This window comes from Micromys minutus (genome assembly GCF_963924665.1).
Source record: "Micromys minutus genome assembly, chromosome: 15".
Lineage (NCBI taxonomy): Eukaryota > Metazoa > Chordata > Mammalia > Rodentia > Muridae > Micromys > Micromys minutus.
Genome location: NC_137984.1, coordinates 32096415 through 32384772, shown reverse-complemented (window position 1 = coordinate 32384772; position 288358 = coordinate 32096415). Strand labels below are relative to the sequence as shown.

At 40.9% G+C, this 288358-nt stretch overlaps 1 protein-coding gene and 1 pseudogene across 4 annotated transcripts; one reads left to right on the top strand and one right to left on the bottom strand.

Annotated features, from left to right (window-relative positions):
* Positions 1-17880: 17880 nt before the first annotated feature.
* Positions 17881-21691, bottom strand: LOC308430437 (ATP-binding cassette sub-family F member 2-like; annotated as a pseudogene). The gene is made up of 2 exons: positions 21586-21691; positions 17881-19703 (listed from the first exon to the last, which is right to left on the bottom strand). The product of its transcript is annotated as an ATP-binding cassette sub-family F member 2-like (transcript).
* Positions 21692-129232: 107541 nt separating this feature from the next.
* On the top strand, positions 129233-277435 carry PEX5L (peroxisomal biogenesis factor 5 like). 3 transcript variants are annotated; one of them, XM_080929312.1, is made up of 17 exons: positions 129233-129406; positions 130219-130246; positions 131683-131754; positions 194508-194573; positions 196780-196884; positions 206487-206598; positions 214102-214296; positions 215561-215684; positions 216843-216939; positions 227830-227925; positions 268605-268721; positions 270701-270844; positions 271695-271765; positions 273041-273238; positions 274316-274481; positions 274864-275021; positions 277099-277435. In XM_080929312.1, the coding sequence occupies exons 2-17, from the start codon at positions 130229-130231 to the stop codon at positions 277301-277303; spliced, it is 1944 nt and encodes a 647-aa protein (XP_080785438.1). In that variant the 5' UTR covers positions 129233-129406; positions 130219-130228; the 3' UTR covers positions 277304-277435. The 3 variants fall into 3 exon arrangements, with proteins under 3 accessions (XP_080785438.1, XP_080785437.1, XP_080785439.1); XM_080929311.1 differs by having other exon boundaries at positions 130087-130246; XM_080929313.1 differs by lacking the exon at positions 130219-130246.
* Positions 277436-288358: the final 10923 nt, after the last annotated feature.

The window sequence follows — 288358 nt, the reverse complement described above, 5'->3', positions numbered from 1 at the left end:
CAAAGAATATCAACTAAGAGGCACAGTAAATATCTTCAACAAAATCGTAGAAGACAACTTCCCTACCCTTAAGCATGAGAAGACCATGAGCATAAAAGAAGCCTACAGAATTCCAAATAAAGAGGACCAGAAAAGAAATTCCTTCCAACACATAATAGTCAAAACACCAAGTGCCCAAAGCAAAGAAAGAATACTAAAAGCAGTAAGGGATAAAGGTCAAGTAACATATAAATTCAGACCAATCAGAAATATACTTGATTTCTCAACAGAGACTATGAAAGCTAGAATATCCTGGACTGACATCATGCAGACCCTAAGAGAACACAAGTGTCAGCCCAAGCTGCTATACCCAGCAAAATTCTCAATCACTAATGATGGAGAGACCAAGATATTCTAGGACAAAACTAAATTTACACAATATCAGACCACAAACCCAGCACTACAACAAATTATAGGTGGAAAACACAATACAAGGAGGGAAACTACATCCTAGTAAAAACAAGAAAATACATGAGCAAGAAAACCAAAAGAAGAAAGACAAACAGGCACAATTCTACTTCTAAAAGCAAAAATAGCAGGAAAGAGCAACAATTATTCCTTAATAAATGTTAACATAAATGGACTCAATTCCCCAATAAAAAGGCATAGGCTATCAGACTGGATACATAAACAGAATCCAGCATTTTGCTGTATTCAGGAAACTCATCTCAGAAACAAAGACAGACACTATCTCAGAGTAAAAGGTTGGGAAAAAACCTTCCAAGCAAACGGCCCCAAGAAGTAAGCTGGAGTGGCCATTCTAATATCGAATAAACTAGATTTTCAACCAAAAGTTATTTTAAAAAGTTAAGGAAGAACACTTTTTACTCATTAAAGGAAAAATTTGTCAGAAGGATCTCTCAATCCTTAACATATATGCTCCAAATACAAGAGCACCCATATTCATAAAAGAAACCCTACCAAAGATCAAAAAATATATTGCACCCTGAACAATAATAGTGGGAGACCATAACACCAAAATCTCATCAATGAACAGATCATGGAAACAGAAACTGAACAAGGACACAGTGAAACTAGCAAAGGTTATGAACCAATTGGTATTAATAGACATGTATAGAACATTTCATCATAAATCAAAAGAATACACCTTCTCAGCACTTCACAGCACCTTCTCAAAATTGACCATATAATCAGTCACAAAACAAGCCTCAATAGATATAAGAAGATTGAAATTCTCCCATGCATCCCATCAGATCACCACGGTCTAAGGCTGCTCATTAATAACAACAAAGACATCAAAAAGCCCATATAGACATGGAAACTAAACATTGCTCTATTAAATGATAGCATGGTCAAAGAAGAAATTAAGAAAGGAATTAAGAATTTTTTTAGAGTTTAATGAGAATGAAAGCACAACATACCCAAACCTATGGGATGCAATGAAAGCAGCTATGAGGAAAACTCATAGCTCTGAGTGCTTACAAAAAGAAACTGGAGAGAGCATACACTAGCAACTTGACAGAACAACTGAAAGCTCTAGAACGCAGGAAGCAAATATGCCTAGAAGGAGTAGATGGCAAGAAATAATCAAACTCAGAGCAGAAATTGACCAAATAGAACAAAAGAATCATTTAAAGAATCAACAAAACCAAGAGCTGATTCTTTGAGAAAATTAACAAGATTGACAAACCCTTAGCAAGACTAACTAGAGGGCAACCAGAGAGCACCAAATTAACAAACTCAGAAAGGAAAGTGGGTACATAACAACTGAAACTGAGGAAATTCAAGAAATCATCAGATCTTACTACTAAAGCCTATACAAAACAAAGCTGGAAAATCTGAATGAAATGGGTGAATTCCTAGACAGATACCAGGTACTAAAGTTAATCCAGCACCAGGTAAACCATCTAAAAATCCAGTAACACCTAAAGAAATAGAAGCAGTCACAAAAGGCTCCCAAACAAAAAAACCCAGGTCCAGATGGATTCAGTGCAGAATTCTATCAGACATTCATTGATGACCTAATACCAATACTCTCCAAGCTATTCCACAAAATAGAGTCAGATAGAAAACTATCTAACTCATTTTTTAAGCACACAATGACCCTTGTTCCTAAACCACACAAAGACCCTACAAGGAAAGAGAACTTCAGACCAATATCACTTATGACCATTGATGCAAAAAAACTCAACAAAATACTTGCAAAGCAAAATCCAAGAACACATCAAAACGATCATTCAACATGATCAAGTATGCTTCACGCCTGGGATGCAGAGATGGTTTAGTATGTGGAATTCCATCAACGTAATCCACCATATAAACAAACTCAAAGAAAAAATCTACATGGTCATCTCACTAGATGCTGAGAAAGCACTTATCAAAATTCAACACCCGTTCATGTTAAAAGTCTTGGAAAGAACAGAAATCTAAGGCCCATACCTAAGCATAATAAAAGCAATATCCAGCAAACCAATAGCCAACATCAAAGATAACTATGAGAAATTTGAAACAATCCCAGTAAAATCAGGGACTAGACAAGTCTGCCCTCTGTCCCTATACCTATTCAACATAGTACTGGAAGTCCTGGCTGGAACAATTAGACAGCAAAAGGAAATCAAAGGGATACCAATTGGAAAGGAAGAAATAAAAACACCACTGTTTGCAGATGACATGATAGTGTACTTAAGTGACCTCAAAACTTTCACCACAAAACTTGTACAGCTGATAAACAAGTTCAGCAAAGTGGCTGGATATAAAATTAACTCAAACAAATCAGTAGCCTTTCTCTACTCAAAGGACAAACAGGCAGAGAAAGAAATTAGGGAAAAATACCCTTCACAATAGTCACAAAAAATATGAAATATCTTGGTGTGACTCTTTTTTTTAAACTTTATTTTAAAAAACAAAGATAAAAGAAAAAAATTTTAAACATGTTTGCAAAAATGTATACAAATACATTTTTGTCAGTGCTTGCCTTTTTTTTTTCTTCTTTTTTAAGATTTGATGCTCTGCATTAAGGTCTTACTAGTTACAAATGAGCAAAAAGTACATGTAAAACAGGATGTAACCCGGAATTAGTCAACATCTTCTTGGTGTGTAAGGATTGAGCATAATTTTTTTTGTTTGGTTGATTTGATTTCTTTTCTTTTTTTCTTAAGCTTCTCTGTGAGTTGTTTCTCTGGCAGTCTGAGCCTCTGGGGTTAGCATCCCACTATCAGTGACTGCATATTACGTCTGTACTTTTGTGACTGGGTTATCTCACTCAGGATGATACTCTCTAGATGCAACCATTTTCTTAAGAATTTGGTTAATTCATTGTTTCTGATAGCTCCATTGTGTAAATGTACCACAATTTTTTGTATCCATTCATCTACTGAAGGACATCTGGCTTCTTTCCAGCTTCTGGCTATTATATTATATTATATATCTATATTATAAATAGAGCTGCTGTGAACATTTTGGTGCATGTACCTTTCTTGTATACTGGAGTGTCTCTGGGGTACATGCCCAAAAGTGGAATAATTGGTTCTTCAGGTAGTACTATGTCCAATTTTCTGAGGAATCACCAGACTGATTTCCAGAGTGGTTGTATCAGTTTACAACCCCACCAACAGTGGAGAAGTGTTCTTCTTTCTCCGCAACCTGGCCAGCATCTGCTGTCATCTGAGTTTTGGATCTTGGCCAATCTGACTGGTGTGAGGTGGAATTTCAGGGTTGTTTTGATTTGCATTTCCCTGATGGCTAAGGATGTCGAGCACTTCCTTAGATGCTTCTCCTCCACCCGATATTCCTCAATTGATAACTTTTTGTTTAGCTCTGTAACCCATTTTTTAATAAGGTTGTTTGATTCTCTGGTGTCTAGCTTTTTGAGTTCTTTGTATACCTTGGATATTAGGCCTCTATCTGATGTGAAGTTGGTAAAGATCTTTTCCCAATCTGTTGGCTGCTGTTTTGTTTTCTTGACAATGTCTTTAGCCTTACAGAAACTTTGCAATCTCATTAAGTACCATTGTTAATCTTTGACCTTAGAGCTTGAGCCATTGGTGTTTTGTTCAGAAAATTTTCTTCTGTGCCTATGTGTTCTAATATTTTCCCTACTTTCCCTTCTAATAGTTTCAGTGTACCTAGTTAAATGTGTAGATCTTTGATCCACTTACACTTGAGCTTTGTACAAGGAGATAAGAAAGGATCTATTTTCATTCCTCTGCATGCTGAGTGCCAGTTGGACCAACACCATTTGTTGAATAGGCTGTCCTTTTTCCATTGAATGTTTACAGCACCTCTGTCAAAAATCAGGTGACCATATACATGAGGGCTCATTTCTGGATCTTCTATTCTATTCCATTGATCCACATGCCTATTTCTGTACCAGTACCATGCAGTTTTCAGCACAATTGCACAATAGCTTGAGGTCAGGGATGGAGATTCCTGCAGATGTTTTCTTGTTGTTGAGGATGGACTTCACTATTCTAGGTCTTTTGTTATTCCAGATGAAATTGCACATTGATATTTCCAACTCAATGAAGTACTGGGTTGGAATTTTGATGGGGATTGCATTGAATCTGTAGATTGCTTTTGGTAAGATGGCAATTTTTAAAATGTTGATCCTTTCAATCCATGAGCATGGGAGATCTTTCAATTTTCTGAGATCTTCCTCGATGTCCTTCTTTAGAGGTTTGAAGTTCTTGTCATATAGGTCCTTCACTTGCTTAGTTAGAGTTACACCAAGGTATTTCATAGTTTTTGTGACTATTGTGAAAGGTATCTTTTCCCTAATTTCTTTCTCTACATTTGTCCTTTGAATATAGGAAGGCTACTGATTTGTTTGAGCTAATTTTATATCCAGCCACTTTGCTGAACTTGTTTATCAGCTGTAGGATTTCTCTGGTGGAATTTGTGCGGTCATTTAAGTACACTATCATGTCTTCTGCAAAGAGTGATGTTTTTACTTCTTCCTTTCTGATTTGCATCCCTTTGATTTCCTTTTGCTGTCTAATTGCTCCAACCAGGACTTCCAGTACTGTGTTGAATAGGTAAGGTAAGAGTAGGCAACCTTGTTGTGTCCCTGATTTTAGTAAGATTGCATCAAGTTTCCTACTGTTAAGTTTGATGTGGCTGTTGGTTTGCTTTATATTGATTTTATTATGTTTAGGTATTGTCCTTGGATTCCTGTTCTTTCCAAGACTTTTAACATGAAGGGGTGTTGAATTTTGTCAAATGCTTTCTCAGCATCTAGTGAGATGACCATGTGACTCTAACTAAGCAAGTGTATTATGACAAGAACTTCAAAACTCTGAAGAAGGAAATCGAGGAAGTTCTCAGAAAATGGAAAGATCTCCCATGCTCATGGATTGGAAGGATCAACATTGTAAATATCGCCATCTTACCAAAAGAAATCTACAATGCAATCCCCATGAAAATTCAAACTTAACTCTTCATGGAGCTATAAAGAGCAATGTGAAATTTCAACTTGAATAACAAAAGACCTAGAATAGCGAAATCCATCCTCAACAACAAGAAAACATTTGCAGGAATCACCATCCCTGTCCTCAAGATATATTACAAGGCAATTGTGTTAAAAACTGCATGGTACTGGTACAAAGATAGGCACAGGGATCAATGGAATAGACTAGAAGATCCAGAAATGAGCCCTCACATATATGTTCACTTGATTTTTGACAAAGGAGCTGTAAAATTCAATGGAAAAAGACAGCCTATTCAACAAATGGTGTTGGTCCAACTGGCACTCAGCATGCAGAAGAATGAAAATTGACCCTTACTTATTCCCTGATACAAAGCTCAAGTGCAAGTGGATCAAAAATCTCCACATTTAACTAGGTACACTGAAACTATTAGAAGAGAAATTAGGGAAAACCTTTGAACACATAGGGACAGGAGAATGTTTCCTGAATAGAACAAAATGGCTTGTGCTCTAAGCTCAAATATCAACAAGTGGAACTTAATGAGATTGCAAAGTTGCTGTAAGGCTAAGGACACTGTCAAGAAAATGAAACGGCAGCCAACAGATTGGGAAAAGAAATTTACCAACCCCACATCTGATAGAGGCCTAATATCCAAGATATACAATGAACTCAAGTAGTTAGACACCAGAAAATACAACAACCCTATTTAAAAATGGGGTACAGAGCTAAACAAAAAGTTCTCAACTGAGGAATATTGGGTGGAGGAAAAGCATCTTAGGAAGTGCTAGACATCCTTAGCCATCAGGGAAATACAAATCAAAACAACCCTGAGATTCCACCTCACACCAGTCAGAATGGCTAAGATCAAAAATTCAGATGACAGCAGATGCTGGAGAGGATGCAGAGAAAGAGAAACACTTCTCCACTGTTGGTGGGGTTGTAAACTGGTACAACCACTTTGGAAATCAGTCTGGCAGTTCCTCATAAAATTGGACATAGTACTACCTGAAGACCTAGTTATTCCACTTCTGGGCATATACCCCAGAAAAGCTCCAATATACAACAAAGACACTTGCACCACAATGTTCTTAGCAGCCCTATTTATTATAGCCAGAAGCTGGAAAGAGCCCAGATGTTCTTCAGCAGATGAATGGATACAAAAACTGTGGTATATTTACACCATGGAGTACTACTCAGCTATAAAACGACTTTATGAATTTCTTAAGAAAATGGCTGCATCTAGAGAATATCACCCTGAGTGAGATAACCAGTCACAAAAGAACAGACATAATATGTAGTCACTGATAATTAGATACTAACCTCAGAAAGCTCTGAATACTCCAGAAACAACTCACAGACCATATGAAGTTCAAGAAAAACAAAAGCTAAAGAAAGAAAGAAAGAAAGAAAGAAAGAAAGAAAGAAAGAAAGAAAGAAAGAAAGAAAGAAAGAAAGAGAAAGAAGGAAAGAAAGAAAGAAAAATAATTATGCTTATTCTTTACACACTAAGAAAACTTTGACTAATTCCAGGTTACATCTTTTTTTATGTGTACTTTATGCTCACTGTAACTAGTAAGATTTTAATGCATACTATCAAACCTATAAAAAAGTCAAGTACTGACAAAAATGTATTCATATATTTTCATGCAAAAATGCTTTTAACATATGTACATTTATCTCTGTTTTTTAAAATAAAATTGTTCAATTTTAAAAAAATGAAAACAATGACTTTATGAACCTCTTAGGCAAATGAATGGAACTAGTAAATATCATCCTGATTGTGGTAACCCAGTCACAAAGGACACACATGGTATGCACTCAATGATTAGTGGATATTAGCCACAAATCTCAGAATACCCAAGAAATAGTTCACAAATCGTGAAGCTCAAAAAGAAAAAAAAAACAAAATGTAGATTTTTCATCTTAGAATAGGGAACAAAATACTCATGGGAAGAAATACAGGGATAAAGAGTGGAACAGGGACTGAAGGAAATGTCATCCAGAGACTGTCCCACCTGAGGATCCATCCCATATGAAACCACCAAACTCTTCTACTTCTTAAAAACTGTACCATATCTGTAGCTGCCGAATTTTAAAATGAATGCTGGGGATTTGGTGTTTGCCAGGCCATAGGTAGGAAGTGCTGTGTGTGCCTAGTCTAAACATACATAAATCCTGGCATCCTGTCGTCTGTTCAGTTTGGTAAACAAGCTTTATAGGCACCAAAGGAAACTGGAGAATGTCAACTACATTGCAGTTTATCTGGATCCAGGCTGATATCTTCCCAGGCACTCAGTGCATTGTCATCATAGTCAGTCTACATCCACAAGATAGCCCTCAGGAGCCCTTCAGATTATCTTTGCTGCTCAACTGGACGCCAGAAGTCTATGCATCTAAGACACACCAGAGTGGCTCCTCTTTATTCAACCTGGAGCAAGACAAAGAGTCCTCCCTCTTTTTCCCCAGTCAATCCAAAAATTTACCATTACTGGTTTTCCAAATGCCTCTGAAATAGACAATGCAGTGCCTAAAGTTGTCATTTGTAATTCTTTCTATAAAACCTAATTTAATTTTTATCCAAAATGTCATATTTGTGCATGCTTAATGAGAGACAGATTGAAAATTCACTAAATGGGGATTGTTTTTAAAATACAAGTTTAACTTTGCTACAGATCTTCCGATTCTATAGTTATTATTTCAACCCTTTAACATGATTAGCTGTGAAATCTATTGTTTTCAGTATTGCCACATATGTAGAGTATTAGTGGCTATACTTCCAAGTGGTCAAAACTACGCATGGTCAATGCTGATGGAGAAATGTCTCCCTGCCTCTGGACACTCTCCTTCATTCTCTCCACTATAGTCAGCTCTGTGAAACTATAAAAACATATTTTATTTCTATTTCTTTTGGTTTGCACCTAGCTTTTGTGGCTTAAAAACTGCCTTCCTTAATTTTCAATTATAATAAAACACCATGATGAAGGCAAGTTATGAAAAAAAGCATTTATTTGGGGCTGACAGTTCCAGATGATTACAGTCTGTGGCTACCACAGTGAGGAGTATGGCAGCGGGCAGGCAGGAATGGCACTGAAGTGATGGTTGAGAGCTCACATCCTGAGACACAATCAGGAGGCAGGAGGCTGTGAATGGTGTGATATTTTGAATACTTGGAACCCTCCTCTAGTGACACCTTCCCCAACAAGGTCACACTGTTGAGATTTGGTCTTGCTGTCCACAGGGAGGAGGAAATCTTCATATATACCAAGGAATGCTATGTAACCTTGCTCCTTAATTTAAAAGTATTTGTTTAATAAAGATACCTACAGCCTATAGCTTGGCAGAAGAAAAATAGATGGTTCTTTGGTTCCTGGCTTTGGGGTCTGAAACAGGACCACAGAGGGATGAAGGGAAGAGAAGGTGGAGAGAGAAGAAGATGCCATAAGGTAGGTAAATTATGAAAACAAGGCCATGAGCCCTGGCCAGTTAGAGTAAGAGTGGCCTAGGAGGAAGATAGCAAGTTGTATCTTGGGTTATTGACAGGGAAGTAGACATAATAGCTTATAGAACTGATATCTGCCCAGCTCTGGTGATATTAAGGCTTACTATAAATATCAAGGTTTTATGTCATTTATTTAGAAACTGAATAATCTAACGTACAGAAATCCAAATTAGTATTCATAACAGCACCCTACCTCCTAATCCTTCCCAAATACTCCTGCTAACTGTTGATCAAGTTTTCAAGCATAAGTCTGTAAGACTTAGGTTGAGGGTGTAGAGACTCTCTCAATAAGTTGGTGATCACAAATCACACTGGAAACGAAAGGGGGAGTACTGAGCAAACACTTGGCATGAGTTTACCCACAACTCTGTTTCAAAGTGAGAGACACAAATGGGTTTCCAAGTCAGAGAGTTGCAGAAAGAATTGAGTGTAGATAAGAAAATGGATCTAGCTCTAAATCTAGACTGGAGCTGGGGATGTGAGTCTTAAATCACATTGCACTTGTGAAAACACTCCCAGGATGAGTTGCCCCTACAGTATTACGTTCTCATTTAGAAGATCTCTACTCATCTTCTCTAGCTGTCATGTGTAGGCAATTTAGTTTGATCTTTCTATATTGAATTTTACTACCTCTGTTAGAAGAAAAGCAATACAAATGAATTAAAAAAAAAAAACTTTGTTGAATTCTGGATTCAATTACCTTATCAACAAGTCTGTTCTGTTGTTTCCTGGGTAGACACCTTCATCCAAAACCACAAATATATATATATATATATATGGTATCTTCCCTCCAAACCCAACCCAATTCTCTTAGTCTGTACAGTGTGAGTAATATAAGCTATCGCTTTATTAGGTCATAGAGAGGAACACATGACATCATACTGATGATCAGTTAGCCCAGTGCTCAGGCTACAGTGGGTCCTCAGTGAAGGTGCTTCTTTCTCTGAGCATGTTCCTGTCATTTGCTACTGTAATAATGAAACTACTGCTGTGAAATATCAATGGCATTGCCATCTGAATTTTACAGAAACAAAGACTTGAGCCATTTCCTTTCTCCATAGCTAGGCTGTTACAAGGAGAAATGTGGAATCCGAGTGCTGTTTTGCATGAATCTTCATAAAGCCCCGTATTTGTAGGTCTGCATCAAAAAGTGTTGTGTATTTTCCAAATGGAATAATGACCAATCTGGAGCTTTCAGGGCAGCCCTCTTTCTCTTCATCCTGTTGCTTAAAATGTATTTTAAGATATTTTACATAAAAGTCAGCTGCATTAAACAAAAGACCAATGAAGTGAGCCTCCCAAGTTCCCTGTACTTCTTATATTGATTTTATTTCTGTGGGCAACTTTGACTGGGTCCCCTGATCCCAATTCCCTTTCACAGTCAAAGCAGATTTCAATGCTTTTTTCCTCAGCATTGATTCATGTCTCCTCAGTTAGTCCCTTCCAACTGTGAGAAAATAAAAGTCAGTTGTAATCACATCTCATAATAGACAATCAACTTTGAGGTCAAGCCCTAAAACTCTTTACTGAGGTCTCAGTTTTTTTGTCCTGTGTTTGGTTTCCTCACAAAATGATAAAAATGACACCATCCCTGGTATTTTAACTTGATAAAATGGCTATTTTATCAAGCCTTCTGTTGTTTGGTTATACCTTGGTGTAACAAAGTCTGCCTTCAGTTTCCAGCAGTAGAATGTATAACTGGCCTGTTGGACTGGATATGTCTACGTATGCAGAGCTCTGAGTCAGTGCAAGCATCTGAAGGCAGGGGAGTGCCATTCTATACTAAAAACAATCTAGCCTCTAAGAGCCACATGTAGAATGAGGAGTGTGAGGGCTCTATTGTTTATCTACCAGTTATTATCTGTCAGCTCTCCACCTCTGTCTCTCATTTATCTGTCATCTCTCTGTTCAAACCAACCTTCCTAATCAGAGCATGCTCCCTTCTCCATTCACTTCCTCCTCCTTGCCTATCTGTACCCTAGGAATTGTGTTATTTCTGCTGGAAATTCCCATTTAACTTTTCATCATACCAAATTCGAAAATCTTGATTTTTTTTAGTGGGCCCAGCAAAATCTCAAAGATTCAGTCTATCTGAATGTATCTTGCTTTATATACCTATCTGTGAATCATGGCCAAAGGAAGGAACTAGACGATTTTGCTAGAACTTGAGGTTAGAGTCAAAGTACCAAACCACATGAGCTGAGCCTGGAGATGGGGCGGTTCCCTGTAGAGTAATGGAAATAGCAGTTCCAGAGGGGGAAGAAATGGGTGCCAGGCTGGCAAAGCAAATGTTCACGTGATCAAAGCATGAGGATACATTTATTTGTACATTCAAACCTTAAAAAATAAAATAAAACTACATATGGGGGCAGATACCTGTAGTACCAACCACTTGGGAAGCAGAGGCAGGAGGATCGCTAGAGCTCACAAGTTGAACACCAACTTGACTAATACCATTAAGACCCTAAACAGAAAAACAAAACCAGAAAATGGCAAAGCATGGTTGTGACACTGTTCTCAGTCATACAAAGGTCCTGGCTCATAGTGAGTGCGTAGCCTCCCAAGGAAACCACACATTGTACTGCTGTGATGTAATCACTGGCAGACTCAAGATAACCTCTGGAAACACCAACTAATGGCAATGGTTTTGTTGACAGTGACTTTGACTATGATTTGTTGTTAAGTTTCACATTTGAACCTCCCGAATCACATAACAATACACATAAATACAGAGGAAGCTGGGACAAAGACCCAGGCTATTGCTCTGGATGAGAGGCTTGCCTGTTTTAGATGCCTCCTTAATCTGCAGTGGAACCAGCAGTCAGCCAGAGACTCCCTGCTTCTCTTACAATCTGTCACTGCTTGACGCTTTCAGAAAATAAGAAAAAAAGGAAACTGGCAGCATCCACACCAAGAATTTGTTAACTTCCCACCCTGCAATTTACTTTTTGATGTGCAGTGACAGAAATACTATTAAATTTCATAGGCTGGCAGGTAGTTATTCATTAGATAAGAAACTGCTCCCTTAAAAAAAAAAGTCTTTCATTCACCCACCACTCCAAAATCACAGCAATTTAATTGAAAGCTGGTCTAGTCAACCTACAGTGGGGCTCCTGAGAAATAATTTGTGTAAGTAACTACCACCAAGAGATTCCCCAAGGAAAAGCTTTCATTAGGGCTGAGAACACGTTCTGATGATTCTAATAATTACCTTGCTGTGAGTGACTAGCTCACTAGCATGTCTGCCAAGAAGACCTTTGCTGATTTTTTCTCCTTGCTGTTGCCTTTGTAGACCATGTTCCCTCTACAGAAAGGGAAGATTAGTCAGGACAATACAGTGAGAACTCTTCCTCCTCAGATGTCTATTTCAATGCCCATAAACCCCCAAAATACTCTTGTAGGATGGAATAGGCATGGTCCTAAATTATGCTTCCGTGTCCCTAAAAAGCTTCTCTCCTGGAGCTTTTCATTAGCAAGATGAGGCTGAGAAATGGGAAAGAAGAATCTTCAGGATCCAAACAGATCCAGGTTTGAATTCTGCCCTAAACTGTAAGGTTTAGTGGGGATAATGCGAACTGACGTTCTGTGGGTTGTTATGAAGACTTAGTAAGGCAGTAGAAGGGGGACACTAACCATCATACCCCACACTCGGAAAATGTGCAGCGCTGTTGCCTATATTCCAATAAACGTTAAGCAGTTGACTTGGGGCTATTTTGATGACAAAAGTTAGTAAGTGCTATATTCCCTCATTCAGCCATGGTGGTCTCCAAAGGAGCACTTCCATATACGGGTACCAAGGTGGCACTTGCATGGTGCGAAGGAGAAAAGACACTTCAGGCCCTGTGCTGGCAAATGTACAGATAGGATCATCCAGTTTACAACAGCAAGCACAGAGGATGTGAGAGAAAGGAGCAAGCGCTTGCATATGGAAGACAGCAAAGATGCCAAGGGATGAATAGTGCTTGAGCTGGGGAATAAATAAGAAAAGAAGAGTTACCGCAGGGATGACATTGAAACATGGGACACAGGTCAGAGCATGTGCTGCTGTCAGAAAACAGTAGAAAACATGCCAAGCAGGTCAGGAAGTTCCCCCCTCCTGAGACAGAAAGATAAGAGATGAGCTGGGAAGTGGGTCATGAAGAAGCCAGAGCCCTAGTGGCCTGATTGCATCTTCTCAGCTAGTGAGTTTCAGGCTTCCTAGATAGAAAGATCACTTTTACATCGTTTACACATTATGGCTACATTTAACTACTCTGAATAAAAGTTTGAAATTAATACAGGTAAATGTGTTGTGCATATGAGCATTTGTGTGTGTGTGTATCTCGAGATGAGTGTGTAGAAATGCATATGTATGTGTAGAATATATGAATATTATATGTGTTAAGTATAAATGTGTATCTGAGTGTGCATTTGTGAGTTGTGAATGTGTAAATGTATGTATGTGTATGTGTATATATGAAGTTGTGGTAAAGTGTATGTGTTATGTGTGTATATGCATGCTGTTTATTCATGTGTGCATGTATTGTTATATGTATGTGAATGTATATACTCATATGTATGTATGCAACTTGATTTGCTTTCTTTTGCTATGATAAAGACACCATAACAAAAAGAACCCTGAGGAAGAGAGTTTATTTAACTTACACATCTGCATCATAGTCCACCATTGACAGGAACCAAGGCAGAAACTCAAGCTGGGAAGGGACTGAAGCAGAACCATGGACAAGTGACCTATAACCCAGGGCCACTTTCCCAAGAGTGACACCATGTACTATGGACTGGTCCCTCCTGCATTAAGCATTAATCAAGACAATTACCTACACACTTACCAACAGGCAATCTGAGGAAAGCATTTTCTCACTTAAGGTTCCCTCTTCCCAAGTGACTCTATCTTGTATTTATCAACTCTACCAAGCTGACAAGAGGTAACAAGCACAGTTTGCATGTGTATGTGTGTGCATGTGTCTGTGTGTGTATGCAGACATAAATGTATATATGCATGTGTATATGTGTATATAAATTGTGTACATATGTGTGTACATAAATGTGTATGCATGTGTGTGCATGTATGTAAAATATGTGTACATGTATGTTCATGTGTGTATGTGAATGTAAGTGTGTGTTTGTGTGTGTATTTGTGTATGTGTGTGTATGTGTGTATGTTCACACAGATCTATGTGTAATGAGTTGTTTTAATAACGATTTGGTCTTGGGTGTTCTTATGTTGGCAAGAGCATGAAGATACTTCACAGAGTAAACAAAAAGAATGTACTGGATTTTTTTTCCTTTTTCCAGTTTGTTTGTCTGTTTGTGTGTGTGTGTGAGAGGCAAGATTATTCAGGCTTTCTAATGAAAATTTAATGAGAAATGAAGTGGAACAGACACTGATGACCCAATCAAGGTAGTGACAACAAAAAGAGAAATAGGTGGGTACCTTGCCACATGATTGTAACCAGACCCTCAGGAGGCTGAAGCAAGTGACTTGTGAGTAAAGATCCAGTCTGGGCTACAGAGCAAGTCTCTAAGTCAGGAAATCAAAATTAGAAAGAAGATAACTGAGGATAAGACAGGAAGTAAAACACATGATTTAGATTAAATTTGGTTGATTATTTCCTTTCTTGTTTTGTGTACAGAGCAGCAATTTTTCTTGCTTGTTTGTTTGCTTGGGAGGAATAAGTTTTAAAGTTTTCATATGCAAAATCTAATTGGGTCTAATTGAATATTGAATTACTATTGAATATTCAATAACAGAAAATGTCATGTTACATATGCAAATGAAGTCTATGAACTTAGACTGTTTCTTGTTGCTAATTCTAGGATCATCCAAAATGATCACAGAGATCATAGGAGCAGTAAAGAATGTATCTCAGTATTCATGGAGTATGAATCTTGAGCAAATACACTTCTAAAAACCTATCTACAGAAATACAAAAAAATTTAACTTACATTACATTTTTACCTGAAATGAAATGTATTTCCTCATAGAGTTAACATGGTTTTAATTGTTGTAACTATGCTGATTTATAGTAGATTTTATATAGTTTTTTTAAGTTTATCTGTTACAGAATATTGAATAACTTAGTTAAATAAAATTTATTTACCAATGACAAAATCATTCTCACCTATATGGATCTGAAACGAAAGAAAAAACTACTAAGACTCTAGGCAATTAGTTTTTAAATTATTTTAAAATGCCTTACAGTTTACATAGTTATATTCATTGAGTTGTATAAAATTTTATTGTTTTAGATCAAATAAATTCTTAATAGTTTTATATACTTTAATCTACTGAACACTGTACACAGTTAAAGATTTTATAATGAATATAAAATTATATTGTTTTTGTATGTGTGTTTGAGAAGCTGTCTTTTATTCTGAGATTATGAACTCATATGATAAAATTAAAGGTTGACCAAGAATTTTTAAAATATTTGATTATTTATGATCCCTTAAATGGACTAAACTTCTCATATGTGTAAAAGACATAAAATAAAATTACAAAACAATAGATAAATTTTCTTTTTCAAAATGTTCTCATGAAATCTCTAAGCCATAAAACTTTCAGAAGAAAATGTAAGAATGTGTCTCTATGTCCTTGGACTTTAAAATATATTATTCAATATGGAACCAACATAAGCAACAAAAGAGAAAGGGACCAATTGAACAAAATCAAACTTTACAGCTTTGTGCTTTATAAATCTGAGTCAAAAGTTAAATGGAGCTGACCTACATGGAAACAAGACCCAGGTTGGCTACCTGAGCTCCTTCCACATATACCAGTCACTTCAAAGCTCTTTTGGTTGCCTGCCATGGACTATCGCCTCCTCCCATCCCCCTTTCTCCCTTTGGGATGGGTCAATTTTCATCTTGTTCCCCACAAGGGACTCCACAGCCACCACATGTGTCTCAGAGTTATAGACCATTCCATCCCTTTGGGGTTGACTAGTCCTGACGGTTGCTTAATTGAAACCACCCACTTGCCCCATCTGGGTGACTTAAAACCTGTGACTAGTGCACTCTGCCAGGGAAACCTATTCTAAGCTCCTTGACCAAATGGCTGAAGGCACAATACTGTAGCTGAGGAACAGAAGACTTGGGGTAGCAGCTGTAACCCCAAGTGTCAGACAGCATCCCAATTCTGCTATGAATTAGCCCCTCCTAACACTGTAAACACCCTTGCTGAAAGAAGAGACTTGATTTAAATGAAAAAGGAAAACTCAGCATCTTGGAGGGAGTGGGGACAGTACCAGGAAGGGAAACTTGCCACCTACAATTTGTCCTGCCTACATGCTGTTCCTCATCTGTGAGTGTCTGGTAGAGTTCTGTAAATCTCTGAGAACCTCACCCACTTCTTTTGTTTTTAATCTGGGGACTCAGTTATTATAGATTTATTCATGACATTCCCTTTATCCTAGTTTGCATCTTCTGCTTCTGCTTTCTTTTGTTTTTAGACTGTTCTGCTTGGGGGAGAAAGCCCATGTAGTCCAGGCTGGCCTCAGACTTCCTATGTTGCCAAGGATGACCTTGCAATTCTAGTCCTCTTTTCTCCACATTTTAAATGCAGGGCTTTCAGGTGATGTCACTACATCCTACTAGAAAACCCAACAAACTCCAACCATTTTTGAAGACACTCCATTTTGTGCAAGACCGGGGCCTAAACTCTAATTCCAGGCTTCATGAGCCACAAATTCCACTAGAATAAACATCCCAATAGCAGGGTCAAGTACATAGAGATAACCTAAGACATCCTGTAAAGAACAGATAACTTAGTATACTGTTGGACAGGTGGTTTTGCCCCCATATTCAGTTCCTGCAGATTACTCCAGAAATGCAGTTTTTAAAATATGAACTTAAGTATTGATATGAAAATCCCCCAAGCTTGCTGCATTGAAATCAGCTCCTTGGTGGCCATTGGGGGTCCCTGTGTCTTGGGCATAACACTACACCTTTTTGAAAAGATCTTTTACTTAGCATTTAAGTTTTATGCCTTAGCTGATCACTTTTCATCAATGAGCAATATTCTACCTTTTGAGAACATCCTAATGTGCTTGCGACTTTATCAATTGAAGAGCATCTTGAGTATTTCTAGTCAAGAACAGTTGTGGATAAAGCTTCTATGAACATTTGAACACATGTTTCTGAATGGACGTTTGGGTGCATACTCAGTTGAAGAGTGAGCCTGTGGTTAGCTCCAAGAAACTGCCAAGCTCTTGTCCCCAAGCGGCTGTGTCACTCTGCATGCTACCAAGAAGGAATGAGATTCCTGAGGCTCCACATGCTTGGGAATTTATCTCTTCTACTAGTGTGGCGTGGTATTTCATTCCTGTTTTATATTCTGAAAGATATAACAAGTGTCCATGTGCAAGAGTAAATTCTCTGCTTTTCTTCATAAATGTAACAATTTTTGCCTCCCTTATTTTGAAAATATGAACGTTTTTGTAAGGTCTGTAGGCTCCTCTCTATTGGCCACTTGGTAGATGACTCACTCATAGATCTACACTATTAAATAATTATTAAAATACCTACCAAGACTAGGCCCTGCCCCAGAGTTCCAAACCAGAAGCAATAAGCAATGGGGTGATGGGCTGGCGGTATTTTTCCAACATCATCAAAACCCATAAAATGAGGCTCTTGAATTCTTCCAGGGCCAGATCAGGGCTTGGACCCTTGGATTAACCCAGGTACTCCTAGCTGCATCTTTCGGGGCAAGGTAACTAGCAAGGGTCTGGAGAGAACAGCCAGCGGAGTCCAAACAGAAGACCTAAAGAAGGAGGGTGGGACATGGACAGGTGCCGTCCAGTTGGAGATATGATGTAGCGAAGGCAGGCTGAGGGGAGAGACCAAGGGCAGCGTTGCAGCAATATGGGAGTGCATCCCCAGGGTCCTGTCCTGAGTGACTGGTCAGGTGTCAGCTGGCAGTCTCCAGGTGGCATTCCTGACCCAAGCCTGGCTGAAGGCTCACACATTGTGGGTCCTCTTAGTGAGCAGGGGCTCCTCATCTACCAGCTTAGACTTGAGGTTCTCCTTGTAGGCTAGAATGTCTCCAGGACACTTGACTGTCTGCTTCTCACAGACCCAAATCTCCTGTACAACCTGCTGGATGAGTCTTAAATCACGGCTAAGACAGGGCATGACATCATGCCATCCTCACCTCATTGATGGCATCTGCCAGAGCATCAATGGTCTCAATGTCCAGGTGATTGGTAGGCACAGAAAGAGCATGTGAGGGTTCTGACAGGCCAGCCAGGCCAGATACACTCAGCACTCCTGCCCATCAGAAAGGTTCTGGATTAGGCTCACCTGCTGTTTACCAGTGAGGCCATATCACCCAATGATCTTCCTCATCTCCTCCTTCTCCTTGATCTCTGTGTAGCACTTTACCGTGTACTCCAACAGTGAAAGGTCCAGGTATAGCTGTCCCTGTTAAGTGCTGATGGTAATGCCCTATCTTGACATGAGAATGCTTCCAGATCATTCCATCTGTAGGCAGAAGCTCTCCAGTTAGCAGCTTTAACAGAGTGGACTTCCTTGCTCCATTGGGCCTACCAGAGCCACTCATGTGTCAAGTTCAATGCCAAATTCTAGATTATTATAGATGCAAGGCCCATCTTTTGTATACTTGAAGCTCACATTCTAGACCACAATGACAGGTGGTGGGATCTTACCACACAGTGAAAAATAAAATGACAGTGTCTTGTCACTCACAGCCCTCTCTGTCAGTCCAGATGCCACCATTTTTCTGTAGTGTTTTCTCTCTGCTTTGAGCCTGCCAGGCCAACTTGTTACTGCGATGGCCAAACCCGGCAATGTTCTTCATGTGTCCTCTCTGGTCCTGTTCCCAGTGAAACCTCTTCATCTGGGTCTCCTTCAACTCCAGCCGTGTCTTCACATACTGATCATAATCACTCATGCAATACCTCAGTTTCTTGTGGATGATTTGGTACAGACCAAAGTGCCAGGAATGGGACGCAGGACCAAAACGCTCTTGAAAGTCTTAAGTCCCTCTTCCAGCCACACATCCAGGTCCAGGTGGTTGGTAGGCTCGTCCAGAAGCAGCATGAAGGGCCAAATAAACAGGGCTCTAGCAAGAGCAACTCTCATCCGCCAGCCGCCATTGAAACCTTTCAGCTTCTTGCGATGCATGGCAGGTGTGAGACCCAATCCGTGGAAGATCTGTGAGACCCTCACCTCAGCTTTGTCAGCATCCAGCTCTTCCAGCCGTTCACAGAGCTCCATGAGCTTCTCACACTCCACGTTCTCATGAGCTAAGCGCTCAGCCTCCCTCTCCAGCATGGCCCGCTCTGTGTCCACCTCCATCACGCACTGCAAGGGTGCTTTTTTCACTAGGAGGCATCCCACAAGTCAGATGGTAGATGTCACTGTGTTCTGGGATGGGCACTTCACGTTTCCCAATAGCAGAGAGCAGCATGGACTTTCCAATTCCATCTAAGCCAACGAGGCCATAGCGCCGGCCTGAGTTTAATTCCTGTTTGGTGTCACTGAGCAGTTCTTGACCATGAAAGGGGAGTGAGAGGTTGATGATGTGGACATCAGTGTGTTGGGGTGAGAAGCCAGGACACCAGTGACAGCCCAAGCAACAGCTTTCTTCATCTCAAAGTCCTTCAGTTCCTTGGTCAGCAAATCCACTTCTGTGGTCTCTCTGCCATTGTCCTTCTCATTTTTCTCTTCTGCCACCTGAGGTTCTGTGACAGCATTTCCCTTTTCATGTCCCTTTCTGGGATGCTGTCGAGCTTGGGCAGCTTCCTCTTGGCTGCCTTCATCTAAGCCAGATCGAAAGGCATGGTGATGAGCCACAGGGGTAGTTACTGTCCTTCCAGGACTGGGGCCTCACCACTTGGCCTCTGTCACAACAGAGCTGCTCCTTGAGCTCCTCCCTGAAATTCTGATCTTAAGTACCTACCCAATACAAATTGTTAGACTTTGAAAAATCTAAAGCCCTACTTCCATTATTTGGCAATGCCTCTCCTTACACCTAACAATCTTCTCTTTCAGACTGTATTGTCTGCAGTCACATCCGACTTTGATTTGTGCTGACATGTTACAATATTTTTGTCTCCTTCACTTTTAAACTGCCTGTGCAGTTCCACCTGGCCTTCTGTGACCACCGCTCATATACTTTCGTCTGTGACACTGCAACTTCCCTTGCTTCTTATATTTCCGTCTTGTTCTGCCTCCCACAGTTTTAACAGAGGATCACATCTTGACCCACCGTTTCATCTCTTTAGTCTGTCAGTAGCATTCATTTTGTTCCTTGAGTTTCCGGTGTGTAGTGATGGATAAGACGTGAACCCACTGTGCCAATCTACAGGAAGGCACGGGTCCTCGCAGAGAACATTCTGTCTCTCCCTCTCATCATTTGTAACACTGCTGTTGTTTGCTTTACTAACCCATGTCTTACAGTGGCCTAAGCCAGTGTTACTGTTACTGTGTTGAATTAAAAATCCTATTGCAGCAAAACTTTGAATATACTTTATCTTAAAGCAATATTAAGACATATTTGGCAAAATTGAGAGAACAATGCATGGACTTTTCATATTCCCGGTGTACACACACATCCATCAATGCCTCCTCTGTAACCAATACATCCAACCCTGAGTGACATGTTTATTATGATGAATAGTGCTATACTGACCCATCATTATCAGAGAAATGTTTATAATTTACATCAAGGCTCATTCTTTGTGCTGTGCATTCTGTAAACCAGGCTGGCCATGATTTGCAGCGATCTGGCCTTGGTCTCTGGAGAGATGGATTTCATGCACCACTTGACAGCAAAATGTCCAGTTTAAAGTTGGTCTGAGTTCCTGACATCCCATTAGTGTTGGTTCTCAGTCTTGTTCTATATCCCCTGTTCCTGTGTTTATAGATGAAAGGGATCTCATCAGTTCCTCATCAATCCCCCTGGGCAGAGATGATGCTGGTGAGTCACTTCCTTAGGAAGTCAGGTTCTAGACACAGAAAGAAATTTTCCTCTAATCTTTAATGTGAGAACCTGGTGAGGCTTCTCCAGGAAAATCCACTAAATGATTACAGGAGTGCTTCAGACAAAGGCATCTAGAAGTTTTAATTCCCACACAGGTCCATCCCCAGTCTCTAGAAGGTTCTTCAAAATGGTGCCAAGTGTTTTCTCTCACTCCAGCACAAGTGGTTTCCACTTCAAGGAAGTTGCTCTGGGCTGTGACTGAATATGTTTGTAAGTATCTCCCGATTTTAGGGTAGTAATTGGCCCTATACCTCCAGTTCTTTGGTGTATTTAAAGGAAATCATTGAGTTTTCATTGCTTCAATGATTTTCTTCTTGTATGTGTGGGAGTGAAACTTTCTCAGTTCCAAGCTTTGCATAGCAGAGAATTTTTTAAAGTGTTGTTAACGTGTGCGTTTATGTGATTATCATTAAATTATTTTCAGAAACTTAACTGATGAGTCTATATAATTAGTTCTACAGCGTTTTTATCCCGGAAGTATAGGCACGTACTTCAGTTATTTCCAGTTCTTTTAGAAACTCTCCCCCCTGTGCAGGGCCTGAGCATTGCCTTTGTTGATAATTCTAACAAAGCTTCCTTTTGCCTCTTAAGCGTGATCTGCAAAAGCCAAAGAGCAGAATTATAGGTTTGTGCATACACGTTTGAGATTTAAGGAATACCCTGTTCCTGTGTGACATTTTTGATAATATCACCCCCATCAAGTTTTTCATGAGCTTCATATTCAAAGGATTTAAGAATGATGGAATAGATGATACTTGAGGTCATCTTCAACACAAACATCCCATTAACCCAGCCACACCATTTGCTCTCTTAATCCAGCTTTTGTATTCTAAATGTTGTGATGCTTGGCCTTTCTTAATGATCCTCTCTTTTATAAATAGAGACTTGCATTGTATTTCAGGCTACATTGAATTCACCATATACACCAGTCTCATCTCTTTCTGTTCCATCCATCCACATTCTGGGATTACAAATCAAACCATGACCAACTCTAGGAGTTTGGAATACTTGCAGTTCTTTCTCTGGTCATAGTTCCGTCAGCTGTTCTGAATTTACATTCACCTTTAAACTCCAGTGTGAGCATTCTATATCTTTGGTGTGATAATATCTTAGAATCGATTGAAGGTTTGGAATCATAAATGTTCAACATGCCTATATAAACTAAAAAGGTGAGAGGGGGAGGGAAGTAGGGAGAGAGAGAGAGAGAGAGAGAGAGAGAGAGAGAGAGAGAGAGAGAGAGATTAATTTGAACATCTGCATTTCACCATGAATCTCAAAATTCTTTTGTTGGTTAGTTTTTTAGTATCTTACTTTCAGATTTAGCTGCAGTAATTAGTAATGTTTTTGTTATATTTCAGACTTAGGTCTGCACAAGCACTCATAAGAGTTTAATTTCACATTACCTAGATTCGAAGACTAGACAAGTACTGGTTTCCTGAAGCTAAAGCTTGAGATATTGCACATCTAGCTAACTGTGAAAGGTAAATCTTGTAGCTCTGTGGTCTTCGACCTTCCCAATACTACAACACTTTAATATAGTTCCTATGCTGTGGTGACCCCAACCATAAGATTGTTATTGTTACTTCATAACTGTAATTTGCTACTGTTATAAATTGTAATGTAAATATCTGATATGAAGAATATCTGATATGTGATCCCCAAAAGGGTTGTGACACTGGTTGAGAACCCCAGAAGGAGCAGAAGATGGGGTTGTGCTTAACATATTAGAATGTATGTACATGTAGAATAAATGTGACAACATTCTTTTTGCCTAAACTGATCCCAAAGAGCTAGACTCAATTTAGATGCTCTTAACATTTCAAAGTAGGATTTAAGAAAAAGAAATAGACTCATCAATTCAAAGACCATCTTGAATCAAATTACAGCTTTTCATCTTTTGGAAAGCAAGCAGGTGGATTGACAAACAGAATGACAGTGGAGGCAAATCTGATATGGACCAAGAGGCTAAAAATTCTCTCCTGTCCTGGATCTTGGAACATATTTATTTGGTAGGTTATTATGCACCAGATCAGCATAATTTCGAACTGGCTGTGACTTCAATGTGATTAAAATCCTGTTGTCTTGCTAGTCTTTCTATATATGACCTTTCCTGAAGCCAACTTCACAGCATGGTCCTCACTTGCCCACACACTCACTACTGAGCTGGGTTCTTAGCACATTAGATTAATATTTCATTCTTTTTTCACTCACACATATTAAATATCAATGCATATATTTCCACTACTAGGTAGCTCAGAAAAACTTAACAACTGGAAGAATAAATGAATAAGGGGGGTCTTTAGCTGCAACACTGAAGAGGAACCATTCATTTCTCTGTCTAACAGTGTCTCCACAATTTACTCCCATGCTTCTGTGTGATGTGGCTGGATTCTTCTTCAGCATCTACCACATGCTGGTCCCTGAGTCTCATCCATCTTTCCTATCAAGCCCAGTGAAGGAGACAAACACAGATCTGTATAACTAGACAACACAGACTAAACTGTAAGTGCTAAAGGCTAAGTGACAAGAGATTAAAAACTTGTCATCCGTAGGCATTACAATTGTTCAACTACCTCCTTCAGTCTATTACAGAGACTATCTTCCCAAATGAAGAAATGTATGCCAGCCCTGTCTCCATATTCATAACCCACATGATACATAAAGGTTGAGTGGATAGAAATAATTGACAGTCTACATAGCTCATCATAAATCGTTTTTGGTTATGGTTTTCTATTTTTATTTGCAGGGCATTTTTGAGACATCACAAGAAACTTGCACCTTACCCAGCATAAACACACACACACACACACACACACACACACACACACACACACACACATGCAGGCTTACACATTCTCTATATATGGCTCATGAAGACTTCCTCTGGAACTTTCTGGAGAAAATCTGAACACTCATGATCAGGAATGAAGTTAGAAGAGCTAGCAAAATGGCTTAAGGATTAAGAGCATTTGTTACTCTTTTGGAAGAGCAGGACTTAAAGTTGTCTGTAACTCCAGATCCAGGGGAATCAGATGTTCTACTCTCCATGGGAAACCTAAACACACACACACACATATCATTAATATGGTATACATATAGTATACATAATGGCAGGCAAACCATTATGCACATAAAATAAAAGCAAATGCATCTTAAAGAAAGCTGATAAAGAATAAGACATGTAAAGCACAGAAGACATTATTAGAAATACATGCAAAGTTTTTTTTTTTGTTGTTGTTACAATGGTTATAAGTAGATTCACTTCTGCTTCCAGTGAATGTTATAGTAATTGGCTTCAGGAAAGTTTCCCAAGGTTGTACATCTGGACCTTAAATAACTAGACATTCAGAAAAAAAATTATGAAATCATAGTTTTTAGACCTAGAACAAGAGAGGTGTTATCCAGAGAGGAGAAAAAAAAATCCTGTATAAATTTGGTTTTAGATTTGGTCATTGGAGATGGGCCCAAAACAGAGCCATTTAATTCTGATGGTTGAAGAAACAGATGGTAGAGTGCAAAGAAGTTGTGGTGGCTATAAATGAGGAAAGTCTGTGGTGGATTAAAGGGCTCCATGAAAAGGGGCAGATTCAGGCACATAAAAAGGCTCCCTCTTGAGTCTTTGTCTGAGTAACAACATAAACATGTGTAAGAAGAAAGAGAATGGAGATAGTGGAGGTAGCAGGACCTATGTGAAACATTTCCAAATAAGGAGAAAAGGAAAAAAGTCCAAATTATCCTTCTAAGTACACACACACACACACACACACACACACACACACACGAACATAAATACACACAGAGACACATACACAGACATTCGCACAGGAGTAGGGGTGAGATGCACACATCATCTCAACATAGATGCAATTTGATCGCCATTTCTCAGAATATGAAAAATGTATTATTCCTATGTTTCCTTTCTATGTTTATTTTTGATTGAAAAAAAAAACATACTGCTTTATACAATACATTCTGATCACAGTTTTCCTCCACACAAACCCCAGGCCCTGTCTTTTTCTGTGTCTTTGCAAAGCAAGCAAATAGGTGACAAAGAAAACCCTTAAATAAGTCGAAAAAAAGAAACATAAGAAACATATATACCATAAAAACACAAAATTAGAGACTGACATAAACACAAAACACCAATAAGATTTTTTAAATGCCTTACTTTAAACAAAACAATGTGCAATAAAAAAACTACCAAAAATACCATCAAGTTGGTTTTATGTTGGCCATCCACAGCTGAACATGAGACATGCTGTTTAAATATGGTTAGTACACTCAGTGTGACCCTTTTGGAGAGATTTTTCTTTGAAAATTGGTATCAAATTGTAGATGGCTTTCTAGTTAGGCATGTGAGCCCATGTTCCTTCTCAGCACTGGAAACCCATCTGCCTTTAACCCACACAGGTCCTGTGCATGCTACCTCACTCTGTGGATTTACATATGCACCAGTCCTATTGTATCTGGAAGACACACTTTCCTGTAAGTTAACTATCTGGCTCTTACACTGTTTCTGCCTCCTCTTCTGCAGGGTTCTCTAAGCTCCAGAGGAATTTGATGAAGAGATCCCATTTAAGAATGAGTGTTACAAAAGCTCTTTCTATACATTGTGGTGAGTTACTATCTACTACAAGAGGTAATTTCATTGATGTTGGCTAAGTAAATCCCTGAGCTATAGAGATAATGTGTCATTAGAAGTCAATTTATTGCTATATTCCTTTAGCAAACCAATAACATTTGCTTTTTGCCCCATGCTTGTCTAATGTAAGTTTCACAGTCACGCAAGTAGTGTTAGGTATAGGTTCCATCTTGTAGAGTGGGCCTTAAATCCAGAGAGTGTTTAGTTGCCCCCACAACAGTTGTGCCAGCATCTCTCAGGCAGGTCACTATTGTAGACTGTACAGTCTGTAGCTGGATTGTGTGTTATCCTTCTCCAGTTTTTTGCACAGTACCTTCTAGTACCATGAACACTAGTCAGTAGGGGTAAAGGCTCTACCTAGGCACCAGCTCAACTTCATATTCAGGGAGATAGCTAAATGTTGCCTTCATCAATAGGGCTTTAGCATGTGGTCTTGGAAATAGTCAGAAATGTTTAGAGGTCCCTATATAGTGCCATCGGACAACGACTCAACTATATGTAACTCATTCCTGACACTGGGGGTTTTACTTGGTGAGAAAAGGTGTCTAGTTGAAGCATTATCTGCCCCACATTATTTTGTGATTCCAGTTAGATTTGTTTCATATATGTATGTATTTTGGAATCTTTCTACAACAGTATATTTCCACAGACTCCTCAAATGCTCCATAGAGATGGCTGTCCCTTCCCATATTCCTTTTCATACAATTCTTTATCCACTTAATTCTCCTGTTACAGTCTCTCTCTGCCTCTCCATAACTATATATTCTCTATTCAATTCCCTGAGGAATCTTCTTTCTCACCAGTCCCTCACTTAATACCTAATGTCTGTTTTATATGGGTTGTAGCGTGTCTATTAAAGGCTTAAAAGCTAACAACCACATGTAAGAAAAAACATAAAATATTTATATCTTAGGGTATGGGTTACTTCATTCAGAATGAGTTTTTTACTTTCATCTATTTACCTGAAATTTTTATAATTTAATTTTTTAAGAGCAGAGTAGCATTTTATTGCATAAATGTAACTACATTTCTATTATCCATTCATCAATTAATAGCCTTCTAGGCTGTTTCCAATTGCTGGCTATTATAAACAGAGCAGAAAAAACAAGAGTAAGAAAGTATCTCTGTAGTAGAATATAGTGTCCCTTGGGTATATGCCCCTAGATCTTGGGGTAAATATTTCCCCACTTCCTCAGGAATTGCCACACTATTTTTTTAGTGACCATGTAAGTTTCCATTCTTACCAGCAATGATTAAGTGTTCCTCATTTTTTTTTGCATCCTCACCAGCATGAACTTGCCTTTGTTCTGTTGATATTTGGCCATTCTTATTGGCTCCATTAAAATTCATGGTATTGGTCTTTACTTCTTTTCTTTGTACAGGAACAAAGAGACACATTTGCTACTTTAACAGTCCTAAAGCAGATTCTGAGAATACCTTCAACAGCATGCCCATTTGACCAAGCCAAGCAACCAGAACTTCATTGTTCTTTTTGGTGTAGTTTAGGCAACTATCATTGGGCATTAACGCCGTTATTTTCTTGCTGTCCTTGATAAGCTAGACCCAGACATATTTAGTGATAGTAGAAATGTTTTAATGAGAAACATTGAAAGAAATATGTTTGTCAAAAAAATAGGCAACAATATTAACTGTGTAATTTAAGTTGGATAAGAATTGAAAACTTTGGCTCATAAGGTTCATGAACTTCACCACTATCCATCTAGCTTTATGGGCGTATGCATTTTGTGGGCACATCATTGGTTCTTGGGCATGATTTCTCCTTTTTAAAGGCTGGTGCTGGGCTCCTACTTCTGAGTACCCATATCTGAATTTTAAAGAAAGGGTCATGAACAGTGAATCACACAAACAGGAGGTTTGACACATCTGTTCATGTCTCAGAGTATTTTTTTCTAAAGTTAAAAAAAATACTTTTTAAAGTGTTCTATACAATCCAGATAATGGTCTACAATAACTATACTTCTGGCTTCAAATGAATGAACTTATTAATAATGTATAAAGCAAGAGTAAAAGAACAAATGGTGGATATCAGATAGAAGCATATAACAGATATCAAATATGAGCAAATCAGACATGTATAACATTTGGTCCAGACAACTGGAGTAGTCGTATTGAAAGAACCAACAAGAGTAACACTCTCAAGTTAAAACAAACAAGCACCCACCAGAAATTGACTGGAGAGGTTGAGGCTGTCAGCTGTGATCCTCTGGCCTACCATCCCTAAACAGGTATGGGGTCTATAGCCGTCCTTCCTTCCATTGTTGTCACAGATAGAAAGGTAGGTAAAACAAGGTGAGGGAGGGAGAAAAGGAGGGAGGAATGGATGGATGGTAAATGGATGGATGGATAGAGAGATGGGTGAATGGATGGAAGGATGGATGAGCGGGAAGATAGATATTCTAAATACATAAATAAATCTGCTCAATCCATACAATGTTATTTATGTATACATTATTTTAGGGTTAAACATTTGGTATCCGATAACTTGCTCTTTCTGAGGGAAGGCTATTTTATACTGTGGAATAATTAAGTGTCTATTAGAGATGATTCATCTTTTATCTGGACATTGTATAAAGGCACAATGTTTTTAACACTCTTGGATAATTACTGTTTTCTGTTCTCCTTCTTATAGGAGCAAGGAGCCAGCCTATCCCCAGACAATGTCCTTGGGAATCACTTTGAGACAGGTTTGCATCTGAAATGGAGAGAAGACTACCCAATTCCAGAACCAGCTTCTCACTAAGCTTAGACAGCACATTAAATCAGCATTATATTGTATATTAGTAAGTAAAGTGATGTCTTTAGTTATTAAAATGCTTATTACAAAGACAATGTAAATGAAGAATTTTTAAATTAGATGAATAAAGTCCAATGCTACATTGTACATAGTGGCTTGAATTTGAGACATCCTCACAGACTCATATTCTGAGCATTTGGTCCCCAGAGGGTGCTGCTGCTTGAGAAGTGGGGCCTGGCTTGGTCACTAAGGCTAGGCCTGTGATGGTTGCTAGCCAGGTCTCTACTTCTGGAGGCATCCTGTTGGGCCAAGATGCAAGGAGGCTCTGTCATGCAGTCATGCATCAAATGCTCCACTATATCTTCTATACTCAATGACAGAACACAGTGCCTCTGAAACCATGAGTCTAAACAAGTACTTTCTCCCTTAAGTTGGATGAGATTCTGTCACGTGATGAGAAAAGTAGCCAAGACATGTATATAACAGAGGTCACAGTAACATAAAGAAATGGTGTCTGCGGTAATTCTAGAAGGAAAAGTAAGAGTGCTGTTGAAAGGGTTATGGTAACTTAGAGTTTCTTATTCTCCAAATTCTCTGATTCATAGTTTGAGCTCTTCCTCTCCCTTTTCCTCCCCTCCCCCTCTCTCTGTGTGATCTGCATGTGTGTATGTATGTATGTATGTATGTATGTATGTGTGATATATCTGTGTATGTGTAATGTGTGTATGTGTGACACACAGCAAGCAGTGGGCAGAGTCCAATGTGTTGCTCCCATGTGGACCCCTCCAGTATCCTTTTGTCCTCTTTTCCCTTTCATACCGCATCAGTGTGGGTGCTATCTTGTTAAAACTAAAGGATGGTAAAGGATGGGGTTGCCTAAGTTTATCCTTTCTCTAACCAATGTCATAACAGCATGGCTTAATCTTAACTTTTCAGACCTCTCAAATTGCAGGTTTCTATCTTTCTTTCTTTCATGTCAATCTTACAGAATAGCTCTTTCTTTCCCAATAGATATTAATTAAAAATAAAGCATTATATTTAATCCTTTGCCAAAGGATGTGGAAAGTCTCCTTGTGAGGCTGATGCTAACCCTCAGCTGAAACAAAGTAGGCATAGTTTAAGTACTGCAAGACTGATAAGCTGGCTAACACCCCATTCCTTTCAGGTTCCCAAACCTGTACTCATTCTTACTCAGGGGTGGAATAATAGTTTCTGCTCTTCCTTCTTTTAATTCCATAGAATCACAAACCCTGTGCTGTTCGGTGATTTAGCAAAGTAAGCAATTGCACAAGATACTTCCTGTTTTCCCCTCAGTAGATATGTGGATGAATGGCCTTAGTTTTTTATGCTTTCAAAAAGTTGATTAAACTCCCACTGCTTTGTAGGGTAACTGGCTATTTCCTGCAGCCTCCCTCCGGAACTCTAGCTGGGCAGCAATGTTCCTCGGCTGCCTTTGCTTCCACATAGCCGAAGTGTCTAAGACACATTCCTGCAAACATAAATTTAAAAATAGATGGAAGGGATGCACGGAGGTTTTGTTAAGCATCTATGCAATAGTAACCAGAACACTCCCATGACTCCAGAAAGTGCCCACTCTCAGTCAGTCCCCTCTCAGTGACAGTCTACTCTTGTTCCTATTTCTGAAAATTAGCTCCAACTTTCCTAAATTGTATATGATAGGAATTACTCAGGATTTCCAGCGTTTCCAGTATTCGGCCTTTCAGCTATATGTTTTATAAATGGATTTGTATTTTTGCATGCACACACACTCCATTCTCCATACACCCAAAAGTTTCCATTGATGAGCAGGAAGGTTATGGCCAATGCAGTGATGGGCAGGGATTCGGGAAGTACTCTGGAACAGTTTTCTCACCATTTCTCTTCATTTCTATTACCTGAATACTTAGGAGTGAGCGTTACAGGAACCTAGCATGCCTATCCTGTGAAAGACTCTATCAGCCGCTGACAGAGACAGATGCAGATACCCATAGACAAACATTGGACAGAGGTCAGGGACCCCTAAGGAAGAGTTAGGAGAAGGATTGAAGGAGCTGAAGGGGTTGGCAACTGCATAGGAAAACCAACAGTTTCAAATAATCTGAACCCCTGGGAGCTCCCAGAGACTGAGCCACCAACCAAAGAGCACACATGGGCTGATACGAGGCCCCAGCACATATGTAGCAGAGGTCTGCCTTGTCTGACCTCAGTGGCTGAGGATTGACTAGTCAATGGAGACATGATACCCGAGGGTAGGGGGATACTTCTGGTGGGGAGAACTCCCTCTCAGAAACAAAGGGGAGAGAGGATTGAAGGAAGAACTCTTCAAAGGAGAACCAAGAGAGGGGCAACATTTGATATGTAAATAATTTTTTAATTAAATTTAAAAAATACTTAGGAGTGAAGTTTCTGGGTATTTTTTGTTTAAAAAGATTGTCCACGGAGAACTTCCAATGTGGTTGTCTCATTTTGTGCTGATTTTTATTATTGATTAAGTCTTGCACAACACAAGCTGGCCATTAACTCAAAATTGATCCCTTGGTGCCAGCTTCATGCTGCCATACCCCGCTCCGATTTTTCTCTTTCCTGACAGCATCAGGGGCTCTCTCTTTGCTACCTGCCTTCACCAAGGTGCTGCCTGAATCTTCGTTTTAGCTATTCGGTGGATCTCTAGCGATAAGTCATAGTGGCTTCAATTTGCATTCTCTTTGTGACAGTTACACTGAGCCCACTTTAATATACCTTCCAGTATCTTTCCCTGTAAAATGTTGAAGATTGCTTCCAATTTTATTGGCTTATCTTCACACTTGTGGGGAGGGTTGTTATGCATATGCTGCAATATTTTTCTCAACCTGTATTGTTTCTTGGTCCCCTTACCGGTATCTTCTGATATTCAGCATTTTCTATTTGTTTTGAGTTTTATCATCATCATCCATCTTTCCTCGAAGTCCAGTTGCTATCCCCTGCCCATTCCTCCCTCTAATAGTTTCCCACACCATTTCTCCTCCCCTGTCTCCAAAAGAATGTTCATACACCCCCGTACACTCACACACCCCACAAGACCTCTCAACTTTCACTGGGGCCAGTCCAGGCAGGCCTATGCAGTGTCTGTGTCAGGGGCCTTGGACCAGCCAGTGTATGCTGCCTGGCTGGTGGTTCAGTGTCCGAGAGATCATGAGGGTCCAGGTTTATTAAGACTGCTGATCTTTCCATGGGGTCCCCCTCCTCCTTAAACTCTTCCAGCCTTTCCCCAGTTCAACCACAGAGGTCTCTGACTTTAGACCATTGGCTGGTTGCAAGTATCTGTCTTTGTCTCAGTCAGCTGATTATTGGGCCTCTTGGAGAGCAGCCATGCTAGGCTCCCATCTGTAAGCACACCACAACATCAGTAATAGTGTCAGGCCCTGGAGCTGACCCCTGAGATAGGTCCATATTAGGGCCAGTCAATGGACCTTGTTCCCTCTGTCTCCTCTCCATTTTTGACCCTACAATTCTTCCAGACAGGAACAATCCCAGGACAGAGTGGCTCACTGTGGGATGGCAACTCCATCTTTCTACCTGATGTCCTGTCTTTCTACTGGAGGTAGACTCCTCTTCTCCCTAATGTTGAGCATTTCATACAAGATCCCTCCCTTTTGAGTCTTGAGAGTCTTTCACCTCCTAGGTCTCTGGTACATTCTAGAAGGTCTGGTCTAACTGGCAGTTGGTATGAAGAAAAATGAAAATAGATCTATAGTTGTCACCTTGCACAAAACTCAAGTCCAAGTGGATGAAGAACCTCAACATAAAACCAAATGCACTAAATCTAATAGAAAAGAAATTGGGAAAGAGCCTTGAACTCATGGGCATGGGTGGAAATTTCCTAAATATAACTCTAATGGATCAGGCTCTAAGATCAAGAATTGATAAATGAGGCCTCATGAAACTGAAAAGCTCTGTAAGGCAAAGAACATAGCCAATAGGACAAATCATCAACCCACAGATTAGGAAAAAAACTTTCCTAACTCCATATCTGATAGAGGGTTAATATTCAAATATTCAAAATATAGAACTCAAGAAGCTAACCTCCAAAAAAAAAACCCACCCAATCTAAAAATGGGGTATAAAACTAAACAGAGAATCCATAACAGAAGAATCTCAAATAGCTGAGAAGCACTTAAAGAAATCTTCAAAGTCCTTAGTCATCAGGGAAATGAAAATGAAAATGACCCTGAGATTGATTCTACGTTATACCAATCAGAATGGTTTAGACCAAAAACTCGGGTGACAGCACATGGTGGTGACTTTGTGGAAAAAGTGGAACTCTCTCCCATTGCCACTGGGATAGCAAACTGGTAAAAACCACTCTGAAAACCAATCTGGAGCTTCTTCACATAATTGGAAATAGATGTACCTGAAGACCCAACGATACCACTCCTGGGCATATATCCAAAAGATGCCCTCCTATGCCACAAGGGCAAATGCTCCACTATGTTCATAGAGACTTTATTTGTGATAGTCAGAAGCTGGAAACAACCCATATGCCCTACATGGAAGAATGGATACAAAAAAATGTTGTTCATTTACACAATGCAAACTCCTGGGTTATTAAGAACAAAGTCATTCTGAGTTTTGCAAGCAAATGGATGAAACTAGAAAATATCCTCAGCGAGGTATCTCAGATCCAAAAGGACATGCATGGTATGTACTCACTAATAAGTGGACAGGAGCCAAAAAAAAAAAGCATAGAATACCCAGAACCTAATCCATGGAACTCAAGATTAACAAGCATTTTCCATATTTTTTTTTTTTTGAAAACCAGTTTTTCTAGTTTCTTCTGTTGCTATGGAAATAAAACCATCCTGACCAAAAAAAAAAAAAAAAAACAACTTAAGAGAGAAAAGATTTATTTCATCAAAAAGGTTGCGAAGAACTTAGGGTAGAAACACAAAGCAGGAACCTAAAGTCGTGTTTTTTTGCTATTTCTCTGGTCATGCAACTCACTTCACAGCCAAGCAGTAGAGCAGAATGTATAAAAGATTGTGCCTTGCTGTCTCCTTTGAGGCTCAGCTTACCTAGCTGCCTTATACACTCCAGGACCACTGTCCAGGGGATGGTGCTGCCCACAGTGGGTTGGACCCTTCTGTATCAATTAGCAATCAAGACAATTCTTCACAGTCTGAGGGACCAATCTGATCTTGGCATTCCCTCAGTTGAAACTCCCTTTTCAGGTAATTCTGGGCTGTGTCAAGGTGGTAATTAATGCAAACTAGGGCACCAGAATGTCAGTTTTGACTAAAATTCTTATGTATTACCTAAGAATGTGCCTGCTGAGATACCACGAAGATATTTTCCTTCTTTTTCCTCAAGCTTTACAAGTTCATGTGCAAGATCAAGGCCCAGAGCCTCTCTAGATTTGTTGCACATAGAGTTTGAGAGGTGACTGGAGGATTCTCTTCCCTCTTCTATACTTTTATCCTAGAAAGTAATAAAAAGGTAATCACTGACACTTGGAACCAAGTGATGCCTTGTTGTTGGTAAGTTTGTGGGCTATTCAATTCCATCCCAGGCCTTTCCTTGATGAACCAGTTATGGCACTCACAAATATCCCAGACATTGCCAACTGCCTTCTGAGGTCAAAGTTGCCCCTCATGACAACCAGCTTTCTTCAAATTACAGTTCCAAGAGCATGCTGCCACTGTGGGATTATGGAAAATGCTTTCTATCACTCACTCTTGTGTGTCTCCATCTCTCCTCTGAATTTTCGATACTATTCACATGCCCCATGAAGATTATTTGTATAAATATCATAGTATGCTAGCTTTATAGCAACACAGGTAGTTAAGTATTTGACATTTACAACAATGAAGATCTAATTCTAAAAGCTTTTTTAATGTTAATTTATTGTAGCTATAGATTTCTTGGTATTTCCTATAAACTAAATAATGTTCTTTATAACCAGTGATAAAATTATTTCTTCCCTTCCAACCCACATGCCTTTTCGTCTTGCCTTATTTCATTGAGTAGGAACTGTGGTCAAATACTATGAAGTAAACACCGTTGTTCTGGTTCTTCCCCAGCCCCAGAGAGGAGACACTCAGTATATCAGCAGTATGTATATTTTCTATGGAATTTTTAAAAATGCTTATTATGAAAGAGAATAATTCTTTTTTATTCCCAGACTCCTGGGAAACGGGAATTGGGAATGACAGTGCTTACATGACATTTTCCATCTATTATTCTCCGCACACCTGTTCTAGACAGTGTGTGCTTAAACCTTGCCTTTTTATATATAATCTGATCATTCCTTTCTTTAGAGAATGTGGTCCATTTAAATTTTGCATAACTGTTGACACGGTGGGTCTAAACTGAATCTGATTTCCACTTGTCCACTCTGATCTTTGTGTACTTTCTGTCAGTTAATTTAACTTTGGCATTCCATTTTGTTTTGACAATCATCTTTCCATTTTACGCTCTTAGTATGCACTTCAGGAATGATTATGACATACCATTTAATTATTATGTGTTGTCACACACATTTAAATCTTTATTTCAAATCAGTTACACAGATCCCATGTCTGTAGTCTGCTCCAGTGAGGCAGACGTCTGGCTTCTCCCTGGCTTCAGCCTGCATTCACCACAGTCTAGAACACAGATTAAGGCTCACGGATGGAGTCAGTATGGGCCTCATACTCCAGCCTCCCTTATCACAGGTCACAGTTCTCTCTGCCTCGTCCCTAGAATCTCTCATTTGCATTGTATCCATAGTCTAGTTGCCTGTGTTGCTGGGGTAAATCTAGAACCAGTGCCCCAGTGATGACTAAACACAAAATTCTCCATAGTTTTTCTGTTTTGTTTTGAAGATTATAGCATAATTACATCACTTCTCTCCCTTCCCTCGTTCCAAACTCTCCTATACACCCATAAACTCTCATCATTGCTTTTTAAATTAACAAATCTTGCTAGAATTTGAGCTATTTGAAGAGCCAACCTTTCTAATCATCTCTATCCACACAACCTCTTACATGAGCTTGTGCTCATTATGTGACCCATTTCTTAGGAGAAAAAAAAACAAGATTTTTAGCCCCAAACTTTCATCAAACTCATTAGAAAATTTACATTTTCTCTTACTTTCAGAGTAAAAAAAGGGAGGGGTAAAAAAAATCAAAAGAATGCAGGCACTTTTCTGATTAGAAAAAAAAAATAGACACTGAAGGATCCTGTCTGACCTCCAACTGTCCCCTCTGAGCTGTGCTTGCACTGGGCTTTTCTCTGCTGTCCAGTACACGCTCGTCCCTAAGCACTGCGCTCGAGCACAGAAGAACCAGTTAGCACAGTAAGTGCATCGCTTTTTTTCTTTGAATGATAGCATCTTTTTCTTACATAATTCATTGTTCCCCTCCCTGCTGTTAATAAGAAAAAAAGAAGAAAGGAAGAGTAAAGGGAGGTGAAAAGCTTATGTTTAAAAGAAAACGGCCTCTATGCCATGATAAATTAGCCTTTGGAAGCTCGAGGCCCTCTGAGGTTATTTCATATATTATGTTCCCAGACAACTTTGCTAGGTTCACCTGAAGGGCACAGGGGAGATAATTAGCATGTCTTGGTTCTAGCTCTAGTTTCACCAGCTGGCTGTGAGAACAGTGGAGATTTCATCTAACATCTTCAGTGTCCTGATTGCATCATCTACTAATGATGTGGTTAGATAAATACAGTATTTAACATTTGTTAAATTTTTCCTATGTGTCAGATAACCCACAAAGAACATACATAATGCTGATTAATCATCCCAAGTTTATGATAAAGGTTTTGGTATTAGTCATTATCACATGACATGCTTAAAAAACAGCAGCCTACCATTGTTTTGTGATTCTTAAATTATATTTGTGGGGTGGTGTGTGTGTGTGTGTGTCTCTCTCTGTGTGTGTGTGTGTGTGTGTGTGTGTGTGTGTGTGTGTGTGTGTGTATGTGTGTTATATAACTGTTTCCTCCAAGACTAAAACATTCCATGCTAAAACTGAAGTTCTTTAAGCATGGATGAAAACAACTCAGAATACATGTAGGAAGTTCCTAAAACTGAGCAGATTTACATCTGTGCCAAAGTCGGCAAAAAAAAAAAAAAAAAAAAAAAAAAAAAAAGTGAGAGTCATTCTTAGATAAGCCAAGCTGCCAAGAAGACTCAGAAAGTACCAGCTGCCTGGAAGAAACAGAGACCAGCCAGATGCCTGGAAGAGGTTTAGAACATCTGAGTCACTTGGAAGGAATATTCTCCAACCTGCTGAGCTGCCAAGGGGGCTGTGCAGTGTGCTCCAGGTTTCAGATTTTGTTACCCATGCTGATGTGAGCTTTGATGCTGCTGCTGTCTTTGAAACATTTCTGTTCTGTAAGTGATCCCTCACTTATATTCCTGTAAACTCAGTAAAACTCATTGGTTTTCCAAGTTGGATCTTACTGGTAGCTGTCCTTTGTCTCTTATGAGTGACGTATCTGGGGTAAGTAGATGTGTGTTACATCTTCCCAGAAAAAGTTTTGTCATAAAACAGTGTGTGTGTGTGTGTGTGTGTGTGTGTGTGTGTGTGTGTGTGTGTGTGTAAGATCATGCTACATGCATGCTGCTATTCCTGGAAGCCAGAAAGGGGGATTACATCCTGTGAAACTAGAGTTACAGATAGTTGGGAACTGCCTAATACCAGTGCGGGTTACTGAACCCAGATCCTTTGGAAGAGAAGCAAGTGTTCTTAAGCTACTGAGAAATCTCTATAGCCTCATTGGTTTTGGTTTGTTTGTTTGGTTGGTTGGTTGGTTGGTTGGTTGGTTGGTTGGTTGTTTGGTTGGTTGGTTGGTTGGCTGGTTGGTTTTTTGTGATTACAGCCAAGGCTGTCCTGACTTACTATTTAACCCAAGTTGAACTCAAAATCGTGGCAATTTTTCTGCCTCCGTCTTCTAGGTATAGGAGTTACAGATATGAGATAAAATCTATTGCTTAGTTTGCAAACTGTAATAATCTCTTCAAAATTGTATGTGGAAGACACAGCATTGGGTTTGTACCTGTCTGATTTTATGGGCTATTCTAATAAGCTGCACAACTGCAGGTAAGAATATGACTGGTAGTTTAGATGATAGTGTCCACATAAGTCTTGGGCATTTGAATACATAACTTCCAATTGGTGACTGTTTGGAGGAAATTAGGAGGTATGACCTTGCTAGAGGAAGTTGTCACTGGGGTAAAGGCTGAGGATCCAAGACTCCCCATTTTGAGAATGCTTTTTCTGCTTCTTGTTTGTGAATTGAGATGTCATCTGTCAATTGTTGTTCCAGCAAACTGCTACCTGGTGCCTCTACTCCACCATAATGGTCTCTTAACCCTCTGGAACCATAAGCCCAAATAAACTGCTACTTCAATTTACCTTTGTCTTAGGTGTTTATCACAGCAATAGAAAAGTAACTAAGACAGAGGTTGGTACTAGGAAGTAGGCTATTGCTGTGCCAGGCCTTCCTATGTGGTTTATTGGAGGAATGCAGACTTTGGGACTTTGAATAAGAAAAGTAGGTGAATGATGTATGTAGAGCTTAGTGAGCCTCCTAGTAGCATCTTTGAAGATAGTAGTGCTGCGAACAATGTGCACTGTGGAAACTTAGCTCAAGCGGTTCTAAAAAGGAATAATATTAGCATTTTGGATAGAGACAATTCTTTGAGGTGTTAGTAAAGAATGTGACTACCTTCTGACCTTGTCCTAAGAATGTACCTGGAGCTAAACTGAAGAGTGATGAGCTAATTTCTTTATCAGAGATGTCAAGACAGCCTACTATTGACTCTGTCAGGTAGTTATTAGTAATCATTCTTCAGTGAAAAAATAGAAGAAAGAAATACAAAATGTACAGTTTGGAAAGGAAAAAGACACTGGCAAGATTAATATTAGAGCCTAGTATATAGGGAATCTTTTATAATCAACACTTGTCAATAAAAAAATCTTATGGCCAATGATATGAGGGTGAAACTAGAAGGTGGGACATCCAACAGGAAGAGAGAGAATTATGGGACATAGTCAGGATAGACTAAAGGAAGATTCACCCAGGAATGTTAAGAAGACAGATATATACCAGATAGTAGTTGAACTCAGGTTAGAATAAATGAACAACTCACCCTCAGAAACTTTGCGGAAAGGACATAAGAAGACTAAAAGAGAAAAGAAGTCACATAGCTGAACTCAAGTTAGAATAAAAGAGATAGTAAGTTACGAGCAAGTCAGAGAACAAGCCAAAGCTTATGCATTTATCAATAAATAATTAATCTCAGAATCGTTATGGTTGGAAAATAAGTGGCCAGGAGGAAAAACTTGATTATTTTTTACAGCCTAGGTTAGTGCTGGAAGAGAGGTTGAGGTTGTTAAGGAGAATAGTACTATTAGAAAAGAGCCAAATTAGAATAAAGGTGTTGGACTAAAGGGAAAGATGTCCTCAGGGCAAGATCACAGGAAGATAAGGAATTAACACAAGTAACTGCAGATTTAATGCCCATCCCAGGCTGGCAGCTAACCTGAAGTATCCTCCTGATGGTTCTGGCTTTAGAGTCATTAAAGACATGTTAGCAAAGATAGAGGGATCTTCCTCTGTGATTAGGGACAGCCACTAGGGCCAGGCAGTGGGTGGCAAGGAAGTACCTATATCTATGTCCTGGGAGATCAAGAGGCCATGAAAGGCCGTTTTTTAAACTGTTAACATAAAACTTCAACTGCATTGGAGACCTTAAGATGTTGGGCATGCCAGCGCCCTGTACTATCAACCAAGGAGAGCTGCACACAGCGGTGGAACAAGCCCAGGAGAAAGAAGTATGTTGATTCTGCAAAGCTGGGAGGGTAGGACACTGGGCCTGGGGCTCCAGGACTGAACTTCGCTCCGTGAGTTTCAGTCTTGCTTTGGTCTAGTATTTCCTCACTATGTAGCCGTTGCTTCCTTTTGAAGTAATACTATATATTCTGTGCCATTGTATGTTGGTAGTATGTAATGTTGCAGGTTACAATAAACAGATTGTCTTGGATATCAGAAAAAAAACTTTTAATTGTGGATATTTAAATAATGTTGAGACTGCAAAACTATGAGAACTGTTGAAGTTAGAATCAATGCATTTTGCATTTTTATTGGATAGTTTTTTATATTTCAAATGTTATCCCCTTTCCTGGTTCCCCTCTCTCCCATTCCCCTTGTCCCTGCTTCTATGAGGATACTCCCTCTCCCACCTCAAAACTTGTATTCCGTACACTGGGGAAAGGAGCTTTCACAGGACCAAGGGCTTCTCCTCCTATAGATGCCAGAAAATGGCATCCTCTGCTACCTCTGTGGCTGGAGCCATGGGTTCCCCGTGTGTACTCTTTGGTTTGTGGTTTAGTCCCTGGGAGCTCTGGAGGGATCTGGTTGATTGATATTGTTGTTCTTCCTATGAGGTTGCAAACCCCTTCAGCTCCTTTAGTCCTTTCTCTAATGCCTCCATTTGGGGACCCCGTGTTCAGTCTGGTGGTTACTGCAACCATCTTAATCTATATCAGTAAGGCTCTGGCAGATCCTCTCAGGAGACATCCATATCAGGCTCCTGTCAGCAAGCACTTCTTGGCATCATCAATAGTGACTGAGTTTCGTGGTTGCATATGGGATGGATCCCCAGGTGAGGCAGTCTCTGGGTGGTCTTTCCTAGGTATCTTCTCTACTTTTTGTCCCTGTATTTCTTCCAGTGAGTATTTTGTTTTTCATTCTAAGAAGGATATGGCCTCAAGTCAAGTCTACAGAGGATAAAACAGGTTTGAGTGAAATGTCCCCTATAAATCTTGGAAATTGAATATTTAGTCCTCAGCTGGTAACTCTTTTGGGAGATGCAGCATTTCTGGAGGAAGTGTGTTACTGGTGTCACACTAACACACTCTGTCTCTCTGTGTCTCACTGTGTGTTTGTCTGTGTGTGTGTGTGTGTGTGTGTGTGTGTGAGAGAGAGAGAGAGAGAGAGAGAGAGAGAGAGAGAGAGAGAGAGAGAGAGAGAGAGGGGTGGTGGAGGGAGGGAGAGAGAGAGACATTCATTCACTGTAGCTCTCTGCTTTCTGTTTTTAAATTTGAGATGTAAGATGTTAGCTGTTCTTGCTGCCTCCGCTCTTCTATCATGACTTCTTATCCTTTGGTACTGTAAGCCCCAGAAAAACCCAGACTTCGATAGGTTGCCTTTGTTATAATTTTTAATCACAGAAATAAAATATAATGAAGATATGTACTCTAAAAATTCTTCTCTACACTATTAAGTGTGGCATCTCTGGAAGAAAAGCAAGCTTCCATGCAACCTGGCATGACTTATAGATCCTGCTTCTGCAGATTATAACAGAAGTGTCAGTATGCCAAATTTAGTTCCCAAGCATACAAGTCATCTAACATGACATCCTGCCTCCAAGTTCACACATAGGTGAAGGGTAGTGAATGTTCATAACAGCTTGAATGACATCTGTTTAGTTAAAAAAAAGTTATCATCAATATTTCTTTGTATTCATTTGATGTATTTAAATGCTAAAATACTGTATTATAATCAATACAGTCATTTAAAATTGTGTATGTATGTATCAGCCCATAATAGCCCCAATTTTTGCACAGTCCAGATAGATTTTATTTCCAGTAAAAATTTTAACTAAAGATTGATCCTCATTCATCCATTGGCTAGTGAGTGCCCAGAACTTAGTGAATATTTAGGCATCTTGTTTGTTTAACATTGTGAAAAGATTAGACAAATATAGCAAATATCTATTCTCTTTGATATTCTGGGCAAATGAAACAAATATCCCACCCCAATAGAGTAAATGCATCAAAGATGGCATCTTAAGAAAGGATTGAGGACCACAGAAGTCACCCCACATAAGTTACATTTCAATAAGAGCTGAAGTGTGTTCAGACACTAGCCAGCAAAGAACAGAAAGCAAAGGGTTTCAGAATGAAAACGTTGTTTAAAGTCCCGAATACTATGAAAAAGAATGCAATGCTCACAATGATGAATATAGATATTCAGAAAAGCCACATTATTAGAGTAGTGAGAAATGGGTTGGGAGGTGACAGCAGGTGTCATTCTAAGTGACCTTTTGAATGTATATTTCCAGAAGGAGGATAGTGATCTGGGTAAAACAGCTGGTTCGGTATGAAATGTGATGATGTAGCGAAGTTCTTATAAAGAATGCTTATTTGATTATCAACATCAAGACCTGCAGAAGATTTTTCTCCACACTCTCATCGGGGATAGATTTTCGTTCGTGAGATAAGCTATACTCACTCAAAAGCTAAAAGTGTGTTTTATTATGTAGTCATTCTTAGCTGAGTATTAATATAGATTTATTTTACATATTTGCTAACCATTTGTATTTCTTTTATATTAATCACCTCCATTTTCAATGGGGCAATTAATTTTTTTTCTTGCCAGGTGGGTCATATGTTCTCCTGATTTGTAAACTGAGAGTATTGTTAACATTTATATTTTGTCACTCTGGTTAATGAGGAATCAACCCTGCTTGTTTATTTGATACTAATATAGCTACTTACTTCTTTTTACTGTATTTGCTGATACATATTTATCATATATATTTGTTTCACAAAATTCTTTACCAAATCATAAATTACAGAGCTTCAGCGGAGGAACAGAGAAAGCCTTTACATCACATAGTCAGCATCCTTCAGTACCATGTCTTTTGCCATCCCTACTTTACCTAAGTCTGATCTCAGAGTCCAGCAGGCCACTCAGGACTACATAGGTGGACCCTTAAGACTCTGTCTCAAAAAATAAAAGGCTCAAAATTGCTATTTGTAGATTTTTCTCTCACATTTTCATGTTCATAAATAAAACCTTAAATTACTTTTCTTTTTTTTTTTTCCTCTTAGGGTTTATCATTTCTGTTTGTTTAGAAGGGCTAAGAACTTCAAAATAGCACCGTGTCTTCATCTTGAATGAAAACTGTGGATATTTTCTAACTCAAAGCCTTTGCGAGTCACCCCTAGTAGCCTCTATTAACAAGACTTCCAAAACATAAACTTCTGCCACCGTGGAATGATTCAGGGAACCTGGTCCTGAGCTATAAGAATAGTAGTTCTTATAGCCTTGAATGCCGCAGATTAGTGTGGGCTGTGCTTCTTGCTTCCATGTAAATAAGACACCCATGACCACACCAAGAACAACATAAACAACCTAAACAAACATAGACAACATGTGAGTGATGGATGTACTGAGCCTTGAATCACATGACCCTTCCCACTGTTGTCAAGTAAGACGGTGAACTTCTTGCTCCAGAGTCACCTTGTGATGCATTTATTTATGTGCCAATGATAAAACTATAACTACTCTTTTACAGGTAAAGATACATGGCAACAGAAGAGATTTTTTTTGATTGTGGACAATTAAATTTCTTCAGAATTTTGCTATCCATGATTTCACAACATACTATCATTAAAATGAGCAGAAAACTAATTATTGGACATATTCAAGGCTCTTTGAGCAGAACTCAGAAGAAAATATTTTGACCTTTTCTTCAGATAAAATGTTCATCTCATCCGAAAGTTCTACTTAACTAGGTTTTGAGGCAGAAGCATAGTACTCAACAGCAAAGTGGAGGTGGCCATAATTTCTATCATTTATAGAAATTTATAGAACAACACAGCATAGCATAGTCAGTTCATAAAATACCTTTAGGAGACTCTGACAGACACAACAGTTCCACCTGCCTCCAAAGGGAGGGCCATTTTACACAGGCACAAAGTGGGGAATCGCAGACAGGTCTATTAATAGCCATGCAGGTGGCGCTGATTAAAGGGAAACAGTGGAAGATCATCATTTGGAAGTAATTTCACAAGTACGTGCGTGGGGTTAATCTAGTCTGGAAAGCGCTCTCCAAGAGCAATGCAAACTTTTATAATTAGGAAGTGTTTAAGATAAAAACTTAGAGCCTAATCACATTATCCTATACACAAAGCACACGGTTGTATTTTTGCATCTTAACTCCTCTCGGACTGTAGGGCATTTTTATGCATCATCCTCCAAGCATCACAGTTCATGGGAGGGGATTGCTCTTGCTTAACAAGCTGTTGTATTTTTATATGACCAATGGAAATGGTTAATCAATAAGTACTGATCAGTAATGCCTTTAATGAGAATTCATAGAAAATGAATATTTGATTATGATAGTCTTTCTCTGAGCACAGTGCACTTATTAGGATCATATTGACATAAATTCAGAGAAATCACCAGTTGGGCATGTTTGGGAAGCTGTGTCACATTGCCGCTTATTTTCAGTGTTATGTGGTCTACTTAGGTAAGAAAAGAGCAGACACTGGGTACAATGAAGTAGTCTGTGACATCTTACAATTCACTATATATATTAGCATATCTTCAAGAGTTTATAAAGCAGGGATGAGCAGGGAAGTGACTTTAAAGAGAGACAGAAAAAAAAAAACCTTCTTCATTTTGCTCTCCCATTATGAGACATTCCTGTGGAAAGTAATGTGCTCTGGCTTGGAACCAACTACCAGTAGTCACAACCTAGGGCTGTTAAAAAACTGAGACACTTAAACCTGGCCCAAAAAAGATTTGAATTGAGTAAGAAATAATGCTAGCCCACCACCTTGCAGACTGCACTGCTGACTTAAAAAGCCTCTTTTTATCTGAAAACTTTGCATGAAGCTTAAAATGTCATCATCATCATCATCATCATCATCATCATCATCATCATCATCATCATCATCATCATCATCATCATCATCTGTGTGTTTAAAGAAGTCATAGAGGAAAGATTCTCTTTAATTATTTAATGCAGTTCTAATCCACTGCATTAAAGCTGTCAATCGTTATATGGACAATTATAAGCATGTTTTGTGGTGAACCTGTGTACATATTTATGTTGGAATATACTAGAAGTAGAGATGTAGAGTTATAGGATATGTGCACATTCAATTTAGTAGATACTGCATGGGGCTGGGGAGATTGCTCAATGGGTAAAGTACTTATCACACAAGGGTGAGGAACTAAACTTTGGATCCATGAGTTCACAAAAAAAGCCAAACACTCTAGTGCAGCTAATATTATTCATGGAAACGTGACATACTCTGACTCTTTCACAGCAGACACTGATGTATTGTCATACTGTCGTCATAACTTATACTTTACTAATGGCTACTTAAGCTCTCAACCATGATTGTCATTTTGCTTAAATGAGCTTCCGGGTCATTCTCTCCTTTTTCTCTCTCCCATAAAAATGAAACTTTTCATGACAATTTCCCATATCCATAATATTCTTCAGAAATATGATTTTTAGGACATCTGTCTGACTCATTTCACTAAAGGTAACTAATTGTGTTCTAAAGTCTGTTTAAACGCATGCTGGAAGAAACAATATTGGAATTGAGATGAAACTCCTAATTTCACTAGTTTAGGTTTCTTATTAACTTGTTAAAGTTTGATGATTAATTATGTGAATATGTGTATGTGAGTTTGATCACATAAGTGCAGTGGCTACAGAAACCAGAATGTGGCAGCAGATACTCTGGAGCTGGAGGTATAGGTGGTTGTGAGCTTCCCAACATTGGTGCCAGGAACTGAACTCTAGTCCTCTGCAAAAGCAATGTGTGCTCTTTACTTCTGAATTATCTCTTCAGATCACTACATTAGTTTTGATTCATTCTTTTCCTTTTCTTTGTCTAAGTCCTGGACTTTAGATTGATTAAATTGTAGTGACTTTATCATAAGATAAATAGAAATACTATGGACCTACAGTGGTCACTACAGGAAAATGAAGGCACACACCTTGGGAGGGTTTGAGCCAGATGGGGTGAGGATCATATGATCTAGGAACAGTTTGTTTTATGTAAGACATGGAGTAATTTAGACATAAATGCTTTGATACTAGCACAGCATCTTAGAACATGAGTCTCTTGACAAATGTTTTCTCAAATCCAGAAGTACAGTTGGCCACTTGGCAAATAAATTCTTTGCAAATGGCACTATCAAAAATGCCAGACTCTGCAGACTCCACAAGGATTAATTCTGTCAGCTAATCATTGTAGGTAATTTTAATAGTGAACATAAAACTTCCCATTAGAATAGGCATAAAAGATTGCAATATTCTTAGTAAGAATATTAACTAGAGTTTAATTGTGACTTCTAAATATCTACCTAATAAAGATAATTTGTTGCCGCTATATGCCTTCTTCTTCGGACATGAGTATTACTATAATTAAATACTAGAAGTAGGCTACTATATAAAAAATAGGTTTTAGTTTGGCTTAAGGTGATGAAGTGTTCTTTCATTAAGACCATGTTCATCAAGACCATGGGCTTTGTCTTATGCCTGGTCCATGCAGCAAGACAACCTAGAGTACCACATGGTAAGGGATAAGGATCATGTGACAAGGATGAAGTGTTTACACATGCACTTGTGTCTGTCCTCACTCTGTATCTTGATAAAGCATAAAGAATTAGTCAAAAGACTTCATTCTCAGAATTTTATCTTGTTCTACAAAGTTCTCAAAGATCCTACATCTGGTTTTGATTATCTCTAGTCTATTAACACCTCAAATTAGGGTCAGTTACAAAACAGGGACCCTCATGGCATTTCACAACCATAGCTGGCCACATGTAAACAATTTAATAAATTTATTTTTTTCTGAACTAACTCTCAGTATTAAATGACCAAATATATTTTGTGCTTTTTAGGATATACATACATACATATATACATATGTACATAGATATTCATACATACATACACACATATATACACACACATAAACATATTATGCATACACACATACATATACTCAAACATGTATGCACACATGCACACAGACATACATACATATACACAAAGAGACATGCATATATGCACATACATACACACAGGTATTCTGAAACAGTTCTGGAAATTGCTACATAGACTATGGTGGCCTTGAACTCACAGAAATCCAACAAACTTTGCCTCCTAATTGCTGGACTAAATAAATTTGCCATCATGTTTGGCAGGACTTATCTTCATGTACTTATCATACAATTGCAGTGGCAGGGACAATAACTACTTATATGCCTAATATGTTAGAAAAGCTTGGAGGAGTTCTTCTTCTGGGGTTGTAGTGGAAAGAGAACATGTGACTATGCACCAGGTATAAGTCATAATTTACAAGCCGTACAAGTTAATATATGTAATCACATAACCGAAAAATAAATTAGTTCTGTGATGAAACAGGCTTTAAAATGCAAGTATTAAATTTGAGGCAAATCAGATATAAGTGTGCTTGAGTTGCTTCCTGTATGTCACAGCCTCGCTGGCTTATCTTCCCTATCCCTGTTTAAGTGGTTATGATGTTGCACCTAGCATCTGCATTTTGTTCTGTATGTTGAGGTCAGTTCAGTAACAACCTATAATCTCCAAACAGTAACAGCGGCTGCCTTCCTTCTTGTGTCCGCTTGTAGAGCTTTATGAAATTTTGGTTCACATTACTTATGGATTTATTGCACACGTGTAGGTTATTGTGGGCAAGATGTTGGAGCACCAAAGTCCATAACAACATCTCAATAGGTGATGGCTGGTCACCTGTCACCGCACCAGAAGAGGAAGATGAGGAGGAGAAGGAGGAAGAGGAGGAAGAAAGTGAAAGAGAAAGTAGCATTCAGAGCAAAGTCCCAAGTACAAACACAGCCCCTGAAAATCCCAGCCTTTCTGTGGGTTATTTTGATGATAGAGCAAAGAAAATTTCATAGTGAGTACATCTCAATATTTAATTCTAAGAGATCCCCATGGAAGAGGCATCTGGAATACTCACTAAGAAATATCTCACAAATTACAAAGGACAACACAACATGTGTCCAGATAACTTCAGGCTCTTTCCTCAGCTCACTAGCCCACCTCCTTATCTGGAGTGTTTTATCTTTCTTAGAAACAGACACATCTCTGTTTCTAATTGTTTTCTCTGACATAAATCCCATTCTCGCTGTTGCTCTGACTTCTCATTACCCCCATTCTCACTGCTGCCCCAACTAAACCAAAAGGCATGGCTTCTTCTCTGCCTCCCCTCCTGAAGCTCACTGGGGCGGGGGGAGTGTTTTTCCTGTACTCTTGTTTTTCTCTCAAACTCTAGCAAAATTGTCTTCCAGATTGTAAAAGAGAGAGGGGGGCGAGGGAGGGAGGGAAGAAAAAAAGAAAAGAGAAAGAAAGAAAGAAAGAAAGAAAGGAAAGAAAGAAAGAAAAGAAAGAAAGAAAAAGAAATAATCAACAAGACCCTTAGAGCAAAGCATCTGAGGGCTGTGACAGCCAGTGTAGATTTCTGCTGTTCCCCAGATGGTTGCTTTGCATGATACAGTTGAGCATCTGCATAGCAGTGTTTACCAGAGTCAACCCTGTGAAACTCGGCTGCGGACAACACCTGGCCATCCCACATGAACACAAGGCATCATGAGCATAGGTCAGGGTGTTGTGTGCATGCCTTTAGCCAGGAACTTTATCAACGCCCCTGTACCAGATGTTCTATAGAGATAAGGTCTTTAACATCAGGTCCTGGTGCTGATTACAATGAATTCATAATGAACAGGCCACAGGCTTCTAAATGTTGTAGACAGTGTGCAAGAAAGAAGATGGCGTGTGCTTATTAGACATAGTTTCAATGCAGTCTCCAGAACTGATTGTTGGTTTGCTGATTTCTCTCTGGGGAAATTATTAAGATTCACAAGTCTGTTTTCACATCAGAAAAAAACAGATTTATGATTATCTCAAATATTTGAGAGCTTACTAACCAACATAACTCTTGAAATAAAGTAGGAGCTATTGTATATAGCAACTGCCTCTGGGGAGGGGACATCCTTTTAAACTGAAGCAAATTAAGATACAGGGTGTTCTAAGAGGATTCAAGAATTAAAGAACTCAGAGGCTTTAGAAATCTCCTGAAACTGAACAGATTCACTAGGCTCCTCCCCATCATAGATTATGAGAATCACTCTTTTCTCTCTCTCTCTCTCTCTCTCTCTCTCTCTCTCTCTCTCTCTCTCTCTCTCTCTCTCTCTCTCTCTCTCTCTCTCTTCCAAAACTTTTTCTTTAATTGGCTATTTTATATACATTTTGAATGTTATCCCCTTTCCTGGTTGCCCTCTGCAAATCCCCTACCCATCCCCCCGGTACCCTGCTTCTATGAGGATGATGAAAATGTTCCCCACTCACCAACCCACTACCCCTCACCACCCTAGAATTCCTCTACACTGCAGAATCAAAACTTCACAGGACCAAGGGCCTCTTCTCCCACTGATGCCAGATATGGCCCCTTCAGCTTCTTCAGTCCTTCACCTAACAGCTCCATTGGTGTCCCTGTTATCAGTCCAATGGTTGGCTTTGAGCATCCCCATCTGTATTGGTCAGGACCTGACACAGCCTCTCAGGAGACATCAGTATCAGGCACCTGTCAGCAAGCACTTCTTACATCAGCATTAGTGTCTGAGTTTGGTGTCTGCATATGAAACGGATCCCCAGGTAGGGTAGTCTCTGGATAGCCTTCCCTTTAGTCTCTGTTCCACTCTTTGTTCCAGTATTTCCTTTAGACAGGAGTAATTCTGGGTTAAAATTTTGGAGATAGGTGGGTGACCCCATTCCTCAACCAGGAGCCATGCCTAACCTCTAAATATGGGCTCCACTGGTTCTCCCTTTGTTGGGCATTTCAGCTAATCTCATCTCCACTGGGTCCTGGGAGGCTCTTGCTTTACTAGCATCTGGGACTTTCTAGTTCCCCAGTCCCATATTCCCCATTGCTACACACTTCTGTTCAATTTTCCGACCCTCTGTGTATCTCCTCCAATACCCAATTCTTCCCCTCTCCCTACACATCCTCCTCTCTTCTTCCCAAGTTCCTCCTGCCCTCTACTTCCCTTGAATATTTTGTTCCCCATTCTAAGTAGGACTGAAGCATCCACTCTTTGGTCTTCCTTCTTCTTAAGCTTCATATGTTCCATGAGTTGTATCATGGGTGTTCCAAGCTCTTTGCCTGATATCCACTTATCAGTGAGTCCATACCATGTGTGTTCTTTTGTTACCTCACTCAGGATGATATTTTCGAGATCCATTCATTGGCCTGCGAATTTCATGAAGTCGCTGTTTTTAATAGCTGAGTAGCACTTCACTGTGTAAATGTACCACAAATTTCTGTATCTATTCCTCTGTTGAAGGACATCTGGCTTTTGGCTATTATAAATAAGGCTGCTATAAACATAGAGGAGCATGTGCCCTTGTTATATGTCAGAGCATATTTGGGGTATATGCCCAACAATAGTATAACTGGGTCCTCAAGTAGTACTATGTCCAATTTTTTTGAGGAACCACCAGGGTGAGCTGTCACCCATGCTAGGGTAGGCTTTGGTGATGTAACTGTCCTTAAATGATTTCTGCACCCTCGGTAACACTTCACCCACATCCCTGTAAGTAAACCCAATTAACTCAAAGGTTCTCCAATTGGGCTTTTGTGCATTTTTTAACTTTGGTCTGTCAATGGTGCCATCTCTATTTGAGTAGAAGTTTGTTCACAGATACTCACAAATAGCTTCACATGACAGGGACCCACTAAGTTTTCAAGAAGTCCTTATGCCAGCTGTAAAAATTAGGACATGGTGAAAGGCGCACCGCACTCTGCATGCTTAGAATGAGCATAGATTGATGACAAACGTGCAATTGAATCCAGTTTCATCTCATGTTTTCCAAGTGATGTTAGGAAAATTTGCTAGTCTTGCTATGCCTCAGTCTCCGTGTGTCAGAGAAGGATCAGAATAAGAGCCATCTCATTAGGCAGTTGCTACAATCTGGACAGACAATCCTTGGAAGCCCCTTTGTTCTATCAAGCACATCATATGCACTCAGCAAATATTCAGTTTCAATATGTAAATATTGTCAGACACTGTAGTGACCCTGTAATTTGTAATCATTAGTATAATTAATCTAGATAAGTGTCCAGCCCGCCAGGGCAATCTGTTTCCATATCTTATAGATAAAAACACTGGGCTTCACGCGTTCTGCATCAATGGTCATCACCACACAACTGATATATGATAATCAAAGCATGAAACATGACCTTCTGCTTCCAAATTAGTTGTATGTGCTTCCTTGTTCTTTCTCCTCTAATAACAGGAAAATTGGCCAAAATATAAAGTATTTATACCATACATCCTCTTTCCTTTGGCTGTGTTGGTTACTTCTGTACTGCTGATCAAGATGCCAGAGAGAAACATTTTCCTTCGTGACTTCAGAGGGTTGAGCTTACAACTGCTTGGCCCCATTGATTCTGAGCCTGTGCTGAGGATGATCTCATCATAGCATGTCAGAGGCTACTCCTTTTTCAGGGTTGACAGAGTGTGAGCAGGTAATTGGGGACAAGCCATGGCTTTGATAGCATAGTCCTGTGACTTACCTTCCTCAGATCAGCTTCCCATACTTCCCAGAAATGTGCCACTGGCTCTGGCCCAGTCATTCAACATACAAGGCTGTGGGACATAGCTCATATTTGACCTTTAAAGCTGACTAAAGAAAATTTAGACCCAATAAAAGAGAAGAGAAGTAGTCTGGGGAGATCTGAGTCAAGTGCTTGCCAAATAAGTGTGAGGCCCTGAGTTCAGTCCCTCAGCTCTTCATTCCACTGGACTGTTCTGCATCAACGCATCACCATCCTTAGAGCCAGTGCTCATGGCTCTTATTTTGTGTCTTTGTCCCACTTAATCCTCCATACAAGTCCTAGACATTTTGTAAAAATTATATTTTATTGAGTAATACCTGGACTTAAGAGTCTTCATTGGTTGGACTTGGCGAGATGACTCAGAGGTTCAGAGCACTGACTAAACTTCCAGAGGACCTCAATTCCCAGCACCCACATGGCAGCTCACAACTGTAATTCCAGTTCTATAGAAATCAATGCCTGGTTGTGCTCCACAGGATTCTACATGTACACATATACACAAAAACAAAAAAAAAATCAAATAACAAAAAACGTGAAACCATTTTTTAAAGGAACCTTTGTTGGTTATATAGTATCTACTTTAAAACTGACTCTGTATCCTTAGCTAACCCTCAAAGCCCCACAGCCCAGCTTCTTGTTGAACTTCATGCTACCCTCCCACACTACAACCACATTTAGCATACCAAAATTTATAAGCTTTCTCCTAACAAAAATGCCCTCCCCCAACATATCCCTTTACCTGGAAAACAACTTACCTCTTAACTCAGGTCAAATAGAATCTTCTTTATGTGGCCTTACCCAGGACTTCAGACCACGTATAGATGTTACACCAGGAAGTGGACAGGAGCAAGTCTGAGACACACCTTTTGAAGAAATAGCAAGGTAGTGATGATTCAGACAGGAAGCAGGAGCTCAGACTTGATGGAGTAGTGAAGACACATTCTCAGACTACAGAGAAGTCCTTTTAAACTCAGGCAACCCTTAAATGTACCTTAATGTTGCTAGAGTTATAAATGCCTGTTGAGATTTTTATGTCTTCAACCAGATCAGACAAATATCTATTGAAATCCCCCACTTAGAAGAGCACCAAGAATAATAGATAAATAACATTATTATTGTTATTATTGTTGTTGTTGTTTGAGCTACCCTAGTATTCTCCTGATTAGTTATTCAGTTAATATGCATTTTAAACAAATAGTGAATAAATGTAGTGCATGTTCATCATTTAAAAGCTGCCTTTTATTTGCTGAGTCTAATATTCTCTTTTTATCTTAATCTGACATGGATTGATACAGACAAAATGGGTATTTAATTTAATAATTTAGCTTAACTTAATTAATATCCTGTTTTCTTAAAAGAATATGTATTTAAGCAAAACAACGTAGGTTAGTAAACCAGAAATAGAAACTCAGGTACAAGTAAAATCTATACATGATATAATTGAAGTTTAAATTTTGCCCTCGGCATTGTTGAGCAACACAAGTCATAATAAAATTGTGCATCTTGGGATTTAAGGGACAGTTCCTTATGGTAAAAATAGGGTTAGCTAGCATGAAGAAGAAATCTAGTATGATAGATTATATAGATAGAAAGTAAACTCAGCTTCAAGTTCACAATAGTAGTTTGTGAACATCAGCACAGAATAGATCTATATGATATCTACAGAATTAGTCTTAAGTTAATACTCATTTTAATACAGCCCAAGATTCTTGGTCAGGGAGATAGATAAGTCAGTGAAGTGATTGCTAGGGACCATGAGGACTTGTGTTTGGTTACCAGAACTCATATCAAAAAGCCACTAGGATAGTACACACTTGCAATCCCAGACCTGAGGGAGCAGGAACAGAAAAAAGTCTGGGTCTCACTGGTTAGCAAGTCTAGCCTATCAGTGAGTTCCAGGATAATAAGAACCCAGCCTCATAAAAATTAAATTGGCCATCACTCAAGTAATGATTGACCCTCCTACACACACACATACACACAGACACACAGACACACACACACACACACACACACACACACAGAGGATGGAGGGAGGGAGGGGTAGAGAGAGGAGGGGATTAGGAAATTAGGTAGGTTTGATCTGGATACATGTTCATGTGCACTAATTGTCCATTTTGTGGTTTTCAAATAGATAATAAGCTTATCTCTAGGTTAAAGGTTCCTTTCACTGGCCTCGGTGTTGCTGTTGTTCCATCCGGCAGGTACCTCTTCTAACCACTACACTGGTGTCAATATGATAAAAATACTTGGAATAAACAATACAAGAAATGAAAGATTTAGTTTGGTCCATGACTTCAAGACTATCAATCCATGGTTTTTTGACTGATTGTTCTTGGCTGATGGAATATCATGGTGGCAGGAGTATTTACCAAATGAGAGTTGTTTACCCTGTAGTAGACAGAATAAAGAACAATGAAGGAGAGAGAAAGTGAGGCAGGAAAGTAGATGAGAGAAAGGGGAGAGAGGCCAGAGACAAGATGCCCTAAAGGATCCTCTCCCAATGACCTACTTCCTCTCATGACACAGCTTCCATCTCCTTGTCCTTAGCTGTGCCTCAGGAACACATTAGTCCTGGAAATGACCTGTGTAAGATTATAGTTGGGGTGGTCTGGGCAGAATATGATCATAACAACATCTCATCTCTACCATATTTACTAGACCTTAAAGTTTGTTGTTCAACTTAGACCATTGTATCCTCTCTTAAGAGAACTCTGGCAGCCAGAGATTCCAAAAACAGCCAAGACTTCTTCCACTGCACAGGTATCGATACTTGATCCCAGTGAAAATGCAACAAGGAACAGGGACAAAGATGGAGTGCAGTATAACCAAGGACGACTGGTTCAGACTGAATACATGCTAGGGTAAGGATGGAGAGGGCCGTGAAGCCTGAAGAGCAAGACTCCAGAAGAAGCATTCATCCCACATGTTCTCAAGGATTATTCCAAGGAGCTTCCCTCCTTTTCCATAGATTCTTTAATAGCCTGGAAACACACCTGGCCCCAAACAAACATTCCCTCAGAAGGATTTAGCAAATGCATACTGTTTAGCATTTTCTCTTTTTCTTTAACTACTTTCCCTAAACTGTCAGTATCTCCTAATCTTCAGCATCAGCAGAGATGGGGATTTCCATTTATGCTTCTCTCAGCAGACAAGAAGTCAATCTCTTTCCAAGACAAAGCACTTGGTTAGGAAATATCGAGAAGCATCAGAATCTCCATTTTCCTGATCCTTTTTATTATTAACAACACACACACACACACACACACACACACAAACTACACACACATATACATCACACACACATATACATCACAAATAGACCTACTACACATTCACATACATGTGAACAACACATATACACACATACCACACATAGACACATCACACAGAGATAAAAAATGTGAGAGAGACAGAGACAGAGAAGAATTTGCTTACAATCTACTGTTGGTATTTTCAGAATTCCTGTGAATTCTGATGGGTACTTGACAGCACTGAGATGTCTTTGGCTGCACAGAAAGAAATGTCAGTGTAGCTATAAAGATTAAACCAGTGTCCAGTAACCATGTAGGGTTAGTAGGACTCTTTAGAATCAAATTTAATAGTTTCTAAATTAATGGGTTTTATGATACTTTGCCGTACCTAAATTAACATATATTAAATAAATTATACAAATAATAGATAAATAAAAGATAGATGAACATAGATAGATAGATGATAATACAGATAATAGATTTACTGAATTTGCTGAACTATATTAAGTGATTTATTAAAGCTCTAATTATAATACAGCCAACTCCATAACTATTTTTGAATTAATGTGTTCACATGTCCCACAGTGTGATTTTAAATCATTAGCATATACACTTTAATACAAAATACAAATATCCAAATAATTTGTAATGATGGTCTACAAATTCATTTTCCAAAGTCTTTTGCCTAAAATCCTGGTAATTTTATAGGATTTCCAAATGTTTTTCATTTCAAAAGTTGTCCTTGAGTTTACATCACAATGAATATGTCCTTAAAAGTATGGGTTTTTGCAACAAAATTTGGGTCTAAAACAAGGACATTTCATAATGGAGCATACTATCCTGCCTCCTAAAAGATCTAGATACTGAGGGTTCCTACTGACAACTATCAACAGTTCTGGGAAGATTCTGTTGCTCTCAATAACTGCTTCTTAGAAACAAAAACATTATAATTGCCAATCAGTGGCTGATGAGAAGTCAAAGAACCAATGAACAAAATACCACAAGACCAAAAGATGATCCAAAACCTACCAATGAGTGGACAATATTCTTCCAATCTGGTGCATGCCAGGCATTTCACTGTTTGAAAATGTGTACTCCTCTTCAGTGAAAGCTGTACACTTGCCAATAACTGGTAGATGCATGTGGGTTGGTTCCTCTTTCTGTGCGGAAGGCGTCTGTAACAACATGAAGTGATGCCATTTGTAGGATGGTGTGGACCATGAATCAGTTGCTCACCAAGTGGCAGCCGAAGTACAAAGTGGGTAAAATAACATGTCAAGGAAAATCATAGGTCAGGCTCAGCATCAGCACAAGAATTAAAGTCATAAGATTTGTGACTACTAGCTTTGATTACGTGTGGCAAGAGTGTCAGACTGTAGCAATAGAAGTCAAAATTGGGTAAGAAAGTTGTCAGAATACAGTTCAAAACAAGCAGAGGTAGAATTTATGCTTATGGAAGAAGCTTCACAGAGAAGTACGAGATACCTCCCTAGATGAGATTGGATGTTCTGTGACTGTAAAATATCCAAACCAGATGTATGTGCATGCATACCATAGACAGGCAGACAGATGATAAATAGACAGACAGACAGACAGACAGACAGATAGATGGATGGATGGATAGATAGAAAGATAGATGATAGATAGATAGATAGATAGATAGATAGATAGATAGATAGATAATAGATAGACAGACAGACAGACAGACAGATAGATATGTACATAAAAATACACTTGTGTATATGTGTGTTTACAGACATAACATTAGTAAGATAAGTCTGTTTTATGGAACAGATAGAAGACACGAAACAACACACTGAAGATGCATTCAAGACAATCAATATTTTTTAAAAAGGCAATATTGAGAACCCTGAGGAATTTGACGTTATTTCCTAGAAGATTACAGAGCTCTTTGACAATGACTTTTGATCAAATGAGAAAGAAAACTTTAAAAGACAAAAGATTAAAAAGATAAAGAAAAATAGAGCCATAGAGATATCTGCAAGAATATCCATGTAGTAACACATGGCTCAGAGTATCACGAAAGTGGAGGCCAGGATGCTCAGCCAGCTGAGCAAAACAGAAAGCAGGATGTAAGAGGGGATGATGTCAGAGAATAGTGTACGTGCTGGTTCTGATTTCCCTGTCATGAGAAAAGAATTATTCTGGCTTCTGGGGAGAAGTCTGCAGAGAGAGAAACTGGAAACAGGAAGGCATGAGCATAGGTTATTTCATAGCCAGGCAGTGAGATGAGAGAACATATTGAAAGATAGGAACTCCTGTACACTACAGCAAGGTTTACCGAATCTGCAGAATATAAGAAAGAGAGGAGCCAAGGATGATCAAGTGCTTCATGCCTTACCCAGAAGAATGGGGTGGCCATTTAACTTTAGGGAAAGTAGAAACAAGAGTCTAGTTTGGGGATCTGAGTTAGGGTCTGAGCTGGGTGTCAACCATCTGAGAGGAAACGTCAAGTCAGTATGCATGTTAGCCTGAAATTCAGAAGCAAGAAAAATGTTCAAGACAAAAATGTCCTCAACAGGAGAACTTATGGAAGCAGGAAGAGTGCTGAGGGGAGGCAGGGACACCATGGAGCCTGAAGGTCAACCTCAAGCTGTGCCATTAGGAGGCCAAAACAGAGCCTATCCCAGGCACAGATTAAGGGGATATTTGAAGAAAGCAGTAATATCTATCTGTATCTGCCCAGAGGTTGAGTATGATGGGGACTGAGAACTTATTGCATCTAGTGACATAATGGATAACTACAATCTTGATTAAAGCAGCTTTGATATTGCGGGATGGACAGAAGCCAAATAAATTAGATGAGCCAGGAAAGTATGGTGGTATTAGAAGGCGAGGGATACTGCATATGGTTTAGAACAACGAAAACAAGCCATTGGAGAAAGAATAAGTTATCACTCAAATAAAATGGAACAGTCCAGGTACAGAGTTTGTGTGAAGAGAATGAGAGCTTTCCAGGCACAAATGCAAACTAAAGAATATATATGAGAATAGGAACATATAGGGGGGTCTTTTCAGGTTTCCTGTTAGCCTACAGAATTCAAAAGTAACATGATCAGTTGAGTGTAAGGAGAAAGAATGAGATTTTGTGGTTTAGTAGAGCAAGATGGTGGTTTGATAAAGGGAAAGGAGCAGGATTTACTGAGTAACTCCAGCAAATGTTCTAGTTAAAAGATGTGGTCCAGAGTTTAAGATAATACAATCAATGTCTCCCAGGCGTGATAATACTAGAAAGCTGGATCTAATCTGCATTATGGAGAATGACAGGATTCAAAATGGATGGTATCCATTCATATGGAATCACCATCACCATAATCATCTTTATCATAAACTATTCTTTATCTGTGATGTATACAATGCCAGGTTTAGCACTTAAAAAGGAATTATCTGCAGCCTTTTTAACATTATTATTATTTACTTATGTGAATGGATGCTTTACCTGGATGTATATGACACCTTGGAGGCTCTGGAACTAAAGTAATAGACAGATGTGAGCTGTCATGTGAGTGCTGAGAATTAAACACTGGTCCTACGGAAAAGTAGCCAGTGCTCTTAACCACCATCTTTTTAGCCCCACAATGGACTCTTAATGAAAAGCATTGTTATCTCCATTTCACAGGCAAGGGAATGGAGAAAGGTCTTCATTCAGTGTAGTTCAGTGACTTACAATAGCTGCATCTGTCTAGTATGCATAATAGCTGCAAAATATCAGTGAGACATTTTGAACATCTTAAATTGCTAATAATGACAGCAGTATTATTCATTTTGTCTTCTCATCCATGGACATTAGAAATAGAACAGGAGAAAAAGGACACATGACTGCCAGGGTCTGCTTTGAAAATACCTTCCCATAGACACACACACACACACACACACACAGAGAGAGAGAGAGAGAAAGAGAGAGAGAGAGAGAGAGAGAGAGAGAGAGAGAGAGAGAGAGAGAGAGAGAGAGAGAGAGAGAGAGAGAAGAGAGGGAGAGAAAGGAATATTAAGGCAGCCACGAGTTGCTAATCAAATACCTAAGGAAAAAAATTCTGTTGATATAAACTCATGAGAAAATGCAGGGCCAGTAACATGCTTTTTGTTCGTTTGCTTGTTTGTTTGATCCAAGCACAAAGAACAGCTTTAGATTTGCGAAATGTTGGTGCCTTCTCTAACCTCAAAGACTGTGCAGCTATTTCTCTTACTGACTGTAGGGATGATTTTGCCTTTGGGGTTCAAGATTCTCTGCTCTGAGTAAAAGAAAAGAAAAAAACAATTCAGAAAGACTTTGGCAGGGCAACTGTAAGAGCAAAGTCCCCTGATATCACATGGACCACAGGACCTATATTGTTCTTCATAGCACACCAAAAAGGCTTGTTCATTATTTGACACTGCCAGAAACCATGCTGTGTCCTCGACTTGATTCAAGAAAATGAAGTACTTAGATATCCATGACTGATGGGAAGGAGGAGCCCTGACTAGCATGGCTTTAGATGGAGAACAGAACAGAATAACCATTGGAGCAGCATCATTTAACCTGCAGCTCTTCTTCCTCCTGCGCCATAGATCCCAATCGGTCAAGTCCAAGCCATCAGCATTTTCACTGCCAAGCATGACCTGTTTTTACAGTTTGGAAAGCTTGCGGGTGGAACCTATGAGCAGGATAAAGTGTTTTTAATTACTCAAGAAGCCTGGAAAATCACAAAAAAAGGGATAGGAGGATAAAGACAAGGAAGAGAAAGAAAAAGTCATCCAGGTGAAAAGGAAGTATGTCAAGATTTCTTGCCATTTCAGACCAAAAAAGAAGTGGCAGTGCACCATGCTATGCAGGCCAGATAGTAAGACCACCCCTGTGTGGCATCTAGCGAAGGAAGGGCAGGGGTGGTGACAGGGCTCTAGAGTCTGACTCTTTCTAGTGCTTAGTCATGCTATATTTGAGATATTCAGGTTTGTTCCTTTCAGATAATGTCAACATGAGTCATTGTCCTTATGATTGATAAACTAGAGTCATTGAGTCCTGTCTCTGCCTCACCATACTACCTAGATGCAAAATGAAATGAATGTTTGACATGCACAAGGAAAGGGAACTATTACCAGGTACTCACTCAGGCCCCATGTCACATACTCTTATATTTTAACCATAGTAATTCTTCTCAGATCTATTATACAAATATTCCTACTTTCCTCCCTAACCCACAAAAGTCACTGAAATGAAATTCAAGGCCCCCAGCAATCTCTCATTTTTTATGTCCCTGATAATAAAACTTAATGACAAACTTCATTTCACAAAATTTGAAAAGACAATGTAATAGCTGATATAAACCCACAATATCAAAGAGATAGAACTCGGTGCTGATGCCAAAAAGTGCTTACTGGCAGGAGCCAGATATGGATGCCTCCTCAGAGGCTCTGCCAGAGTTATAGAGATACAGTTGCAGAAGCTTGCAGTGAACCATCAGACTGAACACAGGGACCCCAATGAAAGAGTGAGAGAAAGGACTGAAGGAGCTGAAAGGGTTTGCAACCCCATGGGAAGAACATTATCAACCAACCAAACCCTCCAGAACTCCCAGGGACTAAAACACCAATGAATGAGCACACATGGGACCTATGGTCCCAGATGCATATGCAACAGAGGATGGCATTGTCTGCTGTCAATGGGAGAAGAGGCCTTTGGTCCAATGAAGGCATGTTTTCACAGTGTAGGGGAATACCAAGGCGCTGAGGTGGAGAGGGTGGTTGGGAGAGGAAGCACCTTCATGGAAGTATGTTGAGGAGGGAATGGAGTTAGGAAAAGGGGGGTTACATTTGAAATGTAACTACAGAGAATATCCAATAAAAATTAATTTAAAAAGTGATAGAACTTGGAATACTAAAATTCTAAAATAAGTTTTTAATTCTCCCCCCTCTCTGTCTGTCTGTCTGTCTGTCTGTCTGTCTCTCTCTCTCTCTCTCTCTCTCTCTATCTATCTATCTATCTATCTATCTCTATCTCTCTCTCTCTCTCTCTCTCTCTCTCTCTCTCTCTCACACACACACACACACACACACACACACACATCAAAACAATATCTAATAATTTTCATTACCTGCAAAAATAGCAAATTTTCAGTTAGCAAGAGTCTATATTTTCTTGCTCAAAATAAACTATATTATCAGCCCATCAAACCCTTCAAACAATTTCATCAAATGCCATCAAAATACTCTTCAACAGCTTTGTAACAAGCGCAAAGAATTTTGGCATGACACGAAGCTTGTAAAATAACAATTACTTAATTATTAAGGTCTTAATGACCTCATTAGCATGCATGCTTGTATGGCGTACAAAGGGAAACTGAACACTAACAAATGCAAAACACATTTTCTACTTACGCTAGAAAAAATAGGTGCTATCATGCAAATATGAACTAAAGAGCCAGAAGATAAATCTGAATGGAACCTGAATGGGTAGATCACTTGGGGTTCAATCTGAATGTGTGGACACCCCAGAAGGGGTGGGGAAATGACAGCAAAGATGCAAGATGTGTCAGGATGCCCAGGGGCTGTCTGGGGCAGGTATGGTGACCCTGCTAGGCTCTGCCCAGCCTCTTGCCAGGTGTCAGCCTGTTCCTGGCATTTGTTTGGAATTTTCACATATTTAAAATTATTTTTTCATAATGAATTTTGATAGTGAGTGAGTTTTTTCATATTGTAAGTAATGATAGTGAATATTTATGTTAAGAGGGTTAGAGACAAGATTGCACATGTTTACATGTGTATATATAGAGAGTGATATAGATGTGCACACATGTACATACACATATACTCATTTACGTACACATATACACTGTTATAGTATATACATTCATACACACACATACACTGCTAGGTACACATACACTGATATATACATGGATTCCTGGATATATTACAAGAGAAATTATTTTCAGGGATTAGTACATGGGATTAAACATGGGACCTTGTGCATGCTAGTCAAACACTCCACCACTGACATACATTCTCAACCAAAATCACTTTTCTCTTTTCTATTTACTGACAGAAGTTTCTATTTTAAAAGATGAAGAGTCCCATAAGAAAATTAATAAATTATCATGATGCTATCATTATTCACTTAAGTTGTTCAAATTTGTCCATTATTAAATATTTCATGTAAATATTACAAAAAATTTGTAATTATTTTAAAAGTTTTGAGGACCTGAAGATATGTCTCCACTATTAAGAGCATAAACTGCTCTTGCAGAAGACCCAGGATCAATCCCCATCACCCACCTTGGGCTGTCCATCATTGCCTGTAACTCTACACCTGTAACTCCAATGACAGGGCATCCAACACCCTCATCTGGTAGCCATGGGCTCTTGCACACACATATCGACACACACATAAATAAAACCAGTATTTTTAAGTTTGGAACTAGAAATGGAAGGTTCCTGAGTTTAATCATGTCAAAACACTTTATTTATTTTTGACACTCTCTTGAAAAAATAGTCTGATAAAAAAAATGTAGTCTCTGCAATGTCAGAAAAAGATTCATCTCAAAACCTTCTCCAAAATGAACATTATCTTCAAGTAAATAGTTAATACAATTTCTCCAATTTGGTGACAGTGTTACTTACATTTAAGTAAACATTTCATGCCTTTCATTACTATTTTTTCCTGCCTCCTACTCTCTGAGACAGACTCATGTTTCCCAGGCTGACCACTCACTCACTGTGCAGCAGAAAATGACCCAAAGTTCCCAATCTTGCTTCCCTCTTCTCCCAAATGTTGGGATTATGGGTATATACCACCACACTCAGTTCATGAAGTCCTGGTGATGGAACCCAGTATTTCCAGTACACAAGCAGGCAGTATACCAACTGATCTATATCTCCACCCATTTTTAATAACTTACTTACTGATTACTTCTGAATGTTATGAATTTCCTGATCATGTATTTATCATGTTCCAATTAGGATTTTAGAGCTCTTGTTCATAGAAAGTATTTGCATTAATTATAACTATTCATCATTATTTATATCATGAGTTGCTTTTCCTTTGCAGTTTGGGGTCTTCCCAAGGTTGAACTATATCCCCATTTGCTCAACTGAACTTATTCCATTAGGAGTATTAGATGGTATCAAGTGAAGCCAATCCATCTACAGTAGAGACTATCGGACATATACTAACCACCTACCAGTTTATAAAAATTATAAACATTTTACTGCACATCTTCAACTCCTCCAGACCAGCCTCACTATACATGGAGTATAAGAGACTGGCCAGCTGGTCACTTCCACTCAGAAGCAGTCAGACATTGCAGGTCATACGAGTTGAGCAAAGAGTGTGGTGGGGCTGGTCACATCAGTCTCCTCCCTTGTTCAGGCATGAAGTGCATGATGGGTGATTCCCAGCGTCTCCTTGGCTCTCTTCACTGTCACTTTATAGAACTGGCATTGCAGGTACCTAGAAGTAAATTTTCGTTAGGCAGACTAAAAGGTTTTTCGCTTTTTCTGAGTACTGGGTTCCTTATTTTGTGAAATGGATGCACGTAAGATTGTCTTAATTACTTACTCTTGGAAAGGACATTGGTGCTCCATACACAGCTGTGGAGGCGGATGCTTCAGCCAACATTTACTAGGTTGAAATGTGCTCAGCCCGTTGTTCCGCTCAGTCTGTCGTACAGCATTGAGGAAACAGCAGTGATGAGGGAATTCTCTGTTTGCTAGGCTCTCACAGCCTTTGTGGAGGACGGAGATCTGTAGAGAAGCAATTATAAATTCCTTCCAGGTGATGCTGACACTCCAGAAAATCACTGTGGGATCACCATCACACCAAGGTAACAAGAGCTTCATTTGTAGCTGACATATCAGAGGCCAGAAGCAAAAGCACAGATTCCCTAGCCTTGGAACGCCTCTTGGTGTTGCAAGAGCAAGCCACAGAGCTGGAAGGTGAGAAGCAGCCAGGTAGCTTCAAGCACAGGAAGTAGCCAAGCAACTCCAGAATTGACTTCTTAAATCCCTTAAAATTGCAAGGTATAGTGGCTCACTTCTTTACGATATTCTGGTTTTGTTTTTTACACGTATGGGTATCTTGTCTGCATGTATGTCTGTGAACTACAGGCATGCCTGGTGTCCAAGGAGGCTGGAAAACATTGGATTCCCTGAAGTTGTAGATAGTCTTGAGCTGCCCATATGGTTGCTTGAGATGGAACCCGAGTCCTCTGGACAAACAGTCAGTGCTCTTAACTTCCGGTTCATTATTCCAGCCCCATCATTATTTTTTTAATAATTGTAATTGAATTTTTGTCTTCACATTTATTCTTAAAGTATCTTGTCATCAAATTATGCTTAGCGACCATCATACAGAATTTCTACAAAGGTGGGAGCTGTGTAAGAAAATTAAAATAGGTAAAACTAGTCTCTTGTGTTCTTCTGCCTCTACTTAACAGGAAATAAAAGCATAAAAATTGTTGACCAAAGGGGAATCGAGAGAATGTCTGTGTGCCAGTGGGAAGGGTAGACGTGTTGTTCCTCAGGTATCTCCCACCATTATTTTGAGACAGGATTTCTCACTGGCCTGGAATTCACCAGGTAAGCTGGCTTACTGGCTAGAACATTCCAGAGTTCTTCCTGTCTTTAACTACTTACTCCGTACTGAGATTATAAATGCCCAAAAATTCATCCCATAAAGGAATCCCTCTGATGGGAGGTGCTTGGCCCTGAGTAAATGTGCGTTATTGATTGGAACTCCGGTCATCTGAGACCCGTGAGTATTGACAGGCCCTTCCTTGGGTCAGGCTCAGGGAGGTGACAGCTTTCCTTTGGTCCCAGCATAAATGTTGGCCATAGATGCAAAGCCCAGCTTCTTCCTCCTCATAATGGCAACCAGAGACTGTTCCTGTGCAGAAGCTGACTCGCTCCTCCCCCCATCCTACACTTAATAAACATGCTAAGGTTTCAGATTGCTGTGTAGTAGGTATGGATCCCAGCTTTTCTGTATGTGTGTCTGTGTGTCTGTCCTTTGTTCATTCCCCTCTTTTCCCAGTCAGGTTTCCGGGATCAATTTGTGCAGATTTCAGGATAAATATTTATTTGAAGGTTCAAGATGGCCTTTCTGTGGTGCAGGGATGGTCAGTAGCTAGAGTGCTTGTCGTTTAAGAGTTTGGATTCCTGGGTCCCACATAAAGTGACGAGATGACCATGGGTGAGGCAGTACCAGCAGGACTGCAGGGAGCAGAGCCAGAGTGCACCAGGACTTACATGTCCCACCCCAAGAGCCTGCTCTCTCCTCTCTTATTATTTTGTGTCTCAGGCAGAGAGCCTGAGGAAAGGAGCTCTGTGGCTCTGAGTAGCAGATGGATCCTAGGCTGTGAATAGGAAGCTGATGGCTTGGCTTGTCAGACACTCCAAAGCCAGTGACAGCTTCTGCACTGGAGGATGGGGTTGGGCTGCATAGATGCTCCCGCTTGATTTAAGTGGTGGGACCTGCCTCCATGGAACCAGTCTGACTGCAGGGAAGGCGGGAGCAGAAGCCCAGCAAACTCACAGCAGCTTTGAAACCATCCACTGTGACAGTGGCATAGAAGAAAGGAGGGTAAAGTGAACATTGCTAGAAACATTCTCTCTCTGGATTAAGATTCCGAAAGGTGTGTTTAATAGTTAGTACAATGTAGGCATGTGAAGGAACACCAGCATAAAAATGTAGAAAATGCTGACTGCTTTCTATAACTTCTTAACCCGACCAAACAGGAGCTCTGTTTATTTCTTCATTGAAGAAACACTGCCACCATCTTCAGGGCCCAGCATTGCTGATTGCTGACCTTTCCTCCATCTGACTCCCAGGAAGCCTCTTGGCTGTGGATGCTTCTCCAGTCCTCTCAGATCAAAAGCCCAGAAGAGCAGTTAATCCCGCCATTGTGTCAGAGACAAAAGAGGGCACAGGGACAAACTTTAACAAAATGTTCCTCCTTCAACACAATAAAAACCAATTAGTCATCATAATTTGGGTCTGGCTATTTTGACTTTTGTTCTCTCCTACACCATCTTTCAACAGCAGAGTTTTAACTGCACAGATTATAAAGAGGGGCCGAACCACCAAAAAGCTATTATCCCTAATTTTTTTCCCATTTATTCTACAAGAACAGCTTTCCCAAAGATATAACATTCTGGATATGCAATATCCACTTAACAACATACAGGAGAGCTCACTCACTGATAAGCAAAATTATTTTGATCAATACAAAGGAGATTGAGCTCTTCCCAACCCTTGGGGACTTCTCATGGTTTGAGTTGCACTGACAGCAGCCAATCTGCAGGAAAGGTGGTGGGCTCAGAATGTATGGCAAGCCCATAGGCTCAAAATACAGCCGGAGTGGATCACATGGAGAGGAACATGGGCTGTACTTCTCTCTCAGTACTGATACCTTGTGCTGCCACAGGCAGGTTGAAGGCTAACTTTGCACACTTTTCCACAAATGAACTAGACTCTCCTGATAGTTATGTCTCTCAAACTTTAAGGTACATACCAAGCAAACTGGGACCTGAACTCCAGTGAACATTTCTTGCAAGCTTCCAGCACACATAGTCCACGCAGCACACATAGACCTCGGAGTAGCAAGGCTTCTCGGGGTTTAGTGAGAAAGTGAGCAATGTTTTCTGGAGCTTACATCTGATGCTCAATCATATCCACTCTCAGTCACAAGCAATGTTCAAAGAAAAAACTTTTAGCTCTTTTCCTCAGAAACACAGCATGTCTTAATGGATTTTTGCCACACTGCCCAACCACCTCTAGGTCAGCCTGCAGCTTGGGGTGACATTACTGCCCTTGATCCGCTAGGTCTGTGTGTAAGGATGGCTAATGGTCCAGACTGACCTTTCCTCTTGCAGGATGTGTGCAGACAGTTTTACAATACAGGGTGAGTTGTTGGAGTTTGGACAAACTGCACATTCACCTTCAAAGTTGTCTTAGTACAAATGTATCATCAACATAAAAACTGTAAATCCTACAGAAAACAAAGTAAGACAAATGTTTCACAGACATGTCCCTTTTTATTTGAACCTTCCTAGTATCAAACAGATGCACAGCTGTGAGCACTTGCCTTTCTTTTAAATCCTACCATAATTTCCTAGCCCACTGTCTGGTTAAGTTTGAGGGGAGTCACATTAACCATGATTCCTTGGGAAGGGAGCAGAGATTATACAAAAAGAGTTTCTATTGCTGCAATCATAGAATAAAGAAGTTATGCACAGCTATTCCTTACAAGGTTCCTTGAAAACAATCTCATTTAAAAAAAAAAGAATTTCTACAAATATATTACAAGTCAACTTTTTTTTTTTGCATTTTAACTGAAATGCTAGATTTGGATGAACATTTAAGAGATGCCTAAATTGTTAAATGATTGTGTTGTTCTCTCAAGATACAGGCTCTTTAACAGATATTCAGCCAACTAGCCTTACCCAGAGACCTTGGGATTGGGTATAGGTTGGGAAGGACATATTTGTATCAAAACAGAGGCTTAAAGTTAAAACAGAAAGACCTTTAGATGCAAAATCATAAATAGGAGGAGAGGCGAAATTTCAGTGATGTTTATTCTTAGGTCTTTCAAAGAGTCTAGGCTGATTTAACTTTCTGCTGTGGTAGAAAGTTCTGTCAGGAAGTTGAACTTAGTGCATTCACATACCGGGGTTGCAGCAAATATGAACATAGGGATATATGAATTTTTAATCACTTAGACTGTGAGATTGGAACAGCCCAAACATCCTGCATCCCCTCTTAAGCAAATCCTATTCATCAGTTATAGGCACCAAAAACTGACTCTTAGACAACCGGATTTGGCTGAGGAGCCTCCAGTTCCAGACTTCCTTGAGGAGAAAAAATGGCATCCCTGCTCTGCGTTCACAACCACCCTGTGCAAGCTTTCCTTTGGCGTCTTCCAGCAAAGCTTCAGTGTCCAGCCCACAAATAGCTGCTTTGCTCAAACGCGTTCTTCATAGATGTTCATGTCACTCAGCTATCTTCTAACTATTGCCTAAGAGAGGAATACCTTCTCAGGGGGGTGTGCCGCTCCCAAGGATTTATGAATGAATTACCTAGGTTTAAACAGAAGACGAGAATTCTTTCTTGAACTCTAGTTGCTAGCCACACTAATTTTGCAGCTATTGGTTTCTTGTATCTGCTATGAGATAATCTAATCATATCACAGATTCAATCCTTCGTTCCTTCACAGATTTCCAAACCTTTCCATTCAAAATATGAGGGTTTTCCCTGCATTCTTTGGATCATATAAACAACTCTCTTTTAAACGTTGTAGTGGTTGTGGTCCCAGGAAATCAGCACTCCTTGGTGTCTGAACTAGAAGACACCTGTTTGCATATTCATGTGCACAGTCATTTCCTTCCATCTCTTTCCTTGCACTTGGTCACCAGCAGACTCACAGACAGGATTCTGTAGTGCCTCGTGTTTGCATGCTCATTGTCTTATCCAAAAAAAAAAAAAAAAAAAAAAAAAAAAAAAAAAAAAAACCTGTTTTGCAGTGTCCCCCGTGTGGGCTAAAGAAAGCCTGCCCCCAGTTGACTCTGAGTAGGATATAAAGTTGGCAAAGGCTAATGCTGGGTAGGGGTGCAGAGGCTGGGGTTTTAAGATTCTGGGCAAGAAACGCAGGGGAGGAGAAATTTTGCTATGAGAAGGTTGTAGGATGAACCACTCTGAGAAGGAGTAAGATGGTGAACTGGTCAAAATGTAGGTGCAAAGGGAGAGCAGTCCCATGGGAGGGCTGCCCAGAAGGAACCAGGGCAGCAGAGATAAATATAGATTTAGACAATGTTAACTCAGGAATACAGGAGAGGAGTGTGAGCCAGCCTCGAGGAGGTTTGGAAATGCCCAGTCATTGAGCTAGTGAAGCCATATTAGAAACCATGCTGTACGTGTGTGTGTCTTGCACTCATGAATCTAGAACTCTTGGCAGGTGCAGAGCCATGCGCACCCACCAGGATCATAGAGCGGCTTTTAAATATTTACTGAAACAGGGTATCTACATTTGCCTTCGGTTCCAGTTTGCTTTTCTAGCACTGTGACAAACGCCAAGACCAAAGCAACTCGGGGAGAAAGGGGTTGATTGGTTTACATTTTCCAGTCCAAGTTTGACATTGAGGAGACTGAGGCAGGTACTTAGGCAGGAACCTGGAGGCAGGAGCAGACAGAGAAGCCATTGAAGAGACAGACTCCCCACAGGACAATCTGATAAAGGCAATACCACAGTTGAGGGTCCCTCTTCCCAAATATATGTGCAGGTTTGCAAGACAACCATCATTTTAATAAAGAAAAGGGTGGTGTCTTTGCTCTAAAGGATGACTCTTGGCTTTGGCCCACACCAATAAAGAAAAAGAAAACCAGATATCCCAGTATCTAAGAAACAAGACATTGATGACATTTTACCTAAGCACATACTTGATTTTCTGTGTAGAACAAGTTTGATCACACAGGATTGAGACAGAAACATAAAGAGAATTGTTCTTGGTTATCTACAGCTGGGAATCTAATACCAGTCCAGCTGTGGCCAGCAGATATTGGGCCCTTTCTGTTTATTTTCTTGCTTCCCTGCCTGCTTGTTCTGGGACTTATACATATTAAATTGGATTAATCGTTTCTCAAGTTCATGTCCCCTCCGGGGTCTGTGCATTGTTCTGCTGAGTATTTGTTTACACATTTATTCTCACATGGCAATGAGTGTCCCATGAGTCACCAGCCAATATGAACGCAAAGGCTGAGTAGTGACCTTCCTATGAACAGACCCCGTGCCCCGCACCCCCACTTGCCCACACTCTGAACCCTGTGAAGTTGTCCTGATCACAGAGTCATAGGAACACAGATGTTAGGGAGTTTCCATGTTTATACTTCTAACGTTATGAAGAACATATTAAAACATACTAATACACTGGGGCCCATATCTTACTGAGAAATTGGGGCTCTGCCCTGCTGCTGGTATGTGCATGCAGAAAGGTACACATACTGCACAGTCTTTTCAACTCGGGACCTATTTAAACACTCTGCCTACATATTTCAGTATATGGAACAAGTCACTCCTTCAGCAAATATTTGTTGGGGACCTGCCAGGATCGACTGTGCTGTGCTGGGATATGCTAGTGCACCAGTGCACCAAGATTCCTGGTGTCATGGAAGTAAGGGAGATAGATAACAACTACACAGGATTCGGAGTGTTTTTCGTTCTGGGGAGAACGTGTATGATTTTTAATTAGTATGATCAGAAGTAACTGGTTGTGGGATGTGTAGATAACTCATTGGCACTCAATCAGCCTTCAGAACTCTTCCAAGCCCCTAGACGTGGCCTGGTGTCTGCAGGACACGCGCTCTGTCAGGATTCACCTCTAGGGAAAGACTACCTTTTCTCTCCCCACTTTTCTTCCCACTGGTGGTCTGTCAGCTGCCTTGGAGTCCCCAACATTGCAACATTGCATCGGAAAGTCCATGGTTCCAGGCCCTCCCTCCCTCCCTCCCTCCTTCCCTCCCTCCCTCCCTCCCTCCCTCCCTCCCTCCCTCCCTCCCTCCCTCCCTCTCTCTCTCTCTCTCTCTCTCTCTCTCTCTCTCTCTCTCTCTCTCTCTCTCTCTCTCTCTCTCTCTCTAAGATCTACTCCTCCTTCTCTAAGCCACCAGGGAGAGCAAGCTGAGCACCGTCCGGGAGCGCGCTCGCTGGAGCCGCCCTCCCGCCCCCGGCTCCGCGAGAGCGCGCGCGCCGGGCCAGCGGCTCTCGGCGGCTACGCGGCCCGGAGGGCGGCGCGCGCCCTGCGCTCAGCAGCTACGGCGGCGGCTGGCGCGGGCTGGCGTCCGGACGGAGGCGGGAGGGGACGCTACAGCCTCGTGAGCGGCGAGGAGAGTGGGGCATAGGACCGGCGAGTTGGAGAGGCGCGGCGAGCGGCACACTGCGCCCGCGGAGAGCCCGGCCCCGCGTCCCCGTGCCCGCGCGCGCTCAGCACCCGCGTGGAGGACAGCTCCGCAGCGCGCCGCTCGCCCCGCCGCCCTCTCGCCTGCCGGCGTCCTGTAGCCCGTAGCTCCGGCGCCCCACGGAGAGCCCACGCCACGCTGCCGGACCTGCAACTCCCTTAGAGCCAGCTCGGGAGAGCAGCCATCGGCCTCGGGAGCCCTGACGACGCCAGGAGCAGAATGTACCAGGGACACATGCAGGTAAGAGACATCCCTCAGCAGGTCGATTGAACAGACAGTGCTTCCCAAGTTTCTGGTCCAGAGATGCCCTCGCCCAACTCAACAAGTGACTGGGGCACCATGACCCAGGAGTTTACGTCCCCCGGTAACACTGGACAGTGTCCCAGGGTAGGATGCGGAGGAAAGATAGGGAACTTGTGCGGGGAAGTTTGCTTTCTGGGAAGTCCTGAGCCTGTGCCTTTAAGCTGGCTCTGGGATCCTAGCAGAGGAACCCTGAGGAGGTGACCATGTTTCCTAGCAATCCTACCGCTGCACCTCGCACATATGTCAGCTGAAGGGCAAACATCAGCCAGACAAGCCGCCTCTCCCGCCTGCCCAGGGCGCTCCACAGTCCCAGCACTTATCCGTTGTCGCGGTGTTCTGTAAAGCATTAATGTTTAAATGTTCCCTAATGTATTTTCCCCTTCAGGTGACGGGACATTGTCACCTGTCCCAGTAGTTACAGCGGAGCGGGTTCTCAGGAGGGGCTTCTTCAGATGTTAGCTGGAAGATTACTTTAACCTTGACTTTAGTTTTCATGCACGAGGTGGAGTCTTCCTCAGAAGACTATGCACCGGAATAGTGGAGAGATTACCCAAACAGTAACTCCGCGTTCTGAAGTGTGAGGGGAGCTCCTTCCCAGTCCCTTGGCATGTTTCTCCCTGGGGCTTCCTTTCCCAAGATTCTCAGCTAGTGGTCCCCAGAGGCGGTGTCCCCACACCTAACATCCATTCGGTGTGTCTGCTCCGCTATCTTTAAGACTCCTTGGGACATAACGAATACGCTGCTGCATAGATGACTTATATTTAATTTCCAGGTCTTGGGAAAATTCCTTTGCACCATCACTTACTGTTATCAAAAGCACGGCACTAATTGTATCTCATCTAAAGCACACTGCTGATTGTATCTTAAGTTTGTTAAGAATTCAGAATCAGTAGAATTCCTACAGCATTGTCCTGTCACTGACATCATCCTGTTTTGAAAGTCATTAATGGGATTATGTCACATTTGAGGGACGGATAATGATTAGTATCATTTTTAAATATGTATCAAATACAGTCTGCCTGCCTTGGAAGTTTAAAATCAAAGTTTAAAAATTTAAACTCTCCCACTACTGAAAAACAAAATCAGCAAAGAACTGATTTAATCGTGTGCTTCGTTTTCAGCCAAGAATGATATTTAAACTTTCACTGGTCACATGTCATTATTTAAAAAGTCTCTTCACCGTGATAAAAGAGAAGCATCTGAGCAAACAGACTCAGCTCTCACAAACTTTCTCCTATACACAGAATTCATAGCTGATGACCTAATGCAATTTATTGAAAACTTTCCATGACGTTTTTGTTTTGGGGATTTTTGTGTTTTTCCCCCAAAATATGTTCCTGGAAATGCAAAATTGAAGAAACAATCTGGTGAACTGACACACCCTCCAAAGAAATTTTAACTCGATTTTCAAAACATTGTAAGAATGAGTGCTGTTAAAACTTAGATGGTCCAGAATAATTTCTGAAGGCTTGACTTCACGTTGGAATAAGGCTGTCCATTTGTTCCCATTGTGACATGTGCTCCCATAACAGCACACCAGAGCTTGCAGCGAAGCTCACACATCTCCTTTGCCAAGCCTAACTTGAAAATGATACAAAACAAAAGCTACAATCGGCATTCTTGCCAAAATTCCAGAGCTCGGTGCCTTCTTCCCCACCCTTGACCATTATGTTGACCATAAAAAGTTCAGACACCATCTGAGTAGAAATCCTGTTTGTCCCCAAATCACCTCTGACAACCTGATTCTTGATATATCTCTTTGGTTACATTTTTGAACACCCACTTTCTTCCCCCAACACTGTCATTTAGTCTGTAGACAGACTGTCCGTACTGTTGTTATATTTAAAGAATGGCTTCTTAACAGGCTTAGCTCCATACTGTGTGTACCTGACTCTGTAGTCACACACATGCACAAACACAGTCCAGACAATAGCGAATATTTTCAGTTAGAATCCCAACACATCCTTTATAGCACAGACCAGGAGCATGCATATTGACTGAGGCTGCTTCCAGCTTTGGGCTCATTGGAAGGGTGATATTATTCGACTGTATTAAGGCAGGTATAAAACAGAAAACCTTTGTAATCATGTCCCATGCCTTCTACATCTTCTCTTTTCTGTGATCAAGATATTTTTTTTAAAAAGTGCTTTGTAAATAACAATCTGGAATGGATGGGGACTGTTCACATGAAGCCTTAAAAATAGTCCAATTAAAACTCCTGCGGAGCCTTTGTGTTTGCAAGTGGATTCCCTTCTGACACAGAAGGCTAACCTTCACTCACTGACTTTTAACAACACTCATTGGTTCATTCTGATCTTTCACTACAAGGTGAAAAGTGATATCTCTTTCAGACAGACAGGCTGCAGGCAGAAAACAGTCTTGGTTTCACAGCCATTGTCCTGTGCACGTTCCTCAGGTGAAGGAGTCGCCTTGTTCCCGGGAGTACCATTGTTTTCCACCGGCTAACCAGTTATTTCCAGAGGGAATTGATTAACCCAGTAACTTAAGCAAAGATGGCTCTTGTTAGTGATAGGTTTCTGCTCACTTCCTTCTCAGTTTTCACAAAGGGATCGATGGTGATTAAACAGACTTCCCCATCAGTTGTGACAAAGCTGTCTACTGCTGATAATCATCCTATAGGTCTTAATCCCACCAATGTCTCTGTGCCCAGGGTTAAGCTGCCTGTTTGCTTATGTGGGTGTGAGTTAAAACTACCAGCAACTCACTTCCTGCTGGGATATAAATGTAGAGTGATGTAACTTATATTTTCAACTGAGATGCTTTCTCTTGGGGATAAAGAATGAGTGATAGTTTCTTCTTTTGTTATAAAAAAATCAACAACATTTTTCTTCAGAAGGAAATCAGACTAAAAACAACCTATTTGTGTTGGGAACTAACCTTCATTACAGACTTTCACTACAGATTTTGCGTTTATTTAAGCTTCAGAGCACACAAACTAGAGAATATGTCTAGCATAAAAATTATAAAATTGTTAGCCACTCTCGAATCCAGCGTCTTGCTGTTCCAACAAAACAATGGGTGTGAGTTTTGTCTTTAATTTACAATTTGACCTGAGCTTCTCCTTAAAATTTCCACTAAGTGGACCTATTTAGGTAAATAAATTGTGTTAATATATTAGATACAAACACTGAAGGTCCACTTAGATTTTCTCCATACTATGCACAAAGAAGTCACCAACGTGGGCTGTGGAAGCTTTCGGCATCCCTGGCTCAGCTTGCCGCAGCGGAGACAGCACAGCAAGCTGCTGATGTTGTGCTGGGTAACTCCAGTTTTCCAGCAGATGCCCATTCTACACTTCCCATGGCACCTCTTCACCCTGTATCATTTTTTAAACAACCCTTTGCTAAGTCATCTGCTGCTAACCCTCCACACACCCTTCATAGTAGTATTTGAACAAAACAGAGTATAATATTTTAGGCAGGGTGAACTAGACCAGGCTGGGTTGGTTTTGTTGTCTTGATCAAGGGTGGCTATATCCCTTGCTTCTGCTTCTTGTACCTAGATTAAGTGCCTGGTGCTTCTCCTCACAGTAGCACCTTCCTGTGAGGATTAGCCAGCAATTTTACAATGAGTTTATTGTCCTCACTATTAACTACAACTCCACTAAAGAAAATGCATATTCAATTTTGACAACATGCTCAAAATTGCAAGGAAAGCATCAAGATTCAAAAGTGCCTTTCTGTATATTGGCAAGCAGTTCCACTTGGTATGGGCCCAACACTGAGCACTCAGCACCGTTTATAATTGTTGTGGTTTAGTACTATGGGATATCTGAGTAAGCTGAAAGTTTTCATTTCTCGGGCAACAGTTAACAATAGACAGTCTGAAAACCATACCCTGTGGGCTTTGTTCATAGTTTATAAAATTCTTCCTAAAAGCATGTGTTTGGAACTACAAATTCTAGCACGGATGTGGTTTGACTCTAAGACATTTTGAATGTACTGCTGAAGACAATGTTTAAATGGAGCTTGCTGATTTTAAAATCCAGAATTTCTACACCACCACTGCCAACGTTGGAAGCATTAAGATGCGGTGTGCCATGCAGAGAGAGCATCTGGCAGGCTGTTTGGTTTGTTTGGCTGGTTTGGTTTGGGTTTTCTCTCTTTTTGTTGAGATCACGCTTTTAGAGCAGCTGCGTAGCTAGAGATATCTTAAGGGCTTATAGCTCAGAGTTGACTTGTGATGCAATTATTAATGGAATTCCTCTCTTGCAGTGAGTGTGCAGGTAGACCTCTGTCTCATGTCCTCTCACTGAGCCACCTAAGTCCAGTGGAAATTTGGCAAAAATAATGATGTAATTTCAAGTGTATTTTCGAGTGTGCTGGAACATGCCTGTAATTCCATCAATAGGTCAGGGCTGGGAAGAGGATTGCAAGTTCAAGATCAGCCTGAGATACACACACACACACACACAACTGTTTCCAAATAAATAAATACATCAGATAGACTGATAGAGAACAAAGGTCATTGTGTTTCTGAAGCCTCAACATGTTGAGTTTTCTTTGGTTTTGATTTAGGTTTGATTTAGGTTTTTGGGGTTTTTTTTTTTTTTTTTTTTTTGAGTCAGAATTTATAAATGACAAAGTTATTTTGATAAGACTAGAACAAGAGGAAACACTTTCAATGGTGCCTATTTTCATTCTGCCTCTTCCTACCCATGCCCTATCCCTCCATAAGAGTACCAAATGGAAATAATTATGCCTTCTCAACTACATTACAGTATGATGCCAAATATAAGCAGAAAAACACTTAATACCTTGTTGGTTCATTCCCAAAACAATTACCGAACTTTCAGAACTTGAGGGTATAATAAAACGTACTGCCAATGTTGTCCTGTAGAGCCTAAAGGTAACATGCTGACATATTATTGTTAGGAGCCAACATACTCTTATTTAAATTTCATTAGATAGATGACCAGTGTCACACTTCATGTGACATTTCAGTAAACAGGTCATCTTTATGTTTTTTCTTTTAGGCGATCACTGTTCTATGACCACACGGATGATAGTGGGGACACACTGAGCTAGGAAGAGCTTGGTTACCTACTGTCTTGTCAAGAGAGATATGCAGAAGTCTGTCAGCAATACTGCACTTGAACAGATGAGAGACAGATTGGATAGCTAGCATTGGAGTAGATACGTGCTCAAATCTCCAAGCTCCTGCCCATGGGAATGAACCTCTGCAAACCCAGGCAAACCCAGGGACTGAGGCTTGGTGTAACAGCACTTTTCCTCCCTCAAAGAATACCATCTGGTGATCTGTGAATCATAGGTACCAAGAGAGGATTAGTGCTGTTTTGATGGCAGCAATCTACCTAGGGCGATAGATGTGTAACTTCCAGTCCTGTGAACCTTTCAAAGCCTTGTGGCTCTTAGAGCAACTAGTATAGTATACAAGTTCAAAAACTTGCTGTTCAAGGAATGATTAAAGGATATGCGATGTTTTGTTTGCAATGTAAAATCTCAGGAGGCCACAATGGCTGTGTAATTATTTGCAGGCTGCTGTTTAGGAAAGGAACAAAACCATCCTCTATTGTGTTGGTTAAATGCACTAAAGGTAACATCAGAGGCATCAAACCACACAGGGATCACATTTAGCAATGACGTCACAGACTTGTTCTTGGATTAGTTTCATGGCAAGTGAGCCCAAGTTTGAATTCTCTACTTCTCTCCCTGTGTCTTTTGTCTAGAGTTCATGATTATTGGTCTGTCTCTATCCCTTTTGTGCTGTCCATAACAAACAGCTCTGCTCTGCATTTATTTGAACAGTACAGAAAGCATTATATGGAAAAGAAATGGGCATTCTTTACAGAAATTATTAATGGTGTTTTACAAAAGATTAAATCACTGACTCTAACTGACCACAGCGGAACCCAGCCGACCTCGTAGCAGTCGCTCAATACAGCAAAAAAACATTTATGGTGGTTTTTTATTGTTTAAGATTTCTCCCAATTTGTTAGCTGCTTTGAACGAGTGATTACCACAACACACACATACACATGTGTATCGCTGTGGGTCAAGGGCATGGAAGGTACATCACTTAAGATTAAAGCTAAGCATTAGCTTAGGTTGTAAAAGCTGATTACATGGGAGATCCAAGGCAAGTAGGGTTGGGTGTAACATAGTTCTCTTAAAAGAAGGTTAAACCAGCAGGCTGAGTGTGCACAGTAGGACAGCAGGTCAAGTAGTATCTAGGCATTTTTATTAGTTTGGCTGTGAGGCCCAGCATAGGTTTACTCTCTTTAAATGTAAGAGATATTTTCATAAAGTTGTATCACTACACTCTACAAGGTTCTGAGTGCAAAACTGGCAGTACTGGAGGATGAGGTGAAGTTTCCTTGAGGAATAAAGAGTAAGTAGAAAGGCACCACACAGGACACCCTGGTTGGCAAGACGATTGCTTGAGATTTATGAAGCCAAATGCAGAGAAAGCACGTGGCCAAGCAAAGGCAGCATCTGTGCACACATGAACCCCTTACTATTAAACCAGGATGGCTTGTAGAAAAAAATGCATCCAGAGAAAGTCTACACAACCCTGGGTGTAAGCCTCTGTGTGTGTGTGTGTGTGTGTGTGTGTGTGTGTGTGTGTGTGTGTGTGTGTGTGTCAAAAAACAAAACAGTGCAGTCAACTGATGTAACAATCTATGATAAGCAAACCCAACACTTGCCAGGAAAATACTGTCCTACCATGGGGTAATTGGTAGGTGGCCATCAGTCCAAGACCCACAAGATCAACACAGAGTGTGAATAAAGTCTTGGTAATTGGAAAATATGAATCTCCGTAAAATAATGAGAAGGAAAAAAGAGGCTGCCGGAGCTTTCCGGCACTTCCTTTCTCCTTGTACCTGGGTGTTAATGGCGCTAGGGAGGCGGGTTCTAAGAAACCATGCTCAGATAACGTAGCCATGGATACGTGAGCCAGCGGACAAGTGCATCAAACCACAGAATCTCAGATGCCTCTGCAGAGCCGGGCATTGAGACCGTATATACACATCAACGACTGAGAAGCACCGGCACACAGAATGCATGTGTAGAGAGCAGAGCCCTTCCCTGTCATTGCACCTCTACAAACACTTAATTCTCCAGTAGCTTTCTACGGCCTAGAAGCATAGTGAGGTCCCCGAAAAAGCAGCAGGCAAGAGTAGTGACCACAACTGCATGAGCACAGAATGCCTAGTGATGTGGGCACCTCCACAGCCTCGGCAGTGGAACTGACGCCAAGTGAGCCGGAGTCTCCCTCCGGGAGAGGTGAGTCAACAGGATGTTCCACCTAAACAAAATGACCTTTCTGCCTTTGAAAGACTACTGTGTCTTCGTCCGCTGAAACCTTTTCTTTCGCAAGATAAACAGCCCATTACACTCGCCTGTGTTTCGTAAAGATGTCTCTGGTGTTTTAATGGCTCCCTGATAGTCTGACTGTCCAAATGAGGCACATTGCTCTGGGGCTGGCCACACCAAGCCATGCAAGATTGCCTCTCTCTCGGGAGAGACGGTCATTCCGATATCCTGAAACCACTCAGGCAGCTATACGCTAAATCGAACTGATGTTTCTATTCTCTGAAGGCTCGGGGCCATTTTACTGGTGTTTGCTCTATTCCAAAATAATCTTGGATCCAAATGTGCTGAATAGAACATTCTAGGTGAACAGTTTTTGTGTTTCAAAAAAAAAAAAAAATGCTGATTACTTTCAGGTCATGGGATCCTTAGTTTTAAAAACCTGTCTGCAAGTTCACCTTGACCATCTCATTTCACAAATGGGAAACTTGGGACTAGAAAAAAATTTTTTTATTTAATTTTCCCTAAAGTCCCATATTGTTTGGTTGCCAGAGCCAATATTGGGATGGAGTCTGCCTCTCTTTCATATTTTATTTCCATTGCACCTTTATTCTTATTTTGACATTTTCGACATCAAACAAGCTAAATGAAAAGTAAACATTGCAATAAAGCAGGAGATGTTTCCAAAGAGCCAGGTGTTTGGCACTCCGTCACCGAAGCTGACATTTCCCCGATTTTCAGCTGTGCTATAACTATTTGATATTTACATGAGCCCGTTTAGCAGTCGTCTGGCTGGCGGCAGCAGAAGGGCTGGCCTGGAATGTGTTGTAAGAGTGGAGGGAACTAACCTGAGAAGTTATGTTACTTCCTGTCCTGATGATGGTTGGCCCTGTGTTCTGTGAGCTGAGTACATGGAATATTGGAGTGAAAGAGTCTGAGGGGTTCTCAGCAGTATTCTCTATTCCCCAGATATACTCAAGCAGGTTCTTAAATGTAAACAACTGAAATAAAGTCTATTCCATACAGCAGGTGAGAACACACTTTTAAAGTATATTGAAGCAATTAACAACGGGGGGGGGGGGGGATCTGATATACTTGAAAAGTAACCAAGCTTTGCCGGCACCTGACTCACAATATACTCCATGGAAGTCAGGGGTAGTGGTCTAAGCACTCAGAAAGTGGAACCAGGGGAATCAGGAGTTCAAGGTCATCTTTGTCCATGTCTCAAGTTCAAGAGTAGCCTGACCCGACCCCCCCCCACCAAATCCCTAATGATATTTAATGAGAAAGAAGACAGGCATGCAATACCTGCAAGTTAAGAATGGAAAATGCTAACTTTTGGATGACGAACTGAAGAAACACCATGACTAAGCAATGAACTCAGTGTCAGAAGGAATAGCATAGGCATCTGAGCCCCTGGGTGTGCTTCTCCAGTAAGATTTGAAATCACTTCACTGTACAGTTTAATCACAAGAAACTCAGTCAAATTAAAACAAATGAAGTTCTACAAAACAATGAGATGTTGTGTTTCTACAATACCAATATCATGAAAGAAAAAAAAGAAGAGAAGTCAATACAAACTACAAGGAGACTGAAGAAATACAGCAAATAAATGCAATGCGGAGTCGTAAAATAGATCTTTGATGGATAAAGACCATTGCTAGAAACACTGCTAGGTTCCTCTCTGTCCTGCTCCCATGCAGTGAGAGACAGTGGGATTTTCAAACTCCAAAGTTATTTCTTTGGGGTATTTTACTACATCATTAAAAAAAAAAAAAAAAACAGATCATTTGCAATTTAGTGGAAAGAATTAAAAATATGCATAAAATATTTACTTATAAAAAAGTATGAAAGCTGAACGGAGACACTTGACAGGGACCAAGGTAATACTCAGTGGGGGATGGGCAAGAAAGAACTAAATGTAAACAAATATGCTATAGGCATACATAAAATGTGATATGCAACCTATTGTTTTCTATAATTAATTGGCTGATAAAAGTGAAAAATATCACTTTGCAGATGCAACTATAAAGCCTATACATTTTTGCTTTCAAAAATAAAACTATATATAATGCCAATTTAAAAATAATACTATATATAATGCCAATTTAAAAATAATACTATATATAATGCCAATTTAAAAATAATACTATATATAATGCCAATTTAAAAATAATACTATATATAATGCCAATTTAAAAATAATACTATATATAATGCCAATTTAAAAATAAGGTTTAAATTTTTTTCTTTTTTTGGCTTTCAATTTTATTTTATTTTATTTTTTTACAACTTTATTTTAAAAAACAAAGATAAATGTACAGATTTTAAGCATTTTTTGCATAAAAGTATACAATACATTTTTGTCAGTACTTGGTTTTTTTTTTTTTTTAAAGGTTTGATAGTGTGATTACAATCTTACTAGTTACAATGAGCATAAAGTACATTGAAAACAAGATGTAACCTGGAAATAGTCAAAGTTTTCTTGGTATGTAAAGATTTTTTTTTTTTTTTTTTTACAATGAGCAAACAGTACATGTAATACAGGGTGTAACCCGGAATTTGTCAATGTGTTCTTGGTGGGTAAGGATTGAGCATGACTTTTTTTGTTTTGTTTTGTTTTGTTATCTTTTCTTTTTGGCTCCAGTGGCTTCTGGAGTCACAGAAGAGAATATGTATATGTATATGTTGATCTTTTATTCACTCCCTCAGAGAGACTTAGTCCACAGGTTGATGTCAGGCATGTTTAGGGTGTGTCTACTTTCCTCCACTGAACCCCTCAGAAAACACCTTCATCGACTCACACTACAGTATGCTTGCTAGGTGATGCAAAGGCCTGCCAAGTTGACAATGAAGCTTAACCATGGCTAAGTAGCACAGCAGAACTATATAACAGAATAATATTACATTGACAGAGGTTTTATTTTTCATATAGCTAGAAACACACATAAACACACATCACATTTTAAAAATGTCTTCTGTTGATAGGTATCCAGGTTGAGGTTGTAACAGTACCTCTATGAACAGTGGGATGCAGATCTGACTTGTGTTTTCAAGGCACTGTCTCCTAACTGCATTGTTCCTGGTACTCACTGTCACTCCATGGAAAGAGATACTTAGACTAAAAGTCTTTTTTAATCAAACGATTGCCTTTATTATTTTCCACATCAGTCTTAGTACATTCAGTTGTCACTTGTGTAAATTGATATATAAATGCTTTCATGTTTCTAATCCATCATCTTAGCTTCTCTTAAAGATCTGGCAGTAAAGCAATGAAAAAGCTAGAAAAATTTTATACAAAATTTTAAAAAAAGAAAAAAAGAAAAGAAACCCTGCTAGGGAATGTGACTAGGAATATTTGAATACAGACTGGAAGTCAAGGTAAATTTCTCAAGCTGGAGACCGATGTGGGAGTCTCAAAGGATCTCCTTGTTCACAAGTGACCCTAAATAAACTCATTGGGTCACACAGCAAGAAAATAAATACATGAATTAATAAATAATAAGACATGAGATTCGGTTGGGAAGGAGAAAAGGGAACTATAGGAATGACAAGAGGAGTAGAAAAATAATAAGGTGAATATGATAAAAACACATGTCTGAAAATGTCATGGGAAACTCATGTATGACATGTGATTAAAAATACTTCAAAAAAAGTTTTATTCTTCATACAGTATGCTTGCTGCCGCAGGGACTGTAAGCAAGGGTGTGGCATCTGTAACCTCTGGTGGTTTGCATTGAAAATGATAATAAGATGTTTGTGTGGAGAGATGGCTTGTGGCAGAAGAGGAAAAGAGATCACAATTAAGCAAATACAACAGAAGTGATATTAACAAGCAGTGAGTGTGAGAAAGAGACATTGGGAGATCCAATGTGCTACCTTCTGGATGCTTCTGTAGGCTTGAAGAAAAGTTATGAAATGAAGAAGTTTGTGGGGTTTTTTAATGCAAGAAGAAATACATCGGGGGTACTAACAGGCTACTGGAACTAAGCTAAGAATGGAGGGGGCCAGAAAAAAGGGAGACACACCAGGCACAATTAGGCTCCTGAGCTCCCATGTGGTGTCCACCCCAGAGCTTCCTCTGCTGCCCGGAATGCTGCATTTGGCCTTCCAATTACTGCTGCACACAGCTTCACTGTAAAGCTCAACACTACCTTACCACCTGCATGGACCCCATACTGTGTGGCAGCTTCTGGGTAACCAAATCTTGGGGAGATAGTGGGAGAGAGGTACGGCACAGAGGCAGCTCCACACCTGGCTTCCAGGCAGACCATGAACACACCACCTTATCCGGTTTCTGCCGAAACTCAGTAAGCCAACAGTCTCCAAATATAAAAGACAGTTTGGAGTCAGGAAAGTATTTTGAAATTAATGTCTCCTATCACATGTTATAGATACTACTGGAAAAACAACCAGACAAAGGGCAATCTTGAAAAGAAGGTGAGTAGCTCGCTCTCTGCTGACGTAACTGCAGACCAGCTGGCCTTGTGTTGTAAGAGTTCAAAACAAGCAGTTTTCCTTCAGGCTCTTCTTACTTGATCGCTCTTCCCTTAGGTGTATACCTCTTAGAAGGTGTGGCACAACTGGAGTGTATTGGCATATTAAATCACGTAGCTAAGAAGAGGAAAACGACCCTGCTGTCATTCATCAACATCTGTCTCCTACCCATTTCTACTCCTTTCAAGAAATTGAAGTGAGCCCTGTGAATAACTCAGTAATTAATCGGAATCAAAAATGCTTGTCAAGTATTTTAAGATAAGAACATGCTTGCCCTCCGTGTGCAGGAATTTAATGTGGAAATGTGGGCAGATTAAAGTGGCATGTTTACCCAGAAGACCATGGCTGTCAGTCTGCCCTGTGCACTTGAATCCTTAACACTGATACAAAGTGTCTTATGGGAGTTGTTAGGGAGATTTATTTAAGACCCAAAAAAAAGTGTTTTTATGCCTGGGGACAGATTTAATTAAAATGGAATCTCAAAGTATCAGTGTCCTCAGAGTACAAGTTCACAACCTCATCAGTTCATGAATGAGGACACAGAAGATCTCAATGGCTCAGACAAACTCACCATATAACCACAGATGATCCTGAACTCCTGATCCTCCGCTTCCCAAGAGCCTGGATTATAGACTTGCACCACCAATTGGTTTTGTCTATGCTGGGATTCTGGATGGAACCCAGGACCTCATCCTCACTAGGGAAGCTCTCTACCAACTGGGCTACACTTCCAGAAACCCCAGTGAATTTAGAGACGTGCTTTATACATCTGCTTTATATTTGAAAAATGTCTTAGGAATTATTAATGCTATTAAGAAGCACCATAGCCAAAAGCTAGTTAGCTTACAAATCCAATCACAGTCCATCACTGAAAAATGTCAGGACAGAAACTCAAATTTGGCAGGAACCTGAAAGTAGAAAATGATACAGATGCCATAGAAGGGAACTGCTTACTGGCTTGCTCCTCACAGCTTGCTAAGCCTGCTTTCTTATAAAACCATAACTGCCAGCCCCAAGGTGGCCCCTCCACAATGAGCTGTACCCCCCACAGTAACTAATTGGTCACTAATTTAAAAATGCCCTGCAGGCTTGCCTACAGCCCAGTCTTACGAAAGAATTTTCTTCATTGTGGTTTCCTCTGATGATTCTAGCTTGTGTCAAGATGACTTAAAACTACTCCGTACAGAGGTAATAATATGACTATTTTAATACACACACACACACACACACACACAGAGAGAGAGAGAGAGAGAGAGAGAGAGAGAGAGAGAGAGAGAGAGAGAGGCACACACCCATACTCACACATGAACACATTTGCACACATACACAAGCTCATGCTCCTATCTTGACCACTTGAGTAGATGGGATCTTGCTGTAGCAAAGGCTTAGCATATAGTAATAGCTCAGTGCATGTTATCGCCAGAGTCTTTAGAGAGTTTGCAAAGCGTTCCTGTCCATCATGTGTGGAAGCAGCGCAGTAACGGTACCCAGTACTCTAGGTTGTTCACTATGGCAACTATTGTTGCTCCTCTTGCACAGTTCTGGAGTTTTTGCTCCCTCCATCCCCACACTGTTCATTTTCCCATCTTTACTGTTTCTCTTGTTTTGTCTCCCAGCCAGTGTCACTCTCTCATGTCTTAATATCCCTACCTACTAATCAAACTCAAGGCTGCCCTCATCCATGTTCCCTCCCCATTGTATATGCCTCACTAACAATAATTGGCATAGAAAATTTTAAGCATTTGTTTACTCTATCCAACTACTATATGCTCACCTGTGGCATTGACTATATTCAATACATCTTTGCATCCTGAGAGGCTAGTGGTGCACGTGTGTATCGCTACTATAGAGTGTTGAATAGATGGGTAAACAAAGAAATAAAAGGAAGGAAGGAAGGCAAGAAGACAAGAAGCCCGACTCAGAAGAATCCCCTAATAAGAATATATTCCAGAATATAGTCAGAATGGCCACCTGAATTCCAAGATGCACACAGCCCCAAGGATCTAATCTATCCCCAAGAGTTCCAGGAGCAAATGCATATCAAGTGAAGTTTCCACACACTTGAAAGGGAATCAATTACGGAGGAACCTTGTAATTAGATTGCCCCTGTAATTAACCAACACTCACTGTCAAAGCAGTCTGCAGTTTAATGGTTGAATCTCTTTCAAACCTCAGGACAGTCTGCTGTTCCAGATTTAGAAGTGCAATATATCCTTCTAATGGGTCCTGGTGATATCTCTAAGCAGCCATAGTTTTGTGGGATTAGACCCCATCCCTCTGCGCTTCTAGACACCTTCCTCCTGACTCAGCTAGTGGTTAGTAATTATTTGGATGGAATATTTTCTGTCATACAGACAGTATATCTATGCATGGCCAGGAAAGATTATCTTCATTTACTACTAATCATGTTCTGAAAAATAAATTCTAAATATATGCTAACATCAAGATATTTGATAAATTCTATAAACATCAAGGATTATACCCTCCTTGTCCCTTGGAGAATGAGCTATGGGATAAGATCCTGCCAGACTTCTCTTTATCAGCCTGAGAATACCAGAGACATTTTCCACAAGGCTGTCTATCCCCAGTGTAGATTCTCAGCTGTGACAAATTCTGATATAGTCACTTTTTAGAAGAGTCTCACAAAATGTCACCATTAAAGAGTGGCATGGGGGAGAAGTATTTAACTGCTGCAGTGCTGAAGAGAACCCAGTGCCAGGCTCTGACTACTTAACTAGAAGCCAAGTACCTAAAACTAAGGCTTCCTGAGTTTCATTCTGTATCCATAAATTTTGTGACAAATATGAGTCCCTTCTCCACTTTGATACTTCAGCCATGACTAAGTGACTCAAAAGTATTCTGCAAATTTTCTGCAACGCTATAATAGCAGTGGACAGCAGAAACCCAAGATACATTTTTCCTACCATTTATTCAAAGGTAGATGCCAATCCATTAAGCTTTTTAGTTTTTTGACTTCCAGAATATCTAGTTCTTTCCTTTTGATGGTGGCTTCATTTTGCTTCTCTTTTATTCCTTATTTTATCATAAGGGGTTGGGTGCATACTTGCATGTATTGCTACACATAAGTACCTTTGTGCACATAAACTTCTTTGTTTACCTATTTCTGTTGATGGAGAGACACTGATGTGCACACAGCCCTTTGCTGCCTTCCCCTGGAGTCTAGGGTGGGAAGACTGACCTGCTATGTGACCAAGCTCTACCACTCCTGGGTGTATCTGGCACTTGAACACAACAGTGTACCTGCTAAGGAACAGACAGCTACTTGCAAAACTTCCCTCATTTTCTGCAGATATTCTTCTGTGTTGCTTTTTTTTTATTTTGCTTTTGTTTTCTCTTTATTGCTGATAAAATACTCTGACCAAAAGCAATTTAAGAGAGGGTGGATTTATTTCAACCCACAGTTCAAGGTTACACCAAGGGAGTCATGAAAACAGAGGCTTGAAACAAATGTTCACATGACATCCACAGTTAAAAAGCAGGGAGCAGTGAATGCTTGCTATCTAATCATCCACTCCATTTCTCCATTTTATATACATTGGACTCTCCATGGAGGAAATGGCCCCGCCCACACCCAGATACATTAAATCAAGATGATCTCTTCCTGACATTCTCAGGTGCAAACCTTAACCTAAATGATCTCTCAAAGGTATGCAGGGAGGCTTGCCTTCTAGATAATTCCAAATGCTGTCAATTGACAACACTTACTATGGAATCAACCCCCATAGAAGGTCTGGGTAACCAGTATAATACTAATGCTTTGGTTTAACCAAAGCTCTGAGACTGTGATTCTGTTGCTCTGTATTAATTATGTGGAAGAGTCTGGGGTTGTATGCATCAGCTAAACCAAAATATCCCTCATCTCTAATTATAATATAAGCATAAATTCATTTTGATTTTTATATAAAATATTTTATAATAATGTACTGTTAGCTTTCTGCTGTTGTGGTCAAATACCTGAGATAATCAACCTATAAAGATACAAGGTTTTTTAGGCTCTTAATCATGGAAGTTTCAATTTATGGTTTGACACCCATGGCTTTGGGTTCTGTAAGAGCCATCACCCCTGATGGAGGTGTGGAGGAGAACGGAGCCTCTCTGCTGACAACAGGAAGGAATCCTGGGTTCCACAGCCCCCTCTTATCAGGCCCCAACCCCCTTTTAAAAGTTTATCTTATTTTTATCTATGTGTAGGGATGTAATGTCTGTCTGTCTGTCATCTATGCACATAATCGCTTAGTCTAGAAAAGGCTGTCAGATCTCCTGGAAATAGAGTTACAGGTGGTTGGGTGGGAGCCCCTGAGATGAAACTCAGATCATCTCCAATGCTCTTAACTGTCTCATCATCTTTCCAGTCCCTGAAGCCCCATTTCTCAGTCTCCATGAATCACCAGAACCACCAAGACGTTACCAAATACCTTAGCATTTCATCCTCTGTCAAACTCGTCTGAAACGCCTGACTTCACTGTGGAAAATTAACCACTACTGTTCGAAGAGGCTCCCTTCATGTCTTATGCTCTTAGTCATGGAGATACTGAAAGCCCCTGGGCTATTGGACGTGGTCACTTCCAGTGGGCAGGTACGAGATTTCTGTGGAGGAAACCTAAGAGCTCACACCTCAGCTGTCTCAGTTCAAGTTCCGTTTTACTTAAAAAAGAAACCACTGTTGCCTAGGTTATTAACATTAATTAAAAATTTCCAATCAATTTAGATATGGAATGACTGATATCTCACATTATAAGAGTAGATGTAACATTGTTAATACTAGCCCAATGTAAAGTCAAAAAGTCACCAAAATGAGGAGTATGGTTTTCTCATAGCCAATTTTATTAAAATTAATACTTATAAATCAATATCTAGCTCCCTGGTCTAATTATGCCCTGGTTTCAAAATCAATATGGGATTAAATGTACATGTTTTATGTTACAGAATGCTTTCTCTGGTTTTTCTACATAAAAACGCAAATATGAGTACTTTGCACTGTGCAGAATCTGACAAAATTTACTATTTTTACGCTGTGCATAGTTGTTGTTTTAATGCATATTTAAATAGATAAGCTCTTTGTAGATAAAATTAAATAGTTAGCCCAGCATTCATATTCAACCTAAATATTTATCTAAAGACAGAAATTCCCTAGCTAGCTCCCAGCATCTATCTCAACCACTTCCACGTGCTTCAAGTTCAACTACACACAAGGCCAAGGCCACAGAGCCGGCAGCTCCTATAGTCCTGGACGGTGTTGTAGCACCAACGCCTGCTCTGGAACCCTGCTTTCTGCTCCAATGTCTGATTTACTCCCAGCCATACTTTCAGTCCATCCACTTCTGCCCTAGTTTCTCTCCCACCTTACCACCACCATTTAGAATAATAGTCAAGACTTATCAGCTTTACCTAGGAAGTCTAAAAGTGGGCTCTGAATCGTCCTTTTGCAACCGGGGTTGAATATATATACATCCCAGGTGTGCTCTTCAGTACTGTCTGAGGATCCTGGTTCAAAGTACAGATTCCAGACCCCATCACACTCTTATTGAATCAGGCTATAAAGACAGGGCTGGAAAGCCTACAGTAACTCTGCTAGTAGACTTAGTGTAGCACAGAGATGATAGGACTGTAAGGCTTCCCATCCCAGCATCTGGATGTTCCCAAACTCATCATGTGCACGACTAAATTTTACAGACACCTCTATGCTAGACCCGGGCTTCCATGCCTCTGGCCTTTCCTAATGGTGTTCTCTCTGACTGGAACATCCCTTGTCTCGTCCTCACTCATCCATTAACATCTAAACATGTTTCTCCTAGCATGAGTCATCGGAGCCTCCAGGTGTGGTTGCACACCATCATTCACACTCACACACTCCAAACTTGGGTGGAGCTCTGCCACAGTTCCTTTACCCTGCTGTCTCACGAAGTGTTCTCCCTTGGCTGTGTGCTTTAGCTCCAGTGCCTTGCACAGAGTCTACCCATGGTCTGTGAGCAATGTGCTGTGCCTCTCCTATCTTCTGGGGACTCATTTCACAGACCTTCCAAGTATTCTTGAAACCAGAAATAGTGACAAGATATCTCCCCGCTCCAAATATGTGTGTGTAATGTACTTCCCCGTATCCCTTTAATAGAGTTTAATTTAAAAATCAGCCACATCATCAAGAGGTGAGTAAGAACTAATAATAAAACAGCAATAAAACTATAATAAAAATAAAAACAAAACTATAATGAAAACTGTAATAAGTAAAAAACTATAATATAATAAACTATAATAAATAAAAAACTATAATGCAATATAGAAAACTATAATAAAAAGTCAACACAGTTACTGTGTCCTATTCTGCTTCCTGTGATGAACTCAGATGGTGTAGTGCCTCCATGGGAACCTGTACTGGTATTTGTGACATGCCAACCCCGTGACACTACACTGAGAGGCTGAGTAAGATATCACATAACCAGCATGGCTGTGCTGGATGGGTGAGTGGCTGGCTCACGTGTTGAGTGGACAAAGGCAGATAGTATCAAATCTCATTATGCCACTCAGAATGGGTGGCCTTGAGAATAAGTACATTGTCTCTTGCTGGAATTTTCCATTTAGGCCATTGTTGACAATGGGTAGCTGAATCTGAGGAAAGCAAATTTGCAGATAAGGAAAGCTATTGTACATGCTGGATGAAATAATTAACTGTGAAGCTAATTCATCTCATTATTACCCTTTATTAATCTTCTCACTTTGATTCAAATGTCTAAAGATTCCCATAGACAAATACAAATTAAGCATTTTATCAGGAATCTTTGAAGACATCATTAAACCATTATAAAAATGTGCTACACCCTTTAAAACTAAGTATTCCTTATAAGTCTATTCAGATTCCTTTTTGATTTAAAGAAATAGCAGATGCCAAAAAAAAAAACACAAACAAACAAACAAAAAACCTCCAAACATTTCTGTTTGGCAGTAGGCAGAAGAACTGGTTCTCTGGGACTGGTGAGGGTACACTCTTGTTCACTGACTGGTGGTCTCTCTCAGTGGTAGTGACTCTTACAAAGATGGTGGGAAATCACTCTTTGCTGCGAGTCTTTGTTTTACCATCCACAAATAATTTTAAGAGTAAAAAGTAAACATAATGTCACTCTCTCAGCACTGTGATTTATGTATTCCAAACTAAATGTGTTAAATTAGCATTTAAGATATTACTTAATATAGAAGAAGGCCTATTTCATTATATGATGCCTAGAGTTTATCATTGGCTTGTAACAAAGAGGGTTGGATTTCTCTAGTGGGAAACCATTGATCCCTTTTACCATAGCATTAAACCAACAGTGCATCTGTTCTACTATTCTTTGTTCTGTTTTCACGTTTGGATTTTTTTTCTATCAGTAAATTGCCAGGTTTTATTATTAAGAATACTCTGAGAGTCTTGGCATTCTTTGATGCAAAGACAATCTTTAATTCTTCTCCCCCTGTCTTTGGGACATATGGAGAAGGTTGGGGTGAGGTTGTAGCCTGCTCCACTGTTGTGACTTTGCGTAGGCTTCTTACCTCCGCTAGCATTTCATGCTGGAGAGCAGAAGTGTGTGAGCATGCAGTCCAAACCCTTTCAGGGGTCTCCCACCGCTGACAATAGAAACATGGATTTGCTGAGGTATTTGCTACTGTGCTTCCTGTATAAGAAACCCCCATCCTCCCCTCACAGTAAGGACTAGTCCACAAACAGCACTCTCATGAAAACAGCACCACTTCCACTGTTTAACACCCAGAATGAAACGATAATGCAGATTATACCCTCACACAGGCCAAATAAGTGAGGTGTCTTGGGACCTACTAAAATTTCCTTCACCTCTGATGTCCCCAATAGCTAAAAAACCAAAGTTAGCACAAACAGCTGTGTCAGAGCCTTTCTTTAGAAAATATGATGAAGGAAACCAAGAATGGAAAACTAGAACTTCAAGTTATACTTTTAACCTAAGCCATTGATGTTGCCTGATTAAAAATTTAAAGCAAGCAACACCCTCAGACATAGAGACCAGATGAGGTAGGAATCTAGCAAGAGCCAGGACACTTTGTTGAAAGCCAGAGAGTTGTATCTCCTGACTATGAGGGTCTTTAGATAACTTTGACTTATGCGCAAACAGGGAACAATTTGCACAATTCAGGCAGTGTTGACATAGCATGGCTAGGGCTATGCAAATACTGAGAGACAGACTTCAGGTCCAAATTATTACCAACTATAACCTTCCAGAGCCTGAGGGACCTCCGAGATCCAGGCCCAGCCCCATCCACATAGCCTCCAATGCTTGCCCACAAGGTGTGGAACCCGCCCCTTCCACATCTTCCTGCTCTCTTCCCATTGTTGTACTGGAGAGCAAGTCCAGTGGCTTGTACTGACCTCTGTGTCTGCAAGGATGCCTTTAACATAGTGCGCCTAAACTCTAGCCCTATTGTTCCTGATTCACAAGAGCCAAAAACAAACAAACAAACAAAAAACAGATTAGACTCAATCTGCAACAGCTCCAGAGACCACTCAAGAGGCAGGGGGATGGGGGACCGTTGAGCAGATAGATAGAAATTGGATGTCCCCAGACATGGTAGACAGGCCTGGGTGGCAGCTTCTAGGGAGCTGTCCGGATGCTGTATCTCATGCCATCTGGGAATCTGTGTGTCACTGCACAGCAACCACCGCTCCTGTGGGAGAGAGAGAGCAAGACCCCAGCCAGGAGAAACACACCTCTGACAACAGACCACACAAAAAGGAAGCTTTAGAGGTAAGCACACAACCACAATTGTAGGCATTGCCTTTAAGTGAACTTGGGTCTATATCAGTTTTATTAGTCATAGGATGCCAAATAAAGACAAGCCATATACACCGGGTCCATCCTTGGTAATAATCAGATGCAGTGGAACCGGCCTAGCTTTGCTGTGCCACCTTTCAAAAATAATCTTACGTGAGCTACTCAGTAGTGAGAATGGTTCCAATCCATCCAGTGTAAAAGAAACATACCAAGTCAAAGGAATTTGCAGCGGTGAGAGGAACTAGCATAGCACATTCCTGTAGTCACACGTGGTCTGTTCTGTTTTACTTGTGTAAAATTACAGTTCGGACTCGAGGGCTTGTGAGCCCACCTTCACAGGGGAGCGGCATCCTGGAGTAATATATATGTCCCATACAGAGCCTCTCACAAGATATAGCCATAATAAATATGAATCACCGAAATCCAATTTACTTCCTGGCCACACTCCCAGGAAGGCTTGTCTGATTCGCAAACTCTGGGTGCTGAAATGAAACCCTGAGTAATGCAGGCAGAGAGGGGTAGATCTTCTAGACACCGTTCTCACGCTCCATCTGCACTGCTCAAAATATTGAACCCTGACCCTTCATGCTTGTGGTATAAAAGTAAACATTCATTCATTCATTCGCTGACATGCCTTCAAGCATCTTTTTTCTTGTAGGGAAACAAGGGTCAGAGTAATCCTTCTCATTGGGGAGTTAAAATCTTATAATTCACAGAGAAAAGAGTTGATAATAGAGAAGCAAGCTTATTCAAGGGGACCAGATTTAAGTAAAATAGGGCCGCAGCTCAGGAGTGTTTTGGAGAACATAATTGAGTGGAGGTTGATGACAGCTATCTCTCCATCACCGTGACTTATGGAGAGACAGCACCCAGTCTGAGGGTACATTAATATGCCATATCCGCTGTTTTAAATTAAGCATTGGAAAATCATGCCAGCTGAAGAAAGCACTTTGAAAGTTTCCCTCTATTGGAAACAGCAGCTTGCCTGTCACTGAAACTTGGCAGCTTCTGGCCAAGTTTGAGGGTCAAGTACAAGATTAGGAACTTCCACAGTGAATCTGAGCTTGACCCAGTAATCCAAGTTCTCACCCTTTCTCAGCCTTCTTTTATGGTCCAGATGCCAGGTGAGGAAGGCAGCAAGCAAACAGTGCAGAGGCATTCTCTGCTGGGGACTGGTACGCAGGCATCTCAACCCACTCATCAGTCAGAAACTGCAGTGGGGAGAGCATCTTCCAATTGCCTTCAGGCAAAAACCAAAAAGAAAGAAAAAGGAAAAAAAAAGACTCATGCATAAACAGGTCTTTGTCTTGTACCATGACACAGCAATTTACCCAGGAGAGGAATTCTGAATAGATGTTAATTAGTATAAAAGTTAACTGTGAACTGTAACAGCACGTGCTAACGAGACCCCGTAAAGAAGCTTTTCTCTTTGAAAAGGCTAGAACTCAAGTCTCCTGTTGAGTACTTGGTGACATGACTCAGCAACTTTCAGGTCTCCAGAGCCTCTCTGGAATTAAGTGATATTATTAATAAAGCAGATGATCCATATCATAAATGGAAAAATACTCCTATTTATAAAAATAATTCAAACTTTGGCACAAATTAACTAAATTAATAAACAGCAATATTAACAGACACGACCTTACGGCCAGTAAAAGAGATAAGAATCGCCTAGCAATCCTCTGAGCCCCTGGAAGCCCACTACAGTCCCTGGGAAGATGAAGGTCAAGATTGGGGATTTTACTGAGAACATCTTTATCTCTGGAGTTAACCCTTACTGTGTCTGCTCTGTTGATGTCACCGTGTGATGGTGCAGCCAGGCACAGTCAAAACTAGGGATAGGACCCTGTGAATCCTGTCTGCTGCCCAAAGACAGGAAGAGAACATAAAATATTCACATCTAGAAGTAAAGGCTGGGGAGGGCAGGGAAGAGCAGAGTAAAGGAGGGGAGGGCAGAGTAGAGGAAGGGAGAGCAGGGAAGAGGAAGGGAGGGCAGAGTAGAGGAGGGGAGGGCAGGGCAGAGTAGAGGAGGGGAGGGCAGGGTAGAGGAGGAGAGGGCAAGGTAGAGGAGGGGAGGGCAGAGTAGAGGAGGGGAGGGCAGGGTAGAGGAGGAGAGGGCAGGGAAGAAGAGGGGAGGGCAGAGTAAAGGAGGGGAGGGCAGAGTAGAGGAAGGGAGGGCAGGGAAGAGGAGGGGAGGGCAGAGCAGAGGAGGGGAGGGCAGGGTAGAGGAGGGGAGGGCAGAGTAGAGGAGGGGAGGGCAGGGCAGAGGAGGGGAGGGCAGGGTAGAGGAGGGAAGGGCAGGGTAGAGGAGGGGAGGGCAGGGTAGAGGAGGGGAGGGCAGAGTAGAGGAGGGGAGGGCAGGGAAGAGGAGGGGAGGGCAGAGTAGAGGAAGGGAGGGCAGGGTAGAGGAGGGGAGGGCAGAGTAGAGGAGGGGAGGGCAGAGTAGAGGAGGGGAGGGCAGGGTAGAGGAGGGGGGGGCAGAGTAGAGGAGGGGAGGGCAGAGTAAAGAAGGGGAGGGCATGGAAGAGGCAGGCAGGGAAGGGAGGGAAGCTGAGAGGAGGAAGATTAGGTAAATGTGTTTATAGTGCTAAGCTGGTGCCAGCTTCAAAGGAAATTAAACAATAAAAATTGCTGTCAGTATTCATATAAAAGTTTAAATGCTTTGTTAGAAACATAGATCAAAGTCAGTCTTCTCTGATGAGACCCTGCCATTACTGGGACAGTCCTGAAACAATAGAATACAATTAAGAAGTTCAGATCCAAAGCAAAAAGGTGGGACTAGCTGGGGCTGGTGGGTGCTGCTAGCACTCTCCTCTGTCATCCCTGTGGAATTTTCCTCAGAGTAGTTGTTATGTGTTTTGGCCTAAACCCCTTTTAATCAGAATTTTTTCTCTGTCTGTAAATTTGAGCCCAAATACTCTGCTATACCTTTTCTGTAATTTTCATGTTCATCTTTCATTTGGTCCTGTTTTGTTTTTAATACTTTGGGTACCAATGTTTACAAAAGTCCAGAAACACAGTTTCAACATCTTCCATCCTTGCCCCCCATCTTCTGATATGGGTCCTCCCTGTAGCCTAGTTTCCTCCCAAGTACTGAGGAGACTGACCTACCGAGTGATCTAAAGGCTTCTACAAGGATGAAATTCTAGCTCGGAAATAACCACAATCAGCCCTTTTTTATTTTGTGAATTTGCAGAAATCCACAGGCACATTCAGAGACAGGTCCTCAGGTCTTTACATCAAAGGGGCCTTTTATTCTGTTTATTTATAGTTGTATGTGTGTGCGAGTGTGTGTGTGTGTGTGTGTGTGTGTGTGTGTGTGTTACTCAAGTGGCTAGAAGTATGGGATCCCCCAGAACTAGAGTTTTCGGCCTTTGTAAGCCCTCTAACATGGTGCTAGGAATTACATTTGTGTCCTCTGCATAAAGCACTCTTAAGCACTGAGCCATTTCTTTAGCTCCAATGGTTTGGGTTTTTCACAATATAAGATGTTATCACTTATAGAACATACCTTATGTGAGACAAGACCACAGTGAGGGTTCCTCTGCTGTGTGTGCAGTCCTCGGCCAGAAACTGTTTTTCCTTCTGTTAAACTGAAAACATGACACTAAAATCAATACACACAGGCACACGCACATGTACACACACACTGTTTGGGAAGTCAGGTGTTCTATCTGTTATTTTAAGATGCAGTAGCCTTCCTCCTGACTTGCCGATGTAGGATTTGAACTCGGGGAAAGCCAGACTGGGTCCACTGGTTGTTTACATCATTAAATGAGCACATTTAAGGCTTTCACTTACTGTCAGAGGAAAGATAAGTAAACTCCAGAGGTCACAGCCTCCAGGGGTTGATGGAGGCAGCTCAGCTCTTACTGAGCATTGCTCTAGGACTCTGCTTAGGAAGGAAACAGGATCCTTACAGGCCCTCATCTTGCCTCTTCTCCCTGTACTTTTTATAAGTGGTTTTAGTGCCAGGTTGCCTCTCTGAGTCCTTGCTTGAAAGGGACGTAGCATATTTGTATTTATTTTATGTATTGGTGTTCACTAAAACAGTTTGAAAATGGTGTCAGTAAAGGCTGAATGTTTACATGTCACAGCTGATGGGGAACGCAAGACCTGGATAAACTAGGACTCTAGCAAAGTCCCTGTAATTGCAGTGTGTGTGTGTGTGTGTGTGTGTGTGTGTGTGTGTGTCCGAGAGTGAGCACCTGCACGTTTCCATGTGTTCACGTATGAGAGCTTTACTCACTAACAGAAGAAAGAAGAATTTGGTGGACATTGACTTGGCCGCTCTTTTCAGTAACTGTTGATGAAACCGAGCACATGTTTATTCTAGATTTTAAGTTTTCACCTGACAAAATTTCAGCCTTTGATTCTGACTGCTTCATGTTCTGTTTTGTTTCATTTTGTTTGTTTAAAAACAGATTTTCTGATTTAAGTTCTAAGTTCCTATAAACTGTAACCCTGAAGCTTATTTGTAAAGTTTGAGTTGGGACCATAGCTCCCTGGCCTACCGCATTTTTTTTTTTTAATGGTGCCACAGATCTGAGCCCTGAGCAGGGCTCCTTAACTGAAGCTCTGAACCACGGGTGCTGGTTTCTTGTTCAAACATGGTCTCCTCAGATGTGGCAGATGCGTCATAGGAAGGATAGGAAACATAAAACAAATTCTGTTTGCTTTTCCCCTGCCCTCAGATCTCCCCAAGCCCCAAGCTCACACACATTGCTGTGCCTCCCTGGCAGGCCCCCCACTCTCTCAGCAGTCCACATAAGCAGCTCTGCACACCTGCTGAATAGGCTCTACACTACTTATGAAGCATTTGTATTGCATTAAAATGTACTTTCTCCTAATCACATGAGTATTCTGTGGTTCTGGATCATTTTTCTTTTTTGGACCAATAAAGTCAGAAAGCACAGTACAGTTGTTGATTGTTTCTTCGAGTTGTTTTGCCCCGGACAACTCTTTCTATAGGGAGGTGAACACCCTCGGGGAACCATGAAATACAAATAGTGTGTTATTTCCTCTAACAAATAATAGCTACCATTCTATTGGCTGCTTTCTCTTAGCCAGTGCATCATACACTTCACTGACCACAGGTTCTCTCTGCAGATGGCATCCACTCCAGAGGTTGTTTGGTGCCTAAAGCAATCTCTTCCTGAAGATACCACAATGGGTCAAGATTAATGGAGCCTTTAGTCTAAGTATTCCAAATATTATGAAGAAGAAGTATTCTAATGAAAATTTAAATGTTGAGGTGTTGATTTAAGGAATTTGATTTTTAGAAAAGTTTATGTATGTTAAGCATGGTTTATGTATGTATTCTTGCATATATGTAATCCTATGAAGAATTTAAACACACACCCAAGGACACAGTGTGACATTTAATGCCCTCATACACACACACACACACACACACACACACACACACACACACACATACAGGATGTAGGTGTGTCATATAAGGACTTAGCGTCACTAAATGTAGCACGGGAAAGTATCAAGGCATATTCTTTATTTAAAACATCCTTCATCGTTTTATACATAAATAAAGCAATTTGTATGTATTTGATTTATAAAAAACAAACACCAATTTGCTTAAGAGAACAAAACTCTTAATATTTTTCTAAAATAAAAAAAATTCGTGTGAAAGTGTGCCAGGGAAACTTCGGGGACTTGATTGAGAACTGTTAGCAGTTTGTTTGTTTGTTTGTTTCTGCTGGAGATTGGAGAATACTTCAAAGGAAACATCCCTCTAGTACAACTGTGCACAGCACTCTCTACACTCTAGGGAGGTTATGCTTGGCTCATCGGTGGGTCCAGCGAGTCTGTTTTACAACTAACTGCATCTTGAAAGAATTATTTTCATCATATGAACTCAGGAAAGATGCGCTAAAATAGAAGCGCTTCTGGGATGCAACTGGTGATTGAATTTAAAACTTGAATGTACGGATAGGAGTGGGGTGGGGTAAAGGGATAACATCTCAAATGTAAATACAGAGTATGTAATAAAAAATAAATAAAACTTGGATGTACATTAGGGATTCATCATGCTCTTGAATGATGTTTGTTCTAGGAAGTAAGAAGTGTGACTGTTTTTATTTCCCCTTCATTCCATTCCTTTCCCAAGTGTGTTATATCAATGCATTATTAAAAGAAGCATGCTCATATATGAAACGAGCAGTTGGCCATGTTTGCGGTGCTTACGCTGGAGCCAGTGGGCCCCACCTCGTTGCTCCCTGGTGAGAGAGCTTCAGCCACATAAAGACGGAATCAACCTTGAAATTGCATTGACTTCAAGACAAAGCTCGACAGCGTGCATTCTCCTTTGTATTTCTACCGAACGTCTTCAGTATTAGTTTATTGTGATGAGAAACTAAGGAAATAATACTCTAGGTAATTGAATTTTGTTTTATGTTAGTGTCCTGTAACATTAAGTAGATCATTAACACATAGATAAAGCCAAATTCTCTAATCATAGAATTTACAGATGGACCATATGGACTTTTCCTTCTTGCTTGTCTCAGACAAGTTTGTAAAGTCTAATTAGAGATTGTATCACTCCTCTGTAAGGACTACTCATAAGACTGGGTCAGATGGGATTATAATGATAAAGCCTTTTAAGGATTAAGTTGTGGCTCCATGATTCCCTGTGCCCAGACAAATTGCCAGGAGATGATAAGAGGAGGAAATAAAATTAAGGGCAGGATTGTTTTCTTTCTGGAAGGATATAGCTGCCAAGTCAGAAATTGAATTTCATGGCTTCTTCTGAGACTGATGAAGCCAGCTTCTTGCTACTCTTGCCATCCTAAGTTCAGTCCGGTTGCTTTCCGAATCAGAAAATCTCTTCTTTCTAGTCTTCTAGAAATTGTCTTCTAAATGTTATCTTTAAACAGGAGAACAAGACTAGGGAAGGAAAGAAGAATGAAGAAAGGAAGAGATAGGGCATGAAGTGGGTGAATCTTAGTCACGGTGCAGAACACTCCCATTAGTCAGCGACATCTTGCATGTTTCCAAGATCAAATACTCTGTTTCCTTTGGATGAAGTAAAGAAAGCCATCACGATAACCTACTCAGCAACAATCTTCATCATTTTCTATGGAGAAAAATGACAGAGAAGGGAAAGGTCACATGATCAAAGTGCCTAGCAACTTCTGCATGATGGAGTCTCTTGGCAACTAGAAGAAAGTCTTTTCAGGAGGAAGGTTTCTCGCTCTTGTGCAATGTAGCTTACACTGCCCTTTCTGGTAATTAGTGTAATTTGACACATTTTAAGATAATGATACCACCTGCACTGAATAGCAAAATCATCATTAATGCTTAAAAGCTTCTCTCCTCCCCCCACCCCCGCCCATGGCCACAAACCATGCTAACTCCTAACCCAATTTCACTCTACAAGTTGCATTTCCCAGATGAATTTTAGAATCATCATAATCTTGATTTCAGGGATGCACTGCAATTGGCAGCTAGCCTTCCGTTAGGAAAAATGATGGGGGAAATTTCCCAAGAAATAATAGTTTTGAAAGTCGACTGGGTAGAGATGGAAGTGAGGAGGTGGTACTGATGCTGCAGGTCAACCAGTGCCTTGCCGAGCTTGCTGTGAGATGCTGCCGTACTTACATCTCCTTTAAATGAGAACGCCGATTGAAACGTAGGATATAGCAGGAATCCAGCGTTGCAGTTAATGTGGAAGAGGCATGAATGGCAGCCTGTGGGGAGACAGACATGCAGCTCACCAAGATGGGCTGGGCAGAGCAGCAGGTGTGGAACTGAGAAGCAAGCACCAAGCACCAGCTGAGTGAACTAGGTGAGGAGGGGAAAGTGCGTGAGGCCGAGGCTGGGGGCATGCAGCAACTCTTGGGTCAACATTCTCCTGTTTCCTGCCACTGTAAAAAAATGTCTCATCCTCTGTATCATCTCACTGTACCATCGTGAGGCACTGAGCACTTGAAAGACAGCTAAAGTGATGGAGGAATCGAAGCCCTACAAATATGTCTTAGTTGAACGATTGCAGGCTAGTCGTGTATACTTGTGGGGTGTGGTGTGGCACTTCAGCACATGTGTGCAGTATGTAGCCATCATGTCAGGGTGACTGGAGCATCATTTACCATTTCATGCCAAGGAAGAAAAGTGAAGTTTTAGTATTAGAGTTGACTGGAATGAAGACAGGGATATGGTAACCACAGTGTTGAACACTGCATTGGTCATAAGACTTAGTCGTAAGAATGTGGTCCTATCAAAATATGATAGCAAACCACCGAAGAGTTCTAAGCAGGGAAAGTCATAATTTTTAGGGTTCACAAATGATAAATCTGCTGTTTCTCTTTACTTTAGAATACATGATGTAAGCCCAGCATGAGAACCCAGCAAAGCAGCCCCTCTGCTGAGATTCTCCAGTCATGGTCACTGCCATTTCTGACTTCCTTAATTTTGATTCTCACTCGTGAGCCTGTACCGAATCCTTTCCAAAAGAATGCTGAATAAAAATCTTACAAGTGGGAAGAGAGGACATAGGCACAGTCTCCATTACTTAATGAACTGGAGAAAACAAGGAAGCCGTGTGTCTCGTGTGGACACACAAGAAGACAGAACCAAACACCGAAGAGTTCAAACTCATAAATGTGACCAGAGAACCCACTCTGTCTAGCAGTCTAGTAAACTAATCCGTAAAGAAATTCATGCTAACCCCATTCCTGTGGTCAACAATAAACTTAAGAAGTAGATATAATATAAAAAGGTCAGACAGCGAATGACCAGGAATAATTACTTTAAAACTGTTCCTTGACTAACTGCAGATAACAATGACGGAGGAGACCATTTGCCTTTTAGGGATATGTTAGCATGTGATACAAGAAGATTAAACTGTGCTCATTGTCTGATGAGTCTGAGGCAAGTAAACAAACCAACCAAAACCTCTCACTGTGAAAATTAACTGTTTCAGTTCATTGAAAAAAAAAGAGAGAATGGAAAGAAAAGCACCACTTCTACCTCTATGTGTGGTTTGAGCACTTGTTTTCTCCTTTATAGTAAAGGTTACACTTCTACGTGCAATTTACACAGTGCTGGGTATCCAGCAAACCATCCAACCCAGCACTCCTTCAATCCAGCACTCCTCTAGACCAGCATTCCTCCAACCCAGCACTCAGACAACCCAGCACTCACCTAACCAGCACTCCTCCAACCCAGCACTCAGACAACCCAGCACTCACCTAACCAGCACTCCTCCAACCCAGCACTCAGACAACCCAGCATTCACCTAACCAGCACTCCTCCAACCCAGCACTCACCTAACCAGCACTCCTCCAACCCAGCACTCACCCAACCCAGCACTCAGACAACCCAGCACTCACCTAACCAGCACTCCTCCAACCCAGCACTCACCCAACAAGCACTCAGACAACCCAGCACTCACCTAACCCAGCACTCACCCAACAAGCACTCAGACAACCCAGCACTCACCTAACCCAGCACTCATCCAACAAGCACTCAGACAACCCAGCACTCACCTAACCCAGCACTCATCCAACAAGCACTCACCCAACCCAGCACTCACTGAACTGAGCTACATCCCCAGCACCTATTTCTACTTTCCCAAAAAACCCCATATTTTTCTTAATTTTCCTTCAAAATGTGTGTGTGTGTGTGTGTGTGTGTGTGTATACACGCACATGCGTGCAAGCAAAAGTATGTGCCCAAAAGCCAGAAGAAGAAGTCAGTTCCCCTGAAAAGGGAGTAACAGGTAAATTTCAGACACCTGACAGGTGTACCTGGAACTGGACCTCAGTCCTCTGCAAGGACAGCAGATGCTCTTAACCACTGAGCCATCTCAAAATCTCATCTTTTCTTTTTATATTCTCCTTTCTGGCAGTCCCATGCACACTGACACGTTTTAAAGAAAGAGGTTGTTTACTTTGTGAAGATTAAAGGTATGCCTTTGAATTCATTCAGTATCTCTTCACTACTTGAAGGGATTAGGTTTATGTACAATTGTAACAGAATAGTTAATAAATCGAAAAGAAAGTAGTGAAGGGAATGTAAGACCTCTGTGTGGATGGAAATGAGGCTGCTGAAGCAATTAATTAAAAGTGTCACAGACAGCCATCAAGGGAAGGATCAGCAATTAAAGCGAAGAGGTTTTGTTAATTACTCAAGGTTGGAGCACAGAACAACCTGAAAGTAATGAATTCTTCTAGGAGTGTTACTTCTGCAGACAATGGGTGACTTTTGTCACTTGATTGAGGCTGCACTCAGAAGATTTGAAGCAGTAACGATAGCAGGAGCTTCTAAAGGATAGATGTGGTGAGACATCTGTACACAGAGAGATGCTTCACATCTAGTGATAGTGTAGCAGGTTTATAAATTTTTAAAGCAAATAAGAACAGATAAGAAAGGAATTTATACCAATTATCAAAGTAAATTAAGACATGTGGGGTTAGCAAGTTGGCCCAGTGTTGTGTGACACTATTCTTGGGAAAACTTGAACAAATAATTACTCACCCCAGAGTGGGAACTGACAACAGAGCAGAGGTCAGAGTCCAACTTGATGAAGTAATGAGTTTTATTGCTGTTAGTTATAAGAATATGGGGTCCTTACAGAAGCAGAAATGACTGAAAGACAGCTGCATCAACAAAATCCACCCCAGTATGGGTGACAGCTCATGAAATCTTGGAACCTAGAGCTCAACAGATTATAGAATGTCTCTTCCAAGTAAATTGACAGGTCTCTCAGACAGTTCAGTCTAAGAGTGTCTCTTAGCTGTCCTAAACTGTTACATATGCTTGGAGGGAAGGAGCCTAGTAATTCTGGTAAGTTTTAGGAACTTCCTAAAACTTCTGAGTTGTTTACTTCTTGTGATTCAATAGCTTCACCACAGGGTGGACCATTTCACCCCAGTTTATATTTAGTCTCTTCATGAACTTCCAAGCAGAATAGACTGTTTTACCTTCCCTTAGCAGAGTAGTTCTCAACTTATGTGTCTTTGAATGACCCTTCACATGAGTAACCTAAGACCATCAGAAAACACAAATATTTACATTATTACATTATATACATATTCATAATAGTAGCAAATTATAGTTATGAGACAGCAATGAAAATAATTTTATGATTGTGGATCACCACAACATGAGGAATTATATTAAAGGGTTATAGTATTAGGAAGGTTAAGAACCACTGGCTTAGCTCATCTTGTGTTTAAGGAACCTCTGTCTAAGATGGAATGTCCAAGAAAATTGTTACACAACCCTCAGTGAGTAGAAGCACTTGATGCCAAGCTTAATCACATGAGATCTATCTCCAAACCCTCAGCATAGAAAGAGAAACCTAACTCCTACGTTGACTGCTGATCTCCACATGAATATGCTTTAGCACATTTATACTCTCTCATACAAAATAAAAGATGAAAAATTTAAAGACTCATTAATTCATTTATGCATTTAATTTAAGGTTTCTGTTCTAAAAAGTTATGATTTAAATCATTCATTATATAACTTGTTTCTTATACAATTTAACACATAATTTTTCTTCTGATTAGAAACATTGCATACTTCCATGTATTATGTTAAAAATATTATCTTGTGTTTGAGTATTAGTAAAATAATGTAAAAAGTATCCACTAAATGTACACTTTCAAGCATTTTTAAAGTATGATATGATTGTTTTAAAGTAATGTAAACCAGCTGCTGTACTTTTAAGAAAATATAAGCAAAACCTAAATTGGGTTCATAAGAAATGTCTAATATTTTACTAATAACAATCTATATTCCACATTTCTTTTATTCAAATCCTTATAGCATGATTCAGGTCAAACAGTGACTAGGTTTCTTTAGTTTCACTGATGGTGAAATCTAACAATGCACAAAGCCCACACTTATTGAAAATGTAGCCACATTTCACAGGTCTGACCTCAGTTCTATAATCTAGCCCAGAAAGTGTCCTTTTGTGACCAAAGTTCAAGTAGTTCTACACTAAGACCTTGAACCTTCCAGAAAAACAACAGATTACAGAATTCAGTTTCCGTCTATTTTGTGTGCCATAGACTAGATGCTAGCATAGATCATACACCCTTTCACTCAGGTTAAGATTCCCATTTGTCTGACATTATCTCAACATCTTATGAAACAGAGACAGTTCCGCTGGCTTGTCCAGAAAGCTTTATCTGAAGCTTAAAACGGCAGTCTGTCTATTTCCTAAGTTTACCAAATGAAGAACATAATAGTCAAGATTCCTCACCAGTAACAGAGTTTGGCTCACTCATCACAGAAAGCAACCTCTCTGAAAATACCATCTTAAACCTGGCCATCACTGAAGCCAGCAGTAGGGATCCCTCAACTCACACTCAGTATGATGGGCATAGAACCTGATGGCAGGTAGAATCCAATGGGGCTCAATTGTCCAGATAAAGTGTTTTCAAATCAAGTAAGAATAAAATTAACTAGCCTCTTGATTAATAAGATAATCTTTCTGAACTTGTCTGTCCCAATAGTATTGTTCCAAACTTGGAAGATTGTAAAGCTGGAGGAAGCCATTAGCAATAGTGGCCACTAAGCTCTTCCTTACACACCTTGATCCAAATCTAAACCACAGTCATGTGACAGAATTCTATTCAATCTGCAGACATTTAAATATGTACTCTTTTAATATCATTTACCAGTTAAGGAAGTGGAAAAAGCCTTTTATAGAATAACAGGTAAGAAGTTACCACCAATTAGTTTCATTTAGTTTTTCTTGGGAAACTTTTGGGCCAAATTTGAGTTTCCATTTTCCAAGTTGAAAAAAGCTGTATCATAATTAACTCTGAATCAAACCTTTGAGAACTCAGATGGTTTCTTTTCTTCTCTCAATTACATCCTGACCTCAGTTTTCCCTCCCTCCTCTTCCCCCAGTCGCCTCCCCCAGAACCTCCCTTTCTTCATTTCCCTTCAGAAAACAATGGCCCTTCCCAGGATATCAACGAAACATGGCATAACAAGTTACAGTAAGACGAGGTGTATACCTTCACATCAGGGCTGGACAAGGCAACCCAGTAGGAGCAAAAAAAAAAAAAGTCAAAGACAGACCCTGCTCCCACTGTTAGGAGTTCTCCAAAAACACCAAGCTACACAACCATGTCATAAATGCAGAGGACCTAGCTCAGACTCATACAGGCTCTCTGATTGTCAGTTCAGTCTCTGTGAGTCCCTGTGAGCCCTGGTTAGTTGATTTTGTGATACATTTTCTTGTGGTATCCTTGATGCCTCTGGCTCCTAGTATCCTTCCTTTCATTCCACAGGATTCCCTGAGCTCTGCCTAATGTCTGTCTATGGCTCACTGCATCTGTCCCAATGAGTTGGAGGATGCAGCCTCTTCAATTACAGTTATGCTAGGCTCCTGTTTATGTGCATACCAAAGTATCACTAGGAATAATTTTATTGAATTTTTCTTTTCTGTTTTGTTCTTTGCTCTCTCTCTCTCTCTCTCTCTCTCTCTCTCTCTCTCTCTCTCCTCTTTTCTTCCTTCCTTCCTTCTTTCCTTTCTTTCAGCCCTTCTTTCCTTCTTTCTTTTCTTTTCTTTTCTTTTTATTTCCAGTCATGTTGGGTTCTATCCTAGGTTTCCAGGCAATTGAGCCTCTGGTTAATGGCCCTCCAGGTAATATCAGGGGTGGCTTTCCACTTGTGGCATGGGTATCAATTTGAATCAATCATTGCTTGGCCACTGAAGATTCAAAAGCTTTTACAATCATGAATAAAATCCATCTTTATTTTTAGCCATTGTGAAAGCATGTATGAATTTCTAGTTATACAGTTTTCTGGAACATTTTATAAAAATCATGATATCAATAATAAAAATTTGGTAGGATAATTATATTTTGTCCTTCTGAAGTTTGGTACTCAAACTATGTAGACATTTTTACTTTTTACATTTTTCCTGTTTTGCTTTAGTCCTTAGCCTGGGGCCACATAAAGTTGTTAAAATCCAAATATGTTCCCATTCAGATGTATATAAAGGCAACACAGATTCTTCTAATAATGGATTAAACCTCAGATGTTTTCTGTGTTTGGAATGACAGAACTGAGTGCTAAGCTCTCCTTTTAGTTCTGTGAGCTATATTGTTTGCCGAATTGCTATGACTCTGCTGTTGTTCAGAGAAAGTCTCAGAGCAGGACTGGGAGCCAGCCAGGATCCCTCTCTGGAAATGGACCAGTTTACATCTCCACTCAACCCAAAATGGATTTGAGTTATATTGTTCTCTTCTACTTGTAACGAGAAGTTCTTTGATCTGGTCCGAGTCCCCTTGTGCAATAAGGATTGAGGAGATTTCAGATCCCCACACGTAGAGGCTCGGAGAACTTGACTGCTACAAGTGTTGCTGATTTAGCACTGCAGTGTTTTCCTTTTCTAAACAGACAAGTTTTGTTGCCATTTCTCAGTTTGCTTCTATAAAATACAGTTTGTTACATTGTCTCTCTGTAATTCTCAGGCTGCTCACTTTCTTGCAGTATTTGAAACTGAAGAAAGCGCATTCCTCTGTGCATGCACGCATGCATTCCTGTGGGACTGTATGTAGGCCAGATGACAACCTCGGTGTCATTCCTCAGGAGCTACCCACCGTGTTCTTTGTGAGAGCCAGGGTCTCTCATGGCTGTAACCTCACCAAGTAGGTTAGGCTGAGTGACCTGAGAATCCCAGAGATCCCGTTGTCTGAGCCTGAGCACCCCTGAGCAGGCGGGAATCTATTCAGTTTTTAAGCATAGGCTCCCGATGGAACTCAACTCACAGTAACCAACAGCCATTTCCCTAGCCAAGGAAACAGATTTCTTGATGGAAAAATTTAAGGATATTTGTACTAAGGACGAAGTTGTCAGACAATCAATAGCTTAGCAATATTGCAGACAGAGGGATGATAGACTTACTATGCAGAGAATTCTCATGATCTACTAAGGAACAGGCCAACAACATAAAACTGGGAAGAGGAGACAAAAAGGTTCTGGGGAAAGTGGAATTTCTGGGAAGAGTTGATTACCTAGTAGTAAAAAACCCAAGTAACATGCAATTGTGTAAAAAAGACACTCAGGTTAACTGATGTCAGGAGAATGCAGTGAAACCCACCCCTTTATGCCGATCAGACCCCAGCTGGTTTTAAAGGTGACATCATTGCTGTCGAAGACAGAGGGAGTGTGTGTCTAGACAGTGCAGTGGGACCTGGGGACGTGAGGAATAATTCTGTGCTGGCATGAAAGATAATGGTGTCCATGGGCTCCCATGTTTGAACACTCAGCTGGAGGAACTGAAAAGAATTAGAGGTGTGGCCTTGTTAGAGGAGCTGAGTCACTGGGGCGGGTTTTGTGGTTAAAAAAAAATGCTATTCCCAGCTAACACTCTCAGCCTTGTGTTTGTAGATCAGATATTATCTCTTGGCCACTGCTCCTGTGCCATGCCTGCCTGCCTGCTGCCATGCTTCCCAACATGATGATCATGGATTCTACCTCTCTGAAACCATGAGCCTCCAATTAAATGCTTGCTTTTATGAGTTGCCTGGGTCATTGTGTTTTGTCACAGCAAACTAACAGTGACTGAGACAGACTGTAAAATAAAAATATGCAGCTATGCACCTTCTCTACTTGGCAGTCACACGTGGGTTTTCCCAGCCTGAAGACACTCCACAGTGGGAGCGATCAGAACTGACTTGAGAACCAGGATCCACATTAATGAATTTTAGTGGCATAATAACCCATCCTCAAATGTACTGACTTAAACTTTCCAATATATCTTATTTCCCACGTGTCTTTGGTTTTCTTTACTTCTAGTATGAATTGGTTGAACTTGTAGCTAGATGGTCTTACTTGTGAAACGGCTAAACAAGCAACAAAACTCTCTGATCAATACGGGAATATATATACTCCTGCGTAGATATTGAAAATTATGCCATGGAAGGTCACATGTTTACAGTAAGGGAGAACATAAAGAATTAAAATTTTCTAAAATTAAATATACACTCTGATTTCCATTAAAATCATGATGTAACATAAAAAAACTTCAACAATAAACTAGAGGAAATGTATGAAAGGAACTTATGAAATTGATAACAGGCATGATTAGTGAGCTCAAACTTACTAAAAGTTATGAAAATGTACATTCAGAAGCATATACCATGGCTGGGTGTGGTGGCACACCCCAGTAATCCCAGCACCGAGGAGGCAGAGCAGAAAGATGGTGAGTTAAAAGCCAGCTTCCAACACAGCAAGATCCTTCCTGTCTCAAAACCAAAACACAAAGAAGAAATAAAGGAGAAAAAAGGAGGAAGAGAAAGAAACAAACACTCAAAGTCAGAGGAAACATGTATCAAAATGTGGGGGCTGGAGAGATCGCTCAGCAGTTAAGAGTGTGTTGCTATTGTAGAGGAGCCGAGTTGGGTTCCCAGAACCCTCATTAGACAGCAGGCAACCCCTCTAACTTCAGCTCCAGGAAATTAAGTGCCCTCTTCTGGCCTCCTTGGGCACTGCACTTAAGTGTATACCCCCTTCCCTCCTGCCACCACATATACTCATAATTAAAAATAAAAAATACAATATTTTTAAAATGTAAATAGTGAACTCTGGTTGGTGATTTTCATTGTTTTGCCTATACTTTATAAAGTTAATATGTATCATTGTTAAAATATTAAGAGGCAATCATTTATTTTGCAGTGTTTTCCAAGGACAATAGATAAGATCAGCCAATGCTTTGAGTAAATCTTTCTTCATATCACTTAAGAACTAGGTCAAAAATCATAGAAAAATATTTTATGGTCTAATTTCCCAAATGTGCCACTTCTGCTGTGACATCTTTCGCTGTCTGTACATTACCACACAAGTAGAGCACATACAGTCCTCCTAGGCCTACTGCTCTCTATGTTCCCAACTCTGTTTGAATTTTAAAACCTAGACCACTTACCCCAAGGGAATACTCTCCATGTGCATTGCTTACAAAATGACATCATTAACAAATTAAATGTCTAATACACTACTTACAGGTAAGAAAAAAATAGTTATTAATTAACTAGGAACCAAATCAGAGCGTAGATTTGATTTGTTGTATTAAATAAATAACAAACAAAATGTTCTCTGAAGCATCCATGTTAGGTATTATTTATCTTTATCAAAGTTGGGAGGAAATACTTTGTTTTAGAAGGAAGAATGAGAGAGGGGAGGGAAGAAAGAGAGTCTTTGAGATGAAGACAGAAGGTGAAGACCATTATACACAGAGTGGAGGAGCTGAGGAGCTTATACACTGGACGATGAAGGGCACAGAGCTGAGGAGTCTTAAAATCACTAAAGGCAAGGAGTTCCAGACCCCATGCAGAGCCTCACTCTGCCAATTCTTTCTCCTGTGTAGGAGAGGAGAGAGAAAGAGCCAGAGGAGATGAGCCAGAGATGAGTCGAGGCAGATAAGAGGAAGCAGAGACCTTGTGGTTTTATTATCAAACAGCCAGGCCCTATTGGTCAAAGGGTTCAATAGTTGTGTGATGATCTTAATTGCCCAGCAGATGCTAGGACACAGGTATCTTGAAACTGAGGAAGTCTACAATAGGTACAGTCACCATGCCTTGTGAATTCGCACATCTGAAACTTGATGATCTGGAGATGGTGATACTTAACATGTTTAGGAAGTGTACCAGTGAATGGCAGATGGGTGACCCCAGTGTTTCCCTGTCTGAAGCTACAAAAGATCAAATTAAGAGACATGAGAGCTGTGCATCTTGTTAAAGATGCGGAATCTATTGGTACTAGTAGAGCATACGTGACCACAGAGCCTGGTGAAGGAGAACTATAACAGACTAAAGCATTTGGAAACAAACTCAGGAACATGTGCAGCATTCAGGAGAACAGGCAAGCCCCTAAGTCTAAGGCAGATCCCTGGTTTTCAAGGGTTGTGAACTACTGGCAGGTGGGATGTGGTCCTTGATCCTTTGATGATATTTTGGATTGTTAGGATGGGGACATCATAATTACTAGATGTGTTTGAATTTTTCTTCAAGACTAACTGGCTAAGTACGTTCATGACAGTTTCCCCATCAATAAAAATAGAAGTCATAGAGTACTTATATGAAATTTTAATGGATAAATGTATGAAGAGATTGAGCAGTGGTTTTTGCACAGGTTACTACTCAATAAATTAATAGCCCTAGCAATCATCAGTAAAAATAGCAAAAGGACAGAACATGATGAGAAAAAAAGCTAGGGTTGTTTGAAAATATTGGAACGAGCAAAGATGCTTTCTCTATTGACGCGATGGATGGCAGCACCATTCCAGTGCTGGGAAGCACTAGAAGTAACCTCTGAGCCATTCGCCTTACACAGAAGGGAACCCAGGTGCAAGCACTTCATAATTACTACAAAGCCATGTAGTGTTGGCTTGGCAGAGCCCAGACAGCACAGAAAAGCACATGTTTGGAGGGAAGCTCTGGGAACTGTAACTACAGGCAACTTTTATAAAGCTCGCGTTATACAATATGTAATACTGTAGTTTAATAAGTACTATCTTTGGGAAATATATGGTAAGGAGATGGTCAGAAAGAGCTAAAATCAGAATATGATATTATGAGGTCTGACATATTCTTAGCTGCAGGGTGATTTAATATGCAAATCAGTCTTCCATTATTTCAGTGGAAATGTACATAAGTTTACTGTGTGAAAATCGAGGGTTGAGATTAGATTTCATTTTTTTTGGAGGACTATTCCTTTTATAAATAATATTCATGAGATAATTGCGCCAAAGTTGAATGGAAGAGTCGCCATTTCTGGCAACTTGCTTCCGTGATCTAAAAGTGTAAAGCCAAGTTATGGAGAGATAAAAATCATATAGTTAGTAATGCTAGATCTAAAGATATATGCTTTGTGATAAGGGATATACACCCTTTTGTTCCATGACTCTGAACAACAATGGTGTTTGTGATTCCACTGGGCTCTGAAGCCATGACTCAATTAGAAGTCACATCCACCTGATGTGGACCCTAAGCTGGGGCATCAAGGCTGTGTTGCTTTAATGTGGCTGAAATTTCATCTACCTGGTCCAAAAGAAAGAATTTTAAACTAGTGTTTAGCCTTCAGTGGATTAACTAAGCTGGTATCTGGTATACAGCCCTAGTTAGGCATGCTACTGTAACACAAAATCCAGGTAAGTATCACTACGGATAAGTAAGGAAGTGGACCTGTAGCCCGAGGCTCTGCTTAAAATTCAAAATAGTCCCCGCAGGCTCTTAGGTTCAACATTGTTTCCCAGCTGCCAGGACTCTGTTGAGGTTGGGTAACTTCTAGAAGTGGGGCCCAGCTGAAGCAAATGGGTTACTGGGTGCCTTTTGAAGGCTACTCGTGGTCACTTCTCTGTGTGTCCTGTCTCCTGTAACGTGCGCTGCTCCACACTTCCTCCCCACCAAGACTGACAAGATATGAACTAAATTAATCGTTCCACTTTTCAGGTTGCTCATGTCAGACATTCTGTCATAGCGATGAGAAAGCTGACACATCCTAAAGTAAGAACGTTGAGCTTCAAGGCGCATGAGGACAAGAGCTTAAATGCTGGCCACAGGCTTTCAAATAATAAATAGATCATCTTAGTCCAGGAAATGCTGGCTGCACATGAAGATGAATCCCGAGTCTCTTTTCCCTCGTAGTCTCGCTCCCTCTCTCTATATTCACCCCATTGGGTTTTCTATAATTATGTCTATCTCTCTGTGGCAGATTCTTGACAGACATCCCAGCATCAGCATCCGCTCAAACATATTCCTTCCTGATACTCCCTGTGCAACTCTAAGCTCCTACATTTTTGCTTCTGTGATCCATCTGAATGTCACTAACTCTATGTCCCATTTGCTTAAATGCAATCAGCCTTGAAGGTTCTGTTCAAATGTTGCTTTTTCAGGGAGTCTTTCCTAACTCCCTGCCCTGGTTCCTCAATCTGGGGAAATTACCAAGACACTATGAGTTGATCCATCAGAAAACTCACCACCCTCAGCTGACACTCATTTTCATATCTTTCTTCTTATTTAACAGGGACTGTGTCCCCAACATAAGAGGTTTTAACACTCATTATACATGTGTGGACCTAACCTCTTAATCAGGGACCTCATTCTTCCAAATTTTATTAACATTCATCCATTTATCCATTAATTCTATATCTATTTATATCCATTAATTCTATAGCTTTTTCTCCACTTTGACCTTCCTGGATTATTTGCCTTCAAGATGCTAATCTGAGTAAATGTTCACTTGCCCTATCCCCATGGAACAAAGAAATGAGCCCTCCAAGGGTGCATTAAAGATTAATGAATTTCATTATATCATCTACACTTACTGCGATGCTGATGTATAAGAAGCACCTGAGACAGACTCTGTGTGGTGCTTACAGGACCCAAGCACTAGGAAGTCTTCACTTTTACCAGACATAGTAAGGTTGCCCTGTATAAATCAACCATTTTTCTGATACAGTGGTCCCTGGTTTTCATGGAGATCTCTCTGGATTTAACCGTTTTCTTCCTTAGCTAGAAGTAAAACTGGCCAATTGTAAACCCAGCTCAGTCAGGGCTGTTTTGTTATTTTAGTCAGGGTCTCACTATGTAGCCCCAGCTGGCTTAGAAATCACAGAGAGATCTGCCTACCGCTGCTTCTCTGGTGCTGGAACTTAAGGCATAGGCCATCACACCTGACTGGGATGTTTCCATGCTCAAACCTTCCCTAAACCAACTGTATGGGAGTCTCAGCAAGTGTGAGCAGAGCATTCGTGCACATTCAAACTCTTCCTCAGGAAGCTACCTTGCTTTCAGTCTCTGTTTCTTCACCTGTACTGGGACAAAGTTCTCATGTGATTATAGTAGAAACATGGATAAATACATATAGTATACGTTAAGTGTTCCTTATTGTCTTGAGATCATGGACTTATCAAGAGACTAAAATGGGTATAAGAGTTCAGTGAGTACTAAGCAGACCAACAGAGGAGCTTTGCAAACACTCATGTGCTAGTCAAACACAACATATCTGTAATATTTCAGATTCTAGCATAGGAGTCTTAGCAGTATGGAAATTGAATGTTTACATAGGCTAAGATGGCCACTTTGCCAAACACAGAAACACCTGCTGATGAACAGATTTTTAACTTCCTGAATTATATGTTTGTAATAAATATATTATATTATATTATAAAAAAAAAGATCACCAGTAATAAATCCCGAAATGACTGTGGACACTTTCTTGAATTGTAAAGGAACGGGAAAGTTTGAAGATTGCTTTATTACACACTAGTATCAAAGTCCTGGCCTGATTCCTAGCTGTAACTTATGAGTGCTTGTTTATGAACACAGAAGCCAGTAAATGACGAGGAAGAGCTGAGTAATGACCTGAATGGGGCTACATGTAAACACAAAGGACAATACTACAAGATGCATTCTAAAAAAACACATTATCAATTTTAATAACTTTGAGCAAGTAATTTAACCTTGCTCTATAGCTTGATTGTCTCATCTCTAATAAATTAGAAGCTCCAGGAGTAGACTGGTTCAGACTAATTCACTTGGTCTCATTAATTCAACAGAGTTATTTAAGCTGGCATGAGGGTGTGGGTCCTTATAAGTCAGATGATTGACTTTAAATACTTCTCCCATGAGACTATGTTCTAGGGCTACTGTTTGGGCAAATATGTACGGGTTTAACAAACAAGTCAAGTGGGAGCTACGGTCCCTGACTGCAAAAGCTGATACAGTTGGGCACAGTTTTTTCATGACTTTGATCAAAGATTTGTAGTAGAAGGCGTGCCTCAAATGTCAAGACTTCAGGTTAAACCAACAAGGAAGGGAGGAAGGAAGAAAAGAAGGAAGGAAGGAAGGAAGGAAGGAAAATTAAGGAAGGAGGTATGTAGAGATAGATAGATGATTGATAGATAGATGATAGATAGATGCATAGATACATAGATAGATACATAGATACATAGATAGATAGATAGATAATTATCAGAACCTCAAAATTCTCCCTACCATGGAGCTATGCTGGTTTCCTTAAGTGTTTATACAAGGAACTTTTCCTGCATCTAGTTAATTTAGGAAGAAATGGTAGAGAAAACACTCTTAGTGTCACCTGAAAATATGCACATGTGCTCACGAATGCACACATACTTGCACACACCACAGCAGTGCACACACACAAGCACAGTTTTAAAAGTTTGTTTTGATAATTGCATTTTAATTATTTTTTAGCCGAATATCTTCCAAACTAGCACAAGAATTATATTCACTTTTACTTCTGTGTAACCACCCATTTACCAAGTGGCCATTGTGTGCTTCCTGCAGACTGCTTCTGTTGGTCTCTTCGCTGGTGATGGGGCCCCTATACCTTGCAGCTTCATTTGTTTCCTGAAGTGGCTGGTAACACAGTAACCCAGTAACCGCTGAGCACGTTCCTTCTAGTGGTGCATTGTACATCCACTACTAACTGTTTATCTTCGCTACCTGTGAATAGAGTCTTGGGTTTAATGACTTTTTCAGAAGTGCACCTATTAGGAAAATCTGATTTTAACAGATTCAGAGAATGGTGTTCACATCAACTTAAAGACATTTGAATTCATGATAGTGTATATATCAAAATTGCTTTTTTTTTTTTTTGAAAAAAAAAATGGCCTTAAACTCATGGTCCTCTGGCCTCCTCCTCCCAAGTGCAGAGATTACAGTCATGAGCCTTCACACCTGGCTTGTTGAATATGTTTTGTTGCATTTGGCTCTTTGCTTTAGTTGACATGGCATTTTTTTTCTTTAGCCACTACAAAATTACTAGCTAGTTGACTTTCTGAGAATTAAAAAACTAAATAAATTATGGTACTGTCTGTGTTAGAAACTCAGCTAGCCCTAACCCTTGCCAATAGGAACACTGCATTGAGAGGATCTGGACCAAACAAAGATTAAAAACAAGGCTAAGAGCCAGACGGTGACGTAGACCAAAGTTCTCCTCTTGATGTGCTCCAATGCTGCAGCTCTGACTTTGTCCCTGATATTTTGAGCCATCCCTGAAGCACACTGCTTTAAAAATACAGTTGTGTTAGAAGACTTAACAAAGAGGTGAACTTTAAGCCAGGTAGCAAGGGAGCTCCCTGCAGGGGCTTCCTCTGCAGCTCCTTGACCAAAACATCTGAGTCTGCTTCAGGCAGCTCTTTTGTGAGGCTGAAGGTGGGAGGTTGGTGGAGCTGGAATGCTTCATGTTATTTGGTTCAGACTCACAAGAAAGCAGGGCATCAATAAAAATTCTGATGTGTCTATGGACGGCAGCTCAGCCATCCAGGGCCGTCTTAAAATAAGATTCTGCTGGGTTCCCTCAGGACAGCTCTCTGAGTTGACACAGCAAGGCTGCTTCTCACCAGGTTCTATTTTTAAATCTCAGTTTAAAAAAAAAAAAAAGTCTTTTAACTTCAAGATTGAGTTTCTAAGCCATCTTTCATGAGTCTTGCCATCTTGCCAGAAAGCTCGTTTGGTGGTTATATACTGCGAGTACAACCTGTTAAAATGGAAAGATAAAAGAAGGGAACGTCAGTAGATGAAGGTAAAAGCCAGGAAAGGCGGGCTGAGGGGGAGGAAGAGATGGCAGGAAATATTTACAGAATGGAATTACACCTGTCAAGAAATGTTCTTGGCTGGGGAGATGGCTTAGTCAGTGAGGGTTCCCTGGAGCACATGAGGACCTGAGTTTTGTCCTCGGAACCCATTTGGAGGTGAGACAGAGGATTCTCAGGGTTTGATGGTCACCCAGTATAGCCTAATTGGCAAGTTCCAAACCAATATGAAACCTTGTCTCAAAAAAAAAGAAAGAAAGGAAAAACAGTGGATAATGCCTGCAAAAATGACACCTATGATTTTTTACTACAGGCAGCCTAGAAACCTGCATACAAACCCACACACACACACTCATGAACAGGCACACACACACATGCATGTAGTACACAATCAGGACCTATTCGGAACACTTTATATGGGTCTGCTTCCTCCGCAACTCAAGAAGACAAAGTCTATTAGTGTTTCCGAATGAAGAAACCTGGAGCTGAAGGGTAAATCATTCAGGCAAAGTAATGAAGCCAGTACAAGGCTGATCCCAGAAATAGCCCTCTTACCAGCTTCGGTGTTTCCAAGTCAAGTGTTTAATCTAAAAGATGTCTAAAAGTGACTGTTTTACACTTTCTTCTTCCTTCTTTCCTTTCTTTCTTTTTAATTTCCACAGGAAGCTCTAATTTTTGCTTGATGGAATCAGGCTGGAGGTGTCAGTAAGCTGAAATGTATCTCATTTTCAAAGTTAGGAAGCCGTAGATCCTGGTCCTCTCTCTTTTTCCACACATAGGCCATGTGACCTTGGATATTTTCCTGGAAAACTTACTACATTTTAGAATGTTTTATTTTCTCGTTTTAATGCCAGAGAAATTACAAATAAAATAATAGTATCACAAAAAATTAAATATGATAAAATATACGGTAGCATGTAGCAAAACATCCTTCCCAAAGGAACATTGTTGCTAAAACAGATATGTTTGACAGTCATTCGTGTTTCATCATCTTTGCATAAAATTATATATAACTATATGGAGAGCATTCTTGAGAGTGCCCCCCCCCCCCCGTGCCTACTGTCTCCACTATCTGTGGTATTATTTTTACTGTCAACTTGTCCCAATGTACGATACCCAGGAAGTATCTCAGTGACCAGTTATCTAGGTCAGGTTGGTCTGTGGGGGATAATCTCGATTGCATCAATTGAGGTGAGAAGACCTGTCATTTTGGGTGGCACCATCTCTTAGGCAGGAAGTGCTGCAGCAAGCTAGCTGAGAGTTACCTGCATTCGCTCATCACTCCCTGCTCTGACTGTACCACTTCAAATCCCTGCTGCCTTGGCTTCCACAAAGCAATGGTTTGCAACACAGAACTGTGCAGCAAACGAACCTTTCTCCTTTAAGTTGCTTTTGACAGGGTATGTCTCTTAAAGTTTTTGCCATTTTATGTCACTTTATATATATATAGTTTTGTGTGGCTCCCAGAGTCCAGACTTTGGCACTGTATCCCCTGAACCTAGAGTTATAGAAGATGTGAGCTGACTTGTGGGTTCTAGGAATCAAACCTGGATCCTCTTGAATAGGAGCCTGCACTCTAACCACGGAGCAACCTTTCCAGCCATTGTCAGGGTATTTTATCAAAGCAAAAAAGTCCTGAAACCAGGACACTGTCTATTGATATATCAATGTTGGGACCAATGTACAATGAGAGCATTCAAATTCATGACTACTTCTGCTCAGCCACTGCCTCCTTCATAATTAGACCCACCTTGATGGTCACAACATGTCCATCCTCTCCTTCAACCCAACAGATAGTCCCAGGATAGTTGCTAAACCCTAATTATTGAAGAGCCATGGGCAGGTCCCACAAAGCCTAGATTTCCACTTTCACACTGCAGGCTTCCTTCCTTCCTTCCTTTCTTTCCTTTCTTCCTTCCTTTCCTTCCTTCCTTCCCTTTCTCCTTCCTTCCTTCCTTCCTTTTTTTTTCTTTCTTCCTTAACCTAAAACTGATTCCTTTTTCCTTCCCAGAACCAGCCACAGGTAAATGCAGATAAGTATATTTATGGTGAAGCAGAGAGTCTAAGAAAGGCACCTTTGAAGTCCAGCTGAATCATCAGAGTTCCATATCTGTGCAGGAATGGGCAGAGAACAGCTACAGGAGAAGTTCTCTGGACCAGGGGATCCGACATTAGGAGAAAATGGAGCAAAGACTGGGTACCCTTGGTTAGGTTCCCTGTGCCTTCTAAAAGATTGGCTTGTGTGGGGACAAAAGTCATTAAATGTAGGAGTGTCCACAGCTACTCAAATTTCTCCCATGCCAGTCTCAGCAAGCAGAAGAGTGGTGTGTTTGACCTACCTGGTCACCTCCAAAAGTGACTGCAGGGTTGAGGTCAACAGTATATATAGAATCCTTTGGCTTGTAGCCTAGAAAACTTGCATTTCTGCTGTGCCCCACCCTGTGGTTCCTCTGAAGCATCTTGGGATGTCATTCATCTATTTCTGTCTTATTGACAGCACATTTGACCTAGGAGTTCCTGGAGACCAAAGCTGCCTGTGCTATGCATGGGTTACATTGCTAAGAAAGATGAACGCAAGAGTGTTCTACTCTAGCTTACCTCATTTCCCACCGCACTATGGGACAAAGGAAATGACTTGGGAGGATCTGGAACTATTTTCAACGTTAAAAGGATCTCAGAACCCAGCCTGCCTGGGTTTCACTCTCTACACTGTTGATAAACAGAAGGCTCATTTTTTTCCCCACCCAGATGACTAAGCAGTTAGGAACAGAAAATCAAGACCCAGTTTGGTTGTGTGTTCTACCACTTTCCAGATAGACAAATTACTTTCTTCTCTTAAAATCCTTTTCCTCAGACAGAAATAAAGGGGCCTGCATCTTCCTTTGTGAAAGTGCCTATGTGCTGCATAGACTGCAGACCAAATACAATGTTTATGAACTCTGCGGTGTTATAATTCAGACACAAGCTAAATAGTACTGCACAGTTACTCAAAAATTAATTGGATAACTTTTTTATACGGCTTATCATGAAACTTCCCAACAATATCCAAATGAGATAAGTTGACTTTGTTTACCATTATTAGAAAGGAGGAAAATAAAGTGTTTTGACTCTGAGATGCTTGTTCACATAAGTATGATTAAAACTATGCACTGTTAGTAATCGTGGTCACACACTGGCCTGCCTGTCGGTCTCCATTTCCTGTCTCAGTTCTCCTCTCTAGTAAATTGATTAACAGGCTGTTGAATAAATATGTAGGATTTGCATTTTAGGCCAGCCAATAAAATTTCAAAGCTTCTAGTAAAAGAAAGAGGGGGAGTAGGGGGAAAGGAGAAAAGGAAAACAAAAGGGAAAACGAAAAGCTGGCTTTTGCTAGATGATTGCTCTATCAGACCTCAGGGAAAGGCTGCCTCTTCCTATCATGTTGGGGGCTTCAAACATTTTCTTTAGTGCTCTGTAGACTCAGAGCCAACTGCAGACCCCACAACAGCTTGTATATATGTTATACACATTGTCATTTACCATATTAGAAAAAAACAGAATAGAACTTAATCATTAATTAAAACTTGCTAAAAAACAATGACAATAATACATTTATTGTTTTGAGGGAAAAGCACTCAGCTGGCAAAGAAGTTTCAGCAAGAGACACAGTCTTGCTTTATGCTGTTGCAAATGCCTTTAAAAACAGAGCTTCAGAGAGAGATGGATCCTCCTGTCTGGTCCTGCATCTAAACTCTAACTATATGACTTTCTCCTTTGAAATATAAGAAATTTCATCTTTACTCGGTGTACTGTTGAGAGAGGCATGAGTTCTGATGGCTTTCAAAATAATTATGTATGTTCTCTGCTGCCTTCATAAAATATGACAAATATGACTTAATATGAAGTCAGACAGTGACATCTGAACCTGTACCAGTGAACAAGTGCTTAGTTTAAAAATGGTGCCTTGCATTTCGAATGGCTCTTATTTGTCGTTTTGAAGACGTGTGGGGTATTGGTCACTTGGAACTATTAGTTCGTTGGTTCATATCATCAACTTTGTTCTGCTTGATCCTACAACATCAAAACACACTCATGAAGATTGCCGCTGGGCTCATGGGAAACCTCCTCCACTGTTGCAAAGGTGCGGCGAGTATAGAAGTGGAAAGACTCTGGACAGTATTGAAATCTCAAACGTTGGCTTTGAAACAAGTGGCTCTTTTCACCTGTTTTCAAGGGGGAAGGTCAGAATCCGGAGTCTGAATCGCCAGAGTTCAGATGTCAGCCATCACTTCAAGTATGGCTCAGGGGCACTTGCACGCTCTGCTCCAGGGTCTTTGCTTCGTGTCTAGGAGCCAGCAGATCCACCCAGCACTGTTACAGGCCAGGGCCCCGGCAAACGTCAGCACAGAGGAGAATAAATTTTCTCTTAGGGCTGCTTGTGAAAATGCTTCCCACCCCCCACAGACCTCCAGAGAGTTTCTTAGGGAGCACAAGGGCTTTGGAGATAGTCCTCGGGTACACCACCCACTCCAGTGTTCAAAGGGCTCTTATTCTAACGGTTGAGTGTTTTAAACTTTCTCAACAGAAGCCAGGAATGCCAGGTAAATTTAGAAAGGCACGGTGGGGGACAGGTGAGGATTAATAAGGTGTTCACAGCTTCTTGCTGACCACTGGGTGGTGAATATTTGTGTTACCTTTCTGTTGCTGCGATAAAACCATGACCAAGGCAACTTAGAGAAGAAACATTTATTCTGACATGTGGTTTCAGAGGGCTAAAGTCCATGGTGGCAGGAAGAGCAGGGGAGCAGGCAGTAGGCATCAAAGCTGTAGCCCCTAAACCTCCCCAAACAGTGCTGTCAGCTGTAGATCAGATCAAGTGGTCAAATCCCCGAGACAACAGGAAGCACTTCTGGCACAAACAACCACAGTTTTTGTAGTATAATATCATTTATGTTATAGAATAAATAGGTATGCACATATTATCTTCAAATACATATATCTACATATTCATTATATATGTATATATGTATGTGGTGAATATATATATATACACATACATACATATATACATACATACAGCACCTTACCTGTATATAAATATTATAATTTGAAAGCATTTCTATACAACTTTTCTTTAATGGTATTGAGAAACAAGAGGCATGGTTGGTGAGATGCTCGACACAGTAAAAGTCACTTGCCATGCAAGTCTGGCAACTCTGGAATCTACAGTGCAAGAGAGAACTGAATGCCAAAATCTGTCTTCAGAGCCAGACACATGCACATCAGTGCAAACATACCTGTGCACGCATGCACACACACAATGAATAAATAAATTTTAATTAAAAAAAAAAGAACAAGAAACAGTTATGAAAAGTTGAGAGTGATGGGTAATACTGTCCTTTTGTTGTTTAGTAATTTGTTTAATGAATGTATTTATTAAGGATCTACATGCAAACCAGGCATTGTGGGGCACACCTGTAGATATAGCACTTTGTGGGGGCTGAAGGAGAAGGGTCACAAGTTGCTGCCCAGCCTGAGGTGCTTAGATAAGACCCTAGCTCCAAACAAAACAAACTTTCAAAACCCAAGAAAACAAAGGAAGCCCTAGGGTGGCAGAGGCACACCCTGCAGTTTATTCCTGTTTCCCATCAGAAGTTATCGGGACATGGTGTAGCTGTGTGTTTCCTACTAAAGCCTTTCTTAGTTTGCTCTGAAGACCCGTCATTCACTACGGAAGAGCACTTTACAAGCTGTCAGGACTGTGCACACACTGTGACAACCGGTATCAGCCTCCAGATTGGCATCCACACTGTCCATGGGGCAGTGATTCGGTCTCAGTACTAAAATCTGTATGCCGCTCACTTAAGGGAGTTCATCAGAGATTGAAGGGAGTATCTTCCAGGTAGCACTTAGTGTCCTCTGGTGAGTCTCAGCCTCAAGTCTTCTGCTCTATATTGCTCAAGGGTTTCTCACAGTCTCTCTAGAATTTAAAAAATATTTTATTTAATACTTATACATACATGTAATATATTTGGATGGAATCCCAATATATCTCATCCCTTCCACTGCCTCCTCTATTCTCTTACACACACACACACACACACACACACACACACACACACACACCGATTTGGTGTCCTCCCCCTACCACAACCATCAATTAATATTGAGTCCATTTAGTGCCGATTGTATGTGTACAGTTGTAAGACTGTCCACACAATTAACTACCCTGTCAGGGTCTGAATCTCTCCTCTAGCTTTGGGCTGCAAGTAGGGGCAGGGCTTCCAGAGCCCCTCCCCCATTCATGTAAGTATCTGGCTTGCTTGGTCTTGTATGTGTCTTGTGGATACCGGCAGAGCCTCTGTGAGTTCGTGTGTGCAACTGTGCCATCGGGTCCAGTGAGTACAGTTTACTACAGACATCCCCTTCCCTGGCTTTTAACCCCCTTCCGCCCATCTTCCGTAAGGTGTCTCTTGAATTTTGTGGCAGCCTCTCTGAGGTAAAGACCTAAGATTTGGAATTAGACTTCCTGAAGCATAACTGAGAAAGAAAAATATAAAGACTGAACTTGTGGATCGAGGAATCGTAGAGACACCAGGAACCGTTGACCCTTGCTGTTGGTCTTCATCGTCATAGAGACACTCCTTCTAAAGCTCTGAGCATGCGTCTTTCGAGCTGAGTACCTTTCAGTGTTTTGATGGCAACATGGAATTGTGTTAAATGATTTGTACCAAAAGTGTCCTCCAAAGAGCAGGAACCGCCCAATCGGTGTCATAAAGAAGACAAAAGACACCGCCAACGCAAGAGGTCCCAATCAATGCCATAAGATGAATGGCATGGGGTCAAACAGGATCATACTCAAGCTTTTCCTCATTAAACAGTTTTGTCCTCTGGCAAGTTAAGTGCAAGTCAAACGCCACGGGAACAGCTGGCTCTAACTAGAGCTAAGCTCTGCAGTGAGGCCTCAGTTCCCTTGAAACATGTTCGCAGATAAACCAAAGTAAATATACTGCCATTTGGTATTCCTCAGTTGGTTTTTCTCCCTACACACCACCAGCAGCACAGTCCCCCTAACCCCGCCCCCAGGCAGCAGCTCCGCCCCCAGCAGCCACTCAGTGCTGGTCCCCCACCCCCACATTCCAGAATAAAGAACTTGTTGCTCACCCTCCCCTCCACCCCAGTTACTTCACAATCCATCCTTTCTGATACTCTACGGTACAGTTTCCCATTGTGTTTCTGCAAACAGGCTCACTCTGTCCCAACACACAGAAACAACAAGCTCATGGCTTTACAGAATGCAAACACGTTTGTCCCTCCTCAGGAACATCCCTGTTTGTCAAAACTCTCTCCCTCCAGTTCTTTAGCTCATTACTTTTCCCTAAAATAATTATATATTGCTACATCAAGAGAATTTCCAGGCTGAAATTTTGAACCTGACTTGCGGAAATGGAGACATTATAACGTCTTATAAAGCCGCTCTTTAAAAACTATGCTTGAGGTGATGAATTAAGTATGTGCTTGTGAAATTGGTGTGAGAGCCACTACCTCTGACGAGCTGTGTGTGTTCACAGGTTCCTAGCAGTCACATGCTGATCCTCTCAGTGCCCACGACCCTTTCTCCAGTCCGTTCCCCACTCTTAGCAAGAAGAGACAGCATACAGCACCAATCTGCCGCTGTTGCTCTCTGCTTGATTGAATCGAGCATCCCTAGTTATCAAAGTGTCTGCAGGAGGCAAAAGCTGTGCCTTTCTAACCCAGCCTTGCCTTCGTAAACTCATCAGAAACCTGGCAGTCTGACAGTGTGATGTGTTCTGTCCTGCGCCCGCTCACGATGATCTTTGCTACTCAAGTACACCATTCTTTAATATAAATCTCTTTGTCCTAGAGCCATGGATTCGCAGAATACTTGAGGTCATTTGCCAGCAATCTTTCCTTCAGTTACCTACTTCACCTTTCAGTAGAAGCTGCCATGCTTCCACTCGCTGGCTAATGCTAATATTTTCTACCTTCTGTAATAAAATACATAATTTGGATTTAGCTAAGTGTCCTCAAGGCTCTGAAGCTTTAATTTCTTAACTGATTTTTTTCACCTGTCCTGTGGATAAGCAAGTTATCTGTGGCTTCAGATCGTTTTGATTTTGCACACCTAGTGGCTTGGAAGAGCTCACCAATAGTTACCTAGAAGTGTCCATTCGTAAAGATGAACAGGAAGTCTAGACAACCCCAACCTTTACGAATGACTGTGACTTGTGTGTAACAAGGACATTGTGAGCTTCTAAGCATTGTAGAAAAGGAATAAGGAAAAGCCACCACTGGCAAACTGATAAAAACTGCAGAGAACCACAGCACTGAGCAGGATGCCTGGGTATCATAGTCAGTGAGAGCTTAGGGGGAGGAGACGGGCTGAGCCTCACGGACATGGGAGCTGAGATTATTCTGAACTGTCACGCTGAGTACCAAGTATTTGAAAAATGCGACTCCTTGAAGCCCATTTGGGCCATAATAGAAGTGCTGATCGTAAGTCCAGCGGTCACACAGCTTCCACAGGAAGATGCACAGTGAACTTGGAGTTGGCCCTTGATGGACCCAAAATTTCATAATGTTTTTATCAAGCTTGCATCAGCATGTCGGAAAAAAAAACTGGTACAGGATTTGGGAAGGTATGAAGATAGAGAAATAGCCTAGCTGGGATAAAGAACATTCTTTGCTTTTTATTAAAACACTTCAGTTCTGTTTCACAGTCCTAAATGAACAATGTACCGAGCACTTGTTATAAAGAGACAGCAGCAGCAGGCGTGGGAGGGAGAAAAGAACGGATGGGGAGAGGCCCAGGGCCAGCGCACCTGTGTCACATGATTCATGCTCTCCAAGCAGAAATGGGTATGGTCAGCGGGGCTGCTGTTGCAGGACATCACCACTGTGTCTTCATTGTGACTGGTTTCTCTGCTCATGTTTCAAAACAAAAAACCAGAGAGAGAGCTTTCTCTTTTCTTAATTGGGAGGACTTTGGGGCTGAACGGGGAAGGAAGAGGAGAGGCTAGAACAGTAACTTTCACTTACCTTTGGGGATCCAAAGTGCTAGGTCCACTTTCCAGGCCTCCCGAGCGTCTTACACAAAGGACCACTGTGTTAGGTGGGAGATGTGAAAATGGAGAGCTTTATTCCTTCTTCACCTGGGAATAGCTTCAAGGCCACATCACACCAGACACACAGATGATAATGTACAACTTTTCTATCAACGTGTCTTTAGAAGGCCAAACTGTTTTTATTTATACCAATTGTGTTTATAGTGTCTAAGGAACCTAGATTTTTGTGGAGAAGAAATCCTTTTATATGAAAGAAAATTGGACTCAGAATTTTCTATAAAAGCACACTCGATTTGCTTACCACTTCTTTGAGTGCCCTTTGGTTTGATTTGGGGGATAAGGGGGAGTTAAGAAATGCTTTCCTTATTGTCTTTAAAACCATGTAGCACATGGCTGACTCTTGCAGAATTGAAATTTGAAGCTTAAGTTTTGTTTGCTGCCTTCTTGACACCCATGTGTTGTTCCTTAAAGTCAGTGTCCCCCCCACCCTCCTGCCTCCAGAGGCCACCAGCTATTCTAGCTTTGTCTAGGAAGTGATCTTAGCTGAGTAGTTCCATGGACCCCAGAGCATGAGATGAAGCCATTCGCTGGTTGTCATCTGTGGAGACACTGAGATCAAAGGCTCTCGGTTGGTAATTAGCATCCACTTGCACTGCCTAGAACAACACAGATTTGTCTCAAAGACTAGTGGTGTTTGATCACTTGCTCTTGACTGAGATCTATAAAAACCCTAGCCCTTTGATCAGAAATCCTCCTCTCTAATCCTAGGGATGAGACTGGATCTCCAGCTTCTCAGCTCTAGGGTGCAGCAGGCTATCTGATTTCCAAACCAAAGCAATGACTTGCTAGAGAGAAGAAAAGCCTGAGGTTTTAGTGCACCCACTTTGGAAGTTTACTGAGTTGCAGGATTTTAAAAATAAACCATAAAAGAAAATGTAGAGATGTGATAGCATTTATTGTTCTTCAGAATAAGCGCCGCAGCCAGTGAGCTGACAGCGGAGTAAGCAAGGAGCAGAAAAGGCTAGTGTAGAGCCTAGATCATTTACTGTCATACTTTCTGAGAGCCACTTTAAAGAGAAAAGCCTGAGCTAGCTGTGGTGGTACATGTCTTTATTCCCAGTACCTTGGACAAGGAAGCAGGCTGCTCTTCAAGACTCTGAGGCCAACCTGTTCTACATATTGAGTTCCAGACTATCAAGGGTTACACGGTGCAACAGTAGAAAGAAAAAAGATGATCAGGAAAACCCAGCATCAAGGGTTAGCTGCAACACTAGGGTAAAACCCATGTCACTTAATGGCCATGCCCTCACCCAGCTATGACTGTTTCCCTGTTAGAGTTAGCTTTAACATAGAAAAGACTACTACATTTGGAGGGTTATGCATGATTTTAGATGCAGTTTTAAAAGTCACACCATATTTGGTGTCTTTGTCTTCTCTTCTTGCTTGATAGTATAGCTTCAGAAGGGAGTTTGTTGGCCAACTGTTTTCCCATAGCATGAGTGAAGGGGGGGGGGAGGAAGGGAGGGAGGTAGGGAGGAAAAGAGGGAAAAAGAGAGAGAGGGAGAGAGACAGACAGACAGACTTTAGCCCACATATAAACACACACACACACACACACACACTTCAGTCTCACATTTAACCCTCGACTATAAGCCTATATAACAATGACATTTTCTCTTCCAAAATTTGAATGAAGACTCAGAAGTTTAACAGCTATCATCCCGTGTCCATTTAAGAAGCCCACGCAGACTTGGAACTGGGAGTAGGGTTGATAGATGTCAACCTTTCCGCTTGGCCGAGACTGTCCTCCTCTTTTCCTGTTTGCTCTTCCCACCACTTCTTTGGCTGTCTCAGCAGTGTCCTCTGTGGCTATGCTGACACCAGGGACCTTAAAAAGGACAAAGGACATAGGACCAGAATCCTGTCAGACGGTGGAAGGCACGCTCAATGCAATAAGCAAACACCACATTTATGCCACTACCTCCCACTGCTCACCACAAGACCCAGAGACAAGATCTAGGGCCTAATGTTGTGTGCTTGAGAAAAAAATTATAACTTCATCCTAGCTAACGACAACTTTGAGACATAGCAGAGCCTGCCCGGGCACTTTCCTGTGATGCCTTCAACAATGGCGTGGATCTTTTAAGCAAAAACCTTTCATTCCCTTTTTTGATTCATGAAATTTAGTTTTGCCTCAGAAAACACTAAAGTTTAAAGAAAGAAAGCATGGCTCGTTCTTAATTATTATTCTTGAAAACATAACTTTTAGCTTTTGATAGAGAATCATCCAGATTGTTTGTTTGTGCAAACAGTTGTAGCAGAGAATGGCTTTGTGAGAAAGGTCTTTGCTCCTGTTTTTAGGCTCCTCCCCGATTCTCTCTGGTGACTGCAATTTCACCTTTGCAGTGTCTTGTCTATTTTTCTTGAATTGTAAACATGCTTGACTTTTTTTATATAAAAAAATGTATTTACTTAGAAGTATTCAAAATATTAACAAAACGCCCCCCTCTTTAATGTTTTTTGCAAATACAGAGTGGTATTCAGTTAACAGAACAACAATTGTCTTTGTATAAGCTGCATTAGGGACAACTGAAGATGAAAAAAAAAGACAAAATAAAACCAAAAGAAAAAAAAAAACAACCAAACTACTGTCCCCTCATATAACTAATTTGTGCTGTGCACCAACAACAAGAACCTGCTTTAAATTTCCATGCCAGTTTACAACCCCCAGTCTATACCACGAAAGGTTAGTGTCTATTGAAAATACCACCAGGATGGGGCTATCTAAAGACACATTCGGTAGTGTGTTAACTATACAAAAAAAGACACTGTACAGTTTAAAAACAAATTTTACACAGCCTTACATTTCAATTTTTTTCTTTAAAAGAAGTGACTTTTGTACAGGGGGGTTAAATGCTTTATACACAAGAAAAAAAAACTGTGCTAGAACCAACTTATTTATCATCTCTTCATCTTCATCTTCCTATTCTTCCTCCTCTTCCTCATCCTCTTCAACATCTTCATTATCTTCCTCTTACTTCCTTTTCTTGCTTTTTTTAGCCTTGACTGCTCCCTTTTTCACTACATCAGGTTTTCCTTTAGCTCTGTAGGAAGCAATATCCTTCTCAGTGCTTCTTCTTCAGCTTGGCGGCCTTCTTCTCATAGGGCTGCTTGTCATCCATGACAGTGTTGTTACACTTCTCTCCTAGTTTTTTTACGACACCATCAATGGATAAGCCAGGATGCTTGCCTTTGATTTTGGGGTATTTCTCAGAACAGAACAAGAAGAAGACTGAAGGAGATCACTTGTATGCATTGGGGTCCTTGAACTTCCTTTCAGTCTCCCCTTTGGGGGATGTAGGTTTTCATTTCTCTTTCATAACGAGCCTTGTCAGCCTTTGCCATATCTTCAAGTTTCCCCTTTTCTTTAGCAGACACAATCTTCCACTTCTTTGAGCACTTCTTGACAGAAGTATCCGGGTGCTTCTTCTTGGGCTCCTCCCAGCAGGTTTGCACAAAGAATGCATATGAGGACATTTTGCCTCTCAGCCTCTTAGGATCTCCTTTGCCCATGTTTAGTTGATTTTTTTATGTGAGGCACAGTGTCGTCTAGTACCTGTTGGGCTGTCACCTGCCCCAGCGCTGTCTCTGTGAAGCTCAATGTTCTAAGGATTTTTATATAAAGGCCATCTGGGAGCACTGTGATTGTCCTGATAATCTTTCATTGAATCCTTTGTCTTTCAGTTATCCCCTTGTATACTAGCTTTCCTAAGGTGTGATATATCTTCTCCCCATCTTCGCACCCAGGACCAGTGTGCCCCATCACTGCATCTGACTTTCATCTAAGCTTCTCTTCCTACTCATGGATGACTTCTGACACCTCTTTCAGGGAAAGGTCACATATCCTCTCCACAAGTTAAGGATCAGCGCTCTCTCCTGATTCTCTCTCACACCCTTCAATGTGCTCTTTTCTCTTGTTTCATTTTCAAGTATAGCTCTCCTCTGTGCTTCTGAATTGAGTCTTTATCTCTTCTGTCTTTCTGCCATTCTCTGAGCCCTCCATCTGTAAGTGTAGTTCCCTTCCTCCTCTTAGGTATGGACACATGGCTAAATGGTCAACGAGATGTTTCTACTTGGCTGAATTTTCCAAAAGCACACCAGTGGAGATCTTGTGTATACACTGTCTTCCCTATCGTTTCTGGTTGATATTCAATGCAACCTCCTCTAGGGGTGCTCATCAATTCAGTAATCACCCTGCTTGTGTTGGCTTTAGAAGATCAAAGAACTTTGAAGGAGTATAGACCGTTCTTTCAAGTTTAACCATGAAGAAGGAAAGCAAGAAAATCACCTTTAAAGTGAGGCGAAATCTAAGTAATTTGTAGGCAGAAAGAAGAATGTTGGTAGAAAAGAGATTAAAAATGGGGACATAAGAGGATAGAACTTGAACCCAGATATCTCTGAGGCTGAGAGCTAAGATGGCAATGGTAAAGTCTTATCTTTCTGCCACTATATTGTTAATTCTATATGTGACTTCTGCTTTAATAAATTTATGCCTTTATGTATCATGAAGCAGTAACTAAATAATGATAAATCATTTCTGAAGTTCTTATATGTAAATCCATTTTGACATCTATAGCTAGGCAAAAACCTACACTTGGGACCAATTTATCCTGTTAGATAGACCAAGTATTCCTTTTCCTTTTAAAAACCTTTTGTGTAAATCTGTTCCTCATGAAAATGAAGAATACCTTTAATTCAGTATACAAACAGGTACTATTTTATCATTTAAACTAGTTTTGAAGTTGTTTTGCTATTACTGGGGGGAGTTGAACCCGTAGCCTCATGCATGCTCCCTAAGTGGTCTACCACCAAGCTACATACATGCTGGTCCCAAACTCTGAGCTTTTTATAACTTATAGTCTAAAATAAGCAAGTTACCTCATTTGTGGACTCTCTGTAGCACTGCTTTCTGTTACTATTGTTAGCTTTGTCCAGTCCTTTCCTTTGGAATAATTTCCCTGTCCATGGTCACGATAACATTGTCATACAATTTCCCAAGTGTCATGATTTATTTAATTCAAGGGAACAGATCCATTTTTCAATTCTACTGTGGAAGAAGGGGTGAAGGGACAGAGAGGCAGTGCATAGGGTGAAAAAAGACAGGGTGGAAATCTGTGTAGGGCAGAGCTGAGTTCCCAGATAGGCTTCTCAATCTTAAAGAAACCATGGATGAAATTTGATTGGATAGCATTTCAAAAGGTGTCAGCCTGAACAAAGAACTAGGCAATCTTGATCCAAGCTAGATCAAATCCAGATAGAATCCAGAATGACATCACTGGGGATGGTGGGGGAAGATAAGAGACACTGTGTTTGGAGTTTCAGACATGACAGCCAGCCTGGGCTGAAAGCTTTTTACAGGCAAAGAGGCAATGTCAGCAAACGGTGACTCTCATTTCTTCTTTCATTTCTACACTTTGAGTCCTCTCACCCTTTTGTCTCCCTCACACTAATGCTTTCTCCTCAGATGCACCTAGTAAAGTGTGCACAGAAGTGACCACAAGTAGTCAGCCTGAGAAGGCTGGGATGTGAGGGGCTTCACCTCCTTGCCTCAATTGAAACTCTCAGCTTCAGCATCTTGCCAGAGCTGTGGGCGGAGCTCAGGATGTGCTTACACTGTGGCTTCTCCTCCCACAGAAGCCCTGCCCCCTCACACTTGGACAGTGGGAAGATTAGCTTTCTTCCTCCTCCTAGTTCACTCCTCTGGCTGATGTGCAAGGTCTTGCAGAAGCCAGGGACTTGCGTTCTGGGCTTGGCAAAGTGCATAGGAAGAAGACAGGGCTTCCAGGCTGGGAGGAGGGAGGAGAACTGAAGATCCCCGCCTGAGCTGGCTCAGCTAAGCAAAGTGGGCAGCTCAGTACTTGAAAGTGGACTGTTCTCGCACTAGATATCAGTAAGTGGGTGACTGTATGGATTAAGGAAGGATGAGTGTCCCTGGGTCATGGGGTAGACTTGAAAATGTTGCTTGATTTTAAGGGAAACTCGCAAGGCTGCTGCTTCTGTGTGCTTTCTGTGTCTTGTGGAGACTAGAGGCTTAAGCACAGAAGTCAGAACTCCAAATGTTTCCTCCCAATCCTGGAAAATGGCAACTTCTACAGAGTTGTGGACATAGTCTTCTTTCTTTGCCCCCCTTCCCTGGGAGCGTGCTACTAAATCAGACAGTCCGGATTAAGTGGGGAAAGTGAAATGGAATATTAACAGAAATTGCAACTTCTTACAATGTTCTGTATGTGCTGACATTGTTTATCTCTTAGCAGTGAATGTCAGGGAGGTCTGAGGCAGGGGCTTAAATGGGGAAGTTAAGCTTTTATGTATGACCAGGAGACATAGTCTATATGTAAGGGATTAAATACAAGATTTATGTTATAAATAATAGATGGGCTTCTAAAAAAAATCATTAAAGAGAGCAGCAGCAGGAAGCATTAAAGTGCATGATACAAATTAGAAAAAGAAAATTTCAGATCCATGGCTTTTTACAGTAGCCAAAATTTTCAGGATGTTTACAAAGTCAGAACAGTGATTCAGGAATACTTCAATTATTGTTGTACATTATTAATACTGTTGTCGGGCAAGATCTGTGGTTCTCTGGTCAGCAAGTTCTGGCAATGAAGCCACTGGCGCTGGTGCAAAGAATTCTGGGATGTCTGACAGTGAAATGGATGGAAGGACTCACATTCCATCTCTACTTAATGCCCTTTTGTCCAGAAATCGGGTCATGCAGATGAGCTACTTGGTACGTATACAGATCAATATTGGGAAAGGCATTTCTGAGGGTTGTGTAGCAGAGGGACTCCAACAGTGGGAGGAGAGGACCCAGTAGCCAAAAAACAGGAAGTCAGCTTGGCTCAAGCCAGACATGTTCATTTTCTTTTCCATCCATTTTGAAATGGAACCTCAGATGAGGACAAGAGTAACAACCGGGAGGAACACTGTGACCATTTGTTCTGTCCTGAGTTTTGGAATTTATTAGTCTGTAGATGAAGTTGGCGGTTTTCTCTTTTAATTTATGCATTTCAATACTTGAAGTCTCTGATCTCTGCGTTATAGTAAATGACACAAAATAAGAGGTATATTTATAGGGAGGGAGAAGTATCAGAATTCATATTTTGAAATGCTATAAAAAGGAGAAAAAGACGACATTGTTCGGTGTAAAGACGCCTTGTGTCATGACCACTGATATGTGAGACCCCGGGTCAGCATGAGAACTCCTCTGACGCCATAGACAGAAATTTCAGGAATCTCCTTCTCTTAATTCTAGTGATGTGGATACCGGGGGGTCTTTTTGTTTTGTGTTTGGTTGGTTTTGGCTTTTACTTTGGACAACAGAAAGCTGCACAGTGACTTTTGTCTCTACTTGTCGTTGGTATGGAGGAGTTCCATTATACTTCTCACTATACTTCTGGTATTCCCACTGAGGAGAAAAAAAATGTAACCACTAAATATGTTACCATTATTCTGTAACACAACTGTAAGATGATTGTTATGGTTAGACTCATTTTTCAGCCTTAGAATTTGTATTTAAAATTTTTGCGGTGGGGAAGATGGGTAGGGAGCACTCACCAGGACCAGCCACAACAATCAAACAATAAATTGGCAATAAAGTGTGACTGTAAATATGGCCTATACCTTTCCAACACCATAAACTACCTAATTTTGAAACTTCATTATGTTAAAAACTGCCTTTTATTTCTAGTGTTATTACTTATGGGATTTATTGAAAGTTTGAGAGTTCATTATCCTGAGTTATGTAATAGTTCTCTTAAAAAAACATAAAGCATTAAAATATAATGTGTTACAGTTGACATTTTGAGAGTAGTATAATTCTAAATGAAGTTTCTGTACTTGAGAAAAATGTGCTAAGTGTCTTCAAAGAACTGCTTGTTTATCTCACAGTGGTAGAGAATTTTTTTGCTGAAACTATGAAATAAAACAGAATATTGAGAAAGGACCAAATTCATACTTTGGCCACAAGAGGATAAGCAGACAGAATGGATGCATAGGTAGAAAATGCTAATATGCTCTACGTGAGACACCTATATCATGAATGATGCATTGTGGCTGGTGAAGAGTTAAATGAAAAGTTTTATCTTTAGGAATTATTAAGTAGGAATTAAGTTTTTTTTTTAAGGAAAAGAAACTAAATGATATTTAAAATTGTTCTTTCACAAGAAAAGTAAAGAACAAGGCTATGGAAAGCTAAGCAGTGATGAAGACCTCGAAATAATTGTTGATCAGAAGCAGGTAAGTGAGCCCTCCCTCTGTTTCCTGTTGCCTGTAGACCTTGACCTGGTAGCCCTCTGGGTTCAGAGCCTATTCCTGACAGCTGGTTTATCCTGTCTGACTAGAAATGTTATTAATACTGATTTGGGGAGCATCAAAGTTTCCCTCATCTCTGCCTCACTGACTTGTGCATGATACCAACATATGTGTACTATACATGAAAATAAATACAGCAAAAAAAAAAAAAAAAACAAGGGGAGAGGAGAGAATGCTGAGAACTCAATACAATGAGTCAAAATAGCATAGTTTGATTGAGGAAAAATAGATTTAAGTAGATCTTGGAGGCGTATTATCTTAAAAGCGAGAAACACTACTGTTAATGTGTATTCTGAAGCAAAGTATAATGGGGGAGCAGGTAAAAGGTGTAAAATTTTGAGAGATTTAGATCTGGATCTTGCCTAGTTTAGTTTCTTGGCTTGTTCACAGCAAGTGTCAAGATGATGCTCTGGAATCAAAATAGATTGTTTCATCATCAGTAATGCTGCCCATAATTTGAGAAACCTCTAGGTTGGATGTTATATTGGCTCATAAGGTTCAATGAAAATGGCTTAACAGAGCATAAACAATGATTTAGCAGGGAGTGGACAGTCTCCAGCCAGGACACTGACTTGGCGTTGGTCCTTAACATCTCTGTTAATTATCAAGAAGACAAGATAACTGCCCATCTAATTAACATACATGTGGCACTGCATCTGAGGTCAGCATAAACTCATGTGTCAACAGAGTGGAAATTAAAATGTCTGAGCTGAGAGGGACAATAGAAAGTAGCCAGTGACCTAAAGAAAGGCTGATGAATTTGGACAAGTTCTTCCCTGTGTTCTGCATCATGGTGATGACACTAAGGGAGTGTGCATGCATGTGTGCCTGTGTTTGACAAAACTGGGAATGGCTACCAAAAGACAGCCATGAGAAATCAATGACTTAAGTCATGCTTATTAGAATGGCTGGAAGAGCCAACAGAGCAAAGCATTTCCATGGAAGTTCATGGTGTATGGGCAGGCACAGGACGGCTTGACACGCCGCCCATGTTTTCTCCCCATTGCCCTGTGCTGCTGCTGAGGACAGCAAGATGGGGTGTGAGGGTATGACCTGCATTCTGCGACTCACTGCCAGGTTTCCAGTTTAAGAAACAAGGTATGTGGAGTGCCAGTTTGCAATGCTAATTTCTTAATGATGCCAGATTAATTACTTGAGACATGCACTCTAGACCCCATAGACTGTGATTCCGATTAAAAAGTAGATCTATTGACAGATGAACTAGTAAAGAATGAGTGAAAACACCATGAGAAACACACATATATATGCACACATACACACACACACACACACACGCATGCATAAACATATGGGCAAACACATACACATATGTATATAGGCACATGAATGCACATATATACATGTACACACGCACATACACATTCACACACATGCACTGCACACATACACACACACACACACACACACACACACAAATACACACACATACACACTCATGCCTCTACCAAAAGGAAGTTAATTTTTATTTCTTGTTTTTATCATATAGGAATAAACTCTTACTTTTTTTTTTTACTTTTTTAGTTTCTTTTCTTTTAGTTTCTTCCTGTTTAATCTTTGTGTTTTAAGTAACTGTTATTCATGTAACTACAGAATTGCTTATTTTTATATCTTTGATGAAGAGCCCAAGGGAGCTTTTCTTCGGTTTCCCATGCTGACTTTCCACACGTTGAAATTATTGGGAGCACAGACTTCCAGTGCTGTCCCACAAGCTGGTGCCACTCAGAGGCCCAGCACTACTAAGTCATTCGTCTTAAACCTTGTTTCAAAATGTGACAGATTGAAATATGTCACTTTAGGAGCTGGCTGCTGGCCATGAAGAGGCTCTCTTGTTTGGTAGGTTTGGGGGTTTGAGTTTTGAACGAATCCCCGGTTGATGTATGTCAAGTTTACACCCTTAACTAAAATATCAAGAAAAACACTACTTATTCTTTATAAAAGTTATTCCTAAGATTAAGAGACCACCAATTAAGCATGTATGTGTGTCAAATGCATTTTCTCCAGAAACCCAATGTTGTCCATTCCATATATATAGAGATTATGAATATATAATAAAATTTAAACTATGCTCCTGAATACTATTGTTTATGTTCAGTCTGTGTCTTTAAAAAGCACAGAGGAAGTGTGTCAATCTTCACTGGAGTCCAAGTAGCTTTGCTAGGGACTGATGTCAAAGGCAAACGGCAGGAAGATCAGTGAAATAATTGAGCTTTCGGGATGGGCAGAAGCTGACGGCCTCATTAGACCTGCCGCTCGGCTGCTGGCACTCCATGGGTGCTGTACCAGCCGTGTGCCAGTTCATCAGTCAGGTGAGTCACACGCCTGGTGTTTCCACAGAGCCCATGGTCTTGCTTATATAAGCACATTAATAGCAGAAGCAGTGTGCAGGATGTGGGCTCACAGAAGATGACACTGTGTTGTTCTGATGTGGAGAAACAGAGTAAAATTTATGAATGTGTAAGGTTTTTCTCTTTGAAGGGAAATATTGCACTTCTCCCATTGGGAAAGTTTTTTAGCAACTTTGATTCAGAATGCATATTATAAAAATCACAGAGGATTCTTAAGCTAGTACCCTAAACTAATGGGTAATATAGTAATGTTTTTATTTATACATATATACATACATACATGTTCACACAATCGATTTAAATATGACTGTATTGCATGGGGATCTGAGTCTATTTTCCATGTGATATCCCCAATGGTTTTAAGCTTCAAACTGAAAAATAATGAAAACAAATGTATTGCAATAAAATCTTAATGACCTTAAATTCTAAACATTTTCCATAAACACAGTATATCTGTACTTAGTGAATGCTATATAAAAATACTGAAATAGAAATCACATATATATGTATGTATATCAGTTATAAATTTTATATTATGTGTGTATGGGTTTCAGTTTTATCATCAAAGTATTCTTCCTTCATTGGAGAAGACAAGAGTCTTGATTGGAAATTAGTCTCAAGTAAACACAAATTATTTCCTGAAATTACTGGTATTTCAGTAGTGAAACTGGATAAAATATATGGTGAAGAACCTTTGCTAAGAAATTTATGGTCTTAACTATTTGAATAAATAGTGAATCTGCTTTATTTTAAGTAGCTGTTAACTCAAGATTTGCTGTATGTTGGGCTGTATATGTGTTTACAGAGTTTGTGTCTAGGCTGTTTTCAGATTCCAAGTAGACTTGAAGAAGTAACAAAGACAAACATCAGAATATGCTATTTTATGAAGGATTAGGAGCTACAGCTTTGTGAATTGCACAAAGGCATGGACAGAATGCTTTAATCTAGTTGGTTCTGGAACTCAAAGGCAGTTGGCATTGTGTGTTTCTTGTGGCACTGGATGAGGAAATGCAAGTACCAGAGAGTTGCTAGGGAATGAACACATCGGGTCAGGACAGCAATCCTCCAGCCTCAGAAGCCTCAGATGTACCTGAGAATCTTGCTAGGTTACTGCTGCTGGTTTCAGACAACACTCTAAGACTCAGAATCAAAGAATATAGCAATTGTGATTCTGAAAAAAGAAAAATATATGGGACCAGTAATAAATATGATATTCAAGTAGTCATTAACTGGAAATTTAAAATCTATAACCTATAGATGCTCAATGTATGTACCTAAAAATCAGATCACCATAGACATTCGCAACAATGGTGCCTCAAAAATCCTAGCTTTCAGTTGGGTTGGATTCCCTTTGGTGGCTCTTTTTGGTCTTGAGCCACAAGAACTCGGGTTTCTTGTTTATAAACTGGTATCTTGTTCCATCTAAGGTTTGTTTGAGGCAAAATCTGTTAAGGGCTCAGTAAGACATACTCTTTGTGAGTTGTTTGGTTTAGCTAGTGAGGCCCATGTACTCTCAGGCCCTCTAATTTAGTAAGCCAGAATTTTGAAGCCTAGAATAATGGATGAACTTTCCCAGAATCTAATGGTTTTGTACCAAGAACCATTGAAAGCCATAGCTTCCTGATGTCGTGGTCCAAATTCTATACCCTCTTTATAGGTTATTATTGGTTGACCTATAAATTGGCTAAGAAATGATTTTTGAATTCCTGGTCTACTTACAGAAAATTGCAACCCAGAAACTATTGTAGTTGGTCTATTGCTAAGCCCTCATGGGGATACATTTCCTACAAACACTTAACTGCCTAGCTCCCACATGGCCTTTAGGGCATTTCAGAAAAGAAAGGTTCTTTCAAACAAACAAATAAGCAAACTGAATGACATGGACAGAATTCAAACTGTAAGGTGACTGTAACGCTTGCCTTTTCTCCTGAACCAAGAGAGGACTTCTAGCAGATGAGAAATAAGATAACGCACATTTCAGTCTGAAATCTTTTCAAATCTCTTTTAAAACCAGTGAGAGAATCCTGAACAGGAAGCAAGGCATATCAGAACTATTTTTCTAAAGAAAAAAAAAAAAAGAAAGAAAGTAGAATTGCCCCTTGCATCTCCAACGGCTGCAAGCCTTTCAGTAGGATTGCAACCCTGTCCTGTCCCAGTGGCTCTGTGAAAATGGGTTGTGTCAGAGAGATCAAGGCCAGCATCAAATAAAAATGAAAGAGCAAGGCCCAGCTTCCTTGTGGTGCTAACAGATAGCCCGTCCTACCACCAGCTGACTCAAGTTTTGGACTCATAAATAGTAAAACGATGAGGGAATGTGTGTCACTGTCTTTTGTACTCAACACCATCTGGGCAGTGCTTTCTTGGCCATGTCAGTATGGTAGCTTAATTTATATATAATTCATACCCCATTTGCTTCTGAGGGTTCCAAAATACCAGAACGTGTCTCTCAGGATCACAAGCTACAGTTTCTCTGGTGCCTTCTTGGACTTTTGTACATGGTCATGAAGAACAGAGGACCCCCCTCCTTCTCCACCTGCTCTGTCTGGAGAGCCTGAAGCAGGGGACTCTGTCACTCTTGAAGAACTCAGCACTCTGAGCAGCTGTGATGCCCTGATTAAGCTGGAAGTAGGCATAAGCTCATTAGCAATTTCCTCACCAAAGATTGATCAATGAGAAGTGGTTTCATTAAAAAGAAGGCAGGTTATTTACCATGTGTATGCATCATCATAAACAAAGAGTCATTTCTATACACCAATCAATCCCATCTTTTCTGCAAAGTTATTTATCATCAACAAATATTGTAAAGTAGGGGCCACATTTCCCATTAGGTTAAACATAAAATTTCTGAAATGAAGACGGGATGACCCTTTACTTCCCAAATATCTTCCCAAATAGTCTCACATGTATCGGGGACTCAAAAGTTAACTCTAAAGATTTGATAACGCAAGTGGAAGAGCCACAGTGATGCATGGTGTCTTCCTCTGTGTTTTCCTTACAAACTCACATCATAAGCTGTTTCTTAATGTCCCAAATTTCAACCCCATCTATTGATTCTGCTCAGAGCACACGACTCTAGGGTTAACTCTGGAGGGAGAAACTGAAAACCTTCATTTTAGAGTCTACTGCAATGTGAGATATCAAGCCATGAAAAAGCTAGCGGGCCATTCTTCCTAAAGCATCTTCAAGGCAGGTTAAGTACTGAGCCTGACTCCCTCACCCTACTTCCTGCTTTGGCTCTGCTCTCCTGAGCAGAGGCATTTGGAGTAAGCAGTTAGGTTCTCTGCATCTTCAGGTTGTCATCTGTGCAGCGCAGTCACACCATCTGCATTGGCATCTGTTCCCCAGCTCACAGGGGACACTTCCTTGGAAAGCCATGTGTCCTCTGGTCAGAGCCAGGCCTAGAATCTGGGGCCCCTGATGTCAGGTCTGATGCGTTCTGCAAAGCTTGGCTTCCTAAAGTGATAGCTGTTACTGGGTGTTGTGTCATGATTTCGTCACTTTCTTTCTATTGGTGTGTTCCTGGGTGTTCTTCACACCTTCTGTGGACAGGTTCTCAGGTCAGTGTCTGCCATGAGCCAGACGGTCTGCCACACCACATGCACACATTGACCGTAGCACAGACACGCCAGCCACTCTCCCAGAGCATTAGGATGGTTCTAGTCTGAATTCTGACTGAGAACAGGTAACGGCGACATGGAAACAGCATTGCTTTGGAAAGATCAAGCAGTTTCTCTGGGTCACAGGCTGCTCTGCTATGTATGCGGGAAATGTCTATTTTATGGTATATTTTTAAAAGGTTGCACAAGCCCCTCAGTTCAGAGACTTAGCCACAGGCATGGCAGGTGATGCGTGCTTCATTCAAGAGTGACAGGCACTGGGCCAAGTGGTGGGAGGAGCTAGTAGCAACATTCACCGGCCTATTAGCCAAAGGATTCCTTAGATTTGGGAGGGGTAGACTAAACTGTAATGATTCTAAGCAATATCCTTTCTACTGGGATCAGAGAAGTGAATACCTCACAGGCTGTGGCAGAGTGAACGGGGAGAACAGAGGGTAGTGGTCACTTGGCACAAGCTTGTCACTCTAGAGGAGGGCAGTGCATAATACGATATCCAGGGATTGTCATGCTGTAAATGAGTCTTAGCCATCACACAGCAACTGGTCAAGAGGAGTAATTATACTGCTGCTATCAAAATGTCTATAATCAACTTTAAGATCTTAAATATATTAATCAAAACAGAAAAAAGAAAAAGAAAAAGAAAAGAAAGGGAAACCGGTTCTGTGCATAGCCCTAAAGGACTCAGCTTGTGACTTAGTGCGTGTTCAGGAGACTCTGAGATCAAGGCAGGCAAAATCTAAACATAGGACTGGAACTCTCATTACTCATCCCCTGATTGACATTTCCCTGAGAGCTCTCCAGATTAGCTGCTGATCTGATTAACAGAAGGATATTAAGGTATAGTTTACAGGTCATCTCAAGTCCTCCTGGGAGCTCAAGTTCCTGAGGAGAGAGCTTGGCAACAAAACTCCCCTCTTGATAAAGTGGGCAGCGAGCATTTTCACTAGCAGAAGCTGTTGCTCATGACAGAACAGAGAAAATCCCGGCAGGACTGTCTGGGGCTAGCTCTGACTTCAGTGAGCAAGGCCCTAGCAACGGTCCGCACCCAGCTCCCAGTTCCTCTCGCCCAATGTCCAGATGATAATGTAGCCCCCAAGACAGCCGCAGTCAACAAGGCAGAGAGAACCTGAGTTTCTGCTCTTGGCTCAACATCACATATTAATACATAGTTACAAACTTGTTACTTGCAGTTAAAACTAAAAGGAGGGGAAAAAATGGATATTCATGGTGGCAATGTCAAGGTGTTAAATCGTTTTCTAAGAATCCATGTTTCTTCCTTCCTTCTTCTTTTTAACGTACTGGGGCAAAGTGGTGCTGACATGTACAGAGAAAACGGGTAGAACTGAAGCAGTGTGACCTGATGCAACAAATGCAAATTATATGACCTCTGAAAATAGCAGGCAGAGGCAGCAGCAGAAAACAAGCAGCACCCAGGCCACTTAGAGCACGCCCTGAGGAGCACCCCACTGAGCTCCCCTATGAATTCAAATTCTAAAATTGCTTCTGATTTTCTTTTTTTTTTTTTGATTATATATATTTACATTTCAAATGTTATCTCCTTTTCCAGTTTCTCTCTGCAACACCCCCTATCCCATCCTCCCTCTCCCTGCTTATATGAGGGTGCTTCCCTGCCTCACCACCCTGACATTTAAGAACACTGGGGCATTGAGCCTTCACAGGACCAAAGATCTCTCCTCCCACTGATGCCAAATAAGGCCATCCTCTGCTGCATATGCAGCTGGAGCCATGGGTCTCTCCATGTTTAGTCTTTGGTTGGTGGTTTAGTCCCTGGGAGCTCTGGAGGGTCTGGTTGGTTGATGTTGATGTTCTTTCTATGAGGTTGCAAACCCCTTCAGCTTCTTCAGTTTTTTCTCTAACCCCTCCATTGGGGTCCCCATGCTCAGTCCAATGGTGGGCTATGAGCATCTGCCTCTGTATTTGTCAGGCTTTGGCAAAGACTCTCATGGGACAGCTATAACAGACTCCTGTCAGAAAGCACTTCTTGGCGTCCACAATAGTGTCTGGGATTAATGTCTGTTTATGGGATGAATACCCAGGTGGTGCAGTCCCTGGATAGCCTTTCCTTCAGTCTATGCTCCACACTTTGTCCCCATATATCCTGTAGAGAAGAGCCATTCTCTATTAAAAATTTGGAGATGAGCGGGTGCCCCCACCGGGAACCTTGCCTATCCTCTGGATATGGTCTCTACAGGTTCTCCCTCCCCTTTGTTGGACATTTTAGCTAATCTCAACCCCTTGGGTTATGGGAGCCTCTTGTTTTCCTGGCATCTGGGACTTGCTGGTTACTACTCCCAGTTCCTCATGCCACATTGCTACACAACTCTGCTCAAATTCCTGACCCTCTGAATAACAACCCATCTCCTCCCATTCTTAATTTTGCTTCCTTTCCCCTCTCCCCATCCTCTCTTTCTCCAAAGTCTCTCCCACATTCTAACTCCCGAGAGTATTTTGTTCCCCCTTCTAAGAAAGACTGAAGCATCCACATTTCGGTCTTCCTTCTTCTTGAGCTTCATGTCATCTGTGAATTGTATCTTGGGTATTCCGAGCATTTGGGCTCATATCCACTTATCAGTGAATGCATACCATGTGTGTTCTTTTGTGACTGGGTTACCTCGCTCAGGAAGATAGCTTCTAGTTCCATCCATTTGCCTAAGAAATTTCATAAGTCTTTGTTTTTAATAACTGAGTAGTATTCCACTATGTAAATGCACCACATTTTCTGTATCCATTCCACTGTTGAAAGATATCTGGGTTCTTTCCAGCTTCTGGCTATTATAAATAAGACTGACATGAACATAGTGGAGCATGTGTCCTTGTTATATTTTGAAACTTGTTTTGGTTATATGCCCAGGAGTGGTATAGCTGGGTCCTCAGGTAAAAATATGTCCAATTTTCTGAAGAACTGCCAAAAGTAGTTTTCAGAGTGGTTGTGCAAGCTTGCAATCCCACCAACAATAGAGGGGTGTTTTTTTTTTTTTCACCACATACTCACCAACATCTGCTATCACCTGAGTTTTTATCTTAGCCATTCTGACTGATGTGAGGTGGAGTCCCAGGGTTGTCTTGATTTGAATTTTCCTGATGACTAAGGATGTTGAACATTACTTTAGGTACTTCTTGGCCATTCGATATTCCTCACTTGAGAATTCTTTGGTTACCTCTGTACCAACTTCTTGAGTTCCTTACATATATCACATATTAGCCATCTATTGGTTGTAGGATTTTTAAAGATCTTTTCCCAATTTGTTGGTGACCATTTTGTCTTGTTGACAGTTTCCTCTGACTTACAGAAGCTTTGCAACTTTATGAGATTCTATTTGTCTATTTTTGATCTTAGAGTATAAGCCATTGGTGTTCTGTTAAGAAAATTTTAGCCTGTTTCTATGTGTTCAAGGGTCTTTCCCACTTTCTCTTCTATTGGTTTCCAATGTCTCTGGTTTTAGATGGAGGTCCTTGATCCACTTGAACTTGAGCTTTGTACAAAGAGATAAGAACAGATGGATTTGTATTCTTCTACATGCTGACTACTAGTTGGACCAGCACCATTTTTTGAAATGCTATCTTAAAAAAAAAAGAAAGAAAGAAAGAAAAAGAAAAGGCTATCTTTTTGTCCACTGGATGGTTTTAGCTTCTTTGTCAAAGATAAAGTAGCCATAGGTGTGAGTTCGTTTCTGGTCTTCAATTCTATTCCATTGATCCATTCTTGTCTCTGTACCAGTACCATGCAGTTTTTATCACTATTGCTCTGTAATACAGCTTGAGGTCAGAAATGGTGATTACCCCAGAAGTTTTTTTATTGTTGAGAATAATTTTTGCTAGCCTGTGTTTTTGTTATTCCAAATGAATTTGCAAATTGTTTTTGCTCTTTATAACTCTATGAAAAATTGAATTAGAATTTGATAGGGATTGCATTTATCTGTAGATTGCTTTTGGCAAGATTGTCATTTTTACAATATTCATTCTGCCAATCTATAAGCTGGGAGATCTTTCTATTTTCTGAGATATTTTTCTGTTTCTTCAGGGACTTAAAGTTCTTGTCATACAGATTTTTCACTTGCTTGGTTAGCATCACACCAAGGAATTTTATATTATTTGTGACTATTGTGAGGGTGTTGTTTTCCTAATTTTTTTCTCGGCCTGTTTATTCTTTTAGTAGAATAGGTAGGGAGAGAGTGGGCAGCCTTGTCTAGTTCCTGATTTTAGTGGGCTTGTATCAAATTTCTCTGCAATTGGTTTGACATTGGCTACTGGTTTGCTGTATATTGCTTTTTACTATGTTTAGGTATAAGCCTTGAATTCCTGATCTTTCCAAGACTTTTACAATGAAAGCATGTTGGATTTTTATCAGATGCTTTCTCAACATCTAATAAGATGATCATGTGGTTCCTTTTCTTTGAATTAGTTTATATAACAAATTAAGCTGTTGGATTTCCATATATTGAATCATCCCTGCATCCCTGGGATGAAGACTACTTGATCATGGTGAATGATCATTTTGATGTGTTCTTAGATTCAGTTTTCGAGAATTTTATAGAGTATTTTTGCATTGGTATTCGTAAGAGAAATTGGTTTGAAGTTCTCTTTATTTGTTGGGTCACTGTGTGGTTTAGGTATAAGTGTAATTGTGTCTTTATAGAACAAATTACTTCTGTTTCAATTTTGTGGAATGGTTTGAAGGGTATTGGCATTAAGTCTTCTTTGTAGATCTGATAGAATTCTTCACTAAACCAATTTACTCATGGATATTTTTGGTTGTGAGTCTTTTAATGACTGCTTCTATTTATTTGGGGGTTGTAGAACTGTTTAAATATTTTATCTGATCCTGATTTAATTTTGGTACCTGGAATCTGTCTAGAAAATTGTCCATTTCAACCAGATTTTCCAGTTTTGTTAAGTATAGGCTTTTGTAGTAGAATTTGATGATTTTTCAAATTTGCTTTGTTTCTGTTGTTATAGTTATTTTATTTATTATTTTGTTAATTTGGATACTCTTCCTATTCCCTCTTGTTAGTCTGGCTAAGGGTTTATCTATCTCGATGATTTTCTCAAAGAACCAGCTTCTGGTTTTGTTGATTCTTTGTTTAGTTCTTTTTGTTTCTTCTTGGTTGTTTTCAGCCCTGGTTATTTAATGTCATCTACTTCTCTTGTGTATTTTTGCTTTTACTTTTTTGTTATTGTTCTAGAGCTTTCAGATGTGCTGTCAAGCTGCTAGTGTATGCTCTCTTTAGTTTCTTTTTGGAGGCACTCAGAGCTATAAATTTTCCCCTTAGCACTGCTTTCATTGTGTCCTATAAGTTTGGGTATGTTGTACCTTCATTTTCATTAAATTCTAAAAATTCTTTAATTTCTTTCTTTATTTCTTACTTTGACCAACTTATCATTGAGTGGAGCTTTGTTCAGCTTCCATGTGTATGTGGGCTTTCTTTTGTTTTTGTTTATATTCAAGACCATCCTTAGTTCATGGTGATATCATAGGATACGTGTAATTATTTCAATCTTCTTTTATCCATTGAGGCCTGTTTTGGTCAATTTTGGAGAAGGTACCATGAGTTACTGAGAAGAATGTATATTTATTTTTGGATGAAATGCTCTATAGATATTTGTTAAATCCATTTGGTTCATAACTTCTCTTAGTTTCACTGTGTCTTTGTTTGGTTTTTGTTTCCATGATCTGTCCATAAATGAGAGTGTGGTTGAAGTCTCACACTATTATTGTGTTAGGTGCAATGTGTGCTTTGTTTGAGCTTTAGTAAAGTTTCTTTTATAAATTCAGGTGCCCTTGCATTTGGAGCATAGATGTTCAGAACTGAGAGTTCATCTTGGTAGATTTTTCCTTTAATGGGTATGAAGTGTTCTTTCTTATCTTTTTTTTAATAACTTTTGGTTGAAAGTTGATTTTATTCAATATTAGAATGGCTATTCCAACTTGTTTTTTGGTACTATTTGTTTGGATTTTTTTTTACCCTTTTACTATGAGTTACTATCTGTCTTTGTTACTGAGGGGCATTTCCTGTATGCAGCAAAATTTTGGGTATTGTTTACATATTCATTCTGTTAGTCTATGTGTTTTCATTGGGGAATTGAATCCATTGATGTTAAGAGATAATAAGGTAAAGTGATAGTTGCTTCCTGTTATTTTTGTTGTTAGAGGTTGAATTACATTTGTGTGGCTATCTTCTTTTTGGTTTGTGGAAAAAAGGTTACTTTCTAGCTTTTTCTAGGGTGAAGTTTCCCTCCATATGTTGGAGTTTTGCATCTATTACCCTTTGCTGGATTTGTGTAACAATATTATCTAAATTTTGTTTTGTCATGGAATATTTTGGTGTCTTCATCTATGTTAACTGAGAGTTTTGTTGGGTATACTAGCTTGGGCTTGTACTTGTGTTTTCTTAGGGTCTTTATGACATCTGCCCAGGATCTTTTAGCTTTCATAGTCACTTTTGAGATGTCTAGGGTAATTCTGATAGGTCTCCCTTTATGTGTTACTTCACCTTTTTCTCTTACTGCTTTTAATAATTTTTGTTTTGTGCATTTTGATGTTTTGACTTTTATATGATGGGAAAAATTTTTCTGATCCAATCTATCTGGAGTTTTGTAGGCTTCTTGTAAGTTCATTGGCATCTCTTTCTTTAAGTTAGGGAAGTTTTCTTCTATGATTTTGTTGAAGATATCTACTGGCTGGTTAAGTTGGGAATCTTCACTCTTTTCTATACCTATTATCCTAAGGTTTCATCTTCTTAAAGTGTCCTGGATTTCCTTGATGTTTTGGGTTAGGAACTTTTTGCATTTTACATTTTCTTTCATTGTTGTTTCAATGTTTTGTTTTGTTTTTTTTTTTTTTTTTTTTTTTTTATGGTATCATCTGCACTATGGATTCTCTTTTCTATTTTTTGTATTCTGTTGGTGATGCTTGCATCTTTGACTCCTGATCTTTTTTCTACATTTTCTATCTCCAGGATTGTCTCCCTTTGTGATTTCTTTATTGTTTCTATTTCCATTTTTTTAGATCCTGATGATACTGTTCAATTTATTCACCTGTTTGGTTGTATACCCCTGTAATTCGTTAAGGAATTTTTGTGTTTCCTCTCTACAGATTTCTACCCCTGTTCTCTTGTATTTCTTTAGGAAAGTTATTTACGTCCTTCTTACAGTCTTCTATCATTATCATGAAATGTGATTTGAAATCCAAATCTTGCTTTACCAGTGTGTTGGGGTAACCAAAACTTTCTTTGTTGGAAAAACTGGGTTCTGATAATGCCAAGTCATCTTTGTTTCTGTTGCTTAGGTTCTTGATCTCTTTCCTCTTGCCATCTGTTTATTTCTGGTGGTTTTCTTTTTTTGTTGTTGTTGTTGTTGTTGTTGTTTTTTTCTTTAGTCTTTCTGTCTCTAACTGAAGCTTGTCTCTCATGTGGGCCTCCTGTTAGCACTCCCTGGAGACCAGTTCTCTCTAGGCGGGATTTGGGTGAGGAGAGCTGTGTCACAGGGGTAAAAATGGAGACCAGAAGAATTCTGTCCCCAGCTGCTTCACAGTTCCTGTACCCTGTGCACTCCTGGTGGGTCAATTACTGGAGCAAAAGTGGTGGTCTCACCTGTGAGCTTAGGAGTAACAGCACTCCTGGAAGATCAGCTCTCTCCAGATAGGATTTGGGTACTGAGGGCTGTAGAACAGCCTTAACTCAGGGCACTGATGAAGACCAGAAGGCTTCTAATTTTCATTAGTAGCTTTATCTAATCTCTGTAATAATTCTAGTCATCCTGGTTAGATAGAATGTCAGGGCATGATCTAATCTGAACTTACATTATGTTCTACGGAAGCCATTTTCACCCACTCCTAATGCTGGGAGGTGGGAGTCTATTTACGTGGAACACTCATGCCAGGTCAGGTGGGAAAAGATGTTTTGCATAAAGAATGGCTGGGAAGTTCCATTGTTGATTTTAATTTCACCTAAATAGGTGAGTCCCACAACAAGGAAGGAAGTAGTTAGATGGGGCTCACCAATTATCTCTCATCACAGGAAGTGCTAGAACTCTAGTTTTCCAGTCCCAGTTAGGTCATTTATCTATCCCTGTAACCGCCTTACTAAAATTACAATGCTGTTCTCGTGTGTGTGTGTGTGTGTGTGTGTGTGTGTGTGTGTGTGTGTGTGGCAGTAGTTTGTCCTCTCCTTCCTTTTGTTCCTGCAGATTAAAGCCCAGTCATCAGTCCTGGCAGTAACTGCTGTTATCTGCTGAGCTATCTCTCTGAACCAAAAATGCTTCTCAGCCTTTCTTCCAGTGTCTTATGTGTAAGCTAAATGCTGATGAAGTCAGGATATCCCTTTGGGAAAATGGACACAGCTATAGGACTCTCTGAGAGACAGCTGTAACTTTCTGTCACATGCTTACTGCTCTTCAAAAGAGAATCTCACCAACCTTGGAAAATTTCCCAGAATTCATTGGATATTAAAATTTTATAATTTCAATTCAAACAGCTTTCCTTCCCCTCAGCTCATGGGGCCTATCTCCCTGGCTCAATCTGTCCTCTTCCCAGATGGATGTGGGGAATAGAATGCCAAGCCCAGACTTGGGCCCCTCACTTCCCAGATATTCAACCTGAACCCAGCTGCAGATTTAGTCTAGTGAATCCACAGATGAACTCACCTAACACCGATGTGTCTTTGCTCTTTGAAAAACAATAATGACTGCAAATATCTGTACTAGTATTACTTTGAAATTCAAAACATTGTAAAAATGGCAAAAGACTAAGTAGATTACATTAATTTTTGACATTTTTCTTTACTTTTGAAATTTTTACACATTACAGTGAAATACAATCACATCTACCCAAGATTTTCCTCCTCTAAACTCACCAACATGTTCATGATTTTTCTTAAATAACTTGCTAAGTCCAATTAGTTTGTCCTACATATTCATTGATGTAGGGGCTTCTGGAAAGGGGATCATGGGAAACCCACCAGAAGCAACAGGCTCAAAAAGAGAATGAGTTTTTCTCCTCTAGGAAGTGTCCACTGCCAATAAATAATGTCTCAGTAGGGGCAGAATGTGGGTACCCTTTTTGTACCAGGATTTTGGCTGGCTTGATCTTGTGCTGGTAGCCACAGATAGTATGACTTTCCACCCGCAATAACCACATCATGTTTGTAGGATAGAATCTCACAGCACCTCTCCCCATTCTCCAGCATTTACATTCTTGGCCCTGGGAGATTTGGAAGCCATTCTTTTCTCCCTGTTCTTCCTTCTTCTTCCTCTTTGAACCAGGATGCCTGTGCTCTCTCCTGCCCTGACCATGTCCTGTCTCCTTTGGTTTCTCACCAATTAGACTTAACTGTCACATCCCGTTCTGTGCTCTTAGCACTGGCCTCCAACTCTGACCACTGGGATGTGTCTCTCATTCTGACACCGTGTAGACCAGCTCTGACACAAATGCAGTTCTTGCAAACCTACTTTTTAGAATGCTTCATCGCTTCCTTCACTTTCCTCAAAACAATTCAATGGTTCTGTCATCTCCATTTTCAGTCATTTATTTGGCACATGGCCTACGGCTAACTGTGCTTGCACTTCTGTGAAGTCTTATGATTAGGACATGCACACCCAACATACAAATGACCATTCAATACAATTGTTACGTATTCCTCATTAAAGAATTTGACTGAATGATCTCATTCTTGAAGTACATGAATAAGTGGCTTAGTAGAGAAATGGTGGGAGGGGGTCCCATCTCAGCTTTGTGCCGCCTGATCTCGACAGAAGAAAACAACCAGTCATTTTGTCCAACAAAATTATCTAATTTGTATAGAGAGTCATTCATGAATTTTTTGTCCTACAACAACAATAGTCACATAAGCCTTTATTATTTCAGTCAAGGGTGTGCTTTGCCCCTTCCCAGCACCTGAATCAGTGAGTCACAGTGCACCCATGACGAATTCCATTCGTCCAGTGTTCAATTAACTCAGGATAAAAGAAACTGATCCCTGTACAGAGTGAGGCAGTTGGAAACTGTTAAGGTACAGGTTTTACATCTTAGAAATTTTACAAAATAACAACCCCTATTCCTTATTCAATAAAAGTTTCAATCCCCCATTTCGGGGAGTTTGATTTAACAACCTTGGTGTCAGAACACTTCTGAGCGACAGAAACTTTTTCCTGTGGGCCCCAGCATGGTTTGGCTTGTACAGAATCGATGTTTCCACCATCTCAAGAAGAATACAAACTGCAGGCAGTGTGGTGGCTCAGCAATTAACAGTGCCTATCACCAACCCTGACCACCCGAGCTAGATTCTCTAATTCCCATCATAGAAGGAGAGGCCTAACTCCCACACAATGTCCTCTGACCCATACACATATGCCAAGCAGCGGCATGCATGTACCTGCACATGTGCACGCATGCACACACAGACACATACATAAACACACACACTTTTTTTTAATTAAAAAGAAATACTAGCTTCTCATCGGGTCCTGCAGAACATGGCTGCCATCCAGACCATAATCTCCCAGAATGTTCCTGTCTGGTGCCACCTCAGTGCCACACCCCACTTGCTGAACAAGTCAAAGTACCAAAGGGAAGCAGTCTTCCCACTGCCATACCTCTACTTGTCCTTATTCCCAGGTGTATGGTTTTGATGGATGGGACTGAAACAGTTTACTTCATTTTTCATGAAAACAACATCGAGAGACCCCTGTTTCTTCCACTGACTGTGTACTGGGTGCTCAACAACAGTAAAGATGACCTAGTCACTTGTGTCACAAAGCCAACAGAGCTGCCTGTGGTCTGTCATGGTGCAGGCAGCATAGACTGCTAAAGAGAATAACCAAGGAGCACCAAAACCTTGAGCTGAGCACTCAGAATTGGGGGTATCTCCTTTTCCTAGCCTGAGACTTGAGTTTGCCTTCCTAGTGTGCTCAGTGTGTTATAAGAAGAGGACCTGGGGTTTAAAGACATTTTCTGACAGTATTTCTGATTATTTGTCTCCACAAAGGTGGTCCACAGGCCCTAAAACAGCTACATTGCTGGAAGTCTACTGGGAATCAGTGCTCCAAGCCTTGGCATTAAGGGTGGGCTCTGGAGGCAGGTTAGAAAGTCTTCAGTGGAAATTCTCAGTATGCCTGGCTCCTGAGAACTGCTGTAAATTGTTCTAATCTTGGTGTCAGGAAAGAATACATATTATTTTGGCAAGCAAGTGAAACCTTCATTGTAGGGTTATAATGGGGAGTTGAGACCAGATAAGTATCTCAAATCCTTTAGTGGAGTGACCTAACTTTCCACATTTCCTCATTTTTTAAAGTGGAACCATGCAGTGATGATCCCTGAGACTCTGAGGCATGGTGACATCCACAGCAGAGCTAACTTAATGTTTGCCTTACATGTTCCTGATATCAGAGCACTTGTAATAAAAGGAAAACATATACATTTATATAACCATTTACTGTATATTATTTCCAGTCCTGAGGGTATTTAAACATTATTTAATCTTTCCACACAATACAGGATGTCCCTACTTTTCCCAATGTAAAGTGCACGAAAAGGTAAGAATTGGGGAGGATGTCACTACGGCAGGTGCTCAGAATGCACAGCGGGACATGACGGACCAGCTAAGGGAGTCAGGAAATGTCCTTCCATTCTGCTTCCCTGGTGTATCAAGGAGGCCAGCTACAAACATGATTATATTAAATAATTTATGGTGGTATAATCCAAGAAAGACTTCCTGTTTGTAAAGAAGTTTAAGTGAGACTGGAAATTTGAGCTGTTGTATTCTTGCTATTGAAGAAAGGGAATGAATTCATAGTCATAGCACGCACACTCAAAAGCTAACATGCTTAAAAGAGCACCTGTTCAGTACATGCATCGGTGACCATTACTGCAGCTCTGGGAGAACAGACAGTATTGAGAGGACCGGTGTCGCCACTACCTGCCATTCAGTAAATCAAATCCCTGCCCTACTCTAGAATTACCTCTGTGCCCACCACATCTGAAAATTTCCAGAACTGAAACTACCCATCACCTCAGCATCTGCTGAGCCACCTTCTTTAATGGATGACAATGGCTGTGTGCTGAAAATGTCACTCCATTCATTCAGTATCCTCCCAGAGCTGACCTTTCTTCTCAGGCTGAGATCCCCGCTGACCTGTTCAGTCAAGCATTCCCTAAGCACTTAGCTGATCTCCAGAATCCCTGAACACCCACCAATAAAGGAGTTCTGAGGACTAATGGTCTAACTCCTCCAGACATTGTCTGCTCCTTCTAGCCCCTTGTGCTTGCTCTTGGGATCTTCCCCAGAGCAGACCTTCTCTAGGCTGAGTTGTAACCATCAGCTCAAGAGGGCTGGTGGTGGCCACTGCATTCCTTCCTCTCTGATAGCATTGTGCTTATCATTTAGAAATGCTACCAGTCTGGGGAGAATGCCTCCCAAAAAGATGGGCCTGAATTCAATACCCAGAACTAATGTAAAAATGCTAGTGAGCCAAGCCTGTAATCCCAGGCTGGAGATGAAAGGACAGGAAGATCCTTAGGGCTCACTGATGAACCGGTATAGCCTGCTTCTGAACTGGCAAAATCTAGGCCAGTGAGGCACACACACACACAGGAACATGCATGCACAAGACAAAGCATTGCCTTGGTCATGAGGGTGCATTGATCTCTCATTCTTGAACAGTCGTGAATATTTTGTATTTTTACACTTAGCAAATGTTCTATTCTTTATCTTCTCATTTTTTACTTTGTGTGTGTGTGTGTGTGTGTGTGTGTGTGTGTGTGTTTGTAGGTGCATTTTAATGGCCACCTTAGAATCAAGAGTCCTACGCATTTCAACCATGCTTTCCCTAAGCTTATGAATTGGTTATACAAATAATCTCTCTTTTCCGTTAGGATGCAACTCATTAAAGAAAGTAACAAAAAGAATTGCAGCAGAGTTGATCATGGCCCATGGGTAGACACAAGCTAGTCTTTTTTTTTTAATTGCATCTTTTTTATTTTACATATATTTAATTTCAGAACAAAATAAAACAAACAGAAAAAAAAAGCTGCAATACACAGCGCCCAACCCTGCTCTTCTGTGGGAGGGGATTTTTCTGCCTTAAGGCACGAGGACAGGATAGAAGAGATTCTTGTAGACATGAGCAGACCCAGGTGGGTCAGGGCCAGTCAAGGCTGTTGGCAGAGCCACAGGGGCACTATACAGAGGGCACAGGCTTCCCAGGAGCCTTTAATCCACTTCTTCCATGCAAGACGCATCTTCATCACCCTCCAGTGGGGGGATCTCATCAGGAAGAGCAGCACTGGGCTCTTCTGCAGACACATGCCATTCTTTCATGAATTCTATAAGATGTTTGTTTGTAGGGTCTGTGCCAGGTAATCTCTGCTACCCTGTTGGAAATTGTCACACATGTCATGTTGCTCCCTAAGACTTCAAGTTTAACTGAAATTATATGTGGCAGTTACCAGAATCCGACTTCCTAAGGGTGACCAAAGCGAAATTTGCATAAAGTGAGTTTGCACGAATATTTATAGAAATGTATTAATTTCACTAAGAAAGTAAATGGATTCAGTCTTGTTAGAGCCACAGATTCCTCATACTCATTGAGGAGACAGATATATAGATTTGCTAAATTAGTCTCAGGCCAAAAAATAAATGCATAGAGACATTCAAATACTTATATTGGGGTCTAAGCAGCATATGTAAAGTGAGTAAAATACAAAGACTTGAAGAATCAGACCCTATGGCTGAAAGGTAGAAACAAAGAAATAATGAGGATGTGTTTAAAATATATTTGTAGCTTTATCAGCTTTTCAAATTAAAGACCATTTCTTGTAACCCAAACTCATAGACTAATACAGAACCCTAAAATGTATTAGAATTCACTAGTAAAACATAAGAAACAAGTGAGGATTCTAGAAGCCCCATCAGCCAGTGGCTTCTCTCTTGTTCGTTGATCTCTAAGCCATGACCTGCCCATAAGCAGAGAGATAAAGGTTTGTCTACTTCTATTCTACAAGCATTCCTAAAGAATTTATTAATGAAAAGGAAAAAACAATCATTTGGGCTACTGCAGGAGATTACTTCTTGTGACTCAATCAGACAGTATATTCTACCACCAGTGACCCAAGGTTGGGGGTAACTTTCTTGTGCTAAAGATGGCCTTTAAAAGTAATTCAATAGAAAATGCATAGCACCACAGTGATTGCTTTTATGTCAGTAGCACTAGCAGTGGGGGTGGGAAGTCTTCTTTCTTAAGTTTGTGATAAAATAACACAGAATGTCTTTCATTGTTCCCGGAAAAACCAAGTTTATGGTAGTTATTTGGCGACAGAAAAATTTTATGTCCAAGTAAAAACAATATATAGCATGTATCCCCCTCTAAGTCTATACAAACAGCTTTCTGTTTAAGTTCCCTAATGGAACTACATTTAATTCAAGTGCATGTTTATACACACACACACACACACACACACACACACACACACACACACACACAAAGTAGGCCTAACTCATAATGAGTCACTAGCAAAAAAAATCACATGACCCTTCTGAAAACATGAATCCAAGTAGCTTCAACAAGATGTCACAGGAGAGAAGCTTGCTTACAAAGGAAGTGACACTTAGCATCATTCTGTGGGGTTGGCAGAGAACCTGTGCTCCATCAATGGTGCAATTGTATCAGGCCACATTCAGCTGTAACCATGGGTGGTTCTTATGACCCTTCCTTATTGTAAAGTCTGCTTCGGCTCAGGAACTGGAGAGGTGTCTCAGCATTTGTCTCAGAAATATCTCCTGAGTTCAGTTCTTAGTGCCCACATTGGGCAGCTCACAACTACTTGTGACTCCAGCTCCAGAGATTCCAGCACACTCTTCTGGGATTCTGTGAGTACTTGCACTCACAGACACACAGACATACACACAAAATTAAAAATAAAATAATTTTTTAAAAATTTGCCTCTGAGATAGTGCAAAGTAGTTTTGAATTTTCTTCTAATCAATCATAAGAAATCCAATAACTTTAACTTTTTTCTTTTCTTCTCCTCTTCCTCCTTCATTTTCTTCTTTTTGATAAAGGTTTAGAAATTTGTGAGAGGCTAGGTGCTAGGAAAGAAGTAAAGGAAGGAAGAGCAGGGCATTTAGGAAGAGCAGGGCACTCTGTATAGGTCACTTCAAAGCACTGTCAGTAAGATTATGAAGTTAAGTGAGGCAAACTTTAAGCCCCACCTATACCCCATGTCCAGTGGAGTCACTTTCCGGTGGGCTTGGGAAGGAGAGGAAAGCCATAGACATTGTTCTAATTTATCTCCTGTGTCTATACTAGTTGAGCTCCTGTGTGTTCATCCAGAAGTGAGATGTCACTGCTATTGTCATTATCATGATTTTTCAAAAGGTGAAATCATTCTCAGAAGGGTTGAGTGAGCATCTATAGAAGAGTCCCACAAGAATCTGAGGACTGTGGTATAGCTCAGTGCATAGAGTGCTTGCCTAGAAGCATGAAGTTCTGAGTTCCACCCCCTGCATCATAAAAATTATGTGTTCTAATTTCACTTCTTTTTCTGGTGAAAAGCAATATCAGAGAGGAAATGTTTATTTGGTCCCCAATTCCAAGTTATAATCTGTCATTTTTGGAACTCAAGACAGGACTTGAAACAGTCACAGTACATCCAGTTGAAAGAAGATAAAAATAAATGATTCTTCTGCTATACTGGCCTGATTGCTTGCTTGCTTGCTTGCTTGCTTGCTTGCTTGCTTGCTTTCTTGCTTGCTTGCTTGCTTGCTTGCTAACTTTCTTTACTATTACATAGTTTACAGCCTACCCTAGGGAATGATGCCACCGGCAGCAGGGTAGGTGTTCCTACATCAACTAGCAATGGAGACAGCGTCACACATATATGCTCGTAGATCTCCTTGATCTAGACAACTGCTCCTTATTCTAGGTGATTCTAGGATGATTCTAAGTGATTCTAAGGTGTGTCAAGTCAATAGCTAAAACTGACCAGCTAGCATGATTTGTGGTAGTAAACACCTATGATCCCAGAACTCTGGGGCTGAGGCAAGAGAATAGGGAGTTTATGGGCATCTTTGACTACATACCAAGTTTGAGGCCAGCTTTGGCTACATGAGACCCTGTCCTCCCCTCTCCCAAAAAAGTATGGACCATGCCTGCCTACAAAACCAGCTTCCTGCTCTGCCAAACCCTCCCCATAAGCCACCAATAAAACTGAACAGCATTGCAACCTGCTTCCTTTGAATACCACTAGTAGTTACTTCACTGGTGTCCTCGGGGATTTTTAAAAAGCTTTCTTGAAGTTAAAACAGAAGTCAATGAAAGCAAGGGAGGAGATCCGGCTTAAACAAAGAAAATTACTGTGTCACCTTCTGTTCGTTTCCTGTTCCTTCCAACCCCGGTGACTCAGAAGAAGCTGAGTTCTGAATTATGGAATAGAGCAGGTGCCGGGTTCCCTTGAAATACAAAATTCACATAAAAATGAAGAATGTGTTGTCTTCTTTCCTAGTCCGTACACAAATGTGCCTATATTTTACTCATAATTGGCCTAAAGATAAATTGGGACTAGAAAAATAAAATGGCTCCTTTTCCCAGGCGTAGTTCTCATTTTAAAAGGCCTGCAGCTCCTTTATTCATGGCGGGGGTTCATTTTCACCAGCAGTTAATTTCTGGGCTTACCCTCCTATGCCTTAAATAGTGAAGGTTCACACTGTCCTGAGACTTAACAGGGTCTCTATCTGGAGACCTGATGACATCTGTCTTCCCACCCGTGCTGAGATTTATAGACTCAATAGTGGGCAGAGACATAAGAGTAAAGTCACCATTGTAGGCAGCATGGGATTAGAAGACTGACAGGAACCTAGGGCCAGCCAACAGGAACACAGGAAGAGAGACATGCTTGATCGTGGACTAAAGAAGGTAAATGTCATCCAAGTGTTCAGAACACACCCAGCGGGGCAGGTCTTGTGCTTAATCACACCCCTTTATCTCTAATACGTTGCTTTGGGAAAGTCATATCATGTCTCTCTTTCTGTGTTCCTGCTGGCTGGCCCTGGGTTCCTATCAGCCTCTGTTCCTATGCTACCTGCCTGGTGGCTTCCAGAGTGCATGCTCTATCTATCAGCGATGCTGTTTGCATGTTCTCTTTTTTGTGGAAAGCTTTCCTCAGACCATTCTTTCATTTTCATCCTGAACTGCAGGGCACCCTTTCTCCTAGAGCATAACTGTGCCTCCTTTGTTCAGAGTTCCTGAGAAGAGATGCTATTCGCAGCACCAAGGAAGCTAGGAAGCCTCAGGAACGATACAGCTGTCTTGCTTCTGAAAACAAAACAAAATGGGATCTTTTCATGTTAGATTGATCACGAATTTTTCTGAGCAGTGAAAACCTCTCTGGTTACATCTGCATATGAAAAGATGGAAGGGCTTTGGCAGTGGAATCTTAAATAAAAGAAGCTCTGCACAGAAACTGAAGCCACTTTGTTTTCTCTCAATTTGTTTGGTACAGCAGTGTGAAACACATGTCGTAAACACCATTCCTGCTCTTAGCACACATATGCTCACATGTGTAATTAGTTCCTCAGAGGGGCTTAAGTTGAGTCCATTTTCATCTTTGTCTCATTTGAGTCTAGTGTTATCTCCTGCAGGCTGATTGGGGGGCACAACAGAAATCAGGGGTGCAGTCCTTCCCATCTCTCTTCCTGTCTGAACCTCTGAAGAACCCCTGGTTCCTCTTTTCCACAATATCTGAATCGCAGAGGGTCAGAAAGAAGGCAGGGAGGACCGGCAGCTTGTGCTCTGGGAAGCCCATGGAGCCCTTTTGCTCCTATTCCACGGCCCAGAATCTAGTCAAATGGCAAATACTGGATAATGGATGGAGTTGTTCTTGAGAAACAGAGCCACTGATTCTGCTACCTTCAAAGCTGTTACTAAGGAAAAAAAAAAGTCTTGTCAAAACTGAGCAAAACTCAGAAAGCCTAGCCCTGGCTGTCAATCTCATACTGTTAATTTCCTAATGAAATCCATGACTTTGTACAGTTCATAAGCACTAATACAAATATTTCTTCTGAGTCGGTAGCAAAGGAAAATAAGCATCAAGTACATGCGTTTCAGGTTGTCCTTAATAATCTGATCATACAGAGGCCAAGATAAGGACAGGAAAAGACTCTTCGGGGAGTGTCAAACGTGTGTTCTGCTGCTTTGGCATTTAGCTGAGATGAGGAAACACACTCACCGTGCATTTTCTTAAGTAAGAAGAGGCCAGCAGGACTCTGATGCCCCCTGGCATTGGCCATGCACAGATCCCTCACCATCTCTGTGAAGCCTTTTCTTGCTTGTTCAGAGTCAGAGAACTAGCTAAACCTCAAACCTCCCTCACACCCTCCTCTCAGCCAGGAGTCCTTTAAGTGGTCCCTGCACAGCAGGTCTCCTGCCTCTGACCACTTGGTACTTACACAGCCTGCCAGGGCATCTTATCAAGCTCTTTTGTCTGTTGGGTAATTTCAGCTAGGTTGAAAGAGCCACAACTCAGCTCACTCCCTGTTTCTGCCTCTGCCCCATGGTGCTTGCTGGGCTACGATATGCATCAGTCCTTCAACTGTATTTTATCCAATGTCTAGAAATGAAAAGGAAAATGTATTTCCAATTCAGCTGCACTAATTGTCTAGCACATTTAACTGAGATCCATCACCCACAGTGCAAAGGAAATTGGCTCAAAGGCAGCCTGATAATCAAGAAGTCAGGCCTTCAATACCATGCCAATGGTACCAATTACAGCAGACACTGCAAAGTCTGGGGAGGTAATGGAAAAGGGACTGACCTTTTCCATTAGGTGGATTGTAGGAGTTTCCAGTTTAAAACAGCTAGAGAGCCAAGCTGGGCAGGCTGATCCAACATCACCATCACGTCTGAGCAGAAACTGCTTATCTGTTCCCTCACCAACACTTCTCCAGCTCCTAGCAGAGTTGATATTCTGCTTCTCCATGATGACAAGATGAGCAAGGACGTGACCTGCTTGACGGAGAGGTCTTCTGATCCTTCCAGCTTAGCCCAGGATCAGGTGATCTGATGCACAAGTCTACTACATTGTGCTCCACGAACGGAACGTTTGGGGCTAGAATTTAACACAGTGGCTGAGTACTTTCCTAGCGTGCTGGAAGCCCCCCTTGAACCACAGCTCTGCAACTTTAAAAAGGGAATACTTTTTAAATACTTTACTGGGTTATATCTTTAAATGTAGCAACTGGTTTGTCTTTTGTTTAAATTTTTTACAAAGGAAATAACTTCTAGTGTGCAGTTTTTATGGAATACTATATTTTGCATAAGCCCATGCTGATAGTCTACAGCAACATAAAAATGTGCTCACAACATGCTAAGCAAAAAAAAAAAAAAAAACAAAGTCATGGGAAAAATTTGGAGGGAGCCAACTGTTTTTAAAACATGCAGAGTGAGAGAGACAGAGAGACACAGAGAGAGATAAAGACAGAGACAGGGAGAGAGGGAGTTCCGTGTGTGGTTCCTAGATCTTGTATAGAAACGTTAAATCATGACGTGACAATTAGAGTGAAACTGTCTAGGAACACAAATACTGTTGGGAAGGGGGATTCGGGAACCCAGAGGGTAAGGAGGGAGTGCATTCAACTACAATGTATCCTTGGGCTAAAATTCTTACTTAACATACTAGCAAGTATTAAAAAAGAAAGTGCTAAAGAATCACTTGCTAAGCAAGTGATTATAAAATCCCACCAGAACAACAGCAACTGAGTCTGGGAAAACATTATGAAATATTAACCGCATCTATTTCTGGGTGCCAGAATAGGGAGGCATTTTTAAAATCACTTCTCTGTTCTTGGCATTTCTGTTCTTTGCCATTCATTAAATCTCCCCAGACCAGTTGTTAAACATAAAATATTGCAACACTCTGTTGGGGGAGGAGAGGATGCTTTCCTTGGTGATATTGCCATTGGCTGGTAAGCAGCTATAAATAACCTCTCATCCACTCTCCCTTAGTAACCCTGGGAAACTTACCAGGTCACAAACAACAGCAAAACATGAAAGTAAAAGGTAGAAGCATAGTAGGAAGGGCAAGGGATTCAGCAAGAATGGGAGGGGGACAGAGGCTGTAGTCGGGTGGATATGACCAAAATACATCATATACCTGTATGGGAGGGCTACAATGAAACCTATTATGCATAATTGGTATAAACTAATAAAATAATATTACATTAAAAGGTTATTTTATATTTAAAAAAAACTAAAACTCAATGAGAAAAGTATACAGTCTGGCTAAAAAGGACGCAGCTCCAAACCTCCGAACAAAAAGAGCCATGGGACTCATCTAAACAGAAAGTCTCAGTGGAATTATGGCCAGAAAAGCCAGGCACAAGATTTCTTTGCTACTGCGGTGGCTTTAATTAATACTATTATAGTTTCTTCCCCAGCATGGCATGGAAATGTTCCGATTGCTTGAGTTTAAATGCAATATCAGCGATATTGCCTCAAGAAACTTATGTAATCATGTTAGGATTGCATTTTAACAATGCGCACTAATAGCTCTAGAGGCTCCAGATTAATAAGCAAGTGTGGGGCCTCCATGGAGAGAAAAATCTGAGGTCGGCATTCTTTTTGTTTACTGCTACTTGGTTGATTTCTGTTGCCAGTGAGGATTACAGGCGGGGCAAAGGGAAGAAATATACAGTGTACCTACTGGTCCTAGAAGCAATAGTGTCATTTATAATTTTGCAGAAGACAGGCAGCTTCTATAGGGAGGAAATAATCCGAGCTCCGCTCTCACCTCTGCTCCCCACCTCCCATAGTGCTTCTCCGCTCTGCCTTCAGACTTGTCTGCTCATTCTTCTTCTCTGGTCGGATGACAACCAACAGTACTCACTCCCAAATCCCCACTTCCTGCCTTAGACTCCTTCACTTTCCTAACCACAATTGAAGAGAAGACAAGCCTGGGGGCAGATGCTTTAGACAGAACCCATACAGAGGCTCACATCCTACAGGAAGGGGGGCATTGAGCTCTGTTGCCTGTTCCTTTGTGACAGTTGACCACTTTATAAGTTCAGGGTGTTTTCTGTCCCAGATGCAAAGAGCACCAGAACTAGTTCTGAAGAGAGAGGGAGCGAGAGACAGAGACAGAGAGATAGAGACAGAGAGAGACATATACATACTATATACCAATGTGCTTTGGTTTTTCTGGGTATTAGTGCATTAAGCTAACAGCACAGATCATCTGATTAATAGCAGCTCCTAAGAACAGATCCTGTCTCAGTACTCACCCAATTTGCAAGCAATGTTTGATTATAACCTTTAAAATACAACTGTTGTTTTAAATTAAAGAATGCTGTTTACCTTGAGTCTGGAATGACTTGGTGTTATTCTGTTGGTTTTGCAAAGTCTACCCACTGGGGACAGCCAGTCAGTCATTCTGTTGCTGGGCTCTGTTACCAACTCTGCACTTGTGATTAGAAACAAGTTCCTTAATCTTTCTGAAACTCTTTGCTTAGCTGAAAAGAATCAAACAAAGACTTATAGCCATATTTCTATAGTTAATATAGGAACTTTATATAATACAGTATAAGAACATAATATCTAATGCAATTAATGATAACTATAAGAATATTATAAAATAAATACAGTTACTGTTCAGTTAATAGAAACTATAATCTTCAAGATCACCATTATTGCCATCGTCGCCATCACCATCATCAGTGTCACCATCACAGTCATCATCACTGTTGTCATTATCATGTTTTTGCCTTTTGAAGGCTGATTTGTCTACAGCATTGTTTAATGCTCAGAAATTTTAATCTGACTTCTAATACATGAATGTTGAGCCCATGGAACTAAAAGGCCATCTGTAGATGCTCAGGTAAGTACACTTTCTCAATTCTTAAGAGATTTGTCACATCCACCCTGTTGGGTCATGTGTGAGATCCTCTGTTGAAGTAAAAAATCGCCTAAGTATATGTCTGAGGGGAGGGATTTCTGTGTCTCATATGTGGAAAAGCCCCATGCACTCAGACTGCTCACCACAGACCTACCTATCACCATTGGCATCCACACACACAGTTAATAAAGTGTATCAAATATCATTTGTTGATTATTTTCTTTCTGCCCATGCCAAAAAAATGTGTTTATTGATGCTGTCTTAATGCTGTGAGAGGTGTCTCTTGATGTCTGGGAGAGCCTGGGCCAGGAATCCCTCCAGGACAGATGGAAGGCTTTTCTGGATGCAAGTATGTGCTGCACCAGTTCCAAGTACCCCTTCAGATGCACTACCAGGTTATTCTGTATGTTCAGAAGTTCAGACTTATCTTTCTGAAGTTAAGACCAACCATGTCCTGCCTCTCCCTGAGCTTCTGACCTTTAAGTAGTCTCAGAAGTCTTTGCTCAATAATTCAATTACTTTTACCCTCTTCTTTTGCTCTTGTTCCCATCCTACCCTCTTCTGTCAGAACTTTCCATAGTATAACTTGTCCAACTCTTTGGGTTTTCCTCAGTATTCACTCTTAACCTTTAAGAAACAAAGAATTTCAGTTGAGATCAAAGGAGGCTAGCTATAGTCCAGTGAGCTCAGATTCCTCAAATCCATGACCTGTTCCTTTTATGGACTCTTCTTTTCATTTCCTCAACTTGGCAGTTTTGGTTGTAGGTGGGTATAACTGGTCTACCTCGGAGGAAGCTGTGGCTCATGACAGCTCCTTCTTTACTCTGCAGCACCAGCCAGTGCAGTCTGGACTCTCAATCCCATCATTTTCATCTCAAACACCTGGTGCTCCAATCATAACAGATCTCAAGATTAGAGCTTTGCCCAAGGCTGGGGACAGCAGAGGGGTCCAAATGGCAAAGTGAGGCAGGTGAAGTATCACATGAGGAGACAGTGGGGACACCACATTTGGCTTAAGAGACAAAAAGCTTTTAGCTTTGATTTCAGTTGTTTTTATTTCTGTTTGTTTCACCAACAATGGAGAACATGTGTGTTTATTTTATCCTGGAAAGCATAAGGAAGCAGAAAATGCAGTGTGTGACTTTAGGTGGCATGGCGAGACTAAAGGGTGAGAGAAAGTGGTGGCATGTGTCAGAGATTTTCTGTCAGAGCTGACTGGCTGAGTGACCAGCTGTCATGATGTAGTGATGACAGGAAGCAAGGCATGGGGCTGAATAAAAAGCCTGCAGCATGCAGGAGGCAGGGCTTCCTCCAGAGACTGAGGTAAGATATGTCAGGCATTGGTTGAGTCTCCCCATGTGTCGTGCCCTCTGCTGGGCACAGTTGGAGCTGTCCAGATGCAGACTCCCCTAGAAACTGTTATCTCATTATGGAGGCTGACATACTAGGACATTCGTTCCTAACATTTCTTTAGCCCTTGAGAAGCAGGCACCATTAACTGAAACTAAAAAAAATAAAAAAATAAAAAATAAAATAAAATAAAATAAAATGGAAATTTAGAGGAAGAAAGTGGTTGAGTGTTTTTTTCCCCAGCATGAGATTTGAAATGACAAGAATTACAACCCATGTTGTTAATAACTGTTCCTAATACAGTTTCCCTCATACAGCCCAATACAGCCTCAGTAGGGGCACCAACTCAGAAACCTGAGTCAGGAAACTTGACCCAGGCCCCCAGGTTCTAATGCCAAAGCTTTTGTCTTTAATGGGATGTTAAAAGAAGCAACCTAGCAATCTTCATCCTACTAGCCCTTCCTGTAATCTAGAGACCTGATACGCAAAGCAAAGGTGGGCCATACGAGAACAATAGCAAACTGGTTTTCAGTTGCTGTGTTCCATGTCCACAGCAGAGTAAACCTGGAGGGGCAAGCGTTCCATGGATTTTCTGACTTCAAATATGGTGAGGACGTCCGCAGTGCAATAGGATACAAAAAACAAACAAACAAATACAACAAAAGGCATAGACAAAGGCAGTCTTGTACTTTGAGAGGATGTGGAAACAAACTAAAAATCCTTATTCTGCATCCAGAGAGATATCTCTGTCAGTAAAGTGTCTGCCAGGCATGCATGAAGATCCACCTTTGATCCCTAGCTCCCACATAGCATGGGTACAACAGCAGGCACCAGTAGTCCTGGCAACAAGGAACTAGAGACTGGAGGATCCCTGGGGCTTGCCAGCTACCAACCTAGCCCAAATTGTGAACTCCAAATATAGTAAAAGGCTCTGTCCCAAATATTAAAAACTGATCGAGGAAGACCATAATGTGGCAAAAGGTCCTAATGTGAACCTCTGGCTCCACATACATGGGCATGCTTGGGAGCAGGCATACACACGCACACAAACACAGAAACACACACAGATACATACACACATATAAACACATATACATATACACATACACATAAGCATGCAGACACATATACACACACATGTACACATATATACAAACATGCACATAAACATACATACATACATACCATATACATGAATATACACACACACATAACACATACATTCACAAACATACACAAGGATTCTGGCTGGGACACACTTGGGTATATGAAGCTTTCTGTTTTTTTGTTTTGTTTTTTTTTTTTTTTTAAGAAACTGTTCAGAGTAGCTGAGAGTGGGCATACATTAAACTCTCACGGATTTATAAGAATTGCCTTAAAAACTTAGCAGCAAGGAGCTGTGACAGTCATTTAGAAAGCACAGGTGGTCTACAAAATAACTGGATAGAAATGAACCGAAATGGGGCTGGGATTCCTTAAGGCCTGGATCCTATGCCATGCTAGACTTTCCCACACTTCCCATTTACTTCTTATAACATCTGGGTCAGAGACTATACTCCACCCCCATTTTCACAAATGATGAGCTGTTTGAATGTAGAAGGAAAATGCTAAATGCTCAAGACTCGATCCAGAACCAAACCTCATTGCATTGCTGGACTTCCACTGAGGTTTTGTATTTTCTGAAGTTTGATGGAGTTTGATTGATTGGCTTTTGTATGTTTTGTTACTGATGATTTTTGTCTTTATTTCATTGTGTTTGAGATAATACAAGAAGCTATTTAAATTTTTCTATTTTTGAGGCTTGCTCTGTGCCTTAATAGAAGGTTTCTTTAAAAGGAAACTTGAAAAACTGCTAAGAATCAGGTATCTGTTAGGTCCGTTTGGTATGTAATGTTATTAGACTCAGATGTTTCCTGATTTGCTGAGATGGTCTATTGATGAAACTGGAGTATTAAAATTACTCATTAATAATACGCTTAGACGAATCTCTGATTTTACATCTAAGGATGTCTATTTCTAGAAATTAGGTGCTTCCATAGTCCGTGTGTATGTACCTAAATTATACTGTCCTCCTGATATTCTCTTAGTATGATTTGATCTTTATCTCTTCTAGCAAGGGCTGGGTTGCTCTGTTACTGGATATTTGAACAGTAGCACCTGCATATTTCTAGGCCCAATGGCCTTGAATATGCATTTAGCCTGAGTAGCATCTGTCATAGATGGCAAGGTCCATTTCTTGGATGTGACAAATAGATGTATCCTGGTTTCTAATCCATTCTGCTAATCTGCCCTTTGATTAGCTAGCTGAAACCACCTAACCTCCAGAGTAATTTCTTTAGTGGTGTTTATTGATTCCTGAATACCTGGACCTCTATAGTGAGGGCCACAGGGCCTCATGATTTTTCTCGAACAAACTCTGCTCCATTAGACAGGGCTGAATTCATGCTTCCCCAATGTCGCAAAGCTCTGAGGACAGCCAACTCTGTTCATGTGAGAGGATAACTCTTTCTCTGATAGATTTGCCTGTTGACGCAATTCTAAAAGTTCTGATACGCTCTTGCTGGCCTTGCAGTTTGGAGTGGCTCTTGACAAAAGCACACCGTGCTCACCTCAGCAGCACATTTCCTCCAAGCACATGAATGTTGTAATTCTCTACCTGCATCATCCATGGTGGCTCAGACGGCTCCTTACACAGAGCGAGTCCACGGATGTCTGCAGTGATGACGTTTTCCTTTGGCTGGATATTTCTCCTGGCAATTTTGTTGATGTATCCCAGCTGAAAGTAAATGTCTCTTGACCTATAAACATTTGACATAGCTAAATTTGTCAGAAAGGTTTACCTGGTCCTCTTTAGGGAAAGACTACCTAAGCTTTGCTGTGTTGTTGGCATAAAAGGGGGAAAGGGAGATGGTGCAGGGTTGTTAGAAATAAGTGTTTTCCACATCTAAATACTACAGCAGGCATCAAGCTAACTGAACAAAAGGTTTCTTTCCCCTCACAATAATGTATTGCAGACTAATTATTACACAATGTGGTACTCTGAATAAATGAATTAAAAGCCAGTTTTTATCTTCATGCATCCAGTTCATTAGATAATTTCATTTTAGAAAATAGAAATGTTGATGTGACTCGTTGTGTAACATTTGAACAGTTTGCCAATTAATGCAAGGTATGAGTGTTTTCTTAGCTATTGATGTCCTGGAAACATTTGTTTTCCCAAACCAAAAATGATAGCTGGGCACTTCAGGAGAGCTCACCTGGGTTCGCTAGCCTAGTCCCCTCACCTAAAGCCCATAACAACCTTCATACTCTGTAAGTAGAAAATCAAGCATGGTTCTGAAAGGCCAGTAAAAAGTAATCAGCTCTCATATGGTACTGAGAATGTTTGGTGTAAAACAGCGATTGTCATATAGTCACCCTACAGGTCAGTTATTCTGCTATAAATACTGCCCAGATGAGAACATTGAGATTCAGAGCACAGTCAGGAATTTCCGAAAGACCCATAGTTCACAGGTAGCAGAATCAGAAACCATGTCTCCTGGTGCCTCAATATTCTGCTTTTTTATCAAATCAGCTGTAATTAACACAAAAAAAGTCAGGGATATGGAGGAAGCATCAACTGAAAGATAACTCTTTGAGGGGTTCAAACTCATGTCACTGCAGATACTGCATACTGTGTCCTTTGCCCCTATGAAGGGTCAGCTGACCTCCATGGGTTAGACAATGGTGTGGGAATGGGGAGACCTAGCAAATGGGAAAGCCTACTGCTCTGTCACTGTCTTCTCTTATGTGTGCCCAAAGTCCTTTGTGCCAAGTTCCTAGGCAGTGAAAGATTCTGAAATCAATGTGTGAAGGAGGTAAAACCTCAAAGATTGGAAAGATGAGACTGTCATTCAGAGCAAGACCCCTGCCCAGGTGCTGGGGGATTGAACAAGTACAAAATGGGGCTTTGCAAATGCTACTTGGAGGTTATTGCTCAGGCAATTTGCATGGTTTCCCTCTTCACAGGCACTGGGATGGAAATGGCAAAATTCAGCCTGAAGGTACATGGTGTTTCCAAACAATTTGAAACAGATAGAGATTCAGCCACAGAAAGAAGCTGTCACTGAAAGAAAGGCCCTGCTTGTTTGGGGATGTAGAAATGGCTGTTATGACTGTTGGGTGGCCACTTTCTGGGAGGCTCTATACACAAGTAGGAGTTAAGATAGCAACAGCATACATCTCTGTATGCCTAGGGTTTATACCTTCCCTGTTCTGCTAACAAACAGGAGGATAAGAAAATGGGAGGAGGAAAAGGAGCTTTTTACCTCAAGCTGTATTGTCCCCTACCACAATAATTGTTGTTACTGTTAAAAGCCTATGCTTAACAGTTATTGATGAGTTTACATCCAGACCACACTACTTTATAATGGTGACTTTCACACAAACAACTTCTCAAGCTTTTACTTACTTCAGTAGAATAAGAGACATGGAGTTTCATAGGTGTGAGTCCTTTATCATATCTAGAAGGCACTATCCACCCTGATCTTAGCATCTTTCAGCCTCCTTCTCTTTACACTTACCTGGTTCTTAGGTAAAGAGGTTATGATGTAGATGTTCAAAGTGGATCTGGACACCATGTGATCAATTGTTCTCTGCCGTTCGACAAGTTGTGGGTCTCCCAAATAACCACTGTCTGCTAAAAAGGAAGGAATGAATGAAGGAAGGAAGGAAGGAAGGAAGGAAGGAAGGAAGGAAGGAAGGAAGGAAGGAGAAGGAAGGAGAAGGAAGAGGAGAAGAAGGAGGAGGAGGAGACGGAAACAGAAAAGAAGGAGGAGGAGGAGAAGGAGAAGGAGGAGAAGAAAGAGAAGAAGAAGAAGAAGAAGAAGAAGAAGGAGAAGGAAAAGGAGAAGGAGAAAAAGAAGGAGAAGGAGAACGAGAACAAACAAGAAAAACAAGAACAAGATGATGATTCTCTGATGAAAGGTGAGAGATCCACCTATCCAAGGGTTTACAGATAAATATTTAGAAGACAAAATTTCTGTTGGCTTACAAAACCGATAGGAGTAGATTCTCTTCTTGTTCCCTGGTCTCTCAAGACACGGACAGTTTAGACTACAATGTACAAACAAGATATGTATAATGGCAAACACTGGGTGATATGCCAACGTGGATAGAGGGACTTCCACAAGGCTCTACTCCTAGATGAAGTACTGTGGGTAATCAATGGCTGAGAGAGAATCATCCAGGGTGGTTTTGTTTTGTTTTGGAATGAGCCCTTGAAAGGTTTTCCAAGTAGTCAGCCCTAAACAAATGTACATATGAACAACTCTAAATGGCCTCAGTGTGTGGGGAAGGTGTGTGTGTGTGTGTGTGTGTGTGTGTGTGTGTGTGTGTCTGTGTGTGTGTCTGTGTGTGCTTGTGTGTGTTTGTGTGTGTGCGCGCGCACGCACGCGCGCACATGTGAAGCAATAATTATAAAAGGTTATAAATTTGTGAGGGAATGGGGGAACATGGAAGAAAGGGAGAAAAACTATAAATATAGTATTTATGATTTAAGTTCTCAAAAAAGTAATTTTTAAATAAAAAACTGTATCAATATGGGAGGGTATGAGCCTTTTGTGAGGTAGTGTGTGTGTTGGAGGCTTACCACACATTGTGTTGAAATAAACCATACAAAAGAGCATCCATCATAGGAGATATTCAAGTCTATCAAATTCATAGAGAAGTTGGAGCTGTATTTGGTGGCAATAGGAAGGTCTTCTTTAAGGGGAATAACATTCCAATGTGGGAGGGTAAAATAGTGGTAGACATTGAACCACAATGAAACTAACACAGCAAATGACTATGTTTAATACCGTTGAGTAGTCATGTGCCTTGGCTATGAAGGATATACATTCTGTATACTTACAGTAAAGAAACGTGTATTTATCACAATAGTTGGCATTAGTAAGTAGCAAATGTCATAACTCTGTGCCCTACCCTTTTCATGATTATATCATGTGCCATGTTTTACTTTGCTTCATCTTCTCTGTTGGCCACTATCAGAATGTGCCAATATTTCTGAATGTGCCAGCCTTCTTCCCTCCATCCAACATCATTGCTGCTGTTGCTGAATCAACTTTCCTTTTGCTTTCTGGAAGCAGAAAGCTGTGCATGTGCGATCAGAAGTATGTTTCCTTTTGGATGCAGGAGGCCATATTTAGGGCCTGAATCATGAACCCACACAAACGCATCGCAAGGCACTTTAATCTTCCCTTAATGAAGAGGAAACCTCTCTAAAGACAGTCTCTGAGGACTGAACCCTCACAGTCCTCCAGGAGTCCTAGCTTGCTCTAAATATGAAAAATGAAAATGGAGCACAGACTGCTATTCTCATACAGGGAACTGGATACCACCTAGAGAATTGTGTCTAGCATGTAACCAGAATTCCATATGGTCCAGCCCATGCGCAGTATCATTTCACAGAAACAGCAGCTGGGTGTCAGAGCTCTAAAGAAAGCTGTTGATGCCATTGAAGCTGCTGACAGTAGTGACTGAGGGACCTGGTGCCTCGGCTCTCACACAGAAAGTTTTCCATGTGTCTTGTCCTTCCAGGGAAAGCCTCCCACTTGCACGATCTGCTCAAATCCACCTTCCCACCGGTGTTCTGCTCACCCACGCCTCACTGTTTAGCAAACTGCCTCGTTTACCAACTCCTAAACATTTGTGTATAGCTGGTCCCTCTCTACACAGTCCCAGAGAAATAAAGCCAGGCCCCCTGCACCAACTGGTGCTCAATGAACAATGAATTCCTTCCTTTCCTCAGAGATCCTTATAGAAACAACTTCAGTCCTGAACCTTGCAGGATTCTGTGAGGCCCCAGGACTGTCTTGTGCTCATGAAGCAATGTTTGGCAACTTCATTTGGTTTTACATCTGTCCTCACAGAACAGTAAACAACAGCAAAAATAGCTCGTTCTTTCATGAACTGGGGCTTATTAAGTCAGGTCATGAGACATACACCACAAGGTGTTGCTATGCTTTTCCTAACCAGATGTGTCGGGTCACTCAGCATGGATCAAGGGTGACTTATGGTGCACCTGTTACCTCCCCATGGCTGGTGAGCATGTGAGCTGAGATCCTGGGCTATAAGTAATGGAGGATTGTGAATTTCTAATTATTTTGACCTTTGTGTTCTTGCATAAGTCAGTGAACACTGAAGTTGAGGGTCTTCTCTGATCTTACCTCTCTGTGCAGCTGAGGTTTGCACAGAGAGATGCCCACATCAGAACTCAAAGCCCCAGCTTCACTTCCTTCAGGCATCCTTTGAAGCTTTAGTTCCTTAACCAAATTCCACTGCTTCTCCTACAAACACTCTGGGCATCTGGCTCTTGCTCTAGCTCAAGACACTGAGGATACTCATGAACACTGATCACTGTATTTCTGACCAGGTATGGAATCTGCAGTCTAGTCAAGTACTTAGCAGACATGGGTATTTCTGGTCTGGTGAGTACCACTAGGGTATATGAATTCTTTAACATTATCTGAGAGAAGCTTTCATCTTGTATTTCAGGGTTGTGCACTCTTGGTTTCTTCTAAAACATCTTCTTTCAAAAAGATACCTCATCAGTGAAAAATTTTGTCTTGCAATTTTCTTTTTGGACCCCTATGATAAAAAGGTTGTGCCTGTGGAAAGCCAGATAATTTTACTTCCTTTTTGGGCATGGAACTTACCAAAGGAACAGAAATGCACCAAGTCAAATGAGGTTAATTTCGGCAGCACAGAACTGCTTTCTCCCTGTCCTTGATGATTTCAAGCTGACCTATCAGGGCTCTGGATTTATGGTCCCATGAAGAAGACACTTATAATTTAAAGATAAGTACATCTCCCAACCTTTATTGGAGAGGCTTCTTTTTGAGGAGGTTAGTGATAAACACAGAGACCCACACTGGTCAAAGAACAGAGAATGAGAGACTACAGAGCTCTCAACCCTCACTATGAACTTGTCATCACACCCTTCTTTCTATGTGTCATTATGAAGGAGGGGAACAAAGGAGTTGACCTAAACACATTATGTACATGTGTGAAATTCTCAGACAATATAAAAGAAAACACTTCTAACAATTGCTGCTTCAGAATGTAACCTCTAATGTGGAAACAGGTGACTGTATTGTGAGCAGCAAAAGAGAATAAGACTGAAACCTAGGTGCTTAAGACAGACAAGCCCAGGTCCTTTTGGAAGTAGCCATTGTAGATATGACAATATTTATACACTGGAGAATGTCTCAAATCAGCTCCTAAGATGCAGGTGGTCACATCACTCAAGAATCCCTACTCATGAGTGACCAGCCCTTCAAAGAGCACCTCGTTTCTTGGGAGCTTAGCTTCCCTTGCAAACTGAAATGCTCTAAAAGAGTAATTCCCTTCTTGAAGTAGTAGTGAAAATATTCTCCTGTCTTCATTTGTTTCTCTGTGATAGTGTCCCCATAGGATATTATTTTTTGAGATATATTCTTGATTTGATCATGCCATCTCCAATCCTTGCAGATAGTTTTGTTACAAATTATCTCTCTCTTGTTACAAGTTATCTCTCATCTCTTTAGGGATGGTTTGGGAGATTGTAGTCATTGGGGTGATCTGCCTGTATGACAGGGCACTTGGTAAGTCTCCAGACTCATGGGATCCTTTAAAAATCCTTTGTACAAATGCTGGCTGTGAGAGATTAGTAGGTTGAATAACATCCGGACTCTCTTGTACCTCCAAATTAGGAATGGCCAGCACACCTGATTTGGGATCTGATTTTGGAATAGCAGAGGTGCCTGAGGATGCACAGGGGATGGGTTGGTGGAGGAGCAGATGCACAGGTGGGGTACAGAGCAGATGCACAAGCTCTTTTTTCCCTCTCTCCTCTCTTTCCCTTCCCATGATGATTTCTCTGGCCTCTGGCCTTGGGGCCAGTGAACTCACCTGTCCAAGAGTAGCTTCTCAATAAACCTGCATTTAATAAAATCTAATCTGGCTTGAACTGGCTCATTTCATCAATGGAGAAATAACTTATCAAAGATCTTTTTAAACATTAAAAGGTATTGTTTGATTATTTAAAGAGGAGGGGGCTGTCAGATTCAAAGCTTAAATTAAAAACCATGAGATTTTAATTCAGTGAAATAACAGCATTACCTAAATGCTGGGGACTAATTTTTTTATTAACTTTTCAGAATACAAGACGTAGTAGTTTCCCTTTTACAAAGACAAAAATGTCTTCCTCACCATCCCTTTTTATATGCTGAATGCATTATGTAGACAAATCTCATCCAAATAACATTATCCTTTTTTTATATTAAGAGATGTCAAAGTAGGACTAGAGACATGGCTCAGCAGCATAGCTCTTACAGAGAGCCTGAGTTTGATTCCCAGTAGCTACACATAAAAACTCACAGCTACTTACAACCTCAGCTCTAGCAAGTCAGGGTTCTCTTCTGGCCTCCACAGGCAGCTGCACACACACACACACACACACACACACACACACACACACACACACACACTTGGATACTTTCTTCATATACTTTTAAACATTGTCACCTTTTCATGTTAATATAAATTCCTCAAACTGTCACCTCCAGGACAGTCATATATTTTACATTACAAGTTAGGGCTGGGATGAAGCTTCTCAACTTGGTCGCTCCCTAATCATCTCCATTTCATAGGACTTTGTACGCATGCTGATGCTACAACTTAGCCTTCTGCTACCCAAAATACTTTAAAATTGACATTTGACCATTTATAATGAAAAGGCACATAAACACAGTGACTCCAATTTATGAGGTTTCACTGGTAGAAGGAAAATAAACCATGTTAGCAAATAGTGCATTTATTTAATCAATTGCTACTGTAGAGGGCAATCAATTTCAGAGGCGGTGGCTGATGGATAATTAGAGTATTAGCATTGAGCTTTTTGTGTACTCATCAAAACTCCACAAAATGATAGCAGTATGTGGCAGATACTACACTGATAATGATTTCTGTTCGAATGCTTTGTCTTTGTGCTGTAGCAATGCTGTGTACTTGAAATTTTATGGTGCATCGGTGGAGAGAATATAAACTTTGAAGAAGGCATAGCTAAATGCAAATTCCATTCAGTAATTTTACATTTACCACAGAAGCCTCATTCACTGAACAAAACTGATTAGGTTCATTTTTATCATGTCCTTTGTATTAGGATTGATTGAGAAAGTATGGGGAAGAGTCTTTACTCTTCAGGGTGCAGACCACAAGCCTCCTGGATGCCAATTCTTTCTACTGTTTCTTTTCACAGCAGACATTTGATGTAACCCTTGGTTAAGCCTAGGCAGCCTTTCCAGTACCTTCCCTCACTCCCTCCTTCCCTCCCTTCCTCCTTCCATCCAGTACCTCCCTTTTCTTCTCCCTCAATTATGTGTGGGTATATGTGTGTGTGTGTGTGTGTGTGTAATCTTGTAGGTCCACACGTACAGAAATGTACTATATATCAATGAAAACTGTGCCTGCAGCAAATCCGTGCAGAGAATCCTGAAGAGTTGCAGCTGTATGTGTGTGTGTGAGTCCACATCTGTGTGTATGTGGTGTGTGTGTCTGTGTGTCTGTATCTCTCTCTCTCTCTCTCTCTCTCTCTGTGTGTGTGTGTGTGTGTGTGTGTGTGTGTGCCTTGCTCAATATAGAGATGATACATCTGCCTCTGAAAGCAAACTGGTTGTGCTTTCTGCTCTGCTCTGCTCCTTGGGAGCCAGGCCAGATTGAGCAACTCCATCTGGCTGGCCCCAGAAGGATAGCCCCTTTGTCTTTTAGGCCCCATTGGGTCCTTCTGTGTCGTCAGACAACTTTCCCAGATAGAGATGAGTTCTTTTCCCATCAGCATGTAAAAGTGAGGTACAGTTCCAGTGCTCAGATGTTAGGAGGTAGAAGCAGACTGCAAGGTCACTGAAGGTGGCTTGCTAAACTGTAAGTAGATCAGCACCATCTAGCAACAAAACAAGAGATTCAGCAAAGCCCTATTCAGTTTGATTCTGTGGGATGTGGCTCCCCAGGTGCTTCTGAAGCATTTTCATCAGTGAAAGGTCCCCAGCCCCTACCACTTCCCGCTCAGCTGGTGCCATGAGCCTCCTTCCTTGCTTTCTCAATACATCTGAAAATATGTGAGGGGACAAGGCTGATCTCCAACAAAATTCAACAGAATTTTGGGGACGGGGGTTGGCTCAATTGTTACAGTGCCTCCCTGACTTGTATTCAGCCTTGGGTCCCATTGACAGCACTATACCAACACAGTGTGGTGATTACAGACACGAATACATGTCTGTAATTCCAGCACCCAGGGAGGCAGGCAGGAGAGTCAGACATTAAAGGTCAATTTTGGGGCAACCTGAGCTATATGAGACCCAGCCACAAGTAGTTAATTAATTCGTTTATTGCTTCTATTACTGTTTTACTGATGTTTCTAGTTTCAAACACCAGTGTAGTTTCCTCTTTCAGTTAAAAACTTATTTGAAGTGCTTGCTTTCTTAGTAATGGGTCTTTAACTGGCATTGGAGTTAGAGATCTCAATAAAAGAAGAATTGCGCCTGGCTGCCTGACCTCTAGTCACTTAATCTGGGAAATGCTTTCTGAAGAGCCGGCATCAGCAGCATCAGCTATGCGATGAGTGACAGCACATGTGCACACAGGTTACCCAGCAGGAGATCACAGTCATCTCTGTGAGTTGCGTTAGATATCCTGAAACAAGAGACTCTGGGTGCGCTGACAGGAAGAATACTCAATGGGCCTGTATTACTGTCACCTTAGAAACAACGCACTGTAAGTAATAAATGCCTACCTCCTGGAAACATTATATACCATGAGCACAAATAAACAATGTTTCATGATGTCACTTGTATGTGGAGCCTTTAAAACTTAGTCTTACCAGGTGTGGTAGCACATACCTTTAATCCAAGCACCTGTGAGCCAAAGCCAAACTAGCATAACTAGCAAGTCCCAGGCCAGCAAGGGCTGCATAATGAAACCCTGTCTCTAAAAGAATTTGGTCTAATGTAATACAACAGAATGATGCTTAGCAAGACCTACAGAGAATAAGAAATATTAGCCAAATGTCACCTAGATAAAGGCTTTGGCTTAAGAGGGCTATTGTGTACCTTCGTGACTCTAGTCACCAGCACGCGCTATGCTCTTCAAGTGGCTGAGAATAGATTTGAAGAATTCTTTCCCAAATAAGAATCTGAAATGACACACTGGTATGATAAACTTTTTAAAAGTCTGTGCTTATGAATTTCATCAAACACATAGTTTTTAAAGGTTATGACTTCAAGGGATATTTATCCTTCAATTTTTCAAATCCAAATAAAAGAATCGAATCAAATTATATTGAGAACTATCCCTGTGGCTTTTCTAATGTCTTAACTGCATGTGCTTGACCCACTCGCATCCCTCAAGATCATAAAGTAGAATCTGGCAGCATCAAACATTATTCAACATCCTCGTGTTTAAAATATTAAAGCAGACTTTTATGCCAATGTCTTCCTAGTCAAGAAGCTTATAGGGTTCTGTATAAAATTTATGTACCCACACAATCCAAACCAAAACGCAGCTCAATGTCACCACCATAGACAATCACTATCTGCATGTCAATCCTCAGAGACCACATAACAAAGCCGGTGCAGTAGTGTGTGATTGTTACCCCATTGCTGGAGAAGTAGAAGCAGACAACACACACACACACACACACACACACACACACACTGAAAATACTGAAAGTCAGGAAATATGAGCTGTCTGCTGTAGATCAGCCACCAATCAACTCAATGACTGTTATTATTGACTGCATATATACCGGTCTGTTTCCACCTCCAGAACATTAAGGGAGCTGGAGAAATGGCCTGGTGAGTAAAGTATTTGCCATGCTTATTTGAGGACCTGTGTTCAAATCTCTAGAGGAAAAAGCAAACATGGGGGCATAGGCAGTCACAATCCCAGCTCTTCTAGGGTGCAATGGGAACCAGGAACAGGAGAGTCCTCAAAAGCTTGGAAGCCACCTGTCCTGATGTCCTGTCTGCAGCAGTGAACAAGAGACACCTACCACCCAGCGCATGCTCAAACAAGATGGAAGTGGGGCCAATACCCCAAGGCATGCACGCACCTACACTAGCACTCACACATGAATGCACACACTCCCAATTCCCAAGGGGTGTTCTTCATTCCTGAGCACACCTCATACACACTACAATTTAAATGAAATGATTACCTAGAGAAAAGAGAAAAGTGTTAAACAAATATTCTCTGAGATGCCTGAAACCCTGTCTAAATGACAGTGGCCTTGTCACCTCTTATGGACAGATAGATATTAAGTTACATCTTTCTCATATTTAGGGACATCTTACAATCTAGACAGGCTAGAGAAAAGTAACCTTTGTGTCTCTCTGTACGTGTTTTTCCACCCATTTCTTTCTCAAGTATTATTAAAGGCTGTTCCTGGAACTAAAGGCAAGACAGAGCTCCCTTCCTGGAGGAGAATAGCAAGCAGCAAGAGGGCAGGCAGATCTATAGAGATTTCAAGAAATTCTGTTTGCTCTTCAAAATTCTCATGCCTGCAAGACGACATGTCATCTCTCCCCGTTTGTTAACACAGACGAGACTCTGAAAGGTTTAGCTTGTTTATCCAAAAATAAGCCAAAGAAATAGGACAGGAAAGGCCCTAGACATCGAGAGAGTCAGCAAGTCACTGGCCACCACCAACTGCAGCACAGTTGACACCGGTGCAGCCTCAGAATTCCAATAGGTGGGCAGGAGCTGGCATCTCCAAGTCAGGTGCGTGGTAGCACCATTGGCAAGCTATCCTATGCATAAGAAGAGCCCTACTACAGGGCTGGGGCTGTGCTGAACTTGAAGCCGCCAGATGGAAGTTAGAAACTGTGGACAAAGAAGCTTGCCCAGACAGCTGGCATCACACAGCAGAGATTGCAGAGCCCACTGCGATGATCTGATAGGCCAGAGATTCTTGGTCTTGAATGAGCTCAAAGATCACCCAAATATTTAAAGTCTCTGGTTCCCAGGCTCATCCGTGTCTTCAGATTCAACTGCCAACCAGTAGTTCCACAAAGGTCCCCCCAAAAGCCAATGTTCCCTGTCCTGGGACCTTGATTTGAAAACTAGAGACAGAGCAGATGGGCTCCCTTAGCTAAGCATATGGAGTACGAAACCTGACTTTCAAAACGGGGACTCCTGGAGAAGATGACAACTTCATACCTGCATTTCAGCCCCCAGGGTTGTTCTGACATGAGGAGCAGGAAGACTGGTAGGGACTGCAAGATGGTTCTGTACAGGGTACCAGGACAGAATGTAGAGGAAGGAGGGACAGGTGGAGATGACAGTCAGCTTGGGAACAGATGTCACACAGGCTCAGGGTCATCTGCAGGCTCAGTTGTGAAACATAAAGAAAGAAAGCAGGGATAGAAACTAGTCCTAATACCCATACATGAGCATCATCCTTTCTTCAAACCAATGGCTGTTTTTAGCCAAGCATATGTCTGCCATTCGGGTTTGTTAAAAAGGGGTGTCCTACATCTAAAATATGCTCTGCATCATGAGATTTAACACCATTAGAGTCCCAACTTTAAACTCTTGATGGCAACCTCACCAGGCACAACCTAATTGAACAGGAATTATAGAGTGTGTATAATCCAGAGCATGACCTACGTAAATGCAGAACCCATTACACCTTTGAAGGCCTTCTTCTTCTAACAGGGAAGCATCGGAATCAGCGCTCGGCTTTTTCAAGTTTCACTCTAAGGAGTTTTCCATCTGGAATGTTCCACCCTTGAAACTGGCCCAGAACTGACTTTCATCTGCTGCCCCCTGCTGCCAGCGAGAAGAGCAACCTGATTTTAGGATTTGGAAAGCTAAGCTATTCCTTAAAAAAAAAAAAAAAAATCAGGGTTTCTAATCATGTCATTTAGGATTATCCCTTGTTTCAAGTAATCCTTGACATTACCTTCTCCATTAAAAGATTAGGAAGGCTTACTGGGATAAGTGGGTTACGGCCATCTCGGCGTGAGCCCAGTTAGTGTAGCCTGCTTCCCTCTTGCATGGGAACTTAACAGACTCAGACAAGTGGGCTGTCTTCACAGCTGGAGTCTTGTTTGCACACACTAATGGCATGGACAACTGCTGGCTGAGCCCAGTCATAAGATTAAGGAGAATCAGTGGAAGGAACAGAACCAGGAACCTTGGAGTCGGCTGGGTTATTTTACCCAAGTGAGTTTGCTTTTAACTACCTTAGATGGAAACTGGGTTTTATGCTCTGGTGTGGCTGTTTTCTCCACATGATAAGATGGGACAAGTATAAGCTGCCTTCAGTTTGTTTCTGTTACGTCAAAAGGGACAGGTGGACCCTTTGGAGAACCACTGAATTTTAGAACTGCCATGGGATGTTTGGGAATGAAGAAATATTCTTTAAATCCTATCTAGAGCCTGCTGGAGAATTGAGTATGTGACTCAAACGCACCCATTTAAATGCCAGGTCTTTCTCTTGTCCTAGTGATCTTGACACGTTTGAAGGACAGCTCCTGGATGTTAAAGGCTCTGGATTCCCAGTGTGTGTCGGGTGTCACTGTGGGACCTGGTCTCAGCCACTCCCACCTTCAACGTTTATAGATAGACCTTCCTCTTGCTTGACCAAGAAGTTTCAGACAGATGGTCAAAAAGGGAGTAGTGTGGCGAGAGAGATGGCTTAGTGTGTGAGGGCATTTCAAAAGCCAGGCATGTCTGCACACGGCTGTAGTCCCAACATTGGGGATCAGAAACAGGGGCTAGGAACTGGATATGGATACCCAGTGAGAGTCCCTATCTCAAGGCAGTAAGGCACAGGGTAATGAAGGAAGACACCCAGATCTTGTCCTCACCTTTACATGAACATCCATGTGCATACACTGCAGACAACATACAATACACACAAAAGTGCTGCTAGCACAGTCTGAAACCTTTGCAAATGGCTTTTCTTGTTATGCCTTTAATTTAATTAAGCAAATATTATTGAGTATCATGCTCTGTGATAAAGTAGGCTTTGGAGACATGGGAACATGTAAGTGCATGGAAGCCCAGGTTCCTCCAAGTACTCCTAGTTTGACTTTACTGAATTACTACCATAGTAGATAAAATTGTTACCTAAGAGGATACTCAAGCCATCTACATGCAAATGAACACCTGTAGATGAACACCTGCAGATGAACACCTGCAGATGAACACCTGTAGATGAACACCTGGACAGAAAAGAAAACTCAAGGAGTCAGGTGCTCCTGAGCCACATGCTATGACAAAGAGATGGCAGTAAAGATGTGGCCACAATTTCTTTCTTTCTTTAAATTAATGTCTTTACTTGACGTACAAAATAATGGACCAAGAGACAAAACAGCCTTCAACATAATCCCTAACACCATCATGCTGGTGACCTTTTCTTTAATAACTTTATCTATCTTCATGTTGTACAATTATTCATTACATAAATTATAAGAGGTTTATCCACAGAATTAGAATCATCGAGTAACTGAAATGTTAAATGTTAACGCCATAATCAACCATTCTTGTTTGGAAGTTTGGTTTTATAGAGTTTGTTTGTTTGTTTGTTTGTTTTTCTAAAAACCAAGATGATTTCCCTAGGTTTAAAATTAGTGAGTTGAATCTGCCTCTTGGAAAATATTTATTCTGTGCAATAGCTTGTTTATTACAGCAGTAATTCTAATGAACAAAAATAGAGAATAACCAGCAGCAGTAGCACAGACAGGAAACAGTGTGGCCTGGCAGCTGAGCGATAGAGAAAGACGGTGAAATTGGGACATTTCTGTGCAAATATAGGAGAAGCATGAGGCTATATCTAAGAGAGAAAAGCGAAACACAAAACAATTGTTACCATCTATTACCCATCGTCGTTGAGAGGGTGAGAAAGTACAAACACGTATCACATCTAGACACGATCGCTTGCTCGATGACATTACGTCATACATGGGAATATTTATGGAATGTTTCTCATCCCTTCCGAATCTCAGTTCCTTGAGAATCACATCTGTGTGCCTTGTTTGCTCCCTGGCCTGGTGCAGTGTCTGACAATGTTTATTGACTGGTTACTTAGTGCTCTGTAGTCTGAAATGTTACAGGCCACAAACACAACCTCTGCTCCTGAATCTGTTCTGGTCATTTCAGAGGGCAGTTGTGAAGCACATGCACTCTGGGGCATGGAGGAGGGGCACTCATGTGGATGCTTGCTGTGTACTGCAGAAGCAACTTGATTCCGGTCCCCTCTCCAAGCCTTTACCTAAAACACCTTCTAAAATGCTTTCTTCCTTTTGAAATGATTTCTGAGCTAATACATGAAGAAAACACAGACTGCTGGAAGGAAACTAGACTTTAATGAAGCAAAAAATAAAAACATCCTGTGAATCTAATCCAGCTGTGTAGATATTTCTTGCCAAAGGTGTAGGAGTTGGAATGGAAGGGGCGGGGCTGGAATTCGAGTGTGAATGCATGAGTGTCTAGAGACCACAGATGGTGCCAGGCTATCTCAGGAACTCTGGTGCCTAGCTTCTGTTGTCCTGCTCCTGTCGAACTCCCTCTGACACCGCAGCCTCCATCTCTACCCCTGTAGGCCATGAGGGAACTGGGGGAGTGTTGATAATACGTAGTGGGTTACAATGTACTGGCAGAATAGTCATAAAGATGAAAGAGAACAATATGTTTAAACCCCACATGAACTCTATGCAGAATAGTTGAATCAATACACTTGTTATTAAGCTAAAACAAACCAGCTTTAAAGAATCCTGCCTGTATACACTCCTTACCTCAGGAAGTCCTTCAGTTTGGGAGCTTCCAAAGCCTACGTTTGATTTGAAAGTGATGCTTGTATTTGAAGGTGGTGCATTATATTCTGGTATGATGCCACTGGATAATATAGAAAAGGGTTTTTTAAGACCTAGGGGCTGTGGCGATGACTAGTGACTGTGGAGTGACAATAACCCATAAGCATGTGAAAAGCAGGTCACAACAGTGTGAGTCTGTAATCCTAATGCCGAGTAAGTTTAGATGGATGAGAAGCAGATGGGAGAGAGAAAATCTTGCTGGGACATAGAAAAGTAAAGCGTCCCTCACCCTGGAGTCTGTTTGAAGCCTCTTGCCAGCTAAGATGCAAGAACTCCAACAGTGTTAATATTTACTAGGGTCTATTCCCAGCACTACACATACCAGGGGGTAGGGAAAGGAGGATCACAAGTTCAAGGCCATCTTTGGCTATATAGTAAGTATAAAGCCAAACTGGCTACTTTGTTAAAATGAGGTCATTTAGTCTCTGATTCCCACTTATTCCAGTAGTCTAGCATAAGGGAATCTTCTCGTGGAGGGGGGCCTTTGATATTATTAAATACTCATTGTGACTAAATCAACAAGAGGTTGGAAAAGGAGGTCAAGGAAGCTTGTGAGTTTTCCTCTAACAATGGAAAGATTAGGAAAGAAGCTATCTTGCAGAAAAGAGGAGAAATTACAGACACCGCCAAAGCACACACAGACAGGTTCTGAAAGACATACATCATGAATCTTCCCACAGGCATACGCCATGGAGGTTCTAACTGGACCACAACCTTCAGATTTTTCTCTTGTCCACTCTGGCTTTCCTCTGGGCAGTAAGTTCTAAAGAAGAGATAGGGAGGCACCTCCTTGTTCTTTCTGATAACATTTTGTCAACTGAATCTCCAGGGAACTAAGAGAAGCAAGCATTTTTAGAATTGAGCTATTTAAGGAAGTTATTTAAGTTTTAGGGCTTTTTCTTTTTACTTTGAAGTTATGAAAAATGTATTCATTACAGAAACAGGGTGTACACATGTCCCAATCATGAGTCCCTTCTTAGGGCAGACCCACTGCCCACCCAGAAGCAGTCATTTGTATCTGCAGGTGGATTACTCCGAAAAAACACACATTCATGTAGATGCTGGACCAGCAAATGGAATCTTCCATGAAACCTAGAGCCCAAGTCTAATCAAGTGTGACTCAGGGGTGCCTGTGAGAGATCTCTGTAATGCTTGCTGAAATGGGACTCAAGAAGCTATTCTGCCTGCAAAAGGTTCTTACAAATCTCATAACTATTTGTTGCTAGTTTGTGGTAGCTTTCAAGCTTGCAGAAAGAGGCAGCTTATTGTAGCTGTGAGGCAATATTCAACTTCATAGTTAAACCAAGACCCAAATATTTGTTGTTAGCTCATGGTAGTTTTCAAGCTTGCAGAAATAGACAGCTTATTGTAGCTATGAGGCAATATTCAACTTCAGAGTTAAACCAAGACCCAAATTCCAGCCCCGCTCCTTCACTCCAGGACTGTCAAAGTGAATTGCCGAAGGGTCATAAGGATTGTTTGCTCTCCCCCATGGCAGGTTGGGCAGTTTTCTGTTTCCTCGATTACTTTGCCTTATCTCTCCTACTGGCTAATACAAAAAAAGCAATCTGCACAGGATGTATGCATGTGAAACCGCTGGAGTATAGAAGGAAGCCAAATTGTTGTATAGAGGATGAGCTTCCAGGTCAATAGCTTAAGATATTGTGCATTTTCATTCCACAGTGTGAACAACCCTCTGTAGTAGGGCTTGAACCTGTGTCCTTTGCAAGAGCACATGGAAGTACAGAGTAGGCATGGTAATTATGTCATTTTTCAATCGCACGAGGGTGTTGGAGAGATGGTTCAATGGTTCTTCCAAAGGAGCCAGGTTCAATTTCCACCACTCGGATGGTGGCTCACAACTATCTCTAACTCCAGTTCCAGGGGATTTAAGAGAGTCCTTTGGTCCTTGAGTACACCAGGCACACATGTAGTACATACACATACATGTAGGTAAAACTCCTATATACATTTTTAAAGCATTGCTTTGGTTGCCGCTGTACTTGGGGAGATGCCTTAGTCAGTAAAGCATTTTCCTTGTAAGCAGAATCCGTGTTTTAAAATTTGCTGGGAGTAACACTGTATGCATAGAATCTCAGCAACGGAGTGGAAACAGAAGGGTTCCTGAAGCCTGCTAGACAGCCAACATGCCCTACATGCTGAGTGCCGGCCAATGAGAGAAACAATCTCAAAAAGCAAGATAAATAGGGCCTGAGAAATGACAGCCTGTGTTCTCCAAATGCTCATGTGCACATGTGTACCTACACACACACACACACACACACACACAATGGTGGTGTCTTTTGTCTTGCCAAAAACAAGAGTAAAATGAAGAATAAAAGAACAAAAAAAAGAAGAAAAAGAAAGTTTTCCCAAGTATCTACAGTTCTCAGTCCCTACCCCAGGCTTCTACACCACAACACTATGAAATACAGAACTGTAGCCCCCCTTGATAGACGAGCTAGGAAAAGCACAAAGAGGCTCCCCTCATTACATGGGAGTACAGGGATTCAATTTCGGCTTTTGCCTCTTGGTGGGCATGCAGAGAGGGAGCTTTACTAATGAATCAATTCTGTGGCTCTTTAAAACTTTAACATAACTCTGTCCAGGGCAGAAGAGAGGGCATGAACTCAAGACCAGACATAGGGCACAGATCCCAGCTCTCCCTCCACCTACATGTGGGCTTGTATGACAGACAGGTCTATCCAGGCAGGCAGGCAGCCACAGGCTTTAGGCCAAGGAAGAAATAAATGATAATATAAATCCTAAACATCCAATGGAACCTACCAGTATTGCAAAGGGCCTGGCTACAAGTGTGGCCGCTCATATTGAGAGACTCAGCCTCATTCAGTATGAGGATCTGGTATTGACAGACTCTGCTTCTAAGCACAGCATTGCAGAAAGCCAACAAAACTCAGTAGCTAGAAGCAGAGTCTGGGCCTATGGTAGTTCTTCCTGCTTTAACTTTCAGTCTCAATTTCTTTGTGGTATCTAATGGGTGTGCTAAACTTATGCATTCAGAGCCCTCGAGTGATGTAGTGCAATGCAATGTGAATAAGGTGAGGTATGGGGAAGGGAAGTGCCCTCTGCACAGGCATGTGGGTGTGATGGACTCCCAGCACCCGAACAGTGGAGTGGGGCCAGGCAATCTACACCTATAATCAAACACAGGGCTCAGTGGAAAGTTAGCCTAGACTACTAAGCTAATCCCGGGTCCCACTGGAAGACCCTTTCTCAAAACGAACTTGAAGAAAATTGTAGAGAAATGATTGAGGAAGACACCCAACACTGATTTGTCTATCACATACATGTGCACATGTGTGTAAACACCTCTACACATACCAAAAAAAGTGCTCAATAGGTGATTACAGTTGAGCCCCTGTGCCCCTGGGTTCCAAATCACAGGATTCAGCCAACCTCTAGTTGAAAATATGCAAATCTCATCCATCCTAACATGGCTTTTTTTTTTAATGTCACATTTTCCTAAAGAATAGGACATAGTGACTCCTTACACAGTGCTTACATCATTTTAGTCTAGAGATGGTTAAGAGTGTGGAATGAAGTGCATCATCACCTCAGTAAGGAGTGTGAGCATCTTCAGGTCTTGGTACCCAAAGCAGGTCCTGAAACTAGTACCCACCTCTGACTCTGCAAACTGTTACATCTGCTACCATCACTACTTTAGTGACGACCTGCCTGTCTTTGAGCAAATTTTCTGTTTGGGTTCTACCTGTTTCTTCAATAAAGACATTACTATCACTAACCTAAAGATGTATTGATGAGACTCAACCGGAAACTCAACCGGGCTTTATGGCATTGCAGTCCTACGTTAGCTATTCAGATGCTCCCTTGCCTCTCCTCCTTAACTAAGGCTCTCTTCAAATCGGTCTGAAGAAGCTGTTCCACATCAAATAAGAGAGTGTTTTTCTCTTGGAGGATCCAAGTGACAGACGGCACCTAATAACAGGACCTTCTCTGGGGCAGCTTCATCTGCAGTGTCCTGGGTTTCCTTCAGAAAGATATTGTTCGGGAAATTTGTTTAGCTGAGGAAGTGCTCTCTACCTCCCCCAGGCAAAATACAAAAACCACTATATTCTCACATAAAACATCTCTGCAACTTTCAGCTTTTCCAATAATCTTCCAAAATTGGGTGATTCTTGCTCATGTCTCTCCACTGAGTTAATTTGTGTGGGTCTCAATACCAGTGAACTTGAATACAGGAGTTCTTCCTTGCGGTATTTTTTATTAAAGTTATAGTATCTTCTCTGTAGTTTTATTTAACCTCTCTGCCAGCTGGGTCACCTCAAAGCTTTGGATCAATATAAGATTGACTACAGGCTCTCAGGCACTGTGAGACTCAACTCCACTCCATAAAAGTGAACTAACTCTCTCTCTCTCTCTCTCTCTCTCTCTCTCTCTCTCTCTCTCTCTCTCTCTCTCTCTCTCTTTCTGATTCTCTCTGTGTCTTTTTCTCTGTCTCCCTCTGTCACTCTCTCTTGTCTCTCTCTCATATATATTTTTTAATATTTAAATTTTATTAATTCCCTGAGAATTTCACTTATATGCACAATGTACTTTAATCATATTTATTCCACTCATCAAAGACCTTCTCCCACCTCTTCACACCCTCCCAGTTTCATATTATTTTTGTTATATAATAGCCCATTGGTTCTAGTTTGTGCTTTTCATATTCTAATGAGTATGTTCATCGCCTGGAGCATGCTCCACTGGCCCAGGCCATACCCTTAAAAAAATAAAAATAAAACTCTGATTCTCCTATCCCCAGAAGCCATCAATTGTTAAGAGCTCCTCAGCTAAGGGTGGGAGCTCAGAAACTCCTCTCCACTGATTGATGGATGTACATTGGCTTGATCTTGTGAATGTCTTCTGCAGACAGAGCTGGTGAGTGTATGACTGTGGTAATCTTGTCATGTCAGAAGATCCAGTTTTCCTCTTAGTTCTGGCTCTTAAAGTCTTTCTGCCCTCCTTTTCTGCAATGGTCCTTGAGCCTTAAAGGGAAAAAGTATGATATAGATGTCCTATTTGTGACTGAACACTTTTTAAACAATTACTCTCTGCATTTTGAGCAGTTTTGAGCTTCTTCATTAACTGATCTTCGATGAGGTGGGGGAGCTGTATAATATACAAGGAAGCAGATATGAATGAATGCACAGGGCAGTCTGGTGTTGTGTCAATTTAGCAAAGCAATAATAACATGTTAGCCCTGGGACTTATGAGCTCCTTACCCTTAAATTCTTGTCCAGATTTTCAGAACTAGCCATGTTTTTTCTCTTATGTAGTGGGCCTAAATTCAACCAGAAATCAGTTGTGAATTCTATAACATTCATTCCACTATTGCAATGGGCATACCATATTGTGCCAATTGTTAGTGTAGCTCACAGCCTTCATGTCCGCATGAGACTGTTGGTGAAATGACAATGACCTTTCTCGCCAGAAGACTGAATAGCACTTTCTGGTACTATGACAGCTAGCTAGCAGGGAGAGAGCTTCTGGTCAATACTAACTTCATTGCTCCATGCCCAGTGACTGTGTGTGTGTGTGTGTGTGTGTGTGTGTGTGTGTGTCTTTCAAAAATAGTCTTACCATCAAGTTTGGTAGATATCTAAGAGCAACAAAAATAGCCTGAATTATATTGGGGTCTCCAGGACACTTCTAAACAATGACTAGTGGTGCCTTTATTGATTTTTTTAAAGTCACTTAAAAAAATAGTCGAGCGACAAAATGCCTACTCTGGACCAGGTAATTTTCTGGGCTCTTCCTTAATGGCAATTAGCCAACATATAATGCAGTCATTCTTTCTCTTCCCTTTTCCATATCTATTGATCTGAATCTGGTACGTGGCTCTATCTCTCCACAATAAACAGAAAAATAAAAAACACTGTGGCTTACAAGAGATTATTGTGTCCCCAGCAGTGCAAGAGAGCAGAGAAGACTGGATCACCACACACAAAACAACTCTGACTCGGTAGAGCACCTTTAGCCAATCCTCTTTCTTCTCCCATGTTACCACTTGCTCCTTCCTTCATGGTTGTACTCTGTTTCATTCCAAAGTATCCAGTCCTTCATATATTCCTTCATATAGTTCATGAAGAATATTAGAATATTAAAAGGTCTCATGATTATGTCACGCTGCTTCTACTGGAAACACTCCATTAGACTCTGATCCAGGAGCCATTACTATCCTGGTCTCTGACTGAGGGTGATCGAGAAGGAGATCATTATCATGCCGTAGCCTAGATTCAAAAAAAAAAAAAACCCACAAAGTGTGAAGCAGATGAAACAACATAGCATCTATCTATCTGTGCACTCATTCATTCATGCATTCATTCAACAAAGCTTTATCTAACGCCTGTGTGACTCAAAACACCCTAATTTTGTGGTAACACAAAACAGGAGACTGAATGCCAACCTCAAGAAGGTCATAGTCTAGGGCTTTAGGGCAGATGCCAATGAGCTCAGGCAGGAAGGGAAAAGTGGAACTGGAAACTGATGACTCAGCAATGGAAAGGGCTCCTTGAGTGAAGAGAGAGAGAGGAGAAAACACAGAAAGGCCTTGGGGTGAGGGAGCTGCAGAGAGAAAGAGGAGAAGAACCCTGCTGATTTCACAGGGTAAAGAAACACAGTACTCATTAAAAGGACCATCTTCTTTCCATGTGTGTCTGAAAAAGAAAGCCCAGGCCTCCACAGGGCAAAACTAGAAACATGTAACAAGAGTCTGCAGCTTCAGAGCAGTCACTACTCTGTGCTAGGTTATGTAATACATGCGTCTATTCAAACAGTTTCAAATTCTTCCCCAACTGTCCCTTTCTTGGTTCACTGGGACATACCATTTGTTTCATTGCTGTCTTCAAATTCTAAATACCCATTTTCATTCCCAATCCAGTTGTCTCTAGAAGTGAGGGTTATTTCCCAGTGGAAAAATATATATAAACAACTCTGTGTTGGTTACTTTTCTGTTGCTTTAGTAAAATACCACAACTAAAAGCAACGCAAAGGGTTTATTTTGGCTTATGGTTTCAGACGGGTAAGTCCATTAGTGGAGGAGAAGTGAAAGGCAGCAAAAGCATGACGATCAGAGCAGTAAACTGGCTAACCACCACATTTGTCCTCTCCCGGTGGCCCTCCCAACTGTGTTCTCAGACTTGTTGCTAAATCCTTCTTGACTCCGGCATACATTAAGAATTGTTTTTCTTCAAGATGAGAGATTTTCTAAAATTTAATTTCTGGGATTTTTTTATTCTGGTGTTTTGTTCTTATCTTACTGTTCTTGAGAGAGTTATAAATGTCTAGACGAAGTTGCCATGATGTGGTTCATGGGAAAAAGGAAGTTGAAGCAAATGTAAGCTTTTAGACACACGTCAGTGAGATTAAACAATTTTGAGCTTTCTATAATTCAGTGTTTATAGAAATAAGTTAGCTGGTGAGTCTAAAACTCTGCTGCTTTCACAAGAACTTTCGAACTATGATAAAAATAGCACATGTGGGCCAGTGAGATGGCTCACAGGCTGAGAACCTACGTTTGATCTCAAGGCCTTACATGGCAGATGGAGAGATCAATTCTCTTTAAGCTATCCCTGTGCTGCGACATGAGTATTCTCATGTAGATATAGATTGATATAGATTATCAATTTCTGGCAATAGATAGATGTAGATTATATGTAGATGATATAGATATATACTGTAATAATAAATTATTGGGTACTAATATGGGAATCACTAGAATTTAAAGACAGGGGAATGATCTTTCTATAAAATCTATCCAGACTCAGTATCAATATCAATTTATCTAATAAAATATCAGGGCCTTGCAGTCCCTTTGGTCTAGTGACCTGAGAGACTATAATGCATTATTTAGCAGGTTCAATGTAGCTCAACTCAAAGTTTCTATGTGCATATACATATGCATGTACATATACATATGAAAATGGGTAGAAATAAACTGGCACAGAAAATTCACTTGTATCTAATTGAGAAGAACTCTATGAGCATCTTAAAGACCTTGTCAAATTTCTCTCCACATTTTTGTGCACCAGGCCACAGCCTGTGGACAGCTTTCTAGCATGGGAGACGTATGTGGCCATGCTTCATGTGAAGGAGAATAGAAGTAACTTAATACAACCAAGAACAAAAATGGTGGGCATGCAGTGCTAATCTGTCAGAGTTGGATGCAAAATGCAGGGCTGGAAAATGGGTCCAGTAATAAAGCACTGCCCTTGCAAACATAAAGACCTGAGTTTCATCTCCAGAGCCTGCCTCACAGAACCTAGACATGGCTTTGTAACCTTGTCAGCTCAGCAAAGGGGAGGCAGAGACACACAGATGCCTAGGCTACTGACCACCCAGCTTAGCCTATTTGCTGAGCTTCAGACAAGTAACAGACTCTCTCCCAAAATCAAGGTTGACAGAACCTGAAGAATGATATCCAAGATTATGCTCTAGCATCCATATGTATGTATGCTCATGCACACATACATGACAACACATACATGAGCACACTGATAAGAAGCAAACTATGAAGGTGATGCCGGTATATAAGCAAAACTAGTGAACCTTTTCTAACTATTAAAAAATGTTTCCATAATCTGAGTCTTTGTGGAACTCCTCCTTAGAATTTGCAAGTTGAAGGCCATCGATCATTACTGTCATTGTGTGCACTTGATTGGGTGGATGTGTTCATGTGGTACTGTGTTTGCTAGAGCACAGGAAATGGCCTGTGAATTCAGCACAACCTTATAGGCATTGGAAGTATACATCTGTAACTGAAAGAGCCACGTCAGACCCACTGGGGTTCTGGGTTCTTGTTGTCAGGGAGACTCTATTCATGTTTTGCTTCATTATAGCACACCTTATCAGATTATTATTTCGGAATAATTAGTTCTTTCAGATTCTATAGACTCCCCAATGCATATGTAAAATAATTGACTCAGATAATGGAGTTGAGCTCATTTAAGGCATTATTAGTGGATAATGAAGGTCACCCTCATATGCATTTTCTGTCTGAGTCTCACAAAAACACTACAGAGGCACTGAGGCTCCTTCCTCCTCTATTTTTACAATGACAACTAAAAGAGAGCCTAAGTTCTCTGCCCAAGGTCAAACAAGAAAGTAAAGTGCTGTTCCTTGAGGTCAGCTCTCAGTTTCTAACTCTTAAGTTCTATGCTCTGTCAACTCAGGCCACACTTGGTCTCATTATCCAAATACACAGAAAGCTATATTGTCACACACAGCAGAGCATCTTATAGATACTTGGAAAAGACAGAAAGGTCCCTTCCATTCTTAGAATATAAGTTCTGAGATAGATAGATAGATAGATGGATAGATAGATAGATAGATAGATACATACATACATACATACATACATACATACATACATATATACATACACACATACATACATACATACATACATGGATAGGTACATAGATAAATACATAGATAGATGATGATTTATAGATAGATAAACTACAAATGGGAGGTCATGGGTTTAGCCATAATCTCAATACTGACTATAGAATCGCTCTCCTGGTTGTCCCCTAGATTGTGTGGGGGGGGGGTCAGAGACTGGTAGGAAGTATTTTTTCCTATCACTTTTTACCTTATTTCTTGAGCCAGTGTCTCTTCCTGAACCTGTGTTTGCTGATTCATGATATGCAGCTCCTGGAATGCACTGGTATTGAAAATAAGACCAATTTCCCTTTTTATACTTACGATAGACATGGATTTCCCATTTCCAGTGGTGTGTGTATAATCACTACATTGTCTAGTTTCAAATATAGGGTTTGTTATAAATATCAAAAAAAACATAAAATAGGCTCTTGAATTTCTCATGCATCAGCTGGAACTCTATTTTGAGTCTAGTTTCACTACAGCCAATGAGCCCACTGTTCTCTTGTCCTCTGGTCCTCTCCCTGACTGACACCTGTACCTGATCATCCCCTTGGTCACACCTGGCTGGACTGGCTATGACTCCAAAATGCAACATCTCTCTGTGTTTTTTTCAGCTCCTCACAAGATTAAGGAGTTATTAATCTGAATCTTCACTCATGGTATAAAAAGGAAAAATTTAAAAAAGCAAAGCCACACATTGTCAGTGACCCTGCCTGGATGCTGGTTAGGAGAGCATAGTAGGTCAGGCAGTCCAATAACCTAGCTTTCTTCGTGGGTTGTTTTAGGAAGTCAAGACGTGAGGCACCTTAGCTACAAACATTCTTACCTGGACACTTATGAATTTGGTCTATTTTCTGGAACTCACTTTTTCCTAAGTTATGTCAGCAAAGCTATAGTGTTCTGATGACTGGTATAAAAGAAAAACAAAAAACAAAATCAAAAGTTTATATCTCCACAGAACATAAGGAAAGCTACTAAGTATAAGCTCCAGAGTCACAATTATGGGACATCATTTAGAAATAGAAATTTCCTGAAACATTCATAGGGAAGTGAATTCCAATTCCCTAGTTAATAGTTTGCCTCCAGAGTAAAAACAGATATGGGGCAATTCTACTGAATAACATTTAAGTAGATTTGCTAGCTCTGATTCAGTAATTTGGTAACTATGGTCTTTAAATTATGGTCTTTCAAGAAAGAAATTGGAAAGAACCTCAAATTAACCTTTTCTCTAGGGGAACAATATGCAACATTTAAAAGCCACCACTTTGGCAGGAGGATGAAATTCTTAATGATTTGTTCTTTGCTCTAGTGTATTACTAGAGTTTGGAAAATGCACCTCAACTCCAGTGTTAAAAAGGCCCAGTGACCCAAAAAAAAAAAAAAAAAACTTTTTCTCCTAACTACCTATTTATCTGTGGAGATTCACATTTATTCTGTTTATCTTGGATACATTTCAATTATAGACAATGTGGGAGATGATGAAAGAAGCCGATATTTGCTTGTGGCAACTATGTATGCAAGTGGTGAGCGACCTTTATATCAGCTCTTCAACAGTGCCGGGATTCGTGTCCATCCAATAAGACTGCTTGTCCTGGAAAGAAAAGGAGCTATTTAAAAACAAAAACAAAAACAAAAAAACAGTCTTTTCTTTTCCTTAAAACTAACTCCCCTCAAAGTGTGCTCATTTGCAAATGTTCCATGATATTTGACAAGAAATCAAAAACAGTAATAGCACTACCCTGGGGTCATGTTTAGGGGATGAATACTTCACAGAGCAATCAAAACCCTTTCAAAATACAACTGGTTTGATATTTATCATACAGAAATGTATTCAATATTTATTTAATTTTCAGATACATTATATATGCCATCTCCAATATAAAAATAAGCTCAGAATAAAAGAAATACTTTAAATCACTTCACCCTAAGTGGAACACATTCCTCGCAGCAAAATGAAGGACTTGCCCTTGAGACACAGTGATGAGTGGTTTCCAGGTTACTTAGTCATAATGAGCCTGACACTAAAACATTTTTAATCTAGAACTGGTGGCAGGGAAGGAGGCTGTATGCCTGCTTTCGCCTTGACCATCTGTGGAGGGTAGACATGTCTGTGGACATGGTGGGAGCGAAGCCATGTTTGACATCAGAAGAACAAATGGCATACTATTGATGGACAAAATGGATCCTGTTAATTAAAATAAAAAAGTTTGTTTCAGAGCAAACTTCATGCAACTTCGGCCTGCAACACTTTATTAATTTTAATGAATGTTAAGTGTGAAGTTCTCCAAACAGCTAATTAAAATTTCCATCGCTTATTCAGGATTACCTTCTGCCAAAGTTGACCATGTTATGTAATATCAGCATCTTAAAAAATAGAAAATGGATGTGCAAGAAGTGTGTGTGTACTGGTTGTATTTAAATATCTATGTGCCCGTGGAGACCTGAACCAGATAATAAACAGAGAAATAAACACAGTCTTCAAGCTCATGAGGCAATTTCACTGATAAGAAGTAGGTAGGCACATCCTATCAAATAAAGGATGATAATAAGGACCTCAGGAGGGGTTCAAATTGCCTGTATTTCTCAGAAATTTGGGGCACCAGACAAGCTAACAACTGCCTATATAACACACACACATAATAAAATGTCTCTTTTTTCAAGGTAAAAAACATTTAGTAAGGCAAGCTCAGAGTTCCCTTCAGGATGGTTAAAAGGGAGAACCTACATTCTGTCCCATTTCCACAACTTTAAAACAAAACACTGGGCATGGTGAAGTCTCATGGAATGGGAGGAGTTGTCAAGATGAGCCCGAGCAAAAGCCTGGTTTGAGCTGGAGATCAACATTGGTGCATCTGTCTGGGAAAGGGCATGAAATGGCAGGCAGGATGGCCAGTGCTCAAAGGTCACCGAGAAGCTCCACTCTAACCTTTTCTCCTATTGAGGGCTGAAGAGATCATGACACTTACTGTGGCATTTATCTTTCTGGGAGAAAGACTGTTCATCTTGCTCTGCACAAGGCAACAAAGGGTATCCATCAGCAATAAGCTTTGTCGTAGCCAGCTTCCTGCTGGCACCAAGGCCCCAAGGGCAGAACTCGGGAGTGAGAATAGTTTTTAGCATGGACTGAGTAACATTTCCAATTAGGAAGATAGCAGGTGTATGTATTTGTGAGTGCATATGAAATCAGTCACAATTATGAGTATGACTATTTTAAATTTTTATTTTAAAAAATATTTAAATTCTAATATTGTCAAAATAAGATATAGTGCTTGGGAAATTTTTAAGAAGATATTAGATGTATTTGTATTTTCCCACTTCTGATGTTTCTCCATTTTGGGCAACAGTATGTATTGATTTTTAAAGTCAAAACCCAAAGGTTATATCTTAAATACATGTTATTTCCAAGTTAAGAGGGTTATCTAACTTTGTCATATTTTGCTTTTCCTCTATCTTGGTACATTTTCATTTCTTTATTTAGTATCTCTGATAAAGAGGATTAAAGATAATTAAAACCTTTTTCTAAATTACAAATTCCATGAACCAACAAGATGGTTCAAGCAGTAAAAGTGCTTGCTGCCAAGCCTAATGACCTGAGTTCGAACCCCAGAACTGAAACAGTGGAAGGAAAGAACAAACAACCACAAGTTGCTCGCTCTCTGTCTCTCTCTGTCTCCGTCTCTCTCTGTTTCTCTGTCTCTCTCTGTCTCTCTCTCTGTCTCTATCTCTCTCTCTCTCTGTCTGTCTCTGTCTTTCTCCCTCTCTCTGTCTCTCTCTGTGTGTTTCTCTCTGTCTCTCTCTTTCTCTCCTTCCCTCCCTCCCTCCTCCTCCCTCCCTCCCTCTCTCTCTCTCTCTCTCTCTCTCTCTCTCTCTCTCTCTCTCTCTCTCTCTCTCACACACACACACACACACACACACACACACAAACAAAACACAATAAATATTTTAAATTATAAACTCCATAGCAGCCGTAATACTCTGTTAAAGAAAACTGATTACAAACGGATTGAGTATCTGTGTATTGTACATGCTAAGTGTCTTAGGTACCCAAAATAGATGTCAAGGAAATCTTCATAAAGATGTTAGACTGGCATTCAGCATTATTAAGAACCAAAGGGGTGCCAACATTTATAAAGCTGCTATGGTCTGAAATTAAAAGATTGCATTCATGAAATTCTTGTGTTAGTTGCACATGAAGAGCAAGAACCAAAAGTGGCTCATTAGAAGTATGCTTCCCAGTGGGATTGTGGGTGGCTGGTTCTCCTGGAATGGGAGCAGATTTCTATAATCCTAGCACTCTGGAGTCTGGAGTGGGAACACTGGGGCAACTTAAAGGCAGCAAGCATTTTATATCTATGCTAAAAATGTGACTGATAACCTAAACAGTCATTTCAGTGGAGGGGAGGAGAGCTGCTCTTAGCCCATAGATATGATGGTATGACAGGAAGGGTGGACACAGGTGAGACCAGTGAGTCTGGGTGGGCCCTTCTGCTTCAGATGCAGATAAGCTGTGGCCAAATTATTCTTATTTGCAATTTTACTTTCAACTGTCCAAGTGAACTGGATCTCCCCAAACAAGCTATCATGAGATCCAATACCCAACATCTTATCAGAACTATGTTGGCTCCCCAACCCTGGGATGGCCCCATGACACTCAGCCATTGTCCATATCACCAAAGAAAAGCAGTGAATCAAAGCGGGGCTTTTATTATTATTATTATTATTACTACTACTACTACTTGATATTTTCTTTATTTACATTTCAAATGTTAACCCCTTTCCTGGTTTCCCCTCCAGAATCTCCCAGCCCATTCCCCTTTCCCCTATATCTATAAGGGTGTTCCACCACCCACCTACCCACCCACCCACTCCCTCCACCTCCCCACCCTGGCATTCCCCTACACTGGGGCATCCAGCCTTCACAGGACCAAGGACCTCTCCTCTCATTGATGCCAAATAAGGCCGTCCTCTGCTACATATGCAGCTGGAGCTATAGGTCCCTCCACGTGTACTCTTTGGTTGGTGGTTCAGTCCCTGGAGATCTGGGGGGTCTGGTTGATTGATATTATTGTTCTTCTTATGGGGTTGCAAACCCCTTCAATTCTTTCAGTCCTTTCGCTAACTCCTCCATTGGGGACCCCATTCTCAGTCCAATGGTTGGCTGCGAGCATCTGCCTCTGCATTAGTCAGGGCCTGGTAGAGCCTCTCAGGAGACAGCTATATCTGGCTTTCTAAATCACAAATGTTAATGCTGTTTTTCCAGAATACTGTGTCTTGGTGATGTATTCCAAATTTCCTAACAGTAGTTGATATGACTGTTCTCAAGAATTGTTTAAAGGGCTATCATTTTATTGTTGAAGAAAGCAATAGTAAAGAAAGGAGAAGCACCATGGAATTCTCATAGCAAAGTGCCAAGGACACTACCCTTTTGCATACAATGTGTTTTGGTTAAAAGCATCTTAAGAAATCCAACAGGGTCATGAGCAAAACTGGCTTATGTGTGAGATCATAGCCAAGGCTGTCCTAATGAAGTAAATTTAATCACCGTCTCATCCACGTCCTTCCTATTCCTGTTCAGCCTAAGATAGGAGTAGATGTCCTCATGTAGTGTGTAGTATATAACTTACTTCTTGCTTGAGTGTATTTTCATTTTGTCGTCTCTGTGTTGTTTGAAATAATCAGTCGGTGTTAGCCTTTTGGCACAGTTCTGTTTGTAGAGTTGAACTATTGGGTCTATGGGTTTCTTTGAGTGTGTCAAGCAACTGACCTTATAAAGAACCTCACACTATGGTGGTTGGCACTGAGAGCTACTGATGGCAAAATTGAACAGAGTTGCTATGTTGCATAACCAGCCACATTTGAAATTTTAGGAGCAGCATCCTACAGATTAGGGGGGAAGCCGGCAATAGCAGCATGAATGGAAGATATCAGATGACGGAGACAAAAGGATGGGAGGGGTCTTTGGTAGCTGAGTGGATACCCTGAGCATGGGAGGCTCTCAAATACCTTTTCTGCAGCCACAAAGACATTACCCGCAGACATCTGCTCTGTGCTCAGACGGTACCACATTGTTAAACAACAAAGCTCGTGGGGTGTTAGCTCTAAAGCCAATAGTTGCAAGAGGGAACTAACCCAGTATCATGACTCTTTCCAGGTAGTAGGTGTAACCTTGAAGAAAAAATGGCACTGTCTTCAAAAAAGTGACCTGACCCTGGCTTTGGTGGGTTTTTCTGCAAGAAATGCAAAGCCCCGCATGTGTTTATGATTCAACCTTTCTGCCGATCACTGCTTTGTTCTAGAGTTCAGCATGAAAGGACTAATTTTTGTTTGGTTTTTGTTTCTGTTTTAGTTTTTTTTTTAAAAAAAAAAAAAAAAAAGCATGTCTGTTGCTAATTCTAGCTATTATAGCTGCACATGTAAAACTTCTCTCTTTGTAGTTTATAGATTGGTAGCATTTCAAATAATGACTTTTTTTTTTTCAAAATTCACCTGAAATTTTTTGAGATGCTTATCAATTGATATCTTCCTTCTCATCGCAAGAAGAGTCTAAGTTATTGCTTTTCGATTATACCTTCTAATACTAGATTTGCTCTTTTACATATGGTAGGGGTTTGGATCTCAGCATGCCACCTTGTTTATTGCTATAATCGTAGAACGTCTTAGAGCATGGAAAGACTTCTTCGCAAATGATTTTGCTCTTAAAAGAAAAGTTGCAGAACTAAATGTTATAAAACAATTGTTTATAAATGAAACTAGCTTATAAACATATACTAAGTTAATAGCATGCACTGATTCACTCAGACTACTTTAGTATCTGGAGGACATGTTAAATGGCATAACAGTACCCAAATACATCTTCCCCAAGAAGTCAGAATTGTGCTATTATTTATTTTAAGAAAGTCACATTGCTTCATCAAAGAGGAGACATGGAATTCTTCTCTACCCCAATTGGCTCTGCAATGATCATCGCTTCCCTTTATTCTCTCCCAAGTCAGTGAGCCTAAGGATCAAGGCCACATCATGTTTTGAGACCACATATGAAAATTATTACTGATACATATGAGAAATAAGTGTCCTAGCACTTGCTATCCCATCTTTAAAAGGGACACATGGTCATTTAATAATGCAGCCCTTAAGTCAAAACAGAGCTACATAACTATACACAGATTCACACATCTATTAACTTTACAAAAAGGTTTCCTTTAATTGAACAATTACAAGGTGCACCTGGCTCCATTTTAGGAAGTTAGAAACTTCGTAAATGGACGGTTCTCCCCTAAAGAGGACCTGCTTTCTAGATGTCCTGGGAACACCTAAAATACTAATATAAGTTAAGCCCTTTGGTGCTGCAGCAGGTGAGGCTATCGAGTTTTAGTGAGTTCTAGAGTTAATTCCCTTCCCAGGCAACACCATGACAACACGCACGCATGTGTGCGCGTGCACACACACAGCACTTGTCCATGTCTCTCTTTACTTGAGAGTAGATTGAAAACACAAATATTATATGTGTTCTTAGAATAAAAATTATTTTCTCCGGGGAGGTTCTGCCAAGGAACCTGAGAAAAATCAAAGTTTTTGTTTTGAAAATACTGAGATTGTTGGGAGAGTGATGTTTTATCTTGTTCCATGGTGACATGGAACATGGTGACATGGAGATATTTACTCTCATAAACGGGAGACTCTGGTCAACTCAAAGAACCATCCCTGGTAACTCACAATTCTCCTTACCTGAGACAAACTGACACCAGAGATATCCCCAACAGGGTCTGCCCCAATAGGAATGATTTACTTGTGTATTTATAGAATTCTTCAATTAAAAGAAATTTCTAAAATTGTGCTGGCGTTCCTTGGTCTCAGAGACACTAGAAGTAGGGGAAAAGGTACACCTTCACTCAGGCTAGCCCATCTCACAGAAGCCCCTGCTATGTGAAGCCACTGCAGAATACTTACAAGGTGACACTTACATACACCTTATGCCAAATTCACTGAAACATGAGATTTCCAAGACCACCCAGCAAAAGCTCTCGGCAAATCAGAGCTTAGCTCTGATCTCTTGCCCTAAACCAAAATACCTAGGGGCTGTCTAGTCATAATTTACAAGTGAATACAACAGGAAGTCAAAGCATGCTAAAAGTGATACTATAAAAATATATTCATGTCATGTTAATTGCCTTCAAATATATTATACATATAAAAACACTATGTTAATTAGGTCCGCTGTAGAGGGTGAAAAAGTAGCTAACTACAAGTTCACAAATAATCTTTCAGATTTTGTGTGTTTTCTCCTCAGCCAAAAGCCTCAAGATTCCCTGGCAGCTGCCCACCTCTTCACTCATGTCGGATTGCTCCTTAAACATTAGCCTATCTTGTCAAAAATAACTTCAAGACGCCTCCTGACACATTCGTTGTTGGTTTCACTGTTGTAGGGAAAAGGCTCTAGGGCTGCAGATAAGGCTGTTGCCATGGTGATGAAGGAGATACCGAGGGAGGAGTCTGCAGAAGAAAAGCCCCTCCTTACTGTGACATCACAGGTGGGCAGACCCCATAGGGTTCCTGTAGGAAGCTGACATATGTTAATGTACCAAAAAAATGTGATCATCAGCTAAAAAAAAAGAAAAGAAAAGAAAAGAAAACCAGTTACTCATGCCAATCTTTTTAAAGCAGTTTTAACGAAACAACTGTACAAATAAAGATGAAAGCCAAAATTGAAGAAAAAAATTAGTTCTTGATCATGAGTATTAATTTTCATTACTCAATGTTAGTTTGAAAAATTAAGACAATATCTGTACAAGTATAACACTCTACTTCTTTAAAAGGAGTCTTGTTAACTTTGAGAAATACTAATAACAAGCAAAAAAAATTGAATTCCTGAATAAATCCAGTCATATTATATACATATGTCAGTTTACCAGTAGATGCTCTAGATTTTCTTAAATGTTAAATATATTTCTGTTGTGACTTTGCATACTACACATTTGCCTATACATATTTATGTTGATAACTGAGTTACAGGGATGAGCCGGAAGTTCCCAGATCTCCATGCAGAAAATGGCTCTCTGCTCATCCCCACGCTTGGGGGCCTTGATGAGGAAATACCATCTCTATTTTGAGCATGAAAGGGCCATTTTCAGCCTTTATTGTAGCACACATATGGAACAGTGTGCATTTGTCTTTGAAAGCACGCTGAATCTGATCCTGCACATGCCCGGGGACTCCCGAAACACCCTGTAAACGTCTCCATAAATATCTATAGCTCTACTCATTGCTACTCTGTGCGAGTCTCAGTTAAACTCCGAGATGAAGAAATATTTTTCTTGCATTTATCTTATAATTTAGATTAGGTTGTTATGTTAAACATTTCATTTCTTCCATAACGCATTCATAAATGCAGTGATTCTCTTCCGATTACGCACACGCCTAGAATTAGAAAGATGGCCGTTTACAGCCCTCGTGAAGCGCATTTCTGTCAAATGCTAAATTATGGTGGCTTATTTTCAGAATATCATCAGCTCTGGTCCCCAGCTGCTGCCAACATGTGTGATTTTTATTTTATTCCAAACACCACGTTATAAGTAATGAAAATTATGTAACACCAAAATTGAATAGTTTTTTTAAGTTATTAAAGACTTCTAGGATTGGGGAATAAATTTTCTGTTGCGAGAGTGGGTTTGTTGTTGTCCATAAAGAAAAGATGCTTCTTCTCCTGTGTAATCAAATCCTTTACTGAGCTGACATAAGGTAGTCTATAGCATTTTACAATGGTCGCCTGCCCATAAGAGTCAGACATTTGTAAATAACATATGCAAAATATCCAGCCCATAATACCTCCGTGAATGATTGGCAGGTGAACTATGCCAGTGTTGACTCTTGTCAACCATAGCACCTTGGGATACCACAATTAGCACATGCTCCAGTTGACTCCAAGGTCTTACATTTAGCTGTTATATCCCAGTAATCATTTCCACATGTCTGATATTGTCATTATAGTCTAAGCTTGAATTTAAGATCTCGTGCACAATGATATTTTTGATTTTTTTTGAATTTAGAGAAGAAATCATGACTATCACCATCCTCTCACATTCAGAACATTTGTGTGTGCCCAGTTCCTTTGAGATCTCTGTCTAATGTCGTGTTGACTGTTTCTGAGACACTGGTTATGACTTTACTGCATGAAGACTGTGTAATGCTTTCTTTGATGCTTCATATTCTTATTGCATACTGGCCAGCTTATGAATCAGCGGGCAGACTTCTGATTCATAAAATGGGATGCACCTGATATGATGATAATTCCATGGAACTCAGTGACAACTGTGATAGAATAATTTCTCAACCAAATGCAGTCTTATTAGCCGATATGTCGTTTACATGACAAACAAGCGGCTTTTCCCCTGTTGTGCGCCAGTGGTATGCACAAGCCATAAGGAAGCAGAGTGAGCTGAAAAAGTGAGTACCTCTCCCATGGCAACCACAGCATCCAGTCTGTCTGCCACGCCACATCTGTTAACCTGTGTCAATGTCCCAATGTCTTGACATGTCCGTTCCAGTGTTGCTTGTAAAGTCCCCTGTGGCATAAGAGCTACATGTTGCAGAATACAAGAACTCATCTTCATCCCTGGCTTATTGACGCCAGCTGTCATGCCGTAGATGCCAGATATGTCTGAAGCCAATTGCTAGCCTCTTGGGATAATCGTAAAAGATAAATACAGAATAAGCCAGTGTGTTACATTACTTGGTTCGGTAACAGTCACTCAGCAACACAGTATATCAGCACTTTAAGACGGCCATTATAACTGCTTGTTCTAGAACTTCTAGGTGGTATAGCTAGACATTCTCTAGGGGGAGCACCTTCAGTAGATGGAACAAGGCAGGAGGATTAGGCAGATACTTTCATTCAAAGCCTAGACCCGGGGAAGTGGGGTTACTAATGCCGTAGGAACAAACAAGTTCAAGCCCTCGCTGTCCTAAATTAATGCCAACTCAAATAGTCTGCAAACAGGCAGTGCTGGTAAAAAGTTTTGAAGGAAAAACACATAAATTGCCAAATCTTTAAGGAAAAAGCTTTCTAATCCTAATACATGAGTCCTGTGCTGCCCAGGGCAGTGGTCACTGACCACTGAGCACTCCTGGCCTTTGGCAATTGAGACATGCTGCAAATTTTTGAAGAAAAATGTTTTTGAAGGGCTAATTTGAAAAGATGAAAACGATCACATTAATAATTTTTATTGATCACATGTTGGGTTATTTGAGATATGCTGAATTAAGTGTTGTTGAAATTAATTTTACTTGTTACTGAGCACTGAAGATTATTAAAGTGTAAAGTTATTGTTTATATCAGACAGCACTACTCTAAACTGTAACACTATAATAAAACAGATTTTATGTGTCCATGTACCCAAAGATTATCCCTTTGAAAATGAGGATTCCTATGTACGAGGCTAACATGGCCTTTCTGAATGCATTTCTCTCAGAAGGAAACTTGGGAAAGTTTTATTTTGATGAATTTGGTTTCCTGGGGTTTTTTTTTTTTTTTTTTTTTTTTAATCAAGGTATTCCCAGCTCCTTTTTCCTGCAGAGCTCAGTGTCTTTTAACTGAGGTTCACATTTCTTCTTCCTCCACCTGTGTGCTCTGCTTCTTTCCACTACTTAACACTCAGTAGGACTTGAACTTTCCTGTATGTGATTTGATTTCTATCATCAACTTAACATGATTGCCTAAATGGTGTGTACCTACCTTCCTTAGAAACAAGACTAGCCAACCGTGGGATGGTATTATCAGTTCCTTTCTCTACAAATGGATTGATTTTATACACCTAACTCTCCTGCCTGGAGAAAGCTTGATAAACTGATCTTTAGAGTAAGTCAAAGATTTGGAGGATATTTGACCAATACAAGAAGAAGTATCATAGCAGTGGAGCTGGGCTCTATTCAGTTAGTACTCAGGTATCACGGTAGGCATAGCCAGGCTCTGAACTTAGACTATTAAAGGGATGTATAACGTATGCCAATGTTACAAACATGAGATTATTTCGCAATTGTTCCCAATTTATAACTGCCCTGGTTTTTGTTTTGTTTTTCTGTTGTTGTAACAAATATCCTCATGAAAAGCAACCGGGGAGAGAAAAAGAGATTATCCAGTTTACAATTCCAGATTGCAATCCATTACTATAGGAAATTCATGGCAGAATGCTACAGTGTCATATACACAGTTAAGAACAAAAAATATATATATATGTGCATTCTTGATTGCCTCACTCTTAACTAACTTTCTCCTATTACTGTTTAGGATCCCCTTCTTAGGAAATGACACCACCCACAGTGGATCGTATGTTTGTACTTTAGTTAACAAACAAGACAATCCCACAATGACGTGCCCACAGGCCAATCTGATCTAAATAATTTCTTATTATGACCCTATTCCCAGGTGTTTCTAGGTGGTAACAAGTTGACAATTCAAACTGACCAGCACGCAAGCTTTATTTTAACTTTAAAAATTGTTTTTTAAGCATTGATTGCATTGAAAGAGCACAATATTCACCTTAAGTGAAACCAGCAGGGTTTTCCTGAATTAATGTCTCGTATACTGATTGATTATTTGGCATGCATTTTGCTTTGTTGTCAATATTTAGTAATCTGTTAACACAAACTTTACACTCTAATTTTTAAATAAACCATCTAAGTAAAAGATTTTTTAAGATTATTTATTTATTATATGTAAGTACACTGTAGTTATTTAAAGATCCCATTAGAAATGGTTGTGAGCCACCATGTGGTTGCTGGGAATTGAACTCAGGACCTCTGGAAGAGCAGTCAGTGCTCTTAACCACTGAGCCATTGCTCCAGCCCCCAGAAAAAGATTTATTTAAAGATAATAAGGTTAAATTTTAGTCACAAAGTAAGCAACAAAATTTGATTAAAAGTAAAATGTTTTCCAACGTGGCTATGAATTTGAAAAGGAATGAGGAAAGTTTGGAAGGAGGAATTGGGGAAAGAAAATGATGGAATTACAATCCCAAAAAATAAAAGAAATATGTTAAAGTAAAACATTGCCTTATAATTGGGTTCAAATAGATCTCATAATAAAATGTAACTTTTAAGCACTAAAAGTAGAGAAGGTAAAAAAAAATGGAACTCAGGGTATTTTCAAATAAAGTTTTAAGACAATAATCCATTGGAGCCAGGTAGAGTTTCCTGCATCTATGTGGCAACATCTGCTGGTCATGGCAACTGACCAGACTTAATAGGTCACAGTTCCGTTTGATTGAATATTTGATTACTAATAATGTATATCAGCTCCATCATCTTTTGAATCCAGATTTACAAGGAAGCACTTCATGAAATCCCCTACCTACCCTCTTCCGTAGTAGCCCCAGTTTCTGTGGCTGACGTATTTCCCTTCAAATTCTCCAAATTTGGGTTTCTGATATAAAATAAGAAGCAGAGTAAGGCGGTTATGTCTTGAGGAGGCTTTGCCCTCCCATTCACCTATATCCATGTCCTTCTTTCCAGTGGGGATGACGCTGGGCCAGCATAGGCCTGAATGTCCACTGCTTCATATGTTAATTCTTGGGATTCTTCACCTCTTGATAGAAAAACTAGCAGTCTTGGTAGCATTGCAAAAGGTTTCTTAGGTGCCACTGTATTTCCCATTTAGAAAACAACTCTGGAAGGAAATGGGTCTGAATGTCTGGGTTGAGGTTTTCTAGGAAGTTGTTAAGCATTATAAAAAGAACCACTGATCTTTCAATGGGTCACGCAGATTCAGTGTGAAGTCCAAGATACACACACGATCATTCTGTTATACAATCAACCAATTAGATTCATTAAAACTGGTCCACATTTACTAAACCACTATTATAGCATGCGCAAAACGTTTTAATAAAATCTCCAAGCTCATGGCAGTTGTAGTCTAGTGAGAAGGAATGTATTAAGACTAAGATAGTGGTACCACATAAGCAGAGATATGGAGATGATTCAGCAAGGTGCTCACTGCTCTGCACTGAAGAAGGTTGAGGTGTACCCATTATAGGGGCTCCTGCAAGAACAGGAAGCATCCATTACCATCATGGGGCCTGTATGTGTATGTGCTTGGAATTGAAACTAGAACGTTGCACTTGCTAAGCACATGTTCTGTTCCTGAGCCACATCCCCAGTGACCTCTGAACTGATGCAAACACTGAAAAGAGGCCAGAGTTCTATAAAAATGGAAAGGTAAAGATGTGAACAGAGCAAGACAAAATCCTCACACCTCAGGAAGTGACTGTCACTTCTAAACCTGCCTGTGGTGATCTGGTTAATCTAAGAATCTACTTACCAAAATTACAACCACTTGACTCAGTTATTAGCCAAGAATTAGAAACCTTTGTGTCACCTTGTGATAGCTCCAATGTGCTTTGTACCCTAAGCCTTAAATGAGGGGAAACTGTAAAGTGTTTTCTAATGAAATGAAGTAAATCTAAAAGTCAATAAACCTTCTCCTGCTGATGAATAAGGGAAGAATCTATAGCATACAATTTTAAAGTAAAGATTTGAGGGATTGTCTTAGATTCCATTCAATTTGAGTGTTTCCTTTATGACCTAAAAAATTTATTGATTCTTAAATCACCACAAGAAAAACCACCTTCTTGTTTAAAAATGAGAAGGAGGTACAGGGAGAGTTAGCCTAGTCTAGTCTAAACACTTAAAAATAGCCCTTTTGAGATAACATGATGCTGTCCATAAACTGGAGATACAATTTACTTGGACTATGTCAGATACATAGGTGCGTGTTACATTCTTGCTGAGCCATTGTCTTGTTTGCCAGCCATTACTTGAACAACTTTTTCATGAAAATTCTCCACTGGGAGCTGTGAAGGATGTAAACAGTATTAGGAGCTGCAGCTGTGTCTAAGTTCAGATCCTGTAAGGGAATCTTCCTTTGTCTTCATGATGTCTCTTACCTCATCTTCCACATCTTCATCAAAGCCCAAAACTTTTTCTGACCGTGTTAATGGCTGTTCCGTGCTCTCTGTCGTCTAACCTTTCATCTTCTTCACCTGGAACCCCAGCACCACCCCACTTCAGCAAGAGCACAGAGCACTACTACACTGATCCAACCTGGGAAACACTAACTCCAAAAGCTATTCATTGTGTCTTCTTGTTTTCTGTCTGTGGGGTAAAACCTCAAGAATTACATGATATGAGGTAACCAGCACAGCATTTTCGTCAATCCTGAAATCAGCGGTGGTCACTGGACACTGGACATTGAAGAGGCACCGGCCTGCAGATACTGACAGGGTCTAGAACACTGGAAAGCTATGATTCTGAGCTGGGATTCCTGGAATCTTTTTGAGCCAGCATCTCTTGGTTCCCTCTCTTCCTGTGCTGAGTGAACCCAGATGGCCACTGGTTTTTCCTCTGGAAAACCCATCTGAGATTTGACTCAGCAACAACAAAATTCTATTGCCTTTCATGAGCATGCTTTCCTCAAGGAAACTCTTAATCAACAGTGCGTTTCACTTGTTTTTCCATCTAGATGTTGATATAAACAATGGTTTTTCTAGAATTCACCAAATAAATAGGATTTTTTTCAGCATTAAGAAATTATTTGCAGAAGTCGAAGATCCCAATATTTTAAACTGTAGTAAGGCAGGCCTGTTCTACATGCCACGTGCAAAGAATCAGGATTCAGGCATAAAACAATTCATAGTTCATTGCTGTTTGGGAAAAGGAAGTACCAGAAAATAGTTCTTGAAGGATAGCTTGTACTTATCTCTATTAAAACTGGTACAGGTTGAGAATTTCTAATCTTAAAATCTAAAGTCTGAAAATTCTCTATGATCTACAACTTACCATGCTTCAATATGAAGCCAGAAGTAAAATCCTCTGGCTTCAAACAGCAGGTCTCAGCCAAAACACAGGCAGACACACAACACCTATCACATAAACTTACCTCCAGGCAAGGAGTTTTTGACATAAATGTAAACTTTATGTCTAGTTAAAGGTCCCATTCCTAAGTCAGACTGTTATGTATCCATGAACATTTCAAAATCAAACAGTATCTAAATTCTTCTGTAAACTAAAATACCACAGTGAAAAAATACTCAAGTCCTATTTTTTTAGATCAACACAAAGAGAATTTGGCTACATACAGGTATCTGTTTGCAAAATTAAACTTCCTTTAGAAAAGTTGTGATTGTCAAAGAATCAGGATCTTCATACTTTTAAAGTGGCACTTGTATTCAGTCTCCCACACGTCAGATGACAGGTCAGAGAGAATTAGGGCCAAGGCTGGTAATCAGAGCACACTGCTTAGTGATTCAACTCGGCTAGAGAAACTCCAGGAAAGTCATGTGATAGCATGATGGTGGCCTGCAGCCTCCATAAATCTGGACACTGTGGCATCCATGGAAAAGGCTCATTTCATTAAATACTGAGGGTGAGAAGAATGAATGACATCAGTACACCCAGCACGATGCCTGGGTCATAGAAACTGTTCCCTGCATAAAGTTTGTACCCAAACTGCCGTATGAGAAACTGACCCAAACTCAGTATCACTGGGTGTTAGCAACTTCATCGCTTTCTGGTTTGTTATATGCCTCACCAATGATTTCAAGTACATTTTAAGATCATAAAGTAGACTTCTATGCCAGAAAATATTCCAGCTAATTCCTAAACTTGAGTTGTCAGGCATTTTTAAAAATTCAAATGCCTTACACAGAAACTACCTTAAGCTCAACATCTAAAACTATTTCATTAAAAAAAAAAAAAAGCACAATAATAGCCTAGGGGAATGGAAACAAAAAAAAGCAAAGAGAACAGAATTTCATTCATAGGCTACAGGAATATCTTTTAAAATAAACAAATTAAAATGGTTAAAACTGACAGCCATCTTAGAAAATGTGATTCCCAGTGAAATGTGTCTTTGTGTGTAGTAACACTAAAACTAACAATAATTGAAGAATAGGTAACACCATTAACTGAAACACTCAAAAGGGGTATTTTCTGTGATAGCCCTCAATAATAGCCACACATATGCATGAGAATCAAATGTTTAATTCTCTATAAAGAGCTCTAATGGAGATATGAGGTTAGATGTGTTGAAGTAACAACAGTGTGTTGGATGTCCCTTCTGATGACTGGGACCTACTTTATTGACCCTGAGCCAGAGGAACAATGGCATGATAATGAGAGAGGCATTCGAAAATATTTGAAACCTGGGCAGGTTAGTCATTAAAATTCTAGATGCTTTGAGGCGCATCTTTTCTTGGCAACAAGTAGAGTCAAACAGTTGTGCTGCTTTACAGAAAACCAAAAGTCCCAAGATTTTTCTCTCTTAGCCGTAGAAATCCTGGGCTCAAAAAAATGAAACTCAAGAACTGAAAGCAATTAATGGCCCACTGCCAGAGATTAGGGACCCACTGAATTTTAAGTCTGATTGAAAGGTTATTAAGTCATAGAATGAAGTCATGGTAAAATAGGATTGCGCATACAGGAATCCTATTCCCACAGACTAAAGGTGTTCACAAACACCTACTAGATGCCCAGATAGGTAGTATAATAATATTTTCTTCTCTCAAATAAAATTTGTTATGTCCTACAAAACCATTCTAAGGCAATAAGGGGGTTTGTTCTAGGCACCTTGAACTATTAAGAAGGGAAAAAATATCAATCATGTTCATCCAACCAACTGCACAGGTCCATGTGTGTGTACATCTCACCCACAGACATCATCAAGTAGCTAGTCCTCATGAGAGCCCATCACCATGGAGTCTGAAGCCACTGTTCCAATCCATTCTAGAACTTTCAGTCCAAATATAGAGTGGTGTTAGCCCATAGCAACTGTGATGGAACAGGTGTATTTCTTGCTGTGTTGAAATCAGATGATAGTAAAGTCACTCCCGGAGGGAGAGAAACAGGCTTAAGCTTTAACACTGAAGTTGGCTGCATCAAAAATATGTTAACAGTGCTGAAGGCTCATTCCCTCCCCGTGGTAATGTTTTGTTTTCTCTATTGCCCCCACCCCATTATTTATTTATGTTTGTGTTGATTTCAGTAGGCTTGCTTGTCCCCTTGTGTTGCAAGGCTGCATTTTCATTTACATGCGTCCACGGTTTAACAGAGAAGTCCTTTGACACCTGTGTCCCTTTGTTCTCAGCTGGTGAATGAGCAACAAGAAAGCAGGCCTCTCCTGAGCCCCTCCATCGACGACTTCCTCTGCGAAACCAAATCTGAGGCCATTGCAAAGCCAGTGACATCCAACACAGCTGGTAATTCATTTCTAACTATGCTCAAGTGGAGTGCATTTTGCCTACAAATGCAAATAGTTTTCCTCCAGGAATCTTGCTAAAGATGTGGAAGGGTTGCCATATTTATTTATTTGTAGGTGTGGGCATTTACATATTGAACCATACCGGGAGGTCAGAGGACAGCTTATGGGAATTGTCCCTTTCCACCAAATGGGCCCCAGGGATTGAACTCTGGTTATCAGGAATGGCAGCAAATACCTCTATCTGCTGAGCACTCTCACCAGCCCCTCCTCTAGGGATTTTAAGTGGCAGGGATAATGTTTACAACCAAGTGACTTTGAGGTGTATATAATCCAGCATAAATTAATAAGTGACTTTTGATATCCTAAGAAACTCCAGTTTTGCAGGCCTTAAACAGACTGTTCTCACTTAGGTTCTGGTATATATACACTTCTGTATTTAGCTCTCTGTATTTCAGAACCCACTATATTATAAGGAGAACTGCCATGCTAGGGTGAGATTTTGCAAATGCAATTTGGCAGCTCAATTAGTTTTGCAAATATTTTATGAAACAAAAGTCCCACAAAATAAAAATGTGATGGTCTTTCTGAGTAAAGTCAAATGGTAATTAAATACCCTACAAGATCTGGGATAGTGAAGAGCCTTTTAAATGTGTTCCTTGATCTCTAGTGTAAATTCTCTGGACAATGCAATTTGCATATACACTCCCTGGAATTAAACATTCTCCACAGAATACCCTCATCTGCTCAGTGCCTGGCTCATATAGAAATGAGCATTCAGTACTGGCCAGATCTACAGTTCTCCAACATTTTTCCTCTCCATATCGATGTCATTAGGCCAACATTCATGTTCAAAGATGTGTTCTTCAGATCGTAAGAAAAGCATGGTGTTTACAGACAAGAAACCAGAAATTATACTGGATAGGTGGTGCCTATCAATATGATCTTTCCCTCTCTTTTTAAAGTAGTCCTACTTTTCCACAGTGGAGTCCACTGGCAGGAAACTTACATTTTTATTACATAGAATCAAGTGAAGAAAATCAGACAGGAAAAAAGGTGATAATTTTCAGACCGCTAAAATTTACTACAGAGAGAGAACTCAAGGCAGGTGGTGGCAGGCAGCAGAGGTGGAAGAGTAGAGATGATTTGAAGGTCTAGGATATGAAAAGTCATGGTGTTCATCCCAGCTCTGCATCTGGGGCCAGCTTCTATTTCCCTCATCCATCTGGTAAAAATAGCCGAGCCTCGGTTTCCTTATCTAATAACAGTGCAATCCTTACCTTGGAAAGTGCTTGAGAAAATGAATGAATCCATGGGGGCGGGGGGGGGGTGTTGACAGTGGCAAACTCTAGCCAGGGAGGTCATCCTGATTGATATCAGGGAACATCTCCTTGATATCTCTCTCTTGATGGCTTAACGTCACATCCGGGTGATTGCTTTCTAAATCCAGCCATCACTTGGAGTGCTCAGGAACACTGAAAGGTCCTTGCTGCTTTCGAAACAGGACATTGAATGAATTCAGACTATCAGATCTGATTAGTCCCGACCTCTGAAGCTAGGGCTCAGCCTATCTCAGGCTCAGGCTATCTCAGAAAACACAGAGCCTGTGTCTCTCAAATGCAGGCCATCCCACAAAAGTCAGGGTACTAAGGAAGCTCTCCCTCACCTTTTAATTGCCACTGATAAAAAAAAAAAAAAAAAAAAAAAAAAAAAAACTGAAGCCACTTAGAAGCAGCCTGCCCTGAGGGCCTGGAAGTCAGTAAACACTGACTGCATAAACTTAAGAACCTGAGTTCAACCCCAGAAGTCCTGTTAAAAAACTAAAACAAGTGGGCATGGAAGCAAAGGCTTGTAATCCCAGCGCTGGGGAATGGGTGCAGAAGGCTGGGGTGGGGAGGGGTTGAGACAAGAGATGACAAAGTAGTGAGTCTCTAAAAATCAAACCAAGGTTTTGGCCAGAAACTTCCCTGCAGGTTCTTAGGAAGACATTGTTCCAGAACTCCCTACTCCTTTCTATTGCTCCTTTGGTTGTAACAAGGGTATGACTCTGCCTTTCCCATGGTATTTTGTCTGTGTGCAGATCATATTGTTTCTGTCTGCACACCTACCTGCATCCAAATTTCCCTTTGACATGAGGATATCTGTCATCCTGGAACTGTGTCCTGGCCTCCTCCAGCAGAGCTTCACCTTTAGTCACATTTCCAATAAGGTCACCATCTGAAGTGTGGAAGCTTCTACCTAGGAACAAGGGGCTAGAACCCTATCCAATCCATAACATAATATTCTAAATCTTTTCTGCCCTACAGTGATTTCCAGTCATACTGTGTTGGACACATTGTTTTACAAGCTTAGAACTATATCTCTAGGCAAAAGAATTGCTATATTTTTTTAATCCCTAACAAGTGTAGTTCTTACAAAAATCAATACAGAGTAAACAATGTAAAAATATTTTTCCAATGTGATGAATTTTTTTCTAACAGATTTTAAAAGAATATATTTTTTTGCTTAATAAGAGAAAATAATATTTTCCATGATTGATTTTTGTTTTCTGTGTTAGAACTGAACCCCCGGGGTCTCATCCATGCTGAATATTTCCAGCCTTTTTTCTTTTCCCACTTCTTAAAAACATTCTCACTAAATTATCCAGGCTGGCCTTGAACTGTATTGTAGGAAAAGTGATACTTCTACTTCCCAAGTGGCTGAAATTACAGACTGCACCAGACTAAGTAGAACCCTTGATTTTAAAAAAGACATGTACATCGTTATTATATGCAGACTGGTAATAATAAATGTCCTGAAAGTCACTGAGCAACAGATGTTTTAAATGATTATATCGTCACACATGTAATGTGACAAAATTTGTAATATCTTGCATAATTTAACAACTCTGGCATATGTTAAAGCACAGGACACACTCTTTGACAGAAATCAAGATGAAAAGGAGGTCCTTGCTATGATTAATAAAGCCACATAGCAGCAAGACATTGAGTCATTAAACCAACAATTGCTTTGGAAGTCACATTTTTCATAGTTTATAATTTTTTAATCTCACTCTTTCACTTGGGAGCACTATACCTTTGTATAGAAGTCAACTATGTCGGTGACTTCTATATGTAAGCTACATAATAAAATAGCTTAACTGTAATATTAGCATCAGGTCTACAGGATACATTTGTATAAAACTCACCTGGCCATGAAGCTAATGACATGTCAGAAAACCTTAGAAATCTGGGAAGCAGGGACTGGAATAATAGCTCAATTGTTAAAGCACTTGCCAGGCAAGCTAGCATTAAAACTGGAGTCCAGACCCCTCAGGCCTGTAATCCAGCCTCTGGAAGTTAAAGCAAGGTCCCCAAAAACTATGTTGGCAATCTTTGGGTTTCAGAGTCCCTTCCACAATGAATGAGGAGGAAGCACAATTGGGGGTTATTTCTGGTATTAACCTAGAATGTCCACATACACCCACACATGCAAAGCAGGCATACACAACACACACACACACACACACACACACACACACACACACACACTGAGCATGCATATACAACATATACAAGTACATACAGAAATAGAAAATCAAAAACCTGAGGAGTAAAATCAATGACATATTATACAATAAAGAATAAAGGTTGACTTAATTCTTTAAATAGGAGTTATCTATTTGGTAGATCTATTTGAAAGTTTCTATGATTACCTGTCAAAGGCATGCTTCATCACACAGTGTTAATAACAGTGTGTCTCCCACCAACTTATCAAAATAAGAATTTTCTGTTTCTTTTGTCATGATCTCACGATGTGGCCCTGGGTGGCCTGTTACTCAGAGATCTGTGTCTTCCTGAGTCCTTAGTACTAGGATGAAAATCAGGTGTCACAATACTGACCTCAAATAGCACTTTCTACTAGATGCTACTCTGTTCTGTCTTAAGTAGCCTTTTCAGGAAGCTATACATTTTTCCAGTACATTTGCAGTGGCCTGGGAGAGCCTTCTGGTTTCAAAGGCTATCAATTTCAGCTTGTTGAGATGGTTAGATGTGGCTGTTTTTACATGTATTGCCTGACACTGTCAGGAAATGTTAGCCAGTGGAATTAGGTTATTCAAAGAATACAGTTTCTGAGACTACCAACATGCCTCAAACCTTGAAAACTGCCAAATAACCAGAAGTTTAAGGGGCAAGAGGAGCTACCATATTAAGAGTCTGCATGCCGCCTCCAAGCTCAGTCAAATTTTAGGTAGCTTTTAAATGGAGCCTGTGTTTGAGGCTCAATGGGGACACCCACTGTATTAGCTTCTTATTGCTGCCAAAAGAGGACACCATAAGTATAGTGGGTGAAGGAGCACGCCTCTGTATTTTAAATTTCTATTTAAAACAGCAGGGACCAATTCCTCTTGGGTCATAGACGTGCAATGCCTTGTTTCCTCCCACTTCAGAGAATACCCAAAATTGTTGACCTGTGCTTCCTTCTTCTGTCGTCAAAAGCAGCTTGCATCTGAGATTCATCTTCATAGTCCCTTCTTAGACTCTGACCCTCCTGGATCCCTACGAGCATACTGAGACAATGGAACCCACAACCTGTGACCTGTACATGGTGACTGACAGGGGCCTGGGTAGAAAAGGTCACAAATGTAAAGCTAAAATGCTTGGGAGGTATTTCCTTGGTTCTGCCCTCACGTGTATGTACACAGGCACACTCTGACTCATGTGTGTATGTACATGCATGCTTTGACTCACATGTGTATGTACATGCATACTGTGACTCTCTCACACACACACACATATATATGTATACATGCACACTCTGTTCCACATGTGTATATACATGCACATTCTGTCTCAAATATATATACATGCACACTCTGACTCACATGTGTATATACATGCATACTCTGACTCAAATATATATACACATGCATACTCTGTCTCACATATGTATGTACACACACACTCTGACTCACATGTATATACACATGCATACTCTGACATGCACTCTTGAAAGCAAATAATTGCTGTACTCTTACTTCGAACACAAAAGTTCTAGGATCCAAACCTTCATATGTCTAGGAGAGTGTTTTAAACTGGATCAAGGCAGTTAGCAAAGCATCAACCCTTCCGGGCGCAGACAGACCTGCTTTGAAGCACTTGAGCAGCTGTAAGCCCTCTTCTTAAGCCTTAACCATTGCACGTTCCACACAACAGTGGGCTGTCTCCTCCGGAAGCCTAAGGCTGGCCCAACCATCTCTGCTTCCAAAGTCATCATCCTAGGGGACTCTCAGCTTCAAAACCATTCAACCTCTAAGACACTGCTTCCATTAAATGGGCAGTAAGTGGGGCTTTCGTGCACGTCTGGTTCCAGCTTCGTATCTACACAGAAAACAATGAAAGCACAGAGAACAAACACAGAAAGGGTCCATGATGATTCAGAGTGGACCGCATACCTGGCTGGCTTGAATTTTCAGTTCATTCATTCAGAAACAGACAAAGATTAATTTAAACTTCTAGCTACTATATTGTAACAAATATACTTTCAAAACACAAGTTCATGGTTTCTAGAAAATTTGCTTTTAAGAGAAGTTTAGGGACAAAAGGCTAATTCTTCATCATTTGTACAATTCGTAAAAAGGATATTCTTTCCATCATAAAGAAGTCTCATTGAGCCTAGACTCCTTGAAACTCCAATAGTGTCTAGAAATTTCATTTAACCACTCAGTAGATAGGAAGTGTGTTTATCCCTGTCTTGGCTGCCTGCTGTGCTTAAATGTGGCTTAGCATTCCACTGACTGAGTTCTGGAAGCCTCTTGCCGCCCACTTTGTTCTGACTCACAAGCACCCCTCTCTCCAAACAGCTCATTGTTAGAAACTGGCTCCCATCTTCTCAAGAAAACTTCGATACAGTGAGCTGACACCTTCGGACCATTTTGTGATAAGTTTACTTCATAACATCCTCAGTGGAGCCAAAACCTTTGTCGCTTCTTGTTTTATCCTCAGAAACATTTCTTCTTTCTCACTGTGTGTAGATTGGTTGCTTCTTAAAACAGAACAGAAAAAAGAAAACTGGAAAAAGAAAACTGGCAAAGACTAAATAAAAAAAAAGAGTGAATTGGGAAATTGTTGCAATTTGGTCCCTTGAAAATAGAAGTGTGTGCGCACGCACGCTTCTCTTTCTCCTCATGCACACATGCTAGCACACACATTGCTGAGAATGAACCAAACCAAGCTGGGCTTGTGAATGCTATGCAAAGTACCACCATGACACTACCCTCCCCCTGCCTGAAATGGCATTTACAGAGTGAGTAGTTAGCGTAAGCCTGGTGCTTGGTTCCCACTGGATCATTTAATCTTCATCCCACACTTATAAGATTATTGATTCTCCATTTTCAGATTCAGCAACAGAAGCTCAGGCTACCCAAGAAATTTAGCTGAAGGTACATTAGAAGTGTGATGGTTAGGGACTCATTTCACTCACCTGGGGATGGCTAGCTCATGCACATATGCAGGCAGACAGTGCCTGACTAAGGAACCTCCCCTTGTGAGCTCAATAGAACTGTGCCCAGGGGACACCGAGTGGGTAGCAGATGGAATGAAGTTGAACTGTCAGTCACACCCAATCTCCACCCAGAGGAGGAGCTGAAAGTCATGAAACCTTTGTAATTGGGAAAAGAGCTATAGTGATTGGTGTAGAGTTCAGTGGGGTTGGGGGACACACTCAGCTTCTCCCAGCCCAAGATGAGGAACTGTCTTGAGGGGGACTGTCTCTTCTCTTGACTTTCTGCTTCTCGGTAGAACTAGCCAAATGTGAGTTTCCTATACTGGGAGAAGAGCAGGTCACAGCTGACCTTATTAATTCTAACTTGCCTGGGATTACACAGAAACATACTCTTAACTATGCCTCCGTTAGACTATTTAGTACAATGAGATCAATCCACTAGGAAGTAAAGGTGTAGCCATTTTATATCCGGTTGTCTGGAACTACAATTGGCATATTAAATGTCAAGACATCAGCATGTGTTCCTGCCCATCACATGCATTATAAAACCCCTCTCTGGTGAGACCCAAATGCATTGTTGACCCTAATCCATCCTATCAATGTAGGGGCTACATGTACCCAACTGACACCCTTACTTTGAAGAAAATACCGGAGAATGAAGGGGTACCTCAGTCAGTGAAGTGGTTGGCTTGTAAGGACAAGGCTCTGGGTTCCATCCCCAGAAACCATGTTTAAAGAAAAAAAAGTAAAACAAGAGTGGACGTGGTGGTGTGATCCTAGCCCTGGGAAGGTTAGCGTTAGGCACATCTTTGGGTCTCAAAGGTCAGCCAGACTAATCTACTTTCTCAATTCTAGGACAGTAGGGACTTCATCTCAAAAAATGCCTAAGCATAACACCTAAGGTTGTTCTCTGATATCCACACACATGGTGTGTCCCCACCCACATCCTGAATCATGCAAAAATATATACATACTAATAATACAGGAAGTAAATGGCTTCTCTCGCCTTCGACTCCCATAGTGTTAACCACTGGCTTGGATCTCCTTGACCTGAGTGAGCCTGTCTCTCAAACCCAAACCAAAGCCAAGAAGTCTGAGTCCTCATCGAAGAGTTCATCCCTCAAGAAGAAAGCTGATGGCTCTGACCTCATCAGTGCAGATGCTGAGCAGAGAGCACAGGCTCTCCGAGGGCCGGAGACATCATCCTTAGACTTAGGTAAGGCAAAGGTTTGCAGCAGCTATGGCTTAACCTTGTCTTATTGGTGCTGATATGACAGTCAAGTTCACAGATGACTTTCAAATGGTGAACATATGAGCAGGAAAGATGGAGCTATTTTGGAAAGCTGGGAAGAGCATAGCATCTTTCGTGCTTGGGTGAGTAGCCATGAGCTCAGCTTCATGAAACTAGGGTTGATTCAATCACATATGTGTTCCTCCCAATGTACTGAGCGTGTGATGGGTGCCAGGCATCTCTCTAGACCTGGGAGCTAAAATTAAAGTGTGTGTCTAACTTTCCAGGAACTCTCAGTTTAGCATAAGTGAGAAACAAGGGAGACACATAAGAGCATCACGGAACTTGGGGACATTAAGACAAAACATTCCTAAGATAATGCCCAAGATGGTGATGACACCTCTTGATACCCTTCACTGTCAGCTTGCAATATTTAGGAATGACACTACACCACTTACATGTTTTATCTCATGATTCCAACTCCAAAATACATGAAAAATGGGCTTTAACTTTTAATTTGTTGGGCTGGAGAGATGACTCAGCAGTTAAGAGCACTGATTGCTCTTCAGAGGTCCTGAGTTCAATTCCCAACAACCACATGGTGGCTCACAACCTTCTGTAATGGGATCCAATGCCCTCTTCTGGTGTGCCTGAAGACAGCTACGATGTATTCATGTAGATTTAATTTATTTATTTATCTATTTATTTACTTAGCTCATCCAAGATCTCACAGCTAATATCAGAATGAGATGGAAATATGGAAGTGATTCTAGTTAACTTCAGAGCTCAAACTTTTATCTACACACACCACGTCCTCTTAAGAGAGGACAGTTTGGTTCTCAGTTCATGCAACCAGGCAAACCAAGCAAATGTTCCTGAGTGCACTCGTGTGTGTATGTGTGTGTGTGTGTGTTCATATATTTATATGCCTATGTGTGCATGTGTGTGCATGTGTGTGTACATGCATCTATGTGTCAGGTAAATACATACAGATTCATAAAACTAGGTCTTGAAATTAATTTTACTTGATTGCTTCAACTGTAAAGGCAATCTAATTTATCTTAATAAGTCTTGTTTTTATTTAGCTGCATGTGTTTCATTTCAGTCTTATGTGCCCTTAAGAAGGTAAATCTTAGCCTTGGATCTTGCACACATGCACTGAATATAGTTTTTCTGGAATCTCGATCTTAATCTCCTTTCTCTTTGCTTGGTCCTGGGCTTTCTCCTCCACTTCCTTCTTCCTTACTAGACATTCAAACACAACTGGAAAAATGGGATGATGTCAAGTTTCATGGTGACCGAACAAGCAAGGGGCATCTCATGGCAGAGAGGAAATCATGCTCTTCTAGAGCTGGATCCAAAGAGCTTCTGTGGTAAGAATACACGTGAACAGCACCTTACCCTGGCTGTATGGATGTTCATGTCATGTCTGGAAATAACCAATGCGCTCCATTAATCCAGATATTTAAGGGATCTGGATTAAAATAGATGTCTAAATTAAAATAGAATAGTAATCTTCTATATGCCATCCCTTCCACAAATCACTTTGACAATATATATATATATGAAGGAAGGACTGAAAAAAGGGAATAAAGAAAGAAAGAAAGAAAGAGGAAGAGGCACTTGTTTGATAATTATAATAATTATGTAGCTAACTATGTAACTAAGCTATTAGTAAACAGAATGGGGGGGTTCTAATGTATCATTCCCACAGTGGTAGTCATATTGTTGCTGGTTACACAGCTTTCCTGCTCTCTTAACTCTCTACTGAGTGTGTTTTACCAGGTGTATTAGTTACCTTCCTGTTGCTATGCTGTTAAGACAATATGAACAAAAGCAGTTTGGGACCGGGTTTAGTTCACCTTAGAATTCGCAGGTCACATTGTATACTGAGCCCAGAGCACTGCTTACTGGCTTGCTCTCCTGCCTTGTTTCTGCTTGCTTTCCTGTACAATCCAGGACCACCTTCTTATAGGTTGCAATGCCCACAATGGGCTGGTTCTGCCCTGTTAGTGGAGAAAATGTCTTACACACAAGCCCACAGGCTAATCTGATGTGGACAATCCACAACTGAAGGTTCCCTTTCCCCAGTTGATTCTAGTTTGTGTCAAGTTAAGAAAAGTAACCAAAACATGTTTGTTTGTTTTTTTTTTTTTTTTAAGATTTGAATAGGGCAGCTTCCTGTTTCTGCCTCCTTTACCCTCATACAAATCCCCATATAGTCACAGTTCAGATCCATAGAGATCTACCTTATGAACTGACTCCAACAAGACCACTATTTTTTTTCAAAATATAAAATTTCCTATAGAAGAAAAGTATCTTGTTCATTTCCTCTTTCCTTTCTTTTCTCTTTTTTCTTTTTTTCTATAAAAAGAAAACTTAAAGCTATCAGCTTGTTTAGATTCTGGAAGTGGTAATTGTGAAAGAGGAAACTTACAGAAGTTTGTTTCTGGCTAGGACCTGGTTCCTGGCTGGGCTCCGGGCTGGGCTTGTTCTTACTGTACATGAGTGTCCTTGATGTCTCCTTGCAGGTCCTCAGAACATAGATCTCAGCCAGAGCTGAGTACCGGGAAAAGTGCCCTCAACTCCGAGTCGGCTTCCGAGTTGGAACTTGTGGCTCCCGCACAGGTAATAAAAGTGAATCTTGGGAAACCCATCTGCTCTAGCAGAAACTTCGCCGTAAATATTTTATTTGAATCTTGCACAGAAAGTTCGAAGTGTTTTTCCAAACTTTGCATTGCAAAGTGTGTTCTCACCTCGTAGCTGTCTCGGTGCTTAGAATAACTGATTGTATACACTTCCATTGGCTGGGGAATGTGCTAATGAATTCACTGTGTGCTTAGCACATTTCCCCTGTACCGCCATTGACTGTCCCGTTTATTTGGCAATACAAAAATCTGTTCTAGTCCAGTATTAGCTCTACTTGTGTAAAAAAACACAAAGAAGAGGAAACAGCATGATCAGTGTTCATTCACATCTTCGCCCTGTGGAGTAAGAGAATATACCCAGGATTCTGCCACATTAAAATAAATTACATGCCAAGGATTGTATTATTCCAGCACCAGCAGGAATGGCAGCCAATGAGAGCTACCCCCAGAATGCCCAAGAGAGAGCCATAGAGACTCACTGGGTGCTTTTCCTGTGTTACGTCTAAATACTCAGAAATCCTGTGCATTTTAGAGATTTTTAATCCAGGTTTTCTACCCCACCTTTGACCATTTAGTTTCCAGATAAAAGACACTCAATTTTTATTATTTACAATAAGCCTTAAACAGCACAAGATCTGGGCAGATAGCTATTGTTAGCTATTAGAATTTTATGCTATTATAATCTACTTTCCTATAGATAACCCCAAGTTATTACTTACTACGTTTCATCTGGGATGCTCTTAACTCCAATTATCCAGCCCTCAGGGCTGAGTTTTCTTGACTCTTCTAACTCATGGGGGCTTCTTCTTCCTCCTTACCTTCTTCCCTCCTCATGGTTCTCCTACTATCCAAACCCAGGAACCCTAAACCCTGCTAGCTATTGGCTATCAACATCTTTATTCACCAATCAAAAATCACTTGAAGGCAAGGTCATACAATGTCACTTGGGTCTACTACAGACTCTCTCTTTTCTGGAGCAACCAGGTCTTGGGGGCCTGCACTTATCATTACAATACACAGCAAAAGACCAAACCTCAACACCTGTGCAATACTGTAATCTTCATTATAAAGATACTTCTCACAGTAGCCTGTGAATCTCAGTGAACTCAACCATGTCTTACTGGGGTACAATAGTGGCAAGTAGAATGTGAATTCCATGTGTCCACACTGCTAGACCCTGGGCTCCTCAAGACCCTTCACTATCACTGTTTACCCCTCCCACAATTTCTGAAATGGCAATTTCCACCTTTCTATCCCTGGGACATGTTTTAAGGTCTTGCCCTTCAACCACAAGTGTCTCCTAAGGACTATGTGTGCACATTGCTGCCTTCTATAATCCAACTGCACTGAGACTAAATATGGAAGGAAGTCAGCAGAAGAAATGTTCAGGAATTTGCCACAGCACATGCCATGGGGGATACAGAGATCTGAAGTGAGATAGGGGAGTCACTGGGGCTGAAACACTAAACCAGCAGAAAGAATACACACTGTTCTTGCAGAGGACCTAAGTTTGGCTCCAGTACCCGTGTTGAGCAGCTAATGACAGCCTGTAAGAGGGATTCAACTCCCTCTTCTGGCCCCACAAGCGCCCCCACAGTGGGTATTATTGTTGACTATGAGAGTTTCTAATATAAACTGGTGCTGATCTGGTCCCAACAAAAGGCAGAACAAGGCAAGCTCCTCTATGACCCCACTGTTCAGACAGGGAATCGGTGAAATGGAAAGATGTTTGGGGACCCACGACTAAAAAGTGACAGAGAGAAGGACCCAGAGAACCAATCATGATTGGGCTCTTGGAACTTCCTAAGCCACCAGCAGTCCCCTACACACTCATCATCCTCAAGAGAAAAGACATGGCTGTTCCCAGACCACATCTGGACATCCAGTCTACTCACTTTCTGAATACACTTTAATGAATTGCAGGTGTGGTATGAAAAGTGAATTTTGGGTGCTCACTTTAAATGTATCTTCTTAAGAGAAAAATGACAGCAGCAGCCATTAGAAAAACGGTGTCCATAAGAGAGCGTGAGCGAGCTCTACTCAGCTCAAGTAATTGGTGCAGTTTCATGTTTCATCCGCTGCCATCTCTGGAACAGTGAGACGAAGGGACAAAGCATTTGTTTTGAAGCAGGGAGAGAGAGACTTGGCACATGTGGGCCTTTCAACAACAAGCTGGGCCAGAAGAACAGCTGGGGCCCCCAGTTGCCATAGAAACCCACAATGCATTTTGTTTATTATCCCAATGACAACTAGTCTCCTGCTGGTCTGTTAATTCCATCCCACCACACTGTCCTGCTTGCCCAATGCAAACATGATACACTTGGAAAATTGTTTTTGAGCTTCCTTGTATTGTCTTCCAAAATGTCCCTTCGGATTCACCCTGAGAGTTCTCTGCCCATGTGAATCTCAAGAGAGTCCTCTGAGATGCTGAACCATCTGTAAAGGGTTACCTCTTCTATTACTTTTGGAAACATTGTATGTGTACTTATCAAGACTTGTCATTAAAAAACTCATAATCTTATGGTTTTCATTCCAATCCATAGCTAAGTAAAAAAGTGTTCATGAAATGCAGGCTTACTGTTGTGACTGACACACAGTCTTCGAAGAAGAAAAAAAAAGCAGGAAGTAAACAAACAGGTGTGTGATGTAGCAAGAAGAGCCTGCTGGAATATGTAAAATAATGACGCATGCTTATCAATCCTTGCACAGAGGGGGTGGAAGCAGGAGAATCCCTTAAGATCCCTAGTTGGTCAGTCTTGCTTAATTGACAGGTAGCAGGCCAAATGAGAGACCTTGCCTCAATGAACAAGGTGGAGGGGGCATGAGGAGTGGCACTTGACAATGACCTCTAGCCTGCACATTCACGTGCACACACAGAGAAAGATGTGTGTACTGTTAGACATACTGCTTATCACTACACGGCCTCCTCGTGTAGATACAGTAGAATTATAATGAATATAGAGCAAAATTTCATCTAAAGACTAGTTCACAAATCATTCAGACAAGCCATTCGGACTCACCAGAGCTTGCCCCACACTCACTCAGATGGCTCACAGGAAACCAGGAAAATGGTTTCCTCTCCCTTGAGCCAATATAAATTCTCCCAGGCAGTGACTCAACGGGTAAGGAGTTATTTAAAAACCTCATTTTAAAAAAATCCTATTTCAGAATCACAAAGAAAATGGGAACCGATAATATGAAAACCAACATTTTCTCTTTTTTTTCAAGATGGAGAGGAGAGAAAGTTTAGTATAAAAAGGGTGCCTTGCACATAAAACTCAGAGAAACAAGGGTTTGCAGTAAGTTATGTAATCACTGTGGACTTAAAGACAAGGGTTCTTGACACTTAAAACCCAAACTATATAATTGTCATTGCACAAACTGAACTGTTTAAAGATACCATACAATCTGGAAAAAAAAATACTTAAAAACTACTTAAAAAAAAAACATTTGAAGAGCTGAAGAAAACACAAAAGGAAAGGCTGCAAAATTCAGTTTTGCCATCTGGGTAATGTGTCGCTGGCTGAGGCAACGGGAGAGAACACAGCTTCTTCGGCAGATGTGATCCAAGCATCTCCTTCCGGGTTTGCACCCTGGAAGCTCCAAGACCAAGATGGGCTCAGGTTCCCCAGCATGAGTAGATGCTGCAGAGGCAGGCCATAGTTGTGTATCTCACAGATGGACCACTGCAGCAGAGCTGAGCTTTCCCACAATTGCTCACTCACTACCCTTCAGTGTTTCTCATGCACTGTGGGAAATGCACACTGTAACCTCGGGTGTTTATATCATCTTCGCCTTTTCCTCTAAGAGTTGTGCATCCAACTCCATTAAAATCGGTGAAGCCCTTGTTCTTAACCACAGAGGATCCCCTGGTATCAGTCATCTTGTGTGGTTCACCTGAGAGAACTCATAAGCTATTGTTACTCTTATGATTGCAAAGCCCAATTATTGTTTAATTCTGTTAAATGAACATGAGTTGAGCAATGTTCAAGAATATCCATTACTTTCTTATAGAAACTTTATAAAACAATCAGAATTTTAATACAATTTATTCTGTATAAAGTTCACTCTCTTCCTGAATTTATCATAAATCCTTACTTTTAGAATAATGATTGCCCCCCATGTAAGCTCATTAATATGCTTGAGACTCTCCTGTCCTTACAGACATGAGTGCAGCAGTAAGCAAAACAGGTTAGGTTACAAGACACATTGAGAAAAATCCAAGTTGGCACACCACAGAGATTCTGCACACCTGTCTCATTGAAGGACTACTCACTATAGCCAGTTACAGAATCACCTGGATCTTCATGAGCAGACAATAAGGAAAGTGTGGTACATGACCCACTAAGAAAAGTGAAAATCTGTCATCTGCAGGGACGTTCAAAGAACTGGAGTCATCGATGTTAGTGAAACAAGCCAGACTCAGGAAGACACGCCTCCTTCCTTCTCTCCTGTGCAGAACAGACTTGATGATAGAGGTTTGAAAGAAGAAGGAGACCTCTTTGGGAAAAGAATGGAGTGTAGTGGTGTGTAGGATGTGAAAACCAGATCAAGGAGTTGGAGGGTGAACAAAATCTATGCACAGGAGGAATGGCTCCACAGCAGTAACTGTGCACTGCTCTAGAAGAGGATGGAACCTTGATTCCCAAGACCCATGTTGAGATGCTCACAACCACCTGTAACTCCAGCTGTAAGCCTCTGAGCACCATAAGCACCTGGACACACACACACACACACACACACACACACACACACACACTACTTATAACCAAAATATCTTTAAAATGCACACAATATGCACATACAAATGAGAACACCATGACAAAACCCACCCTTTCTTACAATGAGTATACACTGATGATGTAGAAGTGTGGTCAAAGAGGAATTTGACCTCTATGTGTCAGGAAAACAATTCAGCCCAGTGCCCTGTAAATCCTTGTCACCCTGCCTTTCAGGATTCTATGTAACCTCTTTCCTCACCATGCCATATACAATGAGCTGCCAGTGTGGTGGGAAGGAAGGAAGCTGGGAGAGAAGAGAAGGAAGCAAAGATGCTGGAGAAGAATGAGGAAGTGAAGGAGAAAAACTGAAACATCGTTTCAACTAAGACATCAGCACTGTAGGAAACTCTCGGCAAGTCTTTGTCACATGAATCAATAAGAGACCCCAACAAGGGGGGGGGGGGGGAACACGGATTTCGCCACAGAAGTAGGATCTTGTGAACAATTAAAACTGAACTGTGCGTACTTTCCTTCGGAATCACTCCTCTGTGCTTTCAGTAGTAGTTTCTCGGTCTGTCTGGGAATATGCTGGCCATTTCCTTCCAAAATCAACCTTTTCCTGACGTTCTGCACAGGATTTCAGAGCACAATGGCTACAGAAGCCATGTGCTTCCACACTCCAAGGAAAGGAATTCTCCCTTGCACATGAGGGATAGCTTTTGTATGTGCACTCCACATGACAAATGTCTCTTGGCTAAGAGTTAAAAAAAAAAAATGATCATTTCAGTGAGACTTGTATTTAAACAGTCTGAGAGTCCAAGGTGTCTGCATCAACACAAATGTGCAGTAAACACAGAACATTTCATGAAAACATTGACCAAGTGGTCACAGAAGCCAGGTTTGGCAGAACACTTGCTAAGTGGTATGTATTTGTATTTATGTGAATAATACCACTCAATAATTCTTACAGGAACTCTGTGAGTTAATACAGACTCTGCAAAGGAGACTCTGGAAATTCAATACCTTGTTCAAGGTCCCTGGGTGGCAATAAACTAGCAATTGGCCTTAAACAACTTGACTTCAGAGACTGCCTTAACAATTAGATCACAAAGCAGCCAAGGTTGAGCAGTCACTGTATTGTTCTTCTTCTAAAGGGAGCACACTTACTTTCTGTCTTCATTTTAACAGTGTTCTAATTTTACTTCTGCCGCTGTGATAAAATACCCCACAACAAGCAACTTGATGGAGAAAGAGATTCATTTGACTTTACAATTCCCAGTTTGGGTCCATGCTTGAGGGAAGTCAGAAGAGGAACATGTCACGGCATATCATGACCAGATCAAAAGGGATGGAAGGATTTCGGACAGCTAGCTTTCTCCTCTCACAATGTTCTGGGACCTCCACTTAGGCAATGAATGTTGCTGCTGTAATTGGCTGCATCTTTTTATATCATTCAACATAATCAAAATAAATCCTCCAGAGACAAGCCCACAAGCCAACCTGATATAGATAATTCCTCAGCAAGACTCTCCTTCCAAAGAATCCTGGATGGATCTTTTTTGTTTCCAATTTGATGTAAGCTGGAATTACCTGTGAAACCTCATTTGAGAAAATGCTTGATCAGATTGCCCATAGGCAAATCTGTAGGGCAATTTCTTGGTTATTGATTGGCATGGGAGCAGGCAGCCCACTGTGGGCTGTGCCACCCTTGGGCAGATGGTTTTAACTTGTATAAGAAAGCAAGCTGAGTGAGCACGGTAGAGCAAGCCAATAAGAGCATTCCTCCTGGGCTTCTGACGCAGCTCCTGCCTCCACGTCCCAGTTTTGAGTTCCTAACCTTACTTGACCCCCATCGATGACAGAAGTGTGACCCGAGAGTTTTAGTATGAAATAGACTCTTTCCTCCTCAAGTTATTTTTGGTCGTGGTATTTTATAACACAGAAAGGGAAGAGTAACTAAGACGACAGCTGACTCCAAGTTATGTCAAGATGACAGTAAATGCCATGCGTACTTAGTACACGCTTATGAACATGAGATTTATCCCCATATGCATAATACACGTGTGGATCTGGATCTTCCTTTGAGGTACTGAGCCAGCATCTCAGCAGTCCCTGACGATTTGGGGGAGATGCAGATGTGAGGCTCCTCACCAGACTTACTGAATCAGAGACCCTGGGGTAGGGGCTGTCACATAAATTTTAAAAGACCTTTGGGTATTTCAGGACTCACTCATGTTGAGAATGACTGTTATTGCAGCTACAATGTTAAGATGGCTGCCACTCAAACTGACAGCTGTAATTGTTCTGTTTACCAGGCCTCCCATCAAAGTGCCAAACAATATCAACAACCCACAAGCACTGCTATATTCTTCCAAGTCACAGGCTTTTTCTCTGATAAAATTAGATATGTTTCATGTCTGGGTTTCAAGAATGATTTATCATCTATATGTGCTCAGTTATGTCTGTTCCTTTTTTTATTTTTATTTTTGTATGTATGTGAATGTTTTGCCTGCAAGTATGTATGTGTGTCACCTGTTTACCTAGTATCAAAAAAAGTCAGAAGAGGGTATCACATGCCCTGGAACTGGAGTTACAGGTCATTGTGAGCCACCAGGTGTGTGCTGGAAACTGAACTCGGGTCCTCTGAAAGAACAAGTGCTCTTAGCCCCTGAGCCATCTCTCAGGCCCCAGTGCTCCGCTCTGAACCATGTTTCAGCACAGCACCAAAGCGTGGAAAAGCTTCAAATTTTCCAATTGCATATCAACTGCTATTTATACTCCATAACATTTAACTTGTGCTTCCTTGAGCCAAAAACATTAAAAATGGTAAGTTAGATAGCGCTTATCTTAGTAATAACCTAAAGCCTTTCAAATGGTGTGAGAAATAGAATATCCCTAAATAGTCATTGCACCATCAGAACAAAATGTCACCCGCACAGTAAGACTCTCTCTGTGTGCTTGCGATGTTAAGTGGGAAAGAGGAGCTGACCTGTAAGCCTGGAATCCTGGCATGCAATGCCCTTTGCAGCTTGTGAGTCATATCACAGCTGGGTCCTAAAACATTAATGAAGAGAGAGGCCAGGGACGCTAATAGAATCCTGTTAGGTCAGACTTCCTAGCAAAATGGGTTCTGTCTCACCAGTGCAAAGTGCCTGCTGATAAAACACTGTCTCCTACAACAGTCTTAGTGCTTCCTTTGTTTCTAAAGCCACATCTGGACCATTCACGACACATAATGTACCCTTGTACCAAATACCAAATGTATCCCTTCATCATTACGTCGTCTTATTTGGCAAACCGAAGTTTATGTTTACCACATAAAATATAATGTTTTGAAATGTGCACGCACAGAAAGCTGGCTCGGTCCGACTCCTGTCCTCATATGCACTCACATCCTTGGGTCTTTTCAAAAAGAAACCTGAAATTACCTCAGTGCTTCTCAAGGACAAGATACATTGTTAACAGCAGTCTACCCTAGATTCCTGGATGACATTCTGTAACCTTTGACCGACAGTGTACCACCGCTTCCCCCAGCCCCAGTTATGGCCACCAGCATCCTCCATCCTTCCGAGAGGCCAGCTAGTTTAGACAGCACATCTTAGGTTGAATCTGATACCTGACCTTCTGTGCTGGTTTATTACACTTCCTATGATGCCCCCCATTTCCTGTAAGTCACAAATGTCACTTCCTTCTTCTTGAAAACCTCAGCGTTCCACAGTGCATGCATGTTTCCTTACCAGCTGATAGACAGCCCGATGCCACACTGACATGTACCGAGTGCAGACACTCCTTGGCATAATGGTCGCCTTTCCTTGGCACAATCCAATAGGTTTAGTTCTGATTTTCTGACAGCCCTCTGGAGTGTTTTCACAATAATATGAATCAGCATTCTCACCGATACTGTGTAAGAATCTACTTTTCTCTCCATCTTCCCCAACATTCTTTTGTTCTTTCTGGCAACAGCCCAACCCACATGAGAAGATGGCCGACTGCGGTTTTCATTTTTTTTCTGCTTAGTGGAGGAGACTACTTTCATACGCCTGTTGGTAATTTTTGTTTGTTCTTCCAGGAAGTATCTCCCCATGGTCTTTGGTTTATTTCAATGGGGCTAGTCACTCCTTGGCATTCCTTATGTTTCTAAAGCTGGTCATCTGAGAAGAGGCACCCTTAACTAAGGAATTGCCTCCATCTGATTGGCTGGCAGGCAAGTGCATGAAGCATTGTCTAGATTGATGTGGGGGATCTTGCCCACTGTGAGTGGTGCCACCCTTGGTGGATGATCCTGGGTTGTGTAAGAAAGCAAGCTACAAAAGCAAGAAAGGAGTGTTCCCCATTGCCTCTTCCACAGTTCCTAGTTCCAGGTTCTTGCTTTGAGTTCCTGACCTGGCTTCCCTTGACAGTGGACTCTAGCCAGTAAAATATAATTAACCCTTCTCTCCCCAAATTTCTTATGGACAGCGTTTTATACCAGCAACCAAAAGTAAATGAGGACAGGGTCTTTTCTCATACAGTACAACTTAGTGTTTTAAAAATAATTACTTGTAGATTTTCGTTGGAATCTATAAGAAGTTGCCTTGAATCTATAGACTTCTTTGTGTGATGTGGACATTTTAACAATTGTTATTCTTCTAACCCCAGAAACTTCAACTTACTTGCTAGTACATAAATAAATAAGTTTGGGAAATAAGCCCTATTTTTCATTTCTTTCCGTGCATTTGTATTTTAATATTTCTTTTGTTAACTTGTCCATGGAGGGGCCGGCAGAAAGATGAGGGACTTTGCTCCAGAAGCAAGGCAGTCCTGTGCAGATCACCCAACAGCTGCTTAGGAAATAGAAGGAAGACAATTCGCCAAGTAACACACAAGACTACTCAGCCTTCTGTGAGCAGCAAGTAGCCTTCAGAGTTAGCTTCTCTCCTGGGCAAAAGGGTCCCAGCCACCTAGTGTCTATCACCTGCATTTTTATATCTTAAAATCACATTTCTTCATTTATTTTAATTATGTGCATTGTGCTTGTCTGCGTACCTGTATGCGCACACACGAGTACAGATAGCAGAAGACACCAGAGGTGTGGGGGCCTCCTGGAGTGAGAGTTTCAGGCTGTCCTGATCTGCCTGATGGGGATGCTGGAAGTCAAGCTCAAGTTTTCTAGAGCAGTGTGCTCTCTTAACTTTGGAGCTATATTTTCAGCCTCTCTACTTGTATATTCTTAATTAATAAAATATGCTGTGCCCCAAGAGAATCATATGAAAGTAATAGTGAAGGAAGTCTTCAAAAAAAGATAGATGGTTATAGCCCTAGAACCTGTGACTGTCACATGCACAAGGAAGACAGGGCTAGACAGGTGACCTGCAGAGAAGGGAACTTGCCTGGGGTCTGGGAAAGGCCATTTTGCAACTGCAGGAGCATTGTAAGAGTTAAGCAGAAAGGGGATGGACTAAGAGAGAAGAGGCAACATGGTATGGGAAGACCATAGCTCACCTGAAGCCCCTGCTTACTGGAAGGAGCATGGAGCAGACATAACCCTCGCCTCAGAGGCTGTGGAGAGACCAAGTGATTGGAAAACTGTCCTCTCCAATGGTTTGAAGTTCACATAACATTTTGAAGTGGAGTTCCAAAATGGTCTGGAGACTGCTGCACAAGAACCCATATGCAGACACACACACACACACACACACACACACACACACACATTTGAAATCATCCTAGACTGGGTGATATCATGCCTTAAAATACTTCTCAAGGCACTAGGGAAATGGCTCAATGCTTGCTGAGTTCAGTCCCCAGCACTCATGTTGAAAGTCAGACATGGTTGTGTGCACTCACAACCCCAGCACTCGGGAAAAGAAGGCAGAAGCATCCATGGAGATTGCTGGCCAGAAAAAATGGGCTCATAAGAGAGTTTCAGGTCCCAGTAAAAGATCCTGTCTCAAACAATAAAATCAATGCCTAAGAAACAGTACCACAGGTTGACTCAAGTCCTTCATACACACATGCACATACGTGCACACAAACACATACACACTTGGGTGTACAAACACATTCAATCCTGTGGAACACTAGGGAAGCAACATAAGAAAATGAAAACCACTTCTTTTGTGTGTCACGTGATGCCAATCATAAACCTGTTTATGTTTGGTTTATTGCAGGCTCGGCTCACCAAGGAGCATCGCTGGGGGAGCTCCCTGCTCTCCAGGAATCACTCCTTAGAAGAGGAGTTTGAGAGGGCAAAAGCGGCAGTAGAGGTAACTCTTAAAACAAAATTCTCTGAGAGTGATATTCAAAAACCACACACTAAAAAAAAAAAAAAAAAAAAAAAAAAAAAAAAAAAAAAAAAAAGATGCATATAAAATGGAACTGAAGGCATAAGGGAAAACTTGAGGATCGTTGTTTGGAGGACAGTGTGGCCAGAGAACCTTTGATTCCCGACCAGGGTGGCAGGAAGCGTCTGTTCTTCTACTGGTTCTGTGATTAGCTGGCGATGTGAGTGTGAGACCTGGATCAGCAGGCACCCAGAGAGCAGCCGGGGTCCCATGTATTTGTCCAGTGGAGAGTGGGAAGAGGAGGGCGGAAGAAGGAACGCCAGAGGAAAGGAGAAACAAGATGAAAAGCAGTTTTGGCAGGTTCTTTCATCTGATAGCCTCCTGGCAGGACTGTGAGGGTGGCTGGCAGATGTATGGTGCTCATCAAAGCTTCCTTAGACTGCTGTGTTTAAGAGGGGAGCTCCTTCGCTGACTCAAGCGTGATCCTGTTAGTGCCTCTGTTGCTATTAGTGATTTCAATCTTGAAAACTACAGGTGTTCTCAGATGATGCCTCACTTACGCACCCCCCCACCTAGAATTCAGATGAAATGATTATATTAGGAGTGGTCTTCCAGAAACCCCATAGTCAGGGTGCAGGAAAATCCTATTTGCAATTTAATGTTACTGGGGTCTGTTCTGGGAAATCATCTGAACCATGACTCAGAGCATTCAGAAACCCAGTGAGAGCACACTTTTATCTCCCCCATGCCGAAACTGTTCAAATTCCCTCTTTAATTTTCAACTTCTCTAATTTAAAGAAAAAGAAAAAAATTAACGAATATTTTAGTGTTCTGACTAGGAGCCTCTGATGTAGTTTGTCAAGACCAGCTGAGTTCAATCAGATCTCACAAATGCATGGAGCCTGTAGCTTAAACGATCTCGAATGTAAGTTTTTCAGTTTTAAGAGCTAATTTAAATATATCTACTGAGCCCCTTCTGTGCGGAAACACAGCGGTAGCTCTCAGACTGCTATTCAGATGCATAGAATCTTGGGTCAAGAAAAACATTAGCATTTGCTCTCATTTATAATCATGGTCTCATTTATTCATGGTGGAGTTGACTGACAACAAAAATGTGCTAAGGCATGTGTGTGTGTGTGTGTGTGTGTGTGTGTGTGTGTGTGTGTGTGTGTGTGTGTGTGGTGTGTATGTGTGTGTGTGTGTGTGTGTGTGTGTGTGTGTGTGTGATATATATTCATTGAGCTGAATCTGAGTTGGGGGTCATAATCTCCTAGTCTAGAGGTACCCTAGGAGGCCAACTCGTTCTTTTGGTTTGGTTTGGTTTTTTTTTGTTTTTGTTTTTTTGTTTTAATCTTAATAATTTACTCCTGTTTCTACCTGGACATATATAATTAGGGTCAACCTCCCTCTTTCCAAGAAAACCCATTTCCACCCTGAAAGCTACTAATTTTCAACAAGCTCTCTCTTATGGTAAAACTAGCACGAGAGGAAAATTTGCAGTTCCCTCTGATACTGACTTTCCTAACTTGCATCCATCTCTCAACAACACTCCCTCACCCCACTAAGCTGTGTCTTCTACCTTTCCTGTGTCTCCTGGGACCTGATTGTTATTCCAACGCTTCCCTAACAGCTACAGGACAGCATCCTGTCAGTAACCAGTCTAGGCCTAGGTATCTACACCTCTGTGGTTCTTCCCAGCCTCAGATCAGAGTCTGAAAGTTATTTTAGTAGATATTCACTGAGCATACATTACTGGCTTTCTATAAGTACTGGCTGCCAAACTAAAGGCTAAAGACAAAGGGCCAGCCTTTGAAAACTGCTAAGGGCAGAGGGCAGAGAATGAGCCTGGATTGACCCCTTGCTCTACTTTGGCTGGAATTTTGTATCGTCTGCAAGATGAGAGCTTGGGTTTTTCCTATCCCAAAACCCAAGAAGTTCATGCCTAAAAATGAAAAGAATGGTGGGGACAGAATTCCCTGCTAATCAGAAACGAGCAACTTTCTTCATCCTGGTGCTGAAACACCTCCAGGATTGAGGAGAGATATTCAATAGTATGAATAGTTATAGAAGGAAAAAATGGGAGCACGCTGGTGATAAATCATGCCTATAAAACGTTACACGTTGTGGACCTTCCACTGCTACATTACTCTTACTCAAACTCTTATCTAATTATCTACATACTATCTCGTGCCTTTTTAGACTATCCGGCTCCTAAGATTGTCACTTCAAGGGTGACTTCAGCATATGAGTCTTGGGAGAATGCCTTCCCAGAGTACAATAGAGCATGTGTGATTGAACATTCAGAGTAGTGATTCTTTGATGGCTACATTCAAGCGTAAAGTATTTTATTCTATTGTCTTCTCTGCATTTTCCTCTAGCCTGTCATATTGCTGATCAGAGGGATTCTTACAATGAGATGTGAGATTCTTAATTTTTATTTAGTATGCATGTGTGCACGTGCATATGTGAAGGTCAGAAGAAAGCTTGCAGGAGTTGTTTCTCTCCTTCCATCATTCCGGGGATTGGACTCCGGTCATCAGGTCTGGAGGCAAGTGCCTTTACATACTGAGCCATCTTCCCAGCCCCAGAATGTAAGAGTCTTTAAAGAAGCTGAAGATTTCTTTTTCAGATCAGTTGGTGGAATGCCTGACTTAGATTCAGGAGGCCCTGAGTTCTATTTCCAGTACTGTAAACACCAAATGTGATGGTGCACGCTCATAATTGCTGCACACAGGAGGTAGAGAGAAAGGAGTTCAAGTTCACTTTCAACTGTATAGCACACCAGAGATTACATGAGATCCGGTCTCAAGAGAAAAAGGCTGCTTGTGGGAGAGGCTAGAGAGAGGAATGAGAGACATGAATATGGTCACATATGTGGGTATGAGAATGCCGAAAACAAAAGGTAGAGAAAAGTAAAGAAAAAGAAAAACTGTCACTGCTGATCATTTTGTGAAAGGCAGTTCTAAATGCCAGTAAGATCCAGATGAAGGTGGCTAGAAAATGTGCTTCAGTGGATTAGAGCATGTGCCGCCCTTGCAGAGGACCCAAGTTCAGTTCCCAGCACCCACATCTGATAGCTCAACCTGCCTATAACTCCATCATAAGCACCTGCCCTTACCTAAACATAACTCCTACATGGACACATGCATACACCTAATAAAACAATAAAATAAACCTGATACCTTTTCATCGGGTCTCTCTTTTCCTGGTCCCCTGCCACATAGTTCCTTTCTACGTGCATTCTCCTAGGTCTTCATGTAGCTAAAGTGGCTGTCACCCCCTGCAGATGGACCCCATTAACCGTTACATCACCGGGTTTTTCCTCCTGGTTTTTCATCATGGGTCTGCCCTTGTACATTTTTGTCCACTATATATCTTTTATGAGAGAAGAAGCTTTTCCTTATATTTGTCTATGTGTAATATAAATATGCACCATGCTTCTTTGTTGATTTGTATTCATACTTATACGGTTAGTTTCATTGTCAATTTAATATAACCTAGAGTCACCTGGGAAGAGGGAACCGCAATTGAAGAATTGTCCACATCAGATTGGCCTATGGTCATGTCTATCATGAGAAGGCCTAGCCCACTGTGGGCGATGCTCTCCCTAGGCAACTGAGTCTGTGAAGTATAAGGCTGAGTGTGAGCCAGAGAGCAAACCAGCAATCAGCACTGCTCCTCAAGTCTCTGCTTCAATCTCCTACTTCGAGTTCCTGCCTTGACTTCCCTCGATGATGGACTGTTAACTTAAGTAACATCATTTGAAATTAAACCCTTCCCAAGTTGTTTTAATCATTTCATTTATTACAACTAGAGAATGTAAACTAGAGGATGGTATTTCAATATCATCTATAAAAATTCCTGGTCCTTAGCATATGCTAAGTGGAAGGTTGTTTGGGTATTGATCGCCACATAGGCAATATTTCCTTCTATCTCTTTCCTGTTGTATATAATGTGTCATATAACCTTCTGCTGTAAAAGTAGCTTCATTTTGACAGTATTCTTATATGACACATGGCCATATAAGGACCATGGTGAATTGTGGTTGTCTCCACCTCAATGTAGGTAACATACTTAACTAACCAGGACCTGACAGCCAATTCCTTCATGAAGGAGCACTAACATATTTGATTCTCACATTGTATACAACCACATTTATTTGTACTAAGACCTAAAAGCCTGTGATTTAGCTCATTTTTAAGATAAAATGTCCTATCAATAAAAATAAAAAAAACACACACACTTGAACACAGACACACATTCAAATGACCTAGAACCTGTTAATATTCAAAGGCTGGCATTGTTTGAGGTCACCTTGAACAACTCCTCCTGGCAGTGCTCCTTATGGGGGAGATGATTTTACTCTATCTCTTGCATTCTACTACAGGAAAAAAAGAAACGAAAATTCACTTCTACCCAAAGCATCACAATTTTCAAACAAACAGCTGGTATTTTTCTTCTGGGTTTTAAAAAAACTAAGCATCCTGCCCCCACCCCTTGTGAAAGGAAGAGGCATGCCATGTTTCCTTCTGGATTTATTCACAGCCTTCATCATAACTGCTGTCAGCTATAGTTGGTACCTAGGACAAATGCACAGAGAGGCATAGGAAAAAATGCAGAGAAGGTGTCCCAAGGGCTCTAGAATGCCCGAAGCAGACTCCTAGGAGCAGAGGTCTCTGGAGATAGCCACTCAGCATCTGGGGAGGAGAGGGAAGGTCACTTGGGAAGTCTGCACTCCTCAACCATGAACTAAAAATATCTCCTTCGTCACCATCGGCAGGCAGGGAAAGAGTGCCAGCCAACATCTGGTGTTGTGCTTAGCTGGATAGGTGCCTCTTTCACTTTCAAAATAAATTGGAGTAGAATCAAATCCATTAAAAATGTTTAAGTGTGGGCAAAAGCATCAGGAAAATGAGCAGGACCATCGCTGCTCTTAGGGAGAAACAGAGTAAAGAATCACAGTTCCATGTGGGTCAGAAATAGTCAAGGGTGGCTTATCCTACATCCTAGTTAATTCTTACAGCCATCCAACCCAAGCTTCGACCAGACCATGCCTCACCTTCTGTTCTTGGTGCTAGTCAGAATCTTGGAAGACAGGGGGCCCACAGATGATGTTTTCCTGGCAAATAATATTTTTTTAATTGTTTCTGGTGTCACTAAGTACCGCTTGTCTAGGGAGCTTATGACAGATTCTAAACTCTGAGTGACAGAAAGATGAAAGTTTGACCCCTGGAATTAGGCCATGTTCCACAGAGCTCCAATGTTTCTACTGTGTGTGTTCTGCACATTTCAAACATGTTTTCGCAGATCCATTTTTACCCTTGGGAAATATTTTTGTGAATGGATTTTTAAAAGAAAAGATGAAATATGTGAATAAGGGTAAACAATCTCCAGGCAAAGGGAAGGGTGGCATCAGAGGCAGCAAGTGATGTTCCAAACCCATTGGCTACTGAGTTCAGTACATTCCACCATTTACCACATTGACATCCTAGACCCTGAGCTCCTCTGGCCCCACAATGCCCTTCTCTTCTAGCATCACGTTGCTAGTACTTGTGGCTGTTTAAAATGTCCGCTCAATCTTCAGATGTGACACTTACTTCCTCTTTGGTATAGCCTAGACTTGGTGATTCACTTATAAAAAAATTAGAAACTGTGGACATGACCTTGAAGCTCACATCACAGAATACACCATGACCGCCTTTCTACTTGCTCTTAAACAACTTGCCCAACTGCCATTTCACAACATTAGCCATAGAGTGAAAAGCTAAGAGTCTCTACTAACAACCGGCTGGGAACTGAGGCTCCTCCCCATGTGCTGGAGACAGGTCCTGTGAGTAGGTCCCCAGACTCCTGGAGCTTTGAACAGTTGTGGCCCCAGCCAAAAGCTTAACCCCAAATTCATGAGACATCCTGAGCCAGAAATTTCCAGGTAGCTACTCCCAAATTCCCTGACCTTCAGAAATGGTTTGAAAAGCCTTGTTGTTTGAAATTCCCAAGTACTGGGGTGACACCAGAAACAGCAATGTTTCTGTCCATGGTATCGCTCAATTCTAATGCAGATGTAGTGTCAGACTTTTAATAGAAACAGAATCCTGAATTCGAATTCACTGGCCAGTCTGCTAACCTACCTAGAGAGCTACAGGCCAATGAAATAATGTCTTAAACAACAGATTCTATCTATTGAACATTGCAATGTGTATATATTTTTTTTCTCACATCCTAAGGAATGACACCTAAGGCTGATCGTACACACACACTACCTAAGAAATGACACCTAAAGTTGTTCTTACATTTAGACACACACAAGGACAAAAGTCTGTCACCCGCACACATGTGAACACACACACAGAGAGAGAGAGAGAGAGAGAGAGAGAGAGAGAGAGAGAGAGAGAGAGAGAGAGAATGAGAATGAGGAATGTGACCTTTTTCTCTCTTTAGGTTTGATTTGGAGAGGCCGTATTCAAAACAACACAGCAGCTAAACCCAGCTTCAATGACATAAGCATAATAATGCTTCCCTGAAAATTTATTTTTACTGGAAGCTACTTTCTAAGGGGCCTCTGAAACCAGAGCTGGATGAACAGAAAAGAAGAGCATTCCCACTGGCTTTTATTAGTATAGGATTGTGTAAGCAGCTGCTGACTCAGGTCCCTCCTCCCAGGGAGATGCCAGGAGCACCTCTCTGTGAGCATTACCTCTGTAAAGCAGCTGGAAGGGATTAGTGGATTAAATACTCCTTAAATCCTTCAGACTGAAGATTCAATATCCAGGAAAGACCTTCAGAAGACATATGAAGACATCCTCTGGCAGTTAACTATTTAAGAACCTCTGCGTTAACTATTTAAGAGACAGAGTTCTTAACACTTAGCTCATAATGTTAGTGTGTCTTATAACCCGTGTCAGGGCAGAGCTCATAAAGACGAGGAGTGAGGTCATAGGGGGAGGGTCAAAACTCCTTGGCTCACATGCTGATTAGATTTCCTTCTGTTTCACACAACTTTTGACTTCTAAAACTAACTGGTGTGAAAAGGGAGCTCGTGACCTGCATGGACACATAAAGGTGTCTCTGAATTCATCGGTAAGTTAACCTAAAAAGATGAGAGAAATAGTCTTGCCTTGCTCTAGCACTTATAGGCTGGCACAATAAGCATATCCCAGAGTCCCACATTTTTCCACCGCCCTGATATTCTGTTCAGATGGGAGGGTATCCTGGGACTCAGCAGCCTGAGAATCATAGAGTTCAGAGGGGAGAAAGTATCCCATTGGAAGCCACCCTGAGGCTTAGAGGCCCAGGAACCAGATACAAGGGGTAGGGGATACAGGAACCACACAGTTCTAAGAGGAAGTCTCCTCATCAGAGAGGCATTGCAGCTCCCAGGAGAAGGTATCACAGAGAAGCTCAGGAGCCTCAGGCCTGCTCCTTCTCTTCCTATTCATCTCTTCTCTTCATTGCTTTTTGTCTTCTCTTCACCAGGCAGGAAATCTCATGAAAGAGATTGATTGGAGGGCCCAGGGTATGGAGGGATGAATCCAGGGATGGCTGCCCTCTGCTCCAGGAAGAGGGTAGCCGGGAACTAGATAGAGGGGCAGTACTTATATAAGATTTCTGAATGGGGTGGAGCTTCTCAGGGCAGGTATTTCCAGAGTGAGGATTGGTGGGATTTCAAATCCTGAGCTTGGGGGAGGGGGTGCTCAGGGATTGGTGGGTTTTTCTGTTCAGAGATTGGTGGGTTTTCTGCTCAGGGATTTGTGGGATTTGTGGGAAACTCAGAGATGAGGCTGGGTGTTGACTCCGTTTTCCCTGAATCCAGTCCATGGGTTAGGATGGGAAGTTTTTTTCTGGCTGCAGCTTTTGCTAAGGTGCCATCTCTGTGGGTCTCCTGGAGTGGGAGATGGGACCAGAGAGGATGTGCTGCCACTGTGGACAGCTCCTTTGAGACAGTTCCTGAGGTAGTGTTTGACAACAGCTGTAGGCTAAGACAGGAAAGAAGTTATTTCTACCGTGAACAGCTCCTGAGGGGTAGCTCCTACTGAGCAGCAGACTGAGGAGATGTCAAGGTACCACTATTTTGACAGGAGCCACCATTTTGGACATTTTACTGTAAAGGTAGGCTGGGACAGGAAGGAGGAGCCTGCAGCACCTTTGATGGCTTTTGTGGTGCACCACTCAGGGACTGCTACTATATCCTCTGTAGAATTCTACCGTCATGACATCTTTACCTTGCACCACCTTAACCAAATCTCAGTGTTCCACAGATTGATCTCCTAGACTAACCACAGGCCAGATAGCAGTTTGGAAACATTTCCTAAACTTCAGATCTGTGTGCCATACTCTGCATTCCAGACACGAGTTCATCCGCAAATATTTACTAGCCAGGTGAGCATCCAGCAAGAAGAATGTGCAAAGACAGACTTGCCGGAGGCCCTAGAATAAAGATGGCTTGCTCCTTAAAGGAACTGAGAAGATACACACACAGACACACACAGACACACACAGAGAGAGAGAGAGAGAGAGAGAGAGAGAGAGAGAGAGAGAGAGAGAGAGAGAGAGAGAGAGAGAGAGAGGCGAGCCTGGGACTCACAGGTTAAAATTAAGAAAAGCAAAGAGCCCAGTAATCATTCGCATGGAAATCTCCAACAGGACATGGTGTTAGTTGCGATTTCATCTGTACCACATGGGACCTCGGTAAATTGAATTAGGTTTTGAGTTAACTTGTTTTATCCAATTAAGCGGAAAATAACCTTTTATTTTAATAATGGTGTATCTGTTTAACTACTGAGCAGCAGTAAAGTCCAGCACTGTCTGGCAGATAAGACATAACAGCAGGGAGGGTCCCAGGTTCCTGGCCTCTGTTAAGTTAGAGTCCCTGGGCCAGAAGAACCTAGAGGACCTTGGGAGAGGCTTCTCCTCCAACTAGCCTCCTGTAGCCAAAGAGACATTCCTTCATTTGTCACACGCCATAGGCTGGCATTTTGCACTGGGCTCTGCCTCATTGCTTAGTAAGAAGGCATGTACGGCATCCTTAACCCACAGGGTTCCCAGAATAAATGTGACTGTCAGAGGAGATGGGGTCTCATGCTGTGTGGCCATCCAACGAGGACAGAACAAAAGCAAAGTTGTGAGGCTGGATCTGAACACAGTCTGCACATCCAGCTCTCCTGCTTCCAAAAACCTGCTTGTCCACACCAGAACCAATCCTACCTTAACAAAAACTATAAATTAATTCATAACTTGATTCCCCACAATGAAAATGAGGATTTTTTTCATTGTCTATAAAAAATACATTAATAATTACAGCCATGGTGTAACTCCAGTACTACAGGGAAAAAGATCAGGAGTTCAAGGCCACCCTCAGCTTCAAAATGAATTTGAGATCATCCTGTATGTGATGCATGGAACACTTTCAAAACAGAAAGAAAGACGTGTCAATGACGACTAAGTATGTTGCTTGATTCTCCTTTACATTAAATTCATTTTAACGGGTCTGGAGAGATGGTTCAGTGTTTAAAAGCAGTTGCTGCTCTTCCAGACCAGAATTCAGTTCCCAGTTCCCACATAGTGGTTTAAAACCATAATTAGGTTCAGTTCCAGGGAATATGATGCCCACTTCCAGCTTCTATGGACATCACGCATTATTGTGGTACACATGTAGGCAAAATGACTATTCACATGAAATAAAAATGAATAAATAAATATATGGAGTAATGTACTTCAATGCATTACAATTGTGTACTATCTGTGGGTTAAATGTATTTGTGTATTTATGTGATATGCTTCTCTTCTGGCTTTTTAAAATGTCCATTGCATCCCTGGCATATAATCACCCTACTATGTGACAAGGCATTCAAACTCTTTGCTCCTATCTTACTATAATGACCCACTCACAGGCCAGCTTTTCTCCTCCACACTCTCTCCTCCTACTGTAGACTGCCTATGGTAACCACCACCCAATCTCAGCTTCTCTGAGATCAGCTCTTATGGATTCTGTTTGTGAGTAAAACTGCATTATTGGTCCTCCGGCTCTGAGTTCTTTGACTTTTTGCCTTTACTATGTAGTAGTTCCCTTGTCACATTAAGCATATTTTGAGGCCCAATATTATATTTTATTAGTACATAATAATGTGTTTCATTATGATATTCTCATATATGTACATCGTAGATTTCTGTCTTATTTAGTCCCTTACCTTCTTTAATCTTCTCATCCTTCTGCCGATAACTTTGTTCCCATAAATCCCCTTCTTTTGTGTATCTTATGATCCATTAAGTTTAACTAAGGTTTCTACAGTTTCTTGAGTGAGGGCTTATTTACAGAAGCATAAGTGAGCTACCCAAGGCTACACCACTGGAAAAAAATGTCATCTGCTAATATCCATTAACTTTGCCTATACATCATCAAGGGAAAGTGGGGCCCCATGAGTCCCACCCTTTCATGACAGAATGTTGACAAGCTACAAGTTTAGGAGTTTAACAGCTATGACATGCCTGAAAGACAGCATTCTAAAACAGTCTTCCGCTTTCTATAGTTCTTACTTTCTTTCCAGCCCTCCTTCTGCCATAATCCTTTGACTAGTTATGAGCTGTAATAACTCCCACCATACACTTCCACAAAAACAAAGCTTCTTTGACCAAAGCGGACAGCAGCACTAATCTATAAGCATAAACGCAAGTATTTAACAGGCAAATAGGAAGCACACTGTGTGCATTTGACAATACAAGAGCTGTACTTTCTACCACTAGGACTCATGATCTTTCCAACCACTATCTTTTGTCCAAGTATTACTTCCAGTAGAGTAGACATCAAACCCAATCAGAAATGTTTGGTTACCTCCGTATCAGTGACACCACTATTGCACAGCTTGCCTGTGAGGTAAAAAGAACAACACACAGGGACCACAGGTGACTCCTCATAAGAATTCTCTTCCAGTGGCCTATGTATAATCTTCCAGTACTATGAAAGCTAGCAAGCATGGAAGAAGCATCTAGCTAAAGTCCAGTTTTTTTTTTTTAATGTCCTACAACAAAAATCTATGGTGTCTTCAGTAATAAGGTCTTGCCATCTAGTTATGATATGCATTACCCATTTTAATTGAGTTATTTGACTTTTTGCTGTTGAGGCACTAAGAGTTCCTTTAATGTCCTTAGATAGCATTCCTTATTGGAGTATATATATTTTGCAAATATTTCCTTCCATCCTGAAAATTGCCTCTCCACTCTTTTTGTTTACTGCTTTGTCCAAATGAAATAAAATCCTTGCTTATTCCACTCTCTGGAACATTCCTCTGCTTCCTTGAGCATTTTCACACTTTCAGGTGTTTCATCTGACTCTTTAATAGCAAAGTTGCTTTTTGTCACTATTAAAACACCCAGGGCCTAACTTCACTCTTTCGTGTAGGGTATCATTTATTGAAAGATTTCTTTTCTCTGTACATAGTCTCAGCATGTATATTGACAGTCAGCTGGCTGGGGGTTCACTTCTAGGCTCTCTGCTCTGTTCCATTGGCCTGTGTGTCTGTTTTTGCATCTAAGCTGTGTTATTCAGATTACTTAAAGTTTGGAGGATTACCTACTAAAATGTCCCTGTGTATTACATAAGGTTCAAGAGATGTAGGCTGTGGTCCTTCACTATTCCTGGCTCCATGTATGGGCTGCAACCAGAAGTACAGCCAGCCCTGAGGAAGGGTCTTTCCATAGTTAATCCTTCTTGGGACTATCCTCACAAACCCAGATCCAATCAAGTTGACAAGACTAACGCCATGCACCTGATGCGTAGACCCACACCCAAGTTCATGATTAAATTGGTCCTATTCAGGTAGAATCTGGAATTTTTAAACCATCTCCAGGTGACTTCTTACAAAAAGAAATCTGAAATCTCTACCCCATCATTTCTCAGGATATCTCCCACCATGATGGTCTATGAGTTTATGATTTGGGCCATACTGAGTATCAACTCTAATTTTAGCACTCAAAGAAAGAACACTCCAAAACCAGCTTGGTGAGCCATCTCTCCATCTTGCAATCATTTCAGTCAGAATAGATTTCTTTTTGTCTGCTTTAAATTCCTGCTGAAGCTGTGAAGAAAAAGGAGAGTGTCTAGTTCTGATTAGGTTTGTCAAATTCAGGGCATGACCTTGCTTCACCAGCTTGTCATTTTTTTGCCCCGTGACCACTCATAACAAATCTCTACCAACAAGTCTCTTGTCAAGGCTCTTGAATAAGGGGGCGCATGCAGGTGTCCAAGTGCTGCCCTGCCCAGAGTGTCTCCTGCTTTCTGCCAAAGTCGTTATAGATCTGTGTCCCGGGGCTGTTCTCACAGGTAATGCCTACAGTGTTTCAGAGTCTCCAACACTTTCCTGATGCTCTTCCCAGAACTTTGCCTGTAACTCCTCAGTGAGTTTTCTCTTTCCTTTGTAAATGCAGTCAAGTTAACAGATCTCAGCAAAATTACTCTCAAGGAACATATCACAATATGAATTCTGTTTAGCTGTTGCAGGTTCAAATAAAAGGGACAAAATAGTATGCCATCCACAAATTAATTTTCATTCTGAACATTTTGGCTTGTGCTCTTGGCAGTTCTGCAGAGATTCAGAAAGCACAAATAACATGAGCCAGAAATGTTTAAACTTTTACTAAGTAGATATTGCTACAGCTTTTAACATTGGCTCCCAGGACACATTTGTTATTTGTATATTTATAGCCAGTATGCATCATTCTGACAGCTCACTATTGCTATTAGCACACAGAGGAGAAAGGAAACACTTGTCTCCCCTGTACAGGATGGTAGTGATCCAGCCCTAACTTATGTGTGTCAGTAGCATTGGAGAAACAACATCCCTGACAGCTGCTGTTGCACTGTGGGGTTGCCACTGGTTAAAATGAGACCAGCTGGGCAGCACTGCTCTCCAGGATCCCCTTCATGGTTTGCACTTGGAGTCCATTCACAAATCAAGAGCTCTTTTCATTAAACCACAATGACTTCCAAGGGACTTTTCTGACATGATGTGAATCATACTGCATGCCATTCATCTCATTGGCACTACTAACGTGTAATTATATAACGCTAAGTGTGGTCACATAATCTCAGAAAAAAAAATACCTGCATGTTCTTTTTTATAAACAAAGTCTAGCAAATAATGCATGCATATATGCAAACAACTTCCAGGTGGGTACAGAATAGCACAAAAGAGAACAAACAAGACTAAGAATAAAGTGTATAAAGGACTGAATACAAAGGACTTGAGTTTATAGATATATATACACATATACATATACTGTTTCTCTAATTATAACTTGTAGATTTTTGAGGGGTTCATGATAGATAAGTGCATGAAACATATTAGACACTGAAAATATAAAATTTAATGTGAAACTCCATGGCTTCCATTTCAAATGCCTATTCTAGCCGTATAGAAGTTCATTGAGTTGTACAGAATTTAGTTCTGGCTATTTTTGGTATGTGATTTTTTTAAGTTTGTTAATAATTAGTTGTATTGAAAACCTAGGTACTATAAAACCCATAGGCATATGAGTAATATATTTTCAGACTTAGTAGCATTTGAATCATGTAAGATAACTATAGGAATGGGTGAGATGTCTCAGCCAACTCTTCTGCTAACACTGACCGCCTGAGTTCAACATGCTAGGAAGAGAAAACATGTGGGAGCTGTGGCACATGTGCACATTCACACAGGCACGTATGCACACACACACACACACACACACACAGACACTCATCAAAACAAAAGTAATAAAAATGAAAAGAGGTGACATTGGGTATATGTAGAGCAAAAGTCAGCACAGGTTTTTCAAGTAACAGGTGCTGAATACAAAGAATCAGGTGCTAAATGCTTCTAGAAATGTCATGATAAACAGAAAATGGTGATATCTCACAAAAAGGCATTTGAAAAGGAAATGATCTGATCTATCAATTATCATCCTCAAAGGAGGAAACAACATACATGTTAATATTGGAATATCATTCCCCATGTGGAAATCTGATAACCCCTAAAAGCACTATGGGTAGAGAAGAGAAATGGGACCTAGCCTGCAAGGTGCTAAACATACAATAGGTAGAGTAGGAAAGTTGCCCAAGGAGAGGATAGGAGGAACACAAGCCAGATTCTATCCCCTGAGACTGAGGACTGTGGATCTTGTTTTGTTCGGGTGGAAACCACTGCCACACTATAAGCAGGGAAGGGGTGGAATCTGAGGTGTCTTTGAGAAAGAAACTTGCAATGTAGAGGTGATGAATCTTACGGAGCCAGAGGAAGCTGGGAGTCCGGCCTGAGAGAATGATTGCATGGGTCCTGTATGAGCAGGACTGTGGTAGTCCATGTTGAATGCCTACAGTCTGGGAGGTAACTCTGTGGAAGTGATTTTCAACCTACCTACAGCTGTGACCCTTTAATACAGTTCTTCATGTTGTGGTGATGACCCCCCCCCCCACCTTCAAATCATTTTTCTTGCTACTTTATAACTGTTATTTTGCCAATGTTATGAATTGTGATATAAATATCTGTGTTCCAATAGTCTTAGGCAACCCCCATTAGAGGGTCATTTGGCCCCAAAAGGTTGTGACCTACAGGCTAAGAACTACTGTTCTATGGTGACCTTCTATGGGAGAAGTTATGAGTGTACAGGGAAAAGATAGGCATCACCCAGGGTTTCCTGTGAGCAGACTGAGGTGTAGTTGCTAAGCAGGTAGAAGAAGAACAAGAGTACAGTGGAGAATGAAGAACTGGGCTTCAGAAAACTAAACTGTGGCAGGATTTCATGACCCATTGGATATTCAGTTTGAGATATGAGAAGAGGTCGGCAGTTGGAGTTAAAGTTTTTACTTTGCACCAAAACTCACACAGCATACTGGGACTAAATGAATTTCTGGCTTCAAGCAAAGAACCTATTAACATCTCTTTGAGGAAAACTGTACATCACTATTTTGTCTTCAGCATGCTTGAAGCTTGAGTCAGGTGCTCTGATGATGTGCCAATGGAATCAGTTCTGGAATGTCCAAGTTAAATCTACCTGAACAGAAAGTCAATCTTCTGAATTCTTAATTTCTTAATTTCTCTGATTAAACATTTTGTTTAATTCCTTTATGTTAATAAAATAATGGGGGAAATACAGGTGGGAAAAAAGGCCAACTTTAAACAAAAATGAATGTCACTAAAAAACAAAAGGCTTTATAGATTTTTATTGAAGCATTATAACATTGAAAAAAAAAGGTGTCTTGATTTATTAAAAATATAGATACAACACATAAAATGTGCTTGTCTTATATATAACTTTTCTGATTGCATCTTTAGAGTCTTGTAAGTATAGAATCATTGCCTCTACACATAAGGTATAAAGAAAATCCCATCAGAATAACAGATGATTTCTCAATTAAAAACTTCAAAACTTATATTCCAGAGGTCAAACCTAAAGAAAATACTTTCATCTCTTCCTTTCCCACTTGTATCTCTTTCATTTCTTTTTCTCGTTGCGTTATCTAAGATTTCAAGCATTGTGTTGAGTAACTAAGGTGAGGGTGGGCACTGCTGCTCATTCTTGATTTTAGAAAATATGATTTTGCCTTTGCTCATTTAGTATAAAATTAACCACAGTGGGGTTTTTTAAATATATGTGCATATTTTATTATACTAACATAAATTTCTTCTTTTCCTGGTTTTTTTTTCGAAGTTTTATCAGGAATGGATATTGACTTTATTGAAGGCTTTTTCTGAATTTATTGAGATGATTCTGTAATTTCTGTTGTGTCTTTATGATTTTTACTTATGTGTTCTCTTACCTTTCCTGTGTATATGTCTTACGTTTCTTGAACCGTGTATTCTGAGCCAACATTGCATTTCTGGCATAAAACAACTTGGTTGCCATGGCATATAATATTAATATATTTTTTAATATAGCTTGTAAGAAATTGAAAAATTGGCCTTGTGATTTTATTCCTCAGTGTATCTGCTATGCTTATTTCATCCAACTGAAATAATGCTTCTTGTATTTCCTTTAAGCTTGATATCTGTGGTATAATGTTTTTAGGCTATTTATGTTGTAGAAAGTTTTTTTTTTAATTTTATCCTTCAACTATGGTGGATAATTTTGCTGTGTATATTAGTCTAGGTGGGACATGGATTTAGGATTTGGAATGCAGTTAGTCTCTTCTGGCTTTCAAGGTTTCCAGTGAGAAATCAATTGTTATTCTAATGGGATTTTCTTTATATGTGTCTTGTATTTCCTTTCTTGTACTTTCAATACACTTTACTTTGTATGTATATTTAACTACAATATGCCATGAGAATTTTCTTTTCTAGACTTGTCTATTTGGTCTTCTATGTGCTTCTTGTATCTGTATAGATATATCTTTCTTGGTTTGAGGAAGTTTTTTTCTATAACCTTGTTAAAGATCTGGTCTAGATCACTGAGTTAGGAATCTCCTCCCTCAACTATTCCTATAATTTAAAGGCTTGATTTTCTTGTGATGTGTCACATTTCCAGTGTGTTCCTTATGTATATTTGTAAAAACAAAATAGTATTATATTTGTAAAAAAAAGAAAGAAAGAAAGAAAGAAAAGATAAAGAAAGAAAGAAAGAAAGAAAGAAAGAAAGAAAGAAAGAAAGAAAGAAAGAAAGAAAGATGTATTTCTTGCTTTCCTTGCTTATTTGAGTGGTTCTCAACAAGTGGCTCATGAACCCTTTGGGGGTTAAATATCAATCAGATATCCTGCACATCAGATACTTACATGATGTTTTATAACAGTAGAAAAATTACAGTTATGAAGTAGCAATGAAATAATTTTATGGTTGTGGGTAACAACAACATGAGGAACTGTATGATAAGAGAACCAATGGTCTAGATCCTATAATCCTCTACTTTATCTTCAAGACCTTATAGTCTATTTTCTACTTGATCCATTCTACTTGTAAGGTGTTGGTTTTTTTTTCAATTTTGTCATTTCCACTTGTGTCCTCCTCAATACTATTATCTTATTGAATTTCGTTCTCTAATCTTAGATTGTCTTCATCATTTTTATCAGCCTAACATTCGTGGTTTCATGGGTATCACTTGGGTGTTTATTCTCTTTAAGTTCCTTCTACATAATTTCATTGAGTTGTTTCTTCATGTCCTCTTTTTATAAAGTATATTGCTTTTTTAAAAATTCTGTATTTTATATTTATCTAGGCATTTCTCGTTAGCAAATATTTCTACAGGACTGGTAGGATTCAGAGATAAGATACTGATCTTTGATATTGTTGGATTCTCACCATGAAATATGGGCATGTGCAGGGTTTTTTGTTAGTTCTGAGTTTGTTATGGGTGAGAAAGAAGAGAGTATGTGGGAGAACATTGGGTCTAGACATTGGAATAGTTGTTCTTATGTTCAAGAATGCTGACCTATCATTTTCTTTTTCTGTTGTGTCCTTACCCATTTTGTATCTGGATACCACTAGCCTCATAGACTAGGTTTGGTAGGGTTACTTATCTTTGTATTTTAAGAGACAATTGGAGGAATATTAATGTTGGGTCTTCTTTAGTGATTGGGTAGAATTCAGCAACCATCTTAACTTTTTGCTGGTAGATTCTCCATTGTAGCTTTGATTTCTTGTTATGTGCTTAAGTTATTCATGCCTTCTTGATTTAATTTTTGTAGTTCATATATGCCCAGAAATTTATTCATTTCTTCTAGATTTGGGAAAATACTTTCTCATGGTCCTCTGATCTTCATTGGAATCTGTTGTAACATTTACTTCACATCTCTCATTTTATCAATTTGGTCTTTCTGGTTTTTAACTGGTTTATTTAGATGTTTTGTCAATCTTCTTTATCTTGCCAAAGAATCAACTTTCATTTAATTTATTCTTTTATCTGTGTCTTATTAATTTCTATTATTTCTTACTGCTAACTTTCTTGGGATTTGACCTGCTCTTGTTTTAGGTCATTTATTTAAGATTGCACTGATTTCAAAATGCTGACAGCTATGAACTTTCTTCTTAGTGTTACACTAGTTATCCTAAAAGTACTGGTATAGTGTATAGTTTCTCTAACTGTTAAATTCTTTTATTAGTCCACTATGACTGGTGAGATCTATCCAAGACCAGCTCGAACTCTCAAGAGGTCCACCCTGAACTGGAGAGAGGATTGAAAGAAAAAGACAAGTTAGTTAAAGCTGCAATATGACTTCGGCCAGACTTGAGGCCTAAGCCTCGTGGCCTGGCCGAAACGAAGCATAGCTTTATCTGTCCACTTTTAAACCGTTTTAATTACATGCAAAAATGGTAACTACTGTTCAGAGAAAGGAATCAAACAAGTTAACAATCTTGGAGGTCAGATGAAAAGGTCAGAGACAAAAATGGATACTGCTGTGCCTACATTCCGAAATAGACCCTGCCCTGAGCTGCATTTCTAAGGATACTGCCTGGAGCTTCAAATACGAAAGTACTTCCCTATGCCGCATTCTATAAGACCCTGCCCCGAACTTCAGATGTAGATGTACTTCCTTATAGCCTTATTCTTAGAGCCTGCCTACAGCTAGAGATGTTGAAGTACTCGATACTAGCTACCCCTTACTGGGTGTAGCACAGAGGCCAGATTCCTGCCTTGGCCAGCCCCAAAATGTCCTGGGATAATTTTAATATTACTCTGCCATCAACTATTCAGAGGTGCACAAACCACTCTCCACAGAGATCCAAAAAAAATTTTTGATATATATTTTAATATATTTATTGAGACTTGGCCCAGAGTATGATCTATTTTAGAAAAGCTTCCTTGGATTGCTGAGAGGAATGTGTGAGCCATATCAGTTGAATAGAATAATCTATAGAATGTTCATTTTGCTCCTTGGCATTAGAGGTTTGCTAGATTACTATGTTGGATAAAATTGATTTATTCAGAGCTTTCTTTTGGTCAGCTATTGCTTTCATGAAGTTTATTCTTTCCTACATTCCCATGACTGAGGCTGTCTTTCATTCTCTCTCCTCTGGATATAGCAACCCTTTAAAGCGTTTCTGCAGTGCTGGCTTGGTGGTCATGAACTGGTGTACTTTATCTTAAGATGACCCTTTGTATTGAGAGTTTTGCTAGCTTCCTGAACAGAGAACTCTTGGTGAACAGTGTTTACTTTCACAGTTTAGAATATATCGGCCTGTGCTTTCCAGGTTGTTAGAGTTGTTAGTAAGAGATCAGATACTATTCTTATGTGGCTTTGTCTTACAGGCGAGTTGGTGCTTTCCCTTACAGGTTTTAATATCATGGTTTTGATCTGTGTTTTTATGTTTTGACTGTAGTGTGTTGGGACAGCTCCTTCCCCAGGTGTATCTATTTAGTAGTTCAGTGTCTTTCTCTAAATTTGAAATTAATTTCCTGCTGTGATATTACTATGTGGATTCTTTACACTTTTATCTTTTGTGTCAGCTCTGTCTTCTACCCCAAGGACTCTTTACTTTGGTCTCCTGGTCATGTTCTAAGGTTCTTAGAAGTTGCAGTCATATTTATTTATTCTTCTTTATTGATGTTGGATGTGGCATTTCCTCAACCTTGTCTTCCACCCCATAGTCTGTCTTCTGCTTGAGCTAGTCATTTGGTAGTTTGCACTCTATTTTTTTAGTTGGCTCTTAAAATTATTCATTTGCAACATTGAATGTTTGGATTTTTTTTTCTTTTCTTTCTTTTTCTTTGAAGTCTGCTGGCTTCCTTCTCCAGGCCTTTCTTTGACATCTCTGATCACTCTTATCATTAAAGTTTTGAAATCTCAATATGGCATTTTACCCATTTCAGTATCTTTGTATTCAGCCATCGTCTTGGGGTCTTCTGAGGAGCCATGCTGCCTTGCTTCTAATTTCCCTCCTTCACCATCCAAGGAAGCCACATTAAAATGTTTTCCTCTTTCCACAACATTGTTCTTCTGCCTCTGCACTTCCATCACTTGCTTTTTGAACTTCCTAAGCCCTTCCTTTTCCTCTCATGTCCATTCCAAATAGACATTAATCCCAAATAAACAAGACCATAGAATGACTGTCTCATCCTGGCCCCTTCTTTTAAGTTCTCAAAGGGAAGCCTCCAGCTAACGTCTTCTGAAATACACACTTAACACTCACATATCTTTCTGAAGATTAATCCTTAATTTAAATATGCTTTAACCCTCCTAACATCTGGAGAGTTTAAAGATTCTGGGAAATTCCCTGTGTGAAAATGGAGTGTGTTTATTTTCACTTAGTTAAAATGCAGAGCTACAATTATCCCTGAAAACAACACTTTAATTATTCAGATGTCATGGCAGCCCAGCATGGATACCATTGACCTTTACATTTCTCTTGAGTCAGCAATGTTCTTTAGCCTCTAAGCATCCTTCCAGAAAACAAATCACCAGTTCTGTGTCCAAGAGAGAAAAGAAAAAAGAAAAAAAAAAAGCTAAAGCCATTTGCTCCCTCAGAACTTGAGCAGGACTAACTTGTGCATGTTAGTTAACACCAACTGTTTGAGTTACCAGCTGGTTATGTGTTCCTGTGAACATTCGAAGCACAGAAGGACAGCTCACCGTAAAACATTAACCACAGCACCCATCTGTGGTCTAATTTTTCACAGATTATAATGGGAAAAAGAACAGACATTTGGAAATAAGAAAAGGCATTCCTGATTTGTTGAGATATCCCCTTAAGACAGGCCAAAAAGAGTACCTATCTTCTGACCTATCTCTAACTCAGAATGATTTCCATCTAGTTCCATAGGCAGGTCCTCCCAAGTGGATGACACCCTTCAGGTCAGGAACCATCTTTTTAGCTTAGTATTTCAAAAACAACACAAGACCTAGAGTCTAGGGTTTGATGTATATTAAATTTGAGATATATAATCTATTCTCTACTTGATGTATATAGATTTGAAATAGTATTTTATGAACCCAAAATACTTTTTTTTTCTTTTTGGAGTATGTGTTGTGTGTGTGTGTGTGTGTGTGTGTGTGTGTGTGAATTGCTAGAAATCAAATTTGGGACTTTGTGCATGCTAGCCAAGCACTGGAAAGCTGAACTATATACTAACCTGCTAAAAATACATTCCTACATTCAGATTCTTAGAAGCAATTAAGATAAGGTAGAGTTCCCTATGAGAGCAGTAAGTGAGACCCCAGACCCTAGATGTCCACCGATCTTGTTTTTCTGGGTTAGTCTGAGGATGATGGAGAGAAAAAGTAGAGTTAGGCAGACTTCTGCACAAGTCTCAGTTCTGTGTGAGGCATCTCATCTCGGCCTGGTTAGTAGAAACAGGATCCACTTGAGGGATTAAATGAGAGCTTAAGAATGGGTGTGTCTGTAAATTCAGGAAGCCATTTCTCCAGGAGGGATTATATGTACCTCACAGGCTTGGGTCTTCTACAGAGTTTGATCTGATGGGAACAAAAGCAGGCTGCAGCTTGTCTGTCATCCATTGAACTCACCATGACTCAGTATTAAAACACGTTCTCACTGACATCACAGCTTAGTCCTATGTGAGGTTTCTGGCTCAACAGAAGCGGTGAGGAGGAGAAAAGCAGCAGGAATGTATCATCTCACAGTCAGAAATCACTGTTTGCAGCCTCCAAAGTTTCTGTGTCCTTCTCGGCCTCTTTCTGCTCTCTAGCCTCAGCATCCCTTAGCTTGTATCAGCATCGTGCATGTCTGCACCCCTTTTAACAATGCCTTCTTCCTTCTATATTTCCACCACTGCTTATGTAAGTTCTCTCTGTGTCCAAATTTTCTTTTTATCTACCAGGAGAACAATTAGATTGAACACAAAGAATCTCATCTGAACTTGGTTATACCTCCCAGTCCTTTCAATCTAGTAAGACATTGTCTTGATTATTTTTCTTCTCACTGTGCCCTTTCAGGCACAACCCCTCCCAGATGGTTTTGAAGATATTAGTATGATTATTGTTCAATAGCCAGCATAACCAGCTCTCTTTTCCACACCTGGAATTCCTGAGCTAAGAGCAATTTTGGATTAGACCAAATCCTCTGCACTTCTTCCCGTGTCTCTGAGCCCTGCAGAACAAGACCCACAACCACAAAGGTAGGACAAGGGCCTCGGTCTTGCATCACTGACAGGACTTCTTAATGTTCAACATAACCACATGGTCTCATGGATTTCTCATAAACTCTTGCTGGGAATGTCCAAATGCAGTTACAGTGAGAAAGTCTCCAATTCTGGTCCTTCTCGGAAGATTTGGGAGACAGAGGATGGAAATCAAGATAGTTATAGGTCATCCTGCTCCTATGTGGCCCAAAGCTGGAATTTGAAAAGCATGTTCTCAAGCACTCTCTTCACAGGAATGGTTCCTGAATTTAGTACTTTCATAAGGATCATAATAAGGAGAATACAGGAAAGTGGTTAGATAGATAAATAGATCGATAGATAGATAGATAGATAGATAGATAGATAGATAGATAGATAGATAGATAGATATACCCACTCATATATGTGTATATATGACTAGGTAAGTAGAGAGATAGACAGATTTTAAGCACTTATTTTACATATCTTGTATGCAAAGACAGACACCTATTGTTTCTTTGTTCTTTCTCTCATTTCTTTAGAGCCCCAGTCAGAACTAAAAGTTCCTTTTTAGTATTCTGTCGTAGTTTCCTTCCTGACAGAAAAGAGATTAAGGGCAAGATGCAAGATCGGTAGCCTTGTATTTCTAAACAGAATGAACTTGGTTTGTCTCAACAAATTGACAAGAGACCAACTGAAGGGCTGTGTCCTGCTTTTTCTCCAGCCAAGATACTTACCCAGCAATGGCCTTGATTGACCTTACAGCCAAGGGCAATTTGGAAAATCAGGGCTGGGTGAAGGGAAAGAAGGCTGCATTGTAGAAAAGAACACAAGTGTGAGGAATTCACTTGGGTCCAGTGTTAGTGCCTAGTGACTTAAACTATTGGCTTATGAAGGTCAAATAAGTCAATATACATGAAAGCTCTTTAAAAACACACATGCTCCAGATTGACAATGTCACTGCTTTAGGAGAAGCAACATTTCTATTTCCATTACACTACAGATATAAATGTTTGCAACAAGACTCATAACTTACCTCCTGCCTACATCATACCATTTATCTGGAGAAATGGTTGGACTATACTCTCTGGAGGCCATTCCCTTTATGCCACCATAGACAGATGCACATAATACGTAGAAATGCAGACATTCCTCCAACTCTTGCTCTTAGCCTCATCTGCAACTGAAATAAAGCAATTAAAGGTTAGACAGACATTGCTATATTCTTGTAGCAGAATAATAATATTTGGGGATTTTACTCTAGGTACATGACTTATGTAGTCTCAGTTCTTGGCCACTTTATCAGTGTCAGGTTACATCTTATTGAGTGAGGCTTGAATCCAATCAAAAAGTGGTTGTCTATGTGATATAGTTACTTTCTATTGCTGTGGTAAAATACCATGACCAAAGCAATGTATTTTTTTTTTAATGTTTAATTTGGGAGCTTATGTTTCCAGAGGGTTAAGGTCCATGACTATCATTAGAGAAAGCAAGACATCCAGTACGCATGACACTAGAGCAATATATAAGCACTTACATTTTAGTCCACAAGCATGAAAGGATATAACCAGGGATTGCATGGACTATTTGAAATCTCAAAGCCTATACCTCCTTCAGTAGGCATGGTACCTTCTAATCCTTCCTAAACAGTTCCACCAACTGGGAACCACACATTCAAATATATGAATAAAATATATGAATCAAATATATAAATCCCATTCTTACTCAAACTAACACATTCTTTCCATAATATTTATGCCATGATATTTATATCCGTATATCTTGTGGATAGGTTACTGTTGTAGGTCCTAGAGTATGTATCTGTGTGATATTGATAATTACCAATTGCAAGTAGTTTCTTGTGTAGAGGTGGGAGAAAATTTAGCCAGATCCTATCTCAACACAAACCAAAGAAGAATTATATGAGTACATTGGTAGAGAGCTGTGTAGACATGTAAATTACAGTGAAAAATAAGCCATTAAATGAATATGGGATGTTCTAGCCACTTTCTCGCTCTAGCAATACCATAAACTCCACAGATGTCACATTTACTATTATAGAGTAGGCTAAATTCTCTATTGCTTCCTCTCTTCCCTTCTCTCCAACCCTTCACAAGTCTTCTCCCTACAACTCCTTCCTTATACCCTGTTTCTAATTGTTCTTCTTCCATGGTTATTATTATTACATATAAAGACTATTTACCTCTAGTCCAAGGCAGTCTGTATCACAACCTATTCTGTATGTATTTAATTGAATGAGATGGTTGTGTATCTGTTATTAACACAGGCCTGTCTATGTTATTACACACTGGTAAAACAATTCTATCACTTTTATGAGTCCTCATCTTCACTGTTCTCTAGCAAGTCTCCTTGCCCTGCCTATCCCCTGTTCCCAATGTTTCTGGGAGTATAATGCTGGGAAACATGCTATTTTCTCCTGACCCATTTCCATGGGGTCAACACACCCTCTCTAGTGAGTATAGTCAATAGTCCCCAAAGCCCACATCACTAGCTATGGTTTTACTATTCAAAAATAAACACAGAACTTATTAGAAATGTTTTTATTCTCTGGGGACTTCATATATTTATGTAATGAAATATGACCATATACATTCCCATTTCTACCCCCAGCTTCCCCATAATGTTCTCCTAACTTTATCTTTCTTTAGTCACATATAAACCAAGATCCCCATTCATGCTATGAATGTGGGGTTATCCACTGGAGCATGGAAAACTACTAGAAGGAACATCCTCTAAGAAGAGTGATTTTTCTCTCTTGCTAACACTACCAGTAGCTCCTCAGTAAGGAATGGAACCTGGAGATCATCTCTCCCATCTATGCTGGAAGTTTGATCAGCTTGATCTTGCTGAGGCCTTGTGTAGCTAACCTGAGATGGTATGAGTTAATGAATCTAATACTCGTGTTTACTCTTGAAACCATAAAAACTACGCAGACCACAGTGTACTCTGCACCATACCTAAGCATGCCAGAGAAACTCCACACGTTTATGTCAGATCCAAACTCTACATCACAGCCCTGTTGACTTTCCTAATCTCTATTCCAGACTTAATACCCCCATAAGGCTGCTCATAGATTTTGCTCCCCTCTCTCTTTTCCTTCTGCCTGCCTCATTCTTATTCTTGACCTTTTTGTTGTCTCCCCTTTTTCTCTTGTCCTTCCTATACCCTTGTCTCTGTCCCCAAACCCCACCCTCTGAAGAAAGACTCAGCACCTCCCTTTCTTCATCATTGCCTTGTAATATAAAACACTGTCTGCCACAGGGGAAGACTGGCAGTAAAGTTTGCTGAATATGCAAATTAAATGTAAACAGATAAATAATAAATTACTTGGAAGAAATTCTGCCTGACATATTTTTAAGATTGCCTCAATCAAGAAAAAAAAAAATCTATATCCAAAAAATCACTTTACAAAGACACTAAAAGGCGTTAGATTATAGGCTTGTTTCTCTTTTTGAACATGTGTGTCTGGTCTTTTTAAACTGTGTCTCTAATTGTGTAATGGGTCCTGCTTCAGCCTGGCAGATCCCACCTCTGGTTATGCAGCTGAAATGGAAGGATGTGGGTCCATCAGTTCCCTGTGGATCTCTATCTGTCAGGGTCTGTGTAATAGATGCTTACAGAATAAATTTCCTTCCAAGCCAATGGAGTCTTCCACCTGGCATTTTATTGATCTGATCATCTGCTGTTTTGAAACTAGGAACAGCCAAGAAGCTAGGTCCAATGTCTAGTATCCTTGGCAAAGAAAATGTTTCTCTAATTCTGCCCAAATGAATCCTCACAGACTAATAAATCAATACACAGAGAGAATGTGTGATGATTTGGGCCATCTGGAAATTTTCTGAAACCTCAGTGGCCATAAAGGGAGAGCTAAGACACCTAGCTACATAATCTCCAGACACAGCCAGATACCAGTTCAAAGTAAAAGGGGAATATCTGTATTACCACCACCAAACATGAGCCTGAATGCTCTGCATGGTTCACAACCCTGGCTTGCAGAAACCACAGGCTGAAATCCACATTCTGTTTTCACATCTGGGCAGTCAGGTTGTTAAGAAAAGAAAGAAAAGGTGTTGAGAAACAATTCAATCATAATACCTGTAGGAAAAGGCCACACAATCATGAGGACCACAAAAAGCTGGGCACACTGGCACACGCATGTAATCCCAGTGCAATAGAGAGGAAGACAATTGACAGCTCAAGATTCGCTGGCTGGACAGTCTAGCCTAATAGGAGAACCCCATGTCAAGTAAAAGACCTGTCCACAAAATGACAATTTTGAGGCTGACCTCTTGCCTTTGCGTGTGTATATTCACATATGAGCACACACAAAAAGGTAACAAGGAAGAGAGACTGTCATAGTAACAGTGTACATAAACAATCACACAACTAGTATAGTTGTGTGTATGTGTGTGTGTGTGTGTGTGTGTTTTGATTGTTTGTGTAACTTTTCCTGACATAATGACAAGGAACCATCTTGTGGAAAGCAGGGGTACTAGTTGATTTTAATTTTGTTTTTTTTTTTTTTTTAGTTTTTCTTTTTCAAATAACCTTTTTTATTCTTTGAAAGTTTCATACATTTATACAATGTAAGGTAGTCATCTCTGCGTCACTAATGCTTCCCTCAAACTCCCCTAGTGCCCCACCCCTCTCTATCCTAATTCCATGTGCTTTTCTATCATCAGTGTCGTAAATCCAGCTGGTGCTGCCCATATAGACATAGTATATAGTCATCCATTGCAGCACATACCCAGAGGAGAATGACTCGGTCCTTCAACTCCTCCCATCAAAGTTAAGAGTAGCACAAATCTATTGTGTTGTAACACCCATGGTCCAGCACTGGGTAAGACCCCGATGTCTTTTCTCCTCCATCAGCCTGAATAGCACCTTCTTGCAGCGTGTCAGCTAGCTAGCAGGGAGAGAATTCCCTGCTTGGTTCAGGATTTGATTTATATCGTTCCTGCCTCCCAGTGGTATCTTCACCAATGGAGTTCTACCATCTAGTTATGGTGGGCAGTCAAGAGCAACAGCAGTAGTCTGTATTTTGTTGGATGCTTCTGGGGCCTTAATAATCCATGTCTTCTGGGAACTTAATTGCCTACCTACACTGATTACTTGTGTTCAAACTCCATATATCCATATACAGATATATAGATATAGATGTATTCACAAGCAAGGATTTCCATAAGGCTTCTTTGTATCCTTAGCTTTGCCTAAGTTCCAAACCCCCATACCCACTTCAATTCAAGTAAACCCCATTTCCTCTCATATTACCTGTGCTCATCTGCCCCCTTTAGTTGAATGTTTCTTTGGGTTGAAAGATCATAGATTTTCATTCATCTTTCTGCAATATCTCACTCCCCATTCCCCACCCTCCTCCAAGCTTTCCTCCCCAGAATTCTCCCTTTCTACTTTCATTTACTTGTATCTTCCTATCCTCTGTCTCTCAGTGGCCTGTTCCAACTTCCACATGTACTCCAGTCAAAGGTACAAAGAGTTGAAATTAGGATCCATGCATGTATGAAAAAGAACACTGCATATTTTTTCAGAGCCTGGATGACCTCTGTCAATATACTTTTCCCAATTCTATCCATTTGCTAGCAGATTTAATTATATAAATTTTCTTTACAGCTGAGCAATATTCCACTATGATTATGTGCCATGTTTTCCCTATCCACTCATAAACTGACCGACATCTTGGTTGATTCCATTCCCTAGCTACTGTAAACTAAGCTGCAGTAAAAATAGATGTACAAATGTCTCAGGATATAAAAGTCTGTCTGGTCTATGCCCAGGATTAATGGGATTTGGTCACATGGTAGTTCTTATATTTTTAAGGATGCCCCACAAAAACTTGATTTCTTTATGGGTGTATTGATATGTACCCCCACCAACATTGAAGAAGAACTGATCTTCCTCCATGGGCTCTCTAACATGTGTTGTGAGGTTTTTTTTGACTGTGGTGAGATGGGATGTCTAAATGATTTTAATCTGCGTTTCCCTGATATCTAAGGATGTTGATCGGTTTCTAACCCATCTCCAGGATGTTTACCTATCTTTCCTTTGAGAACTTTTTGTTCAGTTTTATACATCATTTTTTCACTTTATTTTAAAAAAACAAAGATAAATGTACAGATTTTTAAGCATTTTTGCATAAAAGTATACAAATACATTTTATAAGGTTGTAATTAAGTATTTGTGGGTACATATACATACACATATGTATATATGTAATAATAATATAGAAAAAGAGGTTATTAATTTGAGGAGATAGGAGAGAAACTGGGAGGGGCTGTAGGAAGGAAAAGGGGATGTGATACAGTTAAATTTTAATTAAAATATATTCTTCTTTTTTCTTGATCTTCACATAGTCTGTGGGTTGTTTCTGGGTTGTTCAGAGCTTTCTGGGGTTAGTATTCCATTATCAGTGAATGCATATTATGTCTGTTTTTTTGTGACTGGGTTATCTCACTCAGGATGACATTCTCTAGATGCATCCATTTTCTTGAGAATTTTGTTAGGGCATTGTTTCTGATAACTGAGTAGTACTCCATTGTGTAAATGTTCCAAAATTTTGTATCCATTCATCTACTGAAGGACATCTGGGTTCTTTCCAGCTTCTGGCTATTATAAATAGAGCTGCAATGAACATTGTGGTGCATGTATCTTTGTTGTATGTTGGAGCATCTCTGGGGTAAATGCCCAGAAGTGGAATAACTGGGTCTTCAGGTAGTACTATGTCCATTTTTCTGAGGAACCGCCAGACTAATTTCCAGAGTGGTTGTATCAGTTTACAACCCCACCAGCAGTGGAGAAGTGTTCCTCTTTCTCCACATCCTCGCCAGCATCTGCTGTCATCTGAGTTTTGGATCTTGGCCAATCTGAATGGTATGAGGTGGAATCTCAAGGTTGTTTTGATTTGCATTTCCCTGATGGCTAAGGATGTAGAGCACTTCCTTAGATGTTTCTCAGCCATTCGATATTCCTCCATTGAGAAATTTTTGTTTAAGTCTGTACCCCATTTTTTAATAGGGTTGTTTGATTCTCTGGTATTTCGCTTTTTGAGTTCTTGTACCTTGGATATTAGGCCTTTACCTGATGTGGGGTTGGTAAATATCTTTTCCCACTCTGTTGGCTGCCGTTTTGTTTTCATGATAGTGTCTTTAGCCTTACAGAAACTTTGCAATCTCATTGAGTCCCATTTGTCAATCTTTGACCTTAGAGCTTGAGCTATTGGTGTTTTGTTTAGGAAATTTTCTCCTGTGCCTTTGAGTTCTAAGGTTTTCCCTACTTTCTCATCTAATAGTTTCAGTGTACCTGGTTTAATGTGGAGATCTTTGATCCAGTTGCACTTGAGCTTTGTACAAGGAGATAAGAAAGGGTCTATTTTCATTCTTCTGCATGCTGAGTGCCAATTGGACCAGCACCATTTGTTGAATAGGCTGTCTTTTTCCATTGAATGTTTACAGCTCCTTTGTCAAAAATCAGATGACCATATACGTGAGGGCTCATTTCTGGATCTTCTACTCTATTCCATTGATCAACGTGCCTATTTCTGTACCAGTACCATGCAGTTTTCAGCACAATTGCCTTGTAATATAGCATGAGGTCAGGAATAGTGATTCCTGCAGATGTTTTCTTGTTGTTGAGGATGGATTTTGCTATTCTAGGTCTTTTGTTATTCCAAATGAAATTGCACATTGCTCTTTCCAACTCAGTGAAGAACTGCGTTGGAATTTTGATGGTGATTGCATTAAATCTGTAGATTACTTTTGGTAAGATGGCTATTTTTAGAATGTTGATCCTTTCAATCCATGAGCATGAGAGATCTTTCCATTTTCTGAGATCTTCCTCGATGTCCTTCTTTAGAGGTTTGAAGTTCTTGTCATACAGGTCTTTCACTTGCTTAGTTAGAGTCACATCAAGGTATTTCATAGTTTTTGTGACTATTGTAAAGGGTATCTTTTCCCTAATTTCTTTCTCCACATGTTTGTCCTTTGAATAGAGTAAGGCTACTGATTTGTTTGAGTTAATTTTATATCCAGCCACTTTGCTGAACTTGTTTATCAGCTGTAGAAGTTCTCTGGTGGAAGTTGTGGGGTCGCTTTAGTACACTATCATGTCATGTGCAAATAGTGATGTTTTTACTTCTTCCTTTTCAATTTGTATCCCTTTAATTTCCTTTTGCTCTGTAAAGTCCTCGGCCAGGACTTCCAGTACTATGTTGAATAGGTAGGGGGAGAGTGGGCAGCCTTGTCGAATCCCTGATTTCAGTGGAATTGCTTCAAGTTTCCCACTATTAAGTTTGATGTTGGCTGTTGGTTTGCTGTATATTGCTTTTATTATGTTTAGGTATGGGCCTTGGATTCCTGTTCTTTCCAAGACTTTTAACATGAAGGGGTGTTGAATTTTGTCAAATGCTTTCTCAGCATCTAGTGAGATGACCATGTGGTTTTTTGTTTTGAGTTTGTTTATATGGTGGATTACATTGATGGATGTCCGTATGTTAAACCATCCTTGCATGCCAGGGATGAAGCCTACTTGATCATGGTGAATGATCGTTTTGATGTGTTCTTGGATTCGGTTTGCAAGGATTTTGTTGAGTATTTTTTTCATCAATGTTCATAAGTGAGATTGGTCTGAGGTTCTTTTTCCTTGTAGGGTCTCTGTGTGGTTTAGGAATGAGGGTTATTGTAGCCTCAAAAAAATGAGTTAGGTAGTTTTCCATCTGATTCTATTTTGTGGAATAGTTTGGAGAGTACTGGTATTATGTTGTCAATAAATGTCTGATAAAATTCTGCACTAAACCCATCTGGACCTGGGCTTTTTTTGATTGCGAGGCTTTTGATGACTGCCTCTATTTCTTTAGGTGTTATGGGATTATTTAGATGGCTACTTGGTCCTGATTTAACTTTAGTACCTTGTATCTGTCTAGGAATTCATCCATTTCCTCCAGATTTTCCAGCTTTGTTGAGTATAGGCTTTTGTAGTATGATCTGATGATTTCTTGAATTTCCTCAATTTCAGTTATTTCTCCACTTTTATTTCTGATTTTGTTAATTTGGATACTTTCTCTTTGCCCTCTAGTTAGTCTGGCTAAGGGTTTATCAATCTTGTTGATTTTCTCAAAGAACCAGCTCTTGGTTTTGTTGATTCTTTGAATGGTTCTTTTTGTTTCTATTTGGTCGATTTCTGCCCTAAGTTTGATTATTTCTTGCCATCTACTCCTCTTGGGTGTATCTGCTTCCTTTTGTTCTAGAGCTTTCACCTGTGCTGTCAAGTTGCTGATGTATGCTCTCTCCAGTTTCTTTTCTGAAGCACTCAGAGCTATGAGTTTTCTTCTCAGTACTGCTTTCATTGCATCCCATAGGTTTGGGTATGTTGTGTTTTCATTTTCATTGAATTCTAGAAAATCCTTGATTTCTTTCTTTATTTCTTCTTTGATCCTGCTATCATTTAACAGAGTGTTGTTTAGTTTCCATGTGTATGTGGGCTTTTTGTTGTCTTTGTTGTTGTTAAAGACCAGCCTTAGAACATGGTGGTCTGAGAGGATGCATGGGAGTATTTCAATCTTCTTATATTTATTGAGGCTCATTTTTGTGACCAATTATGTGGTCAATTTTTGAGAAAGTGCCATGAGGTGCTGAGAAGAAAATATATTCTTTTTTTTTCAGGATGATATGTTCTGTAGATATCTATTAATTCCAGTTGGTTTATAACCTCTGCTAGTTTTACAGTATCCTTGTTCAATTTTTGTTTCCCTGATCTGTCCATTGGTGAGAGTGGGGTACTGAGGTCTCCCACTATTACTGTGTGGGGTGAAATGTATTTTTTGAGCTTTATTAGGGTTTCTTTTATGAATGTGGGTGCTTTTGCATTTGGAGCATATATGTTAAGGATTGAGAGTTCCTCCTGACAGATTTCCCCTGTAATGAGTAAAAAGTGTCCTTCCTTATCTTTTTTGATAACTTTTGCTTGAAAATCTACTTTATTCGATATTAGAATGGCTACTCCAGCTTGCTTCTTGGGGTCATTTGCTTGGAAGGTTTTTTCCCACCCTTTGACTCTGAGATAGTATCTGTCTTTTTCTCTGAGATGAGTTTCTTGTATGCAGCAAATTGCTGGGTTTTGTTTATATATCCAGTCTGATAGCCTATGTCTTTTCATTGGGAAATTGAGTCCATTTATGTTAACAGATATCAAGGAATAGTGGTTGCTGTTTCCTGCTATTTTTGCTTTTGGAGGTTGAATTGTGCCTGTGTGTCTTTCTTCTTTTGGTTTTCTTGCTTAGGAGTTTTCTTGTTTTTATTAGGATGTAGCTCCCCTCATTGTAATCAGTTTTCCACCTATAATTCGTTGTAGTGTTGGGTTTGTTGTCAGTATTGTGTAAATTTAGTTTTGTCTTGGAATATCTTAGTCTCTCCATCTATGGTGATTGAGAGTTTTGCTGGGTATAGCAGCTTTGGCTGGCACCTGTGCTCTCTTAGGGTCTGTATGATGTCTGTCCAGGCTCTTCTAGCTTTCATAGTCTCTGTTGAGAAATCGGGTGTGATTCTGATTGGTCTGCCTTTATATGTTACATGGCCTTTTTCCCTTACTGCTTTTAATATTTTTTCTTTACTTTGGGCACTTGGCGTTTTGACTATTATGTGTCGGGAGGAGTTTCTTTTCTGATCCAATCTATTTGGAGTTCAGTAGGCTTGTTTTATGCTCATGGTCATCTCATTCTTAAGGGTGGGAAGTTTTCTTCTATGATTTTGTTGAAGATAATTACTGTGCCTTTTAGTTGATATTCTTTGCTCTCTTCTATTCCTATTATCTTTAGGTTTGGTCTTCTCATTGTGTCCTGGATCTCCTGCACATTTTGGGTTAGGAGCTTTTTGGTTTTTGCATCTTCTCTGACTGTTTTGTCTATGTATTGAATGTTGTCTTCGGCCCCCGAGATTCTCTCTTCCGTCTCTTGTAGTCTATTGGAAAAGCTTGCATCTGTGACTCCTGATTTCTTTTTTAGGTGTTCTACCTCCAGGATTATCTCTTTTAGTGTTTTCTTTATTGTGTCAATTTCCGTTTTAAATTCCTTCTTCCATTCCTTCATCTCTTTGGTTCTGTTTTCCTCTAGTTCTTTGAGTTCTTTGAGTGTTTTTCTTGTTTCCTCTTTAAAAGCTTCTAATTCTTTATGCTTTTCCTCCCGTTCTTGTTTAAGAATCTCTATCATCGTCTTGAGGTATGATTTTAGGTCTGCGTCTTCTTTTTCTGGTGTGTTTGGCATTCCGCTGTTTGCTGTGATGGGAGAGCTGGGTACTGGTGTTGCCAGGTTGTCTTGGATTCCCTGGAATACGTTCTTTCCCTTTCCTCTTGCCATCTTGTTGTCAGTCTTGTGTCCCTGGATCACTGCTGGTTCACCGCTGGCTCACTGCTGGCTCACTGCTGTTCCTGGTGGTCTGAGTGCTTGTTTCTCACACCGTGTTGTCCTGCTGGGAATAGCCTGATGCAGGGTTACTGGTTCCCTGGAGAAAGCTGGGGCGAGGAGGGGGAACTGGGAACTGCATGCTGGCTCACTGCTGGCTCACTGCTGTTCCTGGTGGCAGGTGGTCTGAGTGAGGTTCCTCACTCTGTGTTTTCTGGCGCTGGCTCACTGCTCTTATACATCATTTTTAATTGAGTTGTTTGTCTTCTTTATGTTTATTTTTCAAAGTATCTTGCATATTCTAGACACAAATCCCTGTCTGATGGATACATAGTAAGGATTCCCTCCCCTTCTGTGGGTTACCTCTTCACCCAGTTGAAAGCTTCCTTTGCTATACAGAAGTTTTTAAGTTCACGAGGTCACATTTTGTCAGCTGTTGGTCTGACTTCATGCACAGTGGGAGTCCTCTTCAGAAGGTTGGTACCTTGAGTGCTGGAGCCAAGGCTCAGCAGTTAAGAACTCTGACTGCTCTTGCAGAAGACCCAGGTTCTGGTCAATGACATGATGACTCGCCATCCAACACTGCAGTTCCAGGGCAGCTGATGCCCTCTTCTATCTTCTGTGGGTACTGCACACACATAATGCACAGCTAAAAATGCAGGCATAAATACCATGCACATTTTAAAAGTCATTTTTTAAAAACCGTCTACGTTGAGCAGCATGCCCTGCTTCATTGTCTGGCATCTTCAGAGTATCTGGTTTTATGTTAAGTTCCTTGCTTAGCTTGGAATTTTGTTCACGGTGAGAGATAAGCTCAACTTCATTTTCTGCAGGTTTTCCAGCACCATTTGTTGACAATATTGTCTTTTCCTCAATGTATTTTTTTTTTTTTTTTGTCAAAAGTCATGTAGCTATAATTGCATTGACTTCCTTCATCGACCTGTAAGTTGGTTTTTAGGCCAGTGTCATGAAGCTTTTAATACTATGACTTAGTTCTTAAAAAATTCAAAAAGGATAGGGAAAAATATCCTATATTATCCTACCTAAATTAGAATTAAATATAGAAAGCCTGTGTTCCTTACGATCCTTCTAGCCAAGTTGTTCTTCTGGTGGCTTATTTTCTCATGAAAAGGACAGGAATAAGAAGATGCTGGCCTCTCCCTGGACCCTGGCAGGTAGCTGTACTAGGAGCCCCCTCTGAGCACAGCTTCATGCTCCAACCCAAGTTTCTCCACCTCACTTGGTGCCCACAAATGCCTGCTCAGTGACTGTTTCTCCCACTGAAGGCCATGGAGACACAGAGAAACTTGCTTTCTTATTAGGGGGGTCACACTACTCAGTATGAAAGTCACACCTAGAGTTCTAGCCTGCTCTAACCTCAGAGCTGCCCCTCCTGAAATAAAGCAACATCTCTGTGCTATTAGCTTTTCAGGCCCTGACCAGCCACAGACGTTACCATTTGTTGCCTACCAGAATAGTTCCTTTATCATAGCTCTTCTCCTGGTAAGGTTATTTTAAATGTTATATTAAAAACAACAATAAAAAAAATTGAAAACCCTGTGGGGGAAGAAAGGCCAGAAGCTGCTGAGAAATGCCAGTACACTAAATAGTAACTTTTTCATGTTCTTTGTCCATTCTACATACATAATTATATACATTTGCAAAGGCTATTTTGAATAACTGGTTTCTATTGAAAAGCTAAGTATTATCAAATGATTTGTCTTCTCAAAACTAGGAACGTTTTATTTTCATTTCCACCACCACATTCTGGGTCTCAATTTAAACATTTTAAAGCTGAATTCCAAAAACTATGAACACACATACACAACACATGTCACATATATGCATACATACATATAAGCATAAGCACACATATACTCATGTGCAGGCACACACATATTCATATACATATAGCACACACACAAGCACAGCACATATCTCAATCATCAACACAGACTGTCTAAGCAGAAAGAATTCGGAGTTATAAAATTGCTCCAGAGCCCAGAAAAGTGACTCAGTCGGTAAATTGTCTGTCTGTCAAGCGAGAGAACCTGAGAGGTTCTCAGAACAGTGAGAAGCTGGGTACCTTAGCACGTGCCTGTAGTCTTGGTGCTGGGGGGGCAGAGGCATGGGATCCTTGGGGCTCTCTGGTCAGCCAGCATAGCTAAGCAAGTAAGAAACACTAGCCCCCAAAGTAGCATTGAAGCAACTGAGAAATACAATGGACATCAATCAGCCTTTGACTCCCACATGCATACATGTACACACAACACACATACACCATACATATGTACACACAACACACATACACCATACATATGTACACACAACACACATATACCATATAGTATATACAATACAGTCTACAACATACATATAAATATATAACACACACCATACATATGTATACACAACACGCATACACCATATAGTATATACAATACAGTCTACAACATACATATAAATATATAACACACACCATACATATGTATACACAACACACATACACCATAAATATGTATGCAAGCACACATACATCATACATATATACACAAGCCTTGCACACATGCACCACATCAGAGGGGGAGGGGAAACTGACACACTATGAGGTCACTGTGGAATAAAATTGAAACAACTAAGCTTTCTTTAAAAAAAATTACCACCAAAATAAAATGCCTGCTAGCAATCTTTTAAAAAATGGAATATTCTGGAAAGTACAAGAAAAGACTATGGATCAAATTCCTCCTAATCTCATCCCATGAAAGTATTGCTGCTGGCACAGTGATCTGCAGCCATTTTCCCTGCAGCCTGTTCCCCCAGCTCCGGGGAACGTTATACAATGTCCAGTGTTTGTGATGCTATTCATAAACATGGTCTAAATTGCTACTTAATCGCCCATTCAAGAGGCTCTGCTGTACTTTTCTTAACCTTTCTCTTAGTTCTTGAATAATTAGGTGGAAAACAAAGATTTAAATGGGAAGACCTGTCTAGAAGAGGAAGAATAGGTATTTGCAGGAAAATAAATCGGCGAACAACATGTAGCAGAGAGATTAGAATTCTGGGGTGGTAAAAAATATTTTATTGCACTCTGTCTTTCTCAATGATATAAAAATACAATGAATACTTTTATTATAATGTTTAAATTTTTTTAGAATTTTGTACATGCATACAATGTATTTGGATCATATTAGCCTTCCTTCCTCTCTATAACCCATCAGCCCTTCCCAATTCCAGGCACTCTTTTGTTTTTAATAGTCCACTGCTTCTAGTTCATGCTTTTCATAATATCCTGGTGATACCCCTAATGAATACTAACTCTTGAACCCCCAGAAGCAGTCAACTCTTCACAGCTTCTTGGGTAGAAGCCGTAGCTGGTTAACATCTGCTTCCTTCATGCTGGATGGCTTGGTCTTATGCAGTCAACCACAGTTGCCATAAGTTTGTGGGTGCAGTGGCCCCATCATATGCAGAAGACAGTGTTTCACTCCAGTCCTCCCCAACTTCCAATGTCTCTTACAGTCTTGCTGCCCCCTCCTCCTAAATAGTCTCTGAGCCTTAAGGGTGGTCCTGAAGATTACCCAGAGAGGACTTGCAAGCAATCATACATGGAGTAAGGAGTTGACCCCATGTCTGTCTGAAGGGACCTCTGTTTTCCTAATCACTATACTGTATACCCCAGGTTGGCTTTTTAATATATTCTGTAGATATCATTAGAAGGCTGTTGTTAAAATGGAAACAAATTCCAAAGAGTTACTCACTTCTAGTGAGTCTTAACATCTTTTCAATTGTTGTGACAAGACGCCATGGTCAAGACAGCTTATAGAATTATTTATTTGGGGGCTTACAGTTTCAGGGGGTTAGATTCTATGGCCATCAGGGAAGGAAGCATGGCAGCAGGCAGGCAGGCATGGTACCAGAGCAGTAGCTGAGAGTTTACATCTCAATCCACAAGCAAGAGGCAGAGAACACTAACTGGGAATGAGATGGGCCTTTTTATACCTCTAAGCCCGCCCCACCCAGTGACACACTTCCTCCAACAAGACCACACCTCCTAATGGTCCCACCAACCAGGGACTATCAATGTGAGCCAATAGGGGTTATTCTTCAAACCACCACTTGATATAAGCAGATTCACATGGCAATTCTGAAAAATGGTCTATTAAGAGCCCAGAACAGCTAAGGAAATCATCAGTAAATAAAATCCCTTGGTCATGTCTAAAATGTTTAAAATTCAAATATGTTGGAGGTTTTTCTCGACTTCATTAAAAGCGGGGCAGGGAGCTGTGTTAATTACAGTTATGGTGGGAAAGTCTGGGTTCTGAGACTGAGTGGAAATTGATGACGCTAAAAGTATTCTGTAATTAAATGAAAACTGCTCTGCAGATTAATTAGTCTGCTGTGACTTAGTTTAAGTGGGAACAGTAAATCTTACTGAATCTCATTAAATGGGAGCCAGCAGCCCCACCTCACCTGAAGTTTTGTTTCCTAGATAGGTAGGATTTATACACATACTCCTCTAGTGTGGAATGGGAAAGGTGACCCAGCTGTACACGGTGTGGAAGCCCTTTATTATCCATTCAGATTATAGAGGGCTTTAAGTCCCAAGGACTCTCAAGAGGGTGAGTGGCTGAATTTCTAGGAATGTGAAGGCACTGACCTTGATGAGAGTTAGCACAGCATTGGAAGGTTCCCTTGGGGAGGGGGGAGGGGCTCTTATTTTCCACAGACTGATGAAACCTGCGTCTTCGAGATATGCTTTTTTCCATACTTGTCATTGTTTGATCATAATCAGTCTTAACAGGGCTTAAAAGAGGGAGGGCAATTTATTTGGGGGCTTTGTTGTTTCTTGTTATTGATTAACTACAAAAAGCAAACAACACTCATCACAGAAAATTCAGGAAATACAAAGTTTGAAGCAAGAACCCCTCTCTTCCATCAGTCTCCCCATCCCTTGTTAACATTTCAGTGTGCTGCCTCATATCCCCAGGGCTGCTATTGTTTGAGACTTTCTTATTTGTACACTTTGCTGTCTATTAGGAAGATGCCTTAAAAGGAAAATTTCCCTTTCACCCCCAACCGTAGCCTGTACACTGTTCCCTTTGCTCACATCTCAGACGTTATCATTTCACCTGCTGCATCCTTGAGGGAAAGCCTCTGCACGGCAGAACCCATTTCTGTGGTAGGAATGAATGTTCCAGAACTGACAGAGGATGTAAGGACCTCCTGCTTATTCAGTAGCTTGGAGTGTATCACATTGGCTGACTCTTATTCCATAAATGCTTGGGTTCAAGGTTAAATGTGTTCTGATGATCGTTCTGGCAACTTTGAAGAAAAGTTCTCATGTCGGGTTGGTACTGCCCTGGGAGACCAACTAGATGGAAAGGAGGTTGCCCTCAACAAGGGTTATGGTGGTTCAGCAAGTCACCAGACCTAAGGCTCTAAAGCCGTTTGAGACGTGCAGGGGAAGATCCTGACTCTCAGCTTCAGACTGAGGTGCCCAAGGAATACCTCCAACTGCTTCATCATACGGTTTAAAGAAAACAAGATGCCGTTCAAGCATCTGGGAAGTGACACACCTGGTCACAAAATTTGGATGGCTAGCACAGTGCTAGGGAACATCGTGATCCCCAGAAGTTCAGCATCTGTTTCCCTGCCAGTGAGAACCAGGGTTCCAACCACTGCACCCCTCTTTCCTTACTCATGATTCTGAGGTGAAATGGGTATGCTGGGAAATTATCAGGTGTACACCAGGATCTTTCGAGACAGAACCCAGAAGCCTTCATCTTTCTCTACTCCTGAGAAGTCTACCAGTCTTGCTTCCATGGCTCCTAGGTCCTTTGAGAGACTCACTCTTTTCTTCTTGTTCTGGATACCTGAAGTGCTCTCCTCAGGCTTAATAACACCGAAGCCAACCACTTAGCACAGACAGTTCTGCCCGAGCAGAGGAAGCCACACTGCCCTTGATGAAGTAAGAGGGTGAATGACCAGGCTTCCCTGACAGGATATGAGTAGGAAGCTAAAAGGAAAACAGTATATACTGACACAAGTCACATTTCTACAGAAAAGACAAAGGTGCACAGGCAGGCATGAGATTCTCCCATCCTAGACCAGGAGGCAAAACTTGATACAAGCAGATAATCCTGATCTTAGAAGCCAGCGGAGCTGAAATCCTGTGACTTCCTCTCAGAGCAATAAACTCAGGCTTTTCCTGTCCTCTTGGTATAGTGCTCGGCACACAGTAAGGTCAGTTCCCCTTGTCTGTGCCCAGGGCTACCTAAGTCCCTGCCCAGGCAGCCCAAGAGAGCTGTTCCAATTCTTTATACTCTAGGAGCAACTCAGGTTCAGGCCTCCCTTCTTAAACTACATCTGCTACCACATTTGAAACTGTCTCTAAGTGCAGGGGTACCCAACTTAGGATAGCTTAATATATTATAGTTTAACTTCACAATGGTGTGTGAGTGGCATCCATTCAGTATGAACTGCACTTCCAATTTTGACCGTCACCTGGGCTGTCAGTATGCAGTAGGGTTTCCCCCTCCATGCTGGGCAGCACTCACCCGTCAAACACACAGCTGCAAAAGTACGCACCCGGTACTCTGCAGTGGGCCGTGTCATTAAGGCACAACGCTCAGTAGGTTAGGTTCCTTGGTTCATAAATGTCTGTTTATTGTATCTTCATTATCTTCAACTTGCTGCCGGATTTATTTGGTGATAACACTATCATCAACTGAGGAGCAGCCATGGTGAATTGTTAGCTGATATTTATTGGCATAGATAATGTTAGTGCTGGAGAATTTTTCTGCTGGAGAAAAATCACAGCTGGGGCTGGGAATGTGGCTCAGTTGATAAAGTGCTTGCCTAGAATGTGAAAATCCATGAGTTCGATCCCCAATACTACATAAACAGAATGTATTGCACACAATCTTAACACTCTGCACTTGGAGGTAGGAGGATCAAAAATTCAAAGTACATAGTAAGTTTGAGGTCAACCTGGAGTGCAGGAGACCCTGTCTCAAACAAACAACCCAAAAGTCAGAGCTGACCAACTTTAACCACTGGGTACCCTGTAGAAGTTACGCCTGCTGCTGGGCTTTGCCCACCTAAATACTCCTCCTCTTCCTCCATTTCATCTATGACGGAAACCTCTCTCTAGAAACAAACCAGATAAACACAGTGTGATTTTTTTTCAGCCCATTTCTCTCTATTTCTCCTGTTTCTTAGTCAGATACGGAGTTCTGGGATAAGATGCAGGCAGAATGGGAAGAAATGGCCCGGAGAAACTGGATATCCGAGAACCAGGAAGCTCAGAACCAAGTCACCGTCTCTGCCAGTGAAAAGGTAAGTCAGTCTTCCCTGCCATGCTATCAGGAGTCCTCAGACTTAACAGATCACATTTTACGGACCATTCAATAACTGGTTTGTTTAAAATAAAACTAAGATTTAAAGGCAGTTTGATGTCAATATGACCTAAAAAAAAAACCATAACTGATGGAAAATAGGTAACTTCGGTGTTTGAGGGTAGCTTACCTAAAGTGACATGTCACTGTTTGCTACTGATCCCACAGTTTACCACCTGCCCTGTGGTCAGGTACAGAACTTTTAGAGTAGGCTGTACAAGAATTAGGCTAACCCTACAGTAGCTCCTCGCCAATCATCTGCCCTGGTTTTATAACACAGTGAAGGCTCAGGCTAGGTCTCTTGGTGTTATTGTACTATCTGCAAAGATGCTTGGTACAAAGAATGGTCTTCATACAACCAGGTGGAACCCAAAGGGTTTTGCAAAGATAAGAGCCCTGATAAGAGCCCTGGAAAATAGGAAGGTCCGGTGAACCACCAGCCAGATTGCCCATTAAGTTACAACTTCCTTGAGATCTCTGCCTTTAAATTAGATCTGTTTTTACTTTAGAATTTAATTGGAATTAGTTTCACCTATAATTATTACAAGTATCCTGAAAGGCAGAAATATGTTTCTTACACAGAAAATGCATACATGTTTATATATATATATATATATATATATATATATATATATATATATATATATATATATATATATACACATGTATATACATGCACTTGAGAACACAAATATGCATGCACACACATATACATATAGACATATGTACATATTCACACATATTCATTGATAAGATTTACCTTGTGGTTTAGAGATATGAAATAAGTCTCAATAGTATTCAGTCCTGGGTAATGGTCAGGACATTTTTGCCCAATGTAGCAAATGCTTGTGTAGCATGTGCTTTGCCCTGGGTAGAGGAAATATGTTGAACATCTCTGATTTTAGGGAATCTACAGTCTGCAAATTGAAATGTCTATTTACAATGATCCCTGTCCCTCAAGAGTTTGGGTCATCTCAAAACATAAAAATTTAAAAGTAACTGTCTTTCCCACAAAGTATATACCCAGTCTAAGTAAGGAAGATCCTGGGCTCACCAGACTATCGGCTGTAATCCACACATCTGAGGCCTGACTCAGCCCATCACCATATGAACAGGCAGGTCCTCTGGCTTTTGACAGTGTTTCTTTCTAAGCATCCTTGGAAGATGGTACTTCATCAACAGGTGTGTTTGTGACACTCAAAACAAAAGGACCTTTATGAGAATTTGTGCCAGTAACTCAGTAGCAAATGGTAGTCTCAAACAGTGCAGGAGATATTTTAACCCGAAGGCAAATCAGCTGTGTCCATATGGCCTAAAACCAGTCCATGGGCTTTCTCTAAAGCATCCCTTCTCCGGTCTAGCATAAAGCAAGAAACACATGCAAACACCCTGAAGCATGGAGCTTTCACTGTAGTCTTATTCGAAAACTAAAATAGCCTTTGAGACTGTGGTTTATATTGTAGCCCAGGCTGGGCGAGAGCTTGCTATGTTAGCCCAGGCTGGCTATAAACACGGGGTGATCCTCCTGCCTGTTTCCATTGTTCAGAATAATGCTCAGTATAAACCACCATGACACTCATTTTTTTTTTTAGGTAACCAAAATGTTCTCCAATCAGATTGGTTAAATAAATGTTAACATATCTACATAAAGCATTTTAGTGCCACAGGATGACCACAGTCCAAAAACAAGCAGGGCCTAATTTCAAGACTGAGTATAAGCTTTTTGCCTAATTACCATAGGCATAGAAAATACTAGATAAGTGTTTGCATATTTTGTGTTAGATCTTTTTAAAGATGCAATTTCAGTAGAGACACCTTTACCCTCCCTGCCCCGCATGAGGCAACAAGCTGTTCAGGGATTTACTGGATGTAAGAATGAAGACATGGATTGGTCATGCTGCGGCCTTTTCTATGTCACAGGGATATTACTTTCACACTGAAAATCCCTTCAAGGACTGGCCTGGAGCATTTGAAGAGGGCTTAAAAAGGCTGAAGGAAGGGGACCTGCCTGTCACCATCCTGTTCATGGAAGCAGCAATCCTTCAGGACCCTGGAGACGCTGAGGTGACATTGCTTTTCACTCTGTCGGGACTGGAATAGTGCTTGTGTGTGCTAAGGGGTCAGAATGAGATGGGACGCTGCAGGGTGCATCTTCGTCAAGGTTGACAAAAGTTCACTTGGCTTGGACTGATTGTGTTAGAAAGTGAGACATTGCCTGCTTTCCAACTGAGCTTCTCTGCTTTGAGACCCAGAGCCCCAAAAGATAAAAATTGAGAACAGAAAACACAAAGATCACCAATATGGTGCAAACCTTTCATCCCAACGTGGGGGATAAAGCAGAGGCAGGCCGAGCTCTGTGAGTTCAAGGCCAGGCCTGGTCTGCATAGAGAGGTCTAGACCAGCCAGGGCTTCATGAGACGGTCCAGCCTTAAAAACAAACAAACAGGCAGCAAACATGAGGCTCAACCTGTGGTTTTTAGGGAGAAATGTGGCTTTTGTCTGGGTCTCAAGTCATACCATATATCGCCCTTGATTTACTTCTCCCAACATTTATGGGATGTCTACTGTGTCCTCAAAACCACACTAAGTTCCGGCACACTATGCTGAAGAGCTGGGGAAATGCACAGGAGTTAAGAAGACACCTTGGTGGCCCTTTGGTGGCCCATCTGGAGGGCTGAGTAAATAAAATACAGGATCACAGAGCAGCAGAGCTGGGAGTGTGTGGCTGATCCTCCCTCCAGGTAGCTTCCCTGTAATTAAGTTTGCTCCCCACAGGGGATCGCAGCTTTAACTATAATAGCAAGCAAGTCTGCTTCGTTTTGCAATGGTAACCGTCTGTTTTGTGTCTGTCTGTCTGTTTTCTTGTGTTGGTTTGGTTTGGGCTTTTGTTTTCTGTTTTGTCTCGTTCTCGCAGGCATGGCAGTTTCTTGGTATAACCCAGGCGGAGAATGAAAATGAGCAGGCAGCCATTGTCGCCCTCCAGAGGTACATAAAGCTGAGTTCGCAACTGCATGCTTGGGGACAAGTGGAATTTTGCCTTTGGGCTTCTAGAATTTGTTCAAGGCATGGGCTAGGCTGCCAAGTGCACGCCTACATAGCTCTCATGGGATAATTTTCCCAAACCACCGAGGAGAATTTTCCTTAAATGCTTCTCAATCTACACATCAACTCATGTTCACATCTCTCAGCAAAAGTTGACTGGGGCATTCGTGATTTTCTTGAGAGAATTCCTTGAGAGGCGCCGGAAATGAGGGAATGCCAAGGCCTCTTAGATCATGTGAAACAGAGATTGGACTTAACCCCCCCCCCCCATCCCAGGATGCAAATTCTAGAGCACTGTGAATCGGGCGTTCCTAAACCTATGAGCAATGAACAATGGGATTCTTTTGTGAGATGTCTTAGACACGCCCAGAAATCGTAATTAACTTGGTTAGGACTGAGGAAGCATCACAAGCACTGAAATTTCCAAGGGGGTCCTGACACCCACTCAGAGTCTGTGGCTGAGTTTCTGAGGTCCCAGGCACTTGCTTCTCCACATTTTAGGCAGATCCTCCCAGCATCTCCATCATCTATGGGCTTGTCACACCTGGGATCCACTGCAGCCCCCAATGCTAGACTGGGCATAGTGCAAAGTCCTTGTTTTGCACTTGTTTGGAAAGTCCCGTTAGAGGCCAGTAGAAAGGAATTCAGAGAACAACAAAAGCCTGGAATATCTAACAGCCTCTATTAGTAGTCTAGAAACAAAGATATCACCCTTTCCTTTGTCAAACACTGTATAGCCTCCTATCTCTCTGCATCAAAATCTTGTTCAAGTCCAACTAGGGGAGTTAAGATAATGCAGCTACATTTAAGCAATTTTCTTTTTATACCATGTAGCAACCACACTTCCTGTGGCTTTAGAAAAGCTTATGAACAAAACCAGAGCTGGAAAAAAAATGGGCTTGGTGCTTAATAGCCCTGGTTGCTGCTGTAGAGGACTCCGGATCAATTCTCTGCTGCGTGCTATGGGCGCAGAACAGCCATGCACATAAAATAAGTATTTTTTAAAAAAAAATAAAATTACAAATCCAGCTGTCATGAGGGTATTTTAACCTCTTTAAAACCACTCTTTTGTCTGAATTCTCATTTGGAGAAATAAAGTACTTTTCGGTGACTTGACATAAATAAATTCAACTTCTGTAAGTTTTAATTAGTAGAGGTCTCGAGGCTGTATAAAATACCTGTCTGTAACTAACCATTGGTGTTTTGCCTTCTCTCGAGGTGCCTGGAGTTGCAGCCCAACAACTTGAAGGCTCTGATGGCCTTGGCTGTGAGTTACACCAATACCAGCCATCAGCAGGATGCTTGTGAGGCACTAAAGAACTGGATTAAGCAAAACCCAAAGTACAAGTACCTTGTGAAGAATAAGAAAAGCTCTCCAGGCCTCACCCGGCGAATGTCTAAATCCCCAGTTGACAGGTTCTCCTCACTATGTGGAATTCTTCTATTAACTGTTATTATAGTAACTGAATATTAGCATCTTATAAGGAAGAAATGTGTGCCTTAGCTCACATTCTTAACGAATTAGACAATGCTCAGCTAGCCTATTGCCTTAAGAACCGCGATCAGGTGATGTGTCAAAACAAAGGCACATTGTTATGAAGGTAGCTCATGACCTCATGGTGGCTGGGAAGCAAGGGGGATGTCAAGGCATCCATGACTTGACTTCCTTCCATCAGCCTCCACTTTACAAGGTTCTGCCACATTTCCACAGAGCTGCGGGCTGGTGTTTTGGAGCTACAACCACATCTCTAAACCCCAGAAGCTGTCCTTTAGAAATAATAACCAGCATGAAGGCCATTTACCCACTTACTGTATTTCAAAGCCAAATGTTTTGGAGTTAATACCAGTGCTCCGAGGACTAGGGGTATATAGACCCAAGTCCCTTGTCAGACAAGGAATTCCAATGCTAACTCCTCATTGAATCCTCGGTCAGCTCAGCTTCAAGGATCAAGCACCGGCAAGCACATGGTCCTCAGTGCTCCCCCATGAGAACCTAATGTGGCCTGTATATGTGTTTTATTGCATATTCATAACAATTGACTTTGTTTATCATTCAGCATGAATAGTCCTCTCGTTAAGCTAAGATTTTTAATTTTTAATGCATCATTCTTTTATTTTTATGGAGATGGGCATTTTGTCAGGACATAGACCTGTGCACCCAGTGCACGCCTGGTACCTGTAGAGGCCAGAAGATGATGTCACTCCCCTGGGACTGGAGTTACAGATCATTATTGTTAGCCACTAAATGGGTGCTGGGAAACAAACCCAGGTCTTCTACAAGAGCATTGCATGCTCTTGGCCACTGAGTTGTCATCCCAGCCCTTAAGCTTTGTAAGGACATGACGATAGCTTAGCAGTTAAGAGACCATAGTTCTCTTCCTAAGGCCCCAAGTTCAGTTCCCAGCAAGCATATCAAACACCACATAACCACCTGAAAATCTGGCTCCAGGGGTTCCAAAGTCCTGAGCCCTGAATCAGATTCTTCCTCCATAGCTCTGTTCTGGAAGGAGTGAAGGAATTATACCTGGAAGCTGCCCACCAAAATGGTGACGTGATCGACCCAGACCTGCAGACTGGTCTTGGAGTTCTGTTCCACCTGAGTGGAGAGTTCAACAGAGCAATCGATGCATTCAATGCTGCCTTAACTGTCCGGCCCGAGGTGAGGAACCCCAGCAGCACAGCTGGGGCTTTTTTTTGTAACAAACAGGCTTTTGTGGGTGAACCTTTGTACGTTCCTTCTACATTTTACCTCTGCCATTAGTGATTTCAGGCAGATGTGCATACAGCACAGCAGCCGTCTATACCAGAATGCCTCAAATAGAAAGGTTAATTACAAGATATCAAATGACCACCACCCTTTGAGGAATAAAAGTCCTTTTTACCAGTTAACCCAGAGGAGAATTTCTGGTACCTTAACTCACTACAGACCCTGTCTGTGAGTGCTGAATGAGCACTCAGCCATCTTGCTTCACTTGCAGAGGGTTAAGGGAATACTACCACAGTGCTCCCCGATATTAAAGAGCTCTGGTCTTTGTCGTAAGGATTACACACTGTGGAACCGTCTTGGGGCAACCTTGGCAAATGGAGACCGCAGTGAGGAAGCTGTAGAGGCCTACACAAGAGCCCTGGAGATCCAACCAGGTTTCATCCGGTCCAGATACAACCTTGGCATCAGCTGCATCAATCTGGGTGCCTACAGGTGACGTATGCCTGGGCTCAGACTCAACACCCATGTTCTGTGTGAACTAGGAACAGTCAAGCGTTTAAATTCTCCATATGAGGAAAAAAGAAACCCGGAGAGGGAGAAAGCTAAGGGGACCTGGTAAAACTGCTGTGGATGGTTTCAGAGCCACTGTTTGGCAAAGCAAAAACAAATGGACAGTTTGTTCTAAACCTGATGTATAGATAGAATGAGTTAGAAAAGAAGAAATTGTGAGCTTGTTTTTAAAACGCAATAACATTAGGGAAGGAAATTTTTAAATAATGGGTTATTGTTTAAAATGTCCTGGCACAGTCATGGCCCAAAAAGCTACAAAGCCACCGAATAGTCAGGAACTCAGCTGGCCCCACTCCTCCCTGTTCACAGGCCCTTTTACACTTCCTACAGACAAGATGACCAAAGCCTTTGGATAATGTGAGTTTTACCTATCAGAATACAATAAAAACCTACGTGTCCTCAGAAACAACATGCTTCATAAGAAAATAATCAGTTTCCAACATCAGACTGTTCTGAGAAAGAACAGTAGCACTGTATTGTGCTTTGGAAAACTCCTTTAACATCTTGCTTACTAGAAGCCGCTTCTTTTGGCCTTTGTATTCTGTCTGTTGGGCTATCTCATATGCATGCCTCCTAGGCAAAGTGAGGTGTATAGGCAAGCAGATGAGGTGAGTAGGGAAGGTGAGCAGGGGAGGTGAGCAGGACAGGTGAGGTGAGCAGGTAAATGAGCAGGTGGGTGAGCAGGTGAGGTGAGCAGGTGAGGTGAGCAGGTGAGTGAGCAGGTGAGTGAGCAGGTGAGGTGAGCAGGTGAGTGAGCAGGTGAGTGAGCAGGGAAGGTGAGGTGAGCAGGTAAATGAGCAGGTGAGTGAGCAGGTGAAGTGAGCAGGGGAGGTGAGCATGTAAGTGAGCAGGTGAGGTGAGAAGAGGAGGTGAGCAGGTGAGTAAGCAGGTAAATGAGCAGGTGAGGTGAGAAAGGGAGGTGACCAGGAGAGTGAGCAGGTGAGGTGAGCAGGGGAGTGAGCAGGACAGGTGAGGTGAGCAGGTAAATGAGCAGGTGGGTGAGCAGGTGAGGTGAGCAGGTGAGTGAGAAGGTGAGGTGAGAAGGTGAGTGAACAGGTGAGGTAAGCAGGGGAGTGAGCAGGGCAGGTGAGGTGAGCAGGTAAATGAGCAGGTGAGGTGAGCAGGTAAATGAGCAGGTGGGTGAGCAGGTGAGGTGAGCAGGTGAGGTGAGCAGGTGAGTGACCAAGTGAGGTGAGCAGGTGAGGTGAGCAGGGGAGTGAGCAGGTGAGGTGAGCAGGTGAGTGAGCAGGTGAGTGAGCAGGGGAGTGAGCAGGGCAGGTGAGGTGAGCAGATGAGTGAGCAGGTGAGTGAGCAGGTGAGTGATCAGGTGAGTGAGCAGGTGAGTGAGCAGGTGAGGTGAGCAGGGGAGGTGAGCACATGAAAGTGAAAGGGTCAAGTTTTGTAATGAAAACCATTTGCCCTCACAAGCCCCAGGCTCCCCAGACCACACTTTGAGAACTATTGATCTTTAACCATAAAAGCTTTTACAGAAATTAGCTCCAGGGCACTCCACAGCAAAATTCTAAAATGACTTCTGCTATCCTCATTATTCACAGAGGGACTGAATTTCAGCAAAGAAATTTGCCTGAGGCTTGGCAGCTGGGACTGAAGCCCAGGTGGTCTAATAATGAAACTTAATCGCTTATTTCTGCCACAACCAGACAAATTCAGATCACTTTGCTCTGGGGGGAGGGGGTATTTTCATTCTCGAAGACAGGGTATGTAGATTATTTCTGCGCATGGATCACATCTGCAGGTCATTCCTGGAACAGTGGGAATGCATTGACTTACCGTGTGTGTTGGCTTCCCTCCTAGCTAACTGGCTTTTCTCTTCTTCTCTTCTTTTCTGGCTCACAAGAGAATAGTTAGAGAACCTGAAAGCCACGAGGGAGAGCTGGAGAGACTTAGGGCTCAGCACAGAAACAGCTTTATCTGGTTATTTTAGTCTGCTGACTCTAGAATTGACAGCATTTTAAGATGTGCTTTTCCCCCTTTCCAGAGAAGCCGTCAGCAACTTTCTCACTGCCCTTAGCTTGCAGAGGAAGAGCAGGAACCAGCAGCAGGTCCCTCACCCTGCCATCTCTGGGAACATCTGGGCGGCCCTCAGGATTGCACTGTCACTAATGGACCAGCCAGAGCTCTTCCAGGCTGCCAACCTCGGTGACTTGGATGTCCTCCTGAGAGCTTTCAACTTGGATCCTTGAAGGAAAAGAAAAAAAACAAAATAAAGGATAATAGCGCCTCATCTGTGTTATTATACTAAAAAGGGACAAAACTATTTTATTATGGATTTCCAAAACAAATTTTTTAAGGATAAAGCTGAGAGTCAAAAGGCCATGGTCATATAACCCAAGGGAATTGATTCCTACAGACCCCAGTCTCTGTTCAGACCCAAAAGCACAAAGTAAAGGTCGGGTTCCAAAGAAGAGCTGAGATTCTCAGGACAAACCAAGATAAGGTAACTTTGTTCTCTTCCAAACTGCAAGTGTACTTGGAGTTATGCTGTCCTTGTCCCAGCTGGTGACACATCTGAGGGACATTTGTGGGACAGAACACAACAATTTTCCCATAGTCAGTGAACTCAGGCTGTCTCTAAACTGTCTCCTGCTTTTGTAAGACTGAACAGTTTGGGCCATTCATAAATGTACACATTTAGCCTGACTAAAGGCTGCCCTTGCTTCCCTCTCGCCGTTCTAACTTTGACTGTAAGCCTTTGTTTTCAGAGAGAGAGAGAGAGAGTGCGCGCTTTGCTGGCAAAAGCAGTTTTTGCACTAGAAGTTTTTGCTGTTCCCAATGAAATCCTTTCTAGGATTGTGCATAAGCACTTTAATATCTTATTTATGCCTTGCCGGCCTTCTGGCTTGCTGCTCCAGTTTCTAACTTGGGGGGTGTAGGGGTGGGATGAAAGATTTGAGAACTCAGAGTTGTTAGCTCAGTGGACCAAATTAAAAAAAATTATAAGAATAGTTTTTTTTTTCTTAGCACAGGGTTTGGAAGGTGTGTTTGCATAGAGTGTAGATATGTTAAACCCAGTTTTCTTTGTGTGCTTTCTGGGAGTCTGTGGATCTCAGTGGGAAGCAGAGTTCCAACTGCATTCTCCCTGCAGAAGGAAGCTTGGCGATTCTGCTATTTCTAATGAGTTGTGGTAAACTGTTCGTATCTTGTTTTTCCTGGCTTTCTAACTGCCTTGCACAACAATATTTTCTTTAAAACGTTACTATTTCAAATGGTATTTTTTAAGCGTGATAAATGCGTTGTTCCTAAAGTTGATGTGTTTCCTGAGTTCCATAATAACCCTCACTGTCCACGTCCTCACATTGTAAGTGACAGAAGGGTCACATTTGTAACCCAGCAACCCAGAGCAGCAGAGGTCTCATGCGGAAGTGACGTGCAGCGTTTCAAAGTACATTTCAAAATGTATTTCAAAAAATACATTCATTAAAAATTAGAAAAATTATGGCAAAACACTAACCAAAATAACATTTTGCTCAGCTCGAATTCTAGTCAACAGCCCTATTCTTCTTCCCTCTGTAGCCTGCCTGCCTTCAGAATCTTCCTGAACCTAGTCTGATCCCAACTTTTTCGTGTCCATTTCTTATTAATGACTCATTTCACTAACAGTTGTAGCTTCCAAACTGGGTCAAAGCAAATATTGACTGCAGAGTCATCTGCTAATGTTTGAAAATGTACCAGAGGCTGACTGGACCTCTCTGCCACTGTGGGGTTCCCTCGATTGGGAGATGCCTGAAGTTCACAGGTCACTATAAGCACTTGAAGCTTTTCTATCATCACACAAGCAAGCTTCTTGGCTCATTAGGACAAGGTGATGAGGGTGCTGTAGTGGCCTCAAGTTTTACTCTTCACTGTCAACACTCCCATGGTGGAGCAGGAGTCCCAGGTTGGCAGCAGGCACTGTGAGGCGTTGGGGCATCCGCTCCTGGACACGGAAACAAGTCACACACTTTGTAAGAGTTTGAGCAGCAAAGAACAGCTCAAGTGTATTTTGAAGAGCAGAATTCTCTGGACTGTTAGAAACAGATTGGGAAGACCTCTTCGGGCCAGACTGCCAACAGTGGCATTGCCTGCTGGGACAGAGCTGATAGTGCCGTGACTTTTCCTGCTTTCTTTCTCACTCCAAGTGTCACATGCTGACCATGTGACTCCCCTCAGAGACCCTCCCAAGCCTGTGAGCCAAGGATTAAAGCAAGCTTCACACCTCTTTGGTCCTAATGCTCTTCCAGGCCCACAGTGGCACCTGATCTTGCCAGGGTGATAACGCGCCACACCCTTGTCCTTGTCACTCCACACAGAGCTCAGTCACAGCCTGACCAGAACAAATATGAGAAATCTGATTCCACTTGGTTGTGGCTGAGTACTGTCAAATATGGTGACCCAAGGTCACGTTGCCATTGGAATACCAAGTAACTTCAAACTCAGGGGAGTTATTTCCAGGGGGTGGTTGACAATTTTCCACTTCATCATTAGGGAGCAATGTGTAGGTAGTTTGGTGGGACTTTAGCCATCCCATCAATTCTGTCCACCACAGTCCAGATGTTTATAGGCTACCAAGTATCGCCTAAGAGGAAAAGAGCTGTGATTTTCAATGCTATCCTAATGATAGTAAGTGAAGACAGTAAAAGAAAAAACTTTATATATAAATAAAGCTGTAGCAGACACTAAGCAGTGAGCTCCAATGTCTTCTCTGCTTCCCCCTCCCCCCAACCCCCATGCCTTTTAAATTTGGAACTTTCAGGACTTGTCTTCATGGCACAAAATTGCCTTTTCTCTTTCCATGTGAAGAGTGAGGCATTCTTTTGAGGCCCTGGGGAAAAGCCCGAGAATGGTGTTCATTCAAGTGATGGTCACTCAGTGGCTTCCCTGGACTGATTTCTCCAGTAGATTGGATGAAAATCCAGAGGAAACCATTCATCTAAGTTCTGATAGAACATCTCTATGCACAGAAGAGGCAGGATAGTGGGAGACTGGGGGGTGTAGCTCAGTTACCATGTGCCCACCACCACATAAACTGGCCATGGTGGTGTATCCTGTAATCGTGGCACTACCATAATCCCAGCATTTGAGAAGTATAAACCCGGAAGATCTGGGGGTTTATGGTCATCCTGGGCTACCGTAGGCACTGTAGAGATGAGTGAAGAACCTTCTAGAGTTGTCAGTCTCAGTGACTCTGGGTCCTCTTCACTTTTGACACCCCTCCCAAAGACCCAGCATAAACTTTAATAACTAACAATGAAGTGCACTTTCTCAACCAGTCTGATTTCTGCCAGAATTGGGTAGGAATGTCCACAATATACTCATTCTCAGACTAACATGCCATTAGCATGACTCGTAGAGCAGACTTTATCCATAGTCTTTCATAGATAAAGCGTTCTGGGATATTCCCACCATATGGGCTAGGCTGGACTGTAACTCTGGTCCATCTCACAGTTCCCAGACCTCTTACCATAGAGGTTATCTGTGCCCTCCTGGGGAAAGCAGAGAGGGAGGGTGCGCACTCCTCACTTGGCTCTGAATTGCTTCAAGGCTGAAATGCAGTTAGTGTTCAGAGGATGGTAGGATTTTTTCCCCCACCCTGACATGTTTCTGGAAGCGTTTTGTGCGCCACCTTTCTGATACCTCTGATTCTGGAAATGGATGCAGGGGCAACACCCATGACTTCAACATTGTAACATAGCTTCACACTGGTTCCCTGTGCAGAGGTCCCTACCCTACTCCCCACATTGTTTGTAGGACTGGCTGAATTAAGCTGTTTTGAACTAAGAAGTAGATCCATATATTTTTAAAGAGTGTTCATAGATCAACTCTGGCATAAAGTTTGTAAAAAGGCAACTTTTTTAAAAAGCAAAACATATAACCTCAGGTACAAAAAGAAATTATTGCATGCATCAGTACTTAAGACCTGCCTATGACTATTAACCAAAGCATGCGAGATAACATCACTGAATGTAACCTGGCCCACTCACCCAAGCATGACTGGTGTCATAGGCTAGCGTGTGTTTCCATTCCTCTCAACAAGCAATCACTTTCTAACCTTGTTCCTGTTTCGTCTGTTTGCTTTTTTTCACCTCATCTCGTAGATCGTTGACCTGCTATCACATGGGCATTGACCTGGCTCTCAAGTTGGTTCATACACTGTGGCTGCCAGTCCCCCAGCCCATCCTCTGAGGAACCCAGGTACAGATGTGGGTCCTTTCAAACCCATTTGAGGCTTAACATAGCTTAAAGTATGACAAGGCCACACAAAGGTCCACGAACAAGAAGCTTTGAGCTTCAAATTCTTAATCGTGGACTTCGAGTTTTCTGTTTAGAAAGTTTAGGAAGACATAGAAAGCATTTGGGATCCTAAATTAGGTGGGAAGGTTAATGTGACATCACACACATGAAGACTGCCCTATGCAAACTGGACATCGGCCCTTAGTTTCCCATTGGAGTGTTGTGGGGTTGTTGTTCCAATTGCAATGTCAAAATCCCTCTCTCTTCAGAAGCTAGATTTGATCAACCTGACCACAAATACTCCAATGCAGGAGTAGAAGATGATTTTATGGCCAGTGGAAATGTCATTTCTCTGATTTTTTTTTCTGTAACCCCAGTTTTATGAAAAAGCCAGGAAAGGAGGAAAGGAGCGATTCAAGCTCAGGTAATCAAGGCTGGTAATGGAGACAGAGTTTCGGGGGTACAGTGCTTGTCTACCGTTGCACAAAGCTCTCGGTTTGATCCCATAAAGCATCCGACTGAGCATGGTGACAGCATCTGTTATCCCAGCAAGTGGGACATAGGAGCAGGATGATCAGAAAGTGAAAGTGATCCTTGGCCATACAGAGTTTAAGGCCAGCCTATGCTATGTAAGACAGTGTCTCAATAAACAAACAAGCAAACAAATACGACTTTTAGGACATATTTGAAGAACAGCTTTTTTACCCTTTCATAATGCCCCATGTCCTCCACAGAGGACTCAACTACCTTTTCTACACACACAGAAAGGCCAGATAAACAATTAGAGGAAAGCCATAGTAAATCAAAGCGTGAGGCTTCGTACGTAGTCTCTCACACTGCACAAGGATGCTGCGGTGACTGCAGAAATACCAAATAAGATATTCCGAAGAGCAGTGGCCTGGCCTCAGGACTTCTTTAGCAAGAGAAAACATTGCTGAGGCTCCCTCAGAGAGACATAGGGCAGTCTAAAACACGTCACTGAAAGTGGTAAGGTGGAAAAGAGCAAGGAAGCCATTCCTGGTGACGCCATACAGCGTGCACCTGTGGGCTTGGCTTTGGTTTTCCTTTGAATGCATCGAGAGGGAAATGGCACACACACAGTAGAGGACCTGAAGACCCGCTCTCCAGATTGTGCCATGTGATCATTGTACTCCTGTTACTGTCAGTGAAAGCACACAAGCCTCATTTATCAAATTCCTTCATGTTCCCCAAATCTCATCTGACCCAAACCCTGCTCAATTTTCATTACCCAAATTTGTTTACATCAGTTGAGAAAAGAACTGATTAATTCAGTAAAATTTTTACAGCCTACAAGAAGCATTTACTATTTAGAAACATTTCTATCTATTTTGTATATCTGTGAATACTGCATATCTAATCTAACCTAAGAATTGTGTTTTAAGAAACGTGCAATGATGCTACCTTATTGTGCTCAATGTTTAAAATCTTGGGATTTCATTTTCAAGCTGAAATAGGTAACAGAAAAACTTAACTTTAAATGTTTACACTGAATTTCTAAACTAATACAAACTTCGAATTTAGTGATCTATACTCAGCTAACAGCAATGGGGGATTTGAGTTTTACTGGCATTCTATGAGATAATATTTCTGTGGCATAGTAATAACACACAGCCTACTCTGCCATGTAGTAAGCCTTCAGTGTAGTCTTTCTCTGCATTGCCTTTTGGAATAAAACTATTACAAAAATAACCATGTATCGTACTGACATGTTAATTCACAGATGACTTATAATTTGCCAAGCACTGAACTTAAGTATGTTTATACTTTATTGAAGGCACGCCTTCCCTTTTCACATTATTAACCTGTATTTACATTTGTGTAGTTTTAGACTATGTTTCCAAATAAACTTTGTCTGCGGCTTCATGGTCTTTTCAGAACTCTCTCAAAATGGGGATTTGGGGTCAGACCACTTGGGGTCAGACAGAAACCAATTACTACTGCTTTAAGAAGTCTTTCTGTTGCGTATCACTACGTATAATTTTGCATGAATTATCTGGGAAAGCAGGAATGCATTTGTAGATAAAGAACAAACCTTGAAAACCATTTTCCTTTCTTAATTTTCTAAGACTAAAATATTAACCTAAAATTGAAATTTGTGATCTTTTTAGAATAAAAGCATTAAAATGTGTGTCACTCCAGGGTCTTTCTTGGAAGGGGCTTAGTCAGGCAATAAATAACTCTGACTACACACAGGCTTTCTTCTAGCTATAGATAATAAGACTATAGATAATAAGCCACCCTGTGTGCCGAGTGTGTGGGAGAATTCGACAGTGAGCATTATTAGAGGGCTCAGGTTCTCATTTCCAGGTGGTCTGAAAGCAGGAGCTGTGTGGGCTCAGATTCTAACCCAGAGTCATCCGAATGGACATTTCTGGAAGAATCAACAGCTAATGCACAGCACCAAGGCAGGAATGAGCTTGGTGTGTGCTCATGAAGGAGGCAGAGCAGGCAAGGGCTGGAAGCAAGGAAGTTCTGGAGATGCCAGGTATGGTGGGGAATCCAAGGAGACCATTTCAGAGTAGGGCAAATGGCAAAGCTTCCCCCAGCCCTGAAGTCTGTTTCCTTCTTCCCAGCCTGGTTAGGTAGGCACTGAAGGTAGTCACGCAGGGCCTGAACTGGCACTCATGCGTCCTTGTCACTGACCGTTCTTGATATCAGGCGCCACTTGACCTTGGCATCTTCCGTTTCCTTCCTCCAAAAAGTCAAGTTTCCCTCCCTCCCCACGCACTTTACTGTTAAGTGATAACAGCATGCTAATATGGCATCCAGCGGGGAACTGAAGCTTTACTCTGATTAACTTGGTGCTCTCCAAAATTTTAAAGTGTGTGTGTGTGTGTGTGTGTGTGTGTGTGTGTGTGATGTCTGTACATAGATATGTGGGGGGTGGTATGTGTTAGATCTGTGTGTAGATGTGGTGGGGGAGAGGTATGTGTAAGACCTGTGTGTGAGATGTGTGTATATATGTGTGTGATGTATGTGAGATGTCTGTGTGTAGATTGTGTGTATGAGAGGGGGGTATGTGTAAGATCTGTGTGTGAGATGTGTGTGTATATGTGTGTGTGATATATTGAGATGTCTGTGTGTAGATTGTGTATATGAGAGAGAGGGGGGTATGTGTAAGATCTGTGTGTGAGATGTGTGTGTATATGTGTGTGTGTGATGTATTGAGATGTCTGTGTGTAGATTGTGTATATGAGAGAGAGGGGGGTAAGTGTAAGATCTGTGTGTGAGATCTGTGTGTATATATGTGATGTGAAATGTGTGTGCAAATTGTGTGTATGTGAGAGAGAGGTATGTGTAAGATGTGTGTGAGATGTGTGTGCATGCATGAGGTATGTGTGTGAGACGTTCACAAGTGGGCACTGCTCAGCAGAAGATATCGGATCTCCAGGAGCAAGAATGACATTGTGTCCTGGCACAGGTGCCAGGAACTGAACTTCCCAGTCTCTGGAAGAGCAGCCAGCATTCCTTCCTCTGAGCCACCTCTGCCCTCGGTATCTGAGTCTGCAGCTCACCATTTCACGAAGACTGTGGCCAAAGAGCTCCGGGGTCCCTCTTATCACCGCCTCCCCCGCACAAGGCTTACAGATAAACACCACCCTGACTTTATGCAGGTGCTGGGAACCTACACTTCGGCCCTCATGCTTCTGTGGAAAGCGGTTTTGTGACTGAGCCATCATACCAACCCCTCTGTTTTTCACAAGTCTCCCAAAACTATGCAGACAGCGCTTACAAGTTTGTATTATTAGTATTTTCATTTTATATTTTACTACTATTATTATTACTATTACTAACTTTATTTTCCACAAGAAAATTCTGCTTGCGAGCTGGTTTGGTTTGGCTTCACGTGCTTTGGGTTTGAGGTTTGTCGTTTTGTTTTTCATGCTGAGGGTTTGCCCCAGAGCTTTACACTTGTTAGGCAAGCATTTCCCAACTGAACCGCCATGGCCCCTGGTGGTCAAATCCATCCATCTTCCTTTGGGAAAATGGTGGCTAACTCTAGTGTCCTTCTTTGAAGAGTTAAATTAAAACTAAAGCCAAAGCAGGCAGCAAATTTGACCCAAAATTTCTTACCTGAGCTTAGAGGGGTGAAGATTGACTCCCTCCACTCAACCTGCTGAAACCAGTTTGGGCCAGTAGGTGCTTCTACTTTGTCCTGTACACCATGCCCCCTCTGCTTTCCCCGACGTTAATTTTACCCACTCCATAGCTGATTACTGCAAATGAAAGAGGAGCAAACTGTGGTCCAGTGAGAGGACAACATTAACTGAAAAAAGGCAAAACTGACTTTCAGGTTTGCCAAACTTGATCCAGGAAAAAGGAGGCTTCAGGTCATAGCTAAAATCTACTGCTTTGGATTAAAAACTGAAGTCAAAATGATGCAGATAGTGTGGTGCCTGCTTGTTATGCCAACGCTTGGGAGGCTGGGCCTCACAGTCAGACCTTGTCTCAAGGGAGGTGGGGGGAGAGAGAGAGAGAGAGAGAGAGAGAGAGAGAGAGACAGACAGAGAGAGAGAGAGACAGAGACAGAGACAGTGAGACAGAGAGACAAAGAGACAAAGAGACAAAGAGACAAAGAGATAGAGCACAAAGGCAGAATGACAGCAGCTGTCAACCCCATTGCTCACCAGGACTGATCTCATCGGCTGGCCATGTCACTGTACCCCTCACTGCACCACGTGTACCCCTCCCTCACTGAACATTCAACCACCCCCAAAGAGAAAAAGACCCTTTTTCATCAAGGGTTTACAAGTGTTCCCTTGCTCGAACCTCCAAAGAAGCTCTCAGAGAGATAGACAGACAGACAGACAGAGAGAGAGAGAGAGAGAGAGAGAGAGAGAGAGAGAGATCTTCTTGTCATGATATATATTTACAAAGTCTGACCCCATAAAAATAATGTTGGCAAGGGAAGATTTAAGATGGCGAAGGTCTAAACTGATGACTCTGCCCTCATAAAATATTAAGAACTGACACCCATTGAGCCTAATTTCATTCAGATGGAAAAATACAGCAATTCTAATTTAGTTCAATGACGCAAACATTTCATACTGTCTCTCACTTCAAACCTCCCAGGCTTCCCCAACCGCTGGGCCTCACTCCATGCTATAGGGCATGGGCTTTGCTTCTTTCTCAGAGAAAGGTAAAGCTGAGGAGCCAGTGCTAGCCCCTTCCTCCCATGTCCCCATTTCTATGGCTCCGCCTATACCAGCCCCATGCTGGCATAAGACCCCATCTCATTCACCTGCTCAAGCACATGGGACCCGCACCTCTTCCATGTCTTCTGCATCAGCTTCAAAAGTTGGTTTGCTATTGGCCCACCCCCTTCCTCACATTTAACGACAAATACCTTCAAGAGAAGGTATTTGTGCTTATGTGCACCCCACTCACTTCTCTCCAGGGAGCAAAAATCCTCATTTCCTGGTTTGAAATTTACATCTCTCCTCTGTTCCTGCTCTCAGATTCTCCAGCCTAAACAGAAGACAGGCCTAACTGGCAGTCAGATGGGTCGACACGCAAGACCCTTAATGCTCTACATTGTGAAGTCTCACACCCACTGCAGGACAGCTGGCCTCTCTGGTCCTATCATTCTCACTGTCTTCTACCAGTCCTGCTGAGCCTCCAGTGCTTTTATGGGGGGTTCCACACCAGTTCCCCCAAACGCCCACCTGATGGGTCCTCTTCTTGCAGGTCCTGGCTTCGGTCTTGTCTCAGCAATGATGGTTACTTTATATCAGAACCAGCCTCCGTGACCTGCTCCGTGCTCACACAGCACCGTCTTTTCCCACCTTACAGAACATTACTGATGTTGTACATTTCGTACCTGGTGGTTGCTAGGAAACTAATCTCAACCAGTGCAAGGAGTGTGTCTACTTTGCTCACAGACATGGTGTACGCCAAACAACATGGAGAACACGGTAGATATTTATTGTACGATGACCCAGGATGCACGGTTCACAAGTCAGCTGGCCAAATGTAAGTCTCCAAGAAAGTTTGGAAAGAAGTCGTTAACTATGATAACACCATGTAGTTTAAAAACACTTTGGACCAAAACAAGGCCTCAACCCCCGCCCCCACTCCCCAGGCTGCAAGAATTATTTGTGCTAATGTGGTGATGTAAAATGTCCAGTATTCACCAAATTGTCACATGCTCGTCACACTTCGCCTGATAAATCACCATACCCACTGTACAGAGAACAAGATCAAGCCACAGGAAAGTCAAAGAAGAGGAATCGATGTTGATCCTGGATGCCCCATTCCTAACATTCTACCTCCCTACCACCCATCCAGAGAAAACAAACTTCACCTGTTCCATTATATTTTCCTACTATGACTGAAGTCTGTCAGTTAATACCTTTGAAAAGCTGAGCTGAAAACTCAGTGACCTTGCAGTTGAATGATGGGTGTGGCAGGCTCTCCTTTTAGGTGTGCTGGGGTAAAGAGCTTGCAAGCATTTTTCTCTAAACTGAAAATAACATGCCAACCACCACCTCCCTCATCCCTTTCACCAAAACTACGGCTGACAGTGAAGTCAGGCAATGACTGGGATTTTCAAAACACACAGGCTCATTCTTTTAAAACCTTTGAACAGCACAGAGACGATGTATTTTTCAAACAGTGAGTCGCGTGCCCTGTGTGCTGGGCAAAACAATGTGCCTATCCCAAAGACATTACTAATGCCTAAACTCCATCCCTGGGCTATGAGTGTTGTCTGGTACAACCAAAGGACCTTTGTAGATGTGACCAAACTAAAAATCTTTGTTTATTTGCACAGGATCTCTTGTAATCCAGACAGAACCCTAACTGCTTAAACAGGATATCCTCCTGTTTCTAGCTCCCAGGTGTAGAGGCCACAGGAGTATACTGAGGTTTAAGGACTTTGAGATGGAAGTGGTCTAGATTATTAGAAGTGAGTCAGTGGAATACCAGGAGTCCTTAGGAAAGAAGCAAGTGATCCATTCAAAGGAGCCATGAACTTGCCTGGTATCAAAGCTGCCAGGATGCTGACA

What these genes read in the sequence shown, in the direction of transcription:
- PEX5L (XM_080929311.1), top strand. Translation starts at nt 130,154, where the DNA reads ATGTCTGACAGTGAAATGGATGGAAGGACTCACATTCCATCTCTACTT. An exon ending in TCATGCAGATGAGCTACTTG is followed by an intron (nt 130,247 to 131,682) that starts GTACGTATACAG and finishes TTCTTTCACAAG; the next exon opens with AAAAGTAAAGAACAAGGCTA. An exon ending in GGATCCAAAGAGCTTCTGTG is followed by an intron (nt 215,685 to 216,842) that starts GTAAGAATACAC and finishes GTCTCCTTGCAG; the next exon opens with GTCCTCAGAACATAGATCTC.